The sequence below is a fragment of the Bufo gargarizans genome, chromosome 6 (assembly GCF_014858855.1).
Source record: "Bufo gargarizans isolate SCDJY-AF-19 chromosome 6, ASM1485885v1, whole genome shotgun sequence".
In the NCBI taxonomy this organism is placed as follows: Eukaryota; Metazoa; Chordata; class Amphibia; order Anura; family Bufonidae; genus Bufo; species Bufo gargarizans.
This window is the reverse complement of record NC_058085.1, coordinates 384,257,392-384,545,749: the sequence shown is the minus strand read 5'-3', so window position 1 is coordinate 384,545,749 and position 288,358 is coordinate 384,257,392. Positions and strand designations below refer to the sequence as shown.

General features: G+C 44.4%; 3 protein-coding genes across 3 annotated transcripts; all 3 read left to right on the top strand.

The window, feature by feature from the left end:
- Positions 1-97,322: 97,322 nt before the first annotated feature.
- Positions 97,323-98,045, top strand: LOC122942266 (olfactory receptor 150-like). The gene has a single exon (XM_044299770.1). The coding sequence runs from the start codon at positions 97,323-97,325 to the stop codon at positions 98,043-98,045; it is 723 nt and encodes a 240-aa protein (XP_044155705.1).
- A 20,553-nt stretch (positions 98,046-118,598) lies between these two features.
- On the top strand, positions 118,599-119,528 carry LOC122942265 (olfactory receptor 5AR1-like). Its single transcript, XM_044299769.1, has one exon. The coding sequence runs from the start codon at positions 118,599-118,601 to the stop codon at positions 119,526-119,528; it is 930 nt and encodes a 309-aa protein (XP_044155704.1).
- A 43,303-nt stretch (positions 119,529-162,831) lies between these two features.
- LOC122942264 (ovostatin-like) lies at positions 162,832-280,128 on the top strand. Its single transcript, XM_044299768.1, has 34 exons — positions 162,832-162,893; positions 164,151-164,334; positions 187,044-187,200; positions 188,473-188,525; positions 190,380-190,548; positions 191,504-191,588; positions 191,689-191,812; positions 191,890-191,970; positions 193,859-193,973; positions 206,789-206,904; positions 209,311-209,472; positions 221,080-221,310; positions 222,136-222,193; positions 223,149-223,291; positions 223,376-223,525; positions 224,805-224,972; positions 225,543-225,624; positions 234,602-234,740; positions 237,821-238,052; positions 240,691-240,814; positions 241,849-241,967; positions 242,661-242,712; positions 245,990-246,166; positions 246,325-246,406; positions 253,997-254,150; positions 254,938-255,015; positions 255,524-255,686; positions 255,782-256,002; positions 269,055-269,267; positions 276,347-276,471; positions 276,548-276,638; positions 277,423-277,491; positions 277,895-277,997; positions 280,082-280,128. Exons 1-34 carry the CDS (start codon positions 162,832-162,834, stop codon positions 280,126-280,128), a joined length of 4,329 nt encoding a protein of 1,442 aa, XP_044155703.1.
- The last annotated feature ends 8,230 nt before the right edge of the window (positions 280,129-288,358 follow it).

The following is a 288,358-nucleotide window of genomic DNA, read 5'->3' as shown; positions in this document are numbered from 1 at the left end:
ATGAAGTTCCCCGCAGACCCGGAATCCAAGGAAGCAGATATGGAGACCTTGATGCCCCCAAGAACCAGAGTCACAGGAATTTGGAGAGTGGAGCAGTTTTCGCCTAGAGCCGCCTCTCCCAAAGACCCTAAGCATTGGAGTTTCCCGACTTCTGGGGACAGTTGCGGACACGGTGACCCGAACCACCACAGTAGAGGCAGAGTCCAGAAGACATGCGAAGACGACGTTCCTCATCCGAGAGCCGAGTGGAATTCACCTGCATGGGTTCAGGATCCGAAAAGGAGGTGCGTAATGGAGGTTGAGACATATTAGACTTAAACAGTTGTTGTGGAAGTCTTTTCTCTTGACGGGCCTCCCGAGCTCGCTCCGAAAACCGTATGTCGATTTTAATAGCCAGAGAGATCAGAGCCTCAAGGGAGGTAGGCACATCACGACCTGCAAGTTCATCCTTAATACGTCCAGACAACCCTTCCCAAAAGGCCGCCACCAAAGCCTCCTCATTCCACAAAACTTCAGACGCTAAGGTGCGGAACTGAATGGCGTATTGGCCCACCGACCAGCTTCCTTGACGGACGTGCAGCAGAGAGGAAGCCGCAGAAGAAGCTCGACCTGGCTCCTCAAACACCTTCTTAAAAGAGCCCATGAATAGTGCCACATTATTGGTGATAGGACCAGATCTCTCCCATATTGGATTCGCCCAGGCCAGAGCCTCACCCTCGAGATGAGAGATAATGAACGCCACTTTGGCGCGGTCTGATTGAAAGTGATGAGGAAGCAGTTCAAAGTGAATGGTACACTGGTTAAGAAACCCACGACAGGCTTTCGGGTTGCCGCTGTAACGGGGCGGAGCAGATAAACGTGGTCCAGAAATGCTTGGCAGTGCTGCAGCCGCAACAGGGACAGCAGGAGCAGTAGGAGCCTGTGCAGACTGTGCTGCAGCAAGGGAGTCCAGGCGAGCAGCTACATGCTGCAAGTAATTTATCACCTGTTTCTGGGTGGTACGCTGTTGTTCAAGTTCATGTAGTACTTCAGACATTCCTGGTTTAGAGCCAGCGGGATCCATGGCCCAAGCGTACTGTTACGACCAGAGGATGTGGATCCTCTGTGTCAGCTGATAGAGGACTGGAATTAGTCCAATATCGCAGACTGCTGACTCTCAGAGACAGGACCCTGGTGTCTGCACCTGTTACCTTGAATGCAGCTACCTGCAGTAGTGTGAACAGAGTCCAACAAAGGCAGAATAAAGTAACAGATGGTCTTTACTGGCAGACAGTATTCAAAAGTCACTTGACAGATACAGGCAACACAAAGTTCAGAGCAATATAGCATGCAGATATAAGCAGTCTCAGAGGCAGCGCAGGGTCTGGATCCAGGCAGACTTTACATGGGCAGATGCATAATCAGGCAGTGCAGATATAAGCAGTCTCATAGGCAGCACAGGGTCTGGATCCAGGCAGACTTACAGGAAGAGATGGACAGATGCGTTGTCAGGCAGTGCAGAGGTCTGTAATCCAGGAGGTCCAATAAACAGACAGCAGGCAGATGCGTAGTCAAATGAAGCGGAGGTCAGAATCCAGGAAATCCAACAAACAGACACAGTGGAGTGCTTTAGCGGGAGTCCAGAGGTACAACAACCACGCTTGGGCACTTCATGATGAGTGAAGCTGCCTTGAATACAACTAGTCCCGCCTTCGGGTGGGGATGGTAATCAGGAACCAGCTGCCTACTCCTATAAGAAAGGGAGAGGTGCGCGCGCGCGTGCTATAGCTCATCAGATGACACCTGGCAAAGAGGACGGATGCGACGGTATGCTGGCGGGCACCTGCGTCTCCTACAAGGTAAGCCAGTACTGGGACCCATAGTGCTGCAATGTGTAGACAGCGATCTGCCACCCTGCAGTGGAGATGCAGATCCCATACTGACAATAGTTCATTGTTATTTAATTCCTGGAAAACCTTTCACTGCCCTAGACCACCAGGAATCCTTATGTTAACTCTTTTACTGAACAAGACCACCAGAGATACTGCAATTTGAAATGTTATGTGAAATAGAAAGAAATTGCCTTTTTTGTCCTTGGTCATTTTTTGTCAAAATTAAATATTACTTGTTTGAAACATCATGAAGTGTTACAGTGCTGGGATTTACTGTATGTTGCATCGGAAGCTGACAGCAACACCACCTGTACTGCCTCGATGGGAGACCTGAATTGTAACAAACTTCAGCCTTCAGAATTATTACAATGTACATTATATGAGGAAGTGAAAGAACTTTTCATTATACAATCATTAATCTTTATTTAGAGAAGGGTGAGAACCATTATTGGAAATGATCGATCTGGGTAATCATGGCTCCTCATAGGAATTGGGATCATAAAAAGCCAAATGCCAATTTAGTCACAAGTGATTCTCAGTAGGAACAGCGCTTGTTAAAAATCCCTTAATGAGCTGCAGGAAAATTATTTTGTTGCCAGGCTCCATAGTTGACATTTCAAGGGCTTGTTCTCTAAAACTTGGATCCAGAAAGCAAATTGATCTCAGAGTCTTCTTATTACAACTATGCAGTGTTATCTGGATGACCAATCTGATGTATGTGAAATCTTCTTAAAGTAACAGTCATCAGTAGAATAATCTACCTACCAAATAGAGAAAAAGGACAGATGTCCTTACTTTAATATGGAGTTGTTCTCCGCTCTTCTGGGGAGGTTTTCTACAAGATTTTGAAATTTATCTGTGGAAATTTTTGGCCCCTCACCCAGAAGAGCACTTGTGAGTTCAGACATTGATGTTGGAGGAGAAGGCCTGGCTCACAGTCTCCATATTAGTTCATCTCAGACATGTTGGATAGGGTTGAGGTCAGGATTTTGTGCGGACAGTAAAGTTCTTCCATCCCTGACCCCCCCCCTATGCCTTTTTGGAGCTTGCATTGTGCACTGGGGTGCAGTCATGCGGGAACAGAAAAGGGTCTTTCCCAAACTGTTCCCACAAGGCTGGATGTATACAATTGTCCAAAATGTTTTGATATGGTGAAGCATATAGATTTTCCTTCTCTGGAACTAAGAGGCCAAGGCCGACCCCTGAAAAATACCCCCAATACCCCCATATCATTATCTCTCCTCCATCAAACATTACCATTGGCACAATTCATATATGAATATTATACGTTGTGCACGTGATGTTGTGTTATATGCTGGTTGTGCACTTTTCGATTCTAGGTTGCTTGGACTGGTGGGGACCATATTCCTACCTACCAAATAGAGAAAAGCTGGATGTATACAACCATATGGGGACCATATTCCTGAGTGATCTCAGAGACATGCGTGCTGCACACTGGAGGAGGGGCTGACAGGTTTAAACTCTGTGGCACAGATACATTCGGGGCACTCCATTGAAGACTTCATTCTAGGTAGGATGATTTGCTTTGAAAATTGATTTGCTCTATATCTTGTATACTCTGGGGTGTCGTCCATGTGCTACAACATGGCGAACAGAGTGCCACCCTATATTGCATCGCCAGTGATGATTATTTATTTTTTACTATTCTGTATGTTATTTCTCTGTTTTGTCTTATTTGATCACACTTAGGAAATATATTTATTCACTTAGCCTGCGTAAGCTTATTCATTCTCAAATCTTTTGAATTCACGTTACATTACAGCATGTGATGTCATTTGAAAAATTAATTTCCGTTTGGGAATAGTGGGCAAAAATCTCCTGTTTTAACAAATACGGTCTTGGACTTTTTCCTTATAGGAACCATTCTACCTTACTCTTACGTTGTTACTGGACTTTACTGTCCTTAGTCCTGCTTGACCAAACCTGTGCTCGATTTATCTTTAGTGAGTAATATCCAGTTCTGCTCAGAACCAGATTGCTGGAAATCTTCTTTTACGCCTCTAGACCGTCTCAAAGGTCAATGGACATCTAGATCGGTGAAAGCTCTGACTTCTGGCCATCTTCTGCTGATGAAGATATAACACAATCCTTCCAAGCTGTTATTAATAGGTTTGTCTGCTTTCGACACTTCCTTTTTGTTAGAAAGTTCTCCCATTGCTCTGACCCCAGCGATCAGCTATGAGTGGACCTGGCTGCAAGAGTTTCACTGACGGGCCACCACAGGGCAATTAAAGCATTTTATGGTGCCGACTGAAATAAATGAATAAGGATATCCACAGCAATCTTCAGTTTATGCGAAAAAATAGGTTCATTTTATTTCATCAGCAGCATACAATGCGACGTTTCGACTTAAAGAAGTCTTTATCAAGCCTACTGAAGAGTGCTATGGATATCCTTATTAATCTTCTATCTGAAGGGATCCAGGTCTGGACCAGATTTTTAGGTATCCAGACCACTGGTATGTTTTATCCCATGATGGGATATGTAGTGTTGCTTACTAGTAGTGTTGCTTACTACTCATCATGACTGAAATAAATGGACAGTTTGTATAACGTACGAAAATGATGTGTCCTCCAAACGGAAAGACGCTCTTTGTAGCTGCTTTTCTACCTGGTTAATAGATGGTGACAGATATGGGCCCCTTGTATTAATGCCCTTATAGAATGTTTGAGATTGGGTTTTCTAAACCAGACAGCCCCTTTAAATGCTAGGACAGCCTTAGTTAGCATTGAACACATTGCCATTTCTCAACCTTTTCCAGGATCACTGGATGATATCACTTCTCCCTTAGCTCACAGTGAAGCTCAAAAATCCTATGAGGCTCCAACGCTGATAGAAGTATTGGATCCCCAGTTTCTTATAGGACACAGCGTTTACTGCATGGTACTGCACATCTTTTCATTCACATAAAGTCAGGAAAATAAATCAAATGAGTAAAAATTTGCTTTAGACGAATGGCTGATTTTGTCAAAATTGGTCTGTTTGGCCAACATACATCTAATGCGTATGACCACCTTTAGGGAAAGGTCTTGAAATTACTCTCCCTACAGAGAACCTTGTCCTCTGTGACCAGTCTTGTCTGCTAGTATGCTTTAGTGTCCTTGCCATCTTAAAGGCAAAGCAGGGAAACTTGGTTAAACTTCCATGATGAAACCTCCATCAAGAATACCACCATTTTGATGTCTTCCCCATGGCCTATCAACCTCACTAATTTTGATTGATATTTTGTTATTTTCTGATGTTATGTGAATTTCCTCATTTTTTCATTGAGGATAGGTTAATTTCAAATTCTCAACAAAACATAACCTTTAATAGAAATCACGAAAAGCGTAGCCCCTACAAGCACTGACAAAAATAATAATAAGCAAAAACACATACTGCACCCTTGGAACCTAACCTAGGTCACCGGGCGCTAAACATGAAGCCCAACAAAAGGACACGACCGGAAATGATTAGCCAACATTCACCGTAAGGGTGACTGGCTGGTAACACCTATAAATACAGATGTTATACAAATAAAGAGATTAGCCAAATTTCACCGTAAGGATGACCGGCTGGTAATACCTATAAACACAGATGCTATAGAAGTCAAGATATATATGGGTGGATCTTACCAGTCAAGCTGAATGATCTCACGTGGAACTGGAGAGGTAACTTGATTGTACTCGATGGTCTCGGTGTAGGTCACGAAATAATTATATCCCTGATGTGCCCTACTTGGACTGTGCTGTCCCTAGCTTCCTCCTAACACGGAGTCATTGCCCCGAAAAGGGCAGCCCCGTCCAGAACCTACCCCTGAGCTAACGGCCCTAGAATACCCGAAAAAAAGCGTGCAAAGGATGAATACTGCAAAACTCGGCCGGTTAGCACCAGAGTACCTCTTGAGATGACCTTGAAATCTGTTTAACATTTGAGAAGTTCCCACAGTAAAAGTGCAATTACAATGATGTCCCAACGCGTTTTATCAATTAGAATAAGCCCCACAAATCATCAGGGGACACCTGGGAGAACCGGTGAGGAACGATGCAGATGACTATGCTCACCCGGTTCCTAGTGGGAACAAGAAAAAAAAAGGGGGGGAGGGGGGGGACCAGTCAGGGTGCATAGTGTGTAAACTATATCGTTGCCTAGAATAATCAAAGTGAAAATAACCAATATGGTACTTACATGTATTGATCCTAAGGCAAGCGTATGGCTGGGCTCCAGTCAGCAGAGACACCAAAAGAAGTTGTGTCCGTGCAGGTCTTAGTGGTATGGCAGCGGTGAGCGCACTTACCACGTGTGTTTTAAAGACTAGAGAGGCTGATCGGTATGAACGCACGTACACACTAACGTCAGTGCGCCGTGACATTACCCGCGCCTAAAAAAAATTAAGTTGTCGGTGCCAAAACATCGAAGCGCAGGAATGAGAGTCCACGCATGCGCCGCATGTGCCGCATGTATAGTGAGTGAATTCTATGCACCACTATCTGGAGGCACGGCTAACAGAGATGTATGCAAAGAGAAGGGTATGAAGAGCCATGAAATAGATGTGCACGGCTCCCCAACTCCACCTATATACAAAATAGGGGGGCCAAATATGGAGTAAGGGTCCCCTAACATATTAAGGGTGTACAGGGGGACTTAATAGGTACGATCCCTGACTGCTGACAAAGATCCAAATACGTGCTAAAGGAAAGGCAAGAGGACACAGGATAAAGAATAATAAGGGAGGGTACATATAAAACATATGGAGGGAGGACACAAAAATATGAGTAAATTGTGTGAAAAATATTATAGGAAACCCACTACCCGCTGAGAAGCCGGAACACACAACCCCCGGCAGGACAATAGGGACAGTAGATGGTCATCAACCTGTCATCTCGTGCACTATCTCCTGTGGAAATTAAGTTACTTAGACGGGGGTTATTTTTCGTACCTACAACTAGGTTTGACCTTTTCCGCTGGACCGAGGATCTCCACTTGTTTGCCTGTAAATTGAGGTGGCACAAACACTTCAAGTCGATAGAGAAACGTGAAAGTCGTGATTTTGGCATCCCAGTGGAGATCCTCAGTCACATACGTTTGTTGTACAGTCTAATGTTTTCCTTTCACTATTTCGCTGGAGGTGTTGCATCCCTTTATGTCATTTATGTCATTCATGCCATTCCTATAATATTTTTCACACAATTTACTCATATTTTTGTGTCCTCCCTCCATATGTTTTATATGTACCCTCCCTTATTATTCTTTATCCTGTGTCCTCTTGCCTTTCCTTTAGCATTTGGCACGTATTTGGATCTTTGTCAGCAGTCAGGGATCGTACCCATTAAGTCCCCCTGTACACCCTTAATATGTTAGGGGACCCTCACTCTATATTTGGCCCCCTTATTTTGTGTATAGGTGGGGTTGGGGAGCCGTGCACATCTATTTCATGGCTCTTCATACCCTTCTCTTTGCATACATCTCTGTTAGCCGCATCTTCCGATAGTGGTGCATAGAATTCACTCACTATACATGAGGCACATGCGCGGACTCTCATTCCTGCGCTCCGATGTTTTGGGCATTGGCAACTTCATTTTTGTAGTGCGCAGGCGCGGGTAAACGTCATACCGCTCGGGCCCCTCTAGTCTTTAAAACACACGTGGTACGTGCGCTCACCGCTGCCATACCACTAAGCCCTGCAGGGACACAACTTCTTTTGGTGTCTCTGCTGACTGGAGCCCAGCCATACGCTTGCCTCCGGATCAATACATATAAGTACCGTATTGGTTATTTTCACTTTGATTATTCTAGGCAACTGTATAGTTTATACACTATGGACCCTCACTGGTCCCCTCCCCCCTCCCCTTTTTTTCTTGTTCCCACTAGGAACCGGGTGACCATAGTCATCTGCATCGTTCCTCACCGGTTCTCCCAGGTGTCCTCTGATAATTTGTGGGGCTTATTCTAATTAATGAAATGCGTTGAGACATCACTGTGATTGCACTTTTACTGTGGGAACTTCTCAAATGTTAACGAGATTTTAAGGTCATCTCAAGAGGTACTCTGGTGCTAACCGGCTGAGTTTTGCAGTATTCATCCTCTGCACGCTGTTTTTATGGTATTCTAGGGCCCTTAGCTCTAGGTTAGGTTCTGGACGGGGCTGCCCTTTTCGGGGCGATCACTCCGTGTTAATAGGAAGCTAGGGACAGCACAGTCCAAGTAGGGCATGTGACGAACTGCGACCGCCGCGGCCACAATACGTCACGAAACCGTCACAGCGCCCCTAGTGGTCAATCCGCAAACAGGCCTCCCAGCCACTTACAGCACACCGACAGTCTAAGGGCTCTTTCACACTCGCGTTCTTTTCTTCCGGCATAGAGTTCCGTCGTCGGGGCTCTATGCCGGAAGAATCCTGATCAGTTTTATCCTAATGCATTCTGAATGGAGAGAAATCCGTTCAGGATGCATCAGGATGTCTTCAGTTCCGGACCGGAATGTTTTTTGGCCGGAGAAAATACCGCAGCATGCTCCGCCAAAAATCCTGAACACTTGCCACAAGGCCGGATCCGGAATTAATGCCCATTGAAAGGCATTAATCTGGATCCGGCCTTAAGCTAAACGTCGTTTCGGCGCATTGCCGGATCCGACGTTTAGCTTTTTCTGAATGGTTACCATGGCTGCCGGGACGCTAAAGTCCTGGCAGCCATGGTAAAGTGTAGTGGGGAGCGGGGGATCGGTATACTTACCGTCCGTGCGGCTCCCGGGGCGCTTCAGAGTGACGTCAGGGCGCCCCAAGCGCATGGATCACGTGATCGCATGGCACGTCATCCATGCGCATGGGGCGCTCTGACGTCATTCTGGAGCGCCCCGGGAGCCGCACGGACTGTAAGTATACTGCTCCCCCGCTCCCCACTACTACTATGGCAACCAGGACTTTAATAGCGTCCTGGGTGCCATAGTAACACTGAAAGCATTTTGAAGACGGATCCGTCTTCAAATGCTTTAAGTTCACTTGCGTTTTTCCGGATCTGGCGTGTAATTCCGGCAAGTGGAGTACACGCCGGATCCGGACAACGCAAGTGTGAAAGAGGCCTTACTTGAGTCCGTACAGTCGATAGGCTGAAAGCGCAGGGAGTGGACCTCCGATTGACCGCAAGTAAGCGTGCGACGAACTGAGACCGGAACTACACACAGGGTAGTTTAACTGCCACCACCTCACAATTTATGGGAGTGAGGAACCCACTATCTAGATAACACAACCGAGTAGCTTTCCCTTCGGAGAGGCTAGGGTAAGTTTTTGCAGTGTTTGAAAACAGGCATATGGCTAGAGAAATGACTTGGAGGTCATTTATTATATATCTATATACAATACAAATTATCACGATGCACAGTAATTATTAACACAATAATCAAGGAAAGTATAGTCCAATAAACAAAAAGAGAGAAAAGAAAGAAAATACTTAGTTTCCGCAGAAAAGATGTCCGTTGGTGAAATAGTCCGTTGCAGGGGTCAAGTCCAAGAAGCCTTTGTCCAGTGTAATATGCCTACAGCCCACAGGTTCTCTGGCTGAGGCCCTCTTTAGGTGTTGTTAAAAGTGGAGAACTCCTTTAGCAGATTCTAGATGTGTTATAAAGGGTCCTAGAATCAAGGCGGGGAATTGAGAGTCCGCCTGCTGGGGCCGGCTGTATTCCTGAGGTGAATGTCAGTTCTGAAATATGGCATGTGCCATATCGTGGGATGTCTCCGCTGTACACAAGTAACAAGCACATATTCACATTCCCCACAAAATATGGAGTTCAGGGATACCAAATATTACTATTATAACTGGTTCTATGATGGGGTAACACCATAACTTTACCTGGGTACATCTTAGAGTTATGTTTGTCCTATGTAAACGTCCAGTGAATTCTGAGTGACACGATGATGTAATTTTTACGTCCGTAAGATGCATGGGCTCTCTTAAAAAGGTAAAAATCATATCTCAGATTCATGTTGCAATCTGGGAAACCTTGGTGCCGGACTGTCTGCAGCAAGCCAGCTTACAGACCCTGATAGCAGCGACACCAATCGGCTCCCCCCAGGTGCCGTCTTCACACCTAGCTGTGATATCTCTTCAGGAAGAGAAGTTCTTTTGTCAACCATAGGAAGCCAGCTGTAATTGCGTTATCTGCTGGGCATCTATTGACTGACTTGAACAAAAGGACTATGTTGTTCCCTGGGTACAACAGAAGGAGACGCTCTGAATAATCAAATTGTAGGTTCTGGGGCCTAGGGAAATAATTACTGTTTAATAAGGCAGAGTAATATTGATAATATTGGGAGGACAGTTCAATATTCTCGCGGATCATCCGTGACACCTCCCCCCCGCGTCTGTGGCTAGACACCCGTCCGCAAGACGGGTGGCGTCGCCGCTAACCTGCGCTGATCGGTCTGGATCGCCGTTGCACCGGGATAAGCCATCCGCATTTTGATGTCTGCTGCCTGCCCTGTGCTGGATGGTAAAATCGTACTGCTGCAGCGACAAGCTCCAACGTAGGAGTTTCCCGTTGGACCCCGCAGTACGGTTCAGCCAACTGAGAGGATTATGGTCCGTAATGATTGTGAAGGAGCGGCCGTACAGATAGGATTGAAGCTTCTGCAGGGCCCACACAATCGCCAGACACTCCTTTTCTGTAGTTGAGTAGGAGACTTCTCGGGGAAGAAGTTTCCGGCTCAGGTACAGAAGAGGATGCTCGTCCCCTTTTCCATCCACCTGGCTTAAGACAGCGCCGAGACCGTAATCTGATGCGGTTTGCACTATGAACCGACGGCTGAAATCTGGGGCTTGAAGCACAGGGGTGCTAGCTAACGCCTGCTTCAAGGCCCGGAAGGCGTTCTCACACTCAGGTGTCCAACTAATGGTTTTTGGTTCCTTCTTCCTAGTGGCATCTGTTAGGGGCTTCGCGATGGCACTATAGGCCGGTACAAACTTCCTATAGTAGCCCGCGGTCCCCAGGAATGCCTGAACCTGTCGCTTGGTGATAGGCCGAGGCCACGCTAAGATGGCGTCGACCTTTCCCGTGTCCGGTTTCAGGGTGTTCCCTCCCACTCGGTGCCCTAAATACTGGACTTCCGTCATGCCGATCTGACACTTACTTGGCTTAACTGTCAAATTGGCTGCCGCCAGCCGTTGCAGTACCTGGGTCAGATGTTTGAGGTGTTCTTCCCAGGTGGGGCTAAACACCGCAATATCGTCCAAATATGCTGCAGCGAACGGTTGCATTTCCTCCAGCAGGTCGTTCAAAGCCCGCTGGAACGTGGCAGGCGCATTTTTCATTCCAAAGGGCATCGTCGTAAATTCGAAGAGCCCGAAGGGAGTGATAAAGGCCGACTTCTGCCGCGCGTCCGGGGCAAGAGGGATCTGCCAGTACCCCCGGCTCAGATCCATGATTGATAGATAGCTGGCAGCTGCCAGCTTATCTAGCATCTCATCGATGCGAGGCATGGGGTAGGCGTCCGTAGTGGTTACAGCGTTCAACTTCCGGTAGTCCACGCAGAACCGCGTTGTCTTGTCTTTCTTGGGTACCAAGACGACGGGTGCCGCCCATGGACTACAGGACCGCTGAACGACCCCCAGTTCTAGCATCTCCCCCACCTCACGCTGCATGTCCGCCTGCATCTCCGGAGAGACGCGATAGGCGGATTGCTTGATGGGGGGATGTGCTCCGGTATCTAACCGGTGAGCGACCAGATTGGTCCGTCCCGGGATACCTGAGAAGGTCCGGTGGTACCGACCTAACACCTCCTGTAACTGCTCTCTCTGGGACGGGGAGAGCTGCGGGTTGACATTTATGTCCCCGTCCGTCTCCCGGGTGTCAGCCAGCAGATCTACCAGAGGGTCTGTCTCGCCCTGTTCTAACCGGCTGCACACTGGGAGTACATACTGGGTTCTATCGTGGTGAGCCTTCAGCATGTTAATGTGAAAGGCCTTCTGTTTTCTACCCCCCATGTTCACCAAGTATGTCAGGGGGTTTAAACGCTTCTCTATGGTGTATGGCCCCTCCCATGCCGCCTGTAACTTATTGTGCCGTATGGGAAGAAGGGCATAGACCTTGTCTCCTGTTTCAAATGCCCGGTCTCCCGCGGTGCGGTCGTACCATAGTTTCTGTTTGGCCTGGGCCTGGGCCTGGGCCAGATTCTCCGTTACCATGGCAGAGAGTGACTCCATTTTGTCTCTGAACTTCAGGACGTAATCCACTACAGAGACATCCATGGGATCACCTTTGCCTTCCCACGTCTCTCGCATCAGCTGTAGTGGCCCTTGGACGTTCCTGCCATACAGGAGTTCAAACGGGGAGAACCCGGTGGACTCTTGCGGTACTTCCCTGTAGGCAAACAGCAGATGAGGCAGGTACCGTTCCCAGTCCCCACCCTGCGACTCAACGAATGTGGCCAGCATCTGCTTTAATGACGCGTTAAAGCGCTCGCAGAGGCCGTTGGTTTGCGGGTGGTATGGACTGGAGACGAGGTGCGTCATCTGGATCTTTGCCGCCAGGGCGTCCATCAGTTCAGACATAAACTGGGGTCCCTGATCTGTGAGCATCTCCGCAGGGAACCCTACACGTGAAAATATGGAGATTAGCGCGTCTGCTACCTTGTCTGCCCTCAGGGAGGAGAGGGCGACCGCATCTGGGTAGCGAGTCGCATAATCCACCAGCGTCAAGATGTACCTCTTGCCGCTGCGGCTGGGAATGGGCAGAGGTCCAATTATGTCGACTGCCACTCTGTGAAATGGCTCACTTATGATTGGCAGTGGACACAGGGGAGCCTTGCGCGGATTCCCAGCTCGTTTAACCTTCTGACAAACCGTACAGGAGCGACAATAATTGATGACATCTATCCTCATTCTAGGCCAGTAGAAATGCCCCTGAATACGGTCAAGTGTCCTGCGAATTCCTAGGTGCCCTGCCAAGGGGATGTCATGGGCGGATTTCAGCACATGCCCCCGGAAGGCACTAGGTACCACAAGCGACTTGGTACTCACGGTCATTTCGCCTTTGGTGGGTTGTATCGCCTCACTATACAACTTCCCACCTTCCCAGTACACTTTGAACCCGGCCCCATCCGCGAGGGGCTCAGCAGCCTGTCTTCTGAGACCCTCGAGGCTAGGATCGGTTTGAAGTGCGTGCTTGAAGGCCGCCTGATCCGTTTCAGCCAGCTGGCCCGTGGCGTACGAGGCCTGTGGCTGACAGTCACCCTCCCTGGGGTCAGAGGAGTGGGAGGAGACCGGAGCCTCTTCCCCCTGTTCTGAGTTCAAGTTTTGGGTGGCCCGACTCCGAGTCACAGCTAGGACAGGTATGACTTCGGAGCAAGGCAGATTAGCATTTTCAATATCACATGTAGAAATCATATTAGCAGGTACGTCATGCATATCATCAACATTAATATTGGATACATTCAACCCCCCTCCCCCAGACTTTTGCCCCCGGGTGCCAAGCACCTGGGTGGGGGCAGAGGGCGGACCCCCTCCCTGGGATCCCGAGGGGTTCGTGGCGGGTTCATAATAGGATACCAGCTTGCCTAGATCGGACCCCAACAAAACAGGAACTGGTAGCTGGTCTAGGATACCAACTACCTTTTCTTGAACACCCACCCCCCAGTCGATGGAAACTCGGGCTTGGGGAATGTGAGAAAGAGTGCCCCCCACCCCAGTGAGGGTGAGGTACTTGTCTGGGATGATGTCCTTTGTGGGCACAAGGTGCGGACGCACCAGGGTGACATCGGCTCCCGTGTCCCGGAAACCAGTGACTAGCTGGTCATTCACTGTAACAAGCTGGTGATTGCTGGTGATGGGGTGAATCTCCTCCCCACCGGCGAACAAAACAGTTGAGGATGATGGTTCACGCTGGGATGCGCTGGCTGGCTGTGTCTGTCGTGGGCGAGGCACAGGTGGTTCAGATGCTGGCTGTGGCTGTCTCCGCTCAGGACAGTTGAATTTCATATGTCCAGGCTTGCGGCAGTAGTGACAGGTGATTCCATTAGGTGCCCCAGGTCTGGAAGCAGTAGCTGCACTTGGTGGTCTCTGTGGTGGACGGCCCACAGAGGCAGGGGGGTCTGCCCTGACATTGGGCAGACCTCCTCTCCAGTGAGATGGTGCAGATTTACGCAGATCGGGCACTCGGGTTGTGACAAAAGTCTCAGCTAAGTCTGCAGCAGCGGTTGCTGATGCAGGCTTCCGTTCTAGCACGAATTGTCTCACATCCGCAGGGCAAATACAAAGAAGCTGGTCTAGCACCATCAAGTCCTCTAGGATGTCATAAGACCCTTTTGTTAGGCCTAAAGTCCACTGGCGGAATGTAGTGCGTAAGCTGCTGACCATATCCGGATAAGAGTCCGTACGATCCTTTTGTAAGGACCTAAACCTTTTCCGATAGACTTCAGGGGTCAGCTGGTATTTAGCAATGATAGCGTCTTTTATGGCGGAATAATCTTCATCCTGCTCCATGGATAACTCCGCAAACGCGTCCAGCGCTTTGTAGCGCAACAGGGGGGTCAGGTGTCTGGCCCACTGCTCTTGGGGCAGACGATACTGACGGCAGGCTTTCTCAAAGGATCGCAAAAACAAGTCTATGTCAGTGTCCTTTTCAATGGGAGCAAATTTAAATTTTGCACTCACGTGTGATGCTGCCCCGTCCGCAGGAAAGTTGGGTGATGAGCTTCGGCTGGGTTGATGTATTCTGGCCATGCTCAGTTCATGCCGACGTTGGCTTTCTGCAGCAGCGGCCTCCCTCTCAGCTCGGCGTTCTGTGGCCTCCCTTTCAGCTCGGCGTTCTTCGCGCTCCGCCATGTACTGCAGGTACTTTACCGGGTCAGTGTCCATTAGTTTTTGGAGGGCCTGCTGCATCATAGGGTCTGTACAAATAGATAGTCCGGTACTGGCCGCTTCCGGGCGAGTACTTAAAGAAAAATTAGGATCCGTACTGAAATACTGCGCTGGGGGGCCAACAGGGCCCGCAGGATGTTCCCCCTCCGAGTAGTCAGGATTCTCAGTCTCCGGTTCCTCAGGACTTGAGTCAGATGGGCCGGTGTCTCCCGCAGTAGACACATCCAACAGCCGCAGTTGTTGGTTATCCCATCGGAACAAGTCTTTTATCAGGTCGGTCTTCGTCTTGCGACCGACTTCAATGCCCCGTTCTTGGTACAGATTTTCCAGATCTGCCAAAGCCATTTTCTTGTATTCCCCGGACATTTTCACACCAAATAAAAGATAGATAAAGAAAACAAGATTTCGGGGAGGGTACTGGACTACACAGTCTCTCTGTACACACAGATAAATGTATTTCACTCAGCCACACCACCACCAAATTGGTTTGGTTCTGACAGAGGTAAATTAGTTAATCTCTGTTCAGATGTTCTAAACACATGCAAAAAAGAATCCCAGTAGCTGCCTACCAATATGTGACGAACTGCGACCGCCGCGGCCACAATACGTCACGAAACCGTCGCAGCGCCCCTAGTGGTCAATCCGCAAACAGGCCTCCCAGCCACTTTCAGCACACTGACAGTCTAACTTGAGTCCGTACAGTCGATAGGCTGAAAGCGCAGGGAGTGGACCTCCGATTGACCGCAAGTAAGCGTGCGACGAACTGCGACCGGAACTACACACAGGGTAGTTTAACTGCCACCACCTCACAATTTATGGGAGTGAGGAACCCACTATCTAGATAACACAACCGAGTAGCTTTCTCTTCGGAGAGGCTAGGGTAAGTTTTTGCAGTGTTTGAAAACAGGCATATGGCTAGAGAAATGACTTGGAGGTCATTTATTATATATCTATATACAATACAAATTATCACGATGCACAGTAATTATTAACACAATAATCAAGGAAAGTATAGTCCAATAAACAAAAAGAGAGAAAAGAAAGAAAATACTTAGTTTCCGCAGAAAAGATGTCCGTTGGTGAAATAGTCCGTTGCAGGGGTCAAGTCCAAGAAGCCTTTGTCCAGTGTAATATGCCTACAGCCCACAGGTTCTCTGGCTGAGGCCCTCTTTAGGTGTTGTTAAAAGTGGAGAACTCCTTTAGCAGATCCTAGGTCTGTGTTATAAAGGGTCCCAGAATCAAGGCGGGGAATTGAGAGTCCGCCTGCTGGGGCCGGCTGTATTCCTGAGGTGAATGTCAGTTCTGAAATATGGCATGTGCCATATCGTGGGATGTCTCCGCTGTACACAAGTAACAAGCACATATTCACATTCCCCACAAAATATGGAGTTCAGGGATACCAAATATTACTATTATAACTGGTTCTATGATGGGGTAACACCATAACTTTACCTGGGTACATCTTAGAGTTATGTTTGTCCTATGTAAACGTCCAGTGACTTCTGAGTGACACGATGATGTAATTTTTACGTCCGTAAGATGCATGGGCTCTCTTAAAAAGGTAAAAATCATATCTCAGATTCATGTTGCAATCTGGGAAACCTTGGTGCCGGACTGTCTGCAGCAAGCCAGCTTACAGACCCTGATAGCAGCGACACCAATCGGCTCCCCCCAGGTGCAGTCTTCACACCTAGCTGTGATATCTCTTCAGGAAGAGAAGTTCTTTTGTCAACCATAGGAAGCCAGCTGTAATTGCGTTATCTGCTGGGCATCTATTGACTGACTTGAACAAAAGGACTATGTTGTTCTCTGGGTACAACAGAAGGAGACGCTCTGAATAATCAAATTGTAGGTTCTGGGGCCTAGGGAAATAATTACTGTTTAATAAGGCAGAGTAATATTGATAATATTGGGAGGACAGTTCAATATTCTCGCGGATCATCCGTGACAGGGCACATCAGGGATATAATTATTTTGCGCTGCCCGGCCCCGGTTCGTGACCTACACTGAGACCAACGAGTACAATCAAGTTACCTCTCCATTTCCACGTGAGATCATTCAGCTTGACTGGTAAGATCCACCCATATATATCTTGACTTCTATAGCATCTGTGTTTATAGGTATTACCAGCTGGTCATCCTTACGGTGAAATTTGGCTAATCTTCTCTCTCTATTTGATATAACATCTATATTTATAGGTGTTACTAGCCAGTCACCCTTACGGTGAATGTTGGCTAATCATTTCCGGTCGTGGCCTTTTGTTGGGCTCCATGTTTAGTGCCCGGCGACCTAGGTTAGGTCCCAAGGGTGCAGTATGTGTTTTTGTTTATTTTTTGTCAGTGCTTGTAGGGGCTACGCTTTTCGTGATTTCCATTAAAGGTTATGTTTTATTGATGTTACTGCCCCTCTCATTTAATACTTTCATTCGTCACTGGTGCAGTTCTCTGAGAGTTCTGCCAAGGCTTACTTCTCTCAGACAGGCGGTCCTTTTCATAGTAATTTCAAAATCTTCAAATTATTATAAAGTTTCTATACTTTTATTTATTATACTCACCTATATATCGCTGACATATTCTGTAGCGCTTTGCAGACATTAGCATCACTCTATCCCCAATGCAGCTCTCAATCTATGTTCCCTATCAGTATGTCTTTGGAGTGTGAGGAGGAAACCCACACAAACACGGGGAGAACATACAAATTCCATGCAGGTGTTGTCAGATTCGAACCCAGGACTTCAGAGCTGCACGGCACCAGTGCTAAACATTGAGCCACCATGCTGCCTAAGATATTTGGAAATTACCACCTACAAGTTAAGAACAAATACATTTGTAACAAAGATGTTTGACCATGGTTAAAGGGTTTGTCCAACATCCAAGCCAATTGGAATGTGTTTAAAATAAATAAAGCCTTTCACCTCTTCACGAGTGCTCTATTCTACAGTAGCTCTGAGGGTCCTGTCCATGTTGCTTCCAGTCCCTTGTGGACTTCAAAATGATGCCATGGAAAAATTCAACTTGTCCTGAAAAAACAAGCCATACAAGTCTATAAACAGTAAAATAAAGTTGTGGAACTTAGAATGAAGGAACACAAAAATTTTAATGAAAGTGTTTTATTTTCTGCAAATAGTAAAACATGAAAACCTCATTTATACCACATGGTGAACAAAATCCAAAGAAACAGAAATGCGTAAATTGCTGTTTTTGTTTTCCACCCCACAAAAATAATAAAAGTTATGCAATACAATACCATACATATATTCAAAAATATTGTAAAAAATAAATAAATACTTGTCCTGCCAAAAAAGCAAGGCCTCTTATAGCTGTGTGGGCGAAAAAATAAAAGTTATGGCTCTTAGAAAGCAATGATGAAAAAATAAAAGAAGAACGCTTGGTCATTAAGGCCCTAAATAGGCTTCTCCTTAAGGGGTTTAATCTGTTATTTTTTACATTATCTGTCATTATGTGAGATACCGTACATTCATCATTACTGGCACACAATTATCTTGGTTGTCATTCCCAGGAGCTTTACAAACCACAAACTCGAGACTCTTAAGGGAACTCTCATTAGATACATGCTGTATAAGTACCCCATGGACACCTCTCAATAAGCCATCCATACATCTTCACAGGTCTTTGATCTCCACAAAAAGATTTTTTTCCTGTTCATGCTTATTTTACTAGAGAAAAATGGAGGTGACAAACTTAACTGTCACTGACTTTGTTCTCCTCGGCTTCTATGAGCTTCCAAGCTTCCAGTTGGTTTTATTTTTCATGTTTCTGGTCATTTATGTCACAACTTTGGTTGGAAATTCCTTGACAATTGGTCTGTTTTGCTTTGATCGTCATTTTCACAGTCCCATGTATATACTCCTATGTAACATGTCTGTATTGGATATGTCCTTCACCTCAATGGTTCTACCAAAGTTGTTGGACATCTTTCTGACTGGGAACAATGTCATCTCCTACAAGGGTTGCATCACTCAGGTCTTCTTCTTTGTGGTGCTCATGGTGTCTGAATACTTCATTCTGGCTGCTATGGCCTATGATCGTTACGTGGCCATATGTCATCCTCTACGTTATTCTTATTTCATGAGTCTTCATGTCTGCTTCTGGATGTCATGGACATCATGGTGTATTGGAGTATTCGAGGGCATTCTTTACGGCATTCTAATATCATCTTGTACATTTTGTAGGTCAAATAAAGTAGACCATCTCTTCTGTGACTTGAAGCCACTGATAAAGCTTTCTTGTAGTGACACACATACTATAGAGATGGTAATACTTGGACTTGGCACCATCATTGGCTTTGTCCCTTCGGTTATGACCTTGCTGTCCTACATGTATATTATCTCAGCAATCTTGAAGATTCACTCTAAAGAAGGAAGACACAAAACCTTCTCCACCTGCTCATCACATCTCACAGTCATACTCTTGTTTTATGGCACAGTCCTTGGCATGTATATGAGGCCAAAGTCCAGCTATTCCATGGACCAAGACAAAGTGTTTGCTATTTTGTATGCAGGAGTCATCCCGATGCTCAACCCTCTCATTTACAGCTTGAAAAATGAGGAGGTAAAGAAAGCTCTGTATAAAATCAAGCAAGAAGTATATCTTAAGAGAAGACTATGGTGAATGCAATATGGATGAACGATAAGCAGTAGTATATGCATTAATAGTTGAAGTTGTAGATCCTCCACTATCAATGTCTATATTTATTGAAGAAGTCAGTCTTGCCTTGTCTAAATCAAGCGGTGCTTGATAACTAACCCTAAAAACAATTTCTACAAGGTCTATTCTTAAAGGGACTGGCCAGTTGGCCTTAATGGGGTATACAGATGTCATAAAGGGGACCTCCACTTGTGACTGCTTCTATTAACCACAGTGAGGAGCCTCTGAAGATAACAGCTCTCCCTCTAGCTTGTCTATATGCTATACTTATGGCTCATTGATCTCAGTGGTTGTAGGGTAATGAGAAATTTCTACTGCAGTGTCATCTGTGAATAATAGAGAGGTGGTCCATAACAGTTATCTAATTAACATAACATACTTTAAGACGCACTGTAACAATTTAGGATATTTTGTGCCAATTTTTTGGTAAGTTGAAATTTAACAGGAATCTGTCCGCATGGAATTCACTGATAAATCAGGCAAGGCTAGCTCAGCTGAATATGATACCTTTCACGTAGCGATCCATTGCTTCATTCAGCAGAAAAAGTACTTATAGCACCCAAGCCACTCTGTGCACCCTTGCTTCTCCTGCTTCCTCTGCCAGACTCTCCCTCTCATTGTTGATTGTTAGGACCAGGTGAGATGACTATGCAGGAACCTGGTCTTATCAGCCAAGAAGGCAAAGGAAGGACTGTAAGAGGAAGCAGGAGGGTAACAATGGCAGTTGGCAGCCGCCAGCGTGCAGCGCATCCTGCTATGTACCTCAGTCGAACTGCACACAAGGCTCCTCCTCTCCGCTGCAGGCTCCGGACCCTCTTTCCTGCACTGTCGCAGGTGGCGACAGCTTCAGTTACACCTTGTAGGAGCCGCACGCGTCCTGTTTCTTTAAGGGTTTGTGCACGCCCCTGATTCCGCCTTCTTTCCAATCCCGGCCAGGCACCACCTTTATTAGGGTGTTCCCCCCTTCCTGTGATGCCTGAGCAATATTGTAGTTTTCTACAGCGAAGGCTCCAGCTGGTTGTTATCCTGCTTCCGACCTTAGCCTGTATCCTGACCTCGTCTCTGCCTGATCCTCCTGTACCTCGCTGCTCTAAAGTGTGTGATTCGGATTGTCGACCACGCCTCTGTCTGCTGTTCAGCTTGTTACACCTGCTGCACCTGAGCTATTCAGCTCTGCTGTTCTAACAGATCCAGCTCTGCTTAATCACAAACTCAGCTCTGCTTCATCTGACTCTGCTGCTGTGCTTCTTCCATCCAGCACAGCTCGCTCCACCTGCCTGTATCCCGCTTGCACTGGGGCGTTCTGGCCTGCTCGGGGACCATTCTTGCGGTAGCGACCTGGTGTCTCCCCTGCAGCTAAGACCAGCTTCCGCATTCTGATAAAGGGTGAAGACCAGGGGAACACTTAGGTTCCGCTCCCAAGTTTGGCCCAAAGCCAAACCGGTAAGTGGCACAGCGGGTCCACACCCCTTGGAGCGTTACAAGGAGGAGAAAGGTGCACAGAGTGGCTTGGGCCATGTAACTGATCATTTGCACATGGATTAAAAGCACTTTTGTTCCCGAATGAAGCAATGGATCACTAAGAAAAAGGTATCACATTTAGCTGAGCTAACCCTACCAGACATTGTGCCTGGTTTCACAGCGTATTTCCAGGTGCCATGACGAATTCTAGTCAGGGACCGACCAAGGTCAGGCCAGTAGGGCATGTGTTACATGGTAAACAGTCCAAGGTCAGAGCAGGCAGAGAAGGGTCAATACAGAGGCCAGGCACAGGTCAGGTCAGGAAGAGGGTCAAAATCCAGTTAATGGGCAAAAAATAGAACAGCCACCATGGCAGGATACTAGAACATTTATTGCTCAGGCACCTTACTCAGGGTGAAGGTGTCTTAGGTGTCCCAAGTGGCAGCCTCAGATTGCCAACACAAATACATGTCACAGTTGCCCTAAGCAAATCTATGACATGACTGGTGAAAGTAATTCTATCACAAGTTTTACATACTGGATTACTGGAGATAGTTTGTTGATCCAGGGATTTATTCTGATCTGATCAGTATTTGGAGTTCTAAAGGAATTTTTCTAATAAGATGAGGAACATTGAGTTTTTCATCAGGATAACAAGTGGAGCTAGATGGATTTTAAGAGCAACTGGAATGATGACCCTTTCAAACCAGGCATACTACCTGGTAGGGTTGGTCCTGCTGATTAAAATGATACCTGTGTTCTGAAAATCAGTTGCATATTTACATAGTATGGTTGAAAAAAGATATACTGTAGGTTCAACCAAGGGTTAGGTGGGGATGTGAATTTTAGAAAATGTGGAGTCAGACCCAGATTTCTACACATTTTCATAAGCATTAATGTCATTTACTGTTTTGCTGTTCCTGAAAAACAAGACTTTATATTGGTTATGCAACTAAGAGGTCTGGGGCCTAGTCCCTCAATGCAACTCAGCTTTCCAGTGCTGGCCACACACCCTTGCTGCAATGGAGCTTCATTTACATAAACAATATACGTTTGTTTCAAAAGGCAGCTATCATTTTAACGATCAGGATCAACCCTACCATGCAGTATGTCGGGTTTAATGGGCCTGATCCTGCTGAATGGTGTTCTTTATTAATGAATATCCTTCTACACAATATATCTGGTAAGCTGACAATTTTATGATTCTTACACCCCTGTAAATTTACAGGTCTGCAGGACCACCACCATGTTGGGCCATATGCATGATGTTTCGATTTGTGGAATATCACCATTTCTTTATGCTTGACATAATAGGACCCATACCGTCCAAAGACTTCTCCACTTAACCCACATTTTCATAGAAAATTATCTCAGATGGTCTGAGAGCCATACAGAAGTTTATTTGTTAATTTTTTTCATTCTGGACTGCAGTTTGCATCTTTCATCTCCATTTGCTGTGGAGACTGGAATATTCCTTTAGGTATGTCATGAACAATGGTTGTACAGGTGACCAGGGCAGGTCTAACAGATCAGAACATTTGGCAAATATGTCTTCCCATGATCTTCCTGTGACCTCTTCAGTTCGACCCATAACACTATCATTTGTCTGTGGAAACTATATGACTGTGTGCTAAATTGTATACACCTGATTGCAATGAGTATGAATGAAATACCTGCGTTTAATATCTCGGAAGGGTGTCCATATCAACATACTGGGTCATCTTTCCTTCTGGATGCCACTCTCCTCTTCCATCACACCACTTGAGGGTCGCATACACACATTGGCTTCTGGACGCATAAAGGGCCAATGTGCTCCTTGTCCTGACCTCTGTCTGCTGCCTGTCCTGACCTCTGTCTGCTGCCTGTCCTGACCTCTGTCTGCTGCCTGTCCTGACCTCTGTCTGCTGCCTGTCCTGACCTCTGTCTGCTGCCTGTCCTGACCTCTGTCTGCTGCCTGTCCTGACCTCTGTCTGCTGCCTGTCCTGACCTCTGTCTGCTGCCTGGCCTGACCTTTGCTGTGAAGATACGAGATGTGCAGCACCTGAAACTACGGATACTGGAAGCCTGTGCTAGCATTTCTCCTGCGGTGTTGCTATCAGTGTGTGAAGAGTGGGAGAAGAGGGTTGCATTGACAATCCAACACAATGGGCAGCACATTGAACACATTTTATAAGTGGTCAGAAACTTGTAAATAACTCATGAAAGAATAAAGTTACGTTAAAACCCAAGCACACCATTGTTTTTCTTGTGAAATTCCCAATAAGTTTGATGTGTCACATGACCCTCTTCCTATTGAAAAAACAAAAGTGGGATTCAAAATGGCTGACTTCAAAATGGCCACCATGGTCACCAGCCATCTTGAAAAGTTTCCCCCCTCACATATACTAATGTGCCACAAACAGGAAGTTAATATCACCAACCATTCCCATTTTACTAAGGTGTATCCATATAAATGGCCCACCCTGTATATTCAGGAAGCATGTCACCTTACTTGGAGTGTCTACGAAAGACCAGTCAACTGGTTTATAACAACATGGTTGGTCCACAACATTTTAATAATCTAAGGCCTTATGCACACGACCGTTGTTTTGGTCCGCATCCGAGCCGCAGTTTTTGCGGCTTGGATGCGGACCCATTCCTTTCAATGGGGCCACAAAAGATGCGGACAGCACTCCGTGTGCTGTCCACATCCGTTGCTCCGTTCCGTGGTCCGCAATAACCTGTCCGTTTTGCAGTTATATCAATGGCTGTCCGTACCGTTCCGTAAATTGCGGAACGCACAAGGACGCCATCCATGTTTTGCGGATCCGCAATTTGCGGACCGTAAAACACACAACGGTCGTGTGCATGAGGCCTTATTGTCATAAAAACCTTAGTCCTTTTGACTTGCCAAACGTCCATGTGTCTTGAAGTGGTAAGCTGGCATTTTCATGCATGCTCCGTGACATAATTTATATTTTAAACTGTTTTCCAGCACTTTTTAAAAAAAAAACGCACTAGAACTGCACCAAAACCGCAAGAGATACCGGTGCGTTTTTTTATTTGACATGATTTTGAAACTAATATAGAACATTTGTATGGAAGATTTTTAGTCTGGGAAACTGCTAACAGCTTGATTTTACTATATATTTGAAGAATATGTTATGAATTATTCAGGTTTGTTGGATGTCCTTTCCTTGTTGTACTCGACTGTTTACTCAATTTCGATGATGTGAAACTGTGGATATATATATATATTTATGGTCAGGGCTAGGACAACGTCGGCGCACGCAGAGACACCTGCCCTGAACATAGTGGCTGAATTGTGCCGGGAGCCACGGCGCGGGTACACCAGTGAAAAAAGGGGGCAAAAACATCAGTTAGGTACAACACTTTTTGCAAACTACAAAGCCAGTGATTGAAAGGCACGAGATATCTCTACTCGAGGATTGTGTATATACCTAGTGAAGCAGGAGGGCCGCCGCCGCCCCATGGACCGGATGACATGAGCTGGCACCTGATGCCGAGAGGCAGCGTAGTCTGCCCCTAGCGACATGAGTGGCCCGAATTAACCTTGGGGTCCTAGCCTAGACCCTGGGCGAGGGCACGGATGAGAGATATAAACTGAGGGTGCTGAGAAGCTTGCCTGCGTGTGGCAGGAGCGGGCTATCTGGTGATGAACCTTGGATGAGGGCTAGCAGTTGATGCAGCATCTGAGCTGGGCACCAATCGTTCAGCGTGGGATAGAATTTACCTCAGAAGGGGGTCCCGTCTGAATGGTTTTGGTGGAAGGTAGCAGGGGAGTGTGATGGCCCTGGCCCCATAACAGATGCTGCTTCAGAGGATGGTTATGGCGATTTGAACCCGCCAGAACCTCGCCGGGCCGGAGGAATCCATAAAAGGTGAGATACATGGCCGCTTTCAAAATCAGGTTAGTGAAGGGCCCAAAAAGGATTACCATCCAATGACGAAAAAGATCCCTGAAAAATTTACCGGACACAGGTTGCCTATGGCTCACGGACCCCTTCCCCTCCTTTTGAATACCCCGAAGGGTGGCTTTAGAAAACGAAGACAAAACCTGGGCGATCCGGGAACGCTGACAACCTGGGCGAAGCGGGAACGCTGACCACCTGGGCGATCCAGGGACGCTGACCACCTGGGCGATCCAGGGACACTGACAACCTGGGCGATCCAGGGACACTGACAACCTGGGCGATCCAGGGACACTGACAACCTGGGCGATCCAGGGACACTGACAACCTGGGCGATCCGGGGACGCTGACAACCTGGGCGATCCAGGGAAGCTGACAACCTGGGCGATCCAGGGACGCTGACAACCTGGGCGATCCAGGGACGCTGACAACCTGGGCGATCCAGGGACCCCGACAACCTGGGTGATCCAGGGCCACTGATAACCTGAGCGATCCAGGGAACCTGACAACCCGAGCGAACCAGGGACCCCGACAACCTGGGTGATCCAGGAACATTGACAACCTGGGTGATCCGGGAGGCACTGAGATCCCGGGGGGCCAGGGGACCCCGGCCATACGTAAAGACCAGGAGACAGAAGCAGATTTGAACCAGAAAACGATAAACCACTGATTTCTGAGACCGTAAAGTGAAAAACACGTAAATCGCTAATTCTGGTATTGTGATGCAAGGCAGATAAACTTAAAATTAAACGTACAGAGCCCCAACTAATTTGGCAGGGGACCCAAAACTGCGCCCCCCCCCTGACAGCGGGAGGGCAACCTGCATCCCCAAAACCAGAATTAATAGATATGCCAAGATAGCATGGTTATAAGTGAAATCAACCTATGACACCCTTTTTTTTTTTTTTTTAACACAATAGGCTCTCACGCCGAGCCGGCATGTGACCGGCAGTTCCCTGACTAGAATGCCGCTCCCCCAACCCCGCCGCCCGCACTCGTGCGAGCGCAATATGCTGGGGGAAGCGGCAATCAAGCGTGCACCAGCCGGGGGCAGGGAACCAGGTCGGGTGCGAGACGCAGCTAGCACGGAGCCAGCTGAGCCCCGATCACCCGTCAGGCTGGCGTGCTGCGATCCGGATGTCGGCGGAGCGCGAGGCCAATAAAGGTGAGTAAAATGCCCATCGGACCAACAACCTACCTGGTAGGACACGAATGGATTTGGAAGCACGGCTCCAAAACCCCAAATGCTAAAGTTGGAGCTAATGAAAGGAAAATGACCCTGAGTAGAACCGAAGTTTGCCGCCCTGCCTTGCTAATCAACTATAAACTGACTTACCTGAGAGCGCCTCGGAATTGCTTGGCCGAAAACGTAGACAACGTACAACTAAAAACCAATCTAAAGGGAAGAACAACACAACGTCAGAATTAAAAGAATATATACAAACCCCCTGAAGAACCGGGAGACACAGACAACCTGGGCGATCCAGGGACATTGACAACCTGGGCGATCCAGGGACATTGACAACCTGGGCGATCCAGGGACATTGACAACCTGGGCGATCCAGGGACATTGACAACCTGGGCGATCCAGGGACATTGACAACCTGGGCGATCCAGGGACATTGACAACCTGGGCGATCCAGGGACATTGACAACCTGGGCGATCCAGGGACATTGACAACCTGGGCGATCCAGGGACATTGACAACCTGGGCGATCCAGGGACATTGACAACCTGGGCGATCCAGGGACATTGACAACCTGGGCGATCCAGGGACATTGACAACCTGGGCGATCCAGGGACACTGACAACCTGGGCGATCCAGGGACACTGACAACCTGGGCGATCCAGGGACACTGACAACCTGGGCGATCCAGGGACACTGACAACCTGGGCGATCCAGGGACACTGACATTTAAACGAAGACAGAACCTGGGTGATCCAGGGACGCCGACCACCCGGGCGATCCAGGGACCCTGACAACCCGGGCGATCCAGGGACACTGACAACCCGGGCGATCCAGGGACACTGACAACCCGGGCGATCCAGGGACACTGACAACCCGGGCGATCCAGAGACACTGACAACCTGGGCGATCCAGAGACACTGACATTTAAACGAAGACAGAACCTGGGCGGTCCAGGGACGCTGACCACCTGGGCAATCCAGGGACACTGACAACCCGGGGCGATCCAGTGACACTGACAACCTGGGCGATCCAGGGACATTGACAACCTGGGCGATCCAGGGACATTGACAACCTGGGCGATCCAGGGACATTGACAACCTGGGCGATCCAGGGACATTGACAACCTGGGCGATCCAGGGACATTGACAACCTGGGCGATCCAGGGACATTGACAACCTGGGCGATCCAGGGACATTGACAACCTGGGCGATCCAGGGACATTGACAACCTGGGCGATCCAGGGACATTGACAACCTGGGCGATCCAGGGACACTGACAACCTGGGCGATCCAGGGACACTGACAACCTGGGCGATCCAGGGACACTGACAACCTGGGCGATCCAGGGACACTGACAACCTGGGCGATCCAGGGACACTGACATTTAAACGAAGACAGAACCTGGGTGATCCAGGGACGCCGACCACCCGGGCGATCCAGGGACCCTGACAACCCGGGCGATCCAGGGACACTGACAACCCGGGCGATCCAGGGACACTGACAACCCGGGCGATCCAGGGACACTGACAACCCGGGCGATCCAGAGACACTGACAACCTGGGCGATCCAGAGACACTGACATTTAAACGAAGACAGAACCTGGGCGGTCCAGGGACGCTGACCACCTGGGCAATCCAGGGACACTGACAACCCGGGGCGATCCAGAGACACTGACAACCTGGGCGATCCAGAGACACTGACAACCTGGGCGATCCAGGGACATTGACAACCTGGGCGATCCAGGGACATTGACAACCTGGGCGATCCAGGGACATTGACAACCTGGGCGATCCAGGGACATTGACAACCTGGGCGATCCAGGGACATTGACAACCTGGGCGATCCAGGGACATTGACAACCTGGGCGATCCAGGGACATTGACAACCTGGGCGATCCAGGGACATTGACAACCTGGGCGATCCAGGGACATTGACAACCTGGGCGATCCAGGGACATTGACAACCTGGGCGATCCAGGGACATTGACAACCTGGGCGATCCAGGGACATTGACAACCTGGGCGATCCAGGGACATTGACAACCTGGGCGATCCAGGGACACTGACAACCTGGGCGATCCAGGGACACTGACAACCTGGGCGATCCAGGGACACTGACAACCTGGGCGATCCAGGGACACTGACAACCTGGGCGATCCAGGGACATTGACAACCTGGGCGATCCAGGGACACTGACAACCTGGGCGATCCAGGGACACTGACAACCTGGGCGATCCAGGGACACTGACAACCTGGGCGATCCAGGGACACTGACAACCTGGGCGATCCAGGGACACTGACATTTAAACGAAGACAGAACCTGGGTGATCCAGGGACGCCGACCAGAGACAAGTGATGGAGACGGAAGCAACGTGAAATAAAATTACTAAATTGAACAGTAAAGTAACACCAACTTCACGGCGCCAGCCCTGGCAATGTGATGCTGATGCAGAGATGAAGGCGGAGTGTTGTTTTTTTTTTTTTGTTTTTTTTTCGGAAAAACATAGCTCATTTCTTTCCCAGGAACATTACAACTTGGCCGATCCAGGAGGCACGGGACCCCGGATGATCCGACAGAACACAGAAACCGCTGGTGAAGCCATAAAGTGAAATCTCCAACTACACATAAACCGCACGTTCTGGTATTGTGATGCAAATGGCAGGGCTAGGCAGGCTTTCATCCTCTTTTTTTTTTTTTTTTTTTTTTTACCGGTGTCTTAACGCAAGGAACAGCGCCCCCCTAAAAACAGGAGCACTACCTGCATCACGGGACCAGAACTTGCCAATACCCCCTGTGCAGCAAACCTTGGAGTGAATAATGAGATAACCGGTAAGTTCCTGAATGGTGCAAGTGAGGCGCGACTGCCAACCTAAATGAGACTCAATTATGATTCCCCAATCGTGTCGGCGTGTGACCGGCAGAACAGTTCAAACCAGATGCCGCTTCCCCTGACATGCGTGCGGATCATGCTGGGGAAGAGCAGCCCCTAACCCGCTGTTTGTGTTAAGTGAGCGGGACGCCGCTCTGCATGTTATTGGCGCTTGCCTGTGCTTGAGATCAACAACTACCTGGTATACTTCAATAGCATGACATGCCTACTACATTGGAGGACTCCGCCTCTTGATCATTGGGGACAAAGTGAAACACACACTGTAATGGCGCATCCTGAACCTCAACCTCCCAAGTGTTTTTAATAAAGTCACATATGTCAGTCCAGTAGCGTCTCAAAAGACTACACCCCCAAAGTCCATGCAATAGATCAGCTTTCCGAAGGCCACACTTAGGGCAGCTCCTCAGATAGTGTGCTGGTGCATTAGTGTATGAGAGAACAAACGCATAAGTTGCTTTATGTATTATTTTTAATTGGATTTCTCTCCAAGGTTCACTAGCTATAGCACTCCTAACTTTATCCATGCCTTCTCTGATTTTAAGTGTGGCCCCATCATCCTCCAATGTTGTTGCCCAGCTTTTAAAAACAGTTTTTGCCTCTCCAGCCAAAGAAACATCCCTGAGCTTTCTATATGCCCCTGAGAGTGTATTATTTCCGTCTGCTGAGCCCATCAAACTATTGAAAAGGACTACACTCACCTAAAGAATTATTAGGAACACCTGTTCTATTTCTCATTAATGCGATTATCTAGTCAACCAATCACATGGCAGTTGCTTCAATGCATGTAGGGTTGTGGTCCTGGTCAAGACAATCTCCTGAACTCCAAACTGAATGTCAGAATGGGAAAGAAAGGTGGGCTACAACAGTAGAAGACCCCACCGGGTACCACTCATCTCCACTACAAATAGGAAAAAGAGGCTATAATTTGCACGAGCTCACCAAAATTAGACTGTTGAAGACTGGAAAAATGTTGCCTGGTCTGATGAGTCTCGATTTCTGTTGAGACATTCAAATGGTAGAGTCCGAATTTGGCGTAAACAGAATGAGAACATGTATCCATCATGCCTTGTTACCACTGTGCAGGCTGGTGGTGGTGTAATGGTGTGGGGGATGTTTTCTGGGCACACTTTAGGCCCCTTAGTGCCAATTGGCCATCGTTTAAATGCCACGGGCTACCTGAGCATTGTTTCAGACCATGTCCATCCCTTCATGACCACCATGTACCCATCCTCTGATGGCTACTTCCAGCAGGATAATGCACCATGTCACAAAGCTCGAATCATTTCAAATTGGTTTCTTGAACATGACAATGAGTTCACTGTACTAAAATGGCCCCCACAGTCACCAGATCTCAACCCAATGGAGCATCTTTAGGATGTGGTGGAACGGGAGCTTCGTACCCTGGATGTGCATCCCTCAAATCTCCATCAACTGCAAGATGCTATCCTATCAATATGGGCCAACATTTCAGCACCTTGTTGAATCAATGCCATGTAGAATTAAGGCAGTTCTGAAGGCAAAAGGGGGTCCAACACCGTATTAGTATGGTGTTCCTAATAATTCTTTAGGTGAGTGTATATCCTTCTCATCTCCCAAGACTCTGGACTGGGATTCGCAGAAAGCCCTCACTTGTAGGTATTGAAGATACTGCTTCAACCCCGTATCATCCAATATATCCCCAAGAATATGAATACCTTTCTGCTTCCATTCCCTAAAGAGTGCATTGCACTTGCCCTGTTGGAATGCCGGAAGGGTCCACAGAGGCATATAAGCCGAGATATATATGGGAAGTTTGTCGATTTTCCTAACATGTTTCCACGCCATTATGGTGTCTTTAAACAAAGCTGTATATTTTGCGGTCTCGGGTAACATGGAATATATTGTGTGCAGTAATGCCTTCAGATTGTAAGGGGCCACCATCTCCTGTTCTAACTCCCTATTGGAATATATAGAGGTTTCCCATAACCAATCTTTAATGTGTCTGGTTATGCTCTGCCCAGGAGTGACAACTAGAAGAGGGCTGTGTACTGGCTTGTACACACTGTGATACCTTTTGGCGCAAAACCACAATAGCGAATGTCGTCTTTTTTTATAGAAATATTTATTTGTTCGGATGACAACGCGTTTCGGAGTAAAAACACTCCTTTATCAAGTCTTATGGGCCGGGCAGACACGATTGGCAGGGCTGGTCCAATTGCTTCTGGTGTTTGTGCTTGTGTCAGCACAACACTTGCAAAGGCGGGGGATAAAAATCCGATCTGGATGAGGTATGCTGCCGGTATCTTTCTCAATCCTTGGAGTCGCCAGTACTCCAGAGGAGTGATGTAGAATGCTAGAAGAGGGCTGTGTACTGGCTTGTACACACTGTGATACCTTTTGGCGCAAAACCACAATAGCGAATGTCGTCTTTTTTTATAGAAATATTTATTTGTTCGGATGACAACGCGTTTCGGAGTAAAAACACTCCTTTATCAAGTCTTATGGGCCGGGCAGACACGATTGGCAGGGCTGGTCCAATTGCTGGTGCCTGGTCCTGTCCTTGTGTAGCGCGGAAGCCGCGCTACACAAGGACAGGACCAGGCACCAGCAATTGGACCAGCCCTGCCAATCGTGTCTGCCCGGCCCATAAGACTTGATAAAGGAGTGTTTTTACTCCGAAACGCGTTGTCATCCGAACAAATAAATATTTCTATAAAAAAAGACGACATTCGCTATTGTGGTTTTGCGCCAAAAGGTATCACAGTGTGTACAAGCCAGTACACAGCCCTCTTCTAGCATTCTACATCACTCCTCTGGAGTACTGGCGACTCCAAGGATTGAGAAAGATACCGGCAGCATACCTCATCCAGATCGGATTTTTATCCCCCGCCTTTGCAAGTGTTGTGCTGACACAAGCACAAACACCAGAAGCAATTGGACCAGCCCTGCCAATCGTGTCTGCCCGGCCCATAAGACTTGATAAAGGAGTGTTTTTACTCCGAAACGCGTTGTCATCCGAACAAATAAATATTTCTATAAAAAAAGACGACATTCGCTATTGTGGTTTTGCGCCAAAAGGTATCACAGTGTGTACAAGCCAGTACACAGCCCTCTTCTAGCATTCTACATCACTCCTCTGGAGTACTGGCGACTCCAAGGATTGAGAAAGATACCGGCAGCATACCTCATCCAGATCGGATTTTTATCCCCCGCCTTTGCAAGTGTTGTGCTGACACAAGCACAAACACCAGAAGGTGAGTGGAACTACTGACACAATACTCTATCTAACACTATCTACCAGAAACTACTACCCTATGAGCGCCTTGTTTCCCGTTTTTCCCGCCAAATCAGCAGGAGTGACAACGGAAGGTCTTTCCATCTTTGCAATTCTTGTGCTATTTTGCTTATCAAGGGGGTATAGTTAAGTTTATACATCCCGGCCAGGTTTCGTCCAATTTTAATCCCCAAATACAATATATGGTCCCTAGCTATCTGCACCGAATCTATGTCACGCGCCTGTAAAGGTCCCTTCCCTATTTGTAATAGCTGACATTTATTGACATTTATTTTATACCCCATAAACTTGTGCATTCCATTAAGAGTATCTAAAACCCTGGTTAAATCTCTCGTTGGGTCATTTACGAACAGTAACATATCATCGGCAAAACACGTCAGTTTTATTTCTTTGTTGCCCACCTTTATGCCTTCATATAGGTCAGAGTCCCTTAAATAAAGGGCCAAGGGCTCCAAAGCAATTTTGAAGATGAGTGGGGATAGTGGGCATCCCTGTCTGGTCCCTTTTTGTAGTGTGACAGGTGTAGATAAAAATACCGGGATATTGATTCTAGCTCGCGGATTGGCATAAATTGCCTGAATGAGAGCCCTAAAATTCCCAGTCAGCCCTATTCTATCTAGCACCAATCCCAGCCATTCCCAGTTTATGTTGTCAAAAGGCCTTGCTTTCCTGCCCTCCTGGAGCCTTGCTGTTTTGACGACCAGTCCTGCACCGCCAGCACTGTGTGTATATTCTTAGTTGCTGACCTGCCTTTTACAAAACCCACTTGATGACGTCCTATCAATTTGGGAAGGATGTCTGCCAGTCTGTTTGCCATTATCTTAGCCAGTATCTTCAGGTCCTGATTAATCAGGGAGATTGGCCGGTATGAGCCCGGATGTGTCAAATCTTTTTCCGGTTTTGGTAACAGTTTGATGTATGCCATCGTTCCGGACGGCATCACCTTCTGCTCCTGCAGAATTCTGGCAAACAATGACACCAGACTGGGGGGCTATTTCCACTCCCAGGGCCTTATAAAATTCCGCCGGGAAACCATCAGGTCTTGGGGCCTTCCCATTTTGAAGGGCCTTAATGGTAGAGAGGATTTCCCTTTCCGTAATTGGGGTGTTTAGGTGAGACAGGTCCTTCTCTCCCACTTTAGGTAATTCCAGGGCATCCAGAAAATTCACCCCCTCCCTGATATCATAGGGACTCTGGGTGTATAACTGCTCGTAATAGTTTTAAAACACTGCACTTTGTCTCTAGGGTCAGTTAGCAACGCTGCTTGGTCTGAGCTAAGTTTTGGCATTGGTTGCTGGGGCCTCATCCCTTTTGCCATCCTGGCCAGCAGTTTCCCCGCTTTGTTACCATATTTTTAAAAAAAGGCTGATGTCTGGTCAACATACAACCGCTCAAGTGTTTCTGAGTGGTGATGTTTTGCCGTTACCCAGTTTACTCTATTCAGATCCATGTAGTGCTGCATATAAGCAGTATACAATTGCCTCAGTGACTCCGTGGGCTCTAAAATCTTTTTCCGTGCTACTTGGTGGCCTCATAGGCCATAATCTTCCCCCTTAGCACTGCCTTCGCTGTGTCCCAAAACAGGCTTGGGTCACTTTTGTGCTGGGCATTTGTTTCCGAGAATTCCCACCACCACCCCAGGAGATTAGTTTTAAAATCCTCGTCCAGAGCTTGGTAGCCTGACATACGCCATATAAAATCTGTGCCTTTGGGGCCCTCATCCTGTATGTGTATTGTAACCGGGGCGTGATCCGAGATCACCAACTCCCCTATCTCCACCTCTCTGACCTTTTGGGAGCAGATAAGATGTCCCCAGAAAATAGTCTATTCTGTACCAGGCCCGTTGGGAATGCGAAAAATGAGTATACTCTGTCTCCATAGGGTAGTAATACCTCCATATGTCAGTGAGTCCCGTGGCCTCCAGTAAGGTAGGGAGCAGGGTAGCCGAATCTACCTTCACGCCTAGGTTTGTTCTCGTCCTTTTTCTGTCTTCCGAGGTCGAATGTACAGCATTCAGGTCACCTCCCACCAAAACTAGGTGTTGAGTGTCTTGAAGGACACGTTGTTCTAGGTCATGAAAGAAAAAATTAGCTTGCGAGTTAGGTGCATACACATTATATATCACTAGTATACCAGAGTCTCCAGAGTCAACTTAGCCAGTCTCCCCTTCCCGTCAGTGTCTATCTGTATTACTTTACATTGGAGTTTCTTATGTAATAGTATGAGTACTCACGCCTTTTTCCACTCTGATGGCGAACCCAGCACTTCTCCCACCCATAATCTTTGCATCCTCCCAAAATCTTTTTCTTCTAAAAGCATCTCTTGTAACATCGCCACATCCGCCCTAAGGCGCTTGAGGTGTCACAAAACCATTAACCTTTTGTGCGGTGATCGTAACCCTTTAACATTCCATGTGATTATTCAAACCATTGCTTCCTGCCGCACGGGTATCAGATCTCACCCACTATACTTTCCCCACAGTGCTACAAAAATTTTCCCTCCCAGTTCGTAAGTCCAAACCTAGATTAGGATCTTATAACAATAAATCAACTGAAAACAACAACAGTATTCCCAACGAATATCTTTTCTTCCGACTTCACTTTTTACTCGCATTCAATGAGACTTCGTAATCTCAAATACTTCTCCTACTTTAGACAGCATTTTCCATCCGCCCCCCTCTAAGCCGTCTAACATCTGAGGAAAACCTCATGAGTATACATCAATGAGACCCCTCCCCCGTAGCGGTAAGGTCTGAAAAAAATCTCCCAGGCTGTGAGCTCTGCGCTGCGATTGCCCAGCGCTGCAGCCTGGGAGAAGGAGACGCCCACAGGACAAGGGCAGACACCGCCTACTATAACTTACAGAGCAAAGGTACCGGAGGGCATAACGGGAGAACGGAGCGGCGCCCGGGGATAATAGTAAGTGCAGTGAGATCCCCGGGTGCCGCTCTACATGTCAGCATACTTAGTTCACATTGTTTTTACAAGTGAAAGGTCCTCTTTAATTATTTTTTTTACAAGTACGTGTTCTCATTCACCTCTATTGGACGGCTCCTTCATTTATACTGTAAATAAAGAGGACAACCCCATTAATTTTCCATGTCAATATCTATATTTTAACAAAAACAATATAATCCTGCATTTTTTGTATTGGAGCCTAAGTCTAATATTAGGCGACACTTCTGAGACTGTACAGATCGCGTTACTGCAGTTACCTGCTTATCTGTCATGGCACAGTGTAGATGCATTTTAGCCTCCAGACTACAACTACAAATCCCTGCTGGACCACAAGTCTAATTACCCAAACTAAGAACTCCAGAAGAACCTAAAAGGCAGCAGACTTGGATCATTAGGCTGGCAAAAGGGCTGGGTATATGGTGGCACCTTAGCAACACAAGCTAGGAAAAAAACATTTATTCAGGCTGAAATCAAACATGAACGATTCTTCTTGAATCTGTTGAGGGTAGGAGAGTCCGGAGACCACCCCTTCACACATTATGCAGTGTGCTGGCCCGCAGGAGAGGCGTGGTGATTGGTTGGAGAGATAGAAGTAGTGGCAATGAGGGTGGTCATTGTCCTCATTGTGGCTAACCCCTGCCCCAGCACTCCCCCAGGCCGCACGTGCAATGAGTGGATGGGCGCAACCCTTTTCCTCTCAGGGCAGTAGGATGGTCCCCTCAAAGTCTCTCTCTGCATATACAATGCAGTCTTCCCAATTGACCAAAGGCGTGCAAGTCCTTTATCTATATTTATGTACAATTCCTAGCTGTGGGGTGCAGTCATAGATCGGATGGCCAGTACGTCTCAGGAGTGTGGTGGGCGCTGGAGGCAAATAACCCTAAGCACGAGCAATAACGTCTACAGCCGTAAATGTGAACACTGTCCCTTTAAAGGTCCTCAACCATCTGTAGAAATTCAAAGCTTCTTTCCCTTAGAGGTTATTAAAGCTGCTTTAGTGGCAGTTTTTCGCTCACATGGGATGGTATCTCCATGGATTCACACACAGACTTCTCTTCTGGCAGCAGCGGACACTAGACATGTTCTCTGTCTTGCATGTAAATCAGAAGACTTACTAACCATGGTAAATGGGACCAGCCCACTACTGGGCAACTAACACTAAGAACTGCCAGTTAACTGTTTCCTACCCACACATAGCCTTTACTCCTTTAATTTAGTGCTGCTGGGGGCATAACAACTGATAAGTGCATCCGCCTGTCAACTTAAAATGCTGACAGGTTGACTCTTATCAAAATGAACAAGGCCTGCATTGCCCCTGACTTCTCTATTCCACCAGAGGAAAGCGGCTGAATATAAAGGCACTTTAAATGTGTCTTTTAGGCTCCATTCACACGTCCGTATAATGGGTCCGCATCCGTTCTGAAAATTGTGGAACAGATGCAGACCCAATCATTCTCTATGAGGACGGAATGGATGCGGAGAGCATCCCCATTTCTGGAGCGCGCCCCCGATCTTCCGATCCGCGGCTCTGGAAAAATAGAGAACATGTCCTATTCTTGTCCGCAATTGCAGGCAAGAATAGGCAGTTCTAAGGGGGTGCCGGCCGGGTGTATTGAGGATCCGCAATGCACTACGGACGTGTGAATGGACCCTTATGGTGTACTGAATACTCTGTATTCCCATGCACCCCTTCCACCACAACAAAAGGGTATATGGTTCAATTTTCTTTTTCTCCTCCATCATAGCAACATGCTTATCAGGCTGCCCTCGCTACTAATGTTTTAGATGGTCAGCTCAGCAGCAGACCCTCGCCCCTAATGTTTTACAGGGTCACCAGCAGGCCCTCGCCCATAATGTTTTAGATGGTCAGCTCAACAGCAAACCCTTACCCCTAATGTTTTATGGGGTTACCAGCTGGCCATCAATCAATATTTTTTAATGGTAATAAAGGGTGTGTTGGAGTGCCTGTTCCTTGTAATTTTTGGCAGCCCTTTCACTTAGTGCATAGGCTTTATGAGTGTAGGAGTCCCACTACCTGAACAATTATACCACAATGTGAATGAGGCCCTCCTTTATGTGATATACAGGTTGTATTGGAGTGCCTCTTCCTTGTCATTTTTTGCAGCACTTGCACCTTATATACAAGTAAATATACAGGAAAGAATGTTTCCTAACAATTTGTCCTCTAAAATCGATGTTATTTTCGGTTTTGTGCGTATTATTGTCAGTCTGTAAAAGTGGCGTATTACTCAGACAACGTCATTCCCAGCAGCGACCTGGGAGTCCAAGATGCATCCAGACCTCCTCCCCATGCTGTTCCCGAACCATTTCGGTGGTGTTTTTATCAATTTCTGACCTTTTCCTATGAGCCAGACACCCTTCCCTCTTCAGAGCAGGGGGCGCCTAGTTTAATGCTCGGGTTCTCCCATTGACTTCCATTGTGCTTGGGCATCGCAAAGTGTTCTACTCGAGCACCCGAGCACTTTGGTGCTCAATCAACACTAGTTTTGTCCTTATGGCATTCTTGGTCAGTACGATTACAACATACCACATATGTATACGCTTTTTGTGTTTTTTTTACATAGCCATATTCTGATCCCCATTTCTTTTTCTAGTTAGGTCTAACAAGCTGTGCGAGGGATCATTTTATGTGGGATGATCTGTAGTTTTTATTGATTCCATTTTGGAGTGTGTGACTTTTTTATCACATTTTATTCCATTTTTTGGGGTAAGTGAAGCAAAGAAAAAATGTATGCAAATCAGACAATTATTACTGTTACTCCATTTGCCATTTGGGATAACGTAATATTTTTATATTTTAATAGTATGGGTGTTTCAGATGTGGCGATGCCTATGATGTTTTTTATTCATTGTTTATTTACTTATTTATTTTCTTCTAAGGAGGGTGTAATTTCAATTTCTACATATGTTTTATTTTTTTATATCTTTTTTTCTCACTTTTTTAGCAGCTCTAGGAGGCTACAATATTTAGTAGTTAAATTTATTTTAGCTTACCGGTATACTGTAGTTCCATAGAACTACTGTAAAAGATTAATGTGCAGTTATCCTATGTTGGCCTGCCACCTGTTAACCCTTTTACTGAACAAGACCACCAGATACTGTATTTTGAAATGTTATGTGACATAGAAAGAGATTTCCTTTATTATCATTGGTAGTTTTTTGTCAAAATTAAATATTACTTTTTTGAAACATCATGAAGTGTTACAATGCTGGGATTTACCGTATGTTGCATTGGAAGCTGACAGCAATACCCTCTGTACTGCCTCGATGGGAGACCTGAATTGTAACAAACTTCAGAATTATTACAATGTACATTATATGAGTATAAGTGATAGAACTTTTCATTATACAATCATTTATCTTTATTTAGAGAAGACTGGAGAATCCAACCATGAGGGTGAGAACCATTATTGGAAATTATCGATGTGGGTAATCATGGCTCCTCATAGGAATTGTGGTCAGGAAAAACCAAATGCCAATTTAGTCAGAAGCGATTCTCTGTAGGAACAGCGCTTGTTAAAAATCCCCTAAATAGCTGCAGGAAAATTATTTTGTTGTCAGGCTCCATAGTTGACATTTCAAGGGGTTGTTCTCTGAACCTTGGATCAAGAAAGCAAATTGATCTCATAGTCTTCTTATTACAACAATGCAGTGTTATCTGGATGACCGATCTGATGTATGTGAAATCTTCTTAAAGTAACACAGTCATCAGAAGAATAATCTACCTACCAAATAGAGAAAAAGGACAGATGTCCTTACTTTAATATGGAGTTGGTCTCCGCTCTTCTAGGGAAGTTTTCTGCCCCTCACCCAGAAGAGCACTTGTGAGTTCAGACATGGATGTTGAAGGAGAGGGCTTTGCTTACAGTCTCCATATTAGTTCTCAGACATGTTGGATAGGGTTGAGGTCAGGATTTTGTGCGGACAGTAAAGTTCTTCCACCCCTGACTCTGGGTTACAGTCATGCTTGAACAGAAAAAGGTCTTTCCCAAACTGTTCCCACAAAGCTGGACGCATACAATTGTCCAAAATGTTTTGATATGGTGAAGCATAAAGATTTCCCTTCTCTGGAACAAAGAGGCCAAGGCCGACCCCTGAAAAATCCCCTCATATAATCTCTCCTCCATCAAACATTACCGTTGGCACAATAAGTATATGAATATTATACATTGTGCACGTGATGTTGTGTTATATGCTGGTTGTGCACTTTTCGATTCTAGGTTGCTTGGACTGGTGGGGACCATATTCCTGAGTGATCTCAGAGACATGCGTGCTGCACACTGGAGGAGGGACTAACAGGTTTAAACTCTGTGGCACAGATACATTCAGGGCACTCCATTGAAAACTTCATTCTAGGTAGGATGTAAGTATTGATTTGCCGTATCTCTTGTATACTCTGGGGTGTCGTCCATGTGCTACAACATGGCGAGCAGAGTGCCACCCCATATTGCATGGCCAGTGATGATTATTTATTTTTTACTATTCTGTATTTGATTTCTCTGTTTTATCTTATTTAATCACACTTAGGAAATATATTTATTCACTTAGCCTGCGTAAGCTTATTCATTATCAAATCTTTTGAATTCACGTTACGTTACAGCATGTGATGTAATCTGGAAAATTAATTGCCGTTTGGGAATAGTGGGCTTGAATAGTTTAGCCATAGAAAAGGAAAGTTTGCCGAAGGAGCAGTGACACTGTTCAGATTGATTAATAACGCCATCTAGCGAGAACTTTAACCCTTGAATCGCTGGGCCTTATATAAGATTTGTAATCATCAAGAGTGGTGTGCCACTTTCATGTGGAGAAAGGAAAGCAAAAATCTCCTGCTTTAACAAATACGGTCTTGGACTTTTTCCTTATAGGAACCATCCTACCTTCCTCTTACATGGTTACTGGTTTTTACTGTCCTTAGTGCTGCTTGACCAAACCTGTGCTCGATTTATCTTTAGTGAATAATATCCATTTCTGCTCAGAACCAGATTGCTGGAAATCTTCTTTTACGCCTCTAGACCGTCTCACAGGTCAATGGACATCTAGGTCGGTAAAAGCTCTGACTGAGCCATTTTCTGCTGACGAAGATATAACACAATCCTTCCAAGCTGTTATTAATAGTTTTTTCTGCTTTCAACACTTTTTGTTAGAAAGTTCTCCCATTGCTCTGACCCCAGCGATCAGCTATGAGTGGACCTGGCTGCAAGAGTTTCACTGCCGGGCCACCACAGGGCAAGAAAAGCATTTTATGGTGCCGACTGAAATAAATGAATAAGGATATCCACAGCACTCTTCAGTTTATGCGAAAAAATTGGCTCTTTTTATTTCATCAGCAGCATACAATGCGATGTTTCGACTTAAAGAAGTCTTTATCAAGCCTACTGAAGAGTGCTATTAATATCTTTATTAATCTTCTATCTGAAGGGATCCAGGTCTGGACCAGATTTTTAGGCATCCAGACCACTGGTATGTTTTATCCCATGATGGGATATGTAGTGCTGCTTACTACTTTATCATGACTGAAATAAATGGACAGTTTGTATAACGTACGAAAATGATGTGTCCTCCAAACAGAAAGACGCTCTTTGTAGCTGCTTTTCTACCTGGTTAATAGATGGTGACAGATGTGGGCCCCTTGTATTAATGCCCCTATAGAATGTTTGAGATTGGGTTTTCTAAACCAGACAGTCCCTTTAAATGCTAGGACAGCCTTAGTTAGCATTGAACACATTGCCATTTCTCAACCTTTTCCAGGATCACTGGATGATAACACTTCTCCCTTAGCTCACAGTGAAGCTCAAAAATCCTGAGAGGCTACAACGCTGATAGAAGTATTGAATCCCCAGTTTCTTATAGGACACAGCGTTTACTGCATGGTACTGCACATCTTTTCAGTAACATAAAGTCAGGAAAAAAAATCAAATGAATAAAAATTTGCTGACAAATGGCTGATCTTGTCAAAATTGTTGTGTTTGGCCAACATACAGTAGATATAAAAAGTCTACACGCCCCTGTTAAAATGTCAGGTTTCTGTAATGTAAAAAAAATAGACAAAGATAAATCATTTCAGAACATTTTCCACCTTTATTGCGACCTAGAAACTGTACAACTCATTTGAAAAACAAACTGAAATATTTTAGGTAGAGGGAAGAAAAAAATATAAAAATAAAATAATGTGGTTGCATAAGTGTGCACACCCTCTTATAACTGGGGATGTAGCTGTGTTCAGAATTAAGCAATCACATTCACAATCCTGTTAGATAGGAGTCAGCATACACCGGCCATCATGTAAAGGGCCTCTGATTAACCCCAAATAAAGTTCAGCTGCTCTAGTTGGTCTTTCCTGAAATTTTCTTAGTCACATCCCATAGCAAAAGCCATGGTCCACAGAGAGCTTTCGAAGCATCAGAGGGATCTCATTGGTAAAAGGTATTAGTCAGGAGAAGGGTACAAAAGAATTTCCAATGCATTAGATATACCATGGAACACAGTCATCATCAAGTGGAGAGAATATGGCACAACAGTGACATTACCAAGAGCTGGACGTCCCTCCAAAATTGATGAAAAGACGAGAAGAAAACTGGTCTGGGAGGCGACCAAGCGGCCTACAGCAACATCAAAGGAGCTGCAGGAATATCTGGCAAGTACTGGCTGTGTGGTACATGTGACAACAATCTCCCGTATTCTTCATATGTCTGGGCTATGGGGTACAGTGGCAAGACGAAAGCCTTTTCTTACGAAGAAAAACTTCCAAGCCAGGCTACATTTTGCAAAAACACACCTGAAGTCTCCCAAAAGCACGTGGGAAAAGGTGTTATGGTCTGATGTAACCATGGTTGAACTTTTTAACCATAATTCCAAAAGATATGTTTGGTGCAAAAACAACACTGCAAATCACCAGAAGAACACCATCCCCACAGTGAAGCATGGTGGTGGCAGCATCATGCCAAGGGGCTGTTTCTTCTTCAGTTGGAACTGGTTCCAAATACCAGTCAATATTGGCACAAAACCTTCTGGCTTCTGCTACAAAGCTGAACATGAAGAGGAACTTCATTTTTCAGCATGACAACGACCCAAAGCATACATCCAAATCAACAAAGGAATGGCTTCGCCAGAAGAAGATTAAAGTTTTGGAATGGCCCAGCCAGAGTCCAGACCTGAATCCGATTGAAAATCTGTGGGGTGATCTGAAGAGGGCTGTGCCCAGGAGATGCCCTCGCAATCTGACAGATTTGGAGTGTTTTTGCAAAGAAGAGTGGGCAAATCTTGCCATGTCAAAATGTGCCATGCTGATAGACTCATACCCAAAAAGACTGACTGAGTTTATAAAATCAAAAGGTGCTTCAACAAAGTATTAGTTTAAGGGTGTGCACACTTATGCAACCATATTATTTTACAGTGTATAGGTCACATTAAAGGTGGAAAAAGTTCTGAAATGATTTATCTTTGTCTCATTTTTTTACATCACAGAAACCTGACATTTTAACAGGGGTGTGTAGACTTTTTATATCCACTGCACATCTAATGCGTATGACCACCTTTAGGGAAAGATCGTGAAAGTACTTGATGGCTGCTAAGTCCTCAAGAGTTGTGACAAGTTTTTCATAAGGTCCAATTTGATGAGCAGTGGTGGCATTAGCCCCTTCCGAAGGTCCACCAATAGCTTCCACTTGATGTTGTTTCTCCCTACAGAAAAGCCTGTCCTCTGTGACCAGTCTCGTCTGCTAGTATGCTTTAGTGTCCTTGCCTTCTTAAAGGCAAAGCAAGGAAACTTGGTTAAACATCCATGGTGAAACCTCCATCAAGAATACCACCATTTTGATGTCTTCCCCATGGCCTTTCAGCCTCACTAATTTTGATTGATATTTTGTTATTTTCTGATGTTATGGGAATTTCCCAATTTTTTCATTGAGGATAGGTAAATTTCTAAATCTTAAAATTATTATAAAGTTTCTATACTTTTATTCATTATAATCACCTATATGGCGCTGACATATTCCGCAGCACTTTACAGACATTAGCATCACTCTATCCCCAATGCAGCTCACAATTTATGTTCCCTATCAGTATGTCTTTGGAGTGTGAGGAGGAAACCGGAGGAAACCCACACAAACACGGTGATAACATACAAACTCCATGCAGGTGTTGTCGTTCGTCAGATTCGAACCCAGGTGTCACAGGGCGCCGGCTTTGCGCCCCTTCCTTTCAGTGTCACCAGTGCCCTGCGATAAGTTCGGAGCGAGGACGTGCACTGCGTCCTCGTCTCCAGTGTAATGGGTGGCGGAGAGGACCCGGCCACGCACGCCCTCTTAGCGTGGTTGGCGTCCTCTGCTCCCATGGTCATGGCAAGAAGTCTGAGCACCGAACTGGGCACTCGGCTCTCAGCAGTATGCAGGGGGATGAGTCATTTGATGCTGGCCACGTCACATGACTCCTTCTCTCTCCTATTTAACAGGCAGCCTGCTGGCCACAGGTTGCCTGTGATTAAGGTCCTATACCCTGTGTATATTCCGTTTACATTGTTGCTTGATATTGTATTCCGGTTCGTTTTTGACTTCGTCCCTTGCTTACTCTTCTTGTAACTGTAGCTTCTCTTGGTATTTGACTCCTGCCTGACTTTGACGTGTCCTCGTCTGTTCCCTGTGTCTTACTTGCTTCTCCTGGTATTGACTCCCCGTATGTAGATTGTCGCTGCTTCTTCTTCTCCCTTGGTAACCGCCTTGACCTCCTGGTTTTGACCTTGCTAGTTTGACCTCTCTGTGTTTGTCTGTTTTGTTTGTCTCTCCCGCACTTACTCAGGTTAGGGATCGCTGCCCAGTTGCGCTCCGTTGCCTAGGACGGATAGTGGAAGTAGGCAGGGACAGAGGTGTGGGTGGAGTCAGTTTGCAGCTTCCCTACCCCCCTTCTCGTGACACCAGGACTCCAGCGCTGCACGGCACCAGTGCTAACCATTGACCCTCCATGCTGCCTAAGATATTTGGAAATTACCACCTACAAGTTAAGAACAAATGAATTTGTAACAAAGATGTTTAACCATGGTTAAAGGGTTTGTCCAACATCTAAGCCAATTGGAATGTGTTTAAAATAAAGAAATAAAGCCTTTCACCTCTTCACGAGTGCTCTATTCTAGCTCTGAGGGTCCTGTCCATGTTGCTTCCAGTTCCTTGTGGACTTCAAAATGGTGCACAGTGAAAAATTCAACTTGTCCTGAAAAAACAAGCCATACAAGTCTATAAACAGTAAAATAATGTTGTGTGACCTAGAATGGAACACAATTTTTTTTTATAAAAGTGTTTTATTTTCTGCAAATAGTCAAACATAAAAACCTAATTTATACCACATGGCTAACGCTTAAAAACAAAATCCAAAGAAACACAAATGCGTAAATTGCTGTTTTTGTTTTCCACCCCACAAAAATAATGAAAGTTATGCAATACAATACTATACATACAGTATATTCAACAATATAAAAATAAAATAAAAATTGTCCTGCCAAAAAAGCTGTATGGACGTAAAAACAAAAGTTATGGCTCTTAGAATGCAAAGATGAAAAAATAAAAGAAGAACGCTTGGTCATTAAAGCCCTAAATAGGCTTCTCCTTAAGGGGTTTAATCTGTTATTTTTACATTAGCTATCATTACGTGAGATATCGTCATCATTACTGGCACACAACTATCTTGGTTGCCATTCCCAGGAGCTTTACAAACCACAAACTCGAGGGAACTCTTATGAGATACATGTTGTATAAGTACCCCATGGACACCTCTCAATAAGCCATCCATACATCTTCACAGGTCTTTGATCTCCACAAAAAGATTTTGTCTCTGTTCATGCTTATTTCACTGGAGAAAAATGGAGGTGACAAACTTAACTGTCACTGAATTTGTTCTCCTCGGCTTCTATGAGCTTCCAAGCTTTAAGCTGGTTTTATTTTTCATGTTTCTGGTCATTTATGTCACAACTTTGGTTGGAAATTCCTTGACAATTGGTCTGTTTTGCTTTGATCGTCATTTTCACAGTCCCATGTATATACTCCTATGTAACATGTCTGTATTGGATATGTCCTTCACCTCAATGGTTCTACCAAAGTTGTTGGACATCTTTCTGACTGGGATCAATGTCATCTCCTACAAGGGTTGTATCACTCAAGTCTTCTTCTTTGTGATGCTCATGGTGTCTGAATACTTCATCCTGGCTGCTATGGCCTATGATCGTTATGTGGCCATATGTCATCCCTTACGTTATTCTAATTTCATGAGTTTTCATGTCTGTTTCTGGATGTCATGGACATCATGGTGTATTGGAGTATTCGAAGGCATTATTTCTGTCATTCTAATATCATCTTGTACATTTTGTAGGTCAAATAAAGTAGACCATCTCTTCTGTGACTTTAAGCCACTGATAAAGCTTACTTGTAGTGACACACATACTATAGAGATGTTAATATTTGGACTTGGCACCATCATCGGCTTTGTCCCTTCGGTTATGACCTTGCTGTCCTACATGTATATTATCTCAGCAATCTTGAAGATTCACTCTAAAGAAGGAAGACACAAAACCTTCTCCACCTGCTCATCACATCTCACAGTCATACTCTTGTTTTATGGCACAGTCCTTGGCATGTATATGAGGCCAAAGTCCAGCTATTCCATGGACCAAGACAAAGTGTTTGCTATTTTGTATGCAGGAGTCATCCCGATGCTCAACCCTCTCATTTACAGCTTGAAAAATGAGGAGGTGAAGAAAGCTCTGTACAAAATCAAGAAAGAAGTATATCTTAAGAGAAGACTATGGTGAATGCAATATGGATGAACGATAAGCAGTAGTATATGCATTAATAGTTGAAGTTGTAGATCCTCCACTATCAATGTCTATATTTATTGAAGGAATCAGTCTTGCCTTGTCTAAATCAAACCGTTACTCAAGCGGTGCTTGATAACTAACCCTGAAACAATTTTTCAAAGTGTATTCTTAAAGGGACTGGCCAATTGGCCTTAATGGGGTATACAGATGTCATAAAGGGGACCTTCACTTGTGACTGCTTCTATTAACCACAGTGAGGAGCCTCTGAAGAGAACAGCTCTCCCTCTAGCTTGTCTATATGTTATACTTATGGCTCATTGATCTCAGTGGGTGTAGGGTAATGAGAAATTTCTACTGCATTGTCATCTGTGAATAATAGAGAGGTGGTCCATAACAGTTATCTAATTAACATAACATACTTTAAGACGCACTCGCGAGACGCGGTATGGTCACAGGTTCCCAAAAACGTGATGTTACGGCCTCCAGAGGAGTAGGTAAGGTCATCTTGGTACAGTTTACACAGACACCTCCTGTCCACGCGGGCACAGAGAGGCAACAAGCTGAGAGAGCCTTTTCACGGCTGCAGTGAAAACAGCGCTGTCTCAGCTCGGATAATTTGCCACCAGCTTCTCGTTTGATATAAGCCCGGTCCGCTAACTTGATTATATAGGGTGAGAAACCAACCCGCGGTAGCTTATAACTAAGCCAAAACACGGACGTGGGGATTCGTGATCGAGATACAAGTCAGCACAAGAATAAATTATATATTTAATCGCCGTAAGGGCACAATAGACACAGAGAATATATACAGTGGTCTGAGGTTACAGATACAGGTTATTTGGGTACAACAGGGTTAAGCAGATTAAAAGTCAGTTATCGGGTAAGATGAAAGTTCCTTTGGGTTGTGAGGTGTTCTTGGCTGTAGTCACATGAAGGGCCGTGATCTCAGCTAGTTCCTGGGTCCCCCCAAACACATTACATGATGTGACCCTTCTTCAGAGAAAGACACCGCCCTCTGGCTTGCATGGGCTTATGACCTGTAGCCGGCCGCTCCCCTTGCCGCCTATGGGTAGGGTCCACCCCTCTTTCTCTGGTCCTGGGAGCAAATGACCCATAAAACCCCTTAGCGCTCATAGCCTCAGACCAGAATGTTGCAGGAAGATGGTTCCAGGCCCAATTGATCCACTAGAACTAGAGTCCAAACATGGTACCAGTATTTGGTTTCTGTGGGGAGATATGGATATCTCCTTTCCCTGGCATCCCCCCATCAAACAAAGACCATGGGCACGTACATCATGGCCACCGGGACACAAATATGTATCCGGTTTGTACCTGCAATGGCCGGGCGATTCATAATTCCTTATAAAATGTAGGTGCCAACATGTCTGGAAGGTATCATTGATCCTGGAAAGGGCTGATACCTCCTTCTGGGGGTTTTCCTGAAAAATCTGGGCTATCTGACTGGAGGTGTGAAATGTAAATAAATGTGGCCTGCTAGGAGTTCTCTGCCATATGGCTGGGGCTTTGAAGCAGGGCCCTCCTGTGGAGTTCACTACCTCTGCTATCTGTCAGCAAATGCAGGGTGTGAGGACATGGCTGCCAGTAAATATTAATCCATATTCCTCACAATGGATGATTAGCAAGAACATCTTTGACATCTTGGAGTTATGATGGTGGGTGTGGAACCACCGTGTCAACCAACAGATTTGACTTTGGGCTATTCCGCAGGGCGTTGTCCTGGCAGTCACCTGGAGTTCACCCTTTAACCTCTGTACAGGGATCTGAACTTTTTTGCAGGGAATTCACCAGGCCGCTACCTCCTGGAGTAGTCTCTGTGCGATTGACAGCTGATCCATGGGGTCAGAGACACCAGTGCAGGGCACCAAGGGGCCATGATGAATTCGAGTCAGGGACCGGCCAAGGTCAGGGCAGTAGTGTATGTGTTACATGGTAAACAGTCCAAGGTCAGAGCAGGCAGAGAAGGGTCAATACAGAGGCCAGGCACAGGTCAGGTCAGGAAGAGGGTCAAAATCCAGTTAATGGGCAAAAAATAGAACAGCCACCATGGCAGGATACTAGAACATCTATTGTTCAGGCACCTTGCTCAGGGTGAAGGTGTCTTAGGTATCCCAAGTGGCAGCCTCAGATTGCCAACACAAATACATGTCACAGTTGCCCTAAGCAAATCTATGACATGTAAACATACCCTAAGAGCGGTGGGACTGGTGAAAGTAATTCATTACACGTTTTACATACTGGATTACTGGAGATAGTTTGTTGATCCAGGGATTTATTCTGATCTGATCAGTATTTGGAGTTCTAAAATAATTTTTCTAATAAGATGAGGGACATTGAGTTTTTCATCAGGATAACAAGTGGAGCTAGATGGATTTTAAGAGCACCTGTTGGAATGATGACCCTTTCAAACCAGGCATACTACCTGGTAGGGTTGGTCCTGCTGATTAAAATGATACCTGTCTTGTGAAAATAAGTTGCATATTTACATAGCATGGTTGAAAAAAGATATACCGTAGGTTCAACCAAGGGTTAGGTGGGGATGTGAATTTTAAAAAATGGGAAGTGAGACCCAGATTTCTACACATTTTCATAAGCATTAATGTAATTTACTGTTTTGCTGTTCCTGAGAATCAAGACTTTATATTGGTTATGCAACTAAGAGGTCTGGGGCCTAGTCCCTCAATGCAACTCAGCTTTCCAGTGCTGGCCACACACCCTTGCTGCAATGAAGCTTCATTTACATAAACAATATACGTTTGTTTCAAAAGGCAGCTATCATTTTAACAATCAGGATCAACCCTACCATGCAGTATGTCGGGTTTAATGGGCCTGATCCTGCTGAATGGTGTTCTTTATTAATGAATATTCTTCTACACAATATATCTGGTACGCTGCCAATTTTATGATTCTTACACCCCTGTAAATTTACAGGTCTGCAGGACCACCACCATGTTGGGCCATATGCATGATGTTTTGATTTGTGGAATTTGTGGAATATCACCATTCTAGATATTGATGACCTATCCTTTGGATATCAGATTGGTGGGGATTTGACACCGTGCACCAATCAGTAGCTGTCTGTTTCTGGCTCCGACCAGTGGGGGTGCTGGGTGTCAGACCCCCACTGATCTGATATTTATGACTTATCCTGAGGATATCCAGAATATGAACAACTTTTAAATCACTCAATAACCAGGTGGGTCCATGTGGGACCATATCCACTACCATCCTTGTTTACACTCCACTTACTTTTGGCAATATAGTATATGTTGTATGTTTTTGTGTCACATTCCCAAACTTTTGCATCAATATGGTGCACCTAGGTGCTACGATCTACAGGGTGGGCCATTTATATGGATACACCTTAATAAAATGGGAATGGTTGGTGATATTAACTTCCTGTTTGTGGCACATTAGTATATGTGAGGGGGGAAACTTTTCAAGATGGGTGGTGACCATGGCGGCCATTTTGAAGTTGGCCATTTTGAATCCAACTTTTGTTTTTTCAATAGGAAGAGGGTCATGTGTACATCAAACTTATTGGGAATTTCACAAGAAAAACAATGGTGTGCTTGGTTTAACATAACTTTATTCTTTCATGAGTTATTTACAAGTTTCTGACCACTTATAAAATGTGTTCAATGTGCTGCCCATTGTGTTGGATTGTCAATGCAACCCTCTTCTCCCACTCTTCACACACTGATAGCAACACCGCAGGAGAAATGCTAGCACAGGCTTGCAGTATCCGTAGTTTCAGGTGCTGCACATCTCGTATCTTCACAGCATATTCTGCAGCACCTGAAACTACGGATACTGGAAGCCTGTGCTAGCATTTCTCCTGCGGTGTTGCTATCAGTGTGTGAAGAGTGGGAGAAGAGGGTTGCATTGACAATCCAACACAATGGGCAGCACATTGAACACATTTTATAAGTGGTCAGAAACTTGTAAATAACTCATGAAAGAATAAAGTTATGTTAAAACAAGCACACCATTGTTTTTCTTGTGAAATTCCCAATAAGTTTGATGTGTCACATGACCCTCTTCCTATTGAAAAAACAAAAGTTGGATTCAAAATGGCCAACTTCAAAATGGCCGCCATGGTCACCACCCATCTTGAAAAGTTTCCCCCCTCACATATACTAATGTGCCACAAGCAGGAAGTTAATATCACCAACCATTCTCATTTTATTAAGGTGTATCCATATAAATGGCCCACCCTGTATATTCCGCAAGCATGTCACCTTACTTGGAGTGTCTACAAAAGACCAGTCAACTGGTTTATAACAACATGGTTGGTCCACAACATTTTAACAATCTTATTGTCATAAAAACCTTGCCAAATGACTTGCCAAACGTCCATGTGTCTTGTAGCGGTAAGCCGGCATTTTCATGCATACTCCGTCTGCTCGGTGTCTTCTTTCTCAGAGCATATTCTCACCAGCGCACAAAACTTTGCTGCAATAAAGCCTCATTTACATAAACAATATAAGTTAGTTTTTTGGGGGGAACTCCACAGCCAATTTTAAAAATCATTTTGACCAGTAGGATCAACCTTACCAGGCAGTATGTCAGGTTTAATAAGGTTGATCCTGCTGATGGGTGTTCTTTATTACTAAATATTCTTCTACACAATATATCTGGTACACTGCCAAATTTATAATTCTTGCACCCATGGTCAATTTCCAGGTCTGCACGGCCACCACCATCTTGGACTATATGCATGATGTTTGACACTTTTATAAAAAAAATATGGAATTTCAGTGAATTAAGATGGCAGATATTGGAATATGTAGAGAACAAGGAAGGAGATTGTTGCAGAGGGAAGCATTTTGGATTCAGCGTCTTGAGTCTGCAACTTAATGTATTTTTATAAAATACAGTAGGTGTCAATTTATAACGCTACAGCTAAATATCATGTTTTTATGGGGAATATATATTTTTTATTTTGTAATGAATATCATGTGTTTCATACGAAAGGTATTTAAATGAGGTAACTGACATAATGATGATGACTCTTGAGAAAGAGGGCGTGCCCTCAAAATGCTGCGTAGCGGGCGCTGGAGCTCCCTGTCGCTGGTGAGAACATGTCCTGAGAAAGAAGATGTCGAGTGGAGTGCAGGGAGAATTCATGAAAATGCCGGCTTACCGCTACAAGACACATGGACGTTTGACTACTTTTTAATACAGAGTGTGGATATCCAGGAAAATTGGGAGTGTGACCGGCCCAGGAGGAGCCGGAGCTTGTATGCAGCAGCCCCTGCCATAGAGAATGACAGGAGGCGGCTGCACAGTGCTTCCTGTAGCTCCATAAGAAAGTAGAACATTTCTCATAGACTCCAATGTTAATGCATTGAAGTCTATGAGAATAGCAACTTATGATTACCGTGACTTATTCTAGTTTCCTATGGGGAAAGAAATACAATAAAGTTTTTAAAAATAAAATATAAAAATTCTAATCATACCCATATTTCTCCAAAATAAAAAAATACACATCATGGGTATCGCTACGTGCAAAAATGCCCATACTATAAAATCATTTTGCCAAAACGGAAAATGGCGATACGAAAAAATAGAAGGAAAAATGGCCGATTTACCATTTTTGGTAACTTTATTTCCCTCAAAAAATCAAATAAAAAGTGATCAGAAAGTTGTACACACCCCAGAATGGAATCAATGAAAAACACAGATCACTTCGCAAAAAGTGAGCCCTCATACAGCTTCATACACATAACTATAAAAAATTTATAGGGGTCAGAATATGGCGATGAAAAAATAAACAGTTTTTAATTTCAATGTTTTCATTTTATTTATCAGTATCAAAACGCAAGAAAAACTACACATATAAGGTATCGCCGGATTCGTACTGACCTGGAGAATGAAAGTAACTGGTCAGTTTTATTGCATATCGAATGTCATAAATAAAAAAAATCCGTAAAACTGTGGCGGAATTGCTTTTTTTCCACAATTCTACCCCATTTGGAATTTTTTTCCTGCTTCCCGCTAAATCTTGTCCTGCAAAAAACAAGGCCTTATAAGGCTATGTGAACGAACAATAAAGAAGTCATGGCTCTGGAAAGCCAGGGAGCGCAAAATAAAAAAAATGCAAAAAAAACCTCCAGGATAGAAAGGATCAAAGGGGTTGTCCGCTTTATTTATATTGATGACCTATTCTCAGGATCGATCATCAATATCAGATTGGCGGGTTCTGACTCCTCGAACCTCCACCAATCATTGTTTACCTGCTCGCCGTCGCCACCGCAATGGTGAGCAGGTGTAATTACAAGGAAGTCCACGGATATAAATCTTAGGAGACTCAATTTAGGATACAAATCTACAGATGAAGCATGACAGTGCTGGACACAGAGCCATAGCTTCTCTAGATAACGAGAAAGCTTTTGACTCGGTGGAGTGGGTCTTTCTATGGGCAACGTTGGGGAGATTTGGGTTTCCAGACAACTTTCCGATATAGTTGCGACTCCTGTATTCAAAACCCACAGTCAGGGTGCGAGTAAATGGTGCTTATCTAGGCCATTCACTTTGAATAGGGGCACGCGACAGGGATGTCCATTGTCCCCGCTTCTGGTTGCACTTGTGATGGAGCCCCTGTCTATTATGATTAACAACTGCAGTAGGATAGAAGGATGGAACATAGCGGGGATAGCAGAAAAACTATCCCTGTACGCGGATGACATGTTAGTGTACCGGGAGACACGAGGGGATGATTGGAGGCACTTTTAGAGGTTGACAACTATGGGAGATACTCGGGTCTAAAAGTCAATTGGACCAAATCTGTGTTGTATCTGGTAGATGAGGGGGATCAACAATATAGTTCAGATAAATCAAAACTAATAATAACGGATAGGTTTACATACCTAGGAATAATAATACATAAAGATATATACCAGTTTACCCCTCTCAATGTAATTCCTACCATGGAGTATATAACTCAGAAACTAAAGGCATGGGTGACAATTCCTCTCTCCTTGATAGGGCGAATAAATGTTTTAAAAATGATAATACTTCCTAAGCTTTTGTATTTATATAGGGCAGCCCCAGTGATCCTTCAGAGACCCCACTTTGCAGCTATTGATAGACTACTTACCCCATTCCTCTGGCCTAATACTCAACCTAGGAGATTGCTAGGGATACGTTGAAAGCACCTTATGTTAGAGGAGGTTTGGCCTTGCCTGATTTATATAAACATTATCCGGCTGTCCAATTAACATACGCAAATTAGATGCGGATAATCCAGCAGTTGTATTAGAGGCAGCGCTCTTGGGTTCCTATGAAGGCTTGGCAAATTTTCTATATAGAGCGGGCAAATACCCAGTTACTTGCCTCACGTCTAATATGTCTGCAGTGATTAATGTGGGGAAGGGAAATGCCCGATCAGGCGATATGGGGATGAGGGGGGGAAAGTGGTCTCCAGTGCTTCCTCTGTGGCGAAACACTACACTACCTGTTTTATTTATTCTGATTGACTTTGAATTTTGGCCACAACATGGCATTAAATATGTCACTCAGTTATATCTTAATGGTAATTTCAGGACCTTTATGGCCTTGAAGGAAGAATTCCAACTTCCCCAGTCCTGCCTTTTTAGGTATTTCCAACTCAGACATGCGCGTGCTGAGCAATTTGGAAGAGACCCGATCAGGCTGGAATATGGAGAGATTGAGAAAGTTGCAAGACAAAGGGATTTGTGCAAGTCAGTGTCTTCCTTTTACTTGATCCTTTTGTCACAGATGTCTTCGCCACTGTCTAGATCTATGGTAAAATGGAAGGTGGATATTCTGGAATTGGAACATAGACATTAAAAGAATTAATACATATTAGGAGAAACACAGTCATTAGTGCCAGGGATCAGCTGATCCAGAATAAATTGTTACACCGCATCTACTTAACTCCAGTTAAATTAGAGCGTATGCGCAGATTGGATAGTGCCCAATGTACTAGATGTGATGGAGACAGAGGAACTCTAATTCACATGATCTGGGACTGTCCAATTATAGCCACATACTGGTCGGAGATACAGGAGTTTTTAAACAAGAAATTGGGTCTACCAGCGGTCTGTCTCCTGGGGCTAATCAATGATTTAATACAGACTAAACATTCCAGGATGCTGTACCGGCTCTTAATGTTCTATGCCAGGAAGGTTATTCTGTTCAACTGGAAGCCCCTAAAAATCCCTTCTATTCAGCAATGGATACAGATCATTAATGCGGCTCTCCCGATGTATAGACTAACCCTGGGTTCAGACCTGAGCGTTTTACAGCGCGTTCCTACGCGCTGTAAAACGCACAACAGGCAAGAACCAATGATTCCCTATGGGAATGGTTCTCACCTGGGCGTTTTACAGCGCGTACGATCGCGCTGTAAAACGCCCGACGCTCAAACAAGTGCTTGAGCTTTTTTTTGGGCGTTTGTCGCGCGTTCCCGCACATAGATATTCGGGAACGCGCGACAATGTGTGCACGCCTGTCTCTGTATGCGCGATTGTAAACGCCCGTACAATCGCGCATACAGAGCGCTCGTTTCAGAACGCTCAGGTCTGAACCCAGGGTCACTTTCTTGTTGAGAGGAAAGCCGGAGAAATTAGAAAAAATTTGGGGACCTTGGTTGGAGACAGGTACTTTGATCCCCTAGGTGTGGTGTGCACCTGTGGTGTTATGGTTTTGAATGCGGTGGTCATTTCACTCAAACTTCTGAGAGGAAGCGGTGGATTAAGACGGAGACATAGATTTATGACAGTTGTACTACAATGTACTGTGGGAATACTCGTATTTATATACAAATGTCAAGAAAGCATGTTAATGGTGGAAATGACCAATTTGAGTTTTGTATTATAAGTCTGTTTATTTTCTGACAAACAAAAAAGAAAGACTTAATTTTTTTTTTTTTACAAGTACGTGGTCCCATTCACTTCTATTTGACGGCTCTTTTATTTATACTGTAAATAAAGAGGACAACCCCATTCATTTTCCATGTCAATATCTATATTTTAACAAAAACAATATAATCCTACAATTTTTGCATTGGCACCTAAGTCTAATAATAGGCGACACTTCTGAGACTGTACAGATCGCGTTACTGCAGTTACCTGCTTATCTGTCATGGCATAATGTAGGTGCATTTTAGCGTCCAGACTACAACCACAAATCCCTGCTGGACCACAAGTCTAATTACCCAAACTAAGAACTCCAGAAGAACCTAAAAGGCAGCAGACTTGGATCATTAGGCTGGCAATAGGGCTGGGTATTGCCGTTACAATATAGTGGCACCTTAGCAACACAAGCTAGGAAAAAACTTTTATTCAGGCTGAAATCAAACATGAATAATTCTTCTTGAACCTGTTGTGGGTGGGAGAGTCCGGAGACCACCCCTTCACACATTATGCAGGAGAGGCTAGGTGATTGGTTGGAGGGATAGAAGTAGTGGCAATGAGGGTGGTCATTGTCCTCATTGTGGCTAACTCCTGCCCCAGCACTCCCCCAGGCCTCACGTGCAATAAGTGGATGGACGCAACCCTTTTCCCTTCAGGGCAGTAGGACTGGTCCCCTCTAAGTCTCTCTCTGCATATACAATGCAGTCTTCCCAATTTACCAAAGGCATGCAAGTCCTTTATCTATATTTATGTACAATTCCTAGCTGTGGGGTGCAGGCATAGATCGGATGGCCAGTACGTCTCAGGAGTGTGGTGGGCGCTGGAGGCAAATAACCCTAAGCACGAGCAATAACGTCTACAGCCGTAAATGTGCATTGCCTTTACTGCCTTGGATGTCCACAAACTGTCCCTTTAAAGGTCCTCAACCATCTGTAGAAATTCAAAGCTTCTTTCCCTTAGAGGTTATCAAAGCTGCTTTAGTGGCAGTTTTTCGCTCACATGGGATGGTATCTCCATGGATTCACACACAGGCTTCTCTTCTGGCAGCAGCGGACACTAGACATGTTCTCCCTCTTGCATGTAAATCAGAAAACTTACTAACCATGGTAAATGGGACCAGCCCACTACCGGGCAACTAACACTAAGAACTGCCAGTTAACTGTTTCCTACCCACACATAGCCTTTTTGGGTTACATAGTGGATGGATCATAGCATCACAGTAAACATTTTAACAGCTTTAGCAGTGAACCATAACATTATTAATTTTAGCAGTGAATCATATGGCATTTGGATATTAAGGCTACATTAACATGAACATATGGCCTCAGTCCGTGTTGTGGAGCGCAAACAGCGGGTCTGCAATACATGGGTATCGTGTGCAATTCATGCAGCGGTGTGGACTCATTGACTTGAATAGGTCAGCAATCCATAACATACGGCAAAAGATAGTACATGTCCTATCTTTGCAGAGTGAAGGCACAGATAGGAAGCCCATGAAAGCTCTCTAAAGCCCTTCCATGGGCTTCCGTGTCCTATCTTTTGCTGTATGTTACGGATTGCGGTCCTATTCAAGTCAATAAGTCTGCACCGCTGCATGAATTGCACACCCTAGTACTCATGTACTCCACAACACGGACTCAGAGGCCATACGTTCATGTGAATGTAGTCTAACTCTGTAGCAGTTAACCACTGGGTCACTGCAATTAGATAGTCTGCAGGCTGTGCCAAAATCACCAGTTTTGGCCAAGTTTTACCGGAAGTGTGAAACCACCATCAGTGTGAGGAATGTGATATTACTACAGGGTAATTTACATCTAAATCAGGTGAACGGTGGAGGAATTACAACAGGGGCGCATCCCTCCATTGCAAACACCTCACATTATATACCCTAAAATAAATGAACTAAGTCCTAATAATGAGGTATCTCATGAACAACACCTGCGATCAGTGAGGTAATAGGGGATCCCATCCTATTATGCCCCGTCTCCAATTGAAGTACATGGCCGCCCACATCTCGCAGGATTTCCCACAAAAGTTTCTGCCTGGATTTGAACTCCCAGCGTTGTACATCAGAGGCAAGGACCTTATCCATTCAGCTATAAAGCTGAATGTGAGGTCACATGGCTACTACACATGACTATGGGCAAATATTTGTCACGGATGTAGTAGGGGAGAACACCAAAAGACAACAAGAAGAAAGGTAAAAGACACTAGGCCGCACCGCTAGGGAAGGAAAAGGGTCACCACCTATAAAACCCTGCTCCTGGCCCTAACATCTATCCGTTTAGGCATCTCTCGATGGTAGAGATGCCCATCCATAGTAACCTAGAAAACCCTGGTGACCCTCAGATGCCCTAAAGGTAATGACAGGGTAGAGACAACCTGAGGCCTAGTAAACAACCGGGATAGGGGGGATACAAAACACAACAAGCGGAACACTTAACTTCTGAGGATGATGGATGAACATGACTTCAACAAGAACCACACTCCAGCTATTCGAAAACCAAATAAAGCTATCCAGAGCAAGGAGTGATGGGTGAAGTCCAACTAAATAGGGATAGGTAAAGGTCACATGATCCACACCTGAACAGGAGGTGTGGACATACCAGCAAGACACAAAGTGAAACCAAAAGAGGCTGTCATATCACTAATGTGCAGAAAATCTTTCAGACCTTCTGAGACCTGTCACAGATGTGACAGTACCTCCCCTTCTTCGGGTGACCTCTGGGCACCCAGGACCGACCTTATCAGGATGAGCTCTGCGAAATGCTCTCACCAGACGACTAGCATTAACATCGGTCGTTGGAACCCACATCCTCTCCTCTGGTCCGTACCCTCTCCAATGAACGAGATACTGGAGGGAGTCCACAATTCTGCTGATCTGAGATTCTAAATGGCTGTCCACCATGACAGGAGCGGGAGGTAAGCAGTAGTGATGAGCGGCAGGGGTCATATTCATATTCGAATTCGCGATATTTCGCGAATATTTTTTAGAATATTCATCGAATTCGTAATTCGAATTTTCAGATTAGAATTTTTATAGCGAATTTTTCAATTTACAACTATTAGACAAAGAAGATTATAGCACTATATTAGCTAAATTGCTCTATATTCAATTTTTTTTCGAATATTCGCTATATTGCTATAACTTTAGTTTTTTTTGAATATTCGTAATATTCTAAAACAAGAATATATAGCAATATAGCAATATTCGAAAAAAAACGAATATAGAGCAATTTAGCTAATATAGTGCTATAACCTTCTTTCTCTAATAGTTGTAATATTTTTCTCATCTGAAGTTCAGATTGGAAAAAATTACAACTATAAAAATAAAAAGATTATAGCACTATATTAGCTAAATTGCTCTATATCCGTTTTTTTCGAATATTCGCTATATTGCTATAACTTAGTTTTTTCGAATATTTGTAATATTCTAAAACAAGAATATATAGCAATATAGTGAATATAAAAAAAAACTAATATAGAGCAAAATTTCGCAAACACTACTACTCCTAAAGTCAAGTATATTGCAGCCTTCTTATTGGCCCACAAGCTAGAAGCAGGAAGGGATCATGTGTACTGATAAAAAAATAAATCGAATATTCGAAATGACGAATATATATAACTATATTCAAAATATTAGCGAATTTTCAAAGTACCTATATTCGCGATAAAAATTCGAAATTCGAATATTCGTGATCAGCACTAGTAAGGAGGACGGCTCAACAGGTTCTACACATTTCTTTAACAACGATTTATGAAATACGTTATGGATTTTCAAAGCCTGAGGAAGTTCAAGACGGAAGGCTACAGGGTTAACAATGGCAGTGATCTTATATGGACCAATAAATCTTGGGCCCAACGTCCAAGAAGGTACCTTAAGTTTAATGTTTCGTTTCTTGTAGACAACCACACAAAATCACCCATTCTCAGGTCCGGGCCACTCATACGTCTCCTTTCAGCCTCACGCTTATACCTGTTGCCCATCTTTTTCAGGTTATTTTGGATTTTACGCCAAATAGAAGACCAATATTTATGGATCTAACTGTATATATATATATATATATATATATATACACACATATATACACACACACACGCATACATAGATATATATATATAGACATAAATGCATACATAGAAATATATATATATATATATATATATATAAAGACACATATATACACATACATTTATACAGATACATAGACACACTATATATATCCATATACACACACATGCATGCACAGATAAATCTAGACATATATACACACACACACATACACACACTCATATATATATATATATATATATATACAAAGGGAAAAATGGCGGCACTGGCTGCACTAGGAAAAAAACGGGTGCACGTTCCTGGGGAATCGACCTCTCACCCCAACCAATATATCCAGAAAAAGGACGGCACTCCAGCAGGATGAATGTGAAAAACTTCTTTTAATCGACCATACGGTGCAACGTTTCGGCTCAACTGAGCCTTTCTCAAGCTTGAGAAAGGCTCAGTTGAGCCGAAACGTTGCACCGTATGGTCGATTAAAAGAAGTTTTTCACTTTCATCCTGCTGGAGTGCCGTCCTTTTTCTGGATATATATATATATATATATATATATATATATATAGATACAAAAAATTGGACTGCACTCCCAGCAATTAGTGAAAAAAAATCTGAGTTTATTCACCCATCTGTGGCAAAGCGACGTTTCGGCTCCAACTGAGCCTTTCTCAAGCTTTGGCTTGAGAAAGGCTCAGTTGGAGCCGAAACGTCGCTTTGCCACAGATGGGTGAATAAACTCAGATTTTTTTTCACTAATTGCTGGGAGTGCAGTCCAATTTTTTGTATCTACAAACGTGGGGTAAGCACCTGCTGCCGTCCTTGGATTTTGCACCCATATACTAAGGGTGGTGCCGCCTGTGTTTTTTCTTTTTTTATATATATATATATATATATATATATAGCACATATAAACACATGCATGCATAGATAAATATGGACACATATACACACATGCATACCTATATATATATATATATATATATATACACAGTACAGACCAAAAGTTTGGACACACCTTCTCATTCAAAGAGTTTTCTTTATTTTCATGACTATGAAAATTGTAGATTCACACTGAAGGCATCAAAACTATGAATTAACACATGTGGAATTATATACATAACAAAAAACTGTGAAACAACTGAAAATATGTCATATTCTAGGTTCTTCAAAGTAGCCACCTTTTGCTTTGATTACTGCTTTGCACACTCTTGGCATTCTCTTGATGAGCTTCAAGAGGTAGTCACCTGAAATGGTCTTTGGGGATTAAAAGTTTTTTTCCTTTTTGTTTACACCTTGATGCTGCAAGTACGGACAAATATTCACAAAATGTCCCTTCTCGCCACAACAAAAGCAGACTCCTTTCACATGACCCAGACTTTTGCCAATAGTTCCAAGAGTAGCTCCTGCTAACTGCATAGGCATGGACAGTACGTCCTGAAGGTGAGGACCCCTAGATCTTTCCCTCAGGCGTCTATCAATTCAAGACGTACAGCAAGGGACATAGCTGATTCCATTGACTCAGTTTTTTCATGAAAAGCCAATGCGTCCTGCAGTCTTTTAGCAAGACCCTGACAAAATTGGCTACGGAGAGCAGGATCGTTCCACTCTGTATCGGTAGCCCATCTCCTAAATTCAGAGCAATAGGTCTCCGCGGAATGTTTTCCCTGGCGCAAACCCCGTAACTTGGTCTCGGCCTGAGAGATCCGATCCAAGGCTCTAAAGAATTCATCTACCGACCGGAGGGACGGTGATCCGGTCGGCAGAGAAAAAGCCCAAGATTGGGCGTCCTCTAAGCAATGAAATAATTATACCCACACGTTGACACTCATCCTCAGAAGAGTATGGACGCAGCCTAAAGTATAGTTTACATGATTCCCTGAACCAGATGAATTTGTCACAACCCCCGGAAAATCTGTCCGGGAGAGCCACCTTCGGTTCAGGGCAGGCCTGGGACCCACCAACGGAACCAGCGGCCTGTGGACTTTGAATCTGCAAGACAGTCTCACGGAGGTCTGCTACCTCCAAAGTCAGATTCTGCAGCTGTTCAACCAGTGCAGACATAGTATCCATAGCTGCACAGATCAGAACAAAAATGGCGGTATTGACTCCGGATAATGTCACGAATGTAGAAGGGGAGAACACCAAAAGACAACAAGAAGAAAGGGGAAAGACAGTCGGCCTTACCTCTAGGAAAGAAAAAAGGTCACCACCTATAAAACCCTGCTCCTGGCCCTAACTCCTATCCGTATGGGCACCTCTCGACGGTAGAGATACCCATACACAGTAACCTAGAAAACCCTGGTGACCCTCATATGCCCTAAAGGTAATGACAGGGCAGAGACAACCCGTTCCTTCCCTGGTGAGGGAACCAGTGTCTTGCTGAGGCCTAGTAAACAACGGGGGGGGGGGGGGGGGGGGCGCTAATACAAAACACAACAAGCGGAACACTTAACTTCTGAGGATGATGGATGAACAGGACTTTAACAAGAACCACACTCCTGCTCTTCCACAACCAAATAAAGCTATCCAGAGCAAGGACTGATGGGTGAAGTCAGACTAAATAGGGGGAGGTAAAGGTCACATGATCCACACCTGAACAGGAGGTGTGGACATACCAGCAACACACAGACAAAGTGAAACCAAAGAGGCTGTCAGATCACTAATGTGCAGATAATCTGTCAGACCTTCTAAGACCTGTCACCAGTGTGACACTATTATTGAGAACCAAAAGCAATTGCCCATAAAAAATCACCAATACACTAAAAAACGCATTGAAAACGCACCATAAACGCAATACGTTTTTGGGAATTGTTACAACATCAGATTAATAAAGAAGAAGAAAATTGAAATATGTGGAAAAGGACAAACAGAATATAAGATCATTTTTGTAAAATTGGGGAGAAAACAAGTGGTTAAAAAGGAAGGAGAGCAAGAAATCCAGTTTGGACTTTTATGATGATCAACCAGATGGCTATAAAAGTGGGCCGGGTGCGTTAATGCAGGTAGCCACTGAGGAAGGAGTCAGTCAAAACTCCGAAACGCGTCTTGCCTTGATAGAGATACCTGCAAGCTGTAAGACCCACTAAAGACCCACCTACTAAAATCCATGGATATTTGTAAAACATCGCTTTATTATTGAATAAGTGAAGCACTTCATGGGCGATCTAATCCTCCTCCCACAATCCCCCAACACATAATAGGTTTGAGAAGCATGGAGCCGGTCCATAGAAACACGCGGAACGCTGAAAATCAACTTACAGAGCCACGTTGGACGCCAGGTACAGCCTTCGGGGATCGCGGAGAACATAACTGGGAGTAGAGGTAACACGAGCCGAGCAGGCTATAGAAAGGAGGTAACAGACACTAAGGCACTGACTGCCACGTGGGACACCACGGTTGGCGGGAGCTACTAATTGGTAGCTAACATTGACTATTGAGATACAGTACCTCTATTATGAGTGAGCAAATTGTAGATATAACGGATGCAATTTAAATTAAGTAACACCCAAACAAATCACTTGCAAACTAACCAACAGACTCTCAATTACCATTAATACCAACTTTCTCTGAAGGAGACATTTATTTTTAAAAGGAAGCAAAATCCCTGTGGGTGTAACAAACAATATATATACAAATGTGTCATTGAGTTTGAAGGAGTAATTATTTTAGAAGGAGACATTAACTCTATAATGGATTATGTGGGGGACAAAAATGGTGTTATTATTATAACCAAAACTACCATATAACTTTGTGCCAATGTTTTACAACTGTATGGGTGTTGCATATTGCTACTAGTAGATTTATCCTACATGCCACTCTTTGATATTGTCACTAGAGATGGCCAAAATTTGTGGCCATTGGCACACCGCAATGGAAGGTCCCCGGAAGAAAATATTTTTCCCAGAAGGGCATCTCGGAGCTATATGGCCATGTTCTGTGGCAAGTGAATGTATCTCTGGCACACAGTGTCGGTGCCAAGGTACATATGACCAAAGACATGTAGTCTAGCAAACACGGGCAGGGAAGGTACATAACGTTTACTTCCCCCTGGGTGAACCTTCTGACAGCCGTCAAGCATGCAACCCGTGCCACCTGTGTTGATTTGGTGTTACTGCCACGGATTGCATACATGCCTGCCTCTTCTTCTCCTCCTACTACTCCATCCTCCGTCTTCTCCTTGGCTGACTCCTCCTTTTCCACTGCTACTGCCTCTTTCGCTGCGCCCTCCAAGCTCCCCAGAACCTATTCGATGTGCCAGGTGAGACGTTTCCATGCTGTGCTGTGGCTGTTGTGCCTGGAAACAAAGACCCACACCGGTTCTGCACTCCTTTCAGCTTTGTGGTCAAAGGCCGATCAGTGGCTAACCCCGCTCAATTTGACAGTTGGTAAAGTGGTGTGCGACAATGGTGCCAATCTGCTGAGGGCACTGAAACAGGGCAAAATGACACACATGTCATGCATGGCACACGTCCTGAACTTAGTCATGCAGCGTTTCGTAGCCAAATATTTTGGGATCCAGGACGTCTTGTGGCAGGCCAGGAAAATCTCTGCCCATTTTAGAAGATCTTACACGGCCATGGCTCGCCTTGCTGACGTTCAGCAGCGACACCACTTGCCCGTCAGACGTCTGATTTGTGACTGCCCGACGCGATGGAACTCCACCTTTTATATGCTTCATAGGCTGCTCCAGCAGAAACGTGCAGTTAACGAATAACGACTAGCTGTACGAACTCTGCGACAGTACAGGTACTGGGGAGTTTTTTTTTTCCCACTGCGCCAGCGGCTGCTCATGCACGATGCATGCAGACTTCTGCGGCCATTTGATGAGATCCCCAAACTGGTCAGTCACAGCCAGGGAGCCATCAGTGACATAGTACCTTATGCCTTCCTTCTGGAGCATGCATTGCGTCGTGTCATTGATCAAGCCGTTGAGGAGCAGGAAGATGAGGAAGTCGCAATGCTGGATGAATTCCCAGGGGGGGCTACTCCATCTGAGACAAGTCAAAAGTCTAAAGAGGAGTCAGAAGAGGGTGGTGCCGGGGCGGAGGAGGAGCAAAAAGAGCATGCTTTAAACGTGGTGTTGTTCGTGGCTGGGGGGAGGAGACAGAGGATGACAATATCCTGGAAGATGAGCAGGAACCAGGCCACTCCACTGCTTCCAGTTTAGTGCAAATGGGGGCCTTCATGCTCCAGTGTTTGAAGATGGACCCCCGTATAAAAAGCATAAAGGGCAAGGACCAGTACTGGGTGGCAACGTACTTAGACCCCCGGTACAAAAACAAAATGGCGGACATGTTACCAGCATCACAGAGGGCTGTCAGAATGCATCACTTCCAGGCCTTGCTTCGAGAAATGCTGCATTCTGCTTTTGCGGGCGCTGGCAGAGGAATTTTCACTCCCAGAGAAACAGTTGGGGGTACCAATCCAACAGCGCATGCAAAAAGAGGGCGGTTTGAAGATGTGTTGGTCACTTCGGATATGAGATCATTCTTGCAGCCAACCCATCGACAGCCGCCCCCCGGATCCAGCCTCAAGGAACGCCTAGACCATCAGGTGTCCGACTGCATCAGGTTAACGGCCGATGTGGATGCTCTGAGAAGCGAGGAACCCCTGGACTACTGGGCTTGACCTGTGGCCGAAGCTGGCACAATTTGCCATGGAACTCTTGCCTACCCCTCGTTCAGTGTCCTGTCTGAAAGGACATTTAGTGCAGTGCACTCGCCTAGCTCATGACAGTGTGGACTACCTCACATTTCTAAAAATGAATGAGGCATGGATCTCGGAGGAATTCAACACATGTGACCAGTTGACCACGTTTAATTGAATTTCCTCATGACAGACCACACATATCCGCCACCACCCAGAACAAATAATGGTCCCTGTTTTCGGTAAATACAGCGGCATAAAAGGACATTTCTGTCCGTTGAATGCCTAATGATTTGGGCCTCGGAGGAATTCAACACCTGTGACGACCACGTGTTTCAACTATTATAATTTTTTTTTTTTTCAAGAGGGGGTATTTTGTTAGCCATGTTTTTAATCCAATTTTATATTTTTAGTTCTTTTAAACATATGTATTTGACCTATAGTTGTACTGGACTTCAGTAAAAATTGATATCCAATAGACCTCCAGCCACATAATAACTTGTTCTTTTATGTACGCTGAATGCATAATCTTTGGGGCCTGTAGTCCACTGGCCTGCTATAAAATTGATATTCAATGACCGTCTAATCTACCTCCAGCCACATACTTACTTGTTCTTTTCTGTACGCTGAATGCATAATTTTTGGGGCCTGTAGTACACTGGCCTTCTGTAAAATTGATATCCAATGACCGTGTAATCTACCTCCAGCCACATACTTACTTGTTCTTTTATGTACGCTGAATGCATAATTTTTGGGGCCTGTAGTCCACTGGCCTGCTGTAAAATTGATATTCAATGACCGTGTAATCTACATCCAGACACATACTTACTTGTTCTTTTATGTACGCTGAATGCATAATTTTTGGGGCCTGTAGTCCACTGGCCTGCTGCAAAATTGATATCTGATGGCCATGTAATCTACCTCCAGCCACATACTTACTTGTACTTTTATGTACGCTGAATGCATAATTTTGGGGGCCTGTAGTCCACTGGCATGCTGTAAAATTGATATCCAATGACCGTGTAATCTACCTCCAGCCACATTGTTCTTTTATGTATGCTGAATGCATAATTTTTGAGGCCTGTAGTCCACTCACTTGCTGTAAAATTGATATCCAATGACCATGTAATCTACCTCCAGCCACATACTTACTTGTTCTTTTCTGTACGGTGAATGCATAATTTCTGGGGCCTGTAGTACACTGGCCTGCTGTAAAACTGATATCCAATGACCATGTAATCTACCTCCAACCACATACTTACTTGTTCTTTTCTGTACGCTGAATGAATACATTTTGGGGTCTGTAGTAGACTGGCTTGCTGTAAAATTGATATCCAATGACTGTGTAATTTACCTCCAGCCACATACTTACTTGTTCTTTTCTGTACACTGAATTCATAATTGTTGCAGCCTCAGAGGAATTCAACACTAGTGACGACCACGTGTTATCGAATTTCAACTATTATCAAGAGGGGGGATTTCATTAGCCATGTTTTTAATATAATTTTATATTTTTACTTCTTTTAAACATATGTATTTAAACTGTATTTGTACTGGCCTGCAGTAAAATTGATATCCATTGACCGTGTAATATACTTGCGGCCACATACTTACTTGATCTTTTATGTCCGGTGAATGCCTACTGTTTGGGACCTGTACTCCCGTAGCCTAAAATAAAAAATTTTTAGGCTCCAGCAGGCCATATTTTTGACAGTTAAGACTTTAAGATGCATAAATATGACCCCTGATTAAAATACATATTTTTTGTGGAAATTTTTTGCCATTGATCCCCCTCTGGTATGTCACTGTCCATGTTTTGGGACTATTTGTGTACTTCTAGTAAGTATTTAGTGGCTGCAAATATGACCTGAAGGTTTTTCAGGTTTGCCTGCCATTAAAGTGAATGGGGCCCGCCGCGAACTTGTGGTTTGCAAACATTTAATCGCGTTCGCGCGATCACGTTCACGAACCGTTCCAGCCGATATTTGTCCATCACTAATTGTCACTGCATGATACATTTATACAATATATAATATTATTTTTATTTTATGTTCTAGAATGGGTTTTATATGTAGATGTGTATATTTATCTACTGTGAATGTGGATGTACAATAATAAATAGTGATTCAAGGAAACATTCTCTGGATAGTTCCAGATGTAGAATGCCTGTCCTAAATGAACTTATATATTTACTACATTGACCGAGTGAGTCAAATCAACAAAAGCACCATATCTATAGCAACAAGGGGGTGAGCCCCTATACCTCTTTTTTTCTGTTTCAGTGAGGGAAGGCAGTTTTGGCCTTAGAGAACTGTCAGGGGTTAAAATAGGCATAGCTAAGGGAAAAGCTTGAGAAAAACGGTGGTATGTGAAGAAAGTAAAGATTATTTTATGCATAATGCTGCAGCAGCAGTAACAGATTTTTTATTTTATGAAAACATGACAGTTACACCTTAATATATCTAATCTAATAAATGTTCCTCATTTCACTACAGATTAGCAAAGTGTAAACAAATCACATTTTTCTTGAATTTCATAAGAATTTAGCTTCCAAATGAATCTGACATATTTTTATGCACTAACTGCACTGGACTCAGTCCATTTGCCTTTTTTTTGGTAAAATAAACGATTGCACTTGCAAGTCTTAAAGTAGTAAGTGTGCTAAAACTGACCAGATGTATCTTGCCATGTCTGTTTTACTGTATATTTTATTCTTAAAAACTGTTACAAAGTTTCTTAAATAAATAATTGAACAAATTCTGACCAGATGTATCTTGAGGGGTCAGAGTGACCGTATATTGGAGCGGACTTTGTCCAATTGCGCTTTTTTTTAAGCATTAGAAACTATAGCCCAAAAATGTCATCATTTTATCAAAACCTAGTATAGTGTACACGTTGTTCTGCATCTCTCACTGTTAAATTGTACTGGACACTGTCCAATTGTACATTTTGTTTTATAAAAACATTTCCATGGCCTTCGTAAAAACTAAAACCATTGTTTCTTCACTTTCTTGGAACCCTGTCACTGACAATGGTGGAATTGCTGGAGATAGAATACATATATGTATTTTATTTAATATAATAACAAATCTGTTGCTAATCCCTAATAAGGGATATTTTTTGGAAAGCTTGTTCAAAACATGACATCTGCCCACAATAAGAGATCATTTTTGGACTTTTTTTATTTTAAAAAGCATAACAAATCAGACAGCACATTGTGTTACTAACCAGGCCGTTTGCTAACACCGACAAACATGCATTTTCCCTTAGTCATACATGTTGCTGTCACTTTAAGATCACAATTAATGTCTTGCTGTTAAAGATCTTGAAAGAGGTTGAATACAGCCCAAGGAGACTCAAGAATGTCATCCACAACTTGTGACGACAATCTATGCATGGGTTGACTTTATTTGGACCCTAATCGAATCTTCTGGAGTATTTGTTCGAAGCAACCTGAAACAAATTTCTAGAAATCCATTAATCTCTACAATTCACTTTTCAGTTTTAATATTATGGCTGATCGATGTACAGTATCATTGATTATTCATTTGTTAGAAAGTAGAAATGTTTTTTCATAACTTTTACAGCTTTAACATAGAATGTAGTCATTAAAAGTGCTTTTTAACCAGGCTTGATTATTGTCATTCCCGAGAGTTCTCATTACAACGAATTCAATCCTCTGGTGCAAATTTCCATTGAATAAATGTTCTATATATTTACATCTTGTATTTTCCCGTTCTCATTAAAGCTTAACAACCATTTCTGCCGTGTATGAGATTATATCTCTTCTTGAAAGCTAAATATCTGTTTTATGTTTCTAAATGGAGGTGACAAACTCCACTGTCACTGAATTTCATCTCCTCGGCTTCCACGAGCTTCGGAGCTTCCAGTTGGTTTTATTTTTCATTTTTCTGGTTATTTATGTCACAACTTTGGTTGGAAATTCATTGACAACTGGCCTGTTTTGCTTTGATCATCATTTTCACAGTCCTATGTATATACTCCTATGTAACTTGTCTGTATTGGATATGTCCTTCACCTCAATGGTTCTGCCAAAGTTGTTGGACATCTTTCTGACTGGAAACAATGTCATCTCCTACAAGGGTTGCATCACTCAAGTCTTCTTCTTTGTGGTGCTCATGGTGTCTGAATACTTCATCTTGGCTGCCATGGCCTATGATCGTTACGTGGCCATATGTCATCCTCTACGTTATTCTTATTTCATGAGTCTTCAAGTCTGTTTTTGTATGTCATGGATATCTTGGAGTATGGGTGTCTTTGAGGGCATTCTTTATGCCCTTCTAATATCATCCTGTATGTTTTGTGAATCAAATGAGATCGACCATTTATTTTGTGATTTGAAGCCGTTAATAAAGCTTTCTTGTAGTGACACCCAAACTATAGAAATGGTGATACTTGGACCAAGCGCTGTCATTGGCTTTGTCCCTTCGGTCATGACCTTGGTGTCCTACATGTATATTATCTCAACCATCTTGAAGATTCACTCTAAAGAAGGAAGACGCAAAACTTTCTCCACTTGCTCCTCACATCTCACAGTCATTCTCTTGTTTTATGGGACGGTCCTTGGCATGTATATGAGGCCAAAGTCCAGCTATTCCATGAACCAGGACAAAGTGCTTGCCATTTTGTATACAGGAGTCATCCCGATGCTCAACCCTCTAATATACAGCTTAAAAAATCAGGATGTGAAGAAAGGTCTGCGCAAATTAAAGAAAGCAATGCTCTGTTAATCCTTAGGTCTGTATGGGCAGTATTCTCTAGTTAAATACTTATAGGTATGATGCGGTTAGGAAATGCATATGGCTGTATTGCAGTGTAATGCATAATTGCAGTGGTCCAGTTTGGGATGGTCTCAACAGTATGGTGGGTCTTACATTAAGGTGTCACCGTGTGTTGCTGCTCTCTGGAGAGATGGTAAGGCATGGTGCACCCCAATGAGAAATTAGTCTACAGAGTCAGGGTTTCCAGTAAACCAGTCTGCTTCTTCAAGTACAAAACAATACAGGCAATGCACTATGCTGGCTTCTCCAGTTTCTTCCCAGGCATAAGAAGATTCTGTGCTGAGGAAAGGCCTGATCTAGCTGTGCCTTCCTATCTCTAAGATGGCTTGACCAATCACATGGCTGGTGTCCAAGGGTCTGTTGTTCAGTCGTTCAACTGGCCCTATAGTCAAAAGGCTGGTGACTGAGGGTCTGGGGCAGAGGATTCCATTCTCAGCATCTTCTTCTGGTCACTCTTGAAGTCTGACAGATTCTCTTCTACTAAATACTGGTCCCTATTTGAGTACTGCAGAGTCTCGCCTACTAAACACTGGTCTCTATCTGCAGAAAACCAGGGGCTCTGACAGCTCTACTTATATACGGTTTCTAACTGACCTAGGACCTTCTAGTTGGAGGAGTGGAGTGGAGAATCACAGCCTACATAGAAACAATGTTTTCCAGAGATAAGCAAGTTTGTGAGGTAAACAGCAGAGCTAAACCAGACAGTCAAAGGTCAGTGTGTCTGTTTTTCTCCCTCCAAAACTTCGCATAGTCCCATTTAGTAACTGTGGAAGATTTCTAACTTTTTAGTGCATAGGTAGAATGTCCCAAAGTCTCTCAGTATTAGCTGGCTGTGTATTAAACCTTTCCACAGTGCAGTAGTGCAATAACAGTTGTGACACGGTGAGGGGTTGCTTGATAGATGGAAGATGCTTTCCTCCAGGCATGTGCTGCTGGATTGATTGACAGCCAGGTGAGGTCAAGCACTAGACTGGATCTCACAGGCCGGTTCGGGCTCTGCCGACACCTGAGTGTCTTAAAAGCCAGCTGAATGGCAGTAGGGTGTGGTGTGTGAGGCTTGTGGCAGGATGCAGGCTTGCAACCTGTCTGGAATAACAGGTAGACGAATTCCAGGATTTGACATTCTTTTGCGGTACCCGTTATAGATTCTGCTACTTATGGTCCGTGGTAGCAGACCATATACAGCTTTGGAGACTTAAATATAACAAAAAGTTATGGAGGTCAGAAGAATATTTTTTTTCAAAGTTTTTATTTTTTAACAGTATTAAAACACATGAAAAACAATGAAAATAGGGTATCACTGCAATCATACTGACCTGCAGAATCAAGATCATCATATTTACTACATAGGGAGCACCGTAAAAACAAAATCCATAAAACAATGGAATTTTTTCCCAATTCCACCCCATTTAGGCCCCTTTCACACGGGCGAGTATTCCGCGCGGGTACAATGCGTGATGTGAACGCATTGCACCCGCACTGAATCTGAACCCATTCATTTCTATGGGGCTGTGCACACGAGCAGTGATTTTCACGCATCACTTATGCGTTGCGTGAAAATCGCAGCATGCTCCTCTGTGCGTTGCGGTGCAATAATCCACATGGAAGTGAATAGGGTTGCGTGAAAATCACAACACGGATTTTCACGCACGGTTGCTAGGAGACGATCGGGATGGAGACCCGATCATTATTATTTTCCCTTATAACATGGAGGGGTTAAAAAAATAAAATAAATGTAACTCACCTTAATCCACTTGATCACGTAGCCCGGCATCTCCTTCTGTCTCCTTTGCTGAACAGGACCTGGGGTGAGCATTAATTACATGAACAGGACCTGTGGTGACGTCACTCCGGTCATCACATGTTCCATCACATGATCTTTTACCATGGTGATGGATCATGTGATGGATCGTGTGATGACCGGAGTGACGTCACCACAGGTCCTGTTCCTGAAATGAATGCTCACCACAGGTCCTGTTCAGCAAAGGAGACCGAAGGAGATGCCGGGCTACGCGATCAAGTGGACTAAGGTGAGTTAAATTTTTTTTTATTTTTTTTTAACCCCTCCAGCGCTATTTTACTATGCATTCTGTATTCAGAATGCTATTATTTCCCCTTATAACCATGTTATAAGGGAAAAAATTACAATCTACAGAACACCGATCCCAGACCCGAACTTCTGTTGAAGAAGTTCGGGTTTGGGTACGAAACATGCAAGATTTTTCTCATGCACGTGCAAAACGCATTACAACGTTTTGCACTCGCACGGAAAAAACTCGGGTGTTCCCGCAACGCACCTGCACATTTTCCCGCAACGCCCGTGTGAAAGGGGCCTTAGAGTTTGTTTTCCTACTTCCCACTACATTGCATACAGTATTAATGATGTTGGTACAAATTACACCCTGTCTCTAAAAAAAAAAAAAAAAAAAAAACAAGGCCTCAAATGTCTATGTGAACAGAAAAATCAAAAGTTATGGCTCTGTAAAGGCAGGGAGTAAAAAACTAAAATGAAATCCTGCGTCACAAAGCTTTTCCCCATTGACAAAATGTATCACCTATCCACTGGATAGATATAAATGTATGCTCAGTGGGGTCTGCTGGGACTCTGGCCAATCACAAGAATGTGGGTCCCTGACTCTCCTGTGTGAGTGGAAGTGTGATGTTCATGTACGGCCATCACTCCATTTCACTGTGAATCTGCGGTGAACACAACATCACTCAATTCACACAGAGGATTCTCATGATTGTGTGGAGTCCAGCGGTCAGATCCCCAAGTACATATAGGTGATAAATGTTGTTTATGAGAAAAAACATTTAAAGGGATTTTGGCAAAACTATTTTGCACTCTGAAGTGTATTACAAGGTGGAGTTCCAGCACGTCGGGCTGTCAGAAATCAGACGTCAGCAAGGCGAGCCATGGACCCCGGGGTATTTGGCAATGAATCGCTGCATGACTAAGTTCAGGACGTGTGCCATGCACAGCACGTGTGTCATTTTGCCCTGTTTGTGGCCAAATAGCTCTGGGATGTTCTTTTGGGAGAAATATTTCCTTCCATTGCGGTGTGCCAATGGCCGCAAATTTTCTAAAGGCCTCCGAGTCCACCAATTGTAGTTGGTGGGCTAGCAGTTCCAAGAGGATTATCCAGCGTCATCATTTTTTTAACCTCAAACATTTGGGCCACGGAAGCCTGACTTGTGCCAGATGAACGCGACGATTGCACGATGGAAGGTGGAGTGGAGGACAAATGGGAGGAGAAGAGGCAGGACGTGGAGTGCCGGGAGTGTGGCTTTGTGGGTTCTGACGGTGTTGCTCCCACTGGGCTCGGTGATGGGAGGCCAGGTGCGGTCGTCCCTAGGTGAGGGTTGGGCTTAACGCGACTTATGCTTTTACAGCACAGGCTGCAGATGACAACACTATTATCAGCAGCTGACACGTTAAAAAAAGCCCACACTGCGGAGCCATGTGTCGGCGTCCTGGGAGTGCAAGATGTGACCGTGCATGGTGGATGGCTCGCTTCAGATACATTTGCAGTCTGCTTTTTGCCTCCTGTGCACTGCAAGTTCTGCCTTCTTCTCACTATCTGCTGCTCCGTCTCTCCCTCTGAACTCCCCTCGTCTTCCTCTCTTGTGGGCACCCACGTGACATCCATCAACACTTCATCATCCTCACCTTCACCACCACTGACATTTGAGATCTCGGAGGAGGCAGCAACAGCGGGGACCTCCATCCTTGGGCTGACCTGGGTACTGTTGTCAGACAACTGGGTGGCGGCTGTTGCTACCTTCTCTTCCTGATGTCAAGAATTGCTGTGCATCGATAAGGTCTGGGAATGGATGGGAAAATAATTCCTCTGACTCGAGTGGAGGAGCTATGGTGGTGGTGGTGGTGTCTTTGGGGGTGCACACAGCAGAGAGTGAGGAGGGTGCAGATACAGAGGATGAGGAGGGTGCAGAAGCGGAAGGCTGAGTGAGCCACTCAATCAACTCTGGTGCACCCTTTGAAGTTATTGCACATGCCTTCTCCAACTTCCCACTTAGGCTCCGGCCTAGTGCACCTGCCCGACCCCTACCATCCCTGCGGAACGGTCTGCCTCTTCCTCTGCCTGTCATTTTCTAAATGACCCTTTGCCTAAGTCCGTAGAGAAGAGCAGTATTTGCAGAAGAATGTATATCGCAGCCCTCAATCAGTATTTGGTAGAAAAAGGTATATGGCACCCCTCAATCTGTATTTTGTGGGAAAAGGTATATAGCACCCCTCAATCAGTATTTGGCGGAAACAGGTATATAGCACCCCTCAATCAGTATTTGGCAGAAAGTGGCATATAGCACCCTTCAATCAGTATTTGGCAGAAACAGGTATATAGCACCCCTCAATCAGGATTTTATGGAAGAAGGTATAACGCAGCCCTCAAGCAGTTTTTTTGGGGGCAACAGGTATATCACACCCGTTGCAATTAATTACTCCAATAGCATTTGTCCCTCTATCTAGCTGCGGCATCGCAGCAGAACCGCACACAACTGCTGCACAATCCAAACCTCTCCCTACACTGGCAAAACACATCATGTAAAATGGCTGCCAGATCGGGTTCTGTTATAGGGTTGGGGGTGTGTCTATGTGCTGAAACGTCTACAATTGGCTGTCCTGTCCCACCTGATGGATGTGTCATGGGTCAAAGCTTGGCGCTGTGCAAAAAAATATGGCGCTTGCAAATATCCCATATGTTCGCATGTTCGGCGAATCGCGAACAAGCAAAGATTGCCGTGAAACGACCGCCGGGCGAACCGCAAGGCCATCTCTATCTAAGATCTGCACCCTGCAACCTGGAAATTGTAGAAAGTGTTAATGAGAACAGAATTGCAAGCTTGTGGTTATTTGGGAAGATTGCAAAGAGTACTTAGACACAGAGAGATCTACTACTACCATCATTGCCACTGTCTATACACAGCTTTTGGGAAAAGCCTACGCTGTAATATACTTTGGAACTGTGCCTATTGCTGCTATATGTACTACTACCCTTACCATCTATTCAGTAAAGAGAGACATTATTGTAACCAACTAGTCTGGTCAATTACTCTGCCATCATCTGTTGGCCTCTACTATTGCACTGCCTTGGACCCAACATCTGCACAGCTGCCACCATTGCATAGCATGTACCATGAGGGAGTCCCACTTTGCACCCAATATTAATATTTATTTTAAAGTGCCATTAATTCCATGGCACTGTAAATCAAGAGAAGGTTACACATGACCCGGTTTTGCATGAGTATTTTTCATGTATTTCACTTAATTTTTGTGTGTGAGGTTAAAAGATATCCACAGTGTTCTCCATCACAGGGAACTCTACAGCATCCCGCCCCTTTACTAGTGGCTTCCACCTTACCCTGCTCCCTTATCAGTGACCTCCACAGCAGCTGCCCCTTTAATAGTGGCTTCCAGAGTGCCCTGCCCCTTAACAGTGACCTCCACGGTGCCCTGCCCCCTTAACAGTGACCCCTACAGTGCCCGCCCCCTTAACAGTGACCTCCACAGTGCACTGCCCCTTAACAGTGACCTCCACAGTGCCCGCCACCTTAACAGTGACCTCCACAGTGCTTTGCACCCTTAGCAGTGACCTCCACCGTGCCCCCCACCCCTTTAACAGTAACTTCCACAGTACTCCATCTTCTTAACAGTGATTTCCACAATAACCCGACCCTTTAACAGTGAGGTCAGCACTCTGCCCCTTAACAGTGTCATCCACAGCGCCCTGCCCCTTTAAAGGTGACCTACTGCAGTGAAGAAAAATGGCTGAGTTGTTATGGAAACCTGGTGTAAAACTGTGTGTATGTGGAGACTAAGGGCCTGCGAGCTTCTATTGGCTGATAAGGGTCATGTGACAATGTGTATGGCAGTTGGGATATGAGTCAAAGACCTGTCGGCCTCTATTGGCTAATGCAGGTCATGTGATGGTGCCATATTTGCATTTTCTTTGGGAATATCTCAGGAATGGTACATGCTAGATCGCTGAAACCCGGCCTAAAACCTTCCTGGACACCTGATGTACCTGTGTGCCAAATTTAGTGCAGATCGGTGAAATCGTTTGGCCATGCAAAAAGAACAGGTAGACAGACAGACAGACAAACTCATTTTTATATATATACTACAAGAAGGACCTGGCCCGCCTTCTTAACAGTGACCTCCATAAGGGTCCGTCCCCTTATCTGTGACCTCAACTGTTCCCGTCCCTTTAACCAATTCACATCCGGGCCATTTGCCCCTTTCCTGACCAGGCCTAATTTAGCAAATCTGACATATGTCACTTTATGTGGTAATAACTTTGGAACGCTTTTACTTATCCAAGCCATTCAGAGATTGTTTTCTCGTGACACATTGTACTTCATGATAATCATAAATTTGAGTCAATATATTTAACCTTTATTTATGAAAAAATCCCAAATTTACCCAAAATTTAGAAAAATTCGCAATTTTCAAAATTTAGATTTCTCTGCTTTTAAAACAGAAGGTGATACCTCATAAAATATGTATTACTTAACATTCCCCATATGTCAACTCTATGTTAGCATCATTTTGGAAATGTCATTTTATTTTTTTAGGATGTTAGAAGGCTTAGAAGTTTAGAAGCAATTCTTAAAATGTTTAAGAAGATTGCCAAAACCCCACAAAGTCAATTTGTGGGGCATACATAGTGGATACCCCCATAAACGACCCCATTGTAGAAACTACACCCCTCAAGTTACTTAAAACAGATTTTACTAACTTTGTTAACCCTTTAGGCGTTCCACAAGAATTAAAGGAAAATGGAGGTCAGATTTTTAAAGTTCACTTTTTGGGCAGATTTTCCATTTTAATCCTTTTTTTCTTTAACACATCGAGGGTTAACTGCCAAACAAAACTCAATATTTATTACACAGATTCTGCGGTTTACAGAAACACTCCACATATGTTTATAAACGGCTGTATAGGCACACGGCAGAGTGCAGAAGAAAAGGAGCGCCACATGGTTTTTGGAAGGCAGATTTTGCTGAACTGGTTTTTAGATGCCATTTGAAGCACCCCTGATGCATCCTTTCAGTAGAAACTCCCAAAAAGTGACCCCATTTTGGAAACTAGGGGATAAGGTGCCAGTTTTATTGGTACTATTTTTGGGTACATATGATTTTTTGATAATTCATTATAACACTTTACAGGGCAAGGTGACCAAAAAATTGGTTGTTTTAGCACAGTTTTTATTTATTTTTACAATGTTCACCTGAGGGGTTAGGTCATGTGACATTTTTATAGAGCAGATCGTTACGAACGTGGCAATACCTAATATGTACACTTTTTTATTAATTTCACTTTAACACAATAATAGCCTTTTTGAAACAAAAGAATTCTGTTTTAATGTGTCCATGTTCTGAGAGCTATAGTTTTTTTTAGCACATTTCTTATTTAGGGGCTCATTATTTGCGGAATGAGGCGAAGGTTTTATTGTTACTATTTCGTGGGACATATGCCTTTTTGATCACTTGGTGTTGCACTTTTTGTGATGTAAGGTGACAAAAATGGCTTTTTTTGACACAGTTTTTTTTTTTTTTTTTCTCCTTTTACGGTGTTCACCCGAGGGGTTAGGTCATGTAATATTTTTATAGAGCTGGTTGTTACCTAATATGTATACTTTTTTTTTTTCACTTTAACACAATATTAGCATTTTTTAAACCCCAAAAAATCATGTTTTAGTGTCTCCATGTACTGAGAGCTATATTTCTATTTATTTTTTGCGATTTTCTTATGTAGGGGCTAATTTTTTGCAGAATGAGATGACGGTTTTATTGGTGCCATTTTTGTGGGACATACTGTACGTCTTTTTGATCACTTGGTGTTGCACTTTTTGTGATGTAGGGTGACAAAAATGTTTTTTTTTGACAGTTTTTTTATGCTGTTTATCGGACTGGGTGGATCATGTGATATATTTATAGAGCCGACCGTCACGGATGCAATACCAAATATGTCTATTTTATTAAATTTTTTATATTTAAAAAAAAAAAAAATGTTATTCTTTACTTGGGGAATTTTTATTTTTTTACATATGAAACTTTTTTTTATTTTTTTATTTTAACACTTTATTTTTTTTATTTTTCACTTTTCATCCCCTATAAGGTCATACAAGACCTCTGGGGACATGTAACTTCACTTTTCTTTTTTTCATACAAGTGTGTATTGGAAGTAAGGGAGGCAGTTTTGGCCTTAGAGAACTGGCAGAGTAGCCATTTTGACAAGATCCTTATGTTGTAGGGGTTAAAATAGCCATAGCTAAGGGAAAAGCTCAAGAAAATCTGTGGTATGTGAAGAGACTAAAGATTGCTTTATGCATAATGCTGCAGAAGCTAAAAAGAAAATGTATGAAAACATGACAGTTAGGCCTCTTTCACACGGGCGTCATTTTTTTTGCCCGGATAAGAGCCGGGTGCGTTGCGGGAAAATGCGCGATTTTCCCGTGCGAGTGCAAAACATTGTCATGCGTTGCACTCGCGTGAGAAAAATCGCGCATGTTTGGTACCCAAACCCGAACTTCTTCATAGAAGTTCGGGCTTGGGATTGATGTTCTGAAGATTGTATTATTTTCCCTTATAACATGGTTATAAGGGAAAATAATAGCATTCTGAATACAGAATGCATAGTAAACCAGCGCTAGAGGGGTTAAAAAAAAATTTAAAAAAATTTAACTCACCTTAGTCCACTTGATCACGAAGCCCAGCATCTCCTTGTGTCTCCTCTGCGCTGAGCGGCTGAACAGGACCTGGGGTGAGCTGCTCCATTAAATACAGGTTAAGGACCTTCGATGACGTCACTCCGGTCATCACATGGTACGTCACATGATCTTTTACCATGGTGATTCACCATGGTAAAAGACCATGTGATGACCGGAGTGACGTCATCGAAGTTCCTTAACTGATATTTAATGGAGCAGCTCACCCCAGGTCCTGTTCAGCCGCTCAGCGCAGAGGAGACACAAGGAGATGCTGGGCTTCGTGATCAAGTGGACTAAGGTGAGTTAAATTTTTTTAAATTTTTTTTTAACCCCTCTAGCGCTGGTTTACTATGCATTCTGTATTCAGAATGCTATTATTTTCCCTTATAACCATGTTATAAGGGAAAATAATAATGATCGGGTCTCCATCCCGATCGTCTCCTAGCAACCGTGCGTGCAAATCGCACGGCATCCGTACTTGCTTGCGGATGCCATCCGATTTTCACACACCCCATTCATTTCTATGGGGCCTGCGTCACGTCAAAATCGGACAATATAGAGCATGCTGCGATTTCAACTGAACGCACAAGTGATGCGTTAAAAACAACGCTCATGTGCACAGCCCCATAGAAATGAATGGGTCAGGATTTAGTGCGGGTGCCATACGTTCGCCGCACGGATCGCACCCGCATGGAAAACTCGCCCGTGTGAAAGGGGCCTAACACTTTAATATCTAATCCCTTCAAAGGTGACTTTTAGGGTTGAGTGAACCCGAACTGTAAAGTTCGAGTTCGTACCGAACTTTACGATTTTTTTACCCTGGATCCCAACCCGAACATTTTAGTAAAAGTTCGGGATCGGGTTTCGACGATTTCTTGGCGCTTTTTGAAAGGCTGCAGAGCAGCCAATCAACAAGCATTTAACTCTGTTCCCTTCAGAAACTATTACAGCCATGCCTACTAATGGCATGGCTGTGATTGGCCAGTGCAGCATGTGACCCAGCCTCTATATAAGCTGGAGTCACGTAGCGCCGCCCGTCACTCTGCTGTTACTAGTGTAGGGAGAGGATAGGAGAGTTCAGAACTTGAATCTAACTCAGCGATCTACATCCATTGTGTTGTGTGGGTGCAGTGCACAATCTTTTTACCCTGTCCTGAGCCCAGTGACCGAAAAAAATAACTTTTATCTGTCAGTTAGTTTGGCGGCGGCGGCAGCCATTTTATGCAAGCTCAGTGCACCAGCACTGCATCTGAGCTTTTGTGACATTGAAATCCAAGCTTGAAAAACTGCACTAATAATCTGGTTTTAAAAAAATCACCCTTTTTTGGCAATATACAACATCTGGTGCATTTGCAGGATTAGTCAGTGTGCAATTTAAGCTAGAAATGGAGCCATAATTTTCTGGGTTTTTAAAAAACACACTTTTTTGCCAAAATACCCAATTTTACAGCTCTTGCAGCATCAGCACATGTGAAATTCAAGGGTTATATGCAGCTTTCATATTCTGATAGTAAAAATCCACTATTTTACAGATCTGCACGTGTGAAATTCAAGTTAAATATATACAGATTTCATATTCTGTTACTAAACAAAAACACACTTTTGGCATTATACAACATCTGTATTAGTCAGTGTGCAATGTAAGCTAGAAATACAGCCATCATTTTCTGGGTTTTTAAAAACAAAACACCCTTTTTTTTTTGCCAAAATCCACTATTTTACAGATCTGCATGTGTAAAAATTCAAGTTTAATATATACAGCTTTCATATTCTGTTACCAAGAAAACTCACTTTTTTGGGCAATATCCAACATCTGGATTAGTCAGTGTGCAATTTAAGCTAGAAATACAGCCATAATTTTCTGGGTTTTTAAAAACACACTTTTTTGCCAAAATACCCAATTTTACAGCACTTGCTGCATCAGCATGTGTGGAATTCAAGGGTTATATACTGCTGTCATATTTAGTTATTAAACACTCATTTGGGGGAAAAAAACTTTTATTTTGCAGCCTTTACTGCATATGTCATTGTGAGATATAGCCTTTACATAGTGTGGTTCTATTCAGTTATTAAACAAACAACCATTTTGGGCACAAATCTTTAATTGTAGCCTAGTCTGGATAAGGGTGTGTGAGATACAGCCTTTACATAGTGTGGTTCTATTTAGTTATTTGAAATACAGCCATTTTGGGCACAAATCTTTAATTGTGGCCTAGTGTGGATCAGGGCGTGTGAGATACACCCTTTATATACTGGGGTTATATTATTCTATTAATAAAACACCCTTTTTGGGCAAAATACACAATTTTTCTGGCCTTGCACCATCAGCACATGTGAAATTCAAGGGTTATATACTGCTGTCATATTCAGTTATTAAACAAAAACCCGTTTTGGGCAAAAAAGTTAATTTTGCAGCCTTTGCTGCATATGTCATTGTGAGATACACACTTTAGATACTCTTCTGCTTTTTGATGACTCTGTTAGCAGGATTTCCCAGGGCCATCCACCTATCCCTGCCCCAGAAGTGGAAGAGATTGAGTGCACCGATGCCCAACCACTTATCTTTCAAGATGAGTACATGGGAGGACCATCGCAGCACATCGCAGCGGATGATGACAAAACACAGGTGCCAACTGCTGGGGCTTTCGAAAGTGTGCAGACCAACAAGGAGGGCAGGGGTGAAGACTGGGTGGAAGATGATGTGGAGGACGATGAGGTCCTCGACCCCACATGGAATCAAGGTCATGCGAGTGACCTATGTAGTTCGGAGGAAGAGGTGGTGGTCGCACAGAGCCACCAGCACAGCAGAAGAGGGAGAAGGGTGCAAAAGCGGAGCAACAGTACGCCTGCTACTGCCCACCATAGCAAGGGACCGAGCACACCAAAGCCAGCTCCAAGGATTTCCCTGGCGTGGCAGTTCTTCAGACAATGTGGTGACGATAAGACACGAGTGGTTTGCACGCTGTGCAATCAGAGCCTGAAGCGAGGCATAAACGTTCTCAACCTGAGCACAACCTGCATGACCAGGCATTTAAGTGCTAAGCACAAGCTGCAGTGGAGTAGACACCTCAAAAACCAAGAAAGGTCTCTGGCTCCTCCTGCTTCCTCTTCTGCTGCAGTCTCGACCTCTTCATCCACCTCTGGAGTGACACTGCCACCTGCCACCACGCAAACAGAGGATCTGCCAGCAACACCACCACCTGGGTCACCAAGCATCTTCACAATGTCACACGGAAGCGTTCAGCTCTCCATCTCCCAAACACTGGAGAGGAAGAGGAAGTACCCCCCTACTCACCTGCGATCCCTAGCCCTGAATGCCAGCATTTCTAATTTACTAGCCTTTGAAATGCTGTCATTCCATCTGGTGGAGACGGATAGCTTGAACGGCCTTATGGCGGTGGCTGTCCCACAGTATGTCGTGCCCAGCAGCCACTACTTTTCCAGGAGAACCATCCCTTCCCTGCAGAACCAAGTAAGGGACAAAATCAGGTGTGCACTGTGCAACGCCACCTGAAAGGTGCACCTCACTATGGATACGTGGACCAGTAAGCACGGTCAGGGACGTTATAGCTCCATAACAGCACACTGGGTAAATACAGTGGCGGCTGGGCCTGAGGCGGATAGCAGTTTGGCGCATGTCCTTCCACCACCGAGGATTGCAGGGCACTTCAGTTTGCCTCCTGTTGCTTTCTCCTCCTACTCTGCTTCCTCATCCTCTACCAGCTCCTCATCCGGTCAGCGTAACACCTTCACCACCAACTTCAGCACAGCCAGCAGTAAACGACAGCAGGTAGTTTTAAAACGTATCTGTTTGGGGGACAAACCTGACACCGCGCAAGAGCTGTGGACGGGCCTTGAACAACAGACCGATGAGTGGTTGGTGCCAGTGAGCCTCAAGCCCAGCTGTCATGATGGGGAGTGGGGGAAACCCCCACCGTATAATGGAAACTGATACTAGGCCACAAAACAGGGATAGGGTGCAGGTCACCTCCTATAGCCGCCATAATCCTAATCCCTGATCTCCTGACCGTATGAGCGCCCCCTAAAGGTGGGGGGGCTCATAAACTCGAACCTGGATCCTACTGACCCTAACGGTCACTTGCATAGGGGTCAGGGATAGGAGACAACCGGTTCCTCAAGAAAACAAACAAACGCAGTCTCCAGCGGCCTAGTAACAGAAGGGAAAAGACCATATGCAGCAACTGGACGTCAGGTAAGTACACAGTGTAACAGAACACTAGCAACAACCAACACTTACCTGCGGCAGCAGAGATGGAAAGACGGTGACAAACATCTACCCGGACCTCCGTGCGAACACCAGATGCATGGAAGCTCCAGGCAACACTGCATACAGGCTAATGGTTCAACAACAGACTGGGGAAAATATCAATCATCCATGCAGATCACAACATGCAGATCACAACACAAAACCGACCTGACATGGAACACCAGACTTGACATAAACCACATCAAACAACATAACAGGTGAGGAGGGGAAAGGAGACAAAGGGAGACAAACGATATCCAACTAGGATGCCCTCACACAGGTAACATGACACATTCAGAAAGGAGCAGAGCTCCTACACATATACAGGCAAACAACCAACTGACCTTCAGGCTCACAACACAGTATAAGAAGAGCCAGTGGCCACACCCAGCTCCACCAAGCACACATCTTAACCCCGAACACACCAGGATGGGAAGGGACACACAACTTAAAGGGGAAGTGTCAAAACATGCAAAACAACATGTTGCCACCAGCAACAGGCATGCACAGCAAAAGTGTCACGGTCCACTACACCAGACCATGACACAGCCGTGACACCGGCCTGGTGGTGTGCGATAATCTCGTAGCAGCTCTGGGACTAGCCGGTTTGACGCACATCCCTTGCCTGGCGCATGTGCTGAATTTGGTGGTGCAGATATTCCTTAAAAATTACCCCGATATGTCAGAGCTGCTGCATAAAGTGCGGGCCATCTGTGCACGCTTTCGGAATTCTCACCCTGTTGTTGCTCACCCTTTTCCATTGGGTATTCATTTTATTTATGCATTTTATCATATTTTATGGATGTTTTTAACATTGTTATTGTTTGATGCATTGGCGTGTTTATAGGATTAATAAAATCTAGCCATTATTCACTTGCTGTTTGTATTCCCACTTCTATGCCTCCTTGAAAAAACGCTGCTGGCGATGATAGAAGAGGAAGTGGCACAGGAGGAGGAGGAGGAGGAGGAAGAGGGATCATTTCGTAGGGTTTCCGGCCAGTCATTCACAAGTGGCTCCGAGGGTGGGTTCCTGCACTCACAAACGGCAGTTACACTATTGTCCAGCCAAGGCACAGTTCTGGAGGATGACGAGGTGGAGGATGAGGAGAAGGATGAAGCATGTTCAGAGCAGGGTGGCACCCAGACCAGCTCATGGCCATCACTAGTGTGTGGCTGGGGGGATACAGAGGCCACAGACGATAAACCTCCCACAGAGGACAGCTTTTTGTTGCCTCTGGGCAGCCTGGCACACATGAGCGATTACATGCTGCAGTCTCCGCAACGACCGCCAAGTTGCCCACATTCTAACTTGTGCTGTTTACTGGGTGGTCACGCTGCTGGATCTCCGTGTCAAGGACAATGTACCATCCTTAATTCCCTCACTGGAGCGTGATCGCAAGATGCGCGAGTACAAGTGCACGCTGGTAGACGCGCTGCTGGTGGCATTCCCACCTGACAGCGGAGGCACAGTGGAAGCACAAGGCGAAGGCAGAGGATGATGAAGAGGTCGCCAACGCAGCTGGGGCACCGCCTGCATTTAAGAAGGCAGGGTTAGCATAGCCGAAATGTGGAAAAGCTTTGTCAGCACGCCACAACAACGAGCACCACCAGCTCATATGGAACATCTTAGCAGTAGGCAGCATTTCACCAACATGGTGGAGCGGTATGTGTGCACACGCCTACATGTACTGAATGACGGGTCTGCCCCCTTTGGTCTGCCCCCTTCAACTTCTGGGTCTCCAAATTGGGCACATGGCCTGAGCTTGCCGTTTACGCCTTGGAGGTGCTGGCCTGCCCTGCAGCCAGTGTATTATCTGAACGTGTGTTTAGCACGGCAGGGGGCCTCATCACAGACAGACGCAGCCGCCTGTCCACAGCCAATGTTGACAAGCTCACGTTCATTAAAATGAACCAGACATGGATACCTCAGGACTTGTCCGTACCTTGTGCAGAATAGACATGTATACCAGCACTAACCAGCCATTGTTATACGGCAGCGCAATTGCTCATTCTTGTATTTTGGATATTTCACATTCTTTTGGAGTGTACCCTAATTTAAAAAAATAAAAAAATAATTAAAACCAAAAACCAGTGTTGGCTACCTCGTCCTCCTCCACCGCCGCTTCCACCTACACCGCTATGTCCACCGCCTCCTCAAACTCCTACTCCATATGGAACTCCACCTCATAAATCTATTTTTTTTTTATTTGTATGTATTTTCACTACTTTGTCAGTTACATTTTCCTATACATTTTGGCCTATTTCAGTACAGAAAGAAAAATATATACGCACTTCACTGGTGCAGTTATTTCTGGTAAAATCGTTTAGTAGCCTATTTCACTACAGAAAGAAAAATATATTCTCAGTTTACTTCTGCAGTTATATGTGTTGAAAGCGTTTAGTGGCCTATTTCAGTACAGAAAGAAAACTATACAGGGAGTGCAGAATTATTAGGCAAGTTGTATTTTTGAGGATTAATTTTATTATTGAACAACAACCATGTTCTCAATGAACCCAAAAAACTCATTAATATCAAAGCTGAATATTTTTGGAAGTAGTTTTTAGTTTTTTTGTAGTTTTAGCTATTTTAGGGGGATATCTGTGTGTGCAGGTGACTATTACTGTACATAATTATTAGGCAACTTAACAAAAAACAAATATATACCCATTTCAATTATTTATTTTTACCAGTGAAACCAATATAACATCTCAACATTCACAAATATACATTTCTGACATTCAAAAACAAAACAAAAACAAATCAGTGACCAATATAGCCACCTTTCTTTGCAAGGACACTCAAAAGCCTGCCATCCATGGATTCTGTCAGTGTTTTGATCTGTTCACCATCAACATTGCGTGCAGCAGCAACCACAGCCTCCCAGACACTGTTCAGAGAGGTGTACTGTTTTCCCTCCTTGTAAATCTCACATTTGATGATGGACCACAGGTTCTCAATGGGGTTCAGATCAGGTGAACAAGGAGGCCATGTCATTAGATTTTCTTCTTTTATACCCTTTCTTGCCAGCCACGCTGTGGAGTACTTGGACGCGTGTGATGGAGCATTGTCCTGCATGAAATTCATGTTTTTCTTACCTTGCAGACTTCTTCCTGTACCACTGCTTGAAGAAGGTGTCTTCCAGAAACTGGCAGCAGGACTGGGAGTTGAGCTTGACTCCATCCTCAACCCAAAAAGGCCCCACAAGCTCATCTTTGATGATACCAGCCCAAACCAGTACTCCACCTCCACCTTGCTGGCGTCTGAGTCGGACTGGAGCTCTCTGCCCTTTACCAATCCAGCCATCTGGCCCATCAAGACTCACTCTCATTTCATCAGTCCATAAAACCTTAGAAAAATCAGTCTTGAGATATTTCTTGGCCCAGTCTTGACGTTTCAGCTTGTGTGTCTTGTTCAGTGGTGGTCGTCTTTCAGCCTTTCTTACCTTGGCCATGTCTCTGAGTATTGCACACCTTGTGCTTTTGGGCACTCCAGTGATGTTGCAGCTTTGAAATATGGCCAAACTGGTGGCAAGTGGCATCTTGGCAGCTGCACGCTTGACTTTTCTCAGTTTATGGGCAGTTATTTTGCGCCTTGGTTTTTCCACACGCTTCTTGCGACCCTGTTGACTATTTTAAATGAAACGCTTGATCGTTCGATGATCACACTTCAGAAGCTTTGCAATTTTAAGAGTGCTGCATCCCTCTGCAAGATATCTCACTATTTTTGACTTTTCTGAGCCTGTCAAGTCCTTCTTTTGACCCATTTTGCCAAAGGAAAGGAAGTTGCCTAATAATTATGCACACCTGATATAGGGTGTTGATGTCATTAGACCACACCCCTTCTCATTACAGAGATGCACATCACCTAATATGCTTAATTGGTAGTAGGCTTTCGAGCCTATACAGCTTGGAGTAAGACAACATGCATAAAGAGGATGATGTGGTCAAAATACTCATTTGCCTAATAATTCTGCACGTAGTGTATATGCACTTCACTGGTGCACTTATTTGTGTTCAAAGTGTTTAGTGGCCTATTTCAGTACAGAAAGAAAAATATATATGCACTTCACTGGTGCAGTTATTAGTGGTAAAAGTGTTTAGTGGCCTATTTCACTACAGAAAGAAAAATATATACGTACTCCACTGTTGCAGTCATTTGTGGTCAAAGCGTTTAGTGGCATATTTTAGTACAAAAATAAAAATATATTTGTCGCTTTTAGGGGTGTTTTAATTTGATTTTAATTAATTTAGTTTAGCTAAAAGTATGTCAGGCCGTGCACAGAGGAGTGGCAGAGGCCTAAATGTTTCTGGCGCAGGCAGAGGTCACAGCAGAGTAAGGAGCTGTGGAAGCAGTCACAGCGAGAGGCATGAGCTCCTGGTGTCATCTAGCGGTCAAGTCTTAACCAGCAACCCAGCGGTTCTTGATTGGTTAACTAGATTATCCACTTCATCCCGTGACATCAGACACCCCCAGCTAACAGTCAGTGGGTTTGTCAGACACAACCATTAGTTGGCATTGCCCGGGAGCAGGCTCTGTGCCCTCAACCTGTCCTCAACCCACCTCTGTCCTTTGCTGTTCCATCACTCACAGAAGTATTGTATGCTGTGGGCTCAGCTTCACTATACAGCGAGGACAAGCTACTAGAGGACAGTCAGCAGCCACTGCCCAGCCAAGACATCCACTGTTTCCTCCAGTAGGCGGGCAAGTAGTGATGAGGAGAGTGGTGCGGGAGGTGGTGGTACGAGCGGTCAGGCTCCTGACCCAGAGACGGTTGAGGAGGACATCAGTGATGTGCAGTCACTACTCGATGATGATGAAGCCGATCGCACTTGGGAACCGGGTGGAGAAGGGGCTTCGTCATCAGGAGAAGAGGGTGCCAGCTTGCCCGTGAGGCAGCGGCTGAGCCGGAAAGTTGCTAGCATGGCCGGGAGTCAGCAGGGTGGCAGCAGTGGAAAGTTGGAAGCCAAACGGGCACGGGGTAGATCACCCGCTTTGCAACAGCCTTCCTGTCCGGAAAGGTGTGGTGCACGGGTTCACGGAAGTAGTGAAGGTAGCAGCTATTCAGTGCGTACTGTTGGGGTTAAAATCACCTACTCGGCGGTGTGGCAGTTTTTTGTGAAGCCGCTGAAGGAAGTGAACGTGGCCATTTATATAATCTGTGGGCAGAAGGTGAAATGCGGCCAGGGTGCCAATGTTGGCACTAAGGCCCTGCGTCAACATATGCAGTGTCACCACCCATTGTCCTGGGAGAACCGTGGCTCCGATATGGTGGTCCAGCCTGCCGCAGCAACCTCTGCATCACCAGGTGGCACGCCACATCCGATTTCAGGCAGTCAAGGCACCACCACCTCAGCCAAAGGGAGCTGTCTGTCCTTCCCATCGTCTGCTGGTCCTGATGCTCCTGCTCCTCCTCCTCGTCAGTCATTCCATCAGCAATCGATCACCTAAGCAATTGCCAAGAGACAACAGTATGCGTGCACGCATCCAACGGCGCAGAAGCTAAATGTGTTCCTGTCCAAGTTGCTAGTGCTGCAGTCCCTCCCTTTCCAAGTGGTGGACTCTGCACCTTTCAGAGAACTGATGGGTTTTGCCAAGCTGAGGTGGAGAATCCCAAGCCATAATTTCTTAGCAAAAAAGGCAGTACCAGCCCTGCACAAATATGTAGAACAGAAGGTGGGCCAGTCCTTGAGCCTGTTGGTGTCTTCCAAAGTGCATGGCAGCGCCGACGTGTGGAGCTGTAACTACAGTCAGGGACAATACATGTCCTTTACGGCCCACTGGGTGAATGTGGTTCCTGAACAGCCACACCAGCAACTTGGCCAGGTCATGCCTCTTCCGCCTTCACGTTGTCAGGCCGTTAGTTCTCCGACAATGTCCACCTCTGCCTCCTCATCCTCCAACATGTCCTCAGTCTCCACGGCAGGGACAAGTCACAGTACCCATCCAGCATACCGCATGTGCAAGGCACGGCGGTGTCACGCTGTTCTGCATCTAGTTTGCCTTGGCGAACTGAGTCACACAGAGGAGGAACTACTCTGTGTGATTCATCATGAAATTGAATTGTGGCTTTCTCCGTGACAACTAAAAATCTGAATCATAGTGACTGACAACGGGAAGAACATGATGTCGCTACATCAAGAAAGGCTGAGCCATGCGTCCTGCATGGCACACGTGTTCAATCTGGTTGTCAGAATGGCATCCCCCAACATAGGCTGATATGCAACGTTTCCATCCATTGGAATTCCAACCTCCATATGTTTGACCGACTATACGAACAGAGAAAGGCCATCAAGGATTTCTTGATGATGCAAGGGGATAGGAGTACTCCCCTGTGTAACTTCGATGTCAGCCAGTGCCACCTGCCGTTTGCTCAGGCCCTTTGAGGATGCCACGTTATTTGTCAGTCTCCAGGACTACGGTATGAACAACATAGGCGTGCGCAGCCTATTGCATTAGGATGTGCACCCTAAAGCACAAACACACACATATATACTGTATATGGGTGCACACAATGCCCCTCTATCATGAGGTGCAGGTCCCCACAATGCCCCTCTATCATGGGGTGCAGGTCCCCACAATGCCCCTCTATCATGGGGTGCAGGTTCACACAAAGCCCCTCAATCAGGGGTTAGGATACCCATAAAGCCTCTCTATCAGGGGGTGAAGATCCCCACAAAGCCCCTCTATCACTGCCACTTTATCAGAGGGTTGGGGTCACCAACTTCAGCAAAGCAAGTCACCATCTCCACATGACTACCCTCCAGACTATAAGAACAGCCTGGCTGCAAGGTGAACCCCAACTTCAGCGCTCACTCCGCTCCCACTCAGCTCCGCTTAAGCTCCCACTCATTGCAGTCAGAGGGGTGCACGCCGTGCACTTACCTGCCGGGGACACACCTGCTCCGGGCTCCCTCTTACTCCACAACTAGAAAGCTTGCCGAGTGCCCATGCTGCCAGCCCTGTCTGTAGCATCACTTACCCAAGGGGCTGAAGGCGGAGACTGGATGCTACCCGTGACTCCCGCTAGCTTAGCTCCACCTGGTCTGTGTAAAGATGGCGGACGAGGATGGGATCCACTCTAGTCAACGGAACAGGGGCGGGCGGGCGAGCGGTGGCGCAAGTGATTTATTTAAAAAAAATTAAAAAGTTTCACAGCCGCCGGGCCTTATTAGGGTATGCCCAGGCACACCCGGCACACCCCGTGCGCACGCCTATGATGAACAACGTCATTCCACTGCTTTATGTACTGGAACAGATGGTGGTAACAATGGCTGGTCAGGGCACTGGAGACGTGGCGCCTAGATCTCACGGCCACATGAGCCCTGTGGGGGCTGAACTGGAGGAGGAGGAGGAGAAGGACATTAATGCACAAGCAATGTGTAGAAAAATGGGAGGTTTTTCTACTCAGATGACAGGAGAAGTGCAGCAGGAGCAGCCAGAGGAGCTCCAGAGCGATGAGGAAGACTAGACAGAGGACCAGAACACACCGTGGCAGTATGCAGTGGAGATGGAGGCAGGGAGTCTCTCTGAGTCACTTGCACGAATGGCCCGATTCATGCTCACTTGCTTGCATAGTAACAGCCGAATTGTCACCATTCGGCAGGGAGATGACTTCTGGCTCTCCACCTTGTTGGACCCTCGCTACCGGTCCAAAATGGGGGCCTTTTTTGCACCTACTGAGAGGGAGGACAAACTTAACCCCTTAAGGACGCAGGGCGTACTGGTACGCCCTATTTACCGAGTCCTTAAGGACTCAGGGCGTACCAGTACGTCCTAACTCTAAATAGATATTCCGGCGCCGCGGGGGTTAATTGCAACGGGATGCTGGCTGAAATCATTCAGCCGGCATCCTGTCACAATGCTAGGGGGGGTCACGTGACCCCCCGTATCGGCGATCGCCGTAAACCGCAGGTCAATTCAGACCTGCGGTTTGCTGCGATTTCTGCAGTTTCTGATCCCCGCGGTCCCTGACTGTGGGGATCAGAAACTTTAAAATGCCCAAAATGACGATTTGCACGCCCCCCTGCATGATTTATGTGGGTGGGAGGTGCAGGGGGGGTGTCGCAGGTGGTGCGGCAGTTGCGGGAGGCGGGCGGTGCGGCAGGCGGGATCGCGATCCCCCGCCTGCCTCCCCTTGAAAATTAATTGGCGTCTAGTGGTTATACCAGGGTGTCAGCACATTGCTGACACCCTGATATAAATGCCGTACGGACCGCTGTATGGAAAAGGTTAACTGTCATCGGTCAGGGAGCTCCCTCCCTCTCCCATCGGGGGGCTGCTGTGCCTTTGCAGCCCCCCGATGGAGAGGGAGAGAGCCCCTGACAGCCCCCCGCAGCCCCGTGCTCACCCTTCCCCGTCTGCGAAGTTGTGGCAGACGGGGAAGGTTCCCATGGCAACAGGACGCCTTCTGAGGCGTCCTGCTGTCCATGGTGCTGAACAGATTTATGCTAAAAGCAAAAAGTAAAATACAGTACAGAACCCTATATGGTGTACTGTACTGTATTATACAGACCCACTGGATCTTCAAGAACCAAGTGGGTCTGGGTCAAACATTTATCACTGAATAAAAAAAATTAAATAAAAAATACACTACACATATTAGGTATCGCTGCGTCCGTAACGACCTGATCTATAAAATGGTCATGTTACTTTCCCCGCACGGTGAACGCAATAAAAATAAAAAAATAAAAACTATGAGAAAATTTAAATTTTGCCCACCTTACTTCCCAAAAAAGGTAATAAAAGTGATCAAAAAAGTCGCATGTACGCCAAAATAGTACCAATCAAACCATCATCTCATCCCACAAAAATCACACCCTACCCAAGATAATCGCCGAAAAACAGAAAAAACTATGGCTCTTAAACTATGGAAACACTAAAACATGATTTTTTTTTGTTAAAAAAATGAAATCATTGTGTAAAACTTACATAAATAAAAATAAAGTATGCATATTAGGTATCGCCGCATCCATATCGACCGGCTCTATAAAAATATCACATGACCTAACCCCTCAGGTGACACCGTAAAAAAATAAAAATAAAAACGGTGTAAAAAAAGCCATTTTTTGTCATCTTATGTCAGAAAAAGTGTAATAGCAAGCGATAAAAAAGTCATATGCACCCCAAAATAGTGCCAATCAAACCGTCATCTCATCCCGCAAAAAATGAGACCCTACTTAAGATAATCGCCCAAAAACTGAAAAAACTATGGCTCTTAGACTATGGAGACACTAAAACTTTTTTGGGTTTTAAAAATGAAGTCATTGTATAAAACTTACATAAATAAAAAAAATTGTATACATATTAGGTATCACCGCGTCCGTGACAACCTGCTCTATAAAATTACCACATGATCTAACCTGTCAGAAAAATGTTGTAAATAACAAAAAAAAAAGTGTCAAAAAAGCTATTTCTTGTTACCTTGCCGCACTAAAAGTGTAATATAAAGCAACCGAAAATCATATGTACCCTAAACTAGTACCAACAAAACTGCCACCCTATCCCGTAGTTTCTAAAATGGGGTCACTTTTTTGGAGTTTCTACTCTAGGGGTGCATCAGGGGGAGTCCAATGGGACATGGTGTAAAAAAAAACAGTCTAGCAAAATCTGCCTTCCAAAAACCGTATAGCATTCCTTTCCTTCTGCGCCCTGCCGTGTGCCCGTACAGCGGTTTACGACCACATATGGGGTGTTTCTGTAAACTACAGAATTAGGGCCATAAATAATGAGTTTTGTTTGGCTGTTAACCCTTGCTTTGTAACTGGAAAAAAAATATTAAAATGGAAAATCTGCCCAAAAAGTAAATTTTGAAATTGTATCTCTATTTTCTGATAAATCTTGTGCAACACCTAAAGGGTTAACAAAGTTTGTAAAATCAGTTTTGAATACCTTGAGGGGTGTAGTTTCTTAGATGGGGTCACTTTTATGGAGTTTATACTCTAGGGGTGCATCGGGGGGCTTCAAATGGGACATGGTGTCAACAAAACAGTCCAGCAAAATCTGGCTTCCAAAAAAACATACGGCGCACCTTTCACTCTACGCCCCGCTGTGTGGCCGTACAGTAGTTTACGGCCACATATGGGGTGTTTCTGTAAACAGCAGAGTCAGGGCAATAAAGATACAGTCTTGTTTGGCTGTTAACCCTTGCTTTGTTAGCGGGAAAAAAATGGGTTAAAATGGAAAATTAGGCAAAAAAAATAAATTCTCAAATTTCATCCCCATTTGCCAATAACTCTTGTGCAACACCTAAAGGGTTAACAAAGTTTGTAAAATCAGTTTTGAATACCTTGAGGGGTGTAGTTTATAGAATGGGGTCATTTTTGGGCGGTTTCTATTATGTAAGCCTCGCAAAGTGACTTCAGACCTGTAGTGGTCCCTTCAGCCCTGTATGCCGGCAAGGGACCAATCAGAGTGGCCCCTTGCCGGCAATCGATCCGATTGGTTAGTCTGTGCAGACTAACCAATCGGATCGCGGCAGTGAAAAAATGCCGGTTTCAGGCTCTGATCTGCGCTCTGCAGATCAGAGCCTGAAAGCAGATAGTGTTCCTCATGTCCCCCGATCTGTGCCCCTCCAAGCCCTTGGTGCCCCTCTGTGCCCCCCCCGATCTGTGCCCCGCCGAACTGTGCCCCGCCGATCTGTGCCCCCCTCCTGCGCTCATCTCCTTCCCCAGCCTCCCTCAATATTGTAGTCAGTACCCCCCGCCCCCCCTTTCCAGCACTGCCCCCGATCCCCCTTCTGTGTGTGATGGCGGCGGCTCCATTACTGAGCCGCCACCATCAGCAGAGAGTGTCAGCTCTATGCTGACACTCTCCTGTAACCCCATAGATGCCGCGGTTGCGGCATCCATGGGGTTAACAGAGGGAGGGAGCTCCCTCTCTCCACCATTGGGGCTGCAGCGCTGTGATTGCAGCACCCGATGGTTGCCATGGCAACCGGACGCTTTGCAAAAGCGTCCGGTTGCCATGGCAAAGGCGTCCAGTGCTGCCACCTACAGGCAATCTGGAAGTATTATACTTTGGAATGCAAGAGCATTGCAAAGTATAGTACAACTATCAGCCTCACTGGATCTTCAAGATCCAAGAGGGAACTGATAAAAAAAAGTGAAAATAATAAAAGTAAAAATAAAAAAAGAAATAAAAATGTAAATAAAAAAAAGAAATTGCCTTTTCCTATAAAAAAATGAAAAAATAAAATACACATATTAGGTGTCACCGCGTCCGTAACGACCGTCTCTATAAATATATCACATGATAGACCCCGTCCGATAAACACTATAAAAATAAAATAAAAAAAACAGTGCCAAAAAAGCTCTTTTTGTCACCTTACATCACAAAAAGTGCAACAGCAAGCGATCAAAAAGGCTTATGACCCCCAAAATAGTACCAATCAAACCATCACCTCGTCCCACAAAAAATGATAACCTATTTAAGACAATCGCCCAAAAAATAAAAAAGCTATGGCTCTCAGACTATAGAGACACTAAAACATCATTTTTTTTGTTTCAGAAATGCTATTATTGTGTAAAACTTAAATAAATAAGAAAAAGTATACATATTAGGTATTGCCACGTCCGTAACGATCTTCTCTATAAAACTATCACATTACCTAACTCCACAGATGAACGCTGTAAAAATAAATAAATGAAAACTGTTCCAAAACAGCCAATTTTTGGGTCACCTTGCCCCATAAAGTGTAATAATGAATGATCAAAAAATCCTATGTACCCAAAGATGGTACCAATAAAAACCTCAACACTTTCTGCAAAAGATGAGCCCCTGCACAAGACGATCGGCAGAAAAATAAAAAACATATGGCGTTCAGAAAACCAATCCAGCACAATCTGCCTTCCAAAAACCGTATGGCATTCCTTTCCTTCTGCGCCCTGCCGTGTGCCTGTACAGCAGTTTACGACCACATATGGGGTGTTTATGTAAACCACGGAATCAGGGTAATAAATATTGAGTTTTGTTTGGCTGTTAACTCTGAATGTGTTAAAGAAAAAACAAATGATAAAATGGAAAATCTGCCAAAAAAGTGACATTTTTAAATTTCATCTCCATTTTCCTTTAATTCTTGTGGTACGCCTAAAGGGTTAACAAAGTTTGTGAAATCAGTTTTGAGTAACTTGAGGGGTGTAGTTTCTACAACGGGGTCATTTATGGGGGTTTCCACTATGTAAGCCCCACAAAGTGACTTCAGACCTGAACTGGTCCTTAAAAAGTGGGTTTTGGAAATTTTCTTAAAAATTGTAAGAATTGCTTCTAAATTTCTAAGCCTTCTAACGTCCTAAAAAAATTAAATGACATTTCCAAAATGATGCCAACATAAAGTAGACATATGGGGAATGTTAAGTAATAAATATTTTTATTAGGTATGACTTTCTGTTTTAGAAGCAGAGAAATTGAAATTTGGAAAATTGTGAATTTTTCCCAATTTTTGGTAAATTTGGGATTTTCTCATAAATAAAGGTGAAATATATTGACTTAAATATATGACTATCATGAAGTACAATGTGTCACGAGAAAACAATCTCAGAATGGCGTAGATAAGTAAAAGTGTTCCAAAGTTATTACCACATAAAGTGATGCATGTCAGATTTGTAAATTGACCTGGACACTGGGGCATCAATGACCCTTGGTCATGAAAGGGTTAACTTCCAGACTTGATAAAGGGGTCTAATGTACCCTGAAACGCGTTGTCTATGAATAAATCTAAATCTATTTGACACCTGGTTGTGATATTGCGCCCTGTGTTCTCCCCACGTTTGCTTGATTCCTATGGTCCAGTGTTCCTCCAGTACTATTGTTCATCTGACCGGCGGTTTCGCTCCCGCCTAAGGTTATCGGACAAGTCCGGCTGTACCAACCAGTAACTATTTTCATCTGGCCTTCAATGTGGTTGCGCCCAGTTTGGTGCAACCAAAATAGGTGAGCAAACCACCTCTCCTGTGTAAGGGCACTGTTATTTGACTTACTCACCCTATGAGCCCATTTCTCTCTTTTTTTGCCATTATTTGCTATATCCACACTATGTCAAATTGCCACTCTGTGGTATGCTCCTGATGCTGCCGCCAACTCCAGACTCGGCCATTGTGCCACTCGCTGGCCTCCTCATACTGCTTCCACTTCCAGACCCTGTTATTGGGCCATTCTGTGGTCTCCTCATGCTGCTTGAACCTCACCACTATGTCATAGGTCCACTCTGTGGACTTCTCATGCTGTTCCCACCCTTCCCACTTAATGACTGGTCCACTATTTTGGCTTTCGGCCTGGCTGACATCATCATTTATTTGACCTTTCTTCTGATCTGTCAGAAGGAAGGAAAAATGAGACACACAACGGATCCTGTCTGTGTAGCAGCTGTAAGGCGGGTCAGGTGTCAGGGTGAGTTGTCACACTGGCATTATTCTGATACTTGACAATGATATCTGACCATATCCTAAAATAAACACTGTACATCTGCATGCCTTACTGACTCACAGTATTAGTTCACTAGCACAGCACACTCCTTTGTGTGTTACTGCAAGGCACATTGTTCTACACCCCTAAAAATGCTCTCTGCAGCCTGGAAATAGCCATTTTCTAACGTAATTTGCCGCAAATTAATTTGGATCAACGCAAATTTTTTCAATTTTTTTTCGTACCGGCCGAATTGAATTTTTGAAAATTTTTCTCATCTTTAGTGGCAACATATTTTTGTGCACTAACTGCACAGGACTCAGTCAATTTGCCTTTTTTTGTAAAATAAATGAGCGCACTTGCAAGTCTTAAAGTAGTAAGTGTGCCAAACCTGACCAGATGTATGATGCCATGTGAGTGTGACCGTATATTGGAGTGGACTATATCCAAATGTGCATTTTATTCTTAAAAACTGTTACAAAGTTTCTTAAATAAATAATTTGTCAAATTCTGACCAGATGTATCTTAAAGGCGTCAGAGTTGACCATATATTGGAGTGGACTCTGTCCAATTGCGCTTTTTTTTTAGGCATTAGAAACTGTAGCCCAAAAATTTCATTTATCAAAACCTAGTATAGCTTACACGTTGTTCTGCATCTCTCACTGCTAAATTGTACCTGTTGCTAATCCCTAAAAAGGGATATTTTTTTTGGAAAGCTTGTTCAAAACATGACATCTGCCCACAATAAGATATAATTTTTTAACTGTTTTTATTTTAAAAAGCATAACAAATCAGACAGCACATTGTGTTACTAACCCGGCTGTTTGCTAACACCGACAAACATGCATTTGCCCTTAGTCATACATGTTGCTGTCACTCACTTTAAGATCACAATTACTGTTTTGCTGTTAAAGATCTTGAAAGAGGTTGGATACAGACCAAGAAGACTCAAGAATGTCATTCACAACTTGTCATGGCAATCAAAGCATGGGTTGACTTTATTTGGACCCTAATCGAATCTCCTGGAGGATTTGTTCGAAGCAACCTGAAACAAATTTCTAGAAATCCATTAATCTCTACAATTCACCTTTCAGTCGTTTTAATATTATGGCTGATCGATGTACAGTATCATTGATTATTCCTTTGTTAGAAAGTAGAAATGTTTTTTTATAACATTTACAGTTTTAACATAGAATGTAGTCATTAAAAGTACTTTTTAACCAGGCTTGATTATTGTCATTCCCAAGAGTTCTCATTACAACTAATTCAATCCTCTGGTGCAAATTTCTATTGAATAAATGTTCTATATATTTACATCTTGTATTTTCCTGTTGTCATTAAAGCTTAACAACCATTTCTGCCGTGTATGAGATTATATCTCTTCTTGAAAGCTAAATATCTGTTTTAGATTGCTAAATGGAGGTGACAAACTCCACTGTCACTGAATTTCATCTCCTCGGCTTCCACGAGCTTCGGAGCTTCCAGTTGGTTTTATTTTTCATTTTTCTGGTTATTTATGTCACAACTTTGGTTGGAAATTCATTGACAACTGGCCTGTTTTGCTTGATCATCATTTTCACAGTCCAATGTATATACTCCTATGTAACTTGTCTGTATTGGATATGTCCTTCACCTCAATGGTTCTGCCAAAGTTGTTGGACATTTTTCTGACTGGAAACAATGTCATCTCCTACAAGGGTTGCATCACTCAAGTCTTCTTCCTTGTGGTGCTTATGGTGTCTGAATACTTAATCTTGGCTGCCATGGCCTATGATCGTTACGTGGCCATATGTCATCCTCTACGTTATTCTTATTTCATGAGTCTTCAAGTCTGTTTTTGGATGTCGTGGATATCTTGGAGTATGGGTATCTTTGAAGGCATTCTTTATGCCCTTTTAATATCATCCTGTATGTTTTGTAAAGCAAATGAGATTGACCATTTATTTTGTGATTTGAAGCCGCTAATGATGCTTTCTTGCAGTGACACACATACTATAGAAATATTAATACTTGGACCAAGCGCCGTCATTGGCTTTGTCCCTTCGGTCATGACCTTGGTGTCCTACATGTATATCATCTCAACTATCTTAAAGATTCACTCTAAGGAAGGAAGACACAAAACCTTCTCCACTTGCTCCTCACATCTCACCGTCATCATCTTGTTTTATTGGACGATCCTTGGCATGTATATGAGGCCAAAGTCCAGCTATTCCATAAACCAGGACAAAGTGCTTGCCATTTTGTATGCAGGAGTCATCCCGATGCTCAACCCTCTCATTTACAGCTTAAAAAATCAGGATGTGAAGAAAGCTCTGCGCAAATTAAAGAAAACAATGCTCTGTTAATCCTTAATCCTTAGGCAATTTCTTAGGGTATGACCACACAGCGTGATCATATAGCGGTCACGATGCGGTTAGGGAATGCATATGACTGACTGTATGTGCTTACTGCATGCATAATTGCAGTGGCCCAGTTTGGGACGGTCTCAACACTATAATGGGTCTCACATCAAGGTGTCCCCACCGTGTGTTGCTGCTCTCTGGTGAGATGGTATGGTGGCATGGTGCACCCCAATGAGAAATTATTCTACATAGTCAAGGTTTCCAGTAAACCAGTCTGCTTCTTTACTGGAGGAAGTCAAGTACAAAACAATACAGGAAATGCACTGAGCTGGCTTCTCCAGTTTCTTCCCAGGTATAGGACGGTTCTGTGCTGTGGAAAGGTCTGATCTAGCTGTGATTTTCTATCTCTCAGATGGCTGGTCCGAACACATGGCTGGTGCCCAAGGGTCTGTGGTTCAGTCGTCCAGCTAGCCCTATGGTAAAAAAGCTGGTGACCGAGGGTCTGGGGCAGAGGATTCCATTCTCAGCATCTTCTTCTGGTCACTCTTGAAGTCTTACTGAGTCTCTTCTACTAAACACTGGTCTCTATCTGCAGAAAACCATGAGCTCTGACTGCTTTAGGATACTTTCACACCTGCATTAGGTGCAGATCCATCTGTTATCTGCACAGACGGATCCGTACCTATAATGCAAACGCTTGTATCCATTCAGAACGGATCCGTTTGCATTATTCTTAAAAAAATAAGTCTAAGTCAAAACGGATGTGTCCTGACTTACATTGAAATTCAATGGGGGACGGATCAGTTTTCAACTGCACCATATTGTGTCAGTGAAAACGGATCCGTCCCCATTGAATTACATTGTAAGTCAGGACGGATCCGTTTGGCTCCGCATCGTCAGGCGGACACCAAAACGCTGCAAGCAGCGTTTTGGTGTCCGCATGCAGAGCGGAATGGAGGTGGAACGGAGCCAAACTGATGCATTCTGAACGGATACTTATCATTGCATTGGGGCTAAACTGATATGTTTTGAACCATTTGTGAGATCCCTGAGACGGATCTCACAAACGGAATTCTAAATGCCAGTGTGAAAGTAGCCTTAGGGCTCCTTCACACTTGCGGCAGGACGGATCCGGCAGGCTGGTCTCCCTGTCGGATCCATCCTTCCGCTGTTTCGACGAGCCGCTGGACCGCCGCTCCGTCCCCATTGACTATAATGGGGACGGGGGCTGAGCTCCGGTGCAGCACGGCGGTGCACGGCAAAAGCCGCTGGACTAAAAAGTCCTGCAGGTCCGACTTTTTAGTCCGGCGGCTTTCGCCGTGCACCGCCGTGCTGTGCTGGAGCTCAGCCCCCGTCCCCATTATAGTCAATGGGGACGGAGCGGCGGTCCGGCGGCTCGGCGAAAAAGCGGAAGGACGGATCTGACAGGGAGACCAGCCGGATCCGTCCTGCCGCAAGTGTGAAGGACCCCTTACTTATATACAGTTTCTAACTGACCTAGAACCTTCTAGTTGGAGGAGTGGAGAATCACAGCCTAAATAGAAACAATGTTGCAATTTCAGTTTTCCAGAGATAAACAAGTTTGCAAGGTAAACAGCAGAGCTAAACCAGACAGTCAAAGGTCAGTGTGTCTGTTTTTCTCCCTCCAAAACTTTGCATAGTCCCATTTAGTAACTGTGGAAGATTTCTAACTTCTCAGTACATAGGTAGAATGTCCCAAAGTCTCTCAGTATTAGCTGGCTGTGTATTAAACCTTTCCACAGTGCAGTGCAATAACAGTTGTGACACAGTGAGGGGTTGCTTGATAGATGAGAGATACTTTCCTCCAGGCATGTGCTGCTGGACTGATTGACAGCCAGGTGAGGTCAATGCACATGCCGGTCCGGGCTTTGCCGATGCCTGAGTGTCTGAAAAGCCAGCTGAATGGCAGTAGGATAGGGTGTGTGAGGCTTGTCGTTGGATGCAAGCTTCGAACCTGTTTGTGAGGACAGCTCGATGAAATCCAGGATTTATCGTATATCTTAAATTAAACAGGCATTCTATCACCAGGAGCTGTACCAAAAATACCAGTTTATTGTATCCAAGCAATATAAATAAAAAAAACTAAAATTAAAATGAATAAAACTATATTGCAAACGTTGTGTTCTCCTGTCCAATCCTGTAGAGTTTGCTGGTATCTGAGAAGGGCAGAAGTCCGCAATAACACATATATAGCTAGATGCTGTGTAAATGTTATCAATCTTGTTGACCGGCCAACTTAAATACCAAAAGACACCAACATAGATGTATTTGATGGTGTGTCCTTCCCTCTGCCCCAATGTGAATCAACACCTATAGTAGGTGCTATTCCAAATAATTAGGAGAGAATGGAGTCCACCGCATCAAATAACCATCCATATAATCATGCTTCGTTCTTATTCAATGTGGGTGATAGTACTCAAGAGGTATTCAGAACTGTAGCTCTTGTTACATTTTATACAATATATATCACTCTCTGTTAACGAAGAGTAAAATGTTACCACATTGTCAGCTTTCTTCTGGTGCGTCTCTCCTTAGAACGATGAATCCTCTGACTCCCCTCCTCGCGGATGATGTGAGCTGCCGTTCGGCGTCCCACGTGGTTGCACTGTATTAGTTACCGCTCCATAGTGCTGTAAACTGGAAGTATTTGCAGGACTGCGGTGTTCTTATGTCATATCTAGACAGTTGTTGTATTGGGGATCTTTCTTGGATTATTATGCCAGTAGTACCAAACGCGTTTCGTGGCAATGTGCTCCTTACTCCCTGGCTCCTACTGGCAATATGTTTCTTGGTGCAATATATACCCTGACAATGGGTATAAAATTTTCAGGGTTTTGCTAAGAAGTGGCATGGATCTTCACATTAAGCCAATATTTTTGTTTAGGGAAATTCAGAGAGTCTACCTATTATTACATCAATATAATCATAGTCCCCTTCTAATATACTGCATGAATCTTCCCAAAAAATTCACATTTCAGCCAAATACGACAATCATTTATCTTTTGCTATCATGCTTTATGTTACATTTATCTTCTTAATAGTTGTTTGGTATAATAATCCTTTATAGGGCTCTATTTTGCAACATGTATAAAATGCGTTTTTTACACTTTTTTATGTATTTTCTGTCATAGTTATGTGCCAAGTTTGTAATATACCATAATATATAAATGGTTATACCCAAACAGTTATTTTTGACCTACTACATAAAAAAATTTCAATTAATTGAGATATTTTTATTTTTATATTTATTTTTATACTCCTATTTTTCATTTATTTAATTGTTCATTTTCCATTCATTTTTTTATCCAGTGGCACCACGCTTTATAGGATTCCCTTATCCAACCTATATCTAAAAAAACGCATATGCGTTTTTTATACATTTTCAATGCGTTTTTTTTTTATCAAACATGTATACTATATCTATTCTTATATTATCACACAAATTGGGCCATTATATGTGAGTAATTTGTATACAGAGATGAATATTTTTGACCATTTTTATTAAAACCCTCCAATTTTTATTTCCTATCTATTTATTCTATTTTAATTAGTTGTTCATCTTTTATTTTCTTTTATTTTTCTGTTTCTTTCTTTTCTTCTTTTTATTTTGCAAACAGGGATCTTCTAATGATGACAAAGGATGGGAGCCTCCCACGGAGGCAAGATCGGGGTGCTGGTAAACAGCCTAACCCCGATGTCGCGTCCATGAAGGGCACCTATCCCGATTCTACAAGAATCCAAAAATTTCAATTTCTGCGTTCAAGCCGTTTGGAATCAAGGTATCAAACTCAAAAAATCTTCTTGATTCCCTTCTTGACATAAATGCTATATGATGTCCGCCCCTCCATTGTTTCCTCACTTTTTCTATTGCTACAAAGGTAAGTGTTGATGGATCTTTGTTATAAAACTCCTTGTAATGTTTGGATAATGAATGTTGTTCTAAACCATTTGTAATATTATTACGGTAATATGTTCTGATATTCTTTTTTTCAAGGTAAGTTTGGTTCTACCAGTGTATTGCTTATTACATGGACATTGTATAATATATATCACATCCATCAAATTACATTTCAAAGTGCTTTTAGTAATCAAATGAAAGGAGTTTTTTTGTGGAATAAACTTCAGTAATTTTCTTTGGAAATTTAGTAATTCTACAATTATTGCATGTTCCACATCTAAAAAAACACTTGCTTGTAACCAATTGTGTGTCTTCATTTTTACTTTATTTTTGTATGAAGGGGCAATTTTTAAGCCCAAATTAGGTGCTTTTGTATACGTAATTTTGGGAATTGGAGTTAATATATGACCTATGTTTATTTATTTATTATCTTTTCTTTCCCTTTATAATGACTGTTAAAAGGGAGAGTAATACATAGGGTACCGTCATTCTTTTTTTCAATTATATTCTCTATAAAAAAAATCTTTCCTCTCCATAGATCTAACCTTATTCAGAGAATTCTCAATTGCTTTTGAAAGATAATCTTTTTGTTTTTAAATTGTTCACTTATTTCTTGTGCCTCCTTTTCAAATTGGTCATTTGTGGTACAATTCCTTTTAAGTCTTCTAAATTGGCTAGTGGGTATATTTATCAGCCATCTTGGTAGATGGCAACTTGAAAAAAGTATATACAGCCAGGTCCATAAATATTGGGACATCGACACAATGCTAACATTTTTGGCTCTATACACCACCACAATGGATTTGAAAAGAAACAAACAAGATGTGCTTTACCTGCAGACTGTCAGCTTTAATTTGAGGGTATTTACATCCAAATCAGGTGAACGGTGCAGGAATTACAACAGTTTGCATATGTGCCTCCCACTTGTTAAGGGACTAAAAGTAATGGTACAATTGGCTTCTCAGCTGTTCCATGGCCAGGTGTGTGTTATTCCCTCATTATCCCAATTACAATGAGCAGATAAAAGGTCCAGAGTTCATTTCCAGTCTGCTATTTGTATTTGGAATCTGTTGCTGTCAACTCTCAAGATGAGATCCAAAGAGCTGTCACTATCAGTGAAGCCATCATTAGGCTGAAAAAACACAACAAACCCATCAGAGACATAGCAAAAACATTAGGCCTGGCCAAAACAACTGTTTTGAACATTCTTAAAAAGCAGGAACTCAGCAACACCAAAAGACCCGAAACACCACGGAAAACAACTGTGGTGGATGACCAAAGAATTCTTTCCCTGGTGAAGAAAGCACCATTCACAACAGTTGGCCAGATCAGGAACACTCTCCAGGAGGTAGGTGTATGTGTGTCAAAGTCAACAATCAGGAGAAGACTTCACCAGAGTGAATACAGAGGGTTCACCACAAGATGTAAACCATTGGTGAGCCTCAAAAACAGGAAGGCCAGAATAGAGTTTGCCAAACGACATCTGAAAAAGCCTTCACAGTTCTGGAACAACATCCCATGGACAGATGAGACTAAGATCAACTTGTACCAGAGTGATGGGAAGAGAAGAGTATGGAGAAGGAAAGGAACTGCTCATGATCCTAAGCATACCACCTCATCAGTGAAGCATGGTGGTGGTAGTGTCATGGCGTGGGCATGTGTGGCTGCCAATGGAACTGCTTCTCTTGTATTTATTGATGATGTGACTGGTGACAAAAGCAGCAGGATGAATTCTGAAGTGTTTCGGGCAATATTATCTGCTCATATTCAGGCAAATGCTTCAGACCTCATTGGACGGCGCTTCACGGTGCAGATGGACAATGACCCAAAGCATACTGCAAAAGCAACCAAAGAGTTTTATAAGGGAAAGAAGTAGCATGTTCTGCAATGGCCGAGTCAATCACCTGACCTGAATCCGATTGAGCTGCATTTCACTTGCTGAAGACAAAACTGAAGGGAAAATGCCCCAAGAACAAGCAGGAACTGAAGACAGTTGCAGTAGAGGCCTGGCAGAGCATCACCAGGGAAGAAACCCAGCGTCTGGTGATGTCTATGCGTTCCAGACTTCAGGCTGTAATTGACTGCAAAGGATTTGCAACCAAGTATTAAAAAGTAAAAGTTTGATTTATGATTATTATTCTGTCCCATTACTTTTGGTCTCTTACCAAGTGGGAGGCACATATGCAAACTGTTGTAATTCCTACACCATCCACCTGATTTGGATGTAAATACCCTCAAATTAAAGCTGACAGTCTGCAGTTAAATCACATCTTGTTCATTTGATTTCAAATCCATTGTGGTGGGGTATAGGGCCAAAAATGTTAGAATTGTGTCCATGTCCCAATATTTATGGACCTCACTGTAGAAGAGATTAATAAATAAACCGTGCCAAAAAAGGTAATCAATGTGCACCAGCATGCCTCAAATATGATGCCACATACCCAAATCTTGGTCAATTTGATAAAATTTGTCCGCCTAATGCCATTTATACATCTTACAATGCTACTAATGAATCTCTAGAAATATTTGCTGATCTCCGGATGTTCCAACGCTGAGACTCCAGGCAATTATCCATATTTATACATTAATCTGACAGCAAGTGTTCACATTCCCTGGTCCATCACAGGACTAGTAACTACAGTAATTATACAGTGCCCATTGAAATCAATAGGATATCCATGTAATGCATCGATGTGTTTGGTCCTCCAGACCAAGAGACATTATTTGTAGCTGCCTTCTGTTCTGCATACTATATGAGGGCCACTCATCTATTAAGTCAAAATTTGCCTAATAAGGTTTTTGGGTAGGATGTTTTTGTTTTTAAACCAGACAAACCTTTTTGTTCATTACCTAAAAGCGTAATAACACCAGAGGAAACATGAAAGATGTTGCAGAAGGCATGAATACGTGACTGGGAAATGATAAAAGAACTATGGATGAGCGAACTTGTGTTTTTAAGTTAGGTGTACAAGGTTTGGGTTATCTAAGAATTCCGTTATGGATTCCGCTACTTATGGTCCGTGGTAACGGAATCCATAACGGAATTCTTAGATAACCCGAACCTTGTACGCTGAACTTGAAATCACAAGTTCGCTCATCCCTAAAAAGAACACCTGGAAAATGTAAGGCAATTGAGCTGGGATTGACAAATTATAAACTGCTAGTGGTGCTTGGTCACTGATCACACAGGTTGGTTCTCCCTTTATTTTGGGTTCTGCAGAAGGTATATGTTGGGGCAGGGTCACATTAATAGTGGATGGCATCTCCCCTTGCTGTGATACAGGCTGCCACTCCGGCATGGCAGCGGTTTTACATATGGTCGATATCCTCCAGTGGTCATTTCAAGATTTTTTCACTTGGACCTGTAGTTCAGCCAAGGTGGTTGTTGCATGGGAGATCCTTTGCCTCATCGGGTCCCAGACATTCTTGATGGTGGAGAGATCTGATGATGCAGCTGGCCAGGGCAGCTGCTGGATACCCTGAAGAGCACAGTGTGTAGCGCGGGCAGTGTGTGACAGTGTTATCTTGTTAGAATACCACGTCTCCTAATGAGATGTAGAAAACCAACCATCACAACCTTAGGCAGGTCACCTAAGACTTGCCCCAGATATCTAAATAATTAGTGATACCTAAAAATTACCTTTTATTAATCTGTCTTAAAGCAAAACGAAGCACTATGAGTGACAAAAGTTTTAAAAATCTCTGTGCTCTGTTTTAATACTGATAAGTGGCTAAAGGACTGGGTGGTGTGCACAAACCAACCCTGTCCTACTATTTTCCACTGCCTGAAATACTAACGTTAGTTGTATTCACTGACCCTATTATTTACATAAGCACCAGACGTTATACCACTAAAACCAGTTAACTGCCCACCAACATGTTTCGCCAGCAACCTGGCTTCATCTGAGTCAAAAATGTGGGGTTCCACGATGTCTTGAACATGCTGGAAGCTGGTCAGTGTCTACAAATATCTCATGAGAATGGCCATGGTAACCAATGGCGCCCCACACCATGACACCTGGTGTTGGTCCCGTGTGTCTCTGCACTATCAGTAGGCGCTCTCCAACCTCCTGCTAACTGTGATGGAGCCATCAATGGCAGACAATAGTGCTTAGTGATTAAAGCAGGTTCTGTCTTTACTAATGATGGCACATAGAATATTCAAATGTATGTTCTTTTTATGTGATAAATCAAAAGTTTGATGGACGTGTCCCTTTAAAGCATCAGCAGATACTTTCTTGTATCCAATTCTGTTTTCCACCTTGGCTAGGTATCTCACTTCTCAAGGAGACAAACAGCAAGTTGTTCTCATTTTCTTATTCCCCATGCGTATTTTATCTCTTATGTGAATCTACTATATGGTGTAGCCTACAAACAACTATGTAAGCTGTTGGAAAACATTATCTGTCGTACAGGTGCATCACCATCTAATAGAAAAGATTTGTAATTACCCTCTCATCATGATCTATCTAATTTTCCCTATATGAAATAGTTGCAATTGTAAGCGGTAAGGGGGACTCTTTTAGCGTTGACAGCTGCATTGGCTGTCTGTAAGATATTTACTCAACCCAAAATAGATTAAAATTGTAAGAGGAAAATTGATGACAACTTGAAGAGATGTTAATATGAATGGTGACCAAAGAACCCAAAACAACTTACAAAAAGATTAGAGGTGAACTCCAAGGTCAAGGTACATCAGTGTCAGATCCCACCATCAGTTGTTGTCTTGGCCAAAGTGGACTTAATGGAAGATGGCCAAGGAGGAAAACCACTGTTAAAAACAAATCATAAAAAAGTGAGACTGGAATTTGCCAAAATGCATATTGAAGATCCTCAAAGCTTCTAGGAGAATGTCCATTGGACAAATGAGACAAAGCTGGAGCTTTTTGTCAAGTCATATCAGCTCTGTATTCACAGACACAAATATAAAAACATACAAAGAAAAGAGCATTGTACCTACTGTGAAACATGGAGGAGGCTCGGTTATATTTTCGGGCTGCTTTGCTGCATCTGCCACAGGGTGTCTTGAATCGGTGCAAGGTACAATTAAATCTCAAGACTATAAAGGCATTCTGGAATGAGATGTGTGGCCCAGTGTCAGAAAGCTTGGTCTCAGTCACAGGTCATGGGTCCTCCAACAGGATAATGACCCAAAACACAGCTAAAAACATCCAAGAATGCATTGGACTATTCTGAAGTGGCCTCTATAAGCCCTAATCTAAGTCCTATTGAACATCTGTGGAAGAAGCATAAACATGCAGTCTGGAGAAGGTACCTTCACACCTGAGACAGCTGGAGCAGTGTGCTCATGAACAGTGGGCCAAAATATCTGTGGACAGTTGCAGAAGTCTCATTTAGAGTTACAGAAACTGCTTGATTGCAGTGATTGCCTCAAACGGTTGTGCAACAAAGTATTAAGCTAAGGGAACCATCATTTTTGTCCAGGCCGTGTGTCATTAGTATGTTTTATAAATTATTCTGTTGAACCACAATTCAAAAGCAATGTCTAATTTTCAGTACATTTTTATTAATTATTATTTTTGTCAGTTTCGAGTTATTTCAGTGACCATTGTGGGTTTTTCTTTTTTTAAAGGAGGAGTAGCAACAATTGTGTCCACATGTGTATGTGCCAGCATTACTTAGAAAAATAAAGTTTTAATATATGCAAATGAGCCTCTAGGAGCAACTCTAGGAGTTGCTCCTAAATGTTAATTTGCATATATTAAAACATCATTTTTCTCAGCAATGCGGGCACATATGAACATGGGGCCAACACAGATGCCTTCAGCCGCCAAGCGCACATGTAATAGGCCAGCCAGTGTCATAGGTACAAATCTGCTGATAGATGCCCTTTAAATTGCTTTACCCAAAATTAAAATAAATAGATAAACAATAATAAATAAACATCATGGGCATCACCACATGCAAAAATATTGGCAAACATCAAAACGGAAAAAAATGTCAAAATCAACGATTTCTCGTTTTGTCGTCACCTCACCTTACAAAAAAAGTTTAACAAAAATTGATCAAAAAGTCATAAACACCTCAAAGTGGTATCAATGAAAAGTACAGATTGCACCACAAAAAATGACCTGTCACACAGCTCTGTACACATAACAAAAAATAATAATAATTGGAGTCAGAATATGGTGATGAAAAGAAAAAACTAATTTTTTAATTTTTCAATTTTTTTTACAGTGTTTAAATGAAAGCAAAACTATACATATGTGGTATCGCTGTAATCATACTGACCCGGAGAATGAATAACACAAGTCAGTTTGACCACTTAGTGAACGCTGTAAAAAAAACAAAACCCATAAAACTGTGGCGGAATTATAATTTTTCCAATTCCACCACATTTAGACTTTGTTCCATCCCACTACATAATAATAACTATCTTTATTTATATAGCACCAACAAATTCTGCAGCGTTTTACAAATTCAGGGGTTCATGTACAAACAGTCATAAATAACATAGCAACAGACAAGTCATTAATTTGAACAAGAGGGTTCTGCTTGCAAGAGCTTACAATCTATGAGAAGATAGGGGTGGTACAAAAGGTAAATGTGCTTGTTTAGTACAATAATCCAGCCATCTTGGGAAAATAGGGGAGTAGATATAAAACTGCAAGAGCCGGTCACCAGCCGATATCTGTAGCTTCTGGGTGCGGTGGAGGATGGTGGAGAGTCAGGTTCAGGAAATTATGATAAATGGTCTACATATGGAAGAGAGTTAGATCGGGGATGTGATAGGCCACCCTAAAAAGATGTGTTTTTAGGGAACGCCTTAACTGTGTATATTGTGATTTAACCAAATTTCTTGGGGTAGGACGTCCCAAAAAACGGGTTCAGTTCAGCAGAAGTCATGGAGCCTTGAGTGAGAGGTTCGGATTATGGTGGATGTCAGTTGTAAGTCATTGTCTGAAAGGAGAGCACAGGTAGGATGGTAGACAGAGATGAGGGAGGAGATGCAAAGGGTGCAGCACTGTGGAGAGCACTGGTAGGGTGGTAGACAGAGATGATTGAAGAGATGTAGGGAGGTGCAGCACTGTGGAGAGCTTTGAGGGTGAAAACGAGCAGTTTAAATTTGATTCTATACTGTATAGGCAACCAGCGCAATGACTGGCACAGGACAGAAGCATCGGAGTAGAGGTTGGATAGATAGATGAGCCCGGTTGCTGCATTAAGGATAGATTGGAGAGAGGAAAGTCTGGTGAGGGGGAGACCAATTAATAGTGAGTTACAGTAATCAAGGCCGGAATAGATCATGAGAACAATGTTTTTGTTGTTTCCATAGTGAGGAAGGGGCGGATTCTAGAGATGTTTTTGAGGGACGGGTGACATAAATGGGTGAGAGACTGAATATAGGGGGTAAAGGAAAGATCAGCGGGCATGCTGCCTAGGCGTTAGGATGGTGCCACACGCTGATAGGGAGATATCTGCTTTAGGTAGGTTAGATGGAGAGAACATAAGAAGTTCTGTTTTTGAAAGATTCAGTTTCAGACAGAGAGAGGACATGATGTTAGAGACGGCGGACAGACAATCACTGGTGTTCTGTAGTACAGCAGGGGTGATGTCAGGGGATGAAATGTATAGTTGTGTACCACCTCTGTCATCAGTATAGGTGGTACTGGAAACCAAATCTGCTGATGGTCTGTCCAATTTGGGCTGCGTAGAGAGAGAAGAGAAGAGGGCTAGGACTGAACCCTGAGGAACCCTGACAGGAAGAGGGAGAGGAGAAGAAGTGGAGTGTCACGGACGGTGTACAGGAAACAAGACAATGCAACATGCATATATGACTCACTGGATCCAAAGCTAAGGAACCAAAAGGGAGACCCCTGCACAAGACCTGGCACTTTCCCTGGCTGCTCAGCCTATGCAAAAATCCCAAAGGTGGATGGTTGCATATCCACGTACCTCGACTATATAACCCCTGAACACCCTACAATAGTGAGGGGACACGACCACCGGCTCCCTACACAGACACGGAGGGAGTCAGGGTCACCTGGGATCCAGCAAACACAAAATAACAGATAAATGTACAGCACTTAACTTTGTAGCAGACTGGGAAACAGGATCAGCATGCACACACACTCCAGGAAGTAGTATAAGCCGCCCAGTAATGCATTATGGGGTGGAATTTAAAGGGATGCAATCAGTCCAACTACATGACAGCTGAGAGAGGCTAACGAGATGAGGAACTGAACACAACAACAAAGAAAACTCAAGGAGGAGGTTCTTAAGGCTTCTGTCAGAGCTTCTCAGCTGTCTGGTTGTGACAGTACCCCTCCCTCTACGAGTGGACTCCGGACACTCAGAGCCCACCTTCTCAGGATGGGACCTATGGAAAGCCCTGATGAGACGAGAGGCCTTAATGTCCGTCACTGGGACCCACATCCTCTCCTCAGGACCATACCCCTCCCAATGAACAAGGTACTGGAGAGAACCGTGGACAAGACGAGAATCCACAATCCTAGAGACCTGAAATTCAAGATTCCCATCAACCATAATCGGAGGAGGAGGCAAAGGCGAGGGTACAATGGGTTGAACATAAGGTTTCAATAAGGACTTATGAAAAACATTATGGATCTTCCAAGTCTGAGGAAGATCAAGACGGTAGGCAACAGGATTGATGACAGACAGGATTTTGTAAGGCCCAATAAACCTAGGACCCAACTTCCAGGAGGGAACCTTCAATTTGATATTCTTGGTAGACAACCACACCAGATCACCAACATTCAGGTCCGGACCAAGCACACGTCTCTTATCTGCCACACGCTTATATCTCTCACTCATGCTTTTTAGGTTATCCTGAATCTTTTGCCAAATAGATGACAAAGACGAGGAGAATCTGTCCTCATCAGGTAAACCAGAAGACCCCTCTCCCGAGAAAGTCCCAAACTGCGGATGAAACCCATATGCACCAAAAAATGGTGACTTATCAGAGGACTCCTGACGACGGTTATTTAAAGCAAACTCAGCAAGGGACAAAAAAGAACACCAATCCTCCTGATGCCACAAAACAGCGCAGATATGTCTCCAGATTCTGATTGACGCGCTCCGTCTGGCCATTCGACTGCGGGTGGAAAGCAGAAGAGAATGACAACCGAACCCCCAAGCGAGAACAGAAAGCCTTCCAGAAACTGGAAACAAACTGCGTGCCCCTATCAGAGACTATGTCTGAAGGAATACCGTGCAATTTGACAATGTGATCAATAAATGCCTGCGCCAGCGTCTTAGCATTGGGCAAACCAGGAAAAGGGATGAAATGCACCATTTTGCTAAAACGGTCCACCACCACCAGAATCACAGTCTTCCCCGAGGAACGAGGCAGGTCCGTTATGAAGTCCATGGACAGATGTGTCCAAGGACGGGAAGGAATGGGTAAGGGAAGGAGAGGACCTGACGGCAGTGAATGAGGGACTTTGGCACGAGCGCAAGTCTCGCAGGCTGCCACAAAACCCTCAACCGACTTACGAAGCGCAGGCCACCAGAATCTCCGAGCGATGAGATCCAGTGTGGCTCTTGCCCCCGGGTGCCCAGCAAGGACCGTATCGTGGTGTTCCTTAAAAATCTTGTGTCTTAAAGCGAGAGGCACAAACAACCTCCCAGGAGGACAAAGATCAGGAGCCTCTGACTGGGCTGCCTGCACCTCTGCCTCCAATTCAGAAAAAAGAGCAGAGACCACCACACCTTCGGCCAAAATGGGACGCGGGTCTTCAAAATTCCCGCCTCCCGGAAAACAACGTGACAGGGCATCTGCCTTCACATTCTTAACCCCAGGGCGGAACGTGACAACAAAATTAAATCTTGAAAAGAATAAAGACCATCTGGCCTGTCTCGGGTTCAGACGCTTGGCTGACTCCAAGTAGGCCAGATTTTTATGGTCAGTAAACACGGTAATAGGGTGTCTGGCTCCCTCTAGCCAATGGCGCCATTCCTCAAAAGCCAACTTGATGGCCAACAATTCCCTGTCTCCCACATCGTAATTTCTCTCTGCGGAGGAGAGTTTTTTCGAGAAAAAGGCACACGGTCGCCATTTGGCAGGAGAGGAACCCTGAGACAAGACCGCACCCACACCCACCTCAGAAGCATCAACCTCAACTATGAAGGGTAAAGAAATATCAGGTTGCACCAAGATGGGAGCGGAAGCAAAACTCTCCTTGATATTAGAAAAAGCCTTACGCGCCTCTACCGACCAAGAAGAAAAATCTACCTCCTTTCTGGTCATATCAGTGAGTGGTTTAACAATAGAGGAATAATTCAAAATAAACTTCCTGTAATAATTGGCAAAGCCCAAAAAACGCATCAGCGCCTTCTGATTCTCAGGAAGCTCCCACTCAAGCACAGCGCAGACCTTCTCGGGGTCCATGCGAAAACCAGAAGCGGAGAGAAGAAATCCCAGAAATTGAATTTCTGGAACCGCAAACACACATTTTTCCAGTTTCGCATATAATTTATTCTCCCGCAGGATGAGCAAGACCTGACGTAAATGTTCCTTATGAGTTTTGAAATCAGGAGAAAAAATCTAAATGTCATCCAAATACACTAATACAAATTTTCCCATCAAATGATAAAAAATGCTGTTCACTAAATGCTGAAAAACGGCTGGGGCATTCATCAAACCAAAAGGCATAACCAAATTTTCAAAATGGCCCTCAGGGGTATTGAAGGCCGTCTTCCATTCGTCTCCTTCTCTGACCCTGACCAGGTTGTATGCCCCTCTTAGATCTAATTTGGAAAAGACTTTAGCCCCAACAACCTGGTTAAATAAGTCCGGGATCAGAGGAAGCGGATAAGGGTCACGAATAGTGATACTGTTCAGCTCCCTGAAATCCAGACAAGGTCTTAAAGAACCATCTTTTTTATTAACAAAGAAAAAACCAGCGGCAACAGGTGACTTCGAGGGTCGCATAGCGATCCTTTCAGGTTGGGAAAGATTGTATAAATGATATTTAGGCAGCTTGGCGCCTGGGATGAGATTAATAGGGCAATCGTACTCCCTGTGCGACGGCAAATCCTGAACTCCACTCTCAGAGAAGACATCCGAAAATTCAGAGAGAAAAGATGGTACAGTCTTAGTAGCAACCTCAGAAACAGATGTCGTGAGGCAATTCTCTCTGCAAAAGTCACTCCAACCATTTATTTGCCTCGCTTGCCAATCAATGGTGGGGTTATGTTTAGTGAGCCAGGGTAGCCCCAACACTAGAGGAGTAGGCAAACCGCTAAGGACGAAACATGACACATCCTCAACATGAGCATCACTCACAATTAAACGGATATTGTGAACTATGCCCTTTAATGATTTCTGAGAAAGTGGAGAAGAATCAATAGCAAAAACAGGAATATCCTTTCCCAAAGTGCACACCTGGAAACCATGAGTTATTGCAAATTGATTATCAATGAGATTGACCGCTGCTCCACTATCCACAAAAATCTCACAAAAAATACTCTTGCTCTCTAGCGCCACCCTGGCAGGCAGGACAAAACGGGAACTACAAGCAAACGGAAAACCTTCAATTTCCGCCTCAACCCTGCCAATAGTAACAGACGGAACATTTTTAAAAGATTTTTTCCTCTTTGTTTCTTTATTACTCCCAGAGAACTGCCTGAATCTCCTAGAGGGACAAACATTTGCCAAATGATTTATACCTCCACAACAAAAACAAACCCTCCCATGCGGGCTGAATCTTCTATTGTCAGAAGCAATCAACCCCAGCTGCATGGGCTCCTGCTCAGAAGGGGCTGACAGAGACTGAGACCCCTGCACACAGAATGGGACCGCCTCACTGTCCTGGGACTGAGTATGACAGGAAGGAGAGATCTCTCCTCTCTCTCTAAGATTCCTGTCAATACGAACGGCCTGAGACATAGCAGAGTCCAAGGAGATAGGCCTCTCATGAAAGGCAAATGCATCTTTCAATCCCTCTGAAAGACCATGGCAAAATTGACTTCGGAGTGCAGCATCATTCCAACCAGTATCAGCTGCCCATCTCCGAAATTCTGACCAATATATCTCTGCGGATTGTTTACCCTGGCATAATAGACGTAGTCTAGACTCAGCCAGAGCAATACGATCCGGATCATCATATATCTGACCCAGGGCTAAAAATAATTCATCCACTGAACGGAGGGGCCGTGCCCCCTCCGGCAGCGAAAAGGCCCTGGACTGAGCGTTACCCCTGAGCAGCGATATAATGATCCCCACCCTCCGTTCCTCATCACCAGAGGAATGGGGAAGAAGGCGAAAATGGAGTTTGCAAGCCTCTCTAAAACGCACAAAATTCTCACTTCCCCCGGAAAACGTATCCGGGAGCGAGATCTTAGGCTCAGAACAAACTCCATGAACGCCAGCTGAACTTGTCACTTGAAGCTGAGAAAAAGTCCTACGGAGATCAGCTACCTCCAATGAAAGACCCTGAAGGCGTTCAGCCAAAAGTGAAACCGGATCCATGCTTGAGACGGTTTTGGGCGGCTTATAATGTCACGGACGGTGTACAGGAAACAAGACAATGCAACATGCATATATGACTCACTGGATCCAAAGCTAAGGAACCAAAAGGGAGACCCCTGCACAAGACCTGGCACTTTCCCTGACTGCTCAGCCTATGCAAAAATCCCAAAGGTGGATGGTTGCATATCCACGTACCTCGACTATATAACCCCTGAACACCCTACAATAGTGAGGGGACACGACCACCGGCTCCCTACACAGATACGGAGGGAGTCAGGGTCACCTGGGATCCAGCAAACAGAAAATAACAGATAAATGTACAGCACTTAACTTTGTAGCAGACTGGGAAACAGGATCAGCATGCACACACACTCCAGGAAGTAGTATAAGCCGCCCAGTAATGCATTATGGGGCGGAATTTAAAGGGATGCAATCAGTCCAACTACATGACAGCTGAGAGAGGCTAACGAGATGAGGAACTGAACACAACAACAAAGAAAACTCAAGGAGGAGGTTCTGAAAGGCTTCTGTCAGAGCTTCTCAGCTGTCTGGTTGTGACATGGAGCCATCAAATGATAGACTGAAAGAGCAGTCAGAGAGATATTGTTATCCTGGGAATATTTATGATAAAGCCCAAGTCTACTTGTGACCAAGTTAGGATCACGTGCACAATGTACGGCATGTTATCATGGGAGTGCCAGAGCATATCATTAGACCGGAAGCACAGCCATGGCCCGGTAAGCATCTTTTTATAAGTACGAATGAAAAAGCAGTAACTATAATCAAGAGGGGAACATGAAATTAAAATAAATATTGCATAACCCTTTTTAAGGATGAGCAGCTTGAGGACATGAAATGAATTACAGATTTGCCCTCCTTAGGACTCAAATTTTTCAATAAATTTAATAAAGTAACATGACATACAAGAAGTTCACATCACCGCCATTAGGTGGCCACATATAGACACATTTAGCATTAATCTATCCCAACAGAGTATCATAAAAACATGTTTTTTTTGTTTATTTTTTGTTTTTCCGTTAAGCTGGTCATTTTGTGACGATCATATTCACAAGGTAAGAAAGTATACAAAAAGGGAAGAGAAGGGGGAATATGTAGTGTGTAAGAGACTGGATTTGCCTGTTGAAGAATGATGGATGGAGCAGAAAGATCAACTTTACCAGAATGCTGGTCCTAGGAGGGTGCATTTTCAGACACAAGAATGGGTCACAAAGGGGCTTAAACAAGTATATGCCTCAAAGCTACTTGAACAACATGTACATTCTGAACTGTCCTCCCACCTCTCCTCCTGCTCCCTCTTTGACCGCCTACAATCTGGCTTCCGACCCCACCACTCGACTGAGACTGCCCTTACCAAAGTCACCAATGACCTACTAACAGCCAAAACCAAAAAATACTACTCAATACTTTGTCCTTCTTCTCCTTGACCTGTCCTCTGCCTTTGACACTATTGACCACTCCCTTCTGTTGCAAACTCGCTCATCTCTTGGCATCACTGACCTGGCCCTCTCCTGGATCACATCTTACCTCACAGACCGGACGTTTAGCGTCTCCCACTCTCGCACCACCTCCTCGTCTCATTCTCTCTCTGTTGGTGTCCCGCAAGGCTCTGTCCTAGGACCCCTGCTCTTTTCTATCTACACTTTTGGCCTCATAGAGTCCCATGGCTTTCAGTATCACTCTTATGCTGACGACACACAGATCTACCTCTCTGGTCCAGACATCACCACCTTACTATCCAGAATCCCGCAATGTCCATCTTCTATATCATACTTTTTCTCCTTTCTCTTTCTAAAACTTAACATGGATAAAACAGAATTAATCATCTTTCCCCCATCTTGCTCAACCCCCCAACAGACCTATCTATCATGATCTGCACACTCTCCCCTGTCAACCAAGTCCGCTGCCTTGGAGTGACCTTAGATTCTGCCCTCTCCTTCCGACCGCACATCCAAGCCCTTTCCACCACCTGCTGCCTCCAACTCAAAAACATCTCCCGCATCTGCGCTTTCCTTAACTTTGAATCTGCGAAAATGCTTGTACATGCCCTCATCATCTCCCGCCTAGACTACTGCAACATTCTATTCTGTGGCCTTCCATCTAGCACTCTCACACCCCTCCAATCTATTCTAAACTCTGCTGCCCAACTAATCCACTTCCCATCCTGTTACTCCTCTGCCTCTCCCCTCTGCCAATCTCTTCACTGGTTCCCCATTGCCCAGCGAATTCACTTCAAAATACTAACAAATACATACAAGGCCGTCAACAACCTGTCCCCTCCCTACATCTCTGAGCTACTTTCCCGATACATCCAAACACGCACTCTCCGATCCTCACAAGACCTCCTTCTCTCCTCTCCTCTTATCACCTCTTCCCACAATTGCCTCCAAGATTTCTCCCGTGCATCCCCCACACTCTAACTCGCTACCCCAACATATCAGACTCTCACCTACAGTGGAATCCTTCAAAAGAAACCTGAAAACCCACCTCTTCAGACAAGCCTACAACTAGTGACCCTGCTGCCTCTATACCGCCATGACCAACTTCACCCACACCTACTGTGTTCTTCTCCCATACTATGTAGATTGTAAGCCCTCACGGGCAGGGCCCTCTCTCCTTCTGTACCAGTTTGTACTCGTCTTGTTTATGATTAGTGCAATTGTCTGTATTATGTATGTGCACCCCTTATCATATGTACAGCGCTATGGAATGAATGACGCTTTAATAATAAATAATAATAATGTAACCAGCACATGAAACCTTCTACTTATGGCTCTGTCCACTGTTTCCAGTTCCCGAAAAACAACTGATCGGGGTAGGTGTCAGATATTGATGGCCTATATGGAGAACATATCATCAATGTACAATGGAATACCTTTATATATAAAAAAAAATATGCTAAACTATAAGATGATTCTAGTAGCTTGGCATTGGAGGCATATGGGGAGTGGTAGTGTGAGGAAGATGGTAGTGTTACGGTGATGAAAATCCTGCTCCAGCACTCCCTGGGCTGTGCACAGTGAAAAGGGGGGTACACCTAAAATGTAGAAACAATTCTTAAACAGTCCTGATAGGTCTCTGGCTAAATCAGAAGGGTTTTCTCCAGGTCGCTTTTAAAGATGCAGTTTCTTACATCATACTTTTCTCCAAACTACAGGGTCTACTATGATCTACAATGCCCACTGGGGGGGGAGAGGGTGTAGACGCCAAAACATGAGCACCACAATCTGCCCCACTGGTATTACATGGGGCTGGAAGCCTTTTTTACCTAGCGAAGGGCTATGGAGTTCTGAAGCCTTAAAGTGACCATTACCTCCAAAGTCTGCTTCCATGCACCCTCCTCTTTGGCTGCTCAACTTTCTAAAGAAACTCTTTTCCTCACTTCAGAAGGTTCTTCTCATCGCTCCAAGATGCTGACTGTAAATCTACAGAACTGAGGCTTCTGTAGGCTGCTTCCTCCTGAACTCAATCCAACCAGACTCCCTTCTCCCTCAGGAGGGGCCAAGCCCAGAGGTTCAGGCCTGCTCTTTCCTGGAGACCGTAGTTAAGTGCCTGGAATTAACCCTATGGTCCAATCACAAAATGCCTATCATTTACATAGCACAGTATAACACCTGATATATTAGTAATCATAACATTTGCAAAACCCTATGCTTAACAGTGGGCATTGGGTCATTGCATGACCACTTTTTGAATTTCCTTTATGGTGTTGTGTTAAGTGACCAGTATCCTGGTAAACCATCATGTGTAGTGCAGGGCCTGAATGGTTTAAAAGAATACATGACACAGATATTGTATATTTGGTGTAAGTCCATCTTTAGTCATCTTTCGCATTGACTTCCCTTTGGTTTTCAGTATATATAATGTTACCATAGATTCCAGTAATAATGACTGCAATGCAGTTGTTTTATAACTTTGGACTTTTTACCATGGAACATAGTCATTAAAATTACATTGTAACTAGCTTGAATTGTCATTCCCAGGGGTCTTCATTATATTTAATAGGAAACTCAATCCTCTGGTGAATATATTCATTCAATAAATGTTCTATAGCCACCTTGTATTTTCCAATTGTCATTAGGCTAAAGGACAGGTTATGCCACATATGGGATTATACCACTTACTACTTGATTGAAGATAAATTTAATTTCTGTGGTGTTGTTATATGGAGAGAACAAACTTTACTGCCACTGAATTTGTTCTTCTTGGCTTCCATGAGCTTCCGAGCTTCCAGTTGGTTTTATTTTTCATATTTCTGGTCATTTATGTAGTGACTTTGGTTGGAAATTCCTTGACAATTGGTCTGTTTTGCTTTGATCAACATTTTCACAGTCCCATGTATATACTCCTATGTAACATGTCTGTATTGGATATGTCCTTCACATCAATGGTTCTACCAAAGTTGTTGGACATCTTTCTGACTGGAAACAATGTAATCTCCTACGAGGGTTGTATCACTCAGGTCTTCTTCTTTGTGGTGCTCATGGTGTCTGAATATTTTACCCTAGCTGCCATGGCCTATGATCGTTACGTGGCCATATGTCATCCTTTACATTATTCTTATTTCATGAGTCTACAAGTTTGCTTCTGGATATTATTGACATCTTGGAGTATCGGTGTCTTTGATGGCATTCTATATGCCATTCTAATATCGTCTTGTACATTTTGTAGGTCAAATAAAGTAGACCATCTCTTCTGTGATATGAAGCCTCTAATGATGCTTTCTTGTAGTGACACACATACGATAGAGATGTTAATACTTGGACCAAGTGCCATCATTGGCTTTGTCAATTCAGTCATGACCTTGGTGTCCTACATGTATATCATCTCAACTGTCTTGAAGATTCACTCTAAAGAAGGACGACATAAAACCTTCTCCACTTGCTCCTCACATCTCACAGTCATCCTCTTGTTTTATGGGACGGTCCTTAGCATGTATATGAGGCCAAAGTCCAGCTATTCCATGAACCAGGATAAAGTGTTTGCCATTTTGTACACTGGAGTCATCCCGATGCTGAACCCTCTTATTTATAGCTTGAAAAATCAGGAGGCTAAAAAAGGTCTGCGTAGACTAATTAAACAAATCCTTCAATAATGTAGAGTGTTCTGTTGATAAAATAATGGCTGCTACAGAACCCATTCAATTTTGGGTATCTATGGATTCTCCTTTCAACAAGCACAGACTCCTTGCTCATTTTCCAAAATGTCCCTTTGGTGCTATGACACTTAATTAATTATTCAAGTTAGTGCACAAAGCATCCCTATGTAGACCTATAGTTACTGCTTGTCAGGCTTGTTTGCCCTTATTATTGCTGCGTGTTGCTCATAACTGCAGATTGTGGTAGGACATCTACCGCCTTTGTGGTAGGACGGTTGCCACCTTTCCCAACAAAAAATACAGATCAAGTTTCCTGTAATGCCTTCAAATACGTGAGCGGGCCATATGTCCCGGAGCGGCATTGATCGTGCGCATGGGAGCACACAATATCATAGATTACAAAAATGATGTGGATGTCGGGCCGCCTGAGGGACTATTGTCCCGCACTTATAAAATCCACAGCATCATTGTAATCTATGATGCTGTGTGCTCCCGTGCGCACAATCAATGCCACTCCGAGACATATGGCCCGCTCACGGACGGTATATCTTGGAGGGCATACGGTCGTGTGCAAGGTCCCTAACGTTGGAGGAGAAAAGTCATGTCTATCTGCAGCTCATTGGCCAGTTTTACAATATTTCTTTGTACTGAACTTATCCTTTGAAATTACTACCAATCTAGTTCTCCCTCACCTCTAGACAATATCCTTTCTTACCTATCACTAGTTTGGAGTGCTTAAGGAGACATCTCAAAAAGATCCTGTGATGCTGTCAACTGGAGCGTATATCACATAAAAGCTACAACCCAACAAGGTATGTATTCACTTACTCTAGAACCACTTTTAGTCACATTTACTCTTGAGTACACGTTAATTTGATCTGACTTTTTAAAGTCAACTCCATCATCCTGCTTCTTTTTACTGGTGAACAGTAAGAATTGTGTCATCCAATTTACTTTCTCATATTAAATTTCCTTGTCTAAAGCACAGTCTAATATTTAGAAACCTAAAGATGATAATAATGATTCTCAGTCAGGATAGTATTTTTATTTTGTGTGGACGACCCCTAATCTGTCTCTAATCGTGACACAGAAGATGACCCAGAACCAAATGTCTGACAGGAATCCTCACAGCTTCTTGCTGCCATTAATGCTTGCAAAACATCACTAACTAGTAAAATACAGGTAGAAGAGATTAAAATTGATGTGAACCTCATTCAAAAAGATATGCAGAATTTCAGAAACCAAACTGGTGAACTCAATGACGGGGTCTCAAAGCAATGGATCGCCTTTATCCACTCTTTACCAATACTCAAACCACTTCTTGAAAACATGAAACCTGGCAACAAAAAAGTTAACAACCTTGAGAACTGACTTTGATGAAATAACATGGAAAACAGGTCTATGGGGCAAGAATATGTGGTGTTTATATAAAACCAATATCATTGTATACATTGTTCAATACATGTGTTCACCATACATGTAGTAGTGTCTGTATTGAGTATTGCAGCTTTGTCACATTCAAATGACTGAGAGCCATTTGAGCACCACCCCTTCAAATAGCTGATCTGCGGAAGTGCCGAGTATCAGACTCTCACTGATCTGATATTGAGGGTCGATATAAACAAACCCCTTTAAATTTGTTACATGATCATATGTGCAAATTGGATGAGAAACCCCTTTGGTAATGGGAGATTCTAAAAGGCCAACTGGCAATCTAGAAAATACATTGCATACAGCTTATCTCCTAGTTGGCCAAACCCTTTAGCCCCCTTTAAGACACAGCTATTTAAGGATTTAAAGAGTAACTGAATTTTTCAAAAAACTTTTGAAACAGCAGAGTGGCATATCAAAGTTTTTGATTGGTGGGTTTCTGGATGCCAAGACCCCAGGCAATCACTAAAATGAGGAGGTACAAGGGCTTGGCTGAGCTCTCTGTTACTCTTCATTGCTGAAGTCACACTTAACAGAAAGTCTTTGAGCCCATCTTCAGTCTTCAGCAGTTAGGAGAGGCAATGCTTAGCTGAGTGTGTAACATCCCAGAGTATGTTACTAAACTCTGTTTCCCCGCTACAACATGTCAGGTGTATATTTATTGTCATCTTGTGCAATCTAACACTGCATTCTCCATTATGTGCATTTTTTATACCTGTTTCATAAAATTGCTGTAATTTCCATGTACACCAGCAGGTGGCAGCAATGTGTTTAGTTCAGTTTAGCATATCTAGAATGGAATAGTACATTCCAATCTAGCTCCCCCCCCTCTTTGAGGAGGTGTGGAATGTTCCCACTTCCTGCCTCATGGGGAGGAAAGAAAGTTCTAGTTAATGTACCAGCCGCCCTGCTAGGGGAAGGCTGTGTTAGTAGGAGCTCCCAGAAACAGGGATCCCAACCTAGGATCCAGCCTCGGCTGAGGCAAAGATCACTCTTCCCAGCCTGAGCCATCAGCCTCAGCTTGTTGACAAGAAAAGCAGCCACCTCCAGCCTCCAGGAAGAAGCATTCCCTGTGAGCCAAGCTGTGAGTACACATCCAGAGTCCCGGAGAAGCCCAAATTCCTCCTCAGCTAGTCAGGCCCATACTAAGCAGAAGACAGACAGAGCAGAAGATAAATACCTGCCAGATTCTCCAGGCACATAGTATAGAAGCAGAAGAGATACTGATCCCTGCCATACATTGCCTATACCTGCTGGGACCCAAGACTATTGCTGTAACGTATATGGTTTTAAAGCTGCCATTCAGTAAAGACAAGTTGGATCATATTACCTGTTTGGATCTCATTTACTGCTATCAAAGTTCCTCAATTACTCCTATTAACAACACTCAATTTATTGCAAGTGAGCCAGGATCCAGGAGTCCAGCCGTACCAAGGTAGGAGACACCGTTGACACTACCATACCTACTACACAAAGACATTATCCCCCTCTGGCATTCCTCACCTGGTACGTGAGCTATAACATCTTCAAGGGCCCTGCTACAGTACCTGCGCAAGCTGCAATTGGCGTCACAAACAAACTATAAACTTATACACATATTTATCCTGACCCACTGCATTGTACTAGTGTCCTGCTCATTGCAAGTGCTTCTTCATTTTTTTGTGATCAGTGGGTGTCTCAGCCCTCGGACCCCCAATATATGAAGCCCATTTTCATTTTTGCATTTTAATTTTTTCCTCCACACATTCCTATAGCCATATATTTTTACATTTTCAGTTCACATAGCCATATGAGGGCTTATTTTTTTTTTTGTTGGACAAGTTGTGGTTTTTTAATGGCACCATTCATTTTACTATGTTTTGTATTGGAAAATGGGAAAACGTTATGGGGTTGAAAAATTGTGCGTGAAATTGAAAATAATTCACAATTCTGCCAAGGTGTTTTGGGTTTTGATATGATGGTGTTCACTGTGCCCTAAAATGAAATGACATCCTTATGTCAATATGATTACAGACATACCAGATTTGTATAGTTTTTATTTAGTTTTTTTCCTTGCAAAAAAATCTAAATTTTCTTTGCATCGCCATTTTCTGACAGCCAGAACTTTTTAAAATTTCCCTCCAATGAGCTGTATGAGGGCCATTTTGACCCTTTTTCCGTTAACCGTATTGGAAATTTAAAAAAATATTTTAATAGTATGGGCGTTTTCAGTCATGATAAAACCCATGATGTTTATATTTATTGTTATTTATGTTTTTATTTTTTAATTATACGGAAAGGGGGGTGATTTATACTTTTATATTTTTTTATTTTTTATATATTTTTTACATAAAACAAATTTGGATCATTTTAAAGCTCATATATGAGCCTATAAGTAATGTTTTTTTAATTTTTGATTTTGTTTTATCAGGGATTTTTAAATTGACGCTAAAAATGCTAATTTGCTCATTTCTTATCCTGGCCTGCCAAAATAAGAATTGCAGCATGAACACTTTCAGCCTCATCAGCAAAGCTGAAAATATTCTGTGCAACTACCGATGTCCAAATTGGCCACACGTGTCATCGGTAGCAAGCTTCTGGGTTTCTCGCTTGATCATGACATTTAAAGCCTTTAATTACTGCGATTGGCATTATTGCTGGTCACGGTAATTAGCTGCAGGTCTCTGCTACATGAACCTTATTCCATAAAGGTGATTGCGCTGCCAAGAATACGTGGAGCCTTTTAGGTTAGGTCAGATTGTAACAGGTTCCTCTTATGCAACCAAACATCCGAGTCCCAGCAAAGATGGTCTAATCATGAGGGATCTTTCTGCGGAGGTTAGAGTATCGTACACGCAGTGAAGATCCACCAAAGGTAAATTCTTTTAAAAGCTTTTATTATACTCACAAAAGTGATGAATAAAAACTAGTGAGCGAGCATGCTCGGCCGAATACCTGCTCGGCTCGAGTGTACCTATGCTCGGCAGATCTGAGTGCCCGGCCGAATAATTCGGGTGCTCAAATTCAATTTAATACAATGGAAGTCAATGGGAGATAACCAGGCACCCCCTGCTCAGAAGAGAAGAGGGTGTCTGGTTCATAAAAAAAGGTTAGAAATTGATGGAAACCATATCCAAATGGCTTGGCAACAGCATTAAGAGGATATCTGGATGCATCTTAGACTCCTATTAAGTACAACATACAATAGACAACCACACAAAGGCTATATGCCAAAAGCCAGGTATGTACAAGCTATCTATCTATCTATCTATCTATCTTTCCATGAGACAGAGAACAGTCAGCATACCTTACAATGGTAACCTTGTGCACTATGAGATATTCCAAACCAGCTCTCGTCTGACTGAGAACCAGTAAACCTTAAAGTTATTTTGCATCTGTTGGATGGCTTGGGTGGACCTGTACACCGAGATCAATATCATTAGGGCGACAAAAAGTTTTTTCTGATTGTCCTAACATAATATTCAATAACCTTTCTATACAGTTTTGTCATGTAAAAACTCATTTGCATAAACATGGGCATATGGGAAAGACATGCAAATGAGCAGAATCTGCCTAGTTTTTCAGCTGTCATAAGACTATGAAAACCAATAGAGGGTGCTGTTCATAACTCAATAGCGCACTCTATAGAGTTATGAACAGCGCCCTCTATTGGTTTCATAGTATTATGACAAGAATTGAGGGCGCTGTTCATAATAACTCAATAGCCCCCTCTATTGGTTTTCATAGTCTTATGACAGCAGAAAAACAAGGCAGATTCTGCTTATTTGCATGTTTTTCCCATATGCCCATGTTTATGCAAATGAGTTTTTACATGACAAAACTGTATAGAAAGGTTATTGAATATTATTTTAGGACAATCAGAAAACTTTTTGCCGCCCTAATGATATTGATCTAGGTGTGCAGGTCCACCTAAGCCATCCAACAGATGCAAAATAACTTTGAGGTGTACTGGCTCTCAGTCAGATGAGAGCTGGTTTGGAATATCTCATAGTGCACAAGGCTGCCTTTGTAAGGTATGCTGGCTGTTATCTGTCTCATTGATGGCTTGCACATACCTGGCTTTTGGCATATAGCCTTCGTGTGGTTTTCTATTGTATGTTGTACATAATAGGAGTCTAAGATGCATCCAGATATCCTCTTAATGCTGTTGCCAAACCATTTGGATGGGGTTTCCATCAATTTCTAACTTTTTTTTATGAACCAGGCGCTTTCTTCTCTTCTCTTCTGAGCAGGGGGTGCCTGGTTGACTTCCATTATAATTGGGTGCTCGGGGGAGCACACGAATATAGCAATGTCTTCGGGCCGAACACCCGAATACTTTGGTGCTCGCTCATCACTAATAAAAATGCATGGAACAAGCATCCACGTGCAAGTATGCGTCTGACCCAGGTTTCGCCTCAATTGCTTTGTCAGGGGAGATGGTTACACCCACACAAGGGCATGCTATTTATACAGGAAAGGGGTACACAAAAAAATCCCTCCTCCCAGTTTTTCCTTTTCCTTACATCACTAAACACTTCAAAGACTTTTTTTTTATATTATTAAATAAAATAAATAAATAGATATATTCTTAAAACAAGCAAGATTATTCCCATTATAAAATCAAACCATTACCCAAAGCGCTAGATCTTCATTCATAAAATAGTCACAAGTCCACTCATTACCAATGATCTAATACTCCACCCTAACCCCGCCTCTACTACCATTCAGTTTCTTTTCAATCTTGGTTTAGTCACGTGATGTCTTTCTCCCAATAGGATCATTTCCACTAGAAATACACTGCGGACACAAATCTTATAGAGTCAGTACAGTATCCTTATTCACCTACTCCACTAAACAGGGTTTCACGTCAAAATCTAAATTCATCCCATGTGGCTGTAGGGTATCCATTCTATATATCCATTCAACCTTGCAATGGTTGATATTAGCCACAGGACATTTCACCCCTAATTTTATATGTTGACCCCTTCTTAGACTGAACTACTTGTGCATTTGTCTTCATTTTTTCTTCTAAGGTGCGGTTCCTGCATGGGATGCAAAAACCGCACCATGTGAACTGATTTCTTTCTTTGTTTTCCATTTCCATGGGGATGTGACTGTGTAGTAGCAAGCTACGTATATTTAGAGCTTTTTTATAAAGTACCTCAGGTTTCACCGGGATTAGAGATCCCAAAGCGGGATCATTTTTCAAAACTGTCCAATTTTTTCTTAGGGTATTTTTTACTGGTCCTATGGTGGCATTAAATTGGGTAAAGAAAGTAAATCTAAAATCTTTTTCTTCCCTATTCATCTTTTTACCAGCATTTTTGTCCCAAGACTCTACCTTCTTTCTATCTCTATTTAAATCCTTATTGTTGTACCCTTTTTCCTCAAAACGTTCTTGGATGATCAGACTGTTCACTATAGTCTTTTGTATTTGTACAATTCCTACTACAAATTGACCCTTAGGTTTTTTTTTTATCCAGGGGGCATGGTGACAACTTTTCACATCGTTATATCCATTCACATCTGTTTTTTTAAAGAACGTTTTTGTTTTGATTTGATTTTCTTCAACAAAAATGGTAAAGTCAAGAAAATGTATACATTTTGAGCTAATCTCACTAGTGAAAGACAAGTTCCAATTATTCCTATTTATATCGATTAAAAAATCCTCTATACCCTGACTTTCGCCCTCCCATATTATCATTCAATTGTCAATATAATGTTTCAATAGCATAAGTCTACCTCCCGATTGTACTTTTTGTAAAATAGGATCGATGGTGACATTTTCCCATGATGACATAAAAAGATTGGCAAACCTGGGGGCGAATTTCGCCCCCATCGCCGTTCCAGTCTGCTGCAAATAATATGAATTCTGAAACCAAAAATAATTCTTGCTTAAACAAAACTCAAGGCGCTGGCAGATAAAATTACCCTGTTGTTCAGACAGCTGGATCGTTTTCCAGTTGATCTTTAATTGCTTTCAGCCCTAACTTTTTGGGAATAATGGTATATAAAGATGCCACATTCGCTGTTGCCAGCCAGATGCTTTCAGAAATTGGACCATAATTGTTGATTATGTCCAGGACACTACCAGTGTCCTTTAGATATGATGGCATATGGTTCACATATTTTTGTAAGAAGAAATCCACATATTCAGTCAATCTACTCGTCAGGGAGCCTATCCCCGATACTATTGACCTTCCCGGTGGATCTAACAGGCTCTTATGAATTTTTGGCAACTGGTATATGTCTGGAACTTTGGGAAACTTCACCTTCAAGTAATCTAGCTCCCTTTTGTTGATAATCCCCTTTACAAAACCTTCCTGGGGCAATTTATCTAATTCTCGTTTGAAGTCTATACTGGGATCTTTCTTCATAACCGTATAAGTATTCCTATTAGATAACAACCTAAGCATTTCATTATCATATTTTTCCTTATCCAGAACTAAGGGTCAATTTGTAAGAATATGCAGGAATTGTACAGATACAAAAGACTATAGTGAACAGAGTCTGATCATCCAAGAACATTTTGAGGAAAAAGGGTACAACAAGAAGGATTTAAATAGAGATAGAAAGAAGGTAGAGTCTTGGGACAAAAATGCTGCTAAAAAGATGAATAGAGAAGAGAAAGATTTTAGATTTACTTTCTTTACCCAATTTATTGCCACCATAGGACCACTAAAAAATACCCTAAGAAAAAATTGGCCAGTTTTGAAAAATGACCCCGTCAGTGAAACCTGAGGTACTTTATAAAAAAGCTCCAAAAATATGTAGCTTGCTACTACACAGTCACATCCCCATGAAAATGGAAAACAAAGCTAAAAATCAGTTCACATAGTGCGGTTTTTGCATCCCATGCAGGAACCGTACTTTAGAAGAAAAAATGAAGACAAATGCACAAGTCTAAGAAGGGGTCAACATATAAAATTAGAGGTGAAATGTCCTGTGAGCAGATGTGGGTCATATACCTGCTAGAATGCCCTTGTGGGCTTCAGGACTATGCTGAAATTGTAAACCAGGATACAAGAACATATTAGAAATATAAGAAAGGGTCTTGAAAATATGCTGTTACATTTTAAGAAATTTTATCGGAAAGATCCAAAAGGGCTGATGTTTATCGGTATTGAAAAGGTAAAAGTGAACTGGCGTGGTGGTGATCCAGTGGCTAACATCAACCATCGCAAGGTTGAATGGATATACAGAATGGATACCCTACAGACACATGGGATGAATATTGATTTTGATGTCAAACCCTGTTTAGTGGAGTAGGTGAATAAGAATACTGTACTGACGCTATAAGATTTGTGTCCGCAGTGTATTTCTAGTGGAAATGATCCTATTGGGTGAAATACATTATGTGACTAAACCAAGAATGAAAAGAAACTGAATGGTAGTAGAGGCGGGGTTAGGGTGGAGTATTAGATCATTGGTGATGAGTGGACTTGTGACTATTTTAAGAATGAAGATCTAGCGCTTTGGGTAATGGTTTGATTTTATGACGGGAATAATCTTGCTTATAGTTTAGTACGGATGAAGTGTTTTAAGAAGATATCTATTTATTTATTTATTTCATTTTATAATATAAAAAAAAGTCTTTGAAGTGTTTAGCGATGTAAGGAAAAGGAAAAACTGGGAGGAGGGATTTTTTGTGTACCCCTTTCCTGTATAAATAGCACGCCCTTGTGTGGGTGTAACCATCGCCTCTGAAGAAGCAATTGAGGCGAAACCTGGGTCGGGTGTATCCTGGATGCTTGTTCAATGCATTTTTATTCATCACTTTTGTGAGTATAATAAAACCTTTTAAAATAATTTACCTTTGGTGGATCTCCACTATGTACACAAAACTCTAACCTCCACAGAAAGATCGCTCGTGATGAGACCATTTTTGCTGGGACTCGGATGTTTGGTTGCATAAGAGGAACCTGTTACTACCGATTTCTACCGACCAGATAGGGGGGGAGGGGAATGGTTGTCTTGGGAGGTCTAGCAGGGTTTAAGGTGAAGGAAAAGCAAGCGACAGATTTGAATGAGTAGTATTATGACATGGAATGTACTTGGAGATAGGGTCAAAAGGGTAATGTTTTTTGATAATGTTACCAGACATCTCCCGGCTATAGTAGGACTAATGGAGACACATAGTACAAAAGATAAGATAAATCTTTTAAAAAAGAAATGGGCCCGGTATCAATACCACTCATGTTTTTCTACATACTCATCCGGAGTCAGTGTATACATTCATTATAAAGTAGATTTCCTTCCATTTGACGAGAAAATAGATGAGAGGGGTAGATATGTATTTCTTCACTGTCAGTGGAATGGTATAGTATGTATTTTGGCTTTTGTGTATATACCCCCCCTTTCTCCTTAACGGTTATTCATAGACTGGTGGAGTATGCAGATTCAAGGGGCAAATGCCCCATAGTAATAATGGGGGATCTTAATAATGTTATGAACGACGAGTTAGATAGATACTCTGTGATTCCAAAGGATAAACAGGCGACTGGGCGACAATCAGTGCTGGGGAAAATATCGCAGGAACTTTCACTAATAGATGTATGGAGATATCTTTATGATGATAAGCCAGGGTTTTCCTGTTTTAGTCGGGGAAACAAAATAATGTCTAGAATAGATTTGGCATTGGTTAGTTCAGAATTAGTAAACAAGATCTCCAGCATGAGGTATGAAGCAAATAGCATTTCAGATCATTCCCCCGTCTGCCTGTTGTTTAAAACAAACTTAAGACGAACAAGCCGTAAGTTTCGCCTGAATCCACACTGGTTGAACTTAATTAAGGAGTAAGATGATATCAGGGTGGATATAGAGGAGTTCTGGAAATATAATCTGGGGTCAGCAGGTTCAGGGTACGTTTGGGATGCTTTTAAAGCATTTCTACGTGGTATTTTGGTAAGCAAAATTAAGGGCTTGAAGAGGGGATTTTCAGAACAGGAGAGAGAGCTGACAGATAGGATAAAAGAAATAGAAGTAGAACTCATGACTAAGAAAATCCCTGAACTGATAGGCCAATTGGATCAGGCTAAAAGTGCACTGAGGAACTATTTGATGGACAAGGCACAACAAAAAGTGTTTTTTGAGGGGGAACGATATTTCAGGGAATCTGGGAAGTCGGGGAGATTGTTGTCCACACTTATACAGAATCAAAGGGGGGGTAATAGGATTGATAGTGTTGAGAGGAAAGATGGGGGGATGGCATCCAGCCAGGGAGAGATAGAGCTCGAATTTATTGAATATTATGGGGACCTCTACTCCTCGGAGGGAGGGGGGAGGGGGGGGCGTGAAGAATTTAGACTCTTCCTGGAGGGAGTACCGATCCCCAGACTCTCGGAGGAGGAGAGGGACTGGTTGAACGGCCCCATTGAAGTGGAGGAATTACGGGAGACATTGAAAACTATTCAGGGGAATTCCAGTCCTGGGTTGGATGGCCTCCCTTTTGAGATATACAGAAGATATGGAGATGTCATTCTTCCAGTGTTAGTGCAGGTCTTAAACGAGTCAATGGACAGTGGCGAACTCCCGTCCTCCCTCTCGGAAGCTGTAATAAGTCTGATAGGTAAAAAGGGTAAGGACGAGAAAAAGGTGGATTCGTATCGCCCCATCTCTCTCCTCAACACTGATTTTAAAATATGTGCTAAATTACTTGCAAACCACCTAAGAAAAGTCATTGAGAAGTTAATACACCCGGATCAATCAGGGTTTGTACCCAAACGCCAGGCTCAGACGAATATTCAACGGACATTATTGAACATGCAGATGGGTGGGGAGGGTGCTCATTCTATCCTGTCTTTGGATGCTGAGAAAGCGTTTGACAGGGTGGAATGGGCATACCTCTGGAAGGTTATGTATGAGTTTAATCTGGGAGAAAAATTTATTAGATGGGTACAGCTTCTATATAATAATTTGAAAGTTAGGGTTAAAATCAATGGAGTAATATCAGAGTCAATACCTTTACAGAGGGGAACCCGTCAGGGGTGCCCACTCTCCCCATTATTGTTCGCCATATTTGTTGAGCCGTTGGCTTGTAAGGTCCGAGCAGATGAAAAAATAAGGGGGTTTGGGAGAAATGGTGCACTGGATAAGATATGCCTCTATGCTGATGATATTTTGCTTTTTGTGGACGGGGGAGGACCAATGGTACTGCACCTGATGGAAATAGTAAATCAGTTTGGCCTTATCTCCGGCTTTAGGGTGAACTGGACAAAGTCGGTCCTGCTCCCAATTGGCCAGGAAATTGGGCCGGAGGAAATTAATGTTAAAATTTTGAAACCCACGGAGTCGTTTGAATACCTGGGTATTAAAGTTAGTTCGAGGATACAGGAGTATCTAGAACTCATTATTGAGCCTCTTTTAAAAAGGGTTAGGGAAAAAACAAGTACTTGGCAAAAATTGTTAATTCGACAAGTGGATCGAATTGCGATAATAAAGATGGTTTTGTTACCACAGATTTTGTATCTTATTTGCTCCTGCCCAGTCTGGATAGGGGACCACTTTTTCAATGCATTAGAAGGAATGATAAATGACCTTATTTGGGGGAGAAAAAGGGTCAGGCTGAAACAAAAATGTTTTTTCTTTTTCTGGGTCTTTGTATTTATTGCGAAGTAAAAGTAAAATGGATGGGGAAAAATTGTTATGGCACTCCTTTGTAATTCATGATGGTGTATATTTGTATTGTCTATTCCCTATCTATGTCTTGTTTTAATGAGAAGAAGAAAATGATAAATAAATATAATAAAAAAATTAAAAAAAAGAGGAACCTGTTACAATCTGACCTAACCTAGAAGCCTCCACGTATTCTTGGCAGCGCGATCACCTTTATGGAATAAGAATTGTTAAATGTGAATTGAACCCACTTCACTTGGAGATCTGCCGCGCCAAAAAAGACACCATCTCAACGTAAAAGATAACTTATTGTTTATAATTAGAGTTGAGCCGACACCTGGATGTCTGGGTTCGGCAGGTTCGGCCGAACTTAAAAAAAAAAGTTTGGGTTCGGGACCCGAACTTGACCCTGAACCCGAACCCCATTGAAGTCAATGGGGACCCGAAATTTTGGCCACTAAAATGGCTCTAAAATAGCCCTGGAAACAGCTGCAAAAGGAATCAAAATGTGCTTAAGAGCATGGCAAATGCTCTGAAAACAAATGTGGGTAGGGAAATGATTTAAAAAAACATAAAAGACCTTAAAAAAATAAAAATTAGGAATGATGTAGGAGGAAGAGGTTGAGGAAGCAGTGAATGGGTGGATGTGGCCGTATAGGCTCACGTGGGGGGAGCGGAGGCGAAGGAGGAATAGGTAGCCAACACAAATGTGTGTTATTTAGCATTTTTACATAGGGGTATCCCCCAAAATATTGGGACATATAAAATATAAAATAAAGGAATAAGTGCACTTGAGTACAAGGATGGATGGTTAAGGCTGTTAGAACTGTCTATTCTGCACAAGGTACAGACAAGTCTTGTGGGATCCAGGCCTGGTTCATTTTAATGAACGTGAGCTTGTCCACATTGGCTGTAGACAGGCGGCTGCGTCTGTCTGTAATGACGCCTCCTGCCGTGCTAAATGGACGTTCAGACAGTACACTGGCCAGCACCTCCAAGGCATACAGGGCAAGCTCTGGCCATGTGGAAAATTTAGAGACCCAGAAGTTGAATGGGGCAGAACCATCAGTCAGTACGTGTAGGCGTGTGCACAGGTACTGTTCCACCATGTTGTTCAAATGCTGCCTCCTGCTAACACGCTCCATATCAGCAGTTGGGTCCGGTTGTTGCGGCGAGGTGACAAAGCTTTTCCACATGTCGGCCATGCTAACCCTGCCTTCTGAGGTGCTGGCGCTGACACAGCTGCGTTGGCGACCTCTTCCTCCTCCCCTGCCTTCGCCTTGTGCTTCCACTTGTCCCCCGGCATCAGTTGCACATTGTCTATGTAACGGGGATCCAGCAGCGTGGCCACCTAGTAGTCAGCACACGTTAAAATGTGGGCAACTCTGCAGTCGTTGCGCAGGCACTGCAGCATGTAGTCGCTCATGTGTGTCAGGCAAAAAGCCGTATTTTTGGCATAAATGTGACACTCACTTAAGCATGTCTAATCCCAGATGTGCAATATATCAGAGAATTTTTTCACCCCAGTAAGCAAAAAGCTGTATTTCTGGCCTAAATGTGACACTCACTTATGCACGTTTAATCCCAGATGTGCAATATATCGGAGGGTTTTTATAACCTCAGTAACCAAAAAGCCGTATTTCTGGCCTAAATGTGACAGTCACTTATGAGCGTCTAATCCCAGATGTGCAGTATATCAGAGGGTTTTTATAACCGCAGTAAGCAAAAAGCTGTATTTCTGGCCTAAATGTGTCACTCACTTATGCACGTCTAATCCTAGATGTGCATTATATGAAACAGATGGTTTTTTTTCACCCCAGTAAGCAAAAAACTGTATTTCTGGCCTAAATGTGACACTCACTTATGCACGTCTAATCCCAGATCTGCATTATATGAAACAGATGTGTTTTTTTTACCCCAGTAAGCAAAAAGCTGTATTTCGGGCCTAAATGTGACACTCACTGATGCATGTCTAATCCCAGATGTGCACTATATGAAACAGATGTATTTTTTTCACCCCAGTAATCAAAAAGCCATATTTGTGGCCTAAATGTGACACTCACTTATGCACGGCTAATCGGAGATGTGCACTATATGAAACAGATATATTTTTTTCACCCCAGTAAGCAAAAAGCTGTATTTCTGGCCTAAATGTGACACTCACTTATGCACGTCTAATCCTAGATGTGCACTATATGAAAAAAATATTTTTTTTAACCCCAGTGTCTCAAAGCAGTATTTCTGGACTTGCAGACATGCAGATAGCCTGTGTTGGTGCACTATCGTTGCATAAAATGGCTGCCGATTATGTATTGATATTGACTAACTGAAGGAAAAAAAGTTTGTTTTCAGTAGTAATTGGCTCAGGGCAGGCTTAAAAAAATTGTGCACTGCACCCACAAAACACATTTGCTGTAGATCGCTGAGTACAAAAAAGCAGTTCTTCATAAGATTTCTCCCTGATCTCTCCCTCACAGCAGCTGCAACCTCTCCCTACACTAATCCCAGCAGAGTGACGGGCGGCGCTATGTGACTCCAGCTTAAATAGAGGTTGGGTCACATGCTGCAGTTGGCCAATCACAGCTATGCCAATACTAGGCATGGCTGTGATGGCCTTTTGGGGCAAGTAGTACGACGCTTGTTGATTGGCTGCTGTGCAGCCTTTCAAAAAGCGCCAAGAAAGCACCGAACCCGAACTTTTACATAAATGTTCAGGTTCGGGTTCGGGTGCCTAAAAACCTAAAGTTCGGTACGAACCCGAACTTTACAGTTTGGGTTCGCTCAACTCTATTTATAATTTAATTTTTTTATTTTTATTGATTTACTACTCTGCTATATGAAACAGCAGAGATCTGCCGTCCATGACGCCTGCTGCATGTGCGAGCAGGCGACACGTTTACACATCGCTCCAGCGCCATATATGTACTTTTGGTAGCAAAGGGGTTAAAGATCATAAAGGAACATGATTATTAGTATGAATAGTTATCATAATATATAAAAATTATAATAGAAATAAATCAAAGAACAAGATTTCCCCTACTGACTAATTATTCCTAATATAATTAGTCAGTAGGGGATATCTTGTTCTTTGATTTATTTCTATTATAATTTTTATATATTATGATAACTATTCATACTAATAATCATGTTCCTTTATGATCTTTAATAAATCATGTTATATACATATTCAATGTTTTGATTTGTCTATACGACCCCCATGTTACTTAGTGCCATTGTCTTGTTGGAAGGTGAACCTGAAGCCCAAACTGAGGTCCAGAGCTCTCTGGATCAGGTTTTCATTAAGAATATCTATGTACTTTGCTCCATTAAGCTTTCACTCAACTCTGACTAGTCTTCCTGTCCCCCACAGCATCATGCTGTCACTGCCATACTTCACTGTATGGATGGTATTGGGCAGCTGATGAGCCACAATCAAGGCCAAAAAGTTCAACCTTGTTTTTTTTCAGACCAGAGAATCTTGTTTCTCACAGTTCGACAGTCTTTTAGGTGCTTCTTTTAAAACTCCAGTGGCTTTCATGTGTCTACTGAGGAGAGGCTTCTGTCTGTCCACTCTTCCATAAAGCCCAGATTGGTGGAGAGGTGCAGTGATGGTTGAGTTTCTCCCATCTGCACACAGGATCTTTGGAGCTCAACCAGAGTGACCATTGGGTTAGGGGTCACCTCGCTTATCAAAGTTCCCCCCCAACTACCGATTACTTAGTTTGGTGGGGTGGCCAGCTCTAGGAAGAGTACTGGTTGTTCCAAACTTCTTCCATTTAAGAATTATGGAGGCCACTGTGCTCTTGGGAACTCTCAATGTAGCTGAATTTTTTTATACCCTTCTCCAGATCTCTACACAATCCTGTCTCTGAGCTCTACAGACAGTTCTTTCCTCCTCATGGCCAGTGATGAGTGGCAGGGGCAATATTCGAATTTGCGCTATTTCGAGAATATTTGGGCGAATATTTGTCATATATTTGCGAATTCGTGATTCATTATTCATTATTTTCTAGATTGCGAAAATCGGCAATCGGAAAATTCGCAATAAAAATTTGCGATCAACACTACTCCTAAAGTCAAAGATGTTGCAGCCTTCTCATTGGCCCACAAGCAAGAAGCAGTGAGGGATCATGGGTACTGATGAAAGAAAATCTAGAATATTCGCGATTACGAAGATATAGCACTATATTCTAGATATTCGCAAATTCTCGAAGTGCCAGTATTCGCGATAAAAACTTGCGATTAGAATATTCGTGATCAACACTACTCATGGCTTGGTTTTTGCTCTGATATACACTGTGAGATCTTATATAGACACGGCTGTGTCTTTCCAATCCACTGAATTCACCACAGTGAATCTAAAAAATGATTAAGAGAAATGGGAGGCCCCAGAGCTAAATGTCAAGTGACATAGCAAAGGGTCTAAATACTTATGTTTACATAAAATTTGAGTTTTTCCTTTTTAATAAAATAGCAAAGAATTTCTAACATTCTGTGTTCACTTTCTCATTATGGGGTATTGAGTGCAGATTGATAAGGGTAACTTGATTTTTCCCCCTGAATGCATTGTATATGAAAAAAATGTAAGCATAAAGTAGAACTATTTGAAAAGCTATTGTTGGGTACTCCCATACAAATGAATGGAGGGTGGCTGCACTTGCGTATGCCTTCGTTCACTTTGGGTGCCACATTCTAGACATAAGGCCTGTGTTCTATAACGGTATGGTACCTTAAATGGGTTGTGTCATCAAAGATATTGGCGGTATATCGCTAGGATATGCCATAAATTTCAGATAGGTGCAGGTACCACCTCTGGGACCTGCACCCATCTGACACTGGTGGCATATCCAAGTGACATGCCACCAATATTTCAGATTACACAACCTCCTTAAGGCTTGCAAATCATGGAAACCATGTTTTACATTTTCAGAAGATCAGGGGAGTACATTGAAAGATGGTCATGACATGAAGACAATGGTCTCCTCTTTATTATGTTTGGTCTACTGTGTACTTGGCAATATTTTTAGTTTAAATGCTTTTGAATTGCGAATTTGACATCTTTATTTCTAAGACTGTACAACATTGGATTAAGGATTGGAATCAGCACCGTGTTAAGAAGAGCTACTGCCTTTTTACTATTGGAAGAATCATCTGAGGTAGGTATGACATAAACACAGACTAGACTTAGATACAGCATGGTGATGACTGTGAGATGGGAGGAGCAGGTGGAGAAGGCTTTGCGCCTCGCCATAGCCGTCTTTATCTTCATTATAACCAAGATGATGTAACTATAGGAAGATACTATAAAAATGAAGGATATTAAACCAAGAATAACACCTTCACAAAAAATAATGGACATCACTTTAAAGACATTACCACAGGAGACCTTTAATAGAGGCATGAGATCACAGAAGAAGTGGTCAATGATCCTATATGAGCAGAATGGAAAATGGGAAAGCACAATAGTGACTGGTAGGGGGTCTATAATGCTGAGTAACCAACTACCCCCAGCTAGAAGGACACAGATCTTCATGTTCAAGACGAGACTGTAATGGAGAGGATTGCAGATGGCCACATAGCGGTCATAGGACATCACCGTCAACAAGCAATAGTCTAAGCAGTGGAGGGCAATGTAGAGATGCAATTGTGTCAAACACTGCAAGAAAGAGATTGATCTCAGGCCCAAAAATGTCAGGAGAAACTTAGGGATGATGAGAGTAGTCAAGCAAATGTCGAGAAAGGACAAATTGCATAAGAAGAAATACATAGGTGTATGAAGATTTAACTCCAAGTAGATAATAACTATAAGAAATATGTTCTCCAAGAGGCAGAAGAGATATATCTGCAGGAAAATAAGAAATAGTAAAACTTGTAGATCGGGATATTCAAAGAAACCCAAAAAGAGAAATCCGTCTTCTGTTTTATTCTCTGATATCATCCTAAATGGACAGAGAAAGTGATGGAGATACCAATGATGTGGAGGAGACTGGGATAAGAGTATACTCCAACGCGAGTGCTGGTGGATCTTTAAATTAAAAACCACTAATCCCCTAGGGCTCAATGAACAACTGCAGTTTGGTTGCTTCCTCTGACAGGATCATCTGTGTACACCTTTTACCCTTTCACCTCCCCTTGACCCTCCCTCATCCCCTGATTCTTGGGGGTCGGGCGGTGGGGAGTGTAATTATGCTGCCATAACTGGTAACTGTGTTTGATTGAGTATGCAACGATCACATCATAAATTCTTGCATTCTGGCTTGCTTTTATACTGATAATAAAGAATGGGGACCTATCGTCAGCTACTGTGGTTACCCCTGCCGTTAAATATTCACTTTGTTGTCCAGAGTGGAGGGTCTGTGATTATGACCCCCCACGGATCAATTAAATGCGAGTGGCCTGTAGTAGCTGAGCATAATTGACGTACTCAGCTCCACCCACTCAGCCCTCTGGAAGTGCCGATGCGTCCGCCCACCCGGCTTCAGCCAGCCCTGCCCACCCACCAGCGTCCATCTGTGTGGTGGGAGATGGGTTGACAGATAGACGCCGAAAATGGGGGCACTCTGGACTGATGACGCAAGCACACGTGATCTACAACATCGGCCGCGTCATCAGACTGTGACCGGATGGTCATTTGACTGCAACTGCGACTACCTACGTTATCAGACTGCGCCATTCATCCTAGATCGGCGCACGCATGCGCAGCTTTAACCCCGCCCCCTTACTATTCAAAAACAGTAGCGGTGCACATTGCAGCGCTGCCAGACGCCACACACCCGGCCTCATAGAAACCGACTGATGCCGGCTCGGCCAGATGGATGCCATACGTAAGTACAAATACTGACTGATGTCTGAATCCCCATCTACATGCCTGAAGATTGTTTATTTATTTATACATCGGCAGTAGGGGGTCATTGCACTTACCTGTGTTTTTTCTACTAAATACATCCACCATGTTATAGTAGTTTATAGGGCGTCTTGTACCTTTTTCTTGTGTGTTTCAGATGTACCTGGATTCTGCCATACGCATTCTAGATACAAATTCAAGTGGTTAGAGATAGCCAGTACCTCCCTTCCAACTGCCTAACATAAGCATAATTTCTTATGTGGCTATGAGGTCTCTCTTAAGTGCAAATAGACTAAGTTTACTGAGTGATCCATTTTAGTCTGTCCTGACCCACCTGTGTCTAGTAGTATATCACTGACACATTATGTATGCAAATGGACGAGCTTGGTTCCTTCTGTATTCTGTGGAGTCTACAACATTCTTATTGAAGGATAAGGGAAAAATAGAATCTACTTAATGTATAGATTACTTGGTAGTCATCAGGGCTTGATAATAGGGAGTGCAAAAGGGGTCAATGATCCTCAACCAGCCAGGCTCCCAGCTGCAAGATATGAGTTTCTGGCATACAGTGCCTCCAGAAACATAAGAAGTTTTAGATGTGGCTCTGGCCCTGGAATTTTGTGTTGCAAATGCACAGCTCCGTCCATTATTGTATGGAGTGGTAGATGGAGCTGGTTAGCGCTGCTCCTATTGATATTAATGGAATCAAAGCTGCAGCAGCCAGCTCTGTCCACTGCACAATGGATGAAGCTGTGTGGTTCCAGTGTGGACTTCCAGGGCCAGATCCAAATCTTCAACTCCTTATATTTCTGGAGGTACACTACAAACTCATATTATTTAGCTGGAAGTCTAGTTGGTTGAGGCTCCTCGGTAGAAGATGTTGATGGCCATCAAAATCCTGGACAACCACTTTAATTCTAGGTTAATAAGAGCACTAATGAATATGAAATCTTCTACACTCATTGACCAAAGAAAATAAATAACGCACCCAGAAATGTCAGATGGCTGCAAAACACAGGGCTGCAAAACACAGCATGCATGCAGTTATGTCCCAGGCAGATATGTAAAGGATTACGCCTGATTTATCTTGACAAAGGTCAGTCTCTCCAAATTTTGGGTAGACAGGCGAGTTCTTCTTGGGGTAACTATGGCTCCCGCCACACTAAACACCCGCTCTGATGCCACACTACTAGCCGGACAGATTTTCCAGGACAAGCTTTGCTTGTTTGGCTGCCCAGCAGGGCCGGACTGGGACAAAAAATAGGCCCGGGCATTTTTGACTGAGCAGCCCAATCACATGACCCCCAACAGGCCCCACCCCCTTGCAGTCTAGGGGCGGAGCCAAACCCAGAACCCCATTTAAGGGGCAGGGCCAGCCACCAGTAAGATAGGAAGGCTTCAGCCAACACACAAGCTTTGCAACAATATAGGAAGCTACAGAAAAGTCTTATAATATCCTCAGTGGATCTCAACCTCCCCATCCTCCACACCCTGTACAGGTCAGTGCCCCCGAAATTGCACTCACAGTTCTCCAGCAACTCTGGCAAATACCACCTATTCCGTACAGGGTGGGTTTACATCTGCGTTATGCCATTCCGTTATAGGTTCCGTTTCAAACGGAATATAACGGAATGGCCAGATGGAATGCAAAATGGAAACCTTTAAGGGTCCATTCACACGTCCGTTGTTTCTTTCCTGATCTGTTCCGTTTTTTGCGGAACAGATCTGGACCAGTTCTGTACCCATTCATTTTCAATGGGTCCTGAAAAAAAATCTGAAATTGAGCTGTCCGATTTTTTTTCAGGACCCATTGAAAATGAATGGGTCCAGATCTGTTCCGCAAAAAACGTAACAGATCAGGAAAGAAACAACGGACGTGTGAATGGACCCTAAGAGGCATTCCGTTTTGCTCTGTCCTAATAGAAGTTTATGAGAAAGCATAACAGATCAGTCTGGGTCCCCTTATGCAAGACGGACTTTGTTTTCCGTCTTGCATAACAGGAACCAGATGGATCAGTTTTGATTCCCATAGACTTTTAAGAGGACGGAGAGCAAATGGAAAGCCTCTTGCAGAGTCTGCACTGTAGGAGAGAGAGATAGCAGTGGCTGTGAAGGGAAAAGTTCCAGAGCACAATGACAGCCCCAGAGCCTTTCTGCTGCCTGACCAACCGTATGCTGCCACAGCCCAGCCTGCAGGACATCAGAGAGGCCTGGGGTCCACATTATAGCACCAATACATTTACTTATTATCAAAAAGCATCATACATAACCAAGCAAAAGCCAGAATATAATAAAAGACAAAAACATTAAATTACATTTATAATAAAACAATTTACTTACAAAAGAAGCTATTCAGTCGTCTGCTGTGCCGTCCTCTGCTTGCTTTCACGGATTATGTGCCCTCCTTTCTGTCTCTCCTCAGTGCGCAGGCGCACTGTTATGGGGGATCTGTGGATGACAGTATGACACACTGTTATGGGGGATCTGTGGATGACAGTATGACGCACTGTTATGGGGGATCTGTGGATGACAGTATGACGCACTGTTATGGGGGACCTGTGGATGACACACTGTTATGGGGGATCTGTCGGTGACACACTGTTATGGGGGGATCTGTGGATGACACACTGTTATGGGGGATCTGTGGATGACGCACTGTTATGGGGGATCTGTGGATGACGCACTGTTATGGGGGATCTGTGGATGACGCACTGTTATGGGGGCATCTGTAGATGACACACTGTTATGGGGGACCTGTGGATGACACACTGTTATGGGGGACCTGTGGATGACACACTGTTATGGGGGACCTGTGGATGACGCACTGTTATGGGGGCATCTGTGGATGACGCACTGTTATGGGGGCATCTGTGGATGATGCACTGTTATGGGGGACCTGTGGATGACACACTGTTATGGGGACCTGTGGATGACACACTGTTATGGGCATCTGTGGATGACGCACTATTATGGGGGATCTGTGTATGACGCACTGTTAGGGGGCATCTGTGGATGACGCACTGTTATGGGGGATCTGTGGATGACACACTGTTATGGGCATCAGTGGATTACACACGGTTATGGGTGCATCTGTGGATGACACTGTTATGGAACTTATGGGGACATCTGTGGGTGACACACTGTTATGGGGCATCTGTGGATGACACTGTTATAGGTGGCCGGGGGGATCTGTGGATGACACACATATATGGCAGGCAGCGCAAGCATCTTGTGCTATATAAATGTGTCATCATCCACATATCACTTCTCCCCCCCCCCCCCATAACAGTGTCCCACCCTATTGTAAGACGTCCGTTCCTTTATGTAAGTGAGCTATTGAGCTTGTAAATAAACTTGTGCAAAGTATATGAGTAGTTAGTAACTACTCATATAGTTTGCAGTTTGCACAAGTTTATTTACAAGCCCAATAGCTCACCTCACTTACATAAGTTACTATCTTATCTAATATAATCTATCACTAATCATCACTATTCAGTATTCACTAACTTACTGCCTGGGACAGTCAGGACTCAGGACTCAGTCAGGAGGACTCCAAATGTATTCTCACAACTTAGTACAATTCACTGTCACTGTGTTTCACAGACAGTGCAGTAGTCAATGTGCTGCAGACAGTGCACAAAAGACTACCTGTCAATCATTCACAATCACGGTTTTCACAATCCAATCCAATTACTGTCTGTGGCACTGGCAGACTGTGGGCATGGGCGGGCAGGCAGGCGCCAGCGACAGCCAGTTGGCACTACTAGGGCGCAGGGGCGGGCACTGGCAGGCAGAAGCTGGTGGCGTGACTGGCGTGGCACTGGCAGTGCTCCAGTCCCGCTCTTCAATATTCAAAATTGGCGGCCGGCGACAGCGTAACTGTAACGTGACATGACGTCACTCACTACGTTACGTCGCAGTGAGCGACGTTACGCTGCCGGCCGCCGGAAGATGGGAGGCAGTCAGGCAGAGCACGGAGGCGGAGCACAGGAGGCGGAGCACGGAGGCGGAGCACAGGAGGCGGAGCACAGGAGGCGGAGCACAGGAGGCAGAGCACAGGAGGCGGACTACAGAAGGCGGTCTCAGTCTCACACGTGAGTCAGTATATGTGTGTGTCTGTTCTTTGTGTCACAGTGGGCTGGCAGGAGGCGGAGCGGAGCAGTCACAGACAGTGACAGGGGCGTGAATTGATTAGGCCATACCCGGCCGGCCGGCAGTCACGGACTCGTCTCACACTGTCACGGCACACCCCCGGCCCCACTCGAACCCTGAGGCTGAGGCGGCCCGGCCCACCGGGCAAATGCCCGGTCTGCCCTATGGCCAGTCCGGCCCTGCTGCCCAGTAGTCCAGCGGATCTTAAATGTGGGGTGGCAGGGTACTGTCCAAGTATGCCACCACCTGCTGGTTCACGTCCTGCTCCAGGTCTACCTGCTGCTGCTGGTGAGTAGTTTCTTCACTAGGCGGGTGAAGAAAGCTGCTCATCAGTGACTCTAGACTCAAGTTGCTGCTGTTGGATTTGGTACTGCTCCTACCCCCTCACCCTGCCCGCCGGTAAGACCTGCAAGAGGATGGACAATGGCGCAGATAGGCAGTGGCCAACTCACTACATAGGATGTCTCTATAGTAGATCAGTTTGTCCACCCTCTCAGCGAGGGTCCAACAAGGTGGAAAGCCAGAAGTCATCCCTCTGTCACCATTCGGCTCTCACTACGCAAGCAAGTGAGCATGCATCGGGCAATTTATACAAGTGACTCTGAGGGACTCCCTGCCTCCATCTCCACTGCATACTGCCACGGTGTGTGTGGGTCCTCTGCCTCATCTTTCTCATCGCCCTGTAGCTTCTCTGGCTGCTCCTGCTCATCCTCCTCTGCCTCTCCTGTCACCTGTGTGTAAAAACCACCCATTTCGCTACACATTGCTTGTGCTCCAATGTCCTCCTCCTCCTCCAGTTCAGCCCCCACATGGCTCATGTGCCTGTGAGATCTAGGCACTACGTCTCCAGTCCCCTGACCAGCCAGATTTACCAGCATCTGTTCCAGGACATTAAGCAGTGGAATGACGTTGTTCATCCCGTAGTCCTGGCAACTGACAAATAACGTGGCCTCCTCAAAGGGCCTGAGCAAATGGCAGGTGTCACGCATAAGCTGCCACTGGCTGTGATCAAAGTTACACAGTGGAGTACTCCTGTCTGCTTGGATCATCAAGAAATCATTTATGGCCTTTCTCTGTTCGTATAGTCGGTCTAACATATGGAGGTTTTTTTTCCAACGGGTGGAAATGTTCAATATCTGCCTATGTTGGGGGATGCCGTTCTGCCGCTGCAGTTCAAGGAGGGTGTGCTTTGCGGTGTACGAGTGGCTGAAGTGCATGCTGGTCATTTTTAGGATTTCTTGCAGATGAGTGAAAGACTTCAGGAACCGCTTGACAACAGCCCTTCTTGATGCAGCGCTGACACCATGTTCTTCCAGTTGTCGGTCACCATGGTTCCTATTTTGAGTTATCGCAGAGAAAGCCAGGATTCGTCCAACGGCGTGAGAACGTGAAAGCAGAAGCAGCATCACCTGGCCAAATTGCTGGTGTGGCTGTGCAGGAACCACATTCACCCAGTGGGCCTTAAAGGACATGTATTGTCCCTGACCGTAGTTACAGATTTACATGTTGGCGCTGCCGTGCACTTTGGCAGACACTGACAGGCTCAAGGACTGGCCCACCTTCTGTTCTACATACTTGTGCAGGGCCGGTACTGCCTTTTTGGCAAAGAAATGACAGCTTGGGACGCTCCACCTCGGCTTTGCACAAGCCATCAGTTCTCTGAAAGGTGCAGAGTCCACTACTTGGAAAGGGAGGGACTGCAGCACCAGCAACTTGGCCTGGAGCACATTCACGTTGGATGAGTTCAAGCATACTGTTGCCTCTTCACAATCGCTTCGGTGATCGATTGCTGATGGAATGACGAGGAGGAGCAGGAGCATCAAGACCAGCAGATGATGGGAAGGATAGACAGTAGAGTTGAGCGAACACCTGGATGTTCGGGTTCGAGAAGTTCGGCCGAACATCCCGGAAATGTTCGGGTTCGGGATCCGAACCCGATCCGAACTTCGTCCCGAACCCGAACCCCATTGAAGTCAATGGGGACCCGAACTTTTCGGCACTAAAAAGGCTGTAAAACAGCCCAGGAAAGAGCTAGAGGGCTGCAAAAGGCAGCAACATGTAGTTAAATCCCCTGCAAACAAATGTGGATAGGGAAATGAATTAAAATAAAAATTAAATAAATAAAAATTAACCAAAATCAATTGGAGAGAGGTCCCATAGCAGAGAATCTGGCTTCACGTCACCCACCACTGTAAGAGTCCATTTTCATAAATTTAGGCCCAGCACCCAGGCAGAGGAGAGAGGTCCCGTAACAGAGAATCTGGCTTCATGTCAGCAGAGAATTAGTCTGCATGTCATAGCAGAGAATGAGGCTTCACGTCAGCCACCACTGCAACAGTCCATTGGCATATATTTAGGCCCAGCACACAGGCAGAGGAGAGAGGTCCCGTAACAGACAATCTGGCTTCATGTCAGCAGAGAATCATTCTGCATGTCATAGCAGAGAATCAGGCTTCACGTCACCCAACATTGGAACAGTCCATTGGCATATATTTAGGCCCCGGCACCCAGACACAGGAGAGGTTCATTCAACTTTGGGTAGCCTCGCAATATAATGGTAAAATGAAAATAAAAATAGGATTGAATGAGGAAGTGCCCTGGAGTCCAATAATATATGGTTAAGGGGAGGTAGTTAATGTCTAATCTGGACAAGGGACGGACAGATCCTGTGGGATCCATGCCTGGTTCATTTTTATGAACGTCAGCTTGTCCACATTGGCTGTAGACAGGCGGCTGCGTTTGTCTGTAATGACGCCCCCTGCCGTGCTGAATACACGTTCAGACAAAACGCTGGCCGCCGGGCAGGCCAGCACCTCCAAGGCATAAAAGGCTAGCTCTGGCCACGTGGACAATTTAGAGAACCAGAAGTTGAATGGGGCCGAACCATCAGTCAGTACGTGGAGGGGTGTGCACACGTACTGTTCCACCATGTTAGTGAAATGTTGCCTCCTGCTAACACGTTGCGTATCAGGTGGTGGTGCAGTTAGCTGTGGCGTGTTGACAAAAGTTTTCCACATCTCTGCCATGCTAACCCTGCCCTCAGTGGAGCTGGCATTGACACAGCTGCCTTGGCGACCTCTTGCTCCTCCTCTGCCTTGGCCTTGGGCTTCCACTTGTTCCCCTGTGACATTTGGGAATGCTCTCAGTAGCGCGTCTACCAACGTGCGCTTGTACTCGCGCATCTTCCTATCACGCTCCAGTGCAGGAAGTAAGGTGGGCACATTGTCTTTGTAGCGTGGATCCAGCAGGGTGGCAACCCAGTAGTCCGCACAGGTTAAAATGTGGGCAACTCTGCTGTCGTTGCGCAGGCACTGCAGCATGTAGTCGCTCATGTGTGCCAGGCTGCCCAGGGGTAAGGACAAGCTGTCCTCTGTGGGAGGCGTATCGTCATCGTCCTGCCTTTCCCCCCAGCCACGCACCAGTGATGGACCCGAGCTGCGTTGGGTGCCACCCCGCTGTGACCATGCTTCATCCTCATCCTCCTCCACCTCCTCCTCATCCTCGTCCTCCAGTAGTGGGCCCTGTCTGGCCACATTTGTACCTGGCCTCTGCTGTTGCCAAAAACCTCCCTCTGAGTCACTTCGAAGAGACTGGCCTGAAAGTGCTAAAAATGACCCCTCTTCCTCCTCCTCCTCCTCCTCCTCCTCCTGGGCCACCTCCTCTTGCATCATCGCCCTAAGTGTTTTCTCAAGGAGACATAGAAGTGGTATTGTAACGCTGATAACGGCGTCATCGCCACTGGCCATGTTGGTGGAGTACTCGAAACAGCGCAACAGGGCACACAGGTCTCGCATGGAGGCCCAGTCATTGGTGGTGAAGTGGTGCTGTTCTGTAGTGCGACTGACCCGTGCGTGCTGCAGCTGAAACTCCACTATGGCCTGCTGCTGCTCGCACAGTCTGTCCAGCATGTGCAAGGTGGAGTTCCACCTGGTGGGCACGTCGCATATGAGGCGGTGAGCGGGAAGGCCGAAGTTACGCTGTAGCGCAGACAGGCGAGCAGCAGCAGGATGTGAACGCCGGAAGCGCGAACAGACGGCCCGCACTTTATGCAGCAGCTCTGACATGTCGGGGTAGTTGTGAATGAACTTCTGCACCACCAAATTCAGCACATGCGCCAAGCAAGGGATGTGCGTCAAATTGGCTAGTCCCAGAGCTGCAACGAGATTTCGCCCATTATCACACACCACCAGGCCGGGCTTGAGGCTCACCGGCAGCAACCACTCGTCGGTCTGTTGTTCTATACCCCGCCACAACTCCTGTGCGGTGTGGGGCCTGTCCCCCAAACATATGAGTTTCAGAATGGCCTGCTGACGTTTACCCCGGGCTGTGCTGAAGTTGGTGGTGAAGGTGTGTGGCTGACTGGATGAGCAGGTGGAAGAAGAGGAGGAGGAAGCCGAGAAGGAGGAGGTGGCAACAGGAGGCAAAGAATGTTGCCCTGCGATCCTTGGCGGCGGAAGGACGTGCGCCAAACAGCTCTCCGCCTGGGGCCCAGCTGCCACTACATTTACCCAGTGTGCAGTTAGGGAGATATAGCGTCCCTGGCCGTGCTTACTGGTCCACGTATCTGTGGTTAGGTGGACCTTGCCACAGATGGCGTTGCGCAGTGCACACTTGATTTTATCGGATACTTGGTTGTGCAGGGAAGGCACGGCTCTCTTGGAGAAGTAGTGGCGGCTGGGAACAACATACTGTGGGACAGCAAGCGACATGAGCTGTTTGAAGCTGTCTGTGTCCACCAGCCTAAATGACAGCATTTCATAGGCCAGTAGTTTAGAAATGCTGGCATTCAGGGCCAGGGATCGAGGGTGGCTAGGTGGGAATTTACGCTTTCTCTCAAATGTTTGTGAGATGGAGAGCTGAACGCTGGCGTGTGACATGGTTGAGACGCTTGGTGACGGAGGTGGTGGTGGTGGTGTTGGTGGTACATCCCCTGTTTGCTGGGCGGCAGGTGCCAACGTTCCTCCAGAGGCGGAGGAAGAGGCCGAGGCGGCAGCAGCAGAAGAGGTAGCAGGGGGAGCCTGAGTGACTTCCTTGGTTTTAAGGTGTTTACTCCACTGCAGTTCATGCTTTGCATGCAGGTGCCTGGTCATGCAGGTTGTGCTCAGGTTCAGAACGTTAATGCCTCGCTTAAGGCTCTGATGGCACAGCGTGCAAACCACTCGGGTCTTGTCGTCAGCACATTGTTTGAAGAAGTGCCATGCCAGGGAACTCCTTGAAGCTGCCTTTGGGGTGCTCGGTCCCAGATGGCGGCGGGCAGTAGCAGGCGGAGTCTCTTGGCGGCGGGTGTTCTGCTTTTGCCCACTGCTCCCTCTTTTGCTACGCTGTTGGCTCGGTCTCAACACTGCCTCTTCCTCCGAACTGTGAAAGTCAGTGGCACGACCTTCATTCCATGTGGGGTCTAGGACCTCATCATCCCCTGCATCGTCTTCCACCCAGTCTTGATCCCTGACCTCCTGTTCAGTCTGCACACTGCAGAAAGACGCAGCAGTTGGCACCTGTGTTTCGTCATCAGAGACATGCTGAGGTGGTATTCCCATGTCCTCATCATCAGGAAACATAAGTGGTTGTGCGTCAGTGCATTCTATATCTTTCACCGCTGGGGAAGGGCTAGGTGGATGCCCTTGGGAAACCCTGCCAGCGGAGTCTTCAAACAGCATAAGAGACTCCTGCATAACTTGAGGCTGAGACAGTTTCCCTGGTATGCATGGGGGTGATGTGACAGACTGATGGGGTTGGTTTTCAGGCGCCATCTGTGCGCTTTCTGCAGAAGACTGGGTGGGAGATAATGTGAACGTGCTGGATCCACTGTCGGCCACCCAATTGACTAATGCCTGTACCTGCTCAGGCCTTACCATCCTTAGAACGGCATTGGGCCCCACCATATATCGCTGTAAATTCTGGCGGCTACTGGGACCTGAGGTAGTTGGTACACTAGGACGTGTGGATGTGGCAGAACGGCCACGTCCTCTCCCAGCACCAGAGGGTCCACTAACACCACCACGACCATGTCCACGTCCGCGTCCCTTACTAGATGTTTTTCTCATTGTTATGGTTCACCACAACAACAAAAATATTATTTGGCCCAATGTATTGTATTCAAATTCAGCGGGATATAAATTTGAGGCCTAGTATTTAGGCGCTGGGTGACCGGTATGGATTTACTGACAGAATTAGACTTGGAAATACACAGTAGCGGGTGTGTGTGAAGTTATTCTGAATGACCCAATGTGCACCTTGAATATTATATACCCTTTTAGGGATAGATTTCAAATAGCTCTGATATAGCAGAAACCACTAAATTATGAAATTGCTAAATTGGGAATTGTATTTCAACCCAGAACAAGAAATGTGCTTGAACGGACACTAAATAACTCGCCCAGCTACAGCACTAAGGACAGATTTAGCTGGATATAAATTTGAGGCCTAGTATTTAGGCGCTGGGTGACAGGTATGGGTTTAGTGACAGAATTAGACTTGGAAATGCACAGTAGCGGGTGTGTGAAGTTATTCTGAATGTCCCTATGTGCACCTTCAATATGATCTACCCTTTTAGGGATAGATTTCAAATAGCTCTGATATAGCAGAAACCACTAAATTATGAAATTGCTAAATTGGGAATTGTATTTCAACCCAGAACAAAAAATGTGCTTTGACGGACACTAAATAACTTTCCCAGCCACAACAGGACAGCGGTAACGAGAGATTTAGCAGGATATAAATTTGAGGCCTAGTATTTAGGCGCTGGGTGACAGGTATGGGTTTAGTGACAGAATTAGACTTGGAAATACACAGTAGCGGGTGTGTGTGAAGTTATTCTGAATGACCCAATGTGCACCTTGAATATTATATACCCTTTTAGGGATAGATTTCAAATAGCTCTGATATAGCAGAAACCACTAAATTATGAAATTGCTAAATTGGGAATTGTATTTCAACCCAGAACAAAAAATGTGCTTTGACGGACACTAAATAACTTTCCCAGCCACAACAGGACAGCGGTAACGAGAGATTTAGCAGGATATAAATTTGAGGCCTAGTATTTAGGCGCTGGGTGACAGGTATGGGTTTAGTGACAGAATTAGACTTGGAAATACACAGTAGCGGGTGTGTGTGAAGTTATTCTGAATGACCCAATGTGCACCTTGAATATTATATACCCTTTTAGGGATAGATTTCAAATAGCTCTGATATAGCAGGAACCACTAAATTATGAAATTGCTAAATTGGGAATTGTACTTCAACCCAGAACAAAAAATGTGCTTTGACGGACACTAAATAACTTTCCCAGCCACAACAGGACAGCGGTAACGAGAGATTTAGCAGGATATAAATTTGAGGCCTAGTATTTAGGCGCTGGGTGACCGGTATGGATTTAGTGACAGAATTAGACTGGGATATGGCCAAAAAATAACCTCACTATTCCTGGTTAAATGCACTTGGTGACGGGCGCAGCTTGCCCCTGATGTAGTATATGGCCAAAAAATGAACAGACTATTGCTGGTTAAATGCACTTGGTGTCACAGCTTGACGAACCACACTACTGAGGGTTAAATGCACTTGGTGACGGGCGCAGCTTGCCCCTAATGTAGTATATGGCCAAAAAATGAACAGACTATTGCTGGTTAAATGCACTTGGTGACGGGCGCAGCTTGCCCCTGATTTAGTATATGGCCAAAAAATGAACAGACTATTGCTGGTTAAATGCACTTGGTGTGATAGCTTGACCAACCACACTACTGAGGGTTAAATGCACTTGGTGACGGGCGCAGCTTGCCCCTGATGTAGTATATGGCCAAAAAATGAACAGACTATTGCTGGTTAAATGCACTTGGTGTCACAGCTTGACCAACCACACTACTGAGGGTTAAATGCACTTGGTGACAGGCGCAGCTTGCCCCTGATGTAGTATATGGCCAAAAAATAAACAGACTATTGCTGGTTAAATGCACTTGGTGTGACAGCTTCACCCTGATGTAGGCTTTAACCAAAAAACAACCACACCATTGAGGGTTAAATGCACTTGGTGACAGGCGCAGCTTGCCCCTGATTTAGTATATGGCCAAAAAATGAACAGTCTATTGCTGGTTAAATGCACTTGGTGTGACAGCTTCACCCTGATGTAGGCTTTAGCCAAAAAACAACCACACCATTGAGGGTTAAATGCACTTGGTCGCAGCTTGGATGCACTTGGTCGCAGCACCGCACAAGACACAAAATGGCCGCCGATCACCCCAGAAAAAAGTGACTGACAAACGGTCTGGGCAGCCTAAAAACAGTGAGTGAGCATTTGAATTTCAGCAGCTCAATGATGCACAGCTGCAGATCGATCGATTAATGAAGTGAAGTCCTTTGGAGGAGTTAATCTGCCTAATCTCGCCCTACTGTCGCATCCGCAACCTCTCCCTACGCTAATCAGAGCAGAGTGACGGGCGGCGCTATGTGACTCCAGCTTAAATAGAGGCTGGGTCACATGGTGCTCTGGCCAATCACAGCCATGCCAATAGTAGGCATGGCTGTGACGGCCTCTTGGGGCAAGTAGTATGACGCTTGTTGATTGGCTGCTTTGCAGCCTTTCAAAAAGCGCCAAGAAAGCGTCACAAAAGCGCCAAGAAAGCGACGAACACCGAACCCGAACCCGGACTTTTACGAAAATGTCCGGGTTCGGGTCCGTGTCACGGACACCCCAAAATTCGGTACGAACCCAAACTATACAGTTCGAGTTCGCTCATCCCTAATAGACAGCAACCTTCGGCTGAGGTGGTGAAGCCTTGACTGCCTGAAACCGGGTGGATCACCACATCAGAGCCACGGTTATCCCAGGCCACTTTATGGTGACGCTGCATATGTTGACACAGGGCCATGGTGCCAACATTGGCACCCTGGCCACGCTTCACCTTCTGCCCACAGATTCTACATATGGCCATGTTCACCTCCTCCGGTGGCTTAACAAAAAACTGCCACACCGCCGAGTAGGTGATTTTACCCCAAACACTACGCACTGACTGACTGCTACCACCGCTGCTTCCGTGAACCCATGCACCACTACTTTCCAGGCAGGTAGGCTCCTGTGTAGCAGGTGGTCTACACCTGGCGTGTTTGGCTACCGACCTCCCACTGCTGCCATCCTGCTGACTCCCGGCCACGTTATCGACTTGAAGGCTGCCACCCTCTTCTCCCCATGATGATGAAGCCCCTAATTCCCCAGGCTCCCAAGTGTGATAGCTACATCATCATCATTGAGTACTGTTTGCACGTCACTGATGTCCTCCTCAACAGTCTCTGGGTCAGGAGCCTGACCGCTCGCAACACCAGCTCCACCGCCACTCTCCTCATCACTACTTGCCCGCCTAGCGGAGTAAGCGGCGGATGTATCCTCCACATCTTGACTGGCTAGTAGCTGCTGACTGTCCTCTAGTAGCTCATCCTCACTGTATAGTGAGGCTGAACCCACAGCATATAATACTTCTCTGGCTGAGGGAACAGAAAAGGACAGAGGCAGGTTGAGGACAGGTGAGGGCACAGGGCCTGCTCCCAGGCCATGCCAACTAAGAGTTGTGCCTGACAAACCCACGACTCTCGGCTGGGGGGTTTCTGATGTCACTTGGGATGAAATGGATGACCGAGTTAACCATTCAAGAACCGCTGGGTTGCTGGTCAAGACATGACCGCTAGATGACACTGGGAGCTTAAGCCTCTCGCTGCGACTCTTGCTGCCACACCCCCTTACTCTGCTGAGACATGTGCCTGCACCAGAAACATTTAAGCCTCTGCCACTCCCCTGTGCAGGGTCTGGCACTTCTCTGTCTGACATACTGTTAGATCTAATAAATAAATAAAAATGAAATTAAAACACCCCAAAAAAGTCTGTAATTTTCTCACTTCACCACAAAAACGACTAATAAGCCCCTTTTTTTTTCAACTAATACACGCCAAAAAGGGCTGTAATTTTCTCACTTCACCACACAACAGCAAATACTTTTTTGTGCCACTAATACACGCCAAAAAGGGCTTTAGAACATAAAACTGCACCGCTGAACAGCAAATATATTTTCTTTTTCCACTAATACACGCCAAAAAGGGTCTTAGAACATATAACTGCACCGCTGAACGGCAAATAGGCCCTTATTTTTTTCCACTTATACACTCCACAAAAGGCTTAAGAACATATAACTGCACCTCTGAACGGCAAATATATATATATTTTTGCCACTAATGCACGCCACAAAAGGCTTTAGAACATATGACTGCACCTCTGAACGGCAAATATATATATTTTTTTGCCTCTAATACATGCCACAAAAGGCTTTAGAACATATAACTGCACCTCTGAACAGCAAATATATATATATTTTAGACACTAATACATGCCAGAAAAAGCTTTAGAACATATCACTTCACCGCTGAATGGCAATCAGGCCCTTATTTTTTTCCACTTATACATGTCACAAAAGGCTTTAGAACATATAACTGCACCGCTGAACGGCAAATATATTTCTTTTGCCACTAATACACGCCAAAAAGGGCTGTAATTTTCACGCTTCAACACACAACTGCTAATAAACCTTTTTTTCCCCTACTAATACATTCCAAAAAAAGCTTTTGAACATATAACTGCACCGCTTTAGGGCAAATAAGACATAGAAATAATTCCTTGTAATAAACCCTGTTAATGGCTGTATCAAACAGCACTTGCACCCCAATAACAAGAACGGTTTGCTGGAATTACAGAGCTGTATAATGGCAATTTGGGTCCCCAGTCAGTGCAGCAAGGTGTAATAGGATTGTTCCTATTACCCAGGCTGTAAACACCCCTATTGCACCCTGTTTTGCTTAAAAACTATGTAATAATTCCTCCATTCCTTCCTATCCTTTCCCTACACTTCTACTAATCTTTCCCTGAACTTGTAAATCGTTTTCCCAGCACAATGAAGTCTTTCCTAGCACTGTCCCTAGCGCCTGCTGACATCTCTCCCTGCACTAAGCACACTGGAAAATGGCAGAATACAAAATGTCTGAGGCTATTTAAAGGGCTTTGACATCAGAGGGCTGGCTGGCTGCTAATTGGCTGCATGCATGGCATTATGGGTGATCCAGCCTTCCTAGAGTTCCTTGCTCCATGTCCCCACACATGCAGCAGCCGTTTTAGGAAAAAATGCGATTCGTTACCATGAAGCGTGAGGAACTTCGGATTCGGTGCAAATCAAATTTTTCCTGAAATTCGGATCGAATTCCACTTCATCAACTTCGATTCGCTCATCTCTAATGACCACCATCTTACTCTACCAGTGTCATGTATTCTGCAGACATTCAGGGGGGAAAGGGTTGTAAACCTTTACTTGTGTTACTGGGGGCTTCAATAAATAAACATTGGACAGACGGTCCGAAGACAGGACCCTTGGAATCCGGAGGAGTGAGGAAGGCATGGGCTCTTCCCCTTTTGCCCACAAATCTTCTATAAGGTGCTGGACAGGTCAGCAGAGGGGAAGTTTTTTTTTTTGTAGTGTACAGGACAGGAAGGTTTGGATGGACCAGGACCTGGTGCCACAAGGAGAAAGTAGAGACTGGGGATCGTCTGCCATCCACCCTTGGCCATCCTTTGAGCAACAGGGTACCCAAGACGATTAGGGATTGAATTGCTGGTGTCAGAATACCTGGTGGCGCCCCCAGATTTATTCATTGCTGTTTCGGCGTAAGCCGTGTGAGTTGGTGCTCGGCCATGTTCTGTGGAGTGATTTCCCTCCTCTGGATCCATGTCCCATTCTCCGTCCCTGTGTTCTCTGTAATACCCACTCCGTGACAATTATATTCAAGCATCATTGGTAATTTTTTCATTCAAGAAATTATAGAATATTCTATATGTTAAGAACACATGCCAGCAGGATCAAACCCATTAAACCAGACAAAGTGCCTGGTTGAGTTGATCCTGCTGATTAAAATGATACCTGTCTTGTGAAAACTGGTTGCATCGTTGTAGAGAAAAAAAGACCTTATTTTTCATTCATTGGTGCCAGCAATGGAAAGCTGAGAAGCCTCAGTGCACCAAGGAGCTAGACTCCGCCCCTCACTGCACTGAAGCCCTAATTTGCATGAAGACTAAAAGTCTATTTTTTCTGGGGAACGCTGCTACCAATTTCAACAAGACAGGTATCCTTTTAATCACCAGGATCAGCCCTACCAGGCTGTATACATGGTTTAGTAGGGTTATTCGTGCTGATAGGTGTCCTTTAAGAAAACGTGTAAATTTCAGCATAAAAGGTGCACATTTCCAGCAGTGAGATATGGCCTGGAGGGAATCACTTTCTTCAGTGTGTAGATTAGTAGACAGACCTCTGAGAATTACCTCTGAACATTGTCTGCTTCTCTCTCCTCCGTCTCTTGTGTCTTGTTTTTTTCCCCACAAAATCCAAAAGGGAATTCTTCTTGATGTTGATGCTTTATGTATGCAGAAATGTTAGTAAATGTTCCATAACACACTAATCCTTATATAAAATAGTAACAATAATAATGATCAATAAAATATTTTATTACCACTCAAACAAAAAGTAAAAAAAAATTCTGTTGAAAATAGTTATCTCCCAATTACAGGTGTATTCTCATCTCATTATGAGAATAGGCCATCACTTTATGATCAGAGAGGTTCCCATTTGTAGGATGAGTGAATCGATTCCACATGAATCAAATTTGTGATCAATTTCCCAAAAGATTGAAATTTTTGGCAAATCCAAAACTTTTGTGATTTGTCCCACAAAAAAACAGTTTACAGATCAGAAGACAGAGAAGAATGCATAAAAAAGGAATCATTTTTAGAATTTTTTTTTTCCTTTCAAAGTGCAGGGTGATATTAAACAGGCTGGTACTTACCCCTGCCTACCATATGTTTACCCATAGCCGTGTAACAGCGACTGCGGGGCGCCGCTGTTCCCCCGCTTACCGCTGCAGTCCTGGGCTCTGTCAGGGTTCTGCTATCACTTCTGAGGATTCCGCTCCACAGCTTCCACTCAGCCCTGGTCACAGCCTGTGTTCGGATGGTTTCATGTTTCACTGCTCTAAGGGAGGAGCGCTTCACTCCCTGGGCTGTGGGGGTTAGGTCAGGTGATCTCGCTGACAAACCCAGGCTCTGCTGCAGGTATTTAAGTGGCTCAGCCCTCTTCCCAGATGCCTCAGTGTCAAGGTCCTTGAGTTGTTGGTTCCTGATACTCTCGTGTGCTCCTGATTTATACTTCATTCCTGGACTCTGTTTATTGTCTGATCCCTGCCTGCTTTCCTTGTCTTTCCTGTTGCCGACCCGGATTTCCTGACTTGCACCTGTGCCGTCTGCCCTAATCTTTTGCCTGTCAGACTACGCCTCTGCCTCATCCTTCGATACTGCACTGTTGCTCCTGCCTGACTACACATGTACTTCTGGTACCTACCCAGGTATCTCCTGGTCTGCCTGGACCAGCTGCCACTGACTCAGGGATTGCTCTGGAGTAACCCCTGGCAACTACCCTAACGGCTCAAGTCTATCCTCTCCATCTGAGGCTCTAGTGAAAACCAGGTAGTTACTTAGACATGCCCCTCCAGAGTACAGCCAGTCAGTCGCACAGTGGGTTCACACCCACTGTTCCATGACAAGCCGTATACAGTGCTTTCAGAAAGTCTTCAGACCCTTTCACTTTTTTCACATTTCATTATGTTGCGGCCATATTGTAAAATATGAAAATCTCCAGAGATGTTTGGATTCAAGTCAGGGATCTGGCTGGGCCACTCAGGGACATTCATAGAGTTGTCCTTAAGCTGCTCCTGTGTTGTCTTGGCTGTGTGCTTAGGGTCATTGTCTTGTTGAAAGGTGAACCTTCGGCTCAGTTTGAGGTCCAGAGCTCTCTGGATCAGGTTTTTATCAGGAATGTCTCTGTACTTTGCTCCATTCAGCTTTTCCTCAACCCTAACCAGTCTCCCAGACCCAGCTGCTTAAAACATCTGCCAGCACCATTCTTCAATGTAGGGATAGCATTGGGCAGGTGATGATCAGTGCCTGTTTACTCCAGACACAATTCTTAAAATTGAGGCTAAAACATTCAGTCTTGGTTTCATCAGATCAGAGAATCTTGTTTCTCATAGTCTGAGAATCCTTTAGGATCTTTTGGCAAACTCCAGGCGGCTTTCATGTGTCTTTTACAGAGGAGAGGTTTCTTTCTGGCCACTCTGACAGAAAGTCCAGATTGTTGGAGTGCTGCAATGATGGTTGACCTTCTGGAAGTGTATACCATCTGCACACAGGATGTTTGGAGCTTAGCCAGAGAGGCTATTGGTTCTTGGTCACCTCTCCTAACAAGGTCCTTCTCCCCAGATTACTTAGTTTGGTGGGGCGGCCAGCTCTAGGAAGAGTCCTGGTTGTTCCGAGAGAGTCTTCTGTCAAACTCCTTAGGTGCAGCCATTGATATTGACCATGTAATTTAAGGGACATATGTCCAGAATCAGCACTGACCACTGGAACGAGATGTGGACTGTATCAGAAAACCACATGTGATGGCATGGAGATGTTTGTGTCCTCTGAAGATCAAACCATTCTTCTTAAAACTTGTAGTGTTGAGCGCGAATATTCGAATTGCGAATTTTTCCCCCGAATATCGTAACTTCGAGATTTTGCGAATATTTCGAATATAGTTCTATATATTCGCGAAATCGAATATTCATATTTTTTTTTTCATCTGAAAATATGATTTCTTCCTGCTTCTTGCTTGTGGGTCAATAAGCCATTGGCCCACAAGCAACTTAAGCAGGGGGGAATCATGTTTTCATATGGAAAATAATATGACCAATATTCAAAAAAACGAATACATAGCAATATAGTGAATATATTTGTTTTTTAGAATTTTGGCATTATCTGTACAGTTGTTCGCATACTCCTCCCCGACAAGCGTCCCCGTCACCAAGGGAACGCCTGTGGGTTAGAAAATACCATCGGATCTGAGTTTTCCCTGAGATGGTATATTCTAACGCACAGGCGTTCCCATGGTTACGGGGACGCTTGTCGGGGAGCAGTATGCCAAAGTGGAATAACAGTACACATAAATTACAGTCTATATATGTTTTTTACGAATATTCGTAATATTGCTCTAACTTCGTCTTTTAGAATATTCGTAATATTCAAAAAGACGAAGTTAGAGCAATATTCCGAAAATTCGTAAAATACACATATAGACTGCAATTTAGCTAATATAGTGCTATAGTAATTTTTTTAATAGTGTATATATTTTCCAAAACTGAGGTTCAGAAGAGGCAAAAAAAATTAGACAAAAAAAAAAAAAAGATTATAGCACTATATTAGCTAAATTACAATCTATATGTGTATTTTACAAATATTCGTAATATTGCTCTAACTTCGTCTTTTAGAATATTCGTAATATTCTAAAAGACAAAGTTAGAGCAATATTATGAATATTCGTAAAATACACATATTAGCCTAGCCATAGTCAATGTCATAGGAACGTTGCCTTATACTATCAAAAGAAAAATCGCAATACGCGAATAATTAAATCGTATATTATTCGCGATAAAAAGAAAAATTACGAATATTCGATTTTGACGAATATAAGACGTATATTCAATCGAATAGTCGCGAAATATCGCGAAATCGAATATGGCACCTCCCGCTCATCACTAAAAACTTGTCCTTCTAGACAAAAAAAAATATGGCCTGAAGGATCCTGATTTTTTTATTTTTTCTCCTTCTTCTGGATCAGCACAACCAAGAACTATAATGTTTATGGGAGCCTCAGTTTTTGCGGCTTGGATGCGAACTCATTCACTCAATGGGGCCTCAAAAGAGGCGGACAGCACTCCATGTGCTGTCCACATCCGTTGCTCTGTTCCGTGGTCCACCAAAAAAATATAACCTGTTATATTCTTGTCCGTTTTGCGGACAAGAATAGGCAGTTATATCAATGACTGTCCGTGCCATTCCGCAAATTGCAGAATTCACACGGACGCCTTCCGTGTTTTGAAGATCCGCAAAACACACGGTCGTGTGCATGAGGGCTAAGACTTCTGTTTTCTCTGACTACAATTTCCCACAGATCACACGTTGCCTAAGTATTTCCCCCTTTTCTTCCAAGCTAGCCTTTCTGGTCTATCTACTTTTGACATTTTCAGCAGTCAAATACTTGATATTTTATGATTTTTTTTTTTTTATGAACTACCTATGGTTGATGTCTATCAGACGCCTGCTTATGTTGTGTGTTGTAACCGTACTTGTCCATGGGTAAGGAACAGTTTATTGGTTCATGTTACTTAATCGTACTTCATAAATAAAGCAATAAATGTTACTTCCCGTGTAATGTCTATCATTCATCACAAATTACATGCTTCCTCTGCTCCTAGACGCGGGCCTCAGGGCATTCTGAAATGGCTTGGACAGAAACAGGTGGCTTATACTTGCTATTATGTAGATGTGAAAACAAACAAGAGCACTTAGCCTTGTATCCTTGTTTTGATTGATTCCTGGTCCGGGATCCGTGCACGGCGAAGGAGGATGGTGGGTGAGCTGAAATCCCTTTATTTCTTACCCTTACCCTTGTAATAAAAAAAAAGTAATTAAAGGGACACTTCCATCAGAAAGTTGTATTTCCTTAAACTAACTTGTTATAGAAAACTATTATGTTTGGCATTTTGTTTAGTTTGACTGTACAATGCCATTGAAAATGAAATACAAAATCTTGTGCTTCTGTATCAGTCAGCATGAATGATAAGACCTTCTATATAGATAATATCCAGGTAAATCATTGAAGCTTACTTGTGCTGTGCGAAGATATTATCTGAAGGGTAATCCTTGTGATAATAATAGGTGTAGAATGTGAATGACAGTATGACAGCTCTATTGTTTTCTTGATAGGCCTAGATAAAGATGTCCACAGAAGAGCATTACATCAATTAGTATAATGTGGGACCCACTAATGGAGTTAAGGGGAGGGGGGGCTTTTCTCTCTGTCTGCAGTGATAGTCTGACTGGTAGAGTTAGAGGACCTTTCATCGGTCCAAACATTGTGAACTAAGTATCATGATATATACAGCGGCGCCCAGGGATCTCACTGCACTTACTATTATCCCTGGGCGCCGCTCTGTTTTCCTGCTATGACCTCCGGTATCTTCACTGAATTGGCTATAGTAGGCGGAGACTTAGGGGGCTTGGTTATAGGAGGAAGAGACTGCCCTTGTTCTGCTGGCTGTGAGCTCTGCGCTGCGATTGGCCAGCGCTACAGCCTAGGAGAAGGAGACGCCCAGCAGAACAAGGGCAGTCTCCTCCTACTATAACCAAGTCCCCGAACATACCGGAGGACACAGCGGGTAAACGGAGCGGCGCCCAGGGATAATAGTAAGTGCAGTGAGATCCCTGGGCGCTGCTTTATATGTCATGATACTTAGTTCACAATGTTTGGACCGATGAAAGGTCCTCTTTAAGAGAGACTATCAGCTGTACTAAAAGTTCTAACAAAGAGGAAGTTAAAGAGACAGAACAGGGAAGTAGAATACATGGAGTGACTTCAAAAATTATATCCCCCCAAAAATGACATAGTATATGTACATATAGGCTGTTTATATGATTGAAAATGTAATTAGAGTGTCCCTTTAAAGGGGTTACATGAGATTAAAGGGGCAAATTTCCTGCTTCATCATGCAGCCTTGACAAGCTAGGTCAAGGGTGGATTACACTATGGATGTTTTGGGCAGCTGCCTGGGGTTCCACACTCCTGGGGGGCCAATGGCCACCCAAAACTCCCATCAGTATTCCTGGGAAAACATCTGTTGTTTAGACCCTGGATGTTTTGCGGAGTGCCCTGCAATTGAATACTGAGGCAGAGTATTAGAACTCATGGCTCCTCTACCTACCATTTGCTCTCATAGGCCATAGGCCACTAGGCCTGAAGCCTTTAGAGTGACGCGGATGGTTGCTATGTGAGGACATCTTCACACCACCTATGCCGGGTCAGGCAGGACAATGATGTTTTCACTCCTGTGGCATGATGATGTTATCACGACCACCCGCACAGGGATCAGGCCACAAGAGGCTTGTGGTCTGCATCACAGATGGCAGGAGTGAGGTGAGCATTTAGATTTATTTTTATTTTGTCACTACTACCAGAAGCATCCTGTGGCAATAACTACTGGGGGTATACTGGGGCTAAAAGAACTACCCATAAATACGGGGCAATAAGAACTACTGGGGCCATAAAAAACTACTGGGGAATACTGGAGTCATAACTACGGGGGCATACTGGGGCAATAAGAACTATTAGGGGCACTACTAGGGCAATAACTACAGGGGGAATATTGGGGCAGTAAGAACTATTGGGGGCATACAGGGGCAATAATAATTATTGGGGGCACTACTGTGGCTATGAGAACTATTGGGGGGCACTACTGGGGCAATAAGAACTTCTGGCACCATAAGAACTACTGGGGCCATAACTACTGGGGGCATACTGGGGTAATAAGAACTACTGGGGAAATAAGAACTACTGAGGGCACTAATGAGGCAATAAGAACTGCTGGGGCACTACTGGGGAACATAACTAGTGGGGCTTTATAGGGGGCAGTGTAACTACTGGAAGTTCTATAAGGGACATTATAACTGCTGAGAATACTATGGGGGCATTTTTACTGCTGTGGCCACTGTAGAGGGGCTTTATTACTACTGGGGTCACTTTAGGGGCTTAGCACTGCTGGAGGCACTATGGGTGCATTATTACTATCGCGGTACTGTGGGGGGATTAGTGTTAGCGGACATGGAGGGCACTACTACCAATGAGGGCACTCTGGGAGATAATTATTACTATTGGTTGGACTTTTGGGAGCACTTTGGGGAATATCTATATGGCACTATTATTTCTTCAGTATATTCTTTAGGGTTATTGGAGACCACAGCGGGCGCTGTATTGGTGGTAGCAACAGGATAACAATGCTGGGGCACCAGGAGGGGGAGGATGATGGAAAAGTGAGGAGCTAACATATCTGTGTGGTAAACTCTGCAGAGACTAGGCTGAAAGATGTCATCATGGTGGTCTGCTTCCAATGGAGAAGATGAGAAAAGACAACATCTACATCAGAGGAGACGTCACTGGATGTAATACGTATGTAGTGCTGTATTCTCCTGTACTGTATGTATATAATATATCCTTAGCATTAGGGTTGGGGGATTATACTGTGCAGTATACTTTTTTTAGTCATGAGGCCCAAGCTTATGAAACAGCCCAGGGCTTTTAGGCCACTTAATCTGCCCCTGAGCTAGGTGCACTGGATTTTTCAAAAGTGCACAATTGCACCAGAACTGTACCAAATCTGGAAAACAAAAATGGCGTAATTTACAACAATTTGTGGATACACTGACATTAGTGAATGTTTACCCTCATTCTTCAGCTTGTAATTACTGTCTTCACTGGATAAATATGGCAGAGTATTCTACGGTCAGAGACGTCAACCATCTAGAGTCCTCTGAGAGCTTTTGCCAAGTACCTACTATCCCTGTAGATAAAGGTGGACTCATCTCCACTGGTCTTCATGAGTGCAACCTGCTCACATGTGGAATTTTCAGCTATAGCCCTGGTTGCACGGTGGGATATGAAATTCTACCATCTTGCACATCTGCGGGTCACAACACTTTGCCTGACAAACCCAGTTCTGACCAATTGAGAGCTAAAAATGTCATCTCTTGAGACAATGAGAGGCAACCAGTTTCCATAGTTGCCAACAGTTCCGACAGTGCTGAGATTGTCCCAAATTTTCAGACACAATTCCAAAAAATTAGTCTGGTCCGGGCCCAAAAATGGGTGGAGTTTACATAAACACCACACAGAAGTATGTGTTTATGAGACGGTTTGGGCGGAGTGTCTGGAGGCACGGCTTATTCACACCTTGGACATTTAACATCCACCGCTATGGGACTTCCGAAAATAGCCAAGTGGTATGGTCTCTGTTTACTTAAGGAGGCCCCTGTTCTTGAGATAGCAACGGGTCCTAGAGATGGGACCTTCGTCTATCAAACAGGCAGCATATCACCCCAAAAGAGGTAAATTATACTTTCAGCAATGCTACACTTGTAATTATTCTTCTGTTTTGAATGCCACGTTGCATGCTTATCGATAGTTTTGCTACTTCAGAACAGATTGGGTGTGCCACTCTGCAATTACAGAGTATGCCACCACCTCCAAGACGAAACAGAGCCAGGAGCAGGAGTGACCTATCCTCGGACAGCTGTATATAAACAAGAATTAATGTGTCACTCCACCAGTCGGTGCCAACATGAGAAGCCTTCTACTGAGTGTGCTCCTCCCGGTTCTCATCTCTGCTGGGACATCAGAACCGTAAGTTCTTGGGACAAGGGTCATGATCGGCAGCAATGAGACTTCTCTGCAGATATTACTGCCCTTACAGGAAAGTACAAACAGTAATGTATGTGAACCTTGTTACTACTTACCCATTGTTGTCTCAGGGGCACACTGATATTTCACCTTCTGATTTGTCACTGAAGAACCACCTGGACCAAATGCTCTTTTTGTCCTTTTTCCTCTTGTCTTTCTGTGCGGGGAGGAAAGGATTTCTTTGTTTGTTTCCCTTGCCCCCATATGAGGGATGTAGTTAGAACAATGGTAGTTACAAGGTTTCACTGGTTTGTATGATGCTGTGTGTAATACATGAGCTTCAACGCTTCAGGGATTGTTACTCCTACAGACATACAGCGAGTATAGCGTCTGTATTACTTCTTGCTCAATTCTGATGTACAGATTATTGTCTCTATATAACAGTTATTACTGTACATATGTGTACACATTATTTTGACTTTGCATGTAAACCAGCTGTGGATATAATAAACGTTTTATTGTTTAGTTAAAAATAAATGGATGGCTTATTCTTAGCTTTTTTATCTATCTATCTATCTATCTATCTATCTATCTATCTATCTATCTATGTCAGGTTTTGCTCGTTTGTCAGGTGACTGATGAGACATTTAGACAGGACAGCTATCAGAAATGAGTGTTTGGATGAATGCTCAATCCCGATAATTGTCCCAATTCTCCCTGATAATTGCCCATGTAAAATAAACTTTAGTTTGAGTATACTGTAGAGGTTGGAGCATTGATAGGATCATTAGTGGGAGTATACAGTAGGTTGGTGCATTGCTAGGAGCATAGATTGAAGTATTGGTTGGGCCATTGCTAGGATCATTGGTGGAAGCATAGGTTGGAGCATTGATAGGAGTATAGATTGGAGTATAGGTTAGAGTATTGCCAGGAGTAAAGGTTGGAGCATTGCAAGAAGTTGGAGCATTGATAGGATCATTAGTTGGAGCATATAGTAGGTTGGTGCATTGCAAGGAGCATAGATTATAGTATTAGTTGGGCCATTGCTAGAATCATTGGTGGAAGCATAGGTTGGAGCATTGATAGGAGTATAGAGTATAAGCTTGAAGTATTGCCAGGAGTATAGGTTGGAGCATTGCCAGGAGCATATGTTGGAGCATTGGTTGGACCATAGTTTGAAGTAGAGGATGGAGTAGAGGTTTAAACATGGTAGGAGCATTGGTAAAGGTATTAATACTTGTTAACCATGTGTCCCTATAGACAATATGCACTTTACATTCCTGCAAAGCTGAACAGCGGAGAGATTGAAAAAGCCTGTATGAACCTCCAAGGTTACGAGCAAACCCTACAGCTCAATGTGGTACTTCAGTACAGCGGGATTAACTTCACTATATTCTCTGAGAAGGTCTCCCCTCCTACATACTTCCAATGTAACAACTTCCAGGTAAGTGTCTTGTACCAGATTTTTGGAAAGTAGATGTTAGAACCCAACTCCAGGACTTCATTAACCAGATACTGCTTTTCTTACTTAAAGGCTTGCACCACAAAAAATATTCTTCATTTTTCAACCCAACACTTCAATCTGAATACTTTTGTAACTGTATATTATAAATTTATTTTAGCCACTGAGCAACTCAATAAAAAGTATCTGTATGACGCCACCTGTTCTATTCCTTATTTCTTGTCCCCCTCACTGAGATGGTCACACATGCTCAGTTTAAATCTTGAACTGCTCCCAGCCATATCTACTGTTGAAAGCAGCGGCAGTTACATGGAAAGAGCTGCATCAGAGAGGATACTCCCCCTTAGAATGGACACACCCCCTTAGAAAGGACACACCCCCTGAGAAAGGACACACCCCCTGAGAAAGGACAAGCCTCCTGGGCTGCCAGCCTGAATTACCGTATATACTCGAGTATAAGCCGACCTAAATATAAGCCGAGGCCCCTAATTTTACCCCCAAAAAATGGGAAAAATTATTGACTCGAGTATAAGACTAGGGTGGGAAATGCAGCAGCTACTGGTAAATTTCAAAAATAAAAATAGATACCAATAAAATTACATTATTGAGGGATTAGAAGTACTGGGTTCCATTCCTAACGGGATAAAAAAAAAGACTTTGAAAAAGAATGCCAACTATGTTTGCATAGAGCAGCCTGTGTTGGGGCTCATACTATACACGCAGTGTTACTGCATGCGCTGCGTTACGGCCGGCGTGCAGGAGAAAAGAAGAGCGGTGTAATCAACAGTCATTGGACCACCCACAGAGGCTGCAGAGGATGAGTGGGAGAGACTCCCATCAACTGGGCATTTATTTATTTATTTTAATTTCTTTTATATTTATCAGGTTGTTTATTAATTTTTTTTGTTCCCCCCCCTCCCTACTTTATACTTGGCCAGGGAGGGGGGGGCTGTCTAGGGGGAGGGGGGGATGTCCAGGGGGAGGGGGGGCTGTCCAGGGGCCAGTACTTACTGCCGGTGTGAATCTCGCGGTCTGCGTGTCTCGCGAGATTTACACTGGGAGCTTAACAGAGGTGCCGCACGGACGTGCTGGGAGCTGACCGGAGCAGCTGTAAAGGTAAGTAACAGCTTCTCCGGCCCCCAACATGTCATGGTCTGTATTATGGCAATGTAAGTTGCCATAATACAGACCTAGACTCGAGTATAAGACGAGGGGGGCTTTTTGAGCACAAAAATATGTGCCAAAAAACTCGTCCTATACTCTAGTATATACGGTAAATCTAGTACAGCAATTGAAACAATAAATGTGGAGATCTCTGGATCCATGTGAGGTATGGGGCTGGTTCCAGCTTTGTTAGAAGAGTGTCATGCACCATATGATGTCTGATTTTCATTTTTTACATCAATCATGGCACAACCCTTTAAAAAGTGCAGTATACTTAGTGTTCATATGGGGGGGGTAAAACCTGCCCAAATTAAAATGAAATTAAAAAAACAAAAATTATAATTAAAATAACCTTTTAATATTTTAATTTCACCTAGTGTCTGCAAAATGCATGCCAAAATTAAAAAGAAAATTCTATTTCTCCATTTGAATTTTCTTTTCCAGCTCCAGTGTGGGTCATAAGTGTCACAAATAAATGTAAAAATAAATAGCCTTTTTCATTTTAAATTTTCACTTTGACAATTAATTCTCCTCCTCCTGTAGTGGGTTTTTCATGTCAAAATCATAAATCAAATGAAAACACCAAGTAGAAGCTGAAAATGGTAGATTGAGATTTCAATTTCATCTCTTGCAGGCATTTTCCCTGCCAAAAGTCAAATGAAAAAGAAAGCCCATTTGAATCTTCATTTTAATGTTGTGCTAACATTCAGATTAATTTAAATGAGCAGCAGTGGGCGCGGTGCAGCATGCAAAATGCTGTTATCTAATTCCTGACTGAACAGACAGTGACTCTCTATGTCCACTAGAGGGCGCTGTGCTTCTCCACATTTCCAACAGCTAACACAGGATCAAGTTTACAATTCCAATAGATGGCGCTGTGACAGTGAAATCTTAGTATTGTGCCGAATGCATAGGATGGGATTATGAGTCTAATAGATGGCGCCCTCTTTTTGAGGAGTAATTTATACTAGGATTATGATTATATCATCAACTCTGCTGCCCTATTAACCCCCTAGATGCCGTGGTGCCTAATCACCTGCAGCATCTATGGTGTTAATCCACTCTGCCATACTTGAGTGAGGACGTGGTGGACGTTGCTCCAGAAAAGTGCCAAGAAGCTTAAAAAGTCGCAAATTATGGTACACATATGTCATGTGCCATAATCAGTGACTTTTTTACATCAGTATAGTGGCATACAACGATTAGTAAATGTCCTCCATTGTGTCTGTGTGACCAAAAATCAGGGGGCATGACTTGCAGAAACGCGGAGCATCCTTGGCATCACTGCTGATTACTGGGAGAGTTCAGACCCCCATGATCAGTATTGATGGCCTACAATAGCGCTCAGCAACCTTCGGCCAGGGGTATAGCTATAGGAGGTGCAGAGGTAGCAGTCGCTACTGGGCCCAGGAGCCTGAGGGAGTCCAAAGACCCTTGTGCCGCATAAGAAGACATTGGTATTATACAAAGTATACAGTCATGTGAAAAAATTAGGACACCCTTTGAAAGCATGTGGTTTTTTGTAACATTTTTAATAAAAGGTTATTTCATCTCCGTTTCAACAATACAGAGAGATTAAAGTAATCCAACTAAACAAAGAAAACTGAAGAAAAGTCTTTTCAAGATCTTCTGTAAATGTCATTCTACAAAAATGCCTATTCTAACTGAGGAAAAAGATAGGACACCCTCACATGTATTCGATCTTAAATTGGCTCAGATCTCACACAGGTATATCACACCAGGTGCACATAATTAGTAGATCGTTACTCTGCATGTTGAATGAGGCTTGCCCTATTTAAACCTCAGACATTTAGTTTGGTGTGCTCCTGACTGTTGAAGTGAGAGTGAGCACCATGGTGAGAGCAAAAGAGCTGTCAGAGGACTTCAGAAAAAAGATTGTAGCAGCCTATGAGTCTGGGAAGGGATTTAAAAAGATCTCAAAAGATTTTGAAATCAGCCATTCCACTGTCCGGAAGATAGTCTACAAGTGGAGGGCTTTCAAAACAACTGCCAACATGCCCAGGACTGGTCGCCCCAGCAAGTTCACCCCAAGAGCAGACCGCAAGATGCTAAAAGAGGTCTCCAAAAACCCTAAAGTGTCATCTCGAGAACTACAGCAGGCTCTGGCTACTGTTGATGTAGAAGTACATGCCTCTACAATCAGAAAGAGACTGTACAAGTTTAACTTGCATGGGAGGTGTGCAAGGAGGAAACCTTTGCTTTCCAAGAGAAACATCGAGGCCAGACTGACATTTGCCAGAGATAAAGTTGACAAAGACCAGGACTTCTGGAATAATGTTCTTTGGACAGATGAGTCCAAAATTGAATTATTTGGACACAACAGCAGAGGACATGTTTGGCGTAAACCAAACACAGCATTCCAAGAAAAGAACCTCATACCAACTGTGAAGCATGGAGGTGGAAGTGTCATGGTTTGGGGCTGCTTTGCTGCAGCAGGACCTGGTCAGCTCACCATCATAGAATCCACGATGAATTCTACTGTGTATCAGAAGGTGCTTGAAGAACATGTGAGACCATCAGTTAGAAAATTAAAGCTGAAGCGGAACTGGACCATGCAACATGACAATGACCCAAAACATACTAGTAAATCAACCAAAGATTGGCTGAAAAAGAAGAAATGGAGAGTCCTGGAATGGCCAAGTCAAAGTCCAGATTTGAATCCCATTGAGATGCTGTGGGGTGACTTGAAAAGGGCTGTACGTGCAAGAAACCCCTCAAACATCTCACAGCTGAAAAAGTTCTGCATTGAGGAGTGGGGTAAAATTTCCTCAGACCGATGTCGAAGACTGGTAGATGGCTACAAGAACCGTCTCACTGCAGTTATTTCAGCCAAAGGAGGTAACACTCGCTATTAGGGGCAAGGGTGTCCTATCTTTTTCCTCAGTTAGAATAGGCATTTTTGTAGAATGACATTTACAGAAGATCTTGAAAAGACTTTTCTTCAGTTTTCTTTGTTTAGTCGGATTACTTTAATCTCTCTGTATTGTTGAAACGGAGATGAAATAACCTTTTATTAAAAATGTTACAAAAAACCACATGCTTTCAAAGGGTGTCCTAATTTTTTCACATGACTGTATGCTGGTCAAGTTACTCTTTTGGCTGAAGAGAAGGGGTTAGGTCAAAAATTTGGCATGGGGGGGGGTAGGTGTTGCCGTTGAAATTTTTGCTTCAGGCGCCGCAAAGGCTATGTGCTTCCCTGGCCACAAAGCACTGAGGCAAGGGGGCTGAGGATGAACTCTTGCACCGAGGCCTATGATTTAGCTATGAAGCTGCCTTCGGCACTCCAGCTGCTGTGAAACTAAAACTCCCAGCATGCACATTTACTCAGCTGTTCTTGTAACTCCCATAGATGTAAAAGCAGGATTCTGGGAGTTGTAGTTTCAGAACAGTTGGAGCTCCGGAGGTTGCGGACCCCCAGCCTACGATATGGATATATGGCGGAGCACAATACAGTTCTGTGCGGAGCCGTCTTCATGTGTGTGACGTCCTGACAAAAGAACATGTGGGGGTCCGTCATCTTGTAAATCTGCAGCAGTAATATCCACAGCAATCATGCCACTGAATTAAAATCCGCACCGCAGTCCAATCTGTGCGGTGAATTTTGTTCATAACATGTGGCTGAGACCCCTTAAAATCATATCCACTTTGCCGGCACGTAAACGCCGTGGACCGGCCACCATATCCTCGTGTGCAGCAAATCTACAGTGTTTATGTCCAGTGTGACATGATGTACTGTAATATTTCCATGTAACTATAGGGTGGGCCCCAGAATCAGTTCTTCTGGTGGGCCCTAGGCACCCCAGTCCAACAATGACCCGGGCACCAGGTGGAGCTCCTGCACCGGACACAAATACAATTGAGCGTCTGGCAGCTCCAGCGGAAGAATGGAACGATTGGTATATATGCAGTGTGTACAGGTATATAGTATATACGGTAGTGTAATATGTGAGGTACGAGGTATGATAGATGCAGTGTGTACAGGTATGGAGTAAATACAGTAATGTATTGACGTGAGGTATGAGGTATAAATTACAGGTTGTACCTCATATATCAGTCCACTGCTGTATATACTATATATACTATACACTCACCTAAAGAATTATTAGGAACACCTGTTCTATTTCTCATTAATGCGATTATCTAGTCAACCAATCACATGGCAGCTGCTTCAATGCATGTAGGGTTGTGGTCCTGGTCAAGACAATCTCCTGAACTCCAAACTGAATGTCAGAATGGGAAAGAAAGGTGTTTTATGCAATTTTGAGCGTGGCATGGTTGTTGGTGCCAGACGGGCCGGTCTGAGTATTTCACAATCTGCTCAGTTACTGGGATTTTCACGCACAACCATTTCCAGGGTTTACAAAGAATGGTGTGAAAAGGGAAAAGCATCCAGTATGCGGCAGTCCTGTGGGCGAAAATGCCTTGTTGATGCTAGAGGTCAGAGGAGAATGGGCCGACTGATTCAAGCTGATAGAAGAGCAACGTTGACTGAAATAACCACTCGTTACAACCGAGGTATGCAGCAAAGCATTTGTGAAGCCACAACACACACAACCTTGAGGCGGATGGGCTACAACAGCAGAAGACCCCACCGGGTACCACTCATCTCCACTACAAACAGGAAAAAGAGGCTACAATTTGCACGAGCTCACCAAAATTGGACCTTTGAAGACTGGAAAAATGTTGCCTGGTCTGATGAGTCTCGATTTCTGTTGAGACATTCAAATGGTAGAGTCCGAATTTGGCGTAAACAGAATGAGAACATGTATCCATCATGCCTTGTTACCACTGTGCAGGCTGGTGGTGGTGATGTAATTGTGTGGGGGATGTTTTCTGGGCGCACTTTAGGCCCCTTAGTGCCAATTGGCCATCGTTTAAATGCCACGGGCTACCTGAGCATTGTTTCTGACCATGTCCATCCTTTCATGACCACCATGTACCCATCCTCTGATGGCTACTTCCAGCAGGATAATGCACCATGTCACAAAGCTTGAATCATTTCAAATTGGTTTCTTGAACATGACAATGAGTTCACTGTACTAAAATGGCCCCACAGTCACCAGATCTCAACCCAATAGAGCATCTTTGGGATGTGGTGGAACGGGAGCTTCATGCTCTGGATGTGCATCCCTCAAATCTCCATCAACTGCAAGATGCTATCCTATCAATATGGGCCAACATTTCTAAAGAATGCTATCAGCACCTTGTTGAATCAATGCCACGTAGAATTAAGGCCGTTCTGAAGGCAAAAGGGGGTCCAACACCGTATTAGTATGGTGTTCCTAATAATTCTTTAGGTGAGTGTATATCTGTACACACTGCATCTATTATACCTATATTGTGTGCCAGGGCTGTTTTGTAATCCCAATCCGGCCCTGAAGGCATAAATTATAAAGCGCAGCAGCAAGAATAGTTCATGGAACAAAGAGAGAGGCCTGGAATGGGTAGTGGGAGGGGCTATAAACGGGGAATGGGGGCCCAATTTCGATTCTTGCTATGGGGCCCAGTGATTTCTATGTATGCCCCTGCTGGAGGGGTTAAAAAAAATAATAATAATTTAACTCATTTTAATCCACTTGTTCGCGCAGCCCGTCTTCTCTTCTGTCTTCTTTATTTAGGACCTGGGTAGAGGACCTGTGGTGACGTCACTGCGCTCATCACATGATCCATCACATGATCCATCGCCATGGTGATGGATCATGTGACAGACCATGTGACGAGCGCAGTGATGTCACTACAGGTCATTTTCCTCCTGCACAGCAAAGAAGTAGAAAGAAGAGAAGCCGGGCTGCGTGAACAAGTAGATGAGGTGAGTTAAAATATTTTTTTTTAACCCCTCCAGCACTAATTGACTAAGGATTCTGTATTAAGAATGCTATTATTTTCCCTTATAACCATGTTATAAGGGAAAATAATATAATGATCGTGTCTCCATCCCGATCGTCTCCTAGCAACCATGTGTGAAAATCGCACTGCATCCGCACTTGCTTGCAGATGCTTGCGATTTTCACGCAGCCCCATTCATTTCTATGGGGCCTGCGTTGCTTGAAAATCGCAGCATGCTCTACTTTGTGCGGTTTTCGCGCAACGCAGGCCCCATAGAAATGAATGGGGCTGCGTGAAAATCGCAAGCAACGCACAAGGGATGCCTGAAAATCACCGCTCATGTGCACAGCCCCATAGAAATGAATGGGTCCGGATTCAGTACAGGTGCAATGCGTTCACCTCACGCATTGCACCTGCTCGGAAATCTCTTCCCGCCCGTGTGAAAGAGGCCTAACTGTAATAATAACTCTAATCCTAAAACAGAGCCTAACCTTATTACTAATCCTAATACGTAGTCCTAAATGTAATACCAACCCTAACAATAACAGTAACCGTAATACTGACCCTATTATTAATCGTAACCCTAAGGGCTTGTTCACACGAGCGTATGTATTTTGTGGTCCGCAAAAAACGGATCCGCAAAAAATACGGATGACGTCCGTGTGCATTCCGTATTTTGTGGAACGGAACAGCTGGCCCCTAATAGAAAAGTCCTATCCTTGTCGGTAATGCGGACAATAATAGGACATGTTCTATTCTTTTGCTGAACGGAAATACGGATATACGGAAACAGAATGCACACGGAGTAACTTTCATTTTTTTGTGGACCCATTGAAATGAATGGTTCCACATGCGGTCCACAAAAAACCAGAACAGATACGGAAAGAAAATTTGTTTGTGTGCATGAGCCCTAAAATTGACCCGAACCTTAATACCGACCAAACCCTGACATTTAGCGGTCATGCACATGAACATATTTTCTTTCTGTGTTCATTCCTTTTTTTTTTTCTTGCGGAACCATTCATTTTAATGGGTCCGCAAAAAAAATTAAGTTACTCCATGTGCATTCCGTTTCCGTATGTCTGTTCTGCAAAAAAATAGAACATGTCCTGTTATTGTCTGTATTACGGACAAGGATAGTACTATTCTATTAGAGGCCAGCTGTTCCATTCCGCAAAATACAGAATGCACACGGACATCATCCAAATTTTTTGCAGATCCGGTTTTTGAGGACCGCCAATACATACAGTCATGTGCATGAGCCCTTACCCTTAAGGCTCATGCACGCAAATGTATGTATTTTATGGTCCGCAAAACACGGATCCACAAAAAATACGGATGACGTCATACTACTTGCCACAAGAGGCCGTCACAGCCATGCCTACTATTGGCATGGCTGTGATTGGCCAGAGCACCATGTGACCCAGCCTCTATTTAAGCTGGAGTCACTTAGCGCCGCACGTCACTCTGCTCTGATCAGCATAGGGAGAGGTTGCAGCCGCGACGTTAGGGCGAGATTAGGCAGTGATTAACTCCTCCAAAAGACTTCATTCAGAGATCGATCTGCAGCTGTGGATGATTGAACTGCTGCTATTGAATTGCTCACTGTTTTTAGGCTGCCCAGAGCGTTTTTCAGTCAATTTTTTCTGGGGTGATCGGCGGCCATTTTGTGTCTTGTGGTGCGCCAGCACAAGCTGCCAACAAGTGCATTTAACCCTCAATGGTGTGGTTGTTTTTTGGCTAAAGCCTACATCAGGGTCAAGCTGTCACACCAAGTGCATTTAACCATCAATAGTCTGGTTATTTTTTGGCCATATACTACATCAGGGGCAAGCTGAGCCTGTCACCAAGTGCATTTAACCCTCAATAGTGTGGTTGGTCAAGCTGTCACACTAAGTGCATTTAACCATCAATAGTGTGGTTATTTTTTGGCCATATCCCAGTCTAATTCTGTCAGTAAACGTATACCTGTCACCCAGCGCCTAAATACTAGGCCTCAAATTTATATCCAGCTAAATCTGTCGTTACTGGTGTGGCTGGTCAAGTTATTTAGTGTCCGTCAAAGCACAGTTTTTGTTCTGGGTTGAAATACAATTCCCAATTTAGCAATTTCCTAATTTAGTGGTTTCTGCTGTATCAGGCCTACTTTAAATTTATCCCTAAAATGGTATATCAGATTCAAGGTGCACATAGGGTCATTCTGAATAACTTCACACACACGCTACTGTGCATTTCCAAGTCTAATTCTGTCAGTAAACCTATACCTGTCACCCAGCGCCTAAATACTAGGCCTCAAATTTATATCCAGCTAAATCTGTCGTTACTGGTGTGGCTGGTCAAGTTATTTAGTGTCCGTCAAAGCACAGTTTTTGTTCTGGGTTGAAATACAATTCCCAATTTAGCAATTTCCTAATTTAGTGGTTTCTGCTGTATCAGGCCTACTTTAAATTTATCCCTAAAAGGGTATATCAGATTGAAGGTGCACATAGGGTCATTCTGAATAACTTCACACACACGCTACTGTGCATTTCCAAGTCTAATTCTGTCAGTAAACCTATACCTGTCACCCAGCGCCTAAATACTAGGCCTCAAATTTATATCCAGCTAAATCTGTCGTTACTGGTGTGGCTGGTCAAGTTATTTAGTGTCCGTCAAAGCACAGTTTTTGTTCTGGGTTTACATACAATTCCCAATTTAGCAATTTCCTAATTTAGTGGTTTCTGCTGTATCAGGCCTACTTTAAATTTATCCCTAAAAGGGTATATCAGATTCAAGGTGCACATAGGGTCATTCTGAATAACTTCACACACACGCTACTGTGCATTTCCAAGTCTAATTCTGTCAGTAAACGTATACCTGTCACCCAGCGCCTAAATACTAGGCCTCAAATTTATATCCAGCTAAATCTGTCGTTACTGCTGTGGCTGGTCAAGTTATTTAGTGTCCGTCAAAGCACAGTTTTTGTTCTGGGTTGAAATACAATTCCCAATTTAGCAATTTCCTAATTTAGTGGTTTCTGCTGTATCAGGCCTACTTTAAATTTATCCCTAAAAGGGTATATCAGATTCAAGGTGCACATAGGGTCATTCTGAATAACTTCACACACACGCTACTGTGCATTTCCAAGTCTAATTCTGTCAGTAAACCTATACCTGTCACCCAGCGCCTAAATACTAGGCCTCAAATTTATATCCAGCTAAATCTGTCGTTACTGGTGTGGCTGGTCAAGTTATTTAGTGTCCGTCAAAGCACAGTTTTTGTTCTGGGTTGAAATACAATTCCCAATTTAGCAATTTCCTAATTTAGTGGTTTCTGCTGTATCAGGCCTACTTTAAATTTATCCCTAAAAGGGTATATCAGATTCAAGGTGCACATAGGGTCATTCTGAATAACTTCACACACACGCTACTGTGCATTTCCAAGTCTAATTCTGTCCGTAAACCTAAACCTGTCACCCAGCGCCTAAATACTAGGCCTCAAATTTATATCCAGCTAAATCTGTCGTTACTGGTGTGGCTGGTCAAGTTATTTAGTGTCCGTCAAAGCACAGTTTTTGTTCTGGGTTGAAATACAATTCCCAATTTAGCAATTTCCTAATTTAGTGGTTTCTGCTGTATCAGGCCTACTTTAAATGTATCCCTAAAAGGGTATATCAGATTCAAGGTGCACATAGGGTCATTCTGAATAACTTCACACACACGCTACTGTGCATTTCCAAGTCTAATTCTGTCAGTAAACCTAAACCTGTCACCCAGCGCCTAAATACTAGGCCTCAAATTTATATCAAGCTAAATCTGTCGTTACTGGTGTGGCTGGTCAAGTTATTTAGTGTCCGTCAAAGCACAGTTTTTGTTCTGGGTTGAAATACAATTCCCAATTTAGCAATTTCTTAATTTAGTGGTTTCTGCTGTATCAGGCCTACTTTAAATTTATCCCTAAAAGGGTATATCAGATTCAAGGTGCACATAGGGTTATTCTGAATAACCTCACACACACGCTACTGTGCATTTCCAAGTCTAATTCTGTCTGTAAACGTATACCTGTCACCCAGCGCCTAAATACTAGGCCTCAAATTTATAGTCAGCTAAATCTGTGGTTACTGCTGTGCCTGTATTAGTGTAATACGGTACCTAAATAGATAGCCAGATAGTGTTAGTTGTCTTTAAAAAAAGGCCTGAATTTGAATTCAATACATTGGGTCAAATAATATTTTTGTTGTTGTGGTGAACGATAACAATGAGGAAAACGTCAAGTAAAGGACGCGGACATGGTCGTGGTGGTGTTAGTGGACCCTCTGGTGCTGGGAGAGGACGTGGCCGTTCTGCCACAGCCACACGTCCTAGTGTACCAACTACCTCAGGTCCCAGTAGCCGCAATAATTTACAGCGATATTTGGTGGGGCCCAATGCCGTTCTAAGGATGGTAAGGCCTGAGCAGGTACAGGCATTAGTCAATTGGGTGGCCGACAGTGGATCCAGCACGTTCACATTATCTCCCACCCAGTCTTCTGCAGAAAGCGCACAGATGGCGCCTGAAAACCAAGCCCATCAGTCTGTCACATCACCCCCATGCATACCAGGGAAACTGTCTGAGCCTCAAGTTATGCAGCAGTCTCTTATGCTGTTTGAAGACTCCGCTGGCAGGGTTTCCCAAGGGCATCCACCCAGCCCTTCCCCAGCGGTGGAAGACATAGAATGCACTGACGCACAACCACTTATGTTTCCTGATGATGAGGACATGGGAATACCACCTCAGCATGACTCTTATGATGACGAAACACAGGTGCCAACTGCTGCGTCTTTCTGCAGTGTGCAGACTGAACAGGAGGTCAGGGATCAAGACTGGGTGGAAGACGATGCAGGGGACGATGAGGTCCTAGACCCCACATGGAATGAAGGTCGTTCCACTGACTTTCACAGTTCGGAGGAAGAGGCAGTGGTGAGACCGAGCCAACAGCGTAGCAAAAGAGGGAGCAGTGGGCAAAAGCAGAACACCCGCCGCCAAGAGACTCCGCCTGCTACTGACCGCCGCCATCTGGGACCGAGCACCCCAAAGGCAGCTTCAAGGAGTTCCCTGGCATGGCACTTCTTCAAACAATGTGCTGACGACAAGACCCGAGTGGTTTGCACGCTGTGCCATCAGAGCCTGAAGCGAGGCATTAACGTTCTGAACCTTAGCACAACCTGCATGACCAGGCACCTGCATGCAAAGCATGAACTGCAGTGGAGTAAACACCCTAAAACCAAGGAAGTCACTCAGGCTCCCCCTGCTACCTCTTCTGCTGCTGCTGCCGCCTCGGCCTCTTCTGCTGCTGCCGCCTCGGCCTCTTCCTCCGCCTCTGGAGGAACGTTGGCACCTGCCACCCAGCAAACAGGGGATGTACCACCAACACCACCACCTCCGTCACCAAGCATCTCAACCATGTCACACGGCAGCGTTCAGCTCTCCATCTCACAAACATTTGAGAGAAAGTGTAAATTCCCACCTAGCCACCCTCGATCTCTGGCCCTGAATGCCAGCATTTCTAAACTACTGGCCTATGAAATGCTGTCTGTTACGGTTACTCCCAGGCTAGCTGGAAGCTGGACCGCTTGGATAGTCTGGATCTCTGTTTAGGGGGAGAGAGAGGAGCCGCTTCGTCTCGATATCCAGAAGGATCCTGTAAATGTAGTACAATCCCACTAGCTATCTTACAGCTAGGATAATCTTTCCCCCACAAAACGAGGCGAGGCTGCAATTTAAAGGTCAAACTAGGTCTAACTGCCCTGGGGCATACAGGCTCTTTTATTTACAATCCACCAACATAGCACTGCCCACAGGGGTTTGAAATACAACCAATCAATCCGTACAATAAACACAGACACTCCCACGCAAAATCCTCCTCTCTGTCTGTGATAAGATTACTGAATACAATGGCGAATATAATTATCACAGGCAGAGAAATACAGTTTTATAAAACATATCACAGGAACCCCAAAACATGCAATAACCCCATAACAAGTATATCCTCAGAACCGGGGGATCTGGGTGAACCACATATCCGAAATTCACCCAGATCCGTTCAGTAGTCTGGAAGATACAGTTTTATGCCAGTTACACCGAAAGTATACAAGTTATACAGAAAATAGTTACTAATAAACGTGTCCCTTGTTTGGTAGTTTCAAACTACTGAATGATGTCTCTGGGCACCAAATACCGGCGAGATGGCACCGTGTAGAAAAGTCCAAACAGTGTCTGTGAGTTAAAATGGCCGCCATCCATTGTTCTCACCATGTGCTTCATCCATTCAGACTAACAGGGTGAATAACAGTTTTGTAACAGTGCTCCCTTTTTGTGGAACACTCTGGCAGACACTGTCTGACCCCTTTTCGGGGCAGACTAAGGCTGTCCAGACCGCTGGTTATGCTGGGCTGAGGTCTGTTTGTCTGGACAACCCGTCGGCGTTGCCATTCTGTTTCCCAGGTCTGTAGGTAATGGTGAAGTTGAAGGGTTGTAACGATAAACTCCAACGTAAAAGTCTGCCGTTATCCCCAGAGACCCGGTTTAGCCACACCAACGGGTTATGGTCTGTAACCAGAGTGAATTCTTGTCCATACAAATAGGGAGTCAATTTCTTTAGTGCCCACACCAAAGCCAAACACTCTTTTTCTACCGCTGCATAGCTGACTTCGCGTGGCAGGAGCTTACGGCTGATGTAGACAACTGGGTGCTCCCCTCCGTCTTCGCCTACTTGGCTGAGGACAGCTCCCAGCCCGAACATGGAAGCGTCTGTATGGACGATAAAACGCTTGTTAAGGGCTGGGGCCAGCCAAGACAGGAGCGTTAACAAGAGCATTTTTGAGAGCTTGGAAAGACGTTTCACAGTGGGGAGACCACAGGACCTGTCGAGGTAAGTTTTTCTTGGTCAGGTCAGTCAGGGGTTTGGCAAGTGTGCTGTAGTCTGGTACAAACCGTCTGTAGTACCCTGCTGTGCCCAGGAATGCTAGGACCTGAGTCTTAGTGGTGGGGGTGGGCCAATTGGCGACAGCTTCTATCTTGGCCGGTTCTGGTCGCTGTTTCCCACACCCCACCCGGTGACCCAGGTACTGTACCTCGGCCATCCCAAAGTGGCATTTTTCTGGCTTCAGAGTCAGGCCAGCAGCCCGGATCTGATCCAGAACCATTCCTATGTGAGCTAAGTGGTCCTCCCAGGACTCACTGTGGATCGCTATGTCGTCCAGGTATGCGCAAGCAAAACTCTGGAAGCCATCCAGGAGCCTATCGACCAAGCGCTGGAATGTAGCTGGGGCATTCTTCATCCCAAACGGCATTACCTTAAAATGATATAAGCCGAACGGGGTGACGAATGCCGACTTGGGGACAGCCTCCTGGGCCAGGGGGATCTGCCAGTAACCCTTGCAGAGGTCAATGGTGGTCAGATAATTTCCCCTGGCTATACGATCGAGTAGCTCGTCTACCCTGGGCATAGGGTAAGCGTCCGTCACTGTCTTTTCATTGAGCCTCCGATAGTCTACGCAAAACCGGGTTGTACCATCTTTCTTGGGCACCAGGACCACTGGGGAAGCCCAGGGACTATCGGAGGGCTCAATTACCCTGAGTTGGAGCATCTCATCGATCTCCTTCTTCATCCCTGTCCTAACTGCCTCGGGGATTCGGTAAGGAGCCTGGCGTAAAGGAGCTTGTCCCGGGGTATCTACCTGGTGGGTGGTTAAGGTAGTGTACCCTGGCTTCTGGGAGAAGGTGGGGCTTTTGGACTGCAGGAGTTGATTAAGCTGCTCCCTTTCAGTGGGGCTAAGTCGGTCCCCTATCTTGACCTGAGCTACTATATCTGCGTGGGGACTCTTTTCTAACAGATCTGGAATGGGTAGACTGTCGGGGTCTTCCTGAGGGGGACAGCATACGGCCGTCACGTTCTCCGGCCGCTCAAGATATTCCTTGAGCATGTTCACATGGAATGTCTTTCTAAGATTGCTGTCATGGCAGCTAGCTATTACGTAAGTGGTGTCTCCCCTTTTCTCCACTATCTGGTAGGGGCCCTGCCAGGACGCCTGCAATTTGTCTGTCTTAACTGGCTTAAGCACTAACACCTTTTGCCCTATGGTAAAGATTCTCTTTCGGGCCCCCCGATCGTACCATACCTTCTGTCTTCTCTGGGCCGATTGGAGGTTAGCCTGCACTGATTTGGCTAATTGCTCCATTCGGTCCCTGAGTTCCAGCACGTACGGCACAATGGGGACACCGTCAGTCTCCATCTCTCCCTCCCAGTGCTCCCGAATCAGGTTTAGGGGTCCCCGTACCTTTCTTCCGTAGAGCAACTCGAAGGGAGAGAACCTGGTCGTTTCCTGGGGCACCTCCCGATAAGCAAATAGGAGGTGCGGCAGAAAACGCTCCCAGTCTCGGTATTCCTGAGTAAACGTCTTGAGCATTTGTTTGAGGGTCCCATTGAACCTCTCACAAAGTCCGTTCGTCTGGGGGTGGTATGGAGAGCTCAGGAGGGACTTAATTTTGCAAACCTGCCAGAGTTGCTGAGTCAATTCGGCAGTAAATTGGGTGCCTCGGTCGGACAGGATTTCTTTCGGAAATCCTACCCGGGAGAACACCTGCACCAGCGCATTCGCTACCGTATCCGCTTGGATGTTGGATAGGGCGACAGCTTCAGGGTACCTGGTAGCGTAGTCCACTACGGTAAGAATGTAGCGCTTACCGGAGGGACTAGGGGTAGCCAGCGGTCCCACTAGGTCAATAGCAACCCTGCTGAAGGGTTCCTCCACAATGGGCATATTTACTAGATGAGCTTTAGGGTGATCGCCTCTCCTCCCTACTCGTTGACACACATCGCAGGTATTACAATAAGTCCTAACATCAGCGTGTACCCCTGGCCAAAAGAACGTGTGAGTAATGCGGTGTAGTGTGCGGGTTACAGCTAGGTGGCCTGCCAAGGGAATGTCGTGTCCTATCTTGAGTATTTCTCGACGGTATTTGTGGGGCACTACCAGCTGTCGCCTATGCTGCCCCCTTTTCTCCGTCAAGCGATATAGCTTTCCCTTTTCCCATAAAAAGGTTTCGTTATCTGACCCGCTCCCTCCGGTCTCTGCTCGTTCCCGGTACTTTTGTAATGTCGGGTCAGTCTTAGACTCTGTTTCGAAAGCATCTGGGGTGTCCCAGGGTATGGGACCTAACGGGTCAGTCAAGGTCGGGGTAGGTCTTACCTGTGTCTCCCGCACTGGTGAGAGTTCTCGCTCCGTTCGGGCTTGGGCTCGGGTAGTCACTGGGTTCGCCTCGTTGTTGTATACTGGAGCATAGGCAGAAGTCATGGGGCCCAAATCGTTGCCCAGTAGTACTTTGGCAGGTAAATTATCCATTATGCCCACGTTCACGACCCCCTTTCCCGCTCCCCAATCAAGATGTACTTTAGCGGTCGGAATTTTGTACACATCCCCCCCCCCGCCACTCTAACGGCCACAGTCTGCCCTGATCGCTTGTGCCCCGGCACCAAATGGCTCTGGACCAGTGTAATGGTAGCCCCCGTGTCTCTTAACCCCTCGGTAGATTGCCCCTCGAGCCATACTTTCTGCCGATGGTGCTGGCGGTTATCCGAAGCAGCATATACAGGATCTGCTTCGTGAAGTGGTCCCAAATATTCCTCCATAGGGGCCTCTTGGTTAACACAGAGCGCCCGGGCAGGACGAGATGACCCAGAGGGGTAATTATAATTCCGGGGGGTCTGGTGTGCATTAAGGGGGCAGCTAGCCATGCGGTGCCCTGGTTGCTTGCATCGGTAGCAGGTCGGTCTGGGACGATCAGAGTTGTTATTCGGTGGTCCTGAGTACCGTATGGGCCCAGCGGGCACCGGGGCTCGGAATTCGGTACGTGGCGACGTATGGTAAACATCTTGGTGTTCGACCCGTGCTGGGGTTCGGTAGTTCGTGGGTTCGTGTAGACGGGAGTCGTAATGTTCATCGGCCAATTTGGCTGCTTCTTCTAAGGTAGAAGGTCGTCTGTCTCGCAGCCATTCCTTCCCCTGCTGCTCCATGCCGTTATAAAAATGTTCTAAGAGAAATAATTGTAAAATTTCCTCACCAGTCACAGCTTTACTTCCGCTCATCCAGTGATTTGCCGCTCTCCGCATTCGGTGCGCCCATTCCATATGTGTGTCGTTAGGCTTCTTTCTCGTGCTACGAAATTGTCGGCGATACGTGTCAGGAGTTACAGCGTACCGCCGCAACAGTGTCTCTTTGACCAGCGCATACTGTGTCACTTCCTCAGTGCCCAGAGTCCGAAATGCTTCCAGAGCTCGCCCGGATAGTTTCCCAGACAATATCGTGGGCCACTCTCTGTTGGGAATCTGGTGCAGGGCACATTGCCTTTCGAAGTCCGCCAAATATTCATCGATTCCTGTCTCGCTCTCTAGGAAGGGTCTAAAAGCCGCATAGGGTATCTTTGGCCTCCCGGCGTTTTCGACAGGAACGATTACCTGCGGTGCTTCGGCATTGCGGTGTGCGGTCACTAGGCTGAGTTCGTGGGCTCGAGCCTTCCGTATATCCTCGTCCGCTTCTGCCATCAACTGCTGCACCAGTTCCATAGGTGGGTTCGGCCCGTATAGCGAGAGCCTCTCCCGAACAATCCTGGTCTTTTCGTCACCACTCGTGGTCGGGGTTTCTGCCATCGTGAAGCCCTGATCCAATTCGGTTAATTCTGTGATCAGTTCCCTTCTCGGACGGTTGCTGGCGTTCCCCCCTCTGCTTTCGAGTAAATCCTTTAGGGTCGCACGTTTCAATTTTTCGTAAGCGCTCTCCATCCGTTCAGTACTTCTCCTAGGAAATCCAGGACAATCCCACCGCTGCCATCCAAATGTTACGGTTACTCCCAGGCTAGCTGGAAGCTGGACCGCTTGGATAGTCTGGATCTCTGTTTAGGGGGAGAGAGAGGAGCCGCTTCGTCTCGATATCCAGAAGGATCCTGTAAATGTAGAACAATCCCACTAGCTATCTTACAGCTAGGATAATCTTTCCCCCACAAAACGAGGCGAGGCTGCGATTTGAAGGTCAAACTAGGTCTAACTGCCCTGGGGCATACAGGCTCTTTTATTTACAATCCACCAACATAGTACTGCCCACAGGGGTTTGAAATACAACCAATCAATTCGTACAATAAACACAGACACTCCCACGCAAAATCCTCCTCTCTGTCTGTGATAAGATTACTGAATACAATGGCGAATATAATTATCACAGGCAGAGAAATACAGTTTTATAAAACATATCACAGGAACCCCAAAACATGCAATAACCCCATAACAACCACATATCCGAAATTCACCCAGATCCGTTCAGTAGTCTGGAAGATACAGTTTTATGCCAGTTACACCGAAAGTATACAAGTTATACAGAAAATAGTTACTAATAAACGTGTCCCTTGTTTGGTAGTTTCAAACTACTGAATGATGTCTCTGGGCACCAAATACCGGCGAGATGGCACCGTGTAGAAAAGTCCAAACAGTGTCTGTGAGTTAAAATGGCCGCCATCCATTGTTCTCACCATGTGCTTCATCCATTCAGACTAACAGGGTGAATAACAGTTTTGTAACACTGTCATTTAGGCTGGTGGACACAGACAGCTTCAAACAGCTCATGTCGCTTGCTGTCCCACAGTATGTTGTTCCTAGCCGGCACTACTTCTCCAAGAGAGCCGTGCCTTCCCTGCACAACCAAGTATCCGATAAAATCAAGTGTGCACTGCGCAACGCCATCTGTGGCAAGGTCCACCTAACCACAGATACGTGGACCAGTAAGCACGGCCAGGGACGCTATATCTCCCTAACTGCACACTGGGTAAATGTAGTGGCAGCTGGGCCCCAGGCGGAGAGCTGTTTGGCGCACGTCCTTCCGCCGCCAAGGATCGCAGGGCAACATTCTTTGCCTCCTGTTGCCTCCTCCTCCTACTCGGCTTCCTCCTCCTCTTCTTCCACCTGCTCATCCAGTCAGCCACACACCTTCACCACCAACTTCAGCACAGCCCGGGGTAAACGTCAGCAGGCCATTCTGAAACTCATATGTTTGGGGGACAGGCCCCACACCGCACAGGAGTTGTGACGGGGTATAGAACAACAGACCGACGAGTGCTTGCTGCCGGTGAGCCTCAAGCCCGGCCTGGTGGTGTGTGATATTAGGCGAAATCTCGTTGCAGCTCTGGCACTAGCCGGTTTGACGCACATCCCTTGCTTGGCGCATGTGCTTAATTTGGTGGTGCAGAAGTTCATTCACAACTACCCCGACATGTCAGAGCTGCTGCATAAAGTGCGGGCCGTCTGTTCGCGCTTCCGGCGTTCACATCCTGCCGCTGCTCGCCTGTCTGCGCTACAGCATAACTTCGGCCTTCCCGCTCACCGCCTCATATGCGACGTGCCCCCCAGGTGGAACTCCACCTTGCACATGCTGGACAGACTGTGCGAGCAGCAGCAGGCCATAGTGGAGTTTCAGCTGCAGCACGCACGGGTCAGTCACACTACGGAACAGCACCACTTCACCACCAATGACTGGGCCTCCATGCGAGACCTGTGTGCCCTGTTGCGCTGTTTCGAGTACTCCACCAACATGGCCAGTGGCAGCGTTACAATACCACTTCTATGTCTTCTTGAGAAAACACTTAGGGCGATGATGGAAGAGGAGGTGGCCCAGGAGGAGGAGGAGGAAGAGGGGTCATTTTTAGCACTTTCAGGCCAGTCTCTTCGAAGTGACTCAGAGGGAGGTTTTTTTTGCAGCAGAGGCCAGGTACAAATGTGGCCAGCCAGGGCCCACTACTGGAGGACGAGGAGGATGAGGAGGAGGTGGAGGAAGATGAGGATGAAGCATGGTCACAGCGGGGTGGCACCCAACGCAGCTCGGGCCCATCACTGGTGCGTGGCTGGGGGGAAAGGCAGGACGATGACGATACGCCTCCCACAGAGGACAGCTTGTCCTTACCTCTGGGCAGCCTGGCACACATGAGCGACTACATGCTGCAGTGCCTGCGCAACGACAGCAGAGTTGCCCACATTTTAACGTGTGCGGACTACTGGGTTGCCACCCTGCTGGATCCACGCTACAAAGACAATGTGCCCACCTTACTTCCTTCACTGGAGCGTGATAGGAAGATGCGCGAGTACAAGCGCACGTTGGTAGACGCGCTACTGAGAGCATACCCGAATGTCACAGGGGAACAAGTGGAAGCCCAAGGGCAAGGCAGAGGAGGAGCAAGAGGTCGCCAAGGCAGCTGTGTCACGGCCAGCTCCTCTGAGGGCAGGGTTAGCATGGCAGAGATGTGGAAAAGTTTTGTCAACACGCCACAGCTAACTGCACCACCACCTGATACGCAACGTGTTAGCAGGAGGCAACATTTCACTAACATGGTGGAACAGTACGTGTGCACACCCCTCCACGTACTGACTGATGGTTCGGCCCCATTCAACTTCTGGGTCTCTAAATTGTCCACGTGGCCAGAGCTAGCCTTTTATGCCTTGGAGGTGCTGGCCTGCCCGGCGGCCAGCGTTTTGTCTGAACGTGTATTCAGCACGGCAGGGGGCGTCATTACAGACAAACGCAGCCGCCTGTCTACAGCCAATGTGGACAAGCTGACGTTCATAAAAATGAACCAGGCATGGATCCCACAGGACCTGTCCATCCCTTGTGCAGATTAGACATTAACTACCTCCCCTTAACCATATATTATTGGACTCCAGGGCACTTCCTCATTCAATCCTTTTTTTATTTTCATTTTACCATTATATTGCGGGGCAACCCAAAGTTGAATGAACATCTCCTCTGTATGGGTGTCGGGGCCTAAATATATGCCAATGGACTGTTCCAATGTTGGGTGACGTGAAGCCTGATTCTCTGCTATGACATGCAGACTAATTCTCTGCTGACATGAAGCCAGATCCTCTGTTACGGGACCTCTCTCCTCTGCCTGGGTGCTGGGCCTAAATATCTGACAATGGACTGTTGCAGTGGTGGCTGACGTGAAGCCTGATTCTCTGCTATGATATGAAGACTGATTCTCTGCTGACATGAAGCCAGATCCTCTGTTACGGGACCTCTCTCCTCTGCCTGGGTGCCTGGGCCTAAATATATGACAATGGACTGTTACAGTGGTGGCTGACGTGAAGCCTGATTCTCTGCTATGACATGCAGACTGATTCTCTGCTGACATGAAGCCAGATTCTCTGTTACGGGACCTCTCTCCTCTGCCTGTGTGCTGGGCCTAAATATATGCCAATGGACTGTTGCACTGGTGGCTGACGTGAAGCCTCATTCTCTGCTATGACATGCAGACTGATTCTCTGCTGACATGAAGCCAGATTCTCTGTTACGGGACCTCTCTCCTCTGGCTGGGTACCTGGGCCTAAATATATGCCAATGGACTGTTGCAGTGGTGGGTGACATGAAGCCAGATTCTCTGCTATGGGACCTCTTTCCAATTGATATTGGTTAATTTTTATTTATTTTATTTTTATTTTTATTCATTTCCCTATCCACATTTGTTTGCAGGGGATTTACCTACATGTTGCTGCCTTTTGCAGCCTTCTAGCTCTTTCCTGGGCTGTTTTACAGCCTTTTTAGTGCCGAAAAGTTCGGGTCCCCATTGACTTCAATGGGGTTCGGGTTCGGGACGAAGTTCGGATCGGGTTCGGATCCCGAACCCGAACATTTCCGGGAAGTTTGGCCGAACTTCTCGAACCCGAACATCCAGGTGTCCGCTCAACTCTAGTAGAGAGTGGTGAATGGCAGTGAACAGAAATAAAGGCACAGAGGAACTGACCCTGCTCTGCAATACAACCCAGCAAGACAGCTAAGACTAATCAAAACTAAACAGCAGGCATAAACAGAATCCATAATAGACATAATCACTATGCTAGGAACAAGGAAAGACAGTAGAACCACAAATCCCAGAAAAAACTGATATAAAACCAATAGACAAGACTAGAATAAATGGTCTGGAAAAAATACACAGAGCTTTCAGTATACCTGTCAAAGAAGCACAGAATCTCTGAAGAGTCAAAGAAAGCCTCATCAATCCACAACTCCTCCCTAAATTAACCAGGCTAAGGGTACTTTCACACTTGCGTTAAACTTTTCCGGTATTGAGTTCCGCATGCTACGGTTTTATCTCCGGCCAAAAAAACTGAACACTTGCCTGAATGCCGGATCCGGCATTTTTTTCCATAGGAATGTATTAGTGCATTCAAAATTCCGCAATGCCAGATCTGTCCTTCCAGCCTGCGCATGCGCAGACCTTTTAAAAATGTGAAAAAAATAGAAACGGATCTGTTTGTCCGTATGACAAACGGACAGACGGATCCGTTCTTGCAATGCATTTGTGAGACGGATCCGCATTCGGATCCATCTACAAATGCTGTCCGTTTGCATGCAGATTGCCAGATCCGGCAGGCAGTTCCGGCAACGGAACTGCTTGCCGGATCCCTCTGCCGCAAGTGTGAAAGTAGCCTAAGTCAATTAAATGAACCAGATTGAAGTGTCAGTAATGCAGTCTCAGTAAACAGATGAGGATGAGACAGCAAGGAATTTCCTGTTGCTCGTAACACAGCCATGTATTTCTAATCCTGTAGAACCCCCTATAACATTATATGCTTGTGTAGATCTTATATTAGATTCTAGACCAGTCTTTCTCTTTGACTCTCTTAGATCCCAGTAGTACGAGGTGATGTTCCAGCCTTTGTATTGCTCTCTGTCTCCGGAGAAGATGTGCAGGTATTACAGAGATATTCTGTGGTCATCACTGAGGTCAACAACATCTACCTGGTCCAAATGGATAAACCAATCTACAAACCTGGACAGAAAGGTATCCAGATATTTGCTTCCTGGACTTGTTGTGGTTTGTTAGGTAGCAACATAGGAAAACCACATCCAGGTCTGTACCAAGACTATCAAATGCTAGGAGAACCCAATAAATGGCACTCACAGCAGCTGTATAAGGTTAGGTGTCTCTTCTGGTTTAGTGATGGGGCAATATGCAGCTCAGTTATACTTGCCCCTTCCCACCACAGTCACTTCCTATTGACAGCACTAGTGAGGTACTAATGTGTTGCTGGAGAGAGTGGTAAGATCCAAGAATTGCCATTTTCCTTGAGGAACTTGGGCTTTGTTTACATTATGGTTGAACACATTCGGCGTATGCAATGGTAAAGCTCCATATCCATATGTCCCCATTGAAGCTCCATTCCAAATAAGCTTTCTTTAGGCATATGCTAGCTAAGTATGCATCATATACCCTTTTTCTTCGCATTAAGAAATAGAATGGCCATACAGTAAAATATATGATTTTTACAAATAGGTCCTATGAGTGGAGTGAACCACTGTATGCTTATATAATGGAATATGTTAGACCCTTCTGTTAGAGGTATACATTGCAAATGACTCCCACATTGTAACTCAAACATAAGGCTCAGGCACAGTCTGGAAAGACCTTTATAAATGAAGAAACACAATGAAAAATTCTGGTGTACACTGTAGTTATCCTTTATGAAATTTCTTTTATACTGTGAACTTCATTAAAGGGGTTTTCTGGTCCCATAATGATTTTTTTTATCTGCCCAGAGTGCCCCAAACACTGCATTGTTTTGCCCCATAAATCTGTTTGTTTTTCATGTTAGCACTTTCCTTTCCCTGTTCTCAGCATCACTGCATCCTGCAAGGATGTTTACCTGCAGAACTTCCTGTTTTCACTAGCTTCCTGATGAGCTTTATAGCCAAACCCAGCATGCTTTGCACTGTAATGTTTCTCATGGTTTCCTACTTCTTTCTTTCCCCCCCACACCTCCACTTTACAAGTTAGCTAGGCAGAGCAAGACCTACAGAGCAAAGCATGCATGGGTTTGGTTAGAAAACTCATCAGGAAGCTGATGAAAACAGGATGTTCTGCATGTAGACATCCTGCCAGGATGCAGTGATGCTGAGAACAGGGAAAGGAAAGTGCAGACATGAAATAACTGATATATGGGCCACAAATATGTAGTGTTCTCGGCAGGTTAAAAAAAATCATTATGATACTGGAAAACCCTGTTTAGGGGTGAAATTAAGTGAAATTTACCAGTACCCTAACTTCTCTCCGTAGTGCTGTTTAATCTGGTTTCACTAAATCAGCAGCTGCTTCCTGTTAATGCAACGGTGAGTCTCCTGTTATGGGGTTTACTGTTTCTTGAGACCAGTTGGAGATGACTAGTCTTAGTTTATTATGGGATGATTCACATGTAATCTATTGGGTCTTGTTGGTGATTTATCCAGTGTGATTAAAGAGGTTGTCCAAGATTAACTAAAAACAAGGAATGTGATAAAATAACAAATAACTTTTACTCACCTGATAAATCCCCTGCCAGTCTTTGTTTAATTCGCCATGTCAATGACATGTTGTATATGCAAGTGACCACTACAGCCAATCACTGGCTCAGCGCTGATGCTAGAATGTATCACACAAGACCACTGAGGCCAGTGTTTGACTTCAGTGGTCACTTGGATGAATGTGATGTCATCACTGTAGGAAAAGTATACAAAGACCAACACGGACAACCTAAGTAGTCCCATTAATACTGGACATGCATATGTTCTGTATAGGTGGAGGTTGGACCCAAAAACATTCTTCTCTCATGGTTACAAGGACACAGAAGTGTTCGGTTATTCAGACGTTATGAATCAGATCCTATTATTGGCATTAAATGTGCAGAGCCATATGGTGGATGTCTAATTGCAGCCTTTAAAGGCCCTCTTTTTTTCTTCAGAAACCACCACTATTATCTATGGGTAGAGCTTGGTATTCCACCGCATGCCTATTTTAGTGAATGGGCCTGGGCTGCAATACCAGACAAAGCCCATGGACAAGAGTGGCGCTGTTACTGAAAATAATAAGTTCTAACCATGGATAACCCCTTATATGAGATGTTCAGCTAATGAACTGGCTTCACTGCTACAACCCTCATCATGCACACCCTGCTTGCCTATCCTCTTAGTCCATGCTTAAAATATACCGTCCATATTACATTGGGAGATGCTGGCTACTCATTATATAAAAGTAAAGAAAAATCATCATACACAACAGAATTTTTTTTATTTCTCTTTCAGTATTCTCTGGTTTATCTGACGGTAAGAAAACCCATTTACTGCATATTATATAAATTATGGCCTATAATGGCATTTGCATTGTATAAGAAACCCCTTAGAAATGTATGTCATGGTCACTGTCAGGGGCTTAGCTATAGGAGGAGCAAAGGTAGCAGTTTTATCCCAGCTCTGGTACCTGCAGAAGCCCAATTGCCCCTCTACCATATAAGAAGACACATCACATAGAAAGGTGGAGGTACCAATACAGTTTATACATTGGGGCCCTGGGGCTTCAAGTCACATTTCTTTTTGTTGAGCCTGATAACAATGTTTCTTTGCTAACTACATGCAGGATTATTGCTGGCTTGGTTTCCAGCAGCAATTTATGAGTTCACTTTTTAATCTCCTGCCTGCTGCTAACACAAGATTAGCAGATCGCTGCCTCATTGGTGGTGCACCCCTGGACACATGCAACACATATTACATTGATAATATGACATATCAACATAAATGGTAATACACGGTGCACTTAAAGGGGTTGTCCCATGACAACAACCTATCGGTTGACAACAAGCGCTCAGCTGTCTCTGGCAGCCCCATAGAATTGTATGGAGAGGCGGACAAACGGACATGCATTCAAATAGGCAACACAGACCCTTGGACACTTGCCAATCATGTATCCGTTATCCTGTGGCCAGGGGATAAGTTGACATCTTGTTATATGCAGGGAGATATAATGCAGCATGTAACTACTGTAGCAAGCACTTATAGGTATAGTAACAGACTATAGCAGTTAAATAGTTCAGGTAGGTGGAGGAGCCACTGCAAAGGGGTCAAAAGGTAAAATCCCAAGCAACAATGTAGCATAAAGGATACGTGTTTTTGTGTAAGAGGGGGTGCACTTCCTTTCAACCATCTTTGCTGCAGGATCCATCAGGGAGTCGCTTAGTCCAATGGTTGGATCAGAAGTCACAAAGCGGTCTTGTATCGTTAGAATTCTCTCTGGTGGATGACGCCGTTTCTGGATCTTACGTTATAACGGCTGAGATAGCGCCTAACGCTGCTGTGAGTCAGTGGTTTAGTGTGGATGAATATGGTATGTATTGATATAACTATCTCTATCTAAAACTTGAAAAACTAAATATTATCACCAACATGTAGTGGAATTATAGAGCTCACACATTGCAGACATCTAAGACTCTGTCCAGTAGCATCCAAAGTTAAACTTACTATTACCAAAGTGCATTATGGAAGCTGTCTTACATTTAGAAGCTCCCCTAGATGCGCCAAAGCTGTGGAGAGGCCGGTGCCTCTTTATAATTTTGGCGGATCCACCGCCAGCGCAGGGGCTTTATTAAGACTGGTGTCTAAAACGCCGGTCTTAATAAATGGCCCCCATAGTTCTCTTACTTTTTATTTTTTCATTTTTCTTTCTCTATCTCTTTCTATCCACCTCTGTTTCCCCATCTCTCTCTTCCTCTATCGCTCTCTTTATCTCTGTATCTTTCTCTCTCTCTTTCTCCCTCTATTTTCTCTCTTTATCTCTCTCTATCTCTATTCCCCTTTCTCTAGCTCCCTCTTTTCTTTCTCTTTGCCGCTTTGCCTATCTCCACCACTGTATCTCTCTCTCTTTTTCTCTCCCTCTGTCTTTCGCTCTCTCTCTCACCTTTTCCCTATCTTTCTTTCCCTCTCTCTATATGTCGCTCCCTTTTTTTCTCTCTCTCTCTCTCATCATCTCTCTCATTCCCTATATCTCTCTTTTTCCCTTTCACTTTCTCCTCCTAAAATTTTCCAGCAAAAATTTACATTTGGATACAACACCAAATTTTAAAAAAATTTGGGTCAAATTCGATTAGTTTACAATCGATTCACTCATCTCTTCCAGTTAAGTCATGTTTAAAACTAACAGCCCATTTCCAGTTGCAACCAGCATGCAATACTGGGTGTGCCTTGAGTATAGAGCAAGGGGAAAATAAGCTATTTGCAGGTTCTATATTTCCATGGACAATCATCATTTTAGTTGTTTTCATCCGTTTTATTTTATATTTCAGTGCTGCCCAGATTTGATGTGAATTTGGAAGCTCCGACCACTTTATCCATTCTGGATGAGACTCTACATTTTAATATCTGTGCAGAGTATGTGAGATGAAATAATTATGTAACTTACTAAAAGAAAGTGCATATGTTATAAACTAAAGGGAGTATTATGTTTTATTTACCGTACTTGTCACTTTAGGTATACGTATGGAGAACCAGTGCCTGGAGCGGTAGCAGTGAAATTCTGCAGACAGCCCACTTATGGTCTATTAAATAATTGCTTCAAGGACAAAAATGGCGCCTGCTTTTATAAGACAGCACAGGTAAGTGAGAGAATGTAACAATGTGACGACTACTCTGATACTTTCCTCACAATGTTACTCTTCAAACCAATCTTCAGATCGGGCGCCCAACTGGTATCATGCATAGACCTATTGAGCATTGTACGGTTACCTCATTATCAGTGCCACCTAATGTACAGGTAAAGAGACTGTAGGAGCTATTGCTGGGTCATATGGGCTGAGGAGATGCTAGCCCAGAGTTGGAGCAGCTTGAGAGCATACTCTGTGTGCCCAGAGAATCCTGTGACATGCTTGCTCTGCATACACAGCCATGGCTAGTTGGATGTCCATAAAAGTTACTGGTATAGTATGCTTCATTCAAGTAAGAAGGAGAGGGAGGGACTGGCAGAGGAAGCAGGAGGAACAAGGGTGCACAGAATGGCTTGGGCTGGACCCCTGCCGATCTTCTATTGATAGTTCCTAGAATAGGTCATCAATAGTGATGAGCGGCAGGTGCCATATTCGATTTCGACGAAATTCGCGAATATTCGATAGAATATTCGTTTTATATTCGTCGAAATCGAATATTCGTCATTATTCTTGTTATCGCGATTAATATGCGATTTAAATAATCGAATTTCGATTTTAACTTAAAGGCTACTCTCCTATTGAAATCGCAATTCGATTTTTTCAAGTTATAATAATCGAATTTCGATTTTAACTTAGCACTGCTATATGCCATATTAGGCTAACTAATATGGGATATAGCAGTGCTAAGTTAAAATCGAAATTCGATTATTATAACTTGAAAAAATCGAATTGCGATTTCAACGTAATTCTCAAATCCGACAGTACATTCTAGTATATGGAGATGTTCCCATGGTGATGGGGACGCTCCATGAGCATGGAAGTCGGCAGAAGCGGCAACGGGCACTGACTGGAGCAGCCAGGAAGCCAGGAATCCAAAGGACTGGTAAGAACAACTTTAGGGAAGTGGGAAAGAAAAAAATATAACAATAAAAAAAAAAAAAAAAAAATACGAATATTCGAAATATCGAATTTATATCACTATATTCGAAATATTCGCGAATTAGCGAAGTGCCGATATTCGCGAAAAAAATTCGATATTCGAATATTCGCGCTCAACACTAGTCATCAATATGCTGATACCAGAAAAATCCAGTGAAGCCCGATGCTGTTGTGCTCTACATAAAGTCAGGCATAAAATGTTCGTTCCCATAAATAAAGGTTAGGCGAACAAGATGTCAGCTCTCTATTGTATTACTACAAGGAAATTTAGACTAGCACATTCATGGTCACAGGTGCATATCCATAAAGCAAGCATTGCTTGATGGATATGCACCTGTGATCATGAACAGTGATGGCCAGTTCGCATTGTTCGCCCGCGAACATACGCAGGCTGCCATCTTGTTTCACAAGTCCAGCGAGACACAGGTAAGCCCTTAGATGTGCCTGTGCGTGAGCCGGTCTGACAATAAGTGCGGTCAGCGGGAGCAGGCAGTTCCGACAACAGCCCGATGAAGGCCCCTGGTGGCTGTTCTCGGAACTGCCTGCTCCCGCTAACCGCACTTGTTTGCGAACAATGCGAACTGGCCATCACTAATCATGAATGTGCTAGTATAAATTTTCTTGTAGTATATATTGAGGGTAGCGGCCTCTTTTAGACTAAGCAATTCCCATCTTCCTGGGGCTTCTGAGCAGAGTATAAATGTAGCTGGTTCCTAGACTGCCCTGAATATTGTAGGCTTAGGTAAGTCCAAGAGAGGCAGTTCTGTTAGTGTCAGGAACCCATCTGTGGAAGCCACCTTGACACCTGGTAGATGGGCCCAACACACGTTTGATCAAAAATGTGCACAAAGAGCAATTTAAAAAAAAATTATAGTAGGTATAATACCACTTTAATTTAGAGTGATCCCCATTTCTCAGTTCCATTGTTTCCATGTGAAATGTTGTGCAGCCATGCTTTTAATAGCTCTCTATTGTGTACGGGTATCAAGTAAGGAGCCAAATCTTATGTTCCAATGTCAAGGTGACTTTCTTCTTTTTGCATTATATTATGTGCTGCAGTTGGCCTCAGATGGCACCTACCAGGGGGAAATTGACCTGACCTCCATCCAGATGGATCTCTCTGGAGCCCAAACCAATCTTAATTTATCTGTAACAGTTACGGAGAATGGAACAGGTAACAGAAGGCTCTTTCACAATTTAATATTTTCTTACATTTTACATCAATTTTCTTTTATACCTTCCAGAAAATTACATTCAACAATATCATTCCTCTACACCCCACCAGGGACCTCCAGACACATGACTAGTCCATATAATGGAGTATACAGCCTACCTGTCCATAGAGAAAGTACAGGCAGTATATTGGAAGTCGTTGTAATGTTCCTATGAGCAAAAGAAATACAACAGCTACATACAACATATGGTATCCCCAACGATACATATGCCCAGTATCATAAGAGGTAGTATTAAAGGGGTATTCTGGTTGTTACAAGGTATCTTCAGGGATAACCCCAACAATCACAAGAATGGGGACCCAATACCCTTCAGAATGGAGTATCAGGTCGAGCAAAAGCACTGCCACATCGTTGATCACTACAGGAGTTCTGGTGATAGCCACGTACAGCGCTACTGTATTTTCGGAACTCCCATAGACATTGATGGAGCGGCAGTTCTCATGCCCGACTTGCTGCTCCGTTTCCATGATCAGTGGGGGTTCCAGATGATCTAATACAGTTGCAAGAAAAAGTATGTGAACCCTTTGGAATTATATTGATTTCTGCACAAATTGGTCATAAAATGTGATCTGATCTTCATCTAAGTCACAACAATAGACAATCACAGTCTGCTTAAACTAATAACACACAAAGAATTACATGTTAACATAGTAACATAGTACATAAGGCCGAAAAAAGACATTTGTCCATCCAGTTCGGCCTGTTATCCCGCAAGTTGATCCAGAGGAAGACTCCTCTCTAGTAGCTATAGCCTGTAATATTATTACACTCCAGAAATACATCCAGGCCCCTCTTGAATTCCGTTATTGTACTCACCATCACCACCTCCTCAGGCAGAGAGTTCCATAGTCTCACTGCTCTTACCGTAAAGAATCCTCTTCTATGTTTGTGTACAAACCTTCTTTCCTCCAGACGCAGAGGATGTCCCCTCGTCACAGTCACAGTCCTGGGGATAAATAGCTGATGGGAGAGATCTCTGTACTGACCCCTGATATATTTATACATATTAATTAGATCTCCCCTCAGTCGTCTTTTTTCTAAAGTGAATAACCCTAATTTTGATAATCTTTCAGGGTACTGTAGTTGCCCCATTCCAGTTATTACTTTAGATGCCCTCCTCTGGACCTTCTCCAGCTCTGCTATGTCTGCCTTGTTTACAGGAGCCCAGAACTGTACACAGTACTCCATGTGCGGTCTGACTAGCGATTTGTAAAGTGGTAGGAACTATGTTCTTATCACGGGAATCTATGCCCCTTCTGATGCAACCCATTATCTTGTTGGCCTTGGCAGCAGCTGCCTGACACTGGTTTTTGCAGCTTAGTTTGCTGTTTATTAAAATTCCTAGATCCTTTTCCATGTCAGTGTTACCGAGTGTTTTACCATTTAGTATGTACGGTTGACTTGCATTTTTCCTTCCCATGTGCATAACTTTACATTTATCAGTGTTAAACCCCATCTGCCACTTATCTGCCCAAGCCTCCAGTCTATCCAGATCCCTCTGTAGTAGTATACTGTCCTCATCAGTGTAAATTACTTTACACAGTTTAGTGTCATCTGCGAAAATTGACTACTTTACTGTGCAAGCCTTCTACAAGATCATTAATAAATATATTGAAGAGAATAGGGCCCAATACTGACCCCTGAGGTACCCCACTAGTGACAGTGACCCAATCTGAGTGTGTACCGTTAATAACCACCCTCTGTTTTCTATCACTGAGCCAGTTACTTACCCACATACAGATGTTTTCTCCCAGTCCGAGCATTCTCATTTTATATACTAACCTTTTATGTGGTACAGTGTCAAATGCTTTGGAGAAATCCAGATATACGACATCCATTGATTCGCCGCTGTCAAGTCTAGAACTTACCTCCTCATAGAAACTGATTAAATTAGTCTGACATGACCGATCCCTCACGAAGCCATGCTGATATGGCGTTATTTGCTTATTTCTGTTGAGATGCTCTAATATAGCATCTCTCAGAAAACCTTCAAACAGTTTACCCACAACAGATGTTAAACTTACCGGCCTATAGTTTCCAGGCTCTGTTTTTGGCCCCTTTTTGAATATTGGCACCACATATGCCATGCGCCAATCCTGTGGGACATTCCCTGTCAGTATAGAGTCTGCAAATATCAGAAATAAGGGTCTGGCTATGACATTACTTAATTCCTTTAGGATACGGGGGTGTATGTCATCCGGTCCTGGCGATTTGTCTATTTTAATCTTTTTAAGTCGCTGATGTACTTCTTCCTGGGTCAGACAGGACACTTTTAATGGGGAATTTATTTTTGCATTCTGCATGTCATCTGACAATTTATTTTCCTCAGTGAATACATTGGAGAAAAAAATATTTAACAGCTTTGCTTTCTCCTCATCGCTCTCTGCGACTTCCCCCTCATTACTCTTTAGAGGGCCGACACCTTCAGATTTATACTTTTTAACATTTATATAATTGAAGAACATTTTAGGGTTAGTTTTACTCTCTTTGGCAATTAATCTCTCGGTCTCTAGTTTGGCCGCTTTTATTTGTTTTTTACATGTTCTATTTTTTTCCTTATAGTTTTTCAGTGCTTCCGTGCTCCCCTCCTGTTTCAGTGAATGATATGCTTTCTTTTTGTCATTTATTGCTTTCTTTACAGTTCTATTTATCCACATTGGTTTCTTTTTGTTCCTTAACCTTTTATTACCATACGGTATGTACCTCTCACAATGAGATTTTAGGATGTTTTTAAAGATATCCCATTTTGTGGCTGTATTTTTATTTTTGAGGACTTTGTCCCAGTTAGTTTGGCCTATGGCCTCTCTTAGTTGGCTAAATTTAGCTTTTTTGAAGTTTGGTATTTTTGTTCCTCCCTGTAGAAACGCTCTTTTGAATGATAATTGGAAGGTTATAACTTTGTGGTCACTATTTCCCAGGTGTCCCCCAACCTGCACATCTGTTGTTCTGTCCGGCCTATTGGTTAATACTAAGTCCAGTATGGCCGTCCCTCTAGTCGGGTCCTGAACCAGTTGGGAGAGGTAATTGTCTTTGGTTATTGCCAAGAACCTGTTTCCTTTATGAGATATACAAGTTTCAGTTTCCCAGTCTATATCTGGGTAGTTGAAGTCCCCCATAATAACCACCTCATTATGATTTGCCGCCTCGTCTATCTCGTTTAGTAATAGATTTTCTGTGGACTCTGGTATATTAGGTGGTTTATAGTAAACTCCTATTAGTAATTTATTGTTGTTTTTAGCTCCATGTATCTCTACCCACAGTGACTCCACATGTTCATGTCCCTCACTTATATCTTCGCGGAGTGTGGGCTTTAGACCGGACTTTACATAAAGGCAGACCCCTCCCCCTCTCCGGTTTTGACGATCCTTTCTAAACAGACTGTAACCTTGTACATTAACCGCCCAGTCATAGCTATCATCCAGCCATGTCTCAGTTATTCCCACTATGTCATAGTTCTCCTCACACATCACTAATTCCAGTTCACCAGTTTTATTAGTCAGACTTCTGGCATTAGTATACATACATTTGAGAGGTTTATGTATATTTTTTACCCTACACCTTTCCTTCTGAACTGTTCTAGTCCCTCCTTCCATTCCTCCCCCAGTCCCATTACCTTGCCCCCGGTCTCTATCTGCGCTATCTTCCCGTCCTATAACGTAATTACCCTCCCCCCCAGTCCCTAGTTTAAACACTCCTCCAACCTTCTAGCCATCTTTCTCCCCAGCACAGCTGCCCCTTCCCCATTGAGGTGCAGCCCGTCCCTACGATAGAGCCTGTAGCCGATAGAAAAATCGGCCCAGTTCTCCAGGAACCCAAACCCCTCCTTCCTACACCAGTTCTTGAGCCACTTATTAATCTCCATAATCTCCCGTTGCCTTTCTTGTGTGGCTCGTGGTACAGGCAGTATTTCGGAAAATACTACCTTTGAGGTCCTTGCCCTCAGCTTTTGACCTAAATCCCTGAAATCATTTTTAAGGACTCTCCACCTACCTCTAACTTTGTCATTGGTTCCGATATGGACCATGACCGCTGGATCTTCTCCAGCCCCTCCCAGTAATCTGTCAACCCGTTCCGCGATGTGTCGAACTCTAGCGCCAGGAAGACAGCACACTGTTCGGCGATCACGGTCTTTGTGACAGATTTCCCTATCTGTTCCCCTAATAATGGAGTCGCCCACTACCAGCACCTGTCTGGCCTGCCCTGCTCTCCTGGTTCCCTGCTTACTGGAGCTGACATTCCCCTGACTGGCAGAGGAAGTGTCCGGCTGCAGCAGTGCCGTCCCCGGACTGACATCCCCCTCATCTGCCAAACGTGCAAACTTGTTGGGGTGTGTCAGATCAGGGCTAGCCTCCCTGACACTCTTCCCTCTACCCCGCTTTCTTAATGTTACCCAGCTAGCTACCTCACTTTCCTCAGCCTCCTCTCTGTCACCCTCCCCCTCATCTACCCCAAAGAGTGCTTGCTCGGTGAGAAGCAAACTCTTTTGCAAATTATCAATGCCTCTCAGTGTTGCAACTTGCCCGTTTAGAGACTCGATTTGCGATTCCAAACGGGTAATTTGCTCACATCTAGAACAAAGATATGCACCCTTGAACTCCTGTTCCAGGACTGCATACATCATGCAAGATGTGCACTGGACTGCGTTGTAAATTGTGCAACACATACTAAATGGGGATTACAACAGTAAAAAAGTAAAACAGTATATGAGATTCAGACCTAGACCCTGTCTGCTGTAGCCGAAGGGCTACGCAAAACCAAGCCAACAACACACAAGGAAATTATATCCAACCTTAGTTTCCAAACTCCTTTTCTTAAACTCCTTGTTTTTTTAACTCCACTTAATAAGAAGCCCACTTAGTAGAGCAAGCCCCAGGAAGAGCAGGCTCTAGAGAGTTTTAGTGGGTTAATTTATAGCACCTGGTTGCCCAGGGCACTCCCCTTAATTAAGCAGAGAAAAAAAAAAAAAAAAAAAAGGTTTAAATGGCAGTACTAGAATACAAACACTTAGCTTTCAATGATCTCTGCTGCAATCCACACTCAGCCACCCGCAATCACTCCCACAAAACCACACACAGCACTAGAACTCCTTGTTTTTTTAACTCCACTTAATAAGAAGCCCACTTAGTAGAGCAAGCCCCAGGAAGAGCATTTAATAGCATTTAATAACTGCTTAAACCTCCTTTGGCAGCAATAAATTCAACCAAACGTTTCCTGTAGTTGCAGATCAGACGTGCACAACGGTCAGGAGTAATTCTTGACCATTCCCCTTTACAGAACTGTTTCAGTTCAGCAATATTCTTGGGATGTCTGGTGTGAATCACTTTCTTGAGGTCATGCCACAGCATCTAAATCGGGTTGAGGTCAGGACTCTGACTGGGCCACTCCAGAAGGCGTATTTTCTTCTGTTTAAGCCATTCTGTTGTTGATTTACTTCTATGCTTTGGGTCGTTGTCCTGTTGCAACACCCATCTTCTGTTGAGCTTCAGCTGGTGAACAGATGGCCTTAAGTTCTCCTGCAAAATGTCGTGATAAATCGTTAATTTCTAACGATAATTTGTTTTCCCTTAGTCCTAACAGCAGCACAGATGGGGTTAACTGCCCCTGTGGACTGGTAGGACCGGCGGAATTTTAATGAGCCCAAGAACCAATAAACGATCTTCAGCTCCCTGAAAGGGAGGAGATCACCCCCCAGCCCACCGTGTCTTTAACAAGTATAATGTAAATTAGGGAGGGATATTTGTGTGCTGCTGTTAGGACTAAGGGAAAACAAATTATCGTTAGAAATTAACGATTCCCTTACGTCCTACCAGCAGCACAGATGGGGAGATAGCAAGATAAAACCCCTAGGGAGGGTCCTCATGCCTGGCAGAAGTAAGAACTGTCTGCCCGAAAGCCGAAAACTCTGCCATCCTAGCATCTATCCTATAATGGGAGATGAAGGTTGACTCAGAGCTCCAGGAGGCCGCCTTACAGATCAACTCTAAGGGGAGAAGGCTTCTTTCCGCAACCGAGGTGGAGACCGCCCTAGTAGAGTGGGCTCTCACAAACTCGGGAGGATCTAAGGTTTGGGAGACAAAAGCTTCCTTAATGGCCTCCTTGATCCAGCGACTAATGGTGGCCTTAGACGCTTTACGGCCTTTAGACTTACCGGCAAACAGGATAAGGAGATTCTCATCTATCCTGAACTCTCTGGATCTATCCACATAGATCTGGAGGCATCTAGAAATATCCAGCGGATCTCTAGCTGGAGTATCAGAGGAGGAGGCTGTAAACAAAACTGGTAAGGAGATTACCTGGTTGATATTCTGAAAAGTAGGCACCTTAGGTCTGAAGTATGGTAGAAACTTCAGGAGTACTCTGTCCTGTAAGAAAATAATATATGGATGAATTGCAGAGAAAGCCTGCAATTCAGAAACTCTTTTGGCTGAGGCTATAGCCAGAAGAAAAACCATCTTTAAAGTCAAATATTTGAAATCAACCTCCTCCAAAGGCTCGAAGGGGGAAGATGCTAGACCCCTGAGCACTACTGAAAGATCCCACTGGGGAATGGGTTTCAGTATAGTAGGCTTTAGTCTTTCCGCCCCTTTCAGGAAGCGTTTGATGAGTGGATCCCGAGAGTATGGCCTGTTGAGACAGGCCGAGATGGCACACATTTGTACCTTCAAGGTAGCTGGAGATAGGCCTCTATCTAATCCGTCCTGAAGGAAATGTAGTATCGCAGGAAGGGGCGGATCTGCAGACGCCACCTGTTTGGAATCACACCATGCCACGAAGATTCTCATGATCCTGGAGTAGGCCTTGTTTGTAGACTCTGCTCGGGAATGCGACAAAGTTCTCAGGACCGACTCGGAAAGCCCTTCTATGTTGGGAAGGGACTGATCAACCTCCAGGCTGTCAGGTTGAACCTGTGCAGATCTGGGCAGAGGTGAGTGTCCCACGACACCAGGGTCTGCTCCGGGGGGAGTCTCCAGTATTGTCCCCGACTCATCTGAATGAGCTGGGTAAACCAGGATCTTTTGGGCCAAAACGGTATGATGGCTATTACCGAGGCCTGATCCTGACGGATTTTCATCAATACCCTCGGTATCATGGAAAAGGGAGGGAAGATGTAAGCCAGCCTGAACCTCCACGGTATCGACAGAGCATCTATCGCCAGGGGGTTGTCTTCCCGATACAGGGAACAGAACCTCAGCACCTTGGCGTTGAACCTGGTTGCCATGAGATCCACCTCTGGCATACCCCAACTGTGAACTAGCTGCCTGAAGACCTCCGGATGCAGAGACCACTCCATGGTCGGTAATCCTCGACTTAAGCGGTCTGCTATCATATTGAGGGAACCTCGGATATGAACGGCAGATAGATGGGAAAGGTTCAGCTCTGCCCACCGAAGAATCACCCCGATCTCTGATAGAAGGGGTAATGACCTTGTGCCTCCCTGCTTGTTTATATAGAGAACCGCAGTCATATTGTCTGACTGGACTTTCACCGCTTTGCCCCGAATCTGAGGGGCGAAGTGAAGGAGGGCTAGCCGGATAGCTCGCATTTCGCGATGATTGGAAGAAAGATGCCGCTCCAAGGGGGACCAAGATCCCTGCACTTGGGATCCGTCCAGGTGAGCGCCCCAGCCTACAAGGGACGCGTCTGTAGTCAATATGACCCAAACTGGTTGGGTCATAGACTTCCCTGCTGGCAGTCGAAACCACCATCTGAGGGAATTCCGGGTTTGACCGGACAGGGAGCACAGGGAATCTAGCCCCGCAGGGCTGCCGTTCCATAAGTGTAAGACCTCCGACTGAAGAGGACGGAGGTGCCATAGCGCCCAAGGGACTGCGTCCGCAGCCGCTGACATGAGCCCCACCATCCTCATGAGAGTCCGAATAGAGACTCGACGAGGGACATGAAGGACCTTTGCCAGGTCCTGAATCCGCGCTTTCCTTTCTTGAGTCAACCGGAGGGACATCTCCACAGAGTCGACCACGAATCCTAAATATTGGATTGAAGATGATGGGCTCACATTCGACTTCTGCCAGTTGATGATCCAGCCTAGGCGGAGAAGAAAGGAGATTGCGATCTGAAGATGGTGGGTAAGGATCGGAACTGAAGAGGCTATGAAGAGCCAATCGTCCAGATAAGGAATGATAGTCAGCCCTTGGAGTCTCAATGCTGCCACCACCGATACCACCACCTTGGTGAAGATCAGGGGGGCAGAAGAGATTCCAAAGGGGAGCGCGGTGAACTGAAAGTGCCTGCGAACCCCTGAAATCTGGACCGCGATCCTGAGAAATTTCCGAAAGGCGGAATGGATCGGGATGTGAAGGTAAGCATCTTTGAGGTCCAGAGTAGCCATGACATCCCCGAGGTTGAGGATATGGGTGACTGACCTTATGGTTTCCATACGAAACCTTGTTTTCCTTATAAATCGATTGAGAATCTCAAATCGATGATAATCCGGAGGTCTCCCGTCTTCTTGGGAACCAGGAACACTGGTGAATAAATGCCTAGGCCTCTCTCCCCTGCCGGCACCTCCTCTAGGGCTCCCTTGGAGATATAGTCCTGGATGTAAGATTCCAGGACCACTTGTTTGGCCGGCCCGAAGTTTCGTGTAGCGACGAATCTCTCTGGTGGGAGAGAGAGAAAGTCTACCCGGTACCCGACGGAGACCAAGTTCAGAACCCAAGGGTCTGCGATCAACTGACTCCAGGAGTCTTTGAAAAAGGAGAGACGGCCCCCCACGGGTATTTGGGGGAGTGGTATGGGAAAGTCTAGAGGAGACACTGCAGGGGCAGCAGGGCTTATCCAAGAGCCTCGAGGAGGCCCATAGTCAGGAGGGTTTTGCCTCCTTGGCGGGTTTACGGGAGCGCCTCGAATACTTACGAGACGGTCCCCCCCAATCTCTGCGCCTAGATTGCTGCCCCGGGCGTACTTCGCGCCTCTTTCCCTGCCTGGGGCGTCCCCGAAAGGGCTGCTGGGGGAGGCTCTTCCCCTTTTTGTCGGAGAGCCCCTCCATTATCTTGTCCAATTCGGACCCAAACAGCCTGTTTGGTTCAAAGGGGAGCCCACAGAGGTTGAATTTGGACGCGTTGTCCGCGATCCAGGGTTTCAGCCAAAGTGGTCTGCGGGCAGCCGAAACTAAGGCCATAGTTTTTGCGGCCAGCTTCAGCTGCATCTGGGTGGAGTCGACTAGGAAGTCCATAGCCAGATTGGCTGATTTGAAGGCTGCCAGGATATCATCCCTGGATACGCTCTGGTCCACGTCTGTTTGGATCTGATTGAGCCTAGAGCGTAAATAGGTGGCCACTTCAGTGGCCGCGATTGAAGTTGACGCGGAGGCAGCGGCCGCCGCATAACTCCTCCTAAGGGTGCACTCTGCCCTCCGATCAAGAGGGTCCTGCAGACTAGACCCATCGTCTGCAGGGACTAGAGTGCGCCGGGACAACTTGGCTATCGCCATGTCCACCTTGGGAACGGAACCCCACGATTCCACCAAGGGTTTAGCCATCGGGTACATCAGTTTAAACTTTCTGGTGAGAACTGGGCCTTTCTCAGGTTTGCGCCATTCTGTGCGCATCACAGAGAGAAGGGTCTCATCCGCTCGGAAGACACGCTGTGTCCGTACGGCGGGATCGGAGGACTCCCCAATGTCAACATCCTGGTCCCCCGACCTGATGGACTTAAGTAACTTCTGCGTCTTTTCTGGAGGGAAAAAGCAAGAAGTATTCTCTTCTTCCTCAGAAGAAGACCCCACCGACCAGGGGGTAGGTCTTTCGACTGGTGCGACTGGAGCGACCACATCCATGGGAGTCTGAGAGGGTGTTGGTAACCTCTCATTGAGTAACTGCACCACTCCCTTAATGGAATCATCCACGTAAGTCTTCGTCCACTGAAACATCTCCTGCATCGTGGGTTCTGTGGATGTTGTGCGACAACTCTCACACCTAGAATAGGGACAGCCGTCGTCTAGGGGCGTGTTGCAATCAAAACACGCCAAATGCTTCCTCTTGGCCCCAGACTTTCGCTGATCCGGATCCCTGGGGGAAGCCATAGTCTGTAATTGGAAAGAAAAGACAGGTCATAACACCTAAAAAATTAGAGGTGAAGAAACAAGACCTTAAGGGGGCCCACCAGCACTAGAAGAAAAATAGAGCTGCAGCAGAGGAACACACAAACCCACGTCAAGCAATACTACTAAGGATATCACAAGGCGCAGGGAACTCTGGAGCTAGCTTGTCAAAGCGATGCAACCAGAGCACTGAATGACAGGCTCTGGGCGCTTAAAAGGAGAAAGCCCCGCCCCCTGGGCGGGTCCCAGATCGGAAATAGCCCAGATATATAAGAGAGCCAAATACTGGCTCAGCCTGCTTGTAGATAGCTCCCCTGGGTCATCCCGGATCCCAGGATGAATATAGGGGAGCACTTTAATCAGGGAGGTGAGGATAAACCCTCAGATCGCGTCTGCGAAGAAACCGGAAGTGACGTAGCGCACAAAGTGCGCGTCACTTCCGGAAGATGGCGGCGCCCATAACGCCGCATGCATGCGGCGATGGGAGGAACGGAGACCTCAGAAAAGACTGAAAGGAGAGGGGAGGGGGACACCCCACTCCCCGACGGTCCCAGGTACAAAAAAAATCGCCGCAATCAGCCTAAAATAAAGGCAAGAAAGAGAGCTAGAAAGAAAAAACGGGGCGATCCTATACTTAGAGGAAAGGAGCCCCTGACACTCTCAGCTCCCTGAAAGGGAGCGATACGCCAGTCCAACCTGTCCAAAGGACAGAAAAAAACACGGTGGGCTGGGGGGTGATCTCCTCCCTTTCAGGGAGCTGAAGATCGTTTATTGGTTCTTGGGCTCATTAAAATTCCGCCGGTCCTACCAGTCCACAGGGGCAGTTAACCCCATCTGTGCTGCTGGTAGGACGTAAGGGAACTTGGCAATTCATTTTTCCTTTGATGATAGCAATCCGTCCAGGCCCTGACTCAGCAAAGCAGCCCCAAACCATGATGCCCCCACCACCATACTTCACAGTTGGGATGAGGTTTTGATGTCGGTGTGCTGTGCCTCTTTTTCTACACACATAGTGTTATGTGTTTCTTCCAAACAACTCAACTTTAGTTTCATCTGCCCACAGAATATTTTGCCAGGTGCTCTTGTAAAAACTGTAAATGTGCAGGAATGTTTTTTTTTGGACAGCAGTGGCTTCCTCTGTGGTATCCTCCAATAAAATCCATTCTTGTTTAGTGTTTTACATATTGTAGATTCGCTAACAGGGATGTTAGCATATGCCAGAGACTTTTGTAAGTCTTTAGCTGACACTCTAGGATTCTTCTTCACCTCATTGAGCAGTCTGCGCTGTGCTCTTGCAGTCATCTTTACAGGACGGCCACTCCTAGGGAGAGTAGCAGCAGTGCTGAACTTTCTCCATTTATAGACAATTTGTCTTACCGTGGACTGATGAACAGCAAGGCTTTTGGAGATACTTTTATAACCCTTTCCAGCTTTATGCAAGTCAACAATTCTTAATCGTAGGTCTTCTGAGAGCTCTTTTGTGCGAGGCATCATTTACATCATGCAATGCTTCTTGTGAAAAGCAAACCTAGAACTGGTGTGTGTTTTTTATAGGGCAGGGCAGCTGTAACCAACACCTCCAATCTCATCTCACTGATTGGACTCCAGTTGGCTGACACCTCACTCCAATTAGCTCTTGGAGATGTCATTAGTCTAGGGGTTCACATACTTTTTCCACCTACACTCTGAGTGTTTACACGGTGTGTTCAATAAAAACATGGTAACACTTATCCTTTGTGTGTTATTAGTTTTTAAGCAGACTGTGATTGTCTATTGTTGTGACTTAGATGAAGATCAGATCACATTTTATGACCAATTTGTGTAGAAATCCATATCATTCCAAAGGGTTCACATACTATTTCTTGCAACTGTAGTTATCCCCTATGCTGTGGATAGGGGATAATGTGTAACAACAAAAAGACCCCTTTAAGCCACGTAGCACCCCTCGGACACTCACTGTCTCCATAACCACAATTAAAGGCTACAGACACCTTTGAATATTTTTTCCCCCCACTATTGCATTGTACTGATTTAGGGCTAAAAAGCATTTTCCAATTGGTCTTTATTAAAAATTGTCCACCATTTGTCTTTTACAGCCTTCAAATTTCCACTGATTCTGCAGACTGTCCCCTTGTCACAGAAATCTCACCCTTATCTCTACTTCCCTGACAGCTCATAATCACTCATTTAAGCTGAATTCTTATCAATTTGATAACAATTCAGCTTAAAGGAGGAGTCCCTTCACAATCAGCTTTAATTTCTAGGTAAACCTGGCAGTAAGGGTTCATTTTTCCCTGCAGTTTTATACAGTGTCCAAACGATGTATGACAACAGTGTCCCCTGTTCAGAATCATGAGGAACTGTATGTGTGAATGCAAACATCCGGACTATCTGTCCTGAACTTTACCCAGACGTTTTCTCTCTAGAGTCCTAGTACTAAATCCAGGTTTTGTCCGAGTGAGCGCATGTGTGAGAACGGCAGCAAATGTTCCAAAAAAATCACAGTGGCCGTATTGAAGTACCCGCCCTATATCTAGTCAAGCGGAACATTTCCTCTGTAATGCAAACCTGACTGACATGGAACTGATAGCTACTGTGTGAAAGACAATCTCCGATAAATCTCCGGACCTGATATTCCTGAAATTTTCCAGAGTTTAGGTGTGAAAACAGCTTTAATCTTATTTTCTTTTGCAGGGATCCAAGTCACAAAGACTCAGTATCTGTGGGTGACCAGCCAACTTGCCAGCATCAGTTTCAATTATGAGCATATGAACCAGTTTTATAAAAGAGGGCTCCCATATTCTGTCATGGTAAATGTCCACTATTTTAGAATTTTCATAAACAAGAGAATATGTCTAACATGCTGAATGGGTATAATGGTACTCTACATATTCTGCATGGGTACTGTATATTGGTACTGTACATATTCTGCATGCATACTGTGTATTGGTACAATACATGTACTGTATTTTGGTATTACAGACGTGGACAAAATTGTTGGTACCCTTTGGTCAATGAAAGAAAAAGTCACAATGGTCACAGAAATAACTTTAATCTGACAAAAGTAATAATAAATTAAAATTCTATAAATGTTAACCAATGAAAGTCAGACATTGTTTTTCAACCATGCTTCAACAGAATTATGTAAAAAAATAAACTCATGAAACAGGCATGGACAAAAATGATGGTACCCCTAGAAAACACAGAACATAATGTGACCAAAGGGACATGTTAATTCAAGGTGTGTCCACTAATTAGCATCACAGGTGTCTACAACCTTGTAATCAGCCATTGGGCCTATATATATGGCTCCAGGTAATCACTGTGTTGTTTGGTGATATGGTGTGTACCACACTCGACATGGACCAGAGGAAGCAAAGGAAAGAGCTGTCTCAAGAGATCAGAAAGAAAATTATAGACAAGCATGTTAAAGGTAAAGGCTATAAGACCATCTCCAAGCAACTAGATGTTCCTGTGAGTACAGTTGCACATATTATTCATAAGTTTAAGATCCATGGGACTGTAGCCAACCTCCCTGGACGTGGCCGCAGGAGGAAAATTGATGACAAATCTAAGAGACGGATAATCCGAATGGTAACAAAAGAGCCTAGAAAGACTTCTAAAGAGATTCAAGGTGAACTTCATGCTCAAGGAACATCAGTGTCAGATCGCACCATCCGTCGTTGTTTGAGCCAAAGTGGACTACATGGGAGACGACCAAGGAGGACACCATTGTTGAAAACGAATCATAAAAAAGCAAGACTGGAATATGCCAAACTACATGTTGACAAGCCACAAAGCTTCTGGGAGAATGTCCTGTGGACAGATGAGACAAAAATCGAAGTTTTTGCCAAGGCACATCAGCTGTATGTTCACAGACGAAAAAATGAAGCATATCAAGAAAAGAACACTGTCCCTACTGTGAAACATGGAGGAGGCTCTGTTATGTTCTGGGGCTGCTTTGCTGCGTCTGGCACAGGGTGTCTTGAATCTGTGCAGAGTACAATGAAATCTCAAGACTATCAAGGAATTCTAGAGAGAAATGTACTAGCCAGTGTCAGAAAGCTTGGTCTCAGTCGCAGGTCATGGGTCTTGCAACAGGACAATGACCCAAAACACACCGCTAAAAACACCCAAGAATGGCTAAGAGGAAAAAATTGGACTATTCTAAAGTGGCCTTCTATGAGCCCTGACCTCAATCCTATTGAGCATCTTTGGAAGGAGCTGAAACATGCAGTCTGGAAAAGGCACCCTTCAAACCGGACACAACTGGAGCAGTTTGCTCATGAGGAGTGGGCCAAAATACCTGCTGAGAGGTGCAGATGTCTCATTGACAGTTACAGGAAGCGTTTGATTGCAGTGATTGCCTCAAAAGGTTGCGCAACAAAATATTAAGTTAGGGGTACCATCATTTTTGTCCATGCCTGTTTCATGAGTTTATTTTTTTACATAATTCTGTTGAAGCATGGTTGAAAAACAATGTCTGACTTTCATTGGTTAACATTTATAGAATTTTAATTTATTATTACTTTTGTCAGATTAAAGTTATTTCTGTGACCATTGTGACTTTTTCTTTCATTGACCAAAGGGTACCAACAATTTTGTCCACGTCTGTATATATATGTATGTTCTGTATAATGGTACTGTACATGAACTGTATTTTGGTATTGTATGTATGCTTTATGGATACTGTATAATGGTACTATACATGTCCTGTATATTGGTACTGTATGTATTCTATATAGGTATTGTATAATGGTACTGTATATTGGTATTATATGTATGCTGTATATGTACTGTATATTGGTACTATACATGTACTGTATATTGATATTATTTGTATGGGTTCTGTATAATGATACTGTAAATTTACTGTATATTGGTGCTGAATGTGTACTGTATAGTGGTACCGTACATGTCCTCTATATTGGTGCTATATGTATGCTGTTTGGATATTATATAATGGTACTTTGCATATACTATATATTGTTACTGTATGGGTACTGTACATGTACTGTATGTATGCTGTATGGGTACTGTATAACGATACTGCATGTATGCTGTATGAGCACTGTATATTGGTACTATATATGTACTGTATGAATGCTGTATGGGTACTGCATATTGGTACTGTATGTATACAGGATGTGGTAGACTTTTTATTTTGGCTATCACAATTTACATTTTGTGTGTCTTATAATATTTTTGATTTTCAGGTTTTACTTACGGATGAGAAGGGCCTCCCGATAGCAGGTGAAGAGGTGCAGCTCAATATTGATGGTGTTTGGGGCACTCAGACTGTAATAACTGGCTTGGACGGATCAGCAAGATACGAGATAGACACCTCTAACTTCCTAGAACCCAACTTTACAATCAAGGTATGTATTATATATCAAATTTTGTGAATACAAAGGAACTCCAGGTTAAAAGCCGTGAATAAAGCCCAAAACATAAATTGACATGCTGTGTACTGAAACCCCGTAGCACAAGTCACATCACGTTGAGGGTTTTCCCTGCAGCGTGCGGATGAGACTTATGAAATCTCTTCCACTTCGTTGCTACTATAAATATTGTGCGCACTCAGTTTCAGTGCAGAAAATCTACAGCATTCATGCCATATGTAGCTGTACCCTAAAGGGGTTGTCCCACTTCGAATATTCACTCTCTAAAGCAAGACAGGTATCATGTTGAACCTCACCGACCAAGAGTTGGTGGTTACATCCTTGGGCACCTAGAGAGCTTGGTCTACATTGCAGTCGAGCGCAGCTTGTGACAAACAGGTGAAGTATTACATTATCATATGTATTATTTCACATGCATGATTTTACGACTCTTAGACGTTACAGAAAACTACAAACGGGACATGGCAATCATGTAGTACCACATTCAGCCTGTAGGAATTCTGCTGACTAACCTGAGGTTCCTATAGCCTGATCTTTTACGGGATTGGAGCTCCAACCTTTGATGCTTAGGCAAGAAAACATCTTAGATGAGCACCACAGTTCTTAATCATTACAACTAGAGTTGAGCGGACACCTGGATGTTCGGGTTCGACGGGTTTGGCCGAACTTTGGAAAAAAGTTCGAGTTCGGGACCCGAACTTGACCCCGAACCGCATTGAAGTCAATGGGGCCCCGAACTTTTGAGCACTAAAATGGCTCTAAAAATGTCATGGAAAGGGCTAGAGGGCTGCAAATGTTGCGCAGTGCACACCTGATTTTGTCCCCTACTTGCTTGTGAAGGGAAGGCTTGCCTGTAAAAGTAGTGGCGGCTGGGCAAGACTTACTGTGGGACAACCACCGCCATAAGGCCTTTAAAACTATGACAGCATTTCAAAGGCCAGTAATTTAGAAATGCTGGCATTCAGGGCTAGGGATCGCGGGTGGGTAGGGGGGTACTTCCTCTTCCTCTCCAGCGTTTGGGATATGGAGAGCTGAACGCTTCCGTGGGACATTGTGGAGATGCTTGGTGACCCAGGTGTTGGTGTTGCTGGCAGATCCTCTGTTTGCGGGTTGGCAGGTGGCACTGTCACTCCAGAGGTGGATGAAGAGGCCGCGACTGCAGCAGAACAGGAAGCAGGAGGAGCCAGAGACCTTTCTTGGTTTTTGAGGTGTCTACTCCACTGCAGCTCATGCTTTGCACTTAAATGCCTGGTCATGCAGGTTGTGCTCAGGTTGAGAACGTTTATGCTCTCTTCAGGCTCTGATTGCATAGCGTGCAAACCACTCGTGTCTTGTCGTCAGCACATTGTCTGAAGAACTGCCACGCCAGGGAACTCCTTGGAGCTGGCTTTGGTGTGCTCGGTCCCTTGCTGCGGTGGGCAGTAGGAGGCGTACTGTCTAGAGGACGGCCGCTTCGGTTTTGCACCCTGCTCCCTCTTCTGCTGTGCTGGTGGCTCTGTGCGACCACCGCCTTTTCCTCCGAACTACATAGGTCACTCGCATGACCTTGATTCCATGTGGGGTCGAAGACCTCATTGTCCTCCACATCATCTTCCACCCAGTCTTCACCTTCGCCTTCCTTGTCGGTCTGCACACTTTCGAAAGCCCCAGCAGTTGCACCTGTGTTTCGTCATCATCCGAGACGTGCTGCGATGGTCCTCCCATGTACTCATCTTGAAAGATAAATGGTTGGGCATCGGTGCACTCAATCTCTTCCACTTCTGGGGCAGGGCTAGGTGGATGGCCCTGGGAAACCCTGCTAACAGAAGAGACTGCTGCATGACTTTGGGCTTAGACTGCTTGGCTGATTTGCAAGGGGGTGAGGTAAAAAACTGATGGACATCGGCTGCAGGTGCCAACTGTGGTCTTTCAGCAGGAGACTTGGGTAGGAGACAATGTGAAGGAACTGGATCCACTGTCAGCAACCCAATCTACTATCGCCTGTACTTGTTCAGGCCTCACAATTCATAGAGCAGCATTAGGCCCGACCAAATACCGCTGCACGTTTTGTCGCCTACTCGCACCTGAGAAAGGGGTTTCACTTGTGCGTGTAGCTGGCACAGATCGACCACGTCCTCTCCCTGCAACAGGAGCTCCACTAGGAGCACCACGACCTGGGCCACGTCCCTTATTTGACGCTCTCCTCGTATTTTTTAAATTTAGGATCTTGCCCTAAATGGGTGTTTAATTAATAGTAGAATAGAACGACAGTATGTAAAGGGTGTATCTCACACGGTCTGAACCAGTGTAGGCCTGAATTCAATATTTCTTTGCCCAAAATGGCTGTATTTCAAATGGCTGTATTTAAAATCCCTGAATCAAACCCCTGTATGTAGAGAGAGTATCTCACAGGGCCTGAACCAGTGTAGGCCTGAAGTCAATATTTCTTTGCCCAAAATGGTTGTATTTCAAATGGCTGTATTTCAAATCCCTGAATCAAACCCCTGTATGTAGAGGGAGTATCTCACATACAGCTTTTTGCTTACTGGGGTGAAAAAAAACCCATATGTTTCATATAGTGCACATCTAGGATTAGATGTACATAAGTGAGTGTCACATTTAGGCCACAAATACGGCTTTTTGCTTACTGGGGTTATAAAAACCCTCTGATATACTGCACATCTGGGATTAGACGTGAATAAGTGACTGTGAAATTTAGGCCACAAATACCACTGTCATATAGAGTTTGAAAAATAAAATTGAGTGCAATACCCTACATCAGGGTTTTTATTGGCTGTTAATTATTTTTACTTTGCTTGGTGAACGCTAACTATGAGGCAAACATCTAATAAGGGACGAGGTCATGGTCGTGGTGGTGGTGTTGGTGGAGCCTCTGGTGCAGGGAGACGACGTGGCCGTTCTGCCACAGCTACACGTCCTACTGAACCTACTACCTCAGGTCCCAGTAGCCGCCAGAATCTACAGCGATATTTGGTCGGGCCTAATGCCGTTCTAAGGATGGTAAGGCTTAAGCTAGTACAGGCGCTAGTCAATTGGGTGGCCGACAGTGGATCCAGCACGTTCACATTATCTCCCACCCAGTCTTCTGCAGAAAGCGCACAGATGGCGCCTGAAACCCATGCCCATCAGTCTGCCACATCACCCCGGTGCATATCGGGGAACCTGTCTCAGCCTCAAGTTATGCAGCAGTCTCTTATGCTGTTTGAAGACTCTGCTGGAAGGGTTTCCCAAGGGCATCCACCCAGCCCTTCCCCAGCGGTGGAAGACATAGAATGCACTGACGCACAACCACTTATGTTTCCTGATGATGAGGACATGGGAATACCACCTCAGCATGTCTCTGATGATGACGAAACACAGGTGCCAACTGCTGCGTCTTTCTGCAGTGTGCAGACTGAACAGGAGGTCAGGGAGGAAGACTGGGTGGCAGACGATGCAAGGGACGATGAGGTCCTAGACCCCACATGGAATGAAGGTCGTGCCACTGACTTTCAGAGTTCGCAGGAAGAGGCAGTGGTGAGACCGAGCCAACAGCGCAGCAAAAGAGGGAGCAGTGGGCAAAAGCAGAACACCCGCCGCCAAGAGACTCCGCCTGCTACTGACCGCCGCCATCTGGGACCGAGCACCCCAAAGGCAGCTTCAAGGAGTTCCCTGGCATGGCACTTCTTCACGCATGCTGTGCTGACGACAAGACCCGAGTGGTTTGCACGCTTTCCATCAGAGCCTGAAGCGAGGCATTAACGTTCTGAACCTTAGCACAACCTGCATGACCAGGCACCTGCATGCAAAGCATGAACTGCAGTGGAGTAAACACCTTAAAACCAAGAAAGGGCTCAGGCCTCTCCTGCTCCCTCTTCTGCTGCTGCCTCGGCCTCTTCCTCCGCTTCTGGAGGAACGTTGGCACCTGCCGCCCAGCAAGCAGAGGATGTGCCACCAACAACACCACCTCGGTCACCAAGCATCTCCACCATGTCACACGGAAGCGTTCAGCTCTCCATCTCACAAATCTTTGAGAGAAAGCATAAATTCCACCTAGCCACCCTCGATCCCTGGCCCTGAATGCCAGCATTTCTAAACTACTGGCCTTTGAAATGCTGTCATTTAGGCTGGTGGACACAGACAGCTTCAAACAGCTCATGTCGCTTGCTGTCCCAAAGTATGTTGTTCCCAGCCGCCACTACTTCTCCAGGAGAGCCGTGCCTTCCCTGCAAAACCAAGTATCGGATAAAATCAAGTGTGCACTGCACAACACCATCTGTGGCAAGGTCCACCTAACCACAGATACGTGGACCAGTAAGCACGGCCACGGACACTATATCTCCCTAACTGCACACTGGTTAAATGTAGTGGCGGCTGGGCCCCAGGCGGAGAGCTGTTTGGCGCACGTCCTTCCACCGCCAAGGATCGCAGGGCATCATTCTTTGCCTCCTGTTGCCTCCTCCTCCTACTCGGCTTCCTCCTCCTCTTCTACCACCTCCTCATCCGGTCAGCGACAGACCTTCACCACCAACTTCAGCACAGCCAGGGGTTAACGTCAGCAGGCCATTCTGAAACTCATATGTTTGGGGGACAGGCCCCACACCGCACAGGAGTTGTGGCGGGGTATAGAACAACAGACCGACGAGTGGTTGCTGCCAGTGAGCCTCAAGCCCGGCCTGGCGGTGTGCGATAATGGGCGAAATCTCGTTGGAGCTCTGGGACTAGCCTGTTTGACGCACATCCCTTGCTTGGCGCATGTACTGAATTTGGTGGTGCAGAAATTCATTCACAACTACCCCGACATGTCAGAGCTGCTGCATAAAGTGCGGGTCGTCTGTTCGCGCTTCCGGCGTTCACATCCTGCTGCTGCTCGCCTGTCTGCGCTACAGCGTAACTTCGGCCATCCCGCTCACCGCCTCATATGCGACGTGCCCACCAGGTAGAACTCTACCTTGCACATGGAGAGACTGTGCGAGCAGCAGCAGGCCATAGTGGAGTTTCAGCTGCAGCACGCACGGGTGAGTCGCACTGCGGAACAGCACCACTTCACCAGCAATGACTGGGCCTCAATGAGAGACCTGTGTGCCCTGTTGCGCTGTTTCGAGTACTCCACCAACATGGCCAGTGGCGATGACGCTGTTATCAGCGTTACAATACCACTTCTATGTCTCCTTGAGAAAACACTTAGGGTGATGATGGAAGAGGATGTGGCCCAGGACGAGGAGGAGGGGTCATCTCTAATACTTTCTGGCCAGTCTTTTAGAAGTGGCTCAGAGGGAGTTTTTTTGGAACAGCAGAGGCCAGGTACAAATTTGGCCAGCCAGGGCCCACTACTGGAGGATGAGGAGGAGGATGAGGAGGATAGGGATGAAGCATGTTCACAGTGGGGTGGCATCCAACACAGCTCGGGCCCATCACTGGTGCGTGGCTGGGGGGATACGGAGGACGCAGACGATACGCCTCCCACAGAGGACAGCTTGTCCTTACCTCTGGGCAGCCTGGCACACATGAGCGACTACATGCTGCAGTGCCTGCGTAACGACAGCAGAGTTGCCCATATTTTAACGTGTGCGGACTACTGGGTGGCCACCCTGCTGGATCCCCGTTACAAAGACAATGTGCCATCCTTAATTCCCTCACTGGAGCGTGATCGGAAGATGCGCGACTACAGGCGCACGCTGGTAGACGCGCTCCTGAGAGCATTCCTGACTGACACCGGGGGACAAGTGGAAGCACAAGGCGAAGGCAGGGGAGGAGGAAAAGGTCGCCAACGCAGCTGTGTCAGCGCCAGCACCTCAGAAGGCAGGGTTAGCATGGCCGACATGTGGAAAAGCTTTGTCACCTTGCATCAACAACCGGCCCCAACTGCTGATATGGAGCGTGTTAGCAGGAGGCAGCATTTGAACAACATGGTTGAACAGTACCTGTGCACATGCCTACACGTACTGATGGTTCTGCCCCATTCAACTTCTGGGTCTCCAAATTGTCCACATGGTCAGAGCTTGCCCTGTATGCCTTGGAGGTGCTGGCCTTCCCTGCAGCGGCGAAGGAGGAATAGGTAGCCAACACAGATGTGTGTTATTTAGCATTTTTACATAGGGGTATTCCCCAAAATATTGGGACAAAAAAAAATAAAGGAATAAGTGCACTTGAGTACAAGGATGGATGGTTGAGGCTGTTAGAACTGTCTATTCTGCACAAGGTACAGACAAGTCTTGTGGGATCCAGGCCTGGTTCATTTTAATGAACGTGAGCTTGTCCAGAGAACGTGTATTTAGCACGGCAGGAGGCGTTATTACAGACAGACGCAGCCGCCTGTCCACAGCCAACGTGGACAAGCTCACGTTCATTAAAATGAACCAGGCCTGGATCCCACAAGACTTGTCTGTACCTTGTGCAGAATAGACAGTTCTAACAGCCTCAACCATCCATTCTTGTACTCAAGTGCACTTATTCCATTATTTTTTTTTATATGTCCCAATATTTTGGGGGATACCCCTATGTAAAAATGCTAAATAACACACATCTTGGTTGGCTACCTATTCCTACACGGCCACATCCACCTATTCACCGTCTCCTCAACCTCTTGCTCCTACATCATTCCTAATTTTTTTTTTTATGTTTTTTTTTATTCATTTCCCTATCCACATTTGTTTGCAGAGCATTTGCTATGCTCTTAAGCACATTTTGCTGCCTTTTGCAGCCCTCTAACTCTTTCCAGGGCTATTTTAGAGCCATTTTAGTGGCCAAGGGTTCGGGTCCCAATTGACTTCAATGGGGTTCGAGGTCAAGTTCGAGTTAAAGTGTGTTTTTCAAACCACAGAAAATGATGGATGTATTTGTAGCTTAAATTGCACACTGACTAATACAGATGTTGTCGTTTGCCAAAAAAAATTTGATTTTCAATGTCCCAAAAGCTCAGATGCAGTGCTGGTGCAATGAGCTTGCATAAAATGGCCGCCGCTGCCGCCAAACTAACTGACAGAATTATAAAAGTTTTTTTTTTTTTTTGGTCAATGGCCTAAGGGCAGGGTAAAGCGATTGTGTCCTGCACCCACACAACTATTTGTCTGTAGATCGCTGAGTTAGATTCTCTCCTATTCTCTCCCTGAAATCACCAGTCCAGCAGCATCCTCTCCCTACACTTGTAACAGCAGAGTGACGGGCAGCGCTACGTGACTCAAGCTTATATAGAGGCTGGGTCACATGCTGCTCTGGCCAATCACAGCCATGCCATTAGTAGGTATGGCTGTGATGGCTTCTAAGGTCAGACAGTTAACCGCTTGTTGATTGGCTTCTGTGCAGCCTTTCAAAAGCGCCAAAAAAGCGCCGAACACCGAACCCAAACCCAAACTTTTACGAAAAGGTTCGGGTCCGGGGTCCAAAAATCCTAAAGTTCGGTACGAACCCGAACTTTACAGTTCGGGTTCGCTCAACCATAATTACAACTCAACTCACAGCTGTATCCCATGTAATGCAGATGCAAGGCTTCTGATTTGTCCCAGATGCAGTACATTGTGGCTATGTGGTAGTTGTGTGCAGCAGAGGGCCACTACTGTTTTATTTCCCACAAATCATAGCGTTAGGGCTCATATCTTACTCGTGCCATATTGGAAAAGGCATTAACAGTTTTAGAGTGCTTTACTGTAGACTTACAATGATAAAAAGAAATGAACCAACACAATTCACACAAAGCATTTTATGGGGTTAAATTATAACAGTCCCAACAATATTTAGGGGGTCTTGTCAACACTTTGCAAAGATTTAAAGTTAATCTGTCACTAGTCAATGCTGCCCCAAGTCAGCCATGTTGAAAGGTTACCTGATACTTAGGCCTCAGTTCAGTTAGCGGGATGAACCCAATATCCTGCCTAGAATGGCAGGATCCTGGACCATAAGGAGGGATTTACTTAGGACTATAGTCATCCTATGTGGATCCCTTGAGTTTTTTTCTCCACCATTTGTTTATTTTGGGGCAATCCCACCAGATGTGCAAAAAAGTACCTCTGTCACCCCGGCACCTCCAACAAACATCCGAGGAGCCCTCTGAGAAGAGGAAAGATTTGTCTGGGGTTATATACCACCTGGATAGGAGTTTATAACTATTTTCCTGGATCCTAACACATCTGGACGATTTAAAGGCAGAAAGGAAGAGTTTGTGGAGCATGGAGAGAGGGAGGTCTCTATCTAAGTCTTTTTCCCAATGTCGGATAAAGGCTGGTTTTATAGTTACAGGAGTTGATCTTAACTTATTGTATATTTGCGAGATAGGCTTTTTAGGTGGTTTTGGATCAGTGAACAGAGATTCAAGCCATACTATTGGGCGAAGAAGTTCACCTTTTCCTGTATTGCGGGTCATGAACATTCTAAGATAAGTGATTAGGGTTATACCACTAGGCTGGGGATTTAGGATCTCTTTCATGTCACTAACACTGGTAATGGCTCCAGAGCTTCTCAGGAAAAAAGATAATGGGGGTAGATGCGCTCCATAATTCTTTTGGGGTGGAAGACAACCTGTCAGGGGAGATCATACCCAACACATCCCTGACCTGGAGAAGTGGGGATGGAAATGGGATTGAGCAGTGTGTAGAAATTGACCATTTCCATGCATTCAGGGTAGCTCGCAAAATTGGGTATGAGGTGGGGGGTGGGGGGGGGGGGGGTGTAAAGGTCGGAAATTTGGCTTCCCAAAAGTAGAGACCGTAAGGGTCTACCCATTAATTGTTGTTCCAATGGGACCCAAGACTTTTCAGGACTATTTTGTAGCCACTTTATTGCTCTAGAAAGGAGTGTTGCATCACCATATAGTTCAGGATCTGGTAGACCAATCCCTCCCGCAGACACCGGGAATATGAGAGTCTTGGTTTCCTTCCATTCCATACACAGGAACTGAACTTTTTTCTAAGAGATTCGTAGTAAGACTTAGGTATAGGGATATGGAGAACTTGCTGGAGATAAGTGAGGCGAGGTATGATCAGTGACGAGAGAAGATTCTTACGTCCAAACCAGGATAAGAATGGAGCACGAAGATTAAGGTTGTCTATGGCTTTAATCATAGATTGGAGCAAAGGGGTATAATTTAGTGCAAAGAGATCATGGACAGATGGGCTTATCTTTACACCCAGGTAAGTCAAAAAGGGGGATGACCAGTCAAAGGGTGAATTACCTTTAAGGCCTGTTTGATGTGTGCTGGGGGACCAGTACTCATAATAAGATTTTTTTTACCCATTAACTTTGAAGTTAGAAACTATGCTATAGTTTTGTAGATTTTGTATAAGGGAGAGAGAGACTGTAGGGTTAATGGTCATTATTATGACATCATCAGCAAAGGCCGCCAATTTATGTTCATGCCCTCCCAGCTTAACGCCAGCATTAACTGATGTTAATGTCTTTTCTCAATGAGGCCAAAAGAGGTTCTAGAGCTAAAACAAATAGTAAGGGTGACAGGGGGCACCCCTGTCTAGTGCCGTTACAGATGCGGAAGGGGGAGGACATAACTCTATTGACCATAACCTTAGCCATAGCTAGTGAGTACATTGCAAAAATAGCTTGTATTTTGAGACCAGGGAGTCCAAAGCGCAGCAGAACTTCTCTCAAATACGTCCAATTAATCCTGTCAAACGCTTTTTCAGCATTCGTACTCAGTAAGAGTAGAGGTTTCGAGGATACAGAGGGCAGCGGTCAGTTCATCTAAGGTAAAGGGAGATACTAAAGCTCGCTTTTGTGAATTAATCAAGGATGGTAGGGACACTGAGTCGAGAACGAAGAAATGAGAGACTTATGGGCATCTGGAGCGTTGGTAGGAGGTAAATTGTAGAGGGCTTCACAGAAACTGAGTGGCAATTTGAGTAGAAGAGAACACTGGGACTCCTAAGGGGCAGGTTAGCTGATGGATAAAATTATTGGATCTCCTACTTTTTATTTTGTGCATCATGAATTTTGAAGCCTTGTCTCCATGGGCAAAGTATTTGTGTTGAGAGTTTAAATAATATTTGGCTACTTTGGTTTGTAAGAGGGCTTTCAATTCTGCTCTTAGCTTCGTCAATTCCTCAAGTTGTAGGTCGGAAAAGGAGAGTTTATGTAGCGTCTCGAGGGCCTGAATTTTTAGGTAAATAGTCTCAATTTATTCTCTTCTGATTTTCTTCAGGTAAGTACCTACACTAATAAAATCCTTGAGTTGATCCCTTGAGTTTTTTGACAGGAATGTTTTTCTTGCCAAAAGGTGAACTACCATCAATGGTCAGATTAACCCTATGTGGTAAAGTTTTGGGGATTGAATGAAGTTCTATTGCCATCACTTGGCAGAGTTGTCCAGGTTGGAAACAGGATATGCTTGGACTGGTTAGTTCAGCCAAACTGTCATTGTCACTAGAGGAAGATTTTTCCCCCAACCTCAGTGACAGGTTTAGTATTGGGGCAATAGCTTCACATGTGACCTGGAGTGGTTAATAATATTAGGGCTCTCCAGGAGCTCAGGGCTACCTATCTGATGACGATCTGAAGACTTAGGACTCATCGCCGTCTTTTTTATTGACTTTCTTATGCCTCTTTCTAGTATACATATAGTATTTGGGTATGACTTACATTCCCATATTGTTTACATGGTGTTTATATGACATTTTCATTCCTATGCCCATTACTTAAAGTTTATGTGTTTCCCATATGCAACATGCTGTCCCCCAGGACATGATCGGGACCCAGTGTGGGGAATGCCAAGTGGTATATAGTCTGAATAGTTTGTGTGTTCCGGTGCTCCTACCTGGATACCGTCACTCCCCAGAGTTAGGCTTCTTAGCAATAAAGGGGAGAGTCGTAGGTGGTAGAGAATAAGTCGAGTCCATACTTAGTAAACTTCAACAGTTTTACTTGAGTAAACTTGCATCCAGACAATACTTGATCTTTCTCTTGACTCAGCAGATTTTAGTGTAAACTGGCAGGCAAACTTGGAGACCTTGCTTTCTCCCTCTGCTACTGTACTAATCTCTGTCCTCAGTCTGGTTACTGGACTTTCTAGCAGTTCTTGTACCTTTGAGTGGAGTGCCTTTAGCCATTGACCCCCTCATAATACTCAGTCTGTGAACTGCCTGGAGCCATGGTGCTCTACAAGCTACTTCCCCTGGAAAACTCATGCTGCAAGAAGGGGGGGGGCACTCCCCTCACTGCTCCATGTTTTCTCTTCTCTTTTTAGCTTTCAACTTCACTCTCAACTCAACTCTCAACTCACTCTAGCTTCCTGCAACCCTTCCCTTGGTAGGAAGCATGTCAAGCCCACTTCTGCCCTAAAGATCTCCCTCTGCCAGATACACTGCCACCTGCTGGACAACCAGGCACAATACATTTGATAACAATACATGCGTTACATAGCAATATTATTAAGGCACAATATCAAAGGACCTGGAATTAAATACACAGATGACATTATTTGTTAACCATTAGAGACATTAGATAGGTGTAGGAATGATAGTGCCTGTACTGGGGTACTACACATGCCTCAAATACAGAGACGATATTGTAGACTTCCAATTATGCCTGTGAATACAATACAATAGAAATATAAATTTATGATACATTTTTCTTTCTTTACCTTTCCTTTGTTCTTAACAGGCCAGTTACCTGAATACAGAGCAGTGCTATTACAGTAGGTGGCAAGGTCCTGACTATCCAACCACTGAATACACTGTCTTTCGCTTCTATTCGGAGACCGGAAGCTTCCTGCAGATCATTCCTCTTCAGGGCACCCTACAATGTGGTCAGAAGCAGAAGATTGAGGTTCAGTTCCTTCTGAGCGCTGATGGGGTTGGTGTTGGGGCTACTAAAGCCACGTTCTATTATCTCGTGAGTATCTGAATGTGGTGACAGAAGATGTCGGGGTGGTAGAATCCAAAAATATATGCAAAAGATCAAAGGTCTAAGGTTGGAGGGAAAAAAGGTGGAATTTTATGTATTATTTACAGTATAGCCTATGAATGGCTGTCCGCATAATACATGAAGGTTTTAGGTCCATAGGAACTAGAGCCAGGAAGGGGTGAGGGGATTCACACATATGGTAAGACATGTAGATGCAGATTTAGATGTGGATTTGCCATGGACTTGTTGCAGATTTAACTTTGTGCTTCGAAACCCACAACCAAAACAGCAGATTTGGTTCTGGTTCAAAATTATCGTACACATGAATCCACCCTAAGTTTACACCAGGGACATGGCATGCAGATTTTGTCCCAATTTTGGGTGTGGATTTGCTCCAAAATTGCTGCAGATTTCACCCTTTGCATTGTAAAAGGTGTAATCCACTGTAAATCATCAGAGAATCCTTATCTTCTGCATTCAAACCCACATGCAAATCCACCCTTACAGAGGAGCTGTCTATTTAAACTCATCCAGTCTCATCCATATGCTCCCCGTCATAATGAGACAACCCCTGTAAGCTCCAACCTTAGGTGTCATGCACACAGCTGTATGGTGGCTCCATAAAAGTTCACAGATGTATTAAAATTATGCTATAAAACAGCACCCATTGAAGCCTATGGAGCCATCCTGTACCTCATGTCTCTGCAGTACATCCTCTGTGCACACATCTCTGCCTTCTGATAATAAGCATTATTTTCGGGCTTATGGGATTTGGGTATTAAGTTATAAAGACATGTTCCATGTACTTTCCAGACTATGTCAAGATCACGGATAGTTCAGTCTGGACAGCAAGATGTTGAGCTCAGTCCGGGTGAGTCGTGGGCTTTATTTGTGGGTATTCAAGGTGCATTCTGTGCCTATGCTTCAGATTTGCTTCAAGGTCTACGGATGAAGTCTATGAAGTAGTCCGGTATCTTCTTACGCCTTAAATTTTATCTTGCACATAAACTATTGTAGCATGCTTCATAAGCTCTTCCACTAGTACTCCAAGGAAACCCACGTAAACACGAGGAGAACATGCAAACTACTTGTAGATGTTATCTTCTTTGGCCATATTTTAGCAAAGGAACCCATTGCTAATCCCTTAGCCAACGTGCTGCCTCATATATTGTATTGTTACATGCCTGAAGCCAATAGCTAAAGGGGTTATCCCATGATTAATGTAAAAAAATAAATAAATTATCATATAGAACATGATAATTTAGAACCGGCCCTGTACCTCTCATGGATCCAGATATCTCCCCATGCATTGCTACAATTGCTCTGCTAGATTTATTTCAAGCTGGTTGCTCAGGAAAATGTCCTTTCTGAGAGGGCATGGCCATTCTGCTGCAACTCTCTGCCTGTAACTGTCTCGGCTTTTTAAAGAAGACCTGTCTGGTGGCAGTTTAAGGATAGAACTGAGCATGTGCGACCACCTCAACGATGTTACTAAGGGTGCAATAAGGAACAGCAAGTGGCACTATGCCAATACATTTTATTGAATAACTCAATGGCTATACTACATTTTTCATTACATGCAATTACAAAACTATTCAGGTTCAAGTGCTGGTTTAGAAAATGTAGAATATTCCCCCCCCCCCCCCATATTTTTGGAATAGGCTTTATATCTTCTGAAATGCCGTCCTCTAGGATTAAGATGCTGTCATTGGTGAAGTTCTCATTTCGTTTCATAGTGCATCCCTAATTGCCAATGTTAGTAACAGAGAAGGAGATGAGAGAACCATCATATGGATCATCTAAAATATCTCCCGCTTGTCTTACAGCTATGAATGGGACTCTCTCTTTTGACCTCCCAATAACTTCAGAAATCGCCTTCAGGACGGACCTCATTGTGTACAGCCTTCTACAAACAGAGCTCATTGCAGATACCAGGTCATTGAATATCGAAAGCTGCTTCAAAAATGAGGTATGGATAATACCAAGAACAGACGGGACAGTGCTGTGCGATGAAGACTTTACTGAAAATATTAATTAAAAATACATTTTTTAGGTATCGCTGAGTTTCTCTAAAGAAATTGGACCTCCAGCCTCCGATGTTGACCTACAGATATCGGCATCTCCAGGATCTCTGTGTGCAGTCAAAGTGATTGACTCCAGTATACTTCTTCTCCAACCAGACACAGGGATGACACCTGAAGCAGTACGTGTTTTTAAACATTACTTTATTCATGATTCCAACATCTCAAAAACATTGCAATTCAACGTCAACGTCATATAAATGCTGCTTATCCATGACCTGCCATCCTTTTGAACACCTCTTGTAGAGCCTTCAAGGTTAAGATCTCTCATCGGCGACCCAAAAATTAATGGGAGAGAGAGAGAGGGAGGGGAGAGGGAAAGTAGAGAAAGAGGGAGAGAAGGAGGATGAGAGGGAGAGAGAAAGCGGTTGAGAGGTGGGAGGGAAGGAGGAAAAAGAGAGTAAGAGGGAGGGGGAAAGAAAGAAAAAGGGAGAGAGGGCAGGGGAGGTGGGAGGGAGAGAGAGAGAGGGGTAGAGAGACAGTGAGGGATAGAAGAGGGGGGAGGGGAAGACTTTTCAAAGCAATTAGAGCACTTTCAATTTGGGTTAAATTTATTCGAACTCAAATCAGATGGCCAATTTAGACAAATTGGACACAAATCGAATTCTAAGAAATTCACCCATCTGGACTCTAATAATAAGCTGATCACAACATTAGAACCCCCAATGATCAGCTGTATTCTGCAGGAAAACCTATTAGTAAGCCTCCACTTTCTCTGGAGCACCCCCTCAGGAGAAATTAGACATTACAAATAGTTCATAGAAATCAATGGGCTGTCTGTTTAATGTGAGAACACGTCTAATCCTCCAGGTCCATAAACACTTTGTAGCCCTTGAGTGCTCCACTCTATTGACTCAGAATTCCAGACTTTTCAATTTGAAAATCTTTCACTACATGACTATGCTCCTATAAAATATGCAGGGAGGAGTAAGGTACTTAGAGCAGAAGGGACCGCAGAGTTAATATTAGCATGGGACTCCTTCAAGGTACAGATTTATTCCACCACTTTATCATCAGACGAAGCACTCGTCCCCTTTCACCCTAGTTACATTCTCTTTTTCCTAAGATTTTGCCACCTCTAAAGATGGGGAGCTTTTTCCTGGCTGGAGGTGGGGACCAGCTATTATTTTCTAGTATGACATAATTGGCCTTTTGGGCAGTGATATCAGTATATTCTATAGCATGTTGGGATGTAGTTGTTGGCTTTACCATCCAAACTATGTTATAGAAGGCTCCAAGGTACTCAAGTTCTGCACTAAAGGGATTCATGCCTTCATTCTCTACATTCCCATGTGGTCCAGGGTGTTCCCACTCTTGGTGTGGTCATAGAGTACTTTAAGCTTTTTCACCATCTTTATGGTCTTTATGTTGTCATCAAGTTGCTCAACATTTCTCCATCAGGTATATTCCTCCCTGCAGAACTGGTTCTCAGGATATTTTATTGGACAATTCAATGTTGAGGAGCCGGGACCCCCCTGTCAGGATCCCAACAAACAGATATTTTATAATGGAAATTATTATGTTCCTGTGAGTAGTGATTCTGATGGAGATACATATAATTACCTGAAGGTGAGTAGCGTTGTCCTGTTTGGAAGGTGTATTTGTGCTCTATATGTGCATAATGTGAGGTGCTTTTGTATGGCGGCATGAGTAGGTTCTGAAGCACAGGAAGCCATGACAGCTAAAGCCAGCCTTCTCTACATTATTAGTAGAGCATGTTGACCACATCTGCAGATTCCAGTATGTGGGCTGCCATTTCTGCATAGTGGGGTTTCTTGGGGCTTAGTTTTTGATCTCTGCCTTGGACACCAAAGAACCTGAAAATAGAGAAACCGCTGGAGATCCTGAGAATTGACTGGTTTTGTTCCCAGTTGGCAGTGGAGAGCATGGGAGCTACTGAAAATGTTGTGGTCATTTGGTGGGTTCCATAATTCTCATAGATTTCAATGGAAAGCAACCCTACATCAGCTTCCACCAGCACCTGGGAACCAAATTGGTCAAATTGGTTAAAAAATATTCATGTTTAATGACAGCTAATTATCAAATTAACAAAAGTAATTATCAATAGAACAAAATGAATAAGATTTTTTTTGCAGGTTTCCCTCTATTCAGTTCCCTAATTGTTGGTCTTTTGTTTAGAATATAGGCTTAATTGTGGGGACAGACGTGACTGTGAGAAAGCCTGAGGTGTGCAGCCTGAAAAACTATATCTATCCACAAGGTAACTATATGCAGTACCTTTTCAGGTTGTGGTGGTATTAGTTGAGGTATTCACAGCAACATTATATAGGGTTTGTATGTTCTGTCACTTTTTGGCACTATCATTTGGCATTGTATTACTGAATTATTTATAGTCTGTTTGGTGGCATTTAAAAAATTTAGGTGTTGAATGGTGGTGGTATTACTTGAGCTCTGTGTGGAGGTATTACCGTATTTAGGGCACTGGAATGCAGTAATATTTGACCTCTGTAAAACAGCAAGCAAAAAAAAATGTGTAGAAATCTGGGTTTCGCTCCCCTTTTTCAAAAATTCACATCCTCATCTATCCCCTGGTTTAACTTGATGGACTTACAGTTGCAAGAAAAAGTATGTGAACCCTTTCGAATGATATGGATTTCTGCACAAATTGGTCATAAAATGTGATCTGATCTTCATCTAAGGCTACTTTCACACTTGCGTTTGGGGCTCCGCTTGTGAGTTCCGTTTGAAGGCTCTCACAAGCGCCCCCGAACGGATCCGTCCAGCCCTAATGCATTCTGAGTGGATGCGGATCCGCTCAGAATGCATCAGTCTGGCGGCGTTTGGCCTTTCGGGTGTCCGCCTGGCCGTGCAGAGGCAAACGGATCCGTCCAGACTTACAATGTAAGTCAATGGGGATGGATCCGTTTGAATTTGACACTATATGGCTCAATTTTCAAACGGATCCGTCCCCCATTGACTTTCAATGTCAAGTCTGGACAGATCCGTCTGCAGCTACTTTCACACTTAGAACTTTTTCTACAATATAATGCTGACGGATCCGTTCTGAACGCAAGTGTGAAAGTAGCCTTAGTCACAACAATAGACAATCACAGTCTGCTTAAACTAATAACACACAAAGAATTAAATGTTACCATGTTTTTATTGAACACACCATGTAAACAGTCACAGTGCAGGTGGAAAAAGTATGTAAACCCTTGGATTTAATAACTAGTTGAACCTCCTTTGGCAGCAATAACTTCAACCAAACGTTTCCTGTAGTTGCAGATCAGACGTGCACAACGGTCAGGAGTAATTCTTCACCATTCCTCTTTACAGAACTGTTTCAGTTCAGCAATATTCTTGGGATGTCTGGTGTGAATCGCTTTCTTGAGGTCATGCCACAGCATCTCAATCGGGTTGAGGTCAGGACTCTGACTGGGCCACTCCAGAAGGCGTATTTTCTTCTGTTTAAGCCATTCTGTTGTTGATTTACTTCTATGCTTTGGGCCGTTGTCATGTTGCAACACCCATCTTCTGTTGAGCTTCAGCTGGTGGACAGATGGCCTTAAGTTCCCCTGCAAAATGTCTTGATAAACTTGGGAATTCATTTTTCCTTCGATGATAGCAATCCTTCCAGGCCCTGACACAGCAAAGCAGCCCCAAACCATGATGCCCCCACCACCATACTTCACAGTTGGGATGAGGTTTTGATGTTGGTGTGCTGTGCCTCTTTTTCTCCACACATAGTGTTGTGTGTTTCTTCCAAACAACTCAACTCTGGTTTCATCTGTCCACAGAATATTTTGCCAGTACTGCTGTGGAACATCCAGGTGCTCTTGTGCAAACTGTAAACGTGCAGCAATGGTTTTTTTTTGGACAGCAGTGGCTTCCTCTGTGGTATCCTCCCATAAAATCCATTCTTGTTTAGTGTTTTACGTATTGTAGATTCGCTAACAGGGACATTAGCATATGCCAGAGACTTTTGTAAGTCTTTAGCTGACACTCTAGGATTCTTCTTCACCTCATTGAGCAGTCTGCTCTGTGCTCTTGCAGTCATCTTTACAGGACGGCCACTCCTAGGGAGAGTAGCAGCAATGCTGAACTTTCTCTATTTATAGACAATTTGTCTTACCGTGGACTGATGAACAGCAAGGCTTTTGGAGATACTTTTATAACCCTTTCCAGCTTTATGCAAGTCAACAATTCTTAATCGTAGGTCTTCTGAGAGCTCTTTTGTGCAAGGCATCATTCATATCAGGTAATGCTTCTTGTGAAAAGCAAACCCAGAACTGGTGTGTGTTTTTTATAGGGCAGGGCAGCCGTAACCAACACCTCCAATCTCATCTCATTGATTGGACTCCAGTTGGCTGACACCTCACTCCAATTAGCTCTTTGAGATGTCATTAGTCTAGGGGTTCACATACTTTTTCCACCTGCACTGTGAATGTTTACATGGTGTGTTCAATAAAAACATGGTAACACTTAATTCTTTGTGTGTTATTAGTTTAAGCAGACTGTGATTGTCTATTGTTGTGACTTAGATGAAGGTCAGATCACATTTTATGACCAATTTGTGCAGAAATCCATATCATTCCAAAGGGTTCACATACTTTTTCTTACAACTGTATCTATTTATCTACTTTTCAGCGCTGCAGTTGATGACTTTGCATTGAACTTCTTTTTTAAATGTATTAACTATGTAACTATGTATCATATCTCCAGTGGGTGAAGGTGGCCCATGTTAATGGCTTAGGCTACTTTCACATTTGCGTTGTTAATTCCTGTTTTGAGATCCGGCATAGCATCTCAATACCGGAATTAAACTGATCCGTTTTGATTTAGCACATCAGGAGGCATCCGTTCAGTTAGGATTCAGTTGTGTGAAATCAAATATATTGAAAGTCAACGGGTGACTTACATTGTTTTCAGTGCCTGATTATTATTTTTTATTTTGGTTTTATGACCGGACACAAAACCGCAGCTTGCAGCGGTTTTGTGTCTGGTCACTAAACGGAATGCTGCCGGAACGGAAGACATCCTTATGCATCCTGAACGGATGTCTTTCCATTCAGAATGCATGAGGTCTAAACAGAAATGTTTTATTCCGGTATTGAGCTCCTCTGCTGGATCTCAATGCCGGAAAACAACAACGCAAGTGTGAAAGTAGCCTAATTCACACACTGGAGACATGCACTATTTTGGTCCATGGTGTTGACTAAACACAGCCATTGAAGTCTATGGGTCCGTGAAAACCACTGGCAGAACATCGATGGCATGTCAGTGGTTTTTCATGGACTAGTGGTAGGAGATGCTCTAAAATTAGATTTTTAGCTGAGCAGTGTCCGTGGAATACCGATGACACACGAAGGGTAAAAAACAGACACACAGACCAAACACCGATCCTTCATAGACATCTTCACAGATGAACCATTGATCATTGGATGTCATCATAGACACAAACATGTAAATAAGGCCTTATAACTTGGAGGGCCACACCTCTCAGTCTAATGTTTTACAAAATCAATATGAGATCAGCTGTTTGAGGTGGCCACAGCAATCCTGTGAGCGCCGTGGCCTCCTCACAGCTTATTATTGCCATACATTGTATAGCGCCTTCACTTGAAATGGTCTCACCTACACCTGGGCCATGTGACTGATGAACGTGATGTCACTGGCCTAGGAAGAGGCCTAAGCGCTGATGTATCATCGCGGCCACTTCTCACAGCTGATTGGTGGGGGTGCCGGGAGTTGGACCCGCGGCACTCTAATATTGATGACCGATCCTGAAGATAGGTGTCACAACCAGTCAGCTGAGAAGCTCTGACAGAGGCCTTTCAGAACCTCCTCCTTGACTTCCTTTGTTGTGGTATTCAGTTACTCATCTCGTTAGCCTCTCTCAGCTGTCATGTGTTGGACTAATTGCTTCCCTTTAAATTCCTCCCCAGAATGCTTTTCTGGGCGGCTTATACTTCTTCCTGGAGTGTGTGTGCATGCTGATCTTGTTCTCCTCTCTGCTACAAAAGCTAAGTGTTGAACATTTATCTGTTATTTTCTGTTTGCTGGATCCCAGGTGACCCTGACTCCCTCCGTATCTTGTGTAGGGAGCCGGTGGTCGTGTCCCCTCACTATTGTAGGGTGCTCAGGGGTTATATAGTCAAGGTACGTGGATATGCAAACCTCCACCATTCGGATCTTTGCATAGGCTGAGCAGCCAGGGAAAGTGCCAGGTCTTCTGCAGGGGTCTCCCTTTTGTTCCTTAGCTTTTGGATCCAGCGAGTCATTTATGCATGTTGCTTTGCCTTGTTTTCTGTACACCGTCCGTGACATTATAAGCCGCCGAAACCGTCTCAAGCATGGATCCGGTTTCACTTTTGGCTGAACGCCTTCAGGGTCTTTCATTGGAGGTAGCTGATCTCCGCAGGACTTTTTCTCAGCTTCAAGTGACCGGTTCAGCTGGCGTTCATGGAGTTTGTTCTGAGCCTAAGATCTCGCTCCCGGATACGTTCTCCGGGGGTAGTGAGAATTTTGTGTGTTTTAGAGAGGCTTGCCAACTCCATTTTCGCCTTCTTCCCCATTCCTCTGGTGATGAGGAACGGAGGGTGGGGATCATTATATCGCTGCTCAGGGGTAACGCTCAGTCCTGGGCCTTTTCGCTGCCGAAGGGGGCACGGCCTCTCCGTTCAGTGGATGAATTCTTTGTAGCCCTGGGTCAGATATATGATGATCCGGATCGTATTGCTCTGGCTGAGTCTAGACTACGTCTATTATGCCAGGGTAAACAATCCGCAGAGATATACTGCTCAGAATTTCGGAGATGGGCAGTTGATACTGGTTGGAATGATGCTGCACTCCGAAGTCAATTTTGCCATGGTCTTTCAGAGGGATTGAAAGATGCATTTGCCTTTCATGAGAGGCCTATTTCTTTGGACTCTGCTATGTCTCAGGCCGTTCGTATTGACAGGCGTCTTAGAGAGAGAGGAGAGATGTCCCCTTCCTGTCATACTCAGTTCCAGGACAGTGCAGCGGTCCCATTCTGTGCGCAGGGGTCTCAGTCGCTGTCAGCCCCTTCTGAGCAGGAGCCCATGCAGCTGGGGTTGATTGCTTCTGACAATAGAAGATTCAGCTCGCATGGGAGGGTTTGTTTTTGTTGTGGAGGTATAAATCATTTGGCAAATATTTGTCCCTCTAGGAGATTCAGTCAGTTTTCTGGGAGTAATAAAGAAACAAACAGGAAAAAATCTTTTAAAAATGTTCCGTCTGTTACTATTGGCAGGGTTGAGGCGGAAATTGAAGGTTTTCCGTTTGCTTGTAGTTCCCGTTTTGTCCTGCCGGCTAGGGTGGCGCTAGAGAGCAAGAACATTTTTTGTGAGATTTTTGTGGATAGTGGAGCAGCGGTCAATCTCATTGATAATCAATTTGCGATAACTCATGGTTTCCAGGTGCGCACTTTGGGAAAGGATATTCCTGTTTTTGCTATCGATTCCGCTCCACTTTCTCAGAAATCATTAAAGGGCATAGTTCACAATATCCGTTTAATTGTGAGTGATGCTCATGTTGAGGATGTGTCATGTTTCGTCCTTAGCGGTTTGCCTACCCCTCTGGTGTTGGGGCTGCCCTGGCTCACTAAGCATAACCCCACCATTGATTGGCAAGCGAGGCAAATAAATGGTTGGAGTGACTTTTGCAGAGAGAATTGCCTCACGACATCTGTTTCTGAGGTTGCTACTAAGACTGTACCATCTTTTCTCTCTGAATTTTCAGATGTCTTCTCTGAGAGTGGAGTTCAGGATTTGCCCCCGCACAGGGAGTACGATTGCCCTATTAATCTCATCCCAGACGCCAAGCTGCCTAAATCTCGTTTATACAATCTTTCCCAACCTGAGAGGATCGCTATGCGTGCTTATATCTCTGAGAGTCTGAGAAAAGGACACATACGACCCTCGAAGTCACCTGTTGCCGCTGGTTTTTTCTTTGTTAAGAAAAAAGATGGTTCTTTAAGACCTTGTCTGGATTTCAGGGAGCTGAACAGTATCACAATTCGTGACCCTTATCCGCTTCCTCTGATCCCGGACCTGTTTAACCAAGTTGTTGGGGCTAAAGTCTTTTCCAAATTAGATCTAAGAGGGGCATACAACCTGGTCAGGGTCAGAGAAGGGGACGAATGGAAGACGGCCTTCAATACCCCTGAGGGCCATTTTGAAAATTTGGTTATGCCTTTTGGTTCGATGAATGCCCCAGCCGTTTTTCAGCATTTCGTGAACAGCATTTTTTATCATTTGATGGGAAAATTTGTATTGGTGTATTTGGATGACATTTTGATTTTTTCTCCCGATTTCAAAACTCATAAGGAACATCCTGCGGGAGAATAAATTATATGCGAAACTGGAAAAATGTGTGTTTGCGGTTCCAGAAATTAAATTTCTTGGGTTTCTTCTCTCCGCTTCAGGTTTTCGCATGGACCCCGAGAAGGTCCGCGCTGTGCTTGAGTGGGAGCTTCCTGAGAATCAGAAGGCGCTGATGCGTTTTTTGGGCTTTGCCAATTATTACAGGAAGTTCATTTTGAATTATTCTTCTATTGTTAAACCACTCACTGATATGACCAGAAAGCGGGTAGATTTTTCTTCTTGGTCAGTAGAGGCGCGTAATGCTTTTTCTGATATCAAGGAGAGTTTTGCTTCCGCTCCCATCTTGGTGCAACCTGATGTTTCTTTACCCTTCATAGTTGAGGTTGATGCTTCTGAGGTGGGTGTGGGGGCGGTCTTGTCTCAGGGTTCCTCTCCTGCCAATTGGCGACCGTGTGCCTTTTTCTCAAGAAAACTCTCCTCCGCAGACAGAAATTACGATGTGGGAGATAGGGAATTGTTGGCCATCAAGTTGGCTTTTGAGGAATGGCGCCATTGGCTAGAGGGAGCCAGACACCCTATTACCGTATTTACTGACCATAAAAATCTGGCCTACTTGGAGTCAGCCAAGCGTCTGAACCCGAGACAGGCCAGATGGTCTTTGTTCTTTTCTAGGTTTAATTTTGTTGTCACGTTCCGCCCTGGAGTTAAGAATGTGAAGGCAGATGCCCTGTCACGTTGTTTTCCGGGAGGTGGGAATTTTGAAGACCCGGGTCCCATTTTGGCTGAAGGTGTGGTGGTCTCTGCTCTTTTTCCTGAATTGGAGGCAGAGGTGCAGGCAGCCCAGTCAGAGGCTCCTGATCTTTGTCCTCCTGGGAGGTTGTTTGTGCCTCTCGCTTTAAGACACAAGATTTTTAAAGAACACAACGATACGGTCCTTGCTGGGCACCCGGGGGTAAGAGCCACACTGGATCTCATCGCTCGGAGATTCTGGTGGCCTGCGCTTCGTAAGTCGGTTGAGGGTTTTGTGGCAGCCTGCGAGACGTGCGCTCGTGCCAAAGTCCCTCATTCACGGCCATCAGGTCCTCTCCTTCCCTTACCTATTCCTTCCCGTCCTTGGACACATCTGTCCATGGACTTCATAACGGACCTGCCTCGTTCCTCGGGGAAGACTGTGATTCTGGTGGTGGTGGACCGTTTTAGCAAAATGGTGCATTTCATCCCTTTTCCTGGTTTGCCCAATGCTAAGACGCTGGCGCAGGCATTTATTGATCACATTGTCAAATTGCACGGTATTCCTTCAGACATAGTCTCTGATAGGGGCACACAGTTTGTTTCCAGATTCTGGAAGGCTTTCTGTTCTCGCTTGGGGGTTCGGTTGTCATTCTCTTCTGCTTTCCACCCGCAGTCGAATGGCCAGACAGAGCGCGTCAATCAGAATCTGGAGACATATCTGCGCTGTTTTGTGGCGGAGAATCAAGAGGATTGGTGTTCTTTTTTGTCCCTTGCTGAGTTTGCTTTAAATAACCGTCGTCAGGAGTCCTCTGATAAGTCACCATTTTTTGGTGCATATGGGTTTCATCCGCAGTTTGGGACTTTCTCGGGAGAGGGGTCTTCTGGTTTACCTGATGAGGACAGATTCTCCTCGTCTTTGTCATCTATTTGGCAAAAGATTCAGGATAATCTAAAGAGCATGAGTGAGAGATATAAGCGTGTGGCAGATAAGAGACGTATGCTTGGTCCGGTCCTGAATGTTGGTGATGTGGTGTGGTTGTCCACCAAGAATATCAAATTGAAGGTTCCCTCCTGGAAGTTGGGTCCTAGGTTTATTGGGCCTTACAAAATCCTGTCTGTCATCAATCCTGTTGCATACCGTCTTGATCTTCCTCAGACTTGGAAGATCCATAATGTTTTTCATAAGTCCTTATTGAAACCTTATGTTCAACCCATTGTACCCTCGCCTTTGCCTCCTCCTCTGATTATGGTTGATGGGAATCTTGAATTTCAGGTCTCTAGGATTGTGGATTCTCGTCTTGTCCGTGGTTCTCTTCAGTACCTTGTTCATTGGGAGGGGTATGGTCCTGAGGAGAGGATGTGGGTCCCAGTGACGGACATTAAGGCCTCTCGTCTCATCAGGGCTTTCCATAGGTCTCATCCTGAGAAGGTGGGTTCTGAGTGTCCGGAGTCCACTCGTAGAGGGAGGGGTACTGTCACAACCAGACAGCTGAGAAGCTCTGACAGAGGCCTTTCAGAACCTCCTCCTTGACTTCCTTTGTTGTGGTATTCAGTTACTCATCTCGTTAGCCTCTCTCAGCTGTCATGTGTTGGACTAATTGCTTCCCTTTAAATTCCTCCCCAGAATGCTTTTCTGGGCGGCTTATACTTCTTCCTGGAGTGTGTGTGCATGCTGATCTTGTTCTCCTCTCTGCTACAAAAGCTAAGTGTTGAACATTTATCTGTTATTTTCTGTTTGCTGGATCCCAGGTGACCCTGACTCCCTCCGTATCTTGTGTAGGGAGCCGGTGGTCGTGTCCCCTCACTATTGTAGGGTGCTCAGGGGTTATATTATATAGTCAAGGTACGTGGATATGCAAACCTCCACCATTCGGATCTTTGCATAGGCTGAGCAGCCAGGGAAAGTGCCAGGTCTTCTGCAGGGGACTCCCTTTTGTTCCTTAGCTTTTGGATCCAGCGAGTCAATTATGCATGTTGCTTTGCCTTGTTTCCTGTACACCGTCCGTGACAATAGGTCTTCAATATCAAGATCCTGGAAAACCCCTTTAAAGTAAATTATTCAAAAACTAATATAAAATATCATCTGAAATGACTCTTGATCAGCGGAACTTATCTTCTCATCTACCAAATATCGATTCAGATTTTTTTATGTTGTTTAAGGAATATTTCCAAAGGCTGAAGAGATGGCGCAGCATGCCCCTGCTCCCTATATGGCTAGTACATTGGGAGGATCTAAAACAATTGAAACAGTTAGAGGAAACTTTTCGGACACCTGGGTGTGGACAATGGTAACGGCTGAGTAAGTAGTCATGTCTTTTTGCTACGTTTTATCTGAGCCTCACGTCAGAGTTAAATTGTTGGGAGAATTTCCAGACATATAGCACCACTGAAATGCAGTGAAGTATAGGCATACAGGATCACACCGTGCCCAGTAGACCCCACAGTAAAATAGCGGTGAGAGCTTTGCTTTTCTGAGACAATGCTCCCCTGCAGGGACAAAAATTTACCAGCCTCTCTAACCTTCGGTGATCATGGCTGGTGTTTTCTCTGGACGTATAGTATTCTATTAAAATTAATGGTGACCATATGGTTCGTAGATGACCAGGTCCATGTAAGAATGGCTCTGTTCTAGCTTGAAGAGGGGGTTCCTGAGATGCTCACCTGGGTGGCAACTAATATGGTCATTAGTGTTGAGCAAATCATAGTATCCAAAGTGGACTTCAATTTGAATTTCAGGAAAGATTTGATTCACCTCGAAGCCGAATTTCCTTCCGCTTCGTGGTAAGGAATACATTTTTCCTAAAACAGTGACTGAAGGTAAAAAAATTATACTCCCCTCATCCACTTGCTTGTGGAGAGGCCGCCTGCCTCCATCTTGTTCAACAAAAACCCACCAAAGGACCTGCGGCAAGTGTGATGGCGTCACCACGTGATCACGCTGGATGTGTGCGGTGACGTCAACGTGCGCGCCCAGAGTGATCACGTTTGGAGGTGAGTATAATTTTTTTTAACCCATGAGCAGCTGAATGTGAGTCACAAATGCCACGGTCAGCGTTGAATGCAGATTCTGAGGGTTTAAATGATGCGGGGGCAGCACAATCGACGTTCCCCATCATTGTGTCTGCTCCATACATCGGAAAGGGATCCGTGATGAAGTAGTTCGTAACAAATCTAATTTCTTGTCAAAATGTTGTGCCCATTCACAAGAAAGGTAGTAGGGAGGAATCGGGCAACTATAGGCCAGTAAGCCTGACATCAATAGTGGGGAAATTAATGGAAACCATACTTAAGGAGAGGATTGTGGACCATCTAAAATCCCATGGATTGAAAGATGAAAAACAGCATGGGTTTACTTCAGGGAGATCATGTCAAACTAATCTTATTGATTTTTTTGATTGGGTGACTAAAATAATAGATGGAGGAGGTGCAGTAGACATCGCTTATCTAGACTTTAGTAAGGCTTTTGATACTGTCCCACATAGAAGGCTTATCAATAAAGTGCAGTCATTGGGCTTGGACTCCCATATTGTTGAATGGATTAGGCAGTGGCTGAGGGACAAGCAACAGAGGGTTGTAGTCAATGGAGTATATTCAGACCAAGGTCTTGTTACCAGTGGGGTACCTCAGGGATCTGTTCTGGGACCCATATTGTTTAATATCTATCAGCGAAATTGCAGAAGGCCTCAATGGTAAGGTGTGTCTTTTTGCTGATGATACAAAGATTTGTAACAGGGTTGATGTTCCTGGAGGAATACACCAAATGGAAAAGGACTTAGGAAAACTAGAGGAATGGTCAAAAATCTGGCAACTAAAATTTTATGTTGATAAGTGCAAGACAATGCACCTGGGACGTAAAAACCCAAGAGCAGAATATAAAATCAGTGATACAGTCCTAACCTCAGTATCTGAGGAAAGGGATTTAGGGATTATTATTTCAGAAGACTTAAAGGTAGGCAGACAATGTCATAGAGCAGCAGGAAATGCTAGCAGAATGCTTGGGTGTATAGGGAGAGGCATTACCAGTAGAAAGAGGGAGGTGCTCATGCCGCTCTACAGAGCACTAGTGAGACCTCATTTGGAGTATTGTGCTCAGTACTGGAGACCATATCTCCAGAAGGATATTGATACTTTGGAGAGAGTTCAGAGAAGAGCTACTAAACTGGTACATGGTTTGCAGGATAAAACTTACCAGGAAAGATTAAAGGACCTTAACATGTATATCTTGGAAGAAAGACGAGACAGAGGGGATATGATAGAAACTTTTAAATACATAAAGGGAATCAACAAGGTAAAAGAGGAAAGAATATTTAAAAGAAGAAAAACTGCTACAAGAGGACATAGTTTTAAATTAGCGGGGCAAAGGTTTAAAAGTAATATCAGGAAGTATTACTTTACTGAGAGAGTAGTGGATACATGGAATAGCCTTCCTGCAGAAGTGGTAGCTGCAAATACAGTGGAGGAGTTTAAGCATGCATGGGGTAGGCATAAGACCATCCTTCATATAAGATAGGGCCAGCGGCTATCCATAGTATTTCGTATATTGGGCAGACTAGATGGGCCAAATGGTTCTTATCTGCCGACACATTCTATGTTTCTATGTTTATACATGATAGAAACTGTGTTTTTCCTGGGGGAAAAAATGCTATTTTCTGGCTTCAGATTCACACAGGGTCACACGTATCTGCCTCTCTCACAGGCAGAGCCACGTTGAACCAGTTCCTGTGTTGTCGGGCAGGGCTAGCCTCCCTCTGCTGAGCTAGAGCATAATAACTGCATAGTCCTACCTATAGACAGGATCACATACATACAAGGTATTAACTCTTTCAGCAATAACAATAACATATAATATATGATAACAACAAGTTTGTAGCTCTCTGCCAATATATATTTAAAGTACATTATGACAAATCTCTCTCTTAAAACATATACCTGCTGGTGCCAAATGACAAGCTAAACTAAGTCTGCAAAATATTACATCTGCATACATGTAGTATATCTGCCAAAATAGTAATACAATGACTTTCATCTTGACTGACACACGGGAAACAAAAATGTAGATAAGGTCTTAGAACGGTTTTCCAAAGTGTAATATTAAAGACCTATCCTTAGGATAGGGCCATCACTCTCTGATTTGGAGGGGTTAAATTCCCCGAACTCCTGCCAATCTGCCAACTCCTTCCTTATTTGAATGGGACTTAACTGATGTGAACCATGGCCCCTTCATTCAGCAACATGCTAAGAACATATTCTGAAGGACCAATCTAATTGTGTAGATTTCTTTGGACCATGGTGTATCTTTCTAAATATCATGATATATCTCATTTCCTGTTACCCAAAGCTTACAATTAGTCTGCCAATTTTTTTCTGTATGTCCTTCAGTTCACAAGGCCATGGCAATATATCTCAGACAGTTCCTGATACTATCACTGAGTGGGAGGGCTCCATGATCTGCACGTCTGAAACGGACGGGTTTGGGATGACGAAGAGTCCGTCAGAGTTCACCACATTCCTCCCATTCTTCATAGAGGTGTCTCTACCTTATTCCTTCATTCGAGGAGAATTGCTTGTCCTAAGTGGCTTTGTGTCCAACTATCTGGAGCAATGTGTGAAGGTAACTGAAGTGTGGTGGGTCGAAAATGTATGTCAAGTGCGTCTGGTGTTTAATGCCCCATGAGGTACATTTTTATCACAGTGGTCTCATGGGCACAGTATTACAGAGCCCTTGTCCTGCTGCATCTACTGGGAACAGAGACCACTCTGATTCTAGCAGTTTAGATGCCTCATAGATACCATAGTCAATAGTGACTGTGGCAACTAAGTAGTTAGATAGAAGGTAGGGGTTCTCTTTGTCAAGCTATTGGCCCCTGTGACATGATCCTGGATTGCTGATGCATTAACATGGCAGCCAGGGGCCTAATATCATCCAGGTCTGCCATCATAGTGCACCTATTAGGCCATGCCAGAGACACGAGCATTTCCTCATTCATTGGATGATCTGTGGCATATTTGTATAAGCCAATTCACAAAAGATGAAAAATAGAAGCAGCACTCGGTAAAGATGCAGTTGTGACAGTTTATTCAAGATGCAACTATTTCAACTGAAGTGCCGCTTCCATCATTCATCTTTTGAGGATAAAGGTTGTTGTGGCACTTTGAACCAAAACCCGTGGCAGCGAGTACCCAGAAGAGCTATTGCAACTACATGGAGTGCTGTTCCCCTTTACCTTTTGCATAGCCCAAATATCAGCCCTGATTGTTTGTATAAGCTTTCGATCACGACAATTGGTCTAATAACCGGCCTGAGTAAAGGACCACTAGCCCCACTATCTCTGGAGCAGATTCTTTAGATCCTTGTGACAAATTCAGGCTTGTGTTCAGTATGTCATAAATACACGTTTCCAAATCCTTCTGGCTCTTTGGGACTTGAAATTTGCCTTTTAATAGGACTGCTTTCATATGTCTTCATTGTATCCTTGGCTTCAAAAATATTTGTCCGAAGGAAAATGTTCCTTCTTTAATTGTGTGGTGATGAGACCTTAGACTTGCTTTGAGTTTTCCGTCTGTTTTTCCAACATGGAGACCCGCAATAGGACATTTAGTGCACTAAATCAGGTCCCCCACATTGAATGCGGAATATGTAAATAACCCAGGAATCATATATTCCTACTGCGTGTTGGGAATCCAGATCCTATCTGTGGTCATCAATGGCATCTGCTCACACTGCAGGATTAAGTTCCTTTTTGTGTGTCAGATGACAAAGAACTCATAAACATCTCTGATTGGAAGGTTGTAGGTAACATAGCAGGGGAGGATCTTGGAGTTTTAATTTCGCATGATCATCCTTGTACAGAACATGATATAATTTTTTTATTGAGGGTTTTCTTAGTACCTCTAGCTGTGGGTTGTAAGGCACTACCAAAGGTACACAATGGTTCTCTTTTTTTCCTTGTATTGGAAAAGTTGACTTCTGGTGGCTCTGGTGATTTGATCATCCATTGAAGCAGGATGGTAGCCCTGATGTAAAAATGTATTTTTTTAATTTTAAGTATTCATCCTTGTCTGCTGGCTGGAAACATATGCGGGAACATCTGATAGCCTGACTGTAAATGATGGACTTTTTAATGTCTTTTGGGTGGCAGCTAGCTATCCCATTTCAGCTATGTAGGCCTATTGATCTAGGCTATAGGCTTTTGATCTAGGAAGCTGTTTTGAATTTTTATGGTGGTGTCCAGAAAGTTGATCGCTGTATTTGAATATGTCAGTGTCAGGTTTATGGTGTGATGAAATTCATGGAATTGTTCTTGAAATTTTATTAGTTTAGTCCATCCATGATCAAGATATCCTCGATGTAACAAAAGTAGGCCAAGGGTTTGTTGGAGTAGGGCTCTTTCACATCTGCGTTCTTTTCTTCCGGCATAGAGTTCCGTCGTCGGGGCTCTATGCCGGAAGAATCCTGATCAGTTTTATCCTAATGCACTCTGAATGGAGTGAAATCCGTTCAGGATGCATCAGGATGTCTTCAGTTCCGGACCGGAACGTTTTTTGGCTGGAGAAGATACTGCAGCATGCTGCGCTTTTTGCTCCGGCCAAAAATCCTGAAGACTTGCCGCAAGGCCGGATCCGGAATGAATGCCCATTGAAAGGCATTGATCCGGATCCGGCCTTAAGTTAAACGTTGTTTCGGCGCATTGCCGGATCCGACGTTTAGCTTTTTCTGAATGGTTACCATGGCTGCCGGGACGCTAAAGTCCTGGCAGCCATGGTAAAGTGTAGCGGGGAGCGGGGGAGCAGTATACTTACCGTCCATGCGGCTCCCGGGGCGCTCCAGAGTGACGTCAGGGCGCCCCAAGCGCATGGATGACGTGATCACATGGCACGTCATCCATGCGCATGGGGCGCTCTGACGTCATTCTGGAGCGCCCCGGGAGCCGCACGGGCGGTAAGTATGCCGCTCCCCCGCTCCCCGCTCCTACTATGGCAACCAGGACTTTAATAGCGTCCTGGCTGCCATAGTAACACTGAAAACATTTTGAAGACGGATCCGTCTTCAAATGCTTTCAGTACACTTGCGTTTTTACGGATCCGGCGTGTAATTCCGGCAAGTGGAGTACACGCCGGATCCGGACAACGCAAGTGTGAAAGAGCCCTAAAAGGAGTAAAAGTTTCTCCAACTGGTATCCTATCTAGTATCCGTTTAAAATCATCCAGCTCCATCTCTAGGCAATTTCCTGTATGTCCTTTCTTTACAGATCCTAGTAAGTTTGTCGAAGTCTGATGATTATCAAGCTGCACTGCAAGAGGGAGAACAGAATGCATGCATCTGCTCAGAAGAGAGAGCCTCCTATATCTGGAACATAAATGCGACCTCATTAGGTAGGAATTCTTCTGCCCTCAAATTTATAACCTGAATGGGGTGGCTGGGTTCCTTGATCATCATAGCTCATCAATATGAGATCAACTAACCAATTAGCTATTTGAAGAGCACCATAGCTTCCTCCTAGGCTGGAGAGGTCACTTTTATCAGTCACATGACCTATGTGCAGTTCAGTCCTGTTCAGGCGAATGGGGCTGAGCGGCAGTACCAAGCACAGCCACCATACAAAGTACGGAGCTGTGCTTGGTAGAGTATGAGGCTGCAGTGCTGGCCCAAACAACGTGGCTCCTTCAAACAGCTGAGCGATTGGGGTGCTGGAAGTCAAATCCGCACTGATCAGATACTGGTATGTGGGTTCAGCTCTGGGACCTTTGTCTATCAAGATAACAGAGGATAAAATAAACACAGATCCTGAGGATGTGCCATAAATGCTTAAATTGCATTTATGGTGTCAGAGATTGATGACATATCGTTATGTCAGATAGGTGTGGGTCCCAAAGGTAGGACCAGCACCTATCTCCAGAATGGGTCACCAAAACTGAAGGAAAGCTCAGAACGCATGCACAGCATGCTCTCATTCATTTCTATGGGGGTTCTGAAAGTAGACGAGAGCAATTTTGGAAGCCCCATAGAAGTGATGTAGGAGTGCACTGCGCAAGGGTAGCCACCACTCTATTGACCTCCATGAGACATAGCTAAGCCAGCGCTCACCTTTTTCGCAACTTCCATAGAAAGGAATGGAGGGTGGCTGCACGTGCGCGATTGCCCTATGTTTACTTCAGGGGTTCCCGTTCTAGGGATAAGAGATGGTCCTGCACCTACTGTGGGAACTGTACCTATTTCACATTGGTGGTATATTCTAGCGATATGCCAACAATGTCTGAGGTGAGACACCCCCTTTAAGATGGGAATTGCACTTGGAGCAGTGCAAGGGACCACCCCTAAAATGTTCATGGGAACCCTTTTCAATTCATAGAATTACAGTTCTCACATACTATCTCCATTTTAACCCTTGTTTTTTCCCTTCTACCAGGGGTTATCAATTTTACTGTTTCGGCAGAGACTACCTACATTGGTCAAACATGTGATGGAACCAATGATCCTTCTCAGCCCTCCCGCAAGGATACTGTGATACAGACCATTATTGTCGAGGTGAATAATGTGGATTTCAGTTTTGAGATTCTGATGATATGTCCCCTCCTGATTTTTGTCAAGTATTGTCATATACCCTGATTCAGATCACCATCCACAGATAGACCCACATAACTATCATTATTCCATCCAGCTAGGATCTAGAAATTGAGGTAGAAGTAGATTGTTGCATGATATCATAAAAATATATCAGTAATGCAGCCTCAGGCTTTGGGCCTGTAAATTCAAGAGGTTATGACTCATGATAGATGTAAGATTTTAAAAAGCAGATTTTGAAGGTAATCTAAAGTGACTCATAACGTACTGGAGGGACACCCACTATATATCCATAAAAAAATAAACACGTTTTAATTACAACTAGTGCACATCACAGAGCATGACCACAACAATCTCATAAATCAGTACATTGTAAGCATGCCCACAATATTCTCCCATAGAAGTAAAAAAAAGTGAGCATGCCCAGAACAGTCTCCCATAGAAGTCAATGGAACGTGAGCATGCCCACAACACTCTTCCATAGAAGTCAATGGAACGTGAGCATGCCCACAACACTCTTTCATAGAAGTCAATGGACCGTGACCATGCCTACAACACTATCCCATAGAAGTCAATAGAATGAAAGTATATTTAAAAAAAAATGATCTTATTTCAGTATGATTAAGAAATGTGAACTTTTTTCCTCCTTTTTCCTAGGCTGAGGGGATTAAAAAAGAAGTCACCTCTAGTAATCTCATCTGTATCCAAGGTAACAAAAGAAATCTCAAAAGATTTATATCTTATTTACAATAATCCTCGATAATAAAATAATGATCATGAGATAGTTGGTAAGAATGCACTTCCTTCACTGATAGAGGACCTGTCAAAAAGAGTCTGTAAAAAAACAATTAGGCTCAATGTATCAGCAGTAAGTGAACCCTAAGCTCCCCCTAGTGGTGGCTTCAGACAACTAGAATCTTACTGTTTACAAATATGACAGATCAGCAAATGTGGAACTCAGTATCAGTAAAAAGGAAGTCCAGACAATTATGAAATGAGTCAGCACAGAAAAAAACAACAATATAATATTGTTCAGGGGGGACATTCACTTTATTATAATAATAATAATAATAATAATAATAATAATAATAATAATACTCAGGGATGGACATTAACCTTATAATAAAAATGGTTATAGGGGAAAATAATTACATTCTTAATACAGAATGCTAAGTAAATGCTAAGTAAATTAGGGATGGAGGGGTAAAAAATAAAAAAATTAATTAAACTCACCTCATCCACTTGTTTGCGCAGCCCGGCTTGTCTTTTTTCTTCTTCTTTGAGGACCTGGGAGAAAAGGACCTTTTGGTGACGTCACTGCGCTCATTAAGTGGTCCGTCACCATGGTGATGGTCCATGTGATGGCTATGTGATGGCTCCGCGCTCATCACATGGTCCATCACCATGGCGATGAACCATGTGATGAGCGCAGTGACGTCACCAAAGATCCTTTTCCTCCCAGGTCCTCAAAGAAGAAGAATAAATATGAGCCGGGCTGCGCGAACAAGTGGATGAGGTGAGTTTAATTTTTATTTTTTAACCCCTCCATCCCTAATTTACTTAGCATTCTGCATTAAGAATGCTATTATTTTCCCTTATAACCATGTTATAAGGGAAAATAATAAATATGGGGTCCCCACCCCGATCGTCACCTAGCAACCGTGCGTGAAAATCGCACCGCATCCGCACTTGGTTGCGGATGCTTGCGATTTTCACGCAGCCACATTCACTTCTATGGGGCCTGCATTGCGTGAAAAACGCACAATATAGAGCATGCGTGAAAATCACCGCTCATGTGCACAGCCCCATAGAAATGAATGGGTCCGGATTCAGTGCGGGTGCAATGCGTTCACCTCAAGCATTGCAACCGCGTGGAAAACTTGCCCGTGTGAAAGAGGCCTAATACTCAGGGTTGGACATTCACTTTATAATAATAATACTCAGGGGTGGACATTCACTTTGTAATAATAATAATAATAATACTTTATGTTAGTGATACTCAGGGATGGACATTCATTTTATAATAATAATACTCAGGGGTGGAAATTCACTTTATATTAATAACAGTCAGAGGTGGACATTGACTTTATAATAATAATACTCAGGGATGGACATTCATTTTATAATAAAAACGATAATACTCAGGGATGGACACTCACCTTTATAATAGTAATAATAAGGGGCGGACATTCACTTTATAATAATACTACTCAGTGGTGGACATTAACTTTATGTTAATGATACTCAGGGATGGACATTCGCTTTAGAATAATAATACTCAGGGGTGGACATTCACTTTATAATAATAATACTCAGGGATAGACATTCACTTTATAATAATAATACTCAGGGATGGACATTCACTTTATAATAAAAATGATAATACTCAGGGGTTGACACTCACCTTTATAATAGTCATACTCAGGGGTGGACATTCACTTTATATTAATAATGCTAAGGGATGGATTGGACATTGACTTTAAGCAGTCGCTGCTCATAGGGACCAGACAATCTATACTTTTCTATAATATATTCTGCAGAACTTGCCTTTTTGAATGGTTAGCTGTAGTTTCTGAAACTGATAAATTGGGGAATATTTATTTGTCCACAGGCCAAACACCTGAAAATAGTTCATCTCCACTGAAATTAATTCAACCGCCCAATGTGGTACCTGGTTCAATATCAGCATTTATTACATTTCTGGGTGAGTTTCATTAGGCTCCAAGTCTTCGCAAGCTTCCATGTTTATGTAGTATTAAACTAATATCTCTGGTCACCAGGACACCCCTTCCAGTTCTTGCCGTCATTGTTGGACTATGATGTATTGGTCAAAACCATATCATGTAACCAATAGCCAATTGCAGGTCATTTCTGTATGGTGTGGCTCAGATTGAGGTCACATTATGGCCATTTCCAGATGATATCTATCAATGTCAAACATTTAGCAGATAGTTTATTCAACACTGTATTTGCTGCTCTCGAAGAGCAGTGTGAGAATAACCAAGTGGTTTCCCCAGTCACTCATTCTCATGCCACAGTTCGCATTCCCCAAAGCACAGCCCAAGAGTTTTCAGCATCAGAATGATCAGTTATGACTTGCCTGGTCATTCCCTCACGCCAAGGGCAATCTTCATTATTCTCATCTCATGGCATGGTGATTGGAGGCTATTCTCATTGCACAGTTATCTTGGTAGGTATCGCCCAATTATTCTATTAAATCATTTTTCATAGTATGATCGGGGAACATAGTTAGCCTCACACTGCATAATATACTCAGGCTGTAATTTTTAGCAGCAGAAACGGCAGAATGAGAATACTTTAAGACCACCATGATATTTTCTTATTGCACTAAAACTCTTCTATGGTCATAAAGCACAGCATGGGGACTGGTGGCTATTCATTCGGAAAAAAAAAACGAATATAGAGCAAAATTCGCAAACACTACTACTCCTAAAGTCGAGTATATTGCAGCCTTCTTATTGGCCCACAAACTAGAAGCAGGGAGGGATCATGTGTACTGCTAAAAAATAAAAATAAATCGAATAAAAAAAAAAAAAAGGGAATTGTTTTTTGAATATTCAAAATTACGAATATATATAACTATATTCGAAATATTCGCGAATTTTCGAAGTACCTATATTCGCGATAAAAATTCGAATATTCGTGATCAACACTAGTCATCACCTCACTGCAGTTAAGCTCTTCAAGTAACAGAGCACAACATGGGGAGAGTTGGCTCTTCTCACTCTGGTCATTCTCATGCTGCAGTCAGCATGCAATTTTCTTATGGAAAATCTAGTTTTATTCTTATGATTCAACTGCACGGGACATAAAAGGATAAAAGGAAACTAGTATTATATATGGAACATAGTATTACAGATTTTGCACTGGGGCTCACAAGCTTTGCGTGCTTTAGGTTGGATTGCACAATTGCTATATATTGGAATTTGAGAAGTTCTTTCTAACCCTTTGTTCCCTTCTATCAGGAGATATTATAGGTCTTCCCCTGCAGAACCTTCAGAACCTGCTCCAGATGCCTTTTGGATGTGGAGAACAGAATCTTGTGCGCCTAGCTCCCATACCTCATCTTCTAGATTATCTGAACGCCACGGGCCAACTTACAGAAGAGATTGTCCAGAAAGGGATTCAGTTCATGAACACTGGTAAGGACGTATTCAACCCCTGGTAGACCACTACGTATTCTCCAAGTAATGCTCCATGTATGGATAGAGCAGTGCTAAAATTGTTATCTCTCTGTTCAATAGATTGCAGTCACCGTGATTGCTTAAATAAAAACCTAGTATTTCTTGTGTTACTTAAGGTTATTACCGAGAGCTCAGATACAAACTATCGTCTGGAGCTTATAGTTTATTTGGAGGCTTCGGGAGTGAAGAAAACTCATGGTAAGTGACTCTTGGCTCTTTTATGGAGGACACAAAGTATTTGGAGGTTGCTATTTTTTTTTCAAAGGATGCAGAAAGAGCAACGTAAGGGATGTTGTCTGGTTAAGAAAACCCATATAATAGTGCCCTACTAGGGAAGTGCCCAGTCAGGACCCTCATCTATTAACCAGATTAGAGCAAGTCTACAAAACCAGACAATTCCTCTTCAAAGTGACGAGTACCAGTCATTGCTATAGACCTTTGATGGCTAACCTCCAGCACTCCAGCTCCCAAGATGCACACTTGCTTGGCTGTTCTCAAAACTCCCTAGAAATGAATGGAGCATGCTGGAAGTAGTAGTTTGACCACAGCTGGAGTGCTGGAGGTTAGCCATCTTTGCTATAGACGATCAATGTATGATTGTTGGGGTTCAACCCCTGGGACATGTTGTTACCTATGTTAACTTGAATGGGCAGAGCTGCAGTACCGAACACAACCACTTTTGTTAGGTGCTGCGGTGAAGGGACCACTAGGCTCCAGCAAGCACCACGGCTACTTCTTCTACTGATCAAGAGTGCCCTTTGGGTCATTAAAGGGGCTAGTGCTCAGAAATATTCTATGTTTTTCAAAGCAGCACCTGGATCTGAATAGGTTTGTAATTGTTTGTCATTAAGAATTTAGTATAGGCACTGGGTTATCTGATAGAATGTATCTGTATAGCGCCACCTGCTAATATACTGATAAAGAGTTCCCTTTGGGTCATTAAAAGGTCTAGCGCTCAAAAATATTCTACGTTTTTCAAAGCAGCAAATGGATCTGAATACTTTTGTAATTGCATGTCATTAAGAAGTATAGTTATTGAATAGAATGCATCTGTATAGCACCACCTGCTGTTTTCTTTTGCATCCTTTAACTGCCACCAGCCAGATCTACTGTTAGAAGATGAGATAATTACAGGGAGAGAGCTGCAGCAGAAAGGACATGCCTCCTGAGCTATGATAAAGAAAGAGCATCAGCAGAAAGGACATGCCCCTGAACTGTGATAGAGACATAACTACAGCAGAAAAGACATACCTACAGAGCTGTGATAGGAAAAGAGTTGAAGAAGAAAGGACACACCCCTGAGCTGTGATAGGGACAAAGCTGCTGCAGAAAGGAGACATCCCCTGAGCTTTGATGGGTTAGAGCTGGCTGCAGCAGAAAAAGCTCATACCGGTCACTGAGTTGTGAAAGAGAGATACCTGCATTAGAAAGGACACATTTCCTGAGCTGTGATAGGGAGAGAGCTGCAGCAGAAAGGACATACCCCCTGTCAGTTTGAAATAAATCTAGCAGAACAATTGGAACAATTAGTAGGGAGATCTCTAGATCCATGTGAGGTACAGGGCTAGTTCTAGATAGAGATGTCGCGAACACAAAATTTTCCGTTCGCGAACGGCGAACGCGAATTTCCGCAAATGTTCGCGAACCGGGCAAACCGCCATAGACTTCAATAGGCAGGCGAATTTTAAAACCCACAGGGACTCTTTCTGGCCACAATAGTGATGGAAAAGTTGTTTCAAGGGGACTAACACCCGGACTGTGGCATGCCGGAGGGGGATCCATGGCAAAACTCCCATGGAAAATTACGTAGTTGACGCAGAGTCGGGTTTTAATCCATAAAGGGCATAAATCACCTAACATTCTTAAATTGTTTGGAATAACGTGCTTTAAAACATCAGGTATGATGTTGTATCGATCAGGTAGTGTAAGGGTTACGCCCGCTTCAAAGTGACAGACCAAACTCTGACAGACCCAACTCCCCGTTTAACGCGCCGCAAACAACCGCAAACAGTCCATTTGCACAACCGCAAACTCCCCATTTGCACAAGGTTGGATACCAAGCTAGCCATGTCCCGTTCCTTGTCCTCACTGACGTCATTGAAGGTCTCTTCCTCCACCCAGCCACGTACAACACCAAGGGTCCCCGAAAGGTGACAACAAGCCCCCTGGGACGCCTGCTGTGGTTGGTCTTCCACCTCCTCAAAGCCACCTTCCTCCTCTGACTCCTCTTCTTCAGACTCTCTGCGTTGCTGCAGGTCCAGCAATTGACGACGACAGGGCTGCTTCTGGTGGTGATGGTGACCACAACTCTTCCTCTTCATGCTCATCTACGTGATCCAGCACTCTTCGCAGGGCACGCGCCAGAAAAAAACATATGGGAAGAGGTCGATGATGTTGCCTTGGGTTTGACTGACCAGGTTTGTCACCTCCGCAAAAGGATGCATGAGCCTACAGCCATTGTGCATGAGCGTTCAGTAATGCGGCCAAAAAATGCCCAGCTCCACAGAGGCTATCAGGGGTCAGTGTATGGAATAGATTTTAGGAACCGGGAGATGGAAAAAGATGCTTGGTCGGTCCTCTTACTTCCAATTTGGGGCACTGCGCGTGCGCCGTGCAATGTACTGTGCAATCCCAATATGAGTGGTATGTTAAGTAGTACTATTCCTATCAGTTTAATCCCTGTTTTGTCCCCTATGAGGGGCCGGTGTATGGAATAGATTTTAGGAACCGGGAGATGGAAAAAAATGCTTGGTTGGTCCTCTTACTTCCAATTTGGGGCACTGCGCGTGCGCCGTGCAATGTACTGTGCTACCAGATATGAGTGGTATGTTAAGTAGTACTATTCCTATCAGGGGACGTGTATGGAATAGATTTTAGGAACCGGGAGATGGAAAAAGATGCTTGGTCGGTCCTCTTACCTCCAATTTGGGGCACTGCGCGTGCGCCTTGCAATGTACTGTGCTACCAGATATGAGTGGTATGTTAAGTAGTACTATTCCTATCAGTTTAATCCCTGTTATGTCCCCTATCATAGATTTTAGACAACCGCAAAGAGTTGTCAATAGTTGACACACTCATGACATACATTTTATTCCTCTATGCGTCAATCTTGGTGTAGTGATGACTGTGCTCGTGCGCACGTTTGGGAGATTGCAGGTGATGGTGGTTTTTCAAAGCCTAGGGTCGTGCTGAGGTAGTTCAGTGACAGTTAAGTGACCGAGAAAACAATGATTCTGCAGTGTGGGCCCATTGTTGGCCTTATAGGCTTTAATGATCACCTTAGATGATCACAAAGAAAATGTATATTTTTTCTATGCAAAATTATCCAGCCGATCGCTTTTGGTCTGTTCATAATGAAGCAACGACCTTATCATCTGGGGTGTGCCAACATTGCCATTGCCAACACACTCATAGAGGTGGACGCTTCATTGTGATACGCAAGCCCCTTCACCACAACAAGGTAACGATCACGAAGGGGAATTGACACATGTATGTGCCTTTTTTTATTTTTTTTGCAGCCACAGTGCAGCACCAGAGGCCAGAAAAATTAGGCATGTACACATTCCTGAAAAATTAGGTATTGTTGCAGCTGCTGCTGTAGCAGCGGGCGGAAAAATTGATATTTTCCAGGCAGAAAGTGCACTAAAACATTGCGGCTTGAACCCTAGTTGGTGGCGGAGAAGTCACGCAAGTCATCCGGCATTCAGAGATAAAATACAGCAGCGTGTGGACCATTTTTAGCCCAAGGCATCTCATCTCATCAGGCCTTTTTTAGTCAAATGTATCGCCCACTGTCAGTAAAGGTGAGGTAATCTAGACTTTTTTGGCCTAGGCAACTTCTCTTCTCAGTGACAATACCTCCTGCTGCACTGAAGGTCCTTTCTGACAGGACACTTGAAGCGGGGCAGGCCAGAAGTTCTATCGCAAATTGGGATAGCTCAGACCACAGGTCAAGCCTGCACAACCAGTAGTCAAGGGGTTCATCGCTCCTCAGAGTGTCGATATCTGCAGTTAAGGCGAGGTAGTCTGCTACCTGTCAGTCGAGTCGTTCTCTGAGGGTGGACCCCGAAGGGCTATGGCGATGCGTAGGACTTAAAAAGCTCTGCATGTCCTCCATCAACAACACGTCGGTAAAGCATCCTGTCCTTGCCGGCGTGGTCGTAGTAGGAGGAGGATTACTTTCACCTCCTCCCCTGTTAGATTCCCATTGTGCTGTGACATCACCCTTATACACTGTGTAAAGCACACTTTTTAACTTGTTTTGGAACTGCTGCATCCTTTCCGACTTCCGGTAATTCGGTAACATTTTAGGCACTTTCTGCTTATACCGGGGGTCTAGTAGTGTGGCCACCCAGTACAGGTCGTTCTCCTTCAGCCTTTTTATACGAGGGTCCCTCAACAGGCACGACAGCATAAAAGACCCCATTTGCACAAGGTTGGATGCCGAGCTACTCGTGTCCCGTTCCTCGTCCTCACTGATCTCAGGTACAACACCACGGGACCAGATAGGTGACAACGAGCACCCTGGGATGCCTGCTGTGGTTGGTCTTCCTCCTCCTCAAAGCCACATTCCTCCTCTGACTCCTCTTCCTCAGACTCCTCTTCCAGCGTTGCCACAGGTCCAGCAAGCGATGCTGATAAGGCTGTTTCTGGTGGTGATGGTGACCACAACTCTTCCTCTTCACGCTCATCTACGGCCTGATCCAGCACTCTTCGCAGGGCACGCTCCAGGAAGAAAACAAATGGGATGATGTCGCTGATGGTGCCTTCGATGCGACTGCCTAGGTTTGTCACCTCCTCAAAAGGACGCATGAGCCTACAGGCATTGCGCATGAGCGTCCAGTAACGTGGCAAAAAAATACCCAGCTCCGCAAAGGCTGTCCTAGCACCCCGGTCATACAAATACACGTTGACGACTTTTTCTTGTTGGAGCAGGCGGTCGAACATTAGGAGTGTTGAATTCCAACGTGTCGGGCTGTCGCAAATCAAGCGCCTCACTGGCATGTTGTTTCGCCGCTGAATATTTGAAAAGTGCGCCATGGCTGTGTAGGAATGCCTGAAATGGCCACACACCTTCCTGGCCTGCTTGAGGACGTCCTGTAAGCCTGGGTACTTATGCACAAAGCGTTGTACGATCAGATTCAACACATGTGCCATGCACGGCACATGTGTCAACTTGCCCAAATTCAATGCCGCCAACAAATTGCTTCAGTTTTCACACACCACTTTGCCGATCTCCAGTTGGTGCGGGGTCAGCCACTGATCCACCTGTGCGTTCAGGGCGGACAGGAGTGCTGGTCCGGTGTGACTCTCTGCTTTCAGGCAAGTCAACCCCAAGACGGCGTGACACTGTCGTATCCGGGATGTGGAATAGCCCCTAGGGAGCTGGGGGGGGGGGGTGCAGTTGATGTGGAGCAAGACGCAGCAGCAGAAGAGGACTCAGCCGAGGAGGTTATGGAAGAGGATGGAGTAGGAGGAGTAGAGGAGGTGGCAGCAGGCCTGCCTGCAAGTCGTGGCGGTGTCACCAACTCCTCTGCAGAGCCATGCATTCCATGCTTGGCAGCTGTCAGCAGGTTTACTCAATGCGCAGCGTACGTGATATACCTGCCCTGACCGTGCTTTGCAGACCAGGTATCAGTGGTCAGATGGACCCTTGCCCCAACACTGTGTGCCAGACATGCCATGACTTCCTTTTCCACAATAGAGTACAGGTTGGGGATTGCCTTTTGTGAAAATAAATTTTGGCCGGGTACCTTCCACTGCGGTGTCCCAATAGCTACACATTTTTTGAAGTCCTCAGACTCCACCAGCTTGTATGGTAAAAGCTGGCGGGCTGAGAGTTCAGACAAGCCAGCTGTCAAATGCCGGGCAAGGGGGTGACTCTCTGACATTGACTTCTTACGCTCTAACATTTCCTTGACAGACACCTGACTATGGGCAGATGAGCAGGAACTGCTCAAGGCGAGAGGTGGAGTGGCGGATGGTTGAGAGGGGGCAAGGAGGACAGCAGTGGTTGACGTGGCTGAAGATGCTGGACCAGCAGGAGGATGGTGGCTTTGAGTTTGTGTGCTGATTTTACTCGTCATCATGTGTTGATCCCATAGGCATTTGTGATGTGCGATTATGTGCCTTCGCAAAGCAGCTGTACCTAGGTGGGTGTTGGACTTCCCACGACTCAGTTTCTTTTGACACAGGTTGCAAATGGCATCGCTGTTATCAGAGGCAGACACACAAAAAATGCCACACTGCTGAGCTTTGCAATGACGGCATTCTGGTGGTGGCAACAGCATGCGTTGATTGGCGTGCTGTCTGGCTGACCCCGGGTGCCGATACATGCTGTCTGACTGTGCCACTAGCTCCTTGCGACGACCTCCCCCTGCTTCCAACTCGTCTCCTCCTCCTCTCTGTCTCCCCATCTGAACTTTCCCCCTGTTCTTCTTTTCTGCGAGCAGGCACCCACGTGACATCCACGGACACATCGTCATCATCAACCACTTCACTTGTATCTGACAACTCAGCAAAGGAAGCAGCAGCGGGTACATCATCATCATCATCACACCGTACGTCCATGTGTGTAATGCTGCCTGACTGAGACATATCCCTGTTTTCTACATCCTCTGGCAATAATGGTTGTGCATCACTCATTTCTTCCAACTGATGTGTAAATAACTCCTCTGACAGATCAAGTGAAGCGGCTGTGGTGCTAGTGTTGGTGGTGGCGGCGGGCGGGCGAGTGGTAACTTGAGAGGTGCCCGAAGCTGAGCTGGAGGAGGATGGTGCGTCAAGGTAACGAGCAGAAGCTGTAGAAGACTGGGTGTCCTGTGTTAGCCAGTCAACTATGTCCTCAGAACTTTTCGAGTTCAGGGTACGTGGCCTCTGAACACTGGGCATTATTCTAGGGCCAAAGGAAATCACAGCACTACGACCACGACGGACCCTGCGGTGTGGCCTGCCTCCGCCTGTCATTTTTTTTTAGATTAGTTGTACTATGCGTGCAAGCTACTGTGACACCAGATATGAGTGGTACTGTGCACTGGCAGTAGTTGACACAGTACACGCTGTAGATCTGACACACACGCATGCAGGCAACTGCAATTATATTACAGTCAAAAAAGTTTTATATTTTTTTTAAATGCAAGCTACTGTGACACCAGATATGAGTGGTGGCACTGGGCAAGTGGGCACAGTATACGCTGTGAGCCTGACACACACGCTGGCAGGCAACTGCAATTAGATTACAGAGAAAAAAAAAACCAAAAGGGCTTTTTGGGGTGCTGTCAGGACGCTGTCCTTACAGCAGATCAGATGAGTCTTTCAGGACTGAAGTGGACACAGAACACTGCCCTAGCTAACGCTTTCCCTATTAAATCAGCAGCAGCTGCACTGTCCCTCCTCTCACTAACACTGCAGCTTCCGAATGAATCTAAGATGGATGCTGTCCTTGCTTTTTGCTAGGAGGTGGGAGGGTCTGGGAGGGAGGGTCTGCTGCTGATTGGCTGGAATGTGTCTGCTGACTGTGAGGTACAGGGTCAAAGTTTGCTCAATGATGACAAATAGGGGGCGGACTGAACATTACATATGTTCGCCCGCCGCGGCGAATGCGAACAAGCGATGTTCGCCAGCGAATAGTTCGGGACATCTCTAGTTCTAGATTTATTTAAAAAAAAATGTCATGTACTATTGTAATTTTCTGCACAATTTATAGGATAATCCTTTTAAAATACTCCTCACATAGACCGTAATACATAAGAACACGTTAGGTGATCACTTCACGTCTTCTACATACAGGTTGACAGCTTATGTCTTCAAGACTTTTGAAAAATGCAAGCAATACATTTACATTGATGAGAGAATTCAGCAGCAAACACTCATCTGGCTGGGAAACAACCAGCAACTGGACAGCGGCTGCTTCAGAGCCATTGGTGACTCCTTCATGAAAATGGTAAGAACCGAACTCTGACATATTTGTTCAGCCAGGTCTGACATGTAGACTGCAGCGCCTGAGACAATCAGTCTCTTCTATCAATTAATCTATTTGTCTTTCATGGATGATATTACAATGTCTAGAGGTGGCCACCTAACTATTGCAGGTTCCTACATAGCTATTCTTCCTCTGTTTGCAGTGATGCATCCCCTTCTTCCAATGCAATGAAATTTCTTGGCTGATTTGTTGCTCAAGATCTTAGGCCAGGGTGTAGGCACCATGGAAGAAACCTGTGGGGCTACTGTATGACCCTACACTGCTGTATAAAAAAAAGAGGCCAGGTCCTGGCTGGTCCAATGGTGGCAGTAAACTATGAAAGACTTCCTTCTACTAAGGAATTTCTTATGGTATGAGGAGATCAGAGTTGACTGGCCCACCAGAGTACCAAAGGGTTATCCAGTAGGCCCAGGCTTTGATACCATAATGGGCCCCAAACACCCAGATTAAAAAAAACTGCTTGGCTGACTTTGTAGCCAATCACTTGCCACCAGTGTCTAGGTCTATAATTCAAAGCCTATTAGACTTGATGATATAAGGTTTGGACCTCTAGAATAATTTCCATGGTGAGCCCATGGATCCCCAGTTTGACACTGGAGATGCCCTTGGAGGCTAAATTCGGAACCATAATGGGGGGGGGGGGGGCAGTTATATCTCCACCAGCTTCAGCAGGGAAAATCCATCTTTCAATTAACCAGGCTATGTATTATCTGCAAGGTGCGTATCTTATAAGACTCTCTTACTACAGAAAAAAGGAGCAGATGAAGATCTCATCTACACGGCCTTCCTTGCCATCACTCTCTTGGAGTCTAATTACAGTCTTGGGGTAATTCTGACAATTTTTCCTAGAATTTTAACTTCTTTAACATTGTATTTTTGTAATTTTAAGTTTATGTCCTCTTTATAACTTATGCCTACAGAGTTAACACTTTGAGAGATATACAGTGCTATGTTTAGTGCAATGCCAGGGGTAGGAGCCTAACACTAAAAAATCCATGTGTCATGCTCCACTCCTCAGGTATAGGAACAGCAGAGGGCTTTAGTTTTGTCCCGTATTGCTTTATAAGAATACTAGACTGATAAAGTCAAGCTCCTAAACCAACCTTGTAGAAATCTTCTACAGAAACATCTCCATTGTAGAAAGAGCAGTTGGGAGAAGCTTTCTTTGAAAGCGAGCTGTCTCCTCTCCAAAGATGAAGCAGCGTAAGTGCGGGAAGAAGGATGGGGAGACAAAAATCAATGCCATTTGACTTACCGTATTGTTTTTTAAAGAGATGAGTCACCAGGGTTGGCGTTGAGCAAGGGCCAGATAAATAGTCTTGTATCCTCCTCAGATGACCTTGTTGGACAGTACCTTGACCTGCCTACAGAACGCCCTTAAGACCGAACAAAGTTTATCCAACCAGGTCCTCATGGTCTACACCTTTACACTGGCTAAGGATTGGGACAGGAGGTATAGTCTTCTCAAGTCACTAAAATCTAAGGCCATCTCAGAAGGTAAGCGTTTCATGGTAGACATTTCCAATATGTACATTATTAAACCCGCAATTACTTAATGAACTGTATTAATACCATAATCTTCTCGCCCTCAGGAGGGATGATTCATTGGGAACGTGAAGACAAACCTGAAGTACGACCTATTGGCCTTTTCTACCCTCTGTATTCTGCCGCTGAAGTGGAAATCACTGCATATATATTACTGAGCATTGCCATCGGACCCAATATCACCCAAGATGAACTGACGTACATGGCACAGATCTCAGTTTGGCTGATTAGGCAACAAAATTCATATGGGGGATTTCATTCCACCCTGGTAAAATTCTATCTATCTATCTATTCATCTATCTCTTGCATATCTATCTGTCTGTCTATCTCCAATCTATCTTATATCTATCTTATATCTATCTATCCACCGTATTTTTTGCCCTATAAGACACATGGGCCCATAAGACGCACCTAGGTTTTAGAGGACATTAATAAAAAAAAATTTTCATTAGACCTCAGAGCAGCAATCAGACCCCCAATGTTAATCATACCTCAGCTTACAGTCTTAATCAGACCCCCAATGTTAATAAGACCCTCAATCAGACCTCAGATTAGACCCCCAATATTAATAAAACCCCAATAAGACCTCAGTTCATACCTCAGCTCATACCCAATGTGAATGACTCCCAGACCTCAGATAAGAGCCCCAATATAAATAAGACCCCCCATTCAGATCTCAGATGAGACCCCCATACATCAGATCAGCCCCCCATGCCCAGGGCTGGCATTAGGGGGGCAAACTGGGCAATTACCCAGGGCCCCCATTGTCTAAGGGGCCCCCTGCTTCAGTGCTGCTGTTCAGTTGAACATCCGAGGAAGCAAACAGCTGAACAGCTGCACTTTACAATGGAGTGTAAGGTCCTCTCCCTCACATATAAGAGAAATCATTACCACAGTGCTGACAGAACCTGCGATAATGTCAGATGCAGGAGGCAGAGCTCAGCAGAGGGGATGAAGGACCTGTGATGACCTCACCATCATCTGACCAGAATAGGAGGCGGAGCTCAGCGATGCACTAAAGTAATGAAGAAGAAGACCAGCAATGCATGTGAAGAAGTATGGATTCAATGTAAGTGCCATGGAAATGCTGGCAGTTGTAGTCCTCTCTAGAGATGTCGCAAACATAAAACTTTCCGTTCGCGAACGCGAATGTTCGCGAACGGGCGAACCGCCATAGACTTCAATAGGCAGGCGAATTTTAAAACCCACAAGGACTCTTTCTAGCCACAATAGTGATGGAAAAGTTGTTTCAAGGGGACTAACACCTGGACTGTGGCATGCCGGAGGGGGATCCATGGCAAAACTCCCATGGAAAATTACGTAGTTGACGCAGTCGAGTTTTAATCCATAAAGGGCATAAATCACCTAACATCCTTAAATTGTTTGGAATAACGTGCTTTAAAACATCAGGTATGATGTTGTATCGATCAGGTAGTGTAAGGGTTACGCCCGCTTCACAATGACAGACCAAACTCACCGTTTAACGCACTGCAAACAACCGCAAACAGTCCATTTGCACAACTGCAAACTCCCCATTTGCACAAGGTTGGATACCAAGCTAGCCATGTCCTGTTCCTTGTCCTCACTGACGTCATTGAAGGTCTCTTCCTCCACCCAGCCACGTACAACACCAAGGGTCCCCGAAAGGTGACAACAAGCCCCCTGGGACGCCTGCTGTGGTTGGTCTTCCACCTCCTCAAAGCCACCTTCCTCCTCTGACTCCTCTTCTTCAGACTCCTCTCTCTGCGTTGCCGCAGGTCCAGCAATCGACGACGACAAGGCTGCTTTTGGTGGTGATGGTGACCACAACTCTCCCTCTTCATGCTCATCTACGGCCTGATCCAGCACTCTTCGCAGGGCACGCTCCAGAAAAAACGCATATGGGATGACGTCGATGATGTTGCCTTGGGTTTGACTGACCAGGTTTGTCACCTCCGCAAAAGGACGCATGAGCCTACAGCCATTGTGCATAAGCGTTCAGTAACGCTGCCAAAAAATACCCAGCTCCGCAGAGGCTGTCCTCTTTTTTTTTTTTATTAAAAAAATACTTTTTTTTTACCAGTTTAATCTCTGTTTTGTCCCCTATCAGTGGCCGGTGTATGGAATAGATTTTAGGAACCGGGAGATGGAAAAAGATGCTTGGTCGGTTCTCTTGCTTCCAATTTGGGGCACTGCGTGTGTGCCGTGAAATGTACTGTGCTACCCTATATGAGTGGTATATTAAGTAGTACTATTCCTATCAGTTTAATCCCTGTTACGTCCCCTATCAGGGGCCAGTCTAATGAATAGATTTTAGGAAACGGGAGATGGAAAAAGATGCTTGGTTGGTCCTCCTACTTCCAATTTGGGGCACGGCGAGTGCGCCTTGCAATGTACTGTGCCACCCTATATGAGTGGTGTGTTAAGTAGTACTATTCTTATCAGTTTAATCCCTGTTACGTCCCCTATCAGGGGACGTATATCGAATAGATTTTAGACAACCGCAAAGAGTTGTCAATAGTTGACACACTCATGACATAAATTTTTTTCCTCTATGCGTCAATCTTGGTGTAGTGATGACTGTGCTCGTGCGCACGTTTGGGAGATTGCACGCGATGGCGTTTTTTAAAAGCCTATGGTGGTGCAGAGGTAGTTCAGTGACAGTTAAGTGACCCAGAAAACAATGATTCTGCAGTGTGGGCCCTTTGTTGGCCTAGTAGGCTTTAATGATCACCTTAGATGATTACAAAGAAAATTAATGTTTTTCTATGCAAAATTATCCAGAAGATCGCTTTTGGTCTGTTCATAATGAAGCAACGACCTTATCATCTGGGGTGTGCCAACATTGCCATTGCCAACACACTCATAGAGGTGATCGCTTCATTGTGATACGCAAGCCCCTTCACCACAACAAGGTAACGATCACGAAGGGAAATTGACACATCTATGTACCTTTTTTTTTGTTTTGTTTTTGCAGCCACAGTGCAGCATCAGAGGCCAGAAAAATTAGGCATGTACACATTCCTGAAAAATTAGTTATTGTTGCAGCCGCTGTTTTCCAGGCAGAAAGTGCCCTAAAACATTGCGGCTTGAACCCTAGTTGGTGGCGGAGAAGTTACGCAAGTCATCTGGCATTCAGAGATTAAATACAGCAGCGTGTGGACCATTTTTAGCCCAAGGCATCTCATCAGGTCTTTTTTAGTCAAATGTATCGCCCACTGTCAGTCCCTTCGGGATCCATGCCTCATTCATCTTAATAAAGGTGAGGTAATCTAGACTTTTTTTTACCAAGGCGACTTCTCTTCTCAGTAACAATACCTCCTGCTGCACTAAAGGTCCTTTCTGACAGGACACTTGAAGCGGGGCAGGCCAGAAGTTCTATCGCAAATTGGGATAGCTCAGGCCACAGGTGAAGCCTGCACACCCAGTAGTCAAGGGGTTCATCGCTCCTCAGAGTGTCGATATCTGCAGTTAAGGCAAGGTAGTCTGCTACCTGTTGGTCGAGTCGTTCTTTGAGGGTGGACCTAGAAGGGCTGTGGCGATGCGTAGGACTTAAAAAGCTCTGCATGTCCTCCATCAACAACACGTCTGTAAAGCATTCTGTCCTTGCTGGCGTGGTCATGGTAGAAGGAGGATTACTTTCACCTCTTCCCCTGTTAGATTCCCGTTGTGCTAGTGACATCACCCTTATACGCTGTGTAAAGTATACTTTTTAACTTGTTTTGGAACTGATGGATCCTTTCCGACTTCTGGTAATTCGGTTACATTTCAGCCACTTTCTGCTTATACCGGGGGTCTAGTAGCATGGCCAGCCTTTTTATACGAGGGTCCCTCAACAGGCATGACAGCATGAAAAACACCATTTGCACAAGGTTGGATGCCGAGCTCCTCATGTCCCGTTCCTCGTCCTCACTGATCTCACTGAAAGTATGTTCTTCCCCCTTAGCCACGTACAACACCGCAGGTACCAGATAGGTAACAACGAGCACCCTAGGATGCCTGCTGTGGTTGGTCTTCCTCCCCTTCAAAGCCACATTCCTCCTCTGACTCCTCTTCCTCAGACTCCTCTTCCAGCGTTGCCGCAGGTCCAGCAAGCGATGCTGATAAGGCTGTTTCTGGTGGTGATGGTGACCACAACTCTTCCTCTTCACGCTCATCTACGGCCTGATCCAGCACTCTTCGCAGGGCACGCTCCAGGAAGAAAACAAATGGGATGAGGTCGCTGATGGTGCCTTCGGTGCGACTGACTAGGTTTGTCACCTCCTCAAAAGGACGCATGAGCCTACAGGCATTGCGCATGAGCGTCCAGTAACGTGGCAAAAAAATACCCAGCTCCGCAGAGGCTGTCCTAGCACCCCGGTCATACAAATACTCGTTGACGGCTTTTTCTTATTGGAGCAGGCGGTCGGACATTAGGAGTGTTGAATTCCAACGTGTCGGGCTGTCGCAAATCAAGCGCCTCACTGGCATGTTTCGCCGCTGAATATCTGAAAAGTGCGCCATGGCCGTGTAGGAACGCCTGAAATGGCCACACACCTTCCTGGCCTGCTTGAGGACGTCCTGTAAGCCTGGGTATTTATGCACAAAGCGTTGTACGATCAGATTCAACACATGTGCCATGCACGGCACATTTGTCAACTTGCCCAAATTCAATGCCGCCAACAAATTGCTTCCGTCGTCACACACCACTTTGCCAATCTCCAGTTGGTGCGGAGTCAGCCACTGTTCCACCTGTGCGTTCAGGGCGGAGAGGAGTGCTGGTCCGGTGTGACTCTCTGCTTTCAGGCAAATCAACCCCAAGACGGCGTGACACTGTCATATCCGGGATGTGGAATCACCCCTGGGGAGCTGGGGGAGTGCAGTTGATGTGGAGCAAGACACAGCAGCAGAAGAGGACTCAGCCGAGGAGGTTATGGAAGAGGATGGAGTAGGAGTTGTAGAGGTGGTGGCAGCAGGCCTGCCTGCAAGTCGTGGCGGTGTCACCAACTCATCTGTAGAGCCACGCATTCCATGCTTGGCAGCTGTCAGCAGGTTTACCCAATGCGCAGTGTACATGATATACCTGCCCTGACCGTGCTTTGCAGACCAGGTATTAGTGGTCAGATGGACCCTTGCTCCAACACTGTGTGCCAGACATGCCATGACTTCCTTTTCCACAATGGAGCACAGGTTGGGGATTGCCTTTTGTGAAAAGAAATTTCGGCTGGGTACCTTCCACTGCAGTGTCCCAATAGCTACAAATTTTTTGAAGGCCTCAAACTCCACCAGCCTGTATGGTAAAAGCTGGCGGGCTAAGAGTTCAGACAAGCCAGCTGTCAGACGCCGGGCAAGGGGGTGACTCTGTGACATTGGCTTCTTACGTTCAAACATTTCCTTGACAGACACATGACTGTGGGCAGATGAGCAGGAACTACTCAAGGTGAGAGGCGGAGTGGCGGGTGGTTGAGAGGGGGCAAGGAGGACAGCAGTGGTTGACGTGGCTGAAGATGCTGGACCAGGAGGAGGATGGTGGCTTTGAGTTTGTGTGCTGCTTGTACTCGTCATCATGTGTTGATCCCATAGGCGTTTGTGATGTGAGATCATGTGCCTTCACAAAGCAGTTGTACCTAGGTGGGTGTTGGACTTCCCACGACTCAGTTTCTTTTGGCACAGGTTGCAAATGGCATCGCTGTTATCAGAGGCAGACGCACAAAAAAAAATGCCACACTGCTGAGTTTTGCAATGACGGCATTCTGGTGGTGGCAACAGCATGCATTGATTGGCGTTCTGTCTGGATGACCCCGGTGCCGATACATGCCGTCTGACTGTGCCACTAGCTCCTTACGACGACCTCCCCCTGTTCCAACTCGTCTCCTCCTCCTCTCTGTCTCCCCATCTGAACTTTCCCCCTTCTTCTCTTTGAGCGGGCACCCACGTGACATTCACGGACACATCGTCATCATCAACCGCTTCACTTGTATCTGACACCTCAGCAAAGGAAGCAGCAGCGGGTACAACATCATCATCATCACACCGTACGTCCATGTGTGTAATGCTGCCTGACTGAGACATATCCCTGTTATCTACATCCTCTGGCAATAATGGTTGCGCATCACTAATTTCATCCAACTGATGTGTAAATAACTCCTCTGAGGGATCAAGTGAAGTGGCTGTGGTGCTAGTGTCGGTGGTGGCGGCAGGCGGGCGAGTGGTAACTTGAGAGGTGAGCTGGAGGAGGATGGTGCGTCAAGGTTCCGAGCAGAAGCTGTAGAAGATTGGGTGTCCTGTGTTAGCCAAACAACTATGTCCTCAGAACTTTTCGAGTTCAGGGTACGTGGCCTCTGAACACTGGGCATTATTCTAGGGCCAAAGGAAATCACAGCACCGCGACCATGACGGTTAGAATAGGCATAGTTAGAATAGGCATTTTTGTAGAATGACATTTACAGAAGATCTTGAAAAGACTTTTCTTCAGTTTTCTTTGTTTAGTCGGATTACTTTAATCTCTCTGTATTGTTGAAACGGAGATGAAATAACCTTTTATTAAAAATGTTACAAAAAACCACATGCTTTCAAAGGGTGTCCTAATTTTTTCACATGACTGTACCTCCTGTTATTTAATAGCAGGATACATTACAAGAGGAGGTATGAGGAGAAGACTACAACTTCCAGCATGTCCAGCCTGTTATGTAATATCAGAGTACATTATAAGAGGAGAGGACAACAACTCGCATGTCTAGGACATTATTATCATATCAGGGTGCATTACAATACCCTGGATATGCTGGGAGTTGTATAACTCCTCTTATAATGTACTCTGATATTACATAATAACTGCTTGGACATGCTGGGAGTTGTAGTCTTCTCTTATACCTCCTCTTGTAATGTACTCTGATAATACATAATAACAGCTTGGACCTGCTGGGAGTTATAGTCCCATCCTCTTATACGTTCCCCTGTAATGTGCTCTGATTGGTGTTGAGCGTTACGGCTGTTCGGCTCGAACATCACTATGCTCGGCACATCCGAGTGCTAAGCCGAAAACTGTGGTTGCTCGAGTGCAATTTAATACAATGAAAGTCAATGGGAGACCCGAGCATCAAACCAGGCACCCCCTGATCTGAAGAAGAGAGAGTGTCTGGTTCACAAAAAAAAGGTTAGAAATTTATGGAAACCCCATCAAAATGGTTTGGAAACAGCATTATGAGAATAGCTGGATGCGTCTTGGACTCCTATTATCTACGACATACAATAGACAACCACACAAAGGCTATATGCCAAAAGCCAGGTATATGCAAGCCATCAATCTACCCATGAGACAGATGACAGGCTTAGTCAGTATAGCTTACAATGGCAGCCTTGTGCACTATGAGACATTCCAAACCAGCTCTCATCTGACTGAGAACCAGTAAGCCTCAAAGTTACTTCAGATCTGTTGGATGGCTTGGGTGGACCTGCGCACCTAGATAGATATCATTAGGGAGACAAAAAGGTTTTCTGATTGTTACATAGTTACATAGCTCATACGGTTAAAAAAAGACAAACGTCCATCAAGTTCAACCAAGGGATAGGTGGGGACGCAAATCCCAGAAGGAAGTGAGACTCAGATTTCATACACGTTTTCATAAGCATTAATGTTTTTTACTTTTAAGAATTTGTCTAAACCCTTTTTGAAACTGTCCACTGTTCCTGCTGTGACTACGTTCTGAGGAAGCATATTCCACAGATTCACAGTTCTTACAGTAAAGATTTGACGCTTCTGGAGACTGAACTTTTTCTTCTTCAGTCGGAGGCAGTGCCCTCTTGTCTTTTGAGCACATTTTATATGGAACAGCTTTTCGCCGTATTTTTTAGGTTAATTTTTAGGTTAATCATGTCCCCCCTTAGACGTCTCTTCTCAAGACTAAATACATTTTATTCATTTAATCTTTCTTCAAAACTAAGACCCTCAATGCCCCTTATCATTTTAGTCGCTCTCCTCTGTACTTTTTCCAGCTGCAGGGCATCCTTTCTATTGACTGGTTCCCAGAACTGGACTGCATATTCCAGATGAGGCCGCACCAGCTCTTTGTAAAGTGGTAGTATTACATCCCTGCCCCGCGAGTTCATGACTCGTTTAATGCATGACAATATCCTGGTGGCCTTAGAAGCAGCTGATGGACATTGTGTGCTGTAATTTAATCTACCATCCACAAGGACACCCAAATCCTTCTCTATAAGTGACTCTCCCAGTGCTACATCACCTAGTACATAGGAAGCACAGAGATTATTACTACCAATATGCATAACTTTACATTTGTCCACATTGAACCTCAACTGCCAAGTTGATGCCCAATCACTCAGTGTTCAAGTCAGCTTGTAGTTTGTGGACATCTTCCATAGACCGTACAGTTCTACACAGCTTAGTGTCATCTGCAAAAATAGATATGGTGCTATTAATCCTGTCTTTAATATCATTAATAAATAAATTAAATAATAAAGGGCCCAGCACTGAACCTTGGGGTACACCACTTATAACCTGGGACCATTCTGAATAGGAATCATTGACCACAACTCTCTGGACACGGTCCTTCAGCCAGTTTTCAATCCAATTACAAACTATACTTTCCAAGCCAATAGACCTTACTTTACTTATTAAGCGTCTATGAGGGACAGTATCAAAAGCCTTTGCTACATCCACAGCACCCCTCTGTCCTGGCTTCTACTCACCTCCTCATAAAAATAAATCAGGTTAGTCTGACAACTTCTGTCCTTGGTGAACCCATGCTGGGTATCACTTATAATATTATTTATAGTCACATACTCCTGTATATAGTCCCTTAAGAGTCCTTCAAACATTTTTCCCACAACAGAAGTTAAACTGTCTAAAATTACCTGTGGAGGACCTTGATCCTTTTTTGAATATGAGCACCACGTTTGCCTTGTGCCAATAACTTGGCACTGTACCAGTCCCTAGAGAATCCTTAAAAATTATAAACAGGGGCATAGCAATGACTGAACTGAGCTCTTTAAGCACTCTTGGGTGTAATCCATCTGGACCCAGAGTTTTGTTCACATTTACCCTATTTAACTTCTCTTGGACCATATCTACAGTTAGCCAATTGAGTATATCACTGGATGTACTAACAGCCCCGGTGCCACAGATATCAGCTCCTTTCTCTTCTTTTGTATATACAGAGATAAAAAACCTATTTAGGAACTCTGCATAACATAATATTCAATAACCTTTTTATACAGTTTTGTCATGTAAAAACTCATTTTCATAAACATAGGCATATGGGAAAGACATGCAAATGAACAGAATCTGCCTTGTTTTTCAGCTGAAAAAAACATTTGCATGGAAAATTTGCGATTTACACAACTCATGAATAGCACCAGCTATTTGTTTCATAGTCTTATGACAAGAGTAATAGTCTTGTCATAAGACTATGAAACCAATAGATGGTGCTGTTCATGAGTCATGAACAGCACCATCTATTGGTTTCATAGTCTTATGACAAGACTATTACTCTTGTCATAAGACTATGAAACCAATAGATGGCGCTGTTCATCTTGTTGGGGCGCTAGTATGTGGGGCACACTGCTCAACAGAGTCCACACACCGTGTAGCACTCAGCCTATAATAGCCTGCGCTAACACTGAGGTGTATATCGGATTGCTGCTATCATTCACACATCTTCTAGCACTTTATCTGCTAAGATTATTAGTGTAGCCTTTTGCATGGAAAATTCACAATAAAAATTTGCGATTAGAATATTCGCGATCTTCACTACTCATGAACAGCGCCATCTATTGGATTCATAGTTTTGTCATAAGACTATGAAACCAATAGATGGCGCTCTTCATGAGTCATTACAAGCAGGGCAATAGTCCTCAGATACACCCTAGCAAGCTTATATTACCGCAGATAAAGTGCTAGAAGATGTGTGAATGATAGCAGCAATCCGATATACACCTCACTGTTAGCACAGGCTATTATAGGTTGAGTGCTAAATGGTGTGTGGACTCTGTTGAGCAGTGTGCCCCACTTACTAGCACCACAAAAAGATGAACAGCGCCATCTATTGGTTTCATAGTCTTATGACAAGAGTAATAGTTTTGTCATAAGACTATGAAACCAATAGATGGCGCTGAGTAGTGTAAATACCGAATTTTCCATGCAAATGGCTTTTCAGCTGAAAAACAAGGCAGATTCTGCTCATTTGCATGTCTTTCCTATATGCCCATGTTTATGCAAATGTGTTTTTACCTATACATGACAAAACTGTATAGAAAGGTTATTGAATATTATGTTAGGACAATCAGAAAACTTTTTGTCTCCATAATGATATTGATCTAGGTGCGCAGGTCCACCCAAGCCATCCAACAGATCTGAAGTAACTTTGAGGCTTACTGTCTCTCAGTCAGATGAGAGCTGGTTTGGAATGTCTCATAGTGCACAAGGCTGCCATTGTAAGGTATGATGACTAAGCCTGTTATCTGTCTCATGGATAGATTGATGGCTTGCACATATGTGGCTTTTGGCATATAGCCTTTGTGTGGTTGTCTACTGTATGTCGTAGATAATAGTCCAAGATTCATCCAGCTATCCTCTTAATGCTGTTTCCAAACCATTTTTTATGGGGTTTCCATCAATTTCTAACCTTGTTTTGTGAAACAGACACTCTCTCTTCTCTTCTGAGCAGGGGGTGCCTAGGGTTCTCCCGTTGACTTCCATTGTGCTCGGGTGCTCGGTAGAGCACACAAACATACCGGTGTGTTTGGCCAGAGCACACAAGCACTTTGGTGCTCGATCAACACTAGCTCTGATATTAAATAATAATAGCTTAGACATGCTGGGAGTTATAGTCCTCTCCTGTTATACCTCCTGCAGTAATGTGCTGTGATATATGGCCGGTACGATGGATAGGGGAGGGGAGTCATCCGCCTAGGGCACCACTTTGCCCCATAAAGGGGGCACACTCCTGGCTGTCCAACTTCACAAGCCTCAGACCGCTAGGCCTCAAGCCTGTGAGGCATTAGAACAGAGCAAGAAGCCGAAATGACATCAATGCAACCTCCTGCTCTGGGTCTTGCATGATGACATAATCACGTGAGACCCGGAGCAGGAGTGGAGATGTCATTGGGACCGCATGCATCAGGACGCATTAACACAAGCAGATAAAACTGTGGTCTGCATCGCAGACAGCGGTGGGGGGACGGGAGGGAGGCGTTTTTGTTGGTTTTTTAATACTAAATATCCACACTGCTGGGGGCACCAGGGATGGGGGAAAGGAGATCATTATATATGCTTGGCACTACTGGGGAGGAATGTAGGAGCATTATGTACATACTGGCACTACGGTGAAATATTATATATATTGGCACTATGAGGGAAGCATTATATATTAGAACTAGTGGGGGGCACTACAGGGGGATATTACAGCCACTGGGAGCATTATAGTTATATTATTACTACTAGGGTACTGTAGGGGCATTATTATTATTTGACGCAATATGGAGGGCATTGCTAATAATGGGGGCTATCTTGGGGAGTATTATTACTATTGGGTGCACCATTACTAGTGAGGGCAGTCTGGGTGTATAGTATAGTATAGTGTTTGTGGACATGGGGGGGTGCACAACAGGCACAGTATTGGGGGTAGCTTTAAGAGGTTCTCCAGGTTTTTTCATATTGATAACCTCCTCAAACAGCTGATCAGCGGGGGTGTCGGACGTCAGACTGTGTTTTTAGCACATTATTACAAGATGTGGGCCCCCCTTTTGATTTTGCCCAGGGAAACATTTTGTCTAAACCCGGCCCTGCCCATGCCTCATCAAACCACCATTCCTCAGATGTGATCTCCATACCTCATACCAGCACCCCAGCCTCATTTAATCAGCCCCCAGCCTCATTTTTTCAGCCCCCAACCATATTTATTTAGCCCCCACCCTCATATTACATAAAATAAAAAATCCACTTACCTCTCCTACTCTGGATGCCGCTGGCTTCCAGGAACTAGCTCTCTCTCTTCTTCGGCAGCTGTTCTGTACCCGACAAGCACAGTGTGAGGTCACAGAGCCCTCATGTTGTGCGCAGCCACAGCAAAGCCTAAAGCAGATGACCAGGATGCGGTGAGTACAGATGTAACTCCCCCAGAGTTGTGTTACTAAACTCTTTCACCCCGCTACAATCTCCTAAGAGCATTAACCTTGTCATCTGATGTAATTTTACATTATATCCTCACAACTGTGCATTATAGACCATGTTATGTGTGTATGGCTGTAATTTCCATGTTCACCAGCAGGTGGTAGCAATGTTATGGTAAGGACTTAGGTTTAGTTTAGTATTTTTAAGCTGGAAGCTGTGCCCATATCCTGCAGCATGGAGAGAGAAGGAAGTTAGAGGTAGTGTATCCCACCCCCTGCTAGGGGTAGGGTGTGCATGTTAGGAGCTCCTTGAGATAGAGAAGAAAACCAGGATCTTGTCTCGGCTGAGACATTGATCAAATCCCCAGCCTGAGCCCTGCAGCCTCGGCTGGATGAAGCAAGCAGACAACTCCAGTTCCAGTAAGAAAGCATACCCTGAGAAGATAACTGTGAGTAGAGTCCAGAGACCCAGGAGAAGCCATATTCCTCCTCAGCTAGTTAGTCCCCAAACAGCGGAAAGATAGATAGTGCATAAGACAAATTCCTGCCACAGTATAGAGCTACAAAGCAGACGTCCTTTCCTGCAAGCTCCAGGTACATGAGAGAGCAGAAGATAAATTCCTGCCAACCATTGCCAATACCTGCTGGGAGCTAAGACTAAAGCTGTATCTTGCTTGGATAAAAGTTTCCATCAGTAAAGACAAGTTTGAACTTTACCAAGGGTCTGGATCTTGCACAATTCCTCTATTACTCCAACTACTACTACACTCAATTTATTGCACGTGAGCCAGGAGTCTAGCCGTACCCAGGTAGGAGACACCGTTAACACCATTATCACCACTATACATAGACATTACACCACTCTGGCATTGCTAACCTGGGGCTTGAGTTATAACACCTTCGATTGTACCCTGCGCATGCTGCAATCGACACCACAAACAAAACTATAGACTATCACCTACACCTGACCCAGCCATTGCATAATTTGGCGTCAGAGTACATACCCCGGTCCAGCTCATTGCACAGAGCCCAGGGAGTGCTGAATTCACCGCTTCCCGGTCCTCCAGTACTAATGAGCGCTTCCATAATGAAAGCGCTCATTAGTATGCGCCCCATAAGACGCAGTGACATCTTTCCCCCACTTTGCGTCTTATGGGGCGAAAAATACGGTAAATCTCTCATCTCTCTTCTATCTATCTATCCATTCATCCTCTCATATCCTTTGTCTTCCAGGACACTGTGGTTGCTCTTAAAGCTCTTTCTGCATTTGCCAAATTGATTTTTAACCCCAATGCTGAGCACATTATACGACTGAATGGACAAAATCAGCAAAGCTCGGAGATAAAGCTGAATAAGGACAACAGACTCCTGGTCCAGAGACAATCGCTCATTGTTCCTGGTGATTACAGCATCAGCATCACAGGGATAGGCTGCTGTCTTATACAGGTAATGAGAGGAAACCATTCCCCCGGTAACATCTGCATATATATATATATATAACTTGAAGAAAATGGACTGCGACGTTTCGGCTCACAAGAGCCTTCTTCCAGCTCTTATGAGCCGAAAACGTCGGAAGAAGGCTCTTGTGAGCCGAAACGTCACACAAGTTGCCACAATATGGGTGAATAAAAGTTCACTATTTTTCACTGTTAATTGGAGTGCAGTCCATTTTCTTCAAGTTACATTTTTGGAGTGTTGTCGCGGCCCCTGTGGACATTGCACCCGTTGTTTGGTTGGTGCTCCCGCTGGACTTTTTTATTATATATATATATATATATATATATATATATAGACACACATTCTGTGTGTTCTCCCCAAATTTACATGGACTTCATGCCAAAAACATACCAGAAAAGTAATGAACTTAAAATAAATTGCATTCAGATAAATAAATAAATAATTCATTCCCCACCCCCAGAATATGGATAAAAATAATAAATATGTTCTGCAGGGAGCACAGACTGTGCTTACGAGACTAATCGTGGTGTAAATAGCATCAACCGAAAGCACGGACAGCAGCTAGACGGGCCCGGAGTAAGGTCCTGGTAAGTTGTCACAGGTATCTGGAGCCATGCTGACTGCAGAGCATGCAACAGCTGCTGGAGGGGGTTTTGGGGGGGAACTATAGAGAGAACATGACCATGAAGGTGGTCCCTCGTAGTGTTGATCACGAATATTCGAATTTCGAATTTTTATCGCGAATATAGGTACTTCGAAAATTCGCGAATATTTCGAATATAGTTATATATATTTGAAATTTCGAATATTCTTTTTTTTTTTTTATTTGATTTTTTTTTTTAAATCAGTACACATGATCCCTCCCTGCTTCTAGCTTGTGGGCCAATAAGAAGGCTGCAATATACTTGACTTTAGGAGTAGTAGTGTTTGCGAATTTTGCTCTATATTATATTTTTTTTTATATTCGCTATATTGCTATATATTCTTGTTTTAGAATATTGCGAATATTCGAAAAAACGACGTTATAGCAATATAGCGAATATTCGAAAAAAAAACAAATAAAGAGGAATTTAGTTTTTTTATAGTTGTAATTTTTTTCCAATCTGAACTTCAGATGAGAAAAAAATTACAACTATTAGACAAAGAAGATTATAGCACTATATTAGCTAAATTGCTCTACATTAGTTTTTTCGAATATTCGCTATATTGCTATATATTCTTGTTTGTTTTGTCTAATAGTTGTAAGTTGAAAAATTTGCAATAAAAATTCGAATCCGATTATTCGAATTACAAAAATTTGCATATTACACAATCATTATCTTGCCGATTTTTCAAGTAAAAAAAAAAATCGCAAATTTTCGAATTTTCGAATATTCGACGAATATTCTAAAAAATATTCGTGAAATATCGCGAATTCGAATATGACCCCTGCCGCTCATCACTAGTCCCTCGGGTGGGTTCGTTTGGGGAATTAGGGTGCCAGGGTAGTACTTGGAAGTCTTGGTCATGCTCTTCCATCCAATGTCAGACAATTCTAGATGTGTGACACAACGCATTGTCTTGCTGGAAGATTTCATCTGCCCCAAAGAAGACAATCAACATGTATGGGTGTACATGATCTGCAAGGATGGATTCATACCCAGATCGGCTGAGAGAGACTTCCACATGGATCCAGAGAATGCGACAAAGACACTCCTCAGACCATAATGCTGCCCCCACAGTTTGTGTCCATGAAAAAGCAAACATGACTCATGGGAGAAGACAACTCTTTAACAATTAGCGGAGGTCCAATTCTGATACTGCCCTGAAAATTAAAGCCTTTTCTGACCATTTAAATTCATTAGCAGTGGTGCAGGGACCATCTGTTTGCTCCAGAGCTCCATACACAGTAGGGTCATCGAAGTGTTGTTTTAGACACATTGTGGAATCACTGTGAAAATTACATTGCTTATCCTGTACTGATCCTGATTTGCATGCTGTATTATACTCCAGAGCTGCACTCACTATTCTGCTGGTGCAGTCACTGTGTACATACATTATTTATCCTGTACTGATCCTGAGTTACATCCTGTATTATACTCCAGAGCTGCACTCACTATTCTGCTGGTGCAGTCACTGTGTACATACATTATTTATCCTGTACTGATCCTGAGTTACATCCTGTATTATACTCCAGAGCTGCACTCACTATTCTGCTGGTAGTGTCACTGTGTACATATATTACATTACTTATCCTGTACTGATCTTGAGTTACATGCTGTATTATACTCTAGAGCTGCACTCACTATTCTGCTGGTGCAGTCACTGTGAACATACATTACATTACTTATCCTGTACTGATCCTGAGTTACATCCTGTATTATACTTCAGAGCTGCACTCACTATTCTGCTGGTGCAGTCACTGTGTACATACATTACTTATCCTGTACTGATCCTGAGTTACATCCTGTATTATACTCCAGAGCTGCAGTCACTATTCTGCTGGTGGAGTCACTGTGTACATACATTACATTACTTATCCTGTACTGATCCTGAGGTACATCCTGTATTATACTCCAGAGCTGCACTCACTATTCTGCTGGTGCAGTCACTGTGAACATACATTACATTACTTATCCTGTACTGATCCTGAGTTACATCCTGTATTATACTTCAGAGCTGCACTCACTATTCTGCTGGTGCAGTCACTGTGTACATACATTACTTATCCTGTACTGATCCTGAGTTACATCCTGTATTATACTCCAGAGCTGCAGTCACTATTCTGCTGGTGGAGTCACTGTGGTACATACATTACATTACTTAGGGAACGTCGCGGGAACTGTCTGCCGGATCAGGCAAAACGTATGCAAACTGATGGCATTAGTAAGACTGATCAGGATCCTGATCAGTCGAAAAAATGCATTGAAATGCCGGATCCGTCTTTCCGGTGTCATCTGGCAAAACGGATCCGGCATTTATTTTTTTCACCTTTTTTTCAGTCTGCGCATGCGCAGACCAGAAGGACGGATCCGGCGTTCCGGTATTCTGAATACCGGATCCGGCACTAATACATTCCTATGGGAAAAAATGCCGGATCCGGCATTCAGGCAAGTCGTCAGTTTCTTTCGCCGGAGATTAAAACCGTAGCATGCTACGGTTTTATCTTTTGCCTGATCAGTCAAAACGACTGAACTGAAGACATCCTGATGCATCCTGAACGGATTACTCTCCATTCAGAATGCATGGGGATATGCCTGATCAGTTCTTTTCCGGTATAGAGCCACTGTGACGAAACTCTATGCCGGAAAAGATAAACGCAAGTGTGAAAGTACCCTAACTTTCCTGATCCGGTTGCACCTACCTACACACAGCAAAATACTGAAAACTTACTAAAAACTTACAAAAATACCACACACCAACAGACGTCCATGAACCAGCCTAGGATTTTCTCATATACCCCAAAAGTCCCCAATGTCCCATGGAACAATAGAACCCTTCCTTCCCCCATATACCCACCACCCAACCTAACACTACACCCAACAACTCAAATTATAAAATATATCCATCACTATTCAAATATACAACGTATATACACACTACATACCAATATATACAAATATACATATAGACATATAAACTAAAATACATGGCAGACCATCCATACCACCCAATCTAGAGTGTCATCATAGGCCCACCACCAGATAGGGAGACAACAGGCTAGGTTACCCTAAAGGGAAAACCCCTCTAGAGGAGAGAGGCTCTACCCACCCCCAACCTCTCATACTACAGAGATCGCACCTAGACCGGGTTTCCAATAATGTTCCTAACCACCTCATCCATAGGGAGGATTTTGCGCTGCGTTGCGACTAAACATAGGGCATGCCACGTGTAGTACCTGACCACTGAGCTGACTAGGAAAAAAAGTGCACCAGTCCCTACCACCCAGGTGTCTGAATGCTCCATAGGCTCATTCCGCATAGGAAAGATTGACCAGCCTAGGCCAGCCGATGGAGGTTCCGACCCTGGTGTAAACCTCTGTGTTAAAGGGACAATAAAGCATGAAGTGGTCCATGCTCTCCAGCACACCACCGCACTCCTCTCAAGGACACCCCCTGTCCTCAGAGCTTCTACACTTCAGACTGTCCTTCACACACAGTTTCCCATGGAATCAGCGCCAAGTCAAGTAAAAAAAACTTCAAATGGATCCTGATGGAATTTAAAAGCCGTAACCCGACCACCAGATCTCGACTTGGGCAGTCCCTGTGGGCCAGAGGTTTCTGGAAATGGGTCATCAGAACCCTCTGGTCAAGGAGTTTCCTTGACTGAGTCCTGATTTCCCACATTCCCAGACCCCACCGACGTAATACCTTCAGAACCAGGGCAGCATAAGCTGGGAGATGCCCATGTGGTGTGCGGAGATCCTTTACTTGCCCCCCTGTCTCCCATTCCTGGAAGAAATGCCGAAACCATCCCCAACAGGAGACTACCCTTCTCTTTCCAGAGGCTTGCGAGATTAATCTTAATAAAGGTGTTCACCAGGAACACCACAGGGTTGACTATACCCAACCCTCCTAGCCTCCTTGTATGGTAAGTAACCTCCCACTTGACAAGGTTCAGACTCTTTCCCCATAACATCTGGAGGAACAGACTGTAGACCCAAGTCCAGAAAGGTTCTATCAAGATGCACACACTGCCCAGATATAAAAGCAAAGGGATCAGTTAGGTTTTGACAATGTTCACCACTTCCCTGAGGGTCAAAGACCAAGCTCTCTGAGCGGCAATCTTAAGCTTGCTATCCCAATTTTGATGCGGGTAATCCCCCTTGCCACATTCAATGCCGAAGACTTTTGTAGACTCCTGGGGCTCTGGAAGGGTGAGTTATATCCTGTATTATACTCCAGAGCTGCACTCACTATTCTGCTGATGGAGTCACTGATTACATACAGTACAGACCAAAAGTTTGGACACATCTTCTCATTCAAAGAGTTTTCTTTATTTTCATGACTATGAAAATTGTAGATTCACGCTGAAGGCATCAAAACTATGAATTAACACATGTGGAATTATATACATAACAAAAAAGTGTGAAACAACTGAAAATATGTCATATTGTAGGTTCTTCAAAGTAGCCACCTTTTGCTTTGATTACTGCTTTGCACACTCTTGGCATTCTCTTGATGAGCTTCAAGAGGTAGTCACCTGAAATGGTTTTCACTTCACAGGTGTTCCCCGTCAGGTTTGATAAGTGGGATTTCTTGCCTTATAAATGCGGTTGGGACAATCAGTTGCGTTGTGGAGAAGTCAGGTGGATACACAGCTGATAGTCCTACTGAATAGACTGTTCGAATTTGTATTATGGCAATAAAAGTCACCAGTCACCAGCCTCAGAAATCGCAGGTTAACAGCAGCTCAGATTAGAGACCAGGCCAATGCCACACAGAGTTCTAGCAGCAGACACATCTCTAGAACAACTGTTAAGAGGAGACTGTGTGAATCAGGCCTTCATGGTAGAATATCTGCTAGGAAACCACTGCTAAGGACAGGCAACAAGCAGAAGAGACTTGTTTGGGTCAAAGAACACAAGGAATGGACATTAGACCAGTGGAAATCTGTGCTTTGGTCTGATGAGTCCAATTTTGAGATCTTTGGTTCCAAACACCATGTCTTTGTGCGACGCAGAAAAGGTGAACGGATGGACATGCCTGGTTCCCACCGTGAAGCATGGAGGAGGAGGTGTGATGGTGTGGGGGTGCTTTGCTGGTGACACTGTTGGGGATTTATTCAAAATTGAAGGCATACTGAACCAGCATGGCTACCACAGCATCTTGCAGCGGCATGCTATTCCATCCGGTTTGCGTTTAGTTGGACCATCATTTATTTTTCAACAGGACAATGACCCCAAACACACCTCCAGGCTGACCATGAAGGAGAGTGATGGGGTGCTGCGCCAGATGACTTGGCTTCCACAGTCACCAGACCTGAACCCAATCAAGATGGTTTGGGGTGAGCTGGACCGCAAAGTTAAGGCAAAAGGGCCAACAAGTGCTAAGCATCTCTGGGAACTCCTTCAAGACTGTTGGAAGACCATTTCAGGTGACTACCTCTTGAAGCTCATCAAGAGAATGCCAAGAGTGTGCAAAGCAGTAATCAAAGCAAAAGGTGTCTACTTTGAAGAACCTAGAATATGACATATTTTCAGTTGTTTCACACTTTTTTGTTATGTATATAATTCCACATGTGTTAATTCATAGTTTTGATGCCTTCAGTGTGAATCTACAATTTTCATAGTCATGAAAATAAAGAAAACTCTTTGAATGAGAAGGTGTGTCCAAACTTTTGGTCTGTACTGTACATTGTTTCTCCTGTACTGATCCTGAGTTAAATTCTGCATTATACTGCAGAGCTGCACTCATTATTCTGCTGGTTGGGTCCCTGTGTACATACATGACATTACTTATTCTGTACTGATCCTGAGTTACTTTATGTCATGCATTAGTCCAGAGCTTCATTCACTATTCTACATGTTTACAGCTGAAATCTTCCAGTGCCCCTGCTTGCTCTGATGATTTGCATTTTTGGAAGTGCCATTTTTACACTTAGCACAGTGCAGTTGTCAGATGCAGGTGCAGTTGTCAGACGCAGGAGAGTACTGGCCTCTACATTACACTCATTCAGCTAAACTGTTAAAGATGGGTTTGTTGATAAACTTGTTGAATCTTTGCAATACAAGCGGCTGAATTGTGATTGCAACTCTTAATTATAATACAAGCTATAAAGGGGTTGCCTTTTTCTCAACCCTTTTTTTTTTTTTTACTTTGAGTGTGTCCCTCAACAACTAGTTAGTCTGTGGAAGTTATGTGACGCCGATGCTGGGACCTCACATAAACAAGTGTTTTGCCCTGGTGGAAGTGAAGGGTCAGTGCATGGACGTGCCACTCCTTGAAATCAATGAACATCTATAATATATGCAATGGCTGTCTGCTTGGTATCATTGAGGGGTCCTTATCAGATAACCCCCTGTGTTACCCTCCTTTTCCCAAAGAGGACACATAGAAGTTCCTCATGTTTCCATTTGCTCTCTGCAGACCACTCTTCAGTACAACGTCCCTGTTCCCCAGGAGAACTCCGCTTTCCATCTCTCGGTAAACACGTCTTCTATGAGCTGTGTGAACGGAGTGGCCTACACCTTTACTATTGGCATCAGTGTCAGGTACTACTAACCCCATCAGAATATCTCGATTTTGGACTGTTCTATCTTCATCTCTTGTATTTCTTTTATCTTTTAGCTATAGAGGAAATCGACCTCAATCCAATATGGCGATCATAGATATTGCATTGCTCTCGGGATACCAAGCAGACTACTGGTCTCTTCAAGAGGTATTTTACATATGTCACTGACTATGAGTGCCAACTATTCCTACATTTGTTAAATTTCTATCTTTAGTTATGAAAAGCAAATATTTGAAGAATACATCAATATTGACATGATTTAAGTTACAGACCTGAAGATTGCAGATTCCGTTCTTTAGTGTCTTCGTGACATTCTCTGTCTGCATTCTATATACCTCTATACCCATAGCTGTCCACCTAAGTTGAGAAGAATGTGGACATTTATGTGTATGGTAAGTAGTAGAGCCAGAAGTGTTGTCATAAGGGACTTAGGAGTAGTTAAATTGCAGTCTTCAAGCCTGTATATGCAAGCCCTAATAATGTCAAATCTCCACTACTTGCCTTGTTCACTTGGGATTTACCCGCACAAATCAATCATGTGTGAACTCCTCCTTAGGCAGAGGGCCTTGTGCAAGTGCAGTCCTTGCACTTCCATACAGTAACGTATCTGATTAAGGTTTATTATATTTAATTTGTGCAGTAGTCCATGATTCAAGTCATTCTGCTGGTTGTTGTCCTTAAAATATGGAACAATCTCTGCTCCAGAAGCCAGGCAAACAAGTTGAAAAGGGAATAGACTGACAAGTTAATCTGTTCTGGAGCCAAAAAGCAGGAGGAGGCTTGGCTCCTTCTGCCTCTCTGCCCCAGAAATGGGCAGCTTGTTTGCTTGCTAAGCTATGCCCTTGCCTACCGCTTTACCTGGATTCTGGAGCAAGGATTGTTACGAAACACCAGGAACATTTTTAGTTATGTTCTTTTTTTTTTGTCACAGTTGGTGGAAAAAAAAGTGATTTCCAACAGTGAGACCAAGAACAATCATGTGAACCTGTACCTGAAATCTGTGAGTAAACACTTATCTCTTTCCCATTCCCTTTACGCACACAGTACAAACATATTCCACAGCGCTGTACAGAGGTTGTGTCAGTTTGCATCAGTCCCTGTCTATAATGGGGCTCAGAATCGAATTTCCTTATCTTGTACAGACCCTAGGGCCAATTCCATCAAAAGCCAATCAACCAACAATCAGAATGCATTTGGATTTTAGGAGGAAACCAAAGAACTGGGACAAATCCACCAATACGTTGAGAACATATAAACTGCATGCAGATAGTGTCCTTGGCTAGGTTCAAAGCCAAGACCCACTGGAAGACAATAGTGCTAACCATTCAGCCACCATGCTGTCCAAGTCATTGTTATCTTTGGAGATGAGTTTGTGGTTTTACCTTGCTTTGTATTTCCTCTAGGTTACCTGTGACACAACTTACCTATCATTCAACGTTATGATGGGCAATAGAGTGCTAAATGTGAAGACTGGCTCCATCTATGTGTATGATTACTACGAAACAGGTAATTCTAGAGCTGTCAAGACTATCTCAATATTAGTAGATATGATGTCTACAGAGGGAGGAAGCAACTTGAGGTTCTTTGGCTTTCATCAAATTTCAAGCTTTTTCAAAACTCCTTATATAAGAGATGCATACACACTATGGCTCCTTCATTTTGGCACCAATAGGTTCTAGAAGTATTCAGATAATTAGCCATACCAAAATTAGAAAATTCCAACATTTGTAGGGATCTAGGAGGACATAGGACTCATGGGAAATTAGTGCACAACTCAATTCCTAAATATAGTGATTAGTGTTGAGCGAACTTGTGTTTTAAGTTTGGCATCTAAAGTTCGGGTTATCGAAGAATCGCGTTATGGATTCCGCTACCACGGACCATAACAGAATTTCGAATCCATAACGCGATTCTTCGATAACCCGAACCCGGACTTTAGACGCCGAACTTAAAACACAAGTTCGCTCAACACTAATAGTGATTTATCATTGAAGGAGTTTTCCCGAGACTTAAATACTGATGATCAATCCCTAGGTCATCAGTAGCACCGCATCCTCTCAGCTGTCCCTAGGCTGAGTGATGTCACGTTTATCTGTCACCTGGCCTAGGAGCAGCTCAGCCCCATAGAAGTGAATAGGGCTAAGCACCGTACCATGCACAAGAGCTATACAATATACTGCGCTGTGCTTGTTGAGCAGGAGCACCAGTGCCTTTTCGAACATGTGATCAGAAGGGGTCTCCAGTGTCGGACCCCCACCAATCAGATACTGATGTCGTAAAACTCTTTTTTAAGTTCTTTCTCAATGAAAACCTCCTTGGTAACAAGTGGTGCATTGCTAAGAACTGGCTTAAAGGGATTATCCAGGATTTTGATATTGGTGGTCTGTCCTCAGAGTAGACTACTAATATCAGATCGGTCGGGGGTCCAACTCCCGGCAGACCCACCGATCAGCGGTTCAGGATTAGCTCCTGTGCAGAAACTACTCAGCTCTCTCTATTTTGCATGCAATGCATTATTCACTTCTATAGAAGCAGCTCTGCAGTTACCAGCCGCGTCTGCCAAAGCCGCGCAGTTCAGACGCTGGAGCTAATCCTGTACCGCTGACCGGCAGCGGTGTCGGGTGCTGCACCCTGCAATCAAATATTCAATGGCCTACTGAGGATAGGCCATCAATATAAAAATACTGAAAACCCCTATGGGTTTTTTGAAAATGAATTTCAACAAGGTCCCGAAACATTTCATGGGGCAATGTTAAATGAGTTGTCCAAGATTTCAATGTAGGTCATCAGTATCAGATCAGCGTTTTTAATATTGATCCTGAGGATTGAATAACCATTTAAGGTTATATGATGGTCATGGTAACCCGTGATTTTGCTGCATCCATCATGTGAACATAAGCCCAAGTCTAATAAAGCAGGGGTGGGAGCTACAGAAAATATAAAATTCATTGAAACTTACCATGAAGCCGGTCAAGTTTCTTCTACATAAATGGCTTCCTAAAGCCTATGACTAAACTTAGAGGACTCCTGTGGAGAATCTCAGTGCTCCGCAATCGTACAATCAGAAAGTGCTGACTTGTGCAGGGAGCTATTTCAGCAATGATGGCTTTGAACGCAATTTTTTTTATTTGTCCAGACTACATAAAATCATATTATACACTGATCGGAATCCCCTGAACAGACAGGTGTAGCAAAATGATACAAATTTGTCTGCCTGCAGCCACCACTAGGGGGAGCTAATATTGAAGTCAATAACAACCTAGTATGCAATAAGCTTCAGAGCTCCCTCTAGTGGTGGTTGCAGAAAGCCAGAATTCTGTCATTTAACTCCATGCATTTGGAGCTCTGCATTGCAAAATGGGGCGCCAACCACTATAAAGATGTATTAACCAATGAATCATGAGTGGACCTTACAATGACATGATGATAAATGACAGACAATCACTGAGAATGAGAATATGTATGGAGGTCCAGTAAGATGTTTCCAACAGATACACCGCTCTGCAGCACATGGGATGTTATTACAGTACTTTGAAATGAGTATAGACCTTGGAGTAATATTGGGATAACATGTCTGGTTTTATCTACAGCTGACAATGGTTATGCATCGTACCGCCACCCCTGTGCTCAGCAGTAATAAGAAAACACTCAAGACATTCATTGGTCAGAAGAATTCATATATAAAACTGCCCAAAAAACTATTTTTTTAGTATTGTAATATTATGTGAATGGAATATATACATTGAAATCAATTTGAGATGACCAGCCAATTGCAATACAAGGTGACCTTCTCATGGAGAATAAACATGAGTCATAAAGGGTTTGTCCAGGATGTTACTATTGATGGTCTATCCTCAGAATAGGCCATCATTATCTGATCAACTGGGGTCCCACACCCAGCACCCCGGATGATCAGCTGTTTTGGGGTATCACCAGAACTACACAGCGCCATCTGTTGTGTAGTGGACGCAGCTGGTTACTGCAGTGTTGCTCCCATTGAAATAACCAGCGTCACTCACTGCACAATGGACAGAGCTATATAGTTCAGACATGGAAGCGACTGTAACGGACCGTTCAGCACACAACTCCGTTCAGACGATATCCTCCTTTCCGATTGACAGGCAGTTACTGCAAGCACCAATTTCCCGAACTGCAAACTACATGAATCCTTCAACTCCCGAACAGGAAACACACGAACACTGGAAACCGCTGAACAGGAAAAGCATACAATCAGCTTACACTCCTGGCAATCAGCATACAATCCAATTCCCCCAATAACGAGACGACACTTTGTTTTGAGGTCAAGCAGAACTGACTGTACTTGCACGTACAGCCTCTTTTATTCACAATCCACAAACATAGTACTGCCCACAGGGTTTTGAAATACAACCAATCAATCCGTACAATTTACACAGACACTCCCACACAAAATCCTCCCCTCTGCCTGTGATATGATTACTGAAAACAATGGGTAATATAATTATCACAGGCAGAGAAATACAGTTTTATAAAACATGTCACAGGAACCCCAAAACATGCAATAACCCCATAACAAGTATATCCTCGGAACCGGGGGATCTGGGTGAACCACATATCCAAAATTCACCCAGATCCATTCGGTAGTATGGAAGATACAGTTTAATGCAGAATCTGCAGAACATATACAGGCTATATCAAAAATAATTACTGTATAATGTGTCCCCTGTTGTATAGCTTAAAACTACTGCCCGATGTCTTTGTGCACCAAATACCGGCGAGATGGCACCGTGTAGAAAAGTCCAAACAGTGTCTGTGAGTTAAAAATGGCCGCCATCCATTGTTCTCACCATGTGCTTCTGATACATGAAATGGTGGCCACCCAGTAACTCCACAGTATGTCCCCTGATGGTTCTTAAAGGGCCATAATCCAGGGGCAGGAGGCGGGCAAACAGCCCCCTCCAAAACACCGTGGCGAAGTGGCTTTCGCCACAGCGACCAAACAACTGATCAGCAGGGGTGCAGATTTCTGCATAGCCATCTTCCTGGCCTTGTCAAGCAAGAAGGAGAGGGAGGGGCTGACAGAAGAAGCAGAAGGAGTAAGGGTGCACAAAGTGTCTTGGGGATGCCCTCGGGGCACTTAAAAGTCTTCTCTGAAACTTAAATACTGATGACCTATCCTCTGGAAAGGTCATCAGTATCTAATCGATGGGTATCCGACACCCGGGACCCCACCGATCAGCTGTTTGAGAAGGCAGCGTCACTCCTGTAAAAGCTGCAGCCTTCTTCATGCTCACCAAGCACAGCGCCGTACATTGTATAGTGGCTGTGCTTGGTATTGCAGCCCAGCCCCATTCACTTCTATGGAGCTGAGCTGCTACTAGGCCACAGGACCGATGAACGTGTCTAGGGAAAGCTGCAAGAAGGATGCTGCACTTCTACGAGCACCAGTTCTTTCTCAAACAGCTGATTGTCAGGGGTCCTGGGTGTCGGACCCCCACCAATCAGATACTAATGACCTATCCGGAGATAAGGTCATCAGTATTTCAGTCTCAGAAAACCCCTTTAAAGGCTATGGACTCCATTTTACTCATTTTGGGCTAAAAAAATTTTTTTCAATTGGTTTCTATTAAAAATGTGGATGTTTCTGGGCTACAAGGGTAAAAAAATCTGTCTGTTTGCAAGCTGTCACTTTCTTTTTTCATTTAATTCCATCAGCAGTTCATGTAGAGCTCTTATCTCCGATCTCCTGACCTCATATACAGTCAGGTCCATAAATATTGGGACATCGACACAATTCCTACATTTCTGGCTCTATACACCACCACAATGAATTTGAAATAAAATGAACAAGATGTGCTTTACCTGCAGACTGTCAGCTTTATTTGAGGGTATTTATATCCAAATCAGGTGAACGGTGCAGGAATTACAGCAGTTTGCATATGTGCCTCCCACTTGTTAAGGAACCAAAAGTAATGGGACAGAATAATAATCATAAATCAAACCTTCACTTTTTAATACTTGGTTGCAAATCCTTTGAAGTCAATTACAGCCTGAAGTCTGGAACGCGTAGACATCACCAGACGCTGGGTTCCATCCCTGGTGATGCTCTGCCAGGACTCTACTGCAACTGTCTTCAGTTTCTGCTTGTTCTTGGGGCATTTTCCCTTCAGTTTTATCCTCAGCAAGTGAAATGCAGCTCAGTCGGATTCAGGTCCGGTGATTGACTCGGCCATTGCAGAACATTTCACTTCTTTCCCTTAGAAAACTCTTTGGTTGCTTTTGCAGTATGCTTTGGGTCATTGTCCATCTGCACTGTGACGTGCCGTCCAATGAGTTCTGAAGCATGTGGCTGAATATGAGCAGATAATATTGCCCGAAACACTTCAGAATTCATCCTGCTGCTTTTGTCAGCAGTCACATCATCAATAAATACAATCGAACCAGTTCCATTGGCAGCCATACATGCCCACGCCGTGACACTACCACCACCATGCTTCACTGATGAGGTGGTATGCTTAAGACCATGAGCAGTTCCTTTCCTTCTCCATACTCTTCTCTTCCCATCACTCTGGTACAAGTTGATCTTGTTCTCATCTGTCCATAGGATGTTGTTCCAGAACTGTGAAGGCTTTTTAGATGTTGTTTGGCAAACTCTAATCTGGCCTTCCTGTTTTTGAGGCTCACCAATGGTTTACATCTTGTGGTGAACCCTCTGTATTCACTCTGGTGAAGTCTTCTCTTGATTGTTGACTTTGACACACATACACCTACCTCCTGGAGAGTGTTCTTGATCTGTCCAACTGTTGTGAAGGATGTTTTCTTCACCAGAAAGAATTCTTCGGTCATCCACCACAGTTGTTTTATGTGGTCTTCCAGGTCTTTTGGTGCTGCTGAGCTCACCGGTGCCTTCCTTCTTTTTAAGAAAGTTCCAAACTGTTGTTTTTTCTATCTCTTTGATGGGCTTGTTGTGTTTTTTTCAGCCTAATGATGGCTTCACTGATAGTGACAGCTCTTTGGATCTCATCTTGAGAGTTGATAGCAACAAATTCCAAATGCAAATAGCAGACTGGAAAAAAACTCTGGACCTTTTACTTTTTGTCCCATTACTTTGGGTCCCTTAACAAGTGGGAGGCACATATGCAAACTGTTGTAATTCCTACACTGTTCACCTGATTTGGATGTAAATACCCTAAAATTAAAGCTGACAGTCTGCAGTTAAAGCACATCTTGTTTGTTTAATTTCAAATCCATTGTGGTGGTGCATAGAGCCAAAAATCTCAGAATTGTGTTGATGTCGCAATATTTATGGACCTGACTGTATGCTCATTATAGCTCAAATTTTTATCACACTGATAACAATATGGCTTAAATACGTGTTCATGAGGTCAGGAGATCAGAGATAAGGCTTCACATAAGCTGTCAGCTGATGGGATTCAAAGAAAACAGAAAGTGACAGCTTGAAAACAGACTGATTTTTAACACTTGTATCTCAGAAACAGCAGAACATTTTTTTAATAAAGTCCAATCGAAAAAATATTTTTTTTTGCCAAAAATGAGTAAAATATAATCATAAAAAATGCCCCCAAAGGTGTCCATAGTCTTTAATTGCTCATTTGCATAAACTTTTTTCCCCAGGAATGAAGCAATAGATTGCTTTCCTTTAAATGGGGTTATCCAGGAAATGATGATGATAATCTATCCTATCTTAGTGGCTGTTCTTGGTATTGCAGATCAACCTTATTCACTTCAATGGGACTGAGCTGCAATGAGACCATGTGACCAATGTACGGTGACATCACATGTCCAATGAAAAAGCCACGGCACTCGCTGAGCTCCCGGCCGATTTGATGACCTATGCTGAGGATAGGTCATTAATATAATTTATCGGATAACCCCTTTAACCCCATAAAGACCCAGGCTGTACATGTACGGCGCTGGTGGACGTGACTTAAGGACCAGCGCCGTACATGCAGCTTCTGCACCTACCCGATCAGTGGCAAGGGTCCGGCAGTCACAGATAGCCAGATCCTTGCTGTATGCGCCGCCATCGGTGAAAACACAGATGCCGGCGCATTAACCCTTGCATGGCCGTGGTCAGCGCTGACAGCGGCACGTGCAAGATCCTGTCGGGTGCAATGTGGCCATCGGGTCCCCTCGCTGCTGCGACGGGGACCCGATGGTAGGGAAGGCTGCCTGATGTCTTCCTTAGGCATCGTGGCTGCCTTCCATGTAAGCCTGTGAGATCCAGCCACCTGGATCTCACAGAGTCACAGGCAAGCAGGCTGAAGTGTATTACATTCAGTAATACACTTACAGACAATGTTTTACAATACAGAGGTATTGTAATGCATTGTAAAGGGGATCAGACCCCAAAAGTTGAAGTCCCAGGGTGATAAAAGAAGCTAAAAAAATAACGTTTTCCCCCCCAAAAAATATTTCAAGAAAAAAAAAATGCCTCCTTTCCCCAAATAAAAGTTTAAAAAAATGTAAAAAATAGTGAAAAAAAGAAAAGTAGACATATTAGGTATCACCGCAACCATATCGACCGGCTCTATAAAAATATCACATGACCTAACCCCTCAGGTGAACATGATCCCATACGTAAGACAATCGCCCAAAAACTAAAATAAACTATGTCTTTCAGAATATGGAGACACCAAAAAATTATTTTTTGCAAAAAATAAAAAACTGTGCCAAAACAGCAATTTTTTGTTACCTTGCCTCACTAAAAGTGTAATATAGAGCAACCAAAAATCATATGTACCCTAAAATAGTGCCAATAAAACTGCCTCCTTATCCCGTAGTTTCCAAAATGGGGTCTTCTTTTGGAGTGCATCAGGGGGTCTTAAAATGTGACATGGCGACAATTATGCCAGTGAAATCTGTCTTCCAAAAACCATATGGCGTTCCTTGCCTTCTGCGCCCTGCCGTGTGCCCGTACAGCAGTTTCCGACCACACATGGGGTGTTTCTGTAAACTATAGAATCAGGGTAATAAATATAGAGTTTTGTTTTGCTGTTAACCCTTGCTTTGTTACTGAAAAAAAATTGATTAAAATGGAAAATCTGCCAAAAAAGTGAAATTCTGAAAAGTTATCTACATTTTCCTTTAATCTTTGTGGAACACCTAAAGGGTTAAAAGAGTTTGTAAAATCAGTTTTGAATACCTTGAGGGGTGTAGTTTCTAAAATGGGGCCATTTTTTGGTGGTTTCTATTATGTAAGCCTCACGAAGTGACTTCAGACCTGAACTTGTCCTTAAAAAGTGGGTTTTGGAAATTTTCTAAAAAATTTCAAGATTTGCTTCTAAACTTCTAAGCCTTCTAACGTCCCAAAAAAAGAACATGTAATTTACAAAATGATCCAAACATGAAGTAGACCTATGGGGAATGTAAAGTAATAACTATTTTAGAAGGTGTGACGAGCTCACGACGGTACAGGTCAGCTTGGTACAGTTTACACAGACACCTCCTATCCACGCTGGCACAGAGAGGCAACAAGCTGAGAGAGCCTTTTCACTGACGCAGTGAAAACAGCGCTGTCTCAGCTTGGATAATCTGCCATGTTTGATATAAGCCCGGTCCGCTAACGGGATTATATAGGGTGAGAAACCAACCCGCGGTAGCTTACAACTAGGCCAAAACACGGATATGGGGATTCGTGATCGAGATACAAGTCAGCACAAGATTAAATTATATATTTAATCGCCGTAAGGGCACACTAGATATAACACAATATACACAAAGTATATATACAGTGGTCTGAGGTTACAGATAAAGGTTATATGGGTACAACAGGGTTAAGCAGAGTAAAAGTCAGTTACCGGGTAAGATGAAAGTTCCTTTTGGTTGTGAGATGTTCTTTGCTGGAGTCACATGAAGGGCCGTGATCTCAGCTAGTTCCTGGGTCCCCCTAAACACATTACACAATGTGACCCTTTTTTAGAGAAAGACCCCGCCCGCTGGCTTGCATGGGCTTATGACCTGTAGCTGGCCGCTCCCCTCCTCGCCTATGGGAAGGGTCCACCCCTTCTTCTCGGGTGCTGGGAGAAAAAGACCCATAAAACCCCTTAGGGCTCATAGCCCCAGACCAGAATGTCGCAGGAAGATGGTTCCAGGCCCAATTGATCAACCTGAGTTCCGGCTACAACTAGAGTCCAAACATGGTACAGTTTTTTTGGTTTCTGTGGGGAGATATGGACATCTTCTCTCCCTGGCATCGCCCCATCAAACAAAGACCATGGGCACGTACATCGTGGCCACGTGGCACAAATATGTATTCGGTTTGCACCTGCGATGGCCGGGCGATTTATAATTCCTTATGAAATGTAGGTGCCAACATGTATGGGAGGTAGCATTGATCCTGGCAAGGGCTGATACCTCCTGCTGGGGGGGGGGATTTCCTGAAGGATTTAGCGTGCCTCCAAACTGGCTGATTGAGGTGTGACATTCTCCACCTGGGGCCTCCTTGAAGCCTGGACCCCTGGGGCTTTCTTACTTGCTAGCTGACAATCAGATGGCTGGGGCTTTGAAGCAGGGCCCTCCCGTGGAGTTCACTACCTCTGCTATCTGTCAGCAAATGGTGTGTGTGAGGACATGGCTGACAGTAAATATTAATCCATATTACTCACAGAAGGTATCATTATTGTTTTAAAAGCAGGGAAATTGAAATTTCCAAAAATTGCAAATGTTTCAAAATTTTTGGTAAATTTGGTATTTTTTTATAAATAAAAATGAAATATTTTGACTTAAATTTACCATGTTAAGAAGTACAATATGTGACGAGAAAGCAATCTCAGAATGGCCTGGATAAGTAAAAGCGTTTTAAAGTTATTACCACATAAAGTGACACTGGTCAGATTTACTAAAAATGGCCTGGTCCTTAAGGTGAAAAATGACAGGGTCCTGAAGGGGTAAATGACAGTATTTTTGAGTCGAGTAAAAAACTCGTCCTCTCAGTAGCTTGGTGTGCGTGTCAACGGTCAGCCTCCCATGCACATACTTGAAGATAAGACCGGCACTAACTCAAATGCAGTTTCTTTCTGTTATTGCACACATAAATAAAAACACTTGTGACGCGTTTCGGCTCAGGGAATGAGTCGTTCTCCAATAGACCTGGTCTGTTTGAGAACGGCTCATTCCCTGAGCTGAAACATGTCACAAGTGTCTTTATTTATGTGACCAATAAAGGAAAGAAACTGCATTTGAGTGAGTGCCGGTCTTATCTTCAAGTATTTTTGAGTTCCAGCCTACCTTTGTCAGCATGTTTGTGATATGCCACTAGATGGTGATATAGGTTCTCGGAAAAAATAAAATAAAATCTTGCCTTATCTTCAAGACTTTCTCTTATGAAGATGAGAAAAGATGAAGGATTTTGCAATCCTACATGTGACATTCATTGCTGCACATCACTGACCTTACGTAGATGGTCCACAAACGTCATATGACTCATTTACAGCTGTATGTACAAACGTTACAAAAAGGCAATTCTTCCTGGCGCTTCTCCAAAAATGGTATATATAAAAAGTCTTTATTACAACGCGTTTCAACTGAGGTAAAAAATGTGGTTTTGGAGATATTTGGAGCAGAGCCAGAAACAGTTGCCCTTTTCCACTTTTTCTACATTACGTTTGGCCATTATTGGGACTGAGTGGAGGACCCTCCTACCGCCAACCAGCCTGGCAGCTCTTCCATCATACAGTCCGGTGGTGGCCTGATACCTGGGACCTCTGCCGATCAGCCTTTTGAGAAGGCAACGGCTCTTGCAGTAGCTCCGCTGCCTTCTCTCTGCTCACCAAGCACAGTGCCGTCCATTTAATAGCGGCTGTGCCGGGTATTGCAGCTCAGCCCCATTCACTTCTATGGGGCTTAGCTGCTCCTAGGTCATGTGA

Excerpts from the sequence above, each read along its gene's own strand:
- LOC122942266 (XM_044299770.1), top strand. The coding sequence starts at position 97,323 with ATGTCCTTCACCTCAATGGTTCTGCCAAAGTTGTTGGACATTTTTCTG.
- LOC122942265 (XM_044299769.1), top strand. The coding sequence starts at position 118,599 with ATGGAGAGAACAAACTTTACTGCCACTGAATTTGTTCTTCTTGGCTTC.
- LOC122942264 (XM_044299768.1), top strand. The coding sequence starts at position 162,832 with ATGAGAAGCCTTCTACTGAGTGTGCTCCTCCCGGTTCTCATCTCTGCT. Across the intron at positions 191,971-193,858 it reads CAGTGCCACCTAATGTACAG|TTGGCCTCAGATGGCACCTA; the intron begins GTAAAGAGACTG and ends TATGTGCTGCAG. Across the intron at positions 225,625-234,601 it reads AAACTATATCTATCCACAAG|GAATATTTCCAAAGGCTGAA; the intron begins GTAACTATATGC and ends ATGTTGTTTAAG.